At 43.3% G+C, this 214,339-nt stretch overlaps 4 protein-coding genes across 7 annotated transcripts; 3 read left to right on the top strand and 1 right to left on the bottom strand.

The window, feature by feature from the left end:
• Nucleotides 1-108,538: 108,538 nt before the first annotated feature.
• Nucleotides 108,539-112,834, bottom strand: fam72a (family with sequence similarity 72 member A). Its single transcript, XM_034533332.1, is given in 6 exon segments — nt 108,539-111,091; nt 111,188-111,263; nt 111,266-111,313; nt 111,751; nt 111,964-112,056; nt 112,281-112,834. Coding segments are annotated over 6 exon segments (450 nt in total). The 5' UTR covers nt 112,418-112,834; the 3' UTR covers nt 108,539-110,996.
• A 733-nt stretch (nt 112,835-113,567) lies between these two features.
• Nucleotides 113,568-170,590, top strand: srgap2 (SLIT-ROBO Rho GTPase activating protein 2). 2 transcript variants are annotated; one of them, XM_034532476.1, is made up of 23 exons: nt 113,568-114,104; nt 143,153-143,345; nt 148,097-148,259; nt 155,975-156,037; nt 156,947-157,162; nt 157,527-157,655; nt 157,964-158,185; nt 158,299-158,400; nt 158,516-158,713; nt 158,823-158,907; nt 159,348-159,375; nt 160,081-160,111; nt 160,809-160,869; nt 161,057-161,134; nt 161,243-161,377; nt 161,476-161,581; nt 163,318-163,542; nt 165,182-165,261; nt 165,650-165,848; nt 166,704-166,841; nt 167,102-167,318; nt 167,416-167,526; nt 167,633-170,590. In XM_034532476.1, the coding sequence occupies exons 1-23, from the start codon at nt 114,038-114,040 to the stop codon at nt 168,179-168,181; spliced, it is 3,396 nt and encodes a 1,131-aa protein (XP_034388367.1). In that variant the 5' UTR covers nt 113,568-114,037; the 3' UTR covers nt 168,182-170,590. The 2 variants fall into 2 exon arrangements, with proteins under 2 accessions (XP_034388367.1, XP_034388368.1); XM_034532477.1 differs by having other exon boundaries at nt 113,581-114,104; nt 165,668-165,848.
• Nucleotides 170,591-171,495: 905 nt separating this feature from the next.
• On the top strand, nt 171,496-186,075 carry ikbke (inhibitor of nuclear factor kappa B kinase subunit epsilon). Its single transcript, XM_034533094.1, has 21 exons — nt 171,496-171,995; nt 172,440-172,539; nt 172,859-172,996; nt 173,408-173,537; nt 173,616-173,797; nt 175,184-175,344; nt 175,669-175,779; nt 175,906-176,085; nt 177,489-177,685; nt 178,066-178,124; nt 178,227-178,318; nt 178,465-178,566; nt 178,821-178,878; nt 180,672-180,784; nt 180,872-180,948; nt 181,042-181,081; nt 181,179-181,280; nt 183,313-183,409; nt 183,593-183,684; nt 183,766-183,837; nt 183,937-186,075. The coding sequence occupies exons 2-21, from the start codon at nt 172,441-172,443 to the stop codon at nt 183,998-184,000; spliced, it is 2,166 nt and encodes a 721-aa protein (XP_034388985.1). The 5' UTR covers nt 171,496-171,995; nt 172,440; the 3' UTR covers nt 184,001-186,075.
• Nucleotides 186,076-186,486: 411 nt separating this feature from the next.
• Nucleotides 186,487-212,054, top strand: rassf5 (Ras association domain family member 5). Of its 3 annotated transcripts, XM_034532681.1 has the most exons (6): nt 186,487-187,475; nt 201,047-201,174; nt 208,034-208,147; nt 208,942-209,275; nt 209,367-209,482; nt 209,694-212,054. In XM_034532681.1, exons 1-6 carry the CDS (start codon nt 186,689-186,691, stop codon nt 209,835-209,837), a joined length of 1,623 nt encoding a protein of 540 aa, XP_034388572.1. In that variant the 5' UTR covers nt 186,487-186,688; the 3' UTR covers nt 209,838-212,054. The 3 variants fall into 3 exon arrangements, with proteins under 3 accessions (XP_034388572.1, XP_034388574.1, XP_034388573.1); XM_034532683.1 differs by lacking the exons at nt 186,487-187,475; nt 201,047-201,174 and adding an exon at nt 203,512-204,574 and having other exon boundaries at nt 208,037-208,147; XM_034532682.1 differs by lacking the exons at nt 186,487-187,475; nt 201,047-201,174 and adding an exon at nt 203,514-204,574.
• The last annotated feature ends 2,285 nt before the right edge of the window (nt 212,055-214,339 follow it).

Below are 214,339 nucleotides of genomic sequence, written 5' to 3' on the forward strand. Positions count from 1 at the left end.
GCGCAGCTCAGTGTATCCTAAAACATCCCCCAGCAGCCCATAGCAGCATATCTAAGGGCTGGACCAGGGCAAACCTGAGCCAGCCCTATAAACGCTATTAAAAGAGGAAAGTCTTAAGTCTGCTCTTAAATAAGGTGACTGCCTCCCGGACTGAAATTGGAAGCTGGTTCCATAAAAGAGGAGCTTGATAACTGAAGGCTCTTGTATGCATTTCCACTGCGCCCACACTGACTAATTGAGATGTTGTGAGGCATGTGAAGCTACCTTTTTTTGTGTGTGCAGGCCCAAGTAAAAGGTCTGACCATTTACTCCAACACAAAGCATGCTCACTTAGAGAGGTGCAGTGAGGAGGTTATGAGATAAATAGAGCTGGACAACAACAAGTTATCTGAATGTTTTTGACGTTAGCCCTTTGTGGAAAAAGCCCTAAACAACCACAATCGCATGCAACAATTTGAATGTGGCCCCACAGTCGATGCAGTAGGGGTGCCAATATAGCCAACTGGTCTGGATTCTCCTGATATAAGAGACAGTGGTATCCGACACAGATCCCACCCAAGACAGGATGGTAAAATAACCCTTTAAAAACACCAGTAGCTATGCATCATATTTGATGTACAGTAAAACACATTACACACACACACACACACACACACACCCTGTCTGCAAATCAGAGCAACGCAAGCATGAACAGATCTTGATAACCTAAAAAAACAGCCTAGTAATGAATACATCGGCATCAGTGATGGTATGAATCAAACAGACTGCTTTTTGTGTGTACTGTATTAGATAACTGCAGAGAAGATGCCAGAGAAGAAGGCAGTGGGAACCTGCAAGGGCTGTGGCACAGAGGCAGCAGCAGGGACCGGCAGGGGCTGCGCGAACCGGCAGGAAGCAACGGGAACCAGCAGGGGCTGTGGCATGGAAGCGGCAGCCGGAGACCAAGGGCGGAAGCGGGCGAGGGCCTGCTGCGTCTCTAGGCTGAGACCAACTGGCAGGTCCCTCATTGTAACTAGGAGACGGTCCACGAGCTCCTTGTACCTGCTGGCCGCAGGGTAGCTGTGGGCGTAAAGATGCCCTCCTGGAGACGGAAGCGGAACCGGAAGCGGAACCAGAACTGGTGGCGCTTCGACAGCCGCCAGAGCAGGCGTGGCTGAGGAGTCTTTGGTCAGGAGAGTGAGCATCTGATGAATCCGATTAGACCGGAGATTCACCTTGCGTTGCAGGGCGGACAACTGATCCTCCTGCGGATTAAGGCAGGTTCCTCGAAAGCGAATGGCTGTCGTCAGGTGGTCTGAGTCGGCTGGTTTCATGCTGACCAGTTTGTTCTGTCACGACTGAACTAGGGATAGAACGAACATCTACTTGGCCAACCACAAGCACATGCAAAAAATTGTTTGGGCAAATGTTTGTCATACAGTATTTAATCGAAGATCGTGGAGCAGGTCAACTTATTAATGGTTGCAAACAGGAACAATCCAATGAGGGTTGTGTGGTAGCAGTGTCTGAAAATACATCTTAAAACATGTAGATAAACTTTAACCATCAATGCAAAAATGCTAAACTTGTCTTGACTTGTCTCTGGATTATAATCACTCACAATCATCCCTTGAAGAGCTGACACTGTTCCTGAGTACAAAAGCAGAATACAGAGCTAAAGCTGGCCAACATAACCACAGAATTAAAATGCAGTAATGTTACATTATGTATACAGTTGGATTATTTGGTAAAATTGTTTCTAAGAAACTCCTAAAGTTGTAAACAACTTTAAGATTCAGGTTCAATGAGACCAGTCCATTTTTGAGTTTCTAAACACGCACTGCAAAATGGTCCTTTCATCACACGGTCAAGTGCTTTGAGTGCAAACAATGGCTACAGCCTCACAGCAAACTCATAAAGTAGTGCTATACACAGATTCTCTCTCTTTGTACTTCGTTATGGCAGAGTGTATGTTTGTGTGTGAGAGAGACTGTGCTCTTTGTGTCTGTATCTTTGTGTCCTCTCTATCTTTTTAAGACATTGATTTCTCCTTACGATGGACAGAAGGCTCTAAAAGGGGACAAAGATGGAGTGATGAATGGCTGCTGTCCTCAAGAGGGATGCTTGTTTTCTCGTCTCTCTTTGATGAGGTCATAGACAAGACCTTGGGTCAGAGGTCATGGAGCCATATAGATTGACATCGAAAAAACACAAAAAACTCACTTTACTCAGTTCAATAGGTCTCCAGCTGCAATTACCTATAAATTGTTGTCACTAACCATTTCAACCTTCATCTAAACTCTAATTTAGTCACATACATGGTCTAACATACAAAGAGTATACACGCATACATCTATTTACGGAGACAAGCAAACGCTCATACTGCTCATACATGCACTGAAGCAGCTTTTGAAGAAAGAAAAAGCTGGCGTCGAGCTTAGTTCCACAGCACAAAGTACTGTCTTAATGTGCATAATGTTGTATACTGTATATCCTAGAAATCTCCACAAATGAATGTGTGTGTGTGTGTGTGTGTGTGTGTGTGTGTGTGTGTGCATCTAGGGGTCAGAGGTCAGTGAGTGAGGGGCTGGGGAATGCTCATGGAGCACACAACCAAATTCCAGCTAAACAAAGCTCTATCTGTGTTTTCCACGCTTTGGGACACTGAAAGGTGAAAACATTGGCCTCTGTCTGGATGACTGCATGTCGGATGCATGTTCCTCTCTCCCTTTTTCTTTTAGAAATGTTTCTAGAATTACGGTTGTTCAAAAGACAGTTTTATCCTCTTTACTGCATCACCCTTGTCCTGTTTTCCGACCACCTCAGCCTATGTGTCTGCCCCACAGCAGGCTTGTTAGGGCAGTAGGGTGTTTATGAGCTTGGACACTGTGTCTGTGTGTGCATGCAGTCATGTCTGCATGTGTGTTTGAGTGTAAAGTGTTTGGGTGCATGTGTGTGTGTGTGTGTGTGTGTGTGTGTGGCCTTGTTGTGGAACGCAGAGGTCAAGAAGAGCTGACCTCCCCTGAGGCCTTAATCTGGTGAGAAGGAAGAGGAAAGAGGTGAGACACACACACACACACAAACAACCACACGCATACACACTCAAGCGTAAATGAGTTTATTATTGTTGTTAAAGCATTAAAGCCGCCGTTTCTATTGCTTGTGACAACCTTTTACTCATCAGGTTAATTGGTGTAAATACAGAGTCACTGTGTACTTATGTTAATTATACTGATGAGCAGCAGTCAGACAGGTTGTTTAACAATAGCGTTATGTATTTTGGAAATTCAATACATAAGATTATTCCCCACAGTATCCGTAGATCATCCCTGTTCATAACATCCAAATTAGCTTTTTGAATAATAATAATAAATGGGGATTTTTTTTTACTGTGTCCAACCTGTTGCTTGCTGTATGGTGGATATGATTTAAAGCTGTGTCAAGAGGTGATCACTATATCTCCAGATCTTAGCCATGGGAAATTAAAATATCGTCATAACTGATGGGACCGAAGGCCAAATAAGACAAAAACAACCCTCCAAACACATCGAATCATGGAGCACTTACATACATGTAATGCAGGCGGACACACGCACACAAACACACACACACACACACACACACACACACACACACACACGCACACACATAGAGTCACACCTGCTCTCCCCTTCTCCCCGTTATTGAACTGCTTTTATTCTCTTGGTCTTACATATTTTCTGCCCCCTCTGCTCCCCTACACTCTTGTCTTTCAGACTAAACAAATGTAACTTGGCTGGGAAACAGCTCTGAATCCAGATGCTGTGTCTCTCTCACTCCCTCATCCTTCATTACCCCCACCCCCTTCTATGACCTTTGCCCCACCACCCTCCCACCCTCTCTGGCAGACTAGGAGTGCTGAAGCACCTCTACCCTCGTTCATTCAACAACACTCATTCACCCCCACCACACCGTGAAAGCTGAGAGTTGCTCTTCTTCTCTGGTCAATATACTTTTCTCCTTTACGTTAGTTTCTGACTGGGAAGTGTGGCTTTTCAAACAGTAATAGGCCCACCACAGGACAGACAGACAGACAGACAGACAACTTTTAAGCCCTGTGGTTATATTTCCCTGGAGCCTACCCCGACTTTACAACTCCATTAACTGCTCTAGTGCAGATTTTTAGCCCGTTTCAGCCCAGATTTGTTCCGAAATAAATCAGAAATGGAGGAAAGGGAAGTCCAAAATGTGGGTCCCTGAGCACCTTTGGTATAATTCTGTTCACTGGCCAAATTGAGGGAGCCAAATATTAGTATGACTATATGTTGTACTAATATTTCTCTCCACAACCGAAGCAGGGCCACCTCAAGACGCAGGACTGCCCGACTGACCTTCCCATTTAAGACCTTACTTCTCCTTCTTCATCCAGTGCTTTAATTGAGCACCAGCAGCTTGTGTATATGGTGTGTGTGTGTGTGTGTGTGTGTGTGTGTGTGTGTGTGTGTGTGCGTGTGTGTGTGTTTGTGCATGCGTGTAGGGGTCTCCAGGGATTCCCTGAACCCCACAGCCAGTTTCATTTCAGTGCTTTTCTAAACATCACCTTTCGAAGCTCATTCCCGAATAAAAGACAACATGGAAAGAAAAACAGGACAGCAGCAGAAAAAGGAGGAAATGTTATTTAAAAGGTACCAGACCGCAGCATTTTCCACTGATATTATATACTCCCTGCCCAATCCAAAATATATACGGGCCGCAGGCCAAGAATGTAAAAATAAAACACATAGACTCAACATCTGGAGCAAACTGAACAAAACCCTCATTTAGACTCCATTCTACCTTTGGCCTGTCTCACACACTGACACACACACACACACACACATCATATTTATGCACATACACACACTCTTTGTCACATGTGCACACCGATTGTCCATAAGCCTGTAGACATGCAGGAGTTAAAACCAGATTTCACTGTACATATACAGAGACAAGCCACCCACAGAAAGCCTAACAGCTGATCATCTTTCAACACAGTTTCATAAAACTCACATACACACATCAATCATAAACCCACCTGTTTTTAATAAACAATTTGACTTGGAGACATTAATGAGTTGCTGATGTGAAAAAATAGTGAATCCATAAACAGAGAATAAAAAAAGAATGGAAACAGATTTTTCAAATAAACAACAACATCTTCTATTATTTCTAACAGTGTATTGCTGCAAAGCGTTGTATCCCAGCTATGGAAAAAAATAATAAAAAATACTGGCAGAGCAGACAAAATAATTCAAGAAAATGACATAAATGCCAAATTAGATGGACGGTGGCAATGAAATGCCCCAAAGTACCAGAGTTACAGAAGAGCTTCTGGTGCTCTTTTAATTATGTGCCCTTGTTACACTCTCTTGAGAATATCCAAACAGCACTAGTTGATAGACATTTTGGAAATTTGCTTGAAACATTTGGTTGGAGATAGAAAGGAGAGAAAAAAAAACATGAGAAAGAGAAGGGAGAAACAAACTGCATGTGTTTTCGACTATGCTTATTTTTCTTTACTTATATGGATCAAATGTTCTCACAGTGCTATTTTGCCACTCCTTATTAATTTGGGGTTAGGATTTAAGTTTTGTGTTAAGATAAAGATTAGTTTAGGGTTTGGTTTATGGAGTAAATGCAGTCAGTAAAGTAATTCTTAAGGGTGAATGTCTATTTATATGTGTGTCTGTATATGTGTGGGTCAGCATCCTTTCAGGAGTTCCTACTGGTTGGACTGGCAGTAGCTCTCTGAGCTGAAGAGTGAGCTAAGAGCTGTATAAAATGTGGGTTTGATTTCTGCCCAGGCCAGGTGGAGGGTGCCAGGCACAGCAAACCACTAGGTCCTGCACCTCTGCCAAGACCATGGACCACTCTCATAAAATACGTTAACATTTTCAGCTCCACAAGCTTCTCACTGGGTCCACCCAGTTTACAAATGCATCTTGTGCAGCCGAGATTTAATAAAACCCACAGAAGCCAAGTTTATATTCAAGTCAAGCATAAAAAGTTTCCAAAGATACTTGATAAGTCAAACACAGGGGTATACAATGATGCAACAAGAAGAGAACGTTTCTATGCAGCTATGAAATATACATATATATATATATATATATATATATATATATATATATATATATATATATATACACACACACATGTGATAATACTGTACAGTGTGGTAAAATATATATTTTTTGTCTGCGATTGATGTGTCTAATGAGTTCAAATTAGTAAATGTCTGCACCATTTGGCATATTTTTCAGTGAGATGTTTTGCATCCCTTACATATTATTGGAGGGGAAAATGAAATATGAAATCAAAATTAACGGCATCCTTAATGTGATATGCATCCGTCTGAATCCGGAACCCAAAAATGGTTAACATTGTAAGCCAATAGGACAACCATCAGCGTATAAGAGGAGCAGGGGATGGAGGTAAAGGGGAGCATGCTGTTGACATTAAATAAAAAAACATGTTCGTTCTGCATATATTGACAATTCTGTGTAGTATGACTTAGTAGCAAATAACTTCAAAAGAACATCAATGTCATTGTGTCTCTGCCCAAACAAAAGTCCACAACTAGTTTATTTCTGAATGGATAATTGATAATACTAATAAACATAAATGTGTCAACCTTTGATTACAGACCTGGAGGAGTGTTACCGCCTAGTCCTTAATCCATGTGTTACCTTAAACACTATATCCTTTTCCTTTTTGCCCTTACACAGGACAGCATACAGAGGAAGGTAGAATGGTGGGCGGTGATCCTACCATTCACGTCAAACTCCACAAATGCACACACCAATGATTGCAACAGAGCCCGAGAGTCTGCTCACACAGATATAACTGTCAAGCTTGGTCAGGTTTACAAGCACAAAGACCTGTGTGCATATGGACATATGAGTGTGTCAGTGTTTGTGTGTGTATCTGTGTGTTGTCTCTGTGAGCATCTGATAACCTATAACCTGTAAAGTCAATCCAGCTCTGCAGTGACAGCAGAACACCGAAGCACATCAAATCCAAACCTCAATGGCAGCTGCTTTAGTGCATTGCAGGCCTTCCATCAGGCACACACATACACGCATGCACGCATGCACGCACGCATGCACGCACGCATGCACGCACACACGCCAGTCTTAAGAGTGTGAATATATCAATAACCTTAATCAGTGACTACACCATGAAGTGAACTAGTTATAGAGAAGGACATATTGTACCTATGAGTTACACTAAACCACTGCATTTATGTCAAGCCTGATCCACCAAACCTGAATCTATACATTTCTCCACTGGCTTTGTCTTTTGCAGTTAGAAATCATGAAGGGGCTCACACATATCTTGGTTACACCACTTTCCTCTTCAATGAGCAGAGCACCATCTGTACTTGTACTTCATCCCATTTTTCTGATCTAACTATACGCTGAGGGGCTTACAAATGTTTAATCAGATACATAACAATGAACGTTGCATGTTTTCAACTCTTTTGTAAATTAACAACATTCAGGAATGCTTTTTTGTGATATGATTTCTGGAAGTTGTGTGAAACCTCTGAGCAATTAAGCAATACAAATGTTCACCACAGGAGGAAATCATTTAAAATCAGTTACGGTATTAATAGCGGGGCTGCACAGTGGTGGAGTGGCTAGCACTGTTGCCGCACAGCAAGAGGGGCCCGGGTTTGGATCCCGGTCTGGGCGGTCCTTCTGTGTGGAGTTTGCACGTTCTCCCCGTTTCAGCATGGGTTCCCTCGGGGGTTCTCCGGCTTCCTCCCACAGTCCAAAGACATGCAGCTCAGGTTAATTGGAGACTCTAAAATTGCCCGTAGGTGTGAATGTGAGCGTGAATGGTTGTCTGTCTCCATGTGTGCCCTGTGATAAGCTAGCGACCTGTCCAGGTTGAACCTTGCCTTCACCCAATGTCAGCTGGGATCAGATCCAGTGCCCCACGACCCTGAATAAAATGTACAACCAGTCAGTGCTTCACCACTTCAGTTTGGCTAATGTATGAAATAGCAATAAAATGTATAAATATATGAAACATTATGTAAACTGGGCTGCACGGTGGTGTAGTGGCTAGCACTGTCGCCTCACAGCAAGAGGGCCGCGGGTTCAATTCCCGGTCGGAGCGGTCCTTCTGTGTGGAGTTTGCATGTTCTCCCCGTGGCAGCGTGGGTTCTCTCCGGGCTCTCCGGCTTCCTCCCACAGTCCAAAGACATGCTGCAGGTTAATTGATCTCTAAATTGCCCATAGGTGTGAATGTGAGAGTGAATGGTTGTATGTCCCTACATGTGCCCTCGATGGACTGGCGGCTTGTCCAGGGTGTCCCCTGCCTTCGCCCTATGTCAGCTGGGATAGGCTCCAGCGCCCCGCGACCCTAATGAGGATAAGCGGTATTGAAAATGGATGGATGGATGGATTATGTAAACTATGAATAAGCAGTTGCAGTCTTGAATGCATTGGTTAGATATGCATCATGTACCCGGTGTCACACCTGTATGTCAAGTTGGGTTTTTGTCCTGTCTCCATGTTTGTTTTGTGACTTCCTGTTTTATTTTGGAAATTAACTCTCCTTTCGTTTCAGGTTCCGTGCCCTTCCTCTTGTGTCACCAGTCTGATTGTCTTCCCTGATTCCTGATTGTGTCCACCTGTTTCCCCACTTCCCTCATGTGTACTTATAGTCTGTGTCTCCCCTTGTCCTGTGCCAGTGTGTCTGATCCCTCGCACACACGCCTAGTCATAGTCATGTCCAGGAACCTAGTGTTAGTCATTTCCAGGTTTTTTCCCTGTGATTTTTTGTTATGGAATAAATATACGGTTAGTTAAATCTCCACTCTGTGTCCGAGTCCTCCTCCACAGTTCCCGTCGCGTGACACCCGGTACATTCAATTAAATTCATTTTTAAATTGTTGGCCTGACAGTTCTTACTTTTAACTAATTTGTCATGTTTAGGTTTCCTTTGGATCATCCTGCAGTTCTTTACAACAAGTAGATGAAAAAAAACAATGTGTATCAGTGAAGAAACGGAAATACAGTGTATTACTGCATAATTCACAAGTAATGTCCCATGCGTCGAGCTTATTACTAACACTATGCAAGGATTTAAAAAGACTCCCTGTCTTTTTGTTCCATACCCTGCTGCTTTAAATCTTTTCTACCTACAAATCTAATTCAAGTTGAATCTTCACCATCTCTCTCTGTCTCTCTCCACCTCCTTCATTCTCTCCTGTCCACCCCTCCTTCTCCGGCGGCTTCAGTTAATTCATGAACAGCATCATGATTGAATATTAATAATTCACATCAGCTCTCCCTGATGACTCATTACAACCCTTCAAATGGAGCAAGAGGGAGAGGGAGATGGGCATACACAGATGAAAATATGAAAGTGCACACACACACTTACATGCATATATATATATATATATATATATATATATATATATATATATATATATATATATATAAATATATAGATAAAAAATAAAAAAAAATAAAAAAAAAAATATATATATATATATATATACACACACAAAGACACTAAAAGGTATAATAATAAATAAAAATTAAAAAAATCTTTTACTAAGTTCCACTTTCATATTGAGCTCCAGACAAACATGAACACACGCATTTGAGTCTGACCGATGTATTGGCCAGCAGATGATGTTACCCTTTAGCCAATCACAGATATATCTGTATTTGTCGAGTTTGCGAACGTTATGAGATTATTATATGAGATTTGATTTTCATAGAACGTAATACAGAAAAAGCTGCTTGACGCTGAATTAAAGAAGTGTCATTTTACAGTTTGTCTAGACGAACGCACCCTGATTTGCGTGATAATATTGTGGCAAGCTGTGCAGGAACTAGCAGTAGCTGTATAAAGTGTTAATCCTCCGTACTCAAAATAACAAAAACAAACATAACCAACATTTGCATTTTGTAACATAAAACAGCATACACAGCCCAGTGCTAGACACCATGCAGGCATGATGGAAATGTAGGCCGTCCCTATCGCTACAGCACTCTCAGCACTGACAGCTGAGCAGACGGTGGTTATGGTTATCCCATTATGATCTTTATTCCAGCAAGGGGAATCAACACCGATTACTGGATAACCGGCCACATGGTCACAGTATTTAAACAATCTACCAAATATGCCCAGTGACACGAGAGGTCAGGAAACGGTAATTTTCTCTCGTTTCTGGCTTCTTTTCTGAGAGTCTTTTGACCACTAGCCTTTATTATTATTAATATTTTTATATTAATATTATTCATCCATCCATCCATCCATCCATTATCACACGCTTATCCGGGGTCGGGTCACGGTGGCAGCAGGTTCAGCAGGCCGACCCAGGCTTCCCTCTCACCCGCAACACTTTCCAGCTCATACTGGGGAATCCCGAGGTGTTCCAAGGCCAGCCAGGAGATATAATCCCTCTAATGGGAGGCGTCCAGGAGACATCCTGACTAGATGCCCGAACCACCTCAGCTGACTCCTTTCGACACGAAGGAGCAGCGACTCGACTCCAAGCTCCCCCCTGATGTCCGAGCTCCTTACCCTATCTCTAAGGCTGAGCCCGGCCACCCTACAGAGGAAGCTCATTTCGGCCGCTTGTATCCGAGATCTCGTTCTTTCGGTCACGACCCAGAGTTTGTGACCATAGGTGAGGGTTGGAACGTAGACCGACCAGTAAATGGAGAGCTTTGCCTTCCGGCTCAGCTCCCTCTTCACCAAGACGGACCGGTACAGCGCCTGACAGCCGCACCGATCCGCCTGTCGATCTCCCGCTCCACCTTACCCTCACTCGTGAACAAGACCCCGAGATACTTGAACTCCTTCACTTGGGATAGGCAGTTTGCCCCCACCTGGAGGGAGCAATCCGCCGGTTTCCGGCAGAGCACCATGGCCTCAGATTTGGAGGTGCTAACTCTCATCCCTGCCGCTTCGCACTCGGCTGCAAAACGCCCCAGTGAATGCTGGAGGTCACGGTCCGAGGAGGCAAACAGGACCACATCATCCGCAAACAGCAGAGAGGCGATCACGAGACTCCCGAACCGGATCCTCTCCGCCCCCTGGCTGCGCCTAGATATCCTGTCCATGAAGGTCACGAACAGGACCGGTGATAAAGGGAAGCCCTGGCGGAGGCCAACACCCACCGGGAACGTGTCTGACTTACTACCGAGGAGACGAACACAGCTCCTACTGCAGGCGTACAGAGACCGGATGGCCCGTGCCAACGGTCCGGCACCCCATACTCCCGCAGCACCCCCCACAAAAACCCCCGAGGGACCCGGTCGAAACCCTTCTCCAGGTCTACAAAGCACATGTAAACTGGTTGGGCAAACTCCCAGGACCCCTCCAGTAATCTTGCGAGGGTAAAGAGCTGGTCCACTGTTCAGCGACCGTGACGGAATCCGCACTGTTCGTCTTGAATCTGAGGTTCGACAAGCGGTCGGAGCCTCCTCTCCAGCACCCTGGCATAAGCTTTTCCCGGGAGGCTGAGCAGTGTGATACCACGATAGTTCGAGCACACTCTCCGGTCCCCCGTCTTGAAGATGGGAACCACCACCCCGGTCTGCCAGTCCATGGGCACTGTTCCAGACCCCCATGCGACACTGAAAAGGCGTGTCAACCAAGACAGCCCAACAATGTCCAGCGCTTTCAGCATCTCAGGGCGGATCTCATCCACCCCTGGCGCCCTGCCACTAAGGAGCTTTTTGACTACCTTAGCGACCTCTGCCAGGGATATGGGTGAATCCACCCCAAAGTCTTCCGGCGCTGCCCCCTCTCCGGGGGACATGTTGGCCGGGTTTAGGAGTTCCTCAAAGTGCTCTTTCCACCGCCCGACAATGTCCCCAGTCCGGGTCAGCAGTTTCCCCCCCCTGCTGAGAACAGCCTGGGGTAGACCCTGCTTTCCCTTCCTGAGCCGTCGGATGGTTTGCCAGAACTTCCTTGAGGCCAACCGAAAGTCCTTCTCCATGGCCTCCCCGAACTCCTCCCATGCCCAAGTTTTAGCCTCCGCGACCATCGCCGCTGTAGCCCTTCTGGACCGCCGGTACCCGTCAGCTGCTTCAGGAGACCCCTGGGCCAGCCAGGCCCGAAAGGCCTCCTTCTTCAGTTTGACGGCTTCCCTCACCCCCGGTGTCCACCACCGGGTTCTCGGGTTGCCGCCATGACAGGCACCGATGACCTTCCGGCCACAGCCCTGAGCAGCAAGGTCCACTCGGATTCCATGTCCCCAGCCTCCCTCTGGATTTGTGAGAAGTTCTTCCGGAGGTGGGAGTTGAAGACCTCCCGGACAGGATCCTCTGCCAGACGTTCCAAGTTCACCCTCACTACACGTTTGGGCTTGCCAAGTCTTTCTAGCCGAGTCCCCCGCCATCTGATCCAACTCACCACCAGGTGGTGATCAGTTGACAGCTCTGCTCCTCTCTTCACCCGAGTGTCCAAGACATACGGCCGCAGATCAGATGATACGATTACAAAGTCGATCATTGATCTCCGGCCTAAGGTGTTCTGGTACCAGGTACACTTATGAGCCACCTTATGTTCGAACATGGTGTTCGTTATGGACAAACTGTGGCTAGCACAGAAGTCCAACAACAAAACACCATTCGGGTTCAGATCGGGCAAGCCGTTCCTCCCAATCACGCCCCGCCAGGTTTCTCTGTCATTGCCCACGTGAGCGTTGAAGTCTCCCAGGAGAACTATGGAGTTGGCAGGCGGCGCCCTTTCCAGGACCCCTCCCACCGACTCCAAGAAGGCCGGATACTCCGAAATGCTGTTCGGTGCATAAGCACAAACAACAGTCAGAGCCTTACTCCCCGCAACCCGTAGGCGCAGGGAGGCGACCCTCTCGTTCCCCGGGGAAAACTCCAACACAGCGGCGCTCAGCCGGGGGCTCGTGAGTATCCCCACTCCCGCCCGGCGCCTCTCAACCTGGGCAACTCCAGAAGAGTCCAACCCTTCTCCAGGAGCTTGGTTCCAGAGCCCATGCTGTGCGGGGAGGTGAGCCCAACTATATCTAGCTGGTACCGTTCCACCTCCTGCACAAGCTCCGGCTCTTTTCCCCGCTAGTGAGGTGACGTTCCCTAGAGCTAGCCAGCGATCGGCCCGCCCTGGTCTCCCGCCTGGCCCGCCGCCCGGTCTACATAGCACCCGACCCCGATAATTCTCCCTGCGGGTGGTGGGTCCACAGGGTGACTGCTGCTCCATGATGTTTTTTCGGGCTGAGCAATTTACGATTAAGTTTGCTTGTGCAGTGATGTCATTTTGGATAATAAAGTTTATTGTTGCAACTGCAAATGTAAAATGTCCTGCTCTATAACATAATTGTGTGTACACCACCATGCTTTGCAATGTTTTAATCAAACACTTGTGACAAAGAATAATTGAGGCAGGTCATTATATATATAATTATAGAGTACATACACAGAGTATATATATATATATATATAAGAAGCATATAAAATAATGTTGGCCCATAACAAAAATGTACTTAATATGTATCCCTGTGTCTGTAGAAGTGGGTGCAGGCTCTTATGTGTGCATGTAATGTAGGATGCTGACATTCTGAGAGTGTCAAGGTAAACTTAGTAAGTAGTGGTCACTGAATAACAAGCATGTTATTAAGCCAATTATTAAATATAAAAGGAGAATATTCACATTAAATCAAGCAACTCAAGACCTTGGGATGTTGTTATGGCAGTGACAGAATGAAGAAGACTCTATAGAAAAATGGTGGAATGATTTGGCCAATGATTGTTTTCTAAGAATGTTCATGTTCTCTTTGAGTTTGTGTAACAAACCAACATCCATCACATAATGACAACAATTACATTTTTCCTTTACTTCCCCTTAATGAAACGTACTTACACAAAACACACTTACACACATATACACACACAGTCACACTCACACACACACACACACACACACACACACACACACACACACACACATACACGGTTGTGCAACCATTTACCCCCATTAGTGGAAAGCAGAGTTGAACACCTTGTAGACTGCGAGGTGTGTGTCGATCGATGGAGGTTAAACCCAGGGTTCAAATATAAACAGAAGGATAAGTCACAATCAATAGCTCCTATCCCCTGGCAACTGGTCAATACCTCCACACCTCGACCCAGTCAGAGGAAAGAAAGAGACACAGAGTTTCTATGTGCCTGTTTTGTGATAAGGATGTTAATTAATATATACACAGTCACACACTAAAACATTGCCCTGAGTTGTGGTAACTCAATAGACAGCTGCTCTGATGAAGTAGAACAAAACACAACAGTTCCTATTGATTTTCTTGCCGTGCCAGAATACCTTACTTACACTGCTTACTCACTTTACCAAACGTCTATTCTCACCCACACTACGAAACGAATATGAGTCACACATCTATAGGCCTGCATCTAGGGTTATTCAATCAAGGCGATTTCTGCTCAGGATATGAATCCCTGCAATGTTAATGAACGGGTTTCTTATTTGCCATATGCATTCCTGGTCTTTCTCCTTTTTTCCCCCCAGTACCAAGCCAGGAACTACACCCCTACAGTAGCAGGCCCAAAGTGCAAGGAAAAGAATAATTTTCCTTGTGTGAGCATGCGTGTGTTGATGTGGCGTGTGTGTTTGTCTCAGTGCTAAGCCATAGAGGAGATGGACTCCATATGCAGAGTGTTTTCACAGCCCTGAAGGAAATCATGACCATAGCAGAAAACCCACAAGCTATTTACCTACGGTCTTATTTGTCTGTGTCTTTGTGTGCGTGCATCTTGTGGGAGTGTGTGTGTGCGTCTGTGTGTGTGTGTGGGTGGGCCTGTGAACATTATTTGTGTAAGCCTGTGTGTTCCTTCAGCAATTTCTTCCTACATTGGCACGTAGAGCATATCACACCCACTTCTCTGAGACCAGGACAAATATCTTACCTTTCATTAGCATGCAAGGATTGGGAAAAGTGTCCTACTGTGTGTGTGCGTGTGTGTGTGTGTGTGTGTGTGTGTGTGTGTGTGTGTGTGTGTGTGTGTGTGTGTGTGTGTGTGTGTGTGTGTGTGTGTGTGTGTGTGTGTGCGTGCGTGTGTGTGTGTGTGCGTGTGTGTGTGTGTGTATGCTTCCAAGGGCGTCGGCAGTGTGTCTTTGAGGTGTAACCGCTCAAAATAAGGGCTCTCCACAGAGGGGTGCCGTAGGGGACAAATGTGGCCACACACACTCAACAATTATTAATTTGTGTTCATATAGTTTTAAGGCCACATTTTATTTGTGATGGTGATTTACATTTGGGTTTGATCTGAGTCTGAGCCTAAGATGACATATTAACTATTTAGCTATTAAAACACAGACTGAGAAAAGGAAGAAGATGCTCAAGAGAGAAGGTGATCACTTGTTAATTAACTATTCTTTCAATTTGGACCCTAACAGATAACAATTTCAGAGTCTCTCACCTTCCTTTTGTTTTTTGTACAACTTGTCCCAGCTATCTGAAGACGGCATCGTGGGAGAGCGTCCTCATTCAGTTCTCAGTCTTGCTTCTTTGTAGAAAACGCAATCTACCGTCATTTCAACCTCGACACGAGTCCAGAGGAGATTGGTTGATTGTTTCTAATGCGGGCTTTATCACTGCAATAAAGTTGGGAGCCGGGAGTTATCAGTGATGGCAGGCCAGCTAATACAGCTCAGCCTGAGCCAGGCTAATCATTTACAGCTGCGATCTAAGCAGGGCAAACAGCTCTATTAGCCCACTAGCATCATAAGCCTGATTAGTGAGCACTTCCTAGTTTGTCGCCTGTCTGTCTGTTTGCTTGTCTGTCTCTCGGTGGATAATGAGGCTTCGGGGAAGAAGATTTCTGGGGGATGCATAGATGGGCAATTGTAAGAAAGCAGCCAAGAAGAGAGAGTGGATGAAGTGCTGAGTGTGAGGATGAGACACGAGATACCAGAGGAGATGGGTCAGAGTGCCAGTGTTGGGCAAATGAGACATGTATGATTTAGGGTGCAGGTCTGTTGGGGTGCGATGAGTTTAAAAAGTGTACAGACGTGCAGGACATGTGTGAGATATGAACTTGTCAGAGTGCCAGAAGGAAAAAAAAACAGGCATCAGTGATTACCTAAAGAGCCGTAGACTCAGGAGACAGGCGGTCTTTATGATAGAATCAATAACCATTCATGGTCGGCTGCTCTGAAACCAGCAGTTTTTCCTCTAACGCACACAGATCAATACAGGTGATTATCAAAGTTAACCCTCCACTCTCTGACTCTGATCTTTAGTGTACGGACAGCAAGACATGTAGCTCAATATGTTTAGATAATGTGCTGAAGATTAAAACACGTACAACCAGGCAGAGTATTGACTTTAAAGCCAAAAGAGATTGGTTTGGTACTGTTCTCATAAAGTGTGGAATGACTCAAATTGAAATTAGTCCCACAATGACTCTCACCAAAAAATGTTAACCGTTTTAATGCACTTTTACTTTCTTCTTTTAAAAATAATGAGGAATTCTTGAGCCTTTTTTGGACTCGCCCCACCCCGCCACATTTGTGTCTGTTATTGTGTCTGTTATTGTGTGTTTTGTACGATGCCCTTCTTGCCGTTGGTTGACTCTAAGTCTAAGGTCAACCGCTCTCTCTCATTAGTCCTGACCCTCTGCAACCTCCTCTCATTTCCGGTGACACGTGGGTCAAACCAAACACTAATTATGTAGAATTGTAGGTGGAGAGCGTTAATGTTTATGAGCAACAAAGAGGCAAACAATAATTAAAGCTGGGGTAAACAGGCTGTGACAATATCTCATAATTCAGCTTTTCTCACATAACATTTATCATAATGCTGGATGCTATAAGAGGAACTCTATCAGGTAGTCAGAAAATCTGGCTATATAACAACAGGTTATATCCAGATTACCAAATGCAAATGCTTGCACAGAAACAGACCGCTGCACTGTCAAATTTCAAATTCCCCTGGCAAACTGTTTGCCCTGTGTCCGCCTTATGGACATTTTTATGTTTACACTGGCAGACACACACAGACGGAATCCAACAGCACACATCAGAAAACATCTGATTCTCTTTATCGCCACTGCTTCTATTTCACACTGATCCAAAATAGACATACTTGGAGGAACACAAACAGATTTACACAAGCGCACACAAAATCTACCTCTGATCCAAAATACATCCAGAACAAACAGAAAACAATTCCAGGCTTTTTTTTTTTCTCCCAGCGAGAGCTCAGCCGTCAGCCAATAACAGGCAGAATGGGTTACATGGCAAAATGGATTCAAAGTAGGAGCGATAAGCCTAACCTAATATTACAACCACACACACACACACACACACACACTCACAGTACATGTGACACATATGGACATTCATGCCTATTCAATAAGCCTCCTATATCCCTTATGGCATACTATTGAGTGACATGCGGAGAAACAAAAATACGAGGAAAAGGATAATGGAGTATGACAGAAGTGTTTTGCAATTCAAAGTCACTCAAAAACAATGTATATTCTTACACAGTATGGTGCCACTAAACAAAAGCGTATGGTTGGCGGCAGAAAGAGAAAAGGAGGTAAGGAGAGAGAGAGGAAGACAGAGAGGGACTAAGATAACGAACCATTTTGAACCGCTGTCCAACATCCTGAGGAGAGAGAGATAGAGCATCTTTAAACACTGTCATTTGACTTTGAACAAAGTGACTTTTGAAGTGAAAGAAGCCGTTTCCCCCTTTTTCCTTTTTCCCTTCCCTCCACATTTTAATGCTCCCTGCTCTATCATGTAAATCCCCATTCAAATTAGTTGGGCATTAGAGCCCTCAGCAGTAATGTCAGAGAGACTGAATGAGATGGGGGACTTAAGCACCTAACGAACAATGAAATTCCCAAGCCTTGGGACAGGACAATTAAGAAGCAGGCTTAGCCAATGATGAAAATTTATTGCTATCTAATACATATTTCTATTTTCTGAACACTAACCAATTTGAATGTGATTAAGGGGGGTGGGGCGCTTCATTAAAGAGACGCTGGCTCTCAGAGGTCGCTGGGAGAGGAGCCTTTTGATGTTAAATTACAAATACGGAGGAGAAAGGCACTGCCATTGTCTTTTTGGGGTCCGAGTATTGTTTTCTGTGGTTCCCCTTAAACGGGTTAGTTAACCCCTCGCTGTCCAAGAGAGATGCTAATATGACGGGCCTGGGGGAGAAAAAAGAGGGGGGCAGGAATGGAGAGGGCTTTTTAGTGGGATAATAGACAAAATAAATGCCTTAGCGTTTATTCCTTTCATCAGAATGAAAGCATCCATCCATTCATTGTTTCCTCTTTTTTCCTTGTGCATCAGTCTGTCTGTTGGCCGTGCTCACAGTGGGTGTCTTTGGCTCTGTTAGAGCCACTTGCACAGGAAGCGCATGTGAAAGGAAAAGAACAGAAGGAGTAAAACTAACAAGCCCATTAGAAAACAATTCAATTCATTGCAGATTCACAGTTATGCGCCAATACATTCTAAGTGTTATTCAAACTTGCCGAGATGTATTTTTATTTCAGAACTTCAGATGTGATATCGAGTGACAGATATTTTATTTATTTATTTATTGCAAGAACTTATCATCTAAAGTCTAAATGACACATTAGTCAAGTTAAGTTTATGGACTTGAAATTGTCTGTAATGTTTGTTGGTGCTATAATTCTCACACCGGTCCATTACATCAACCACCTTTTTTATTCTCAGATAATAAAAAAGAGTATGCCCAGGCCCACATTGCATAGTGTTTTTTGTCCAAACAAGTGACAGGAGGGTGCTGGTGGTCCGTATACGGGCCAGCAAGAGTAAGAGGAGAACCCCACGACAAAAGATCTCCAAGCTGAGAGCCAATGCATCACTGTCACGTTGTTTTTAGCCAGATATGAAGCTCTGGGGATGGCTTACCAGAATACTCTAAGGGGGGAGAACAACGCATCTTTTGTTATTTAACTGTCCTGCTCGGAGAGGGCTCATAATTCGGGTCGGAGACGCGAGCAGCAAACTGTGCATATATCTTCTTCCCTGCAACACGCACCAGGGCCAGATTAATTTGTGTTAATGGATGCGTTCTCAGGCCTAGTTTGGAGGGGATAAAGGACATTTTCATTAACTTTCTTTATATTTAATGTTCAATTAGTTGCGGGTATAACCGGACCATAATCAGATGGAAATATGGGCAGGAATTAATGCCCCGGCAGGAAGAAAGAAAGACCAAGGGATTGGTATGCACCCAATGAGTGCAGATGTGTCTGTGTCTGTATGAGGGTACGTGTGTATATGTGCTTGTCTTCATGAGGGTGTAAAACCCAATGCTCAGCATGCATAGTGTTATAGTACAAAAAGTATTAAACCTCATAAATATATTTATAGAGATTAGCGGAGACATTTACATGAACACACAAATATGTGCTGTTGTGTCAGGAGCGATGCCGGCGGGGGAAATAGAGAGAGAGGAGGTTTACAACAGCATACAGAGAAAATGAATGACACGGAAAATAGAAAAATCAAACGCTTTATTGTGTGGGTGAGGCACGCTTTTATCATCCTGATAGGCAGTGTTTAGTGTTGTGTGAGTGTGTGTATGTCTGTGACTGATGCGGCATGTTGTGTTGCATGTCACGCTGAATGATAGGATTACTAATTTTCCCCTTAGCAGAACACAAATCACTCTTTTATCCGCCATCGTTGAATCTTTCCAGGGTTAAGTGTTTATGCTCACGGCTTCTCACCGTGCTCTGTGTGTGCGTGTGTTTGTCTCTTTTTTGCGCATTCCGTTTCTGTGTTCAGCAGAATATTCCTCCAACCTTCAGCTGCAAAGTTATATGACAGAAACTGAAACTGAAAAAACTGTGACATCTTGTCTCCCATGTCTACAGAACTGAGGTGTGTGTGGGGGTGCTTGTCTTTCTATATCACACACACACGCCAACACTAAGCTGTTGGAAGTAAACAGAGAAGAAATGAAGAAGAAATGGAAGGGAAAAAAGCAGACAAGAAAAACATTGAAAAGGAAGCGCTGGATACATGTGTATGGGTTTGGTTGTGTGACTATTCATGTGTGTGTTTGGGGATTGTGGGGTGAGATATGAGGTCACTGTCTGAGGATTCATTGCCTTCAGTCCTGCATAGCACACCATTAAGACGATGACGACAATTTATTCTTTGCATGAAAAGATCATGTGAAGGATTTCAGTCCTCCTGCTTCCTGCCGAGCTCACTGGCAGCTAAATAGGCCAAACCTTGACGTGCAGATTTTTATTCCACCTTGTGCACTCCAAGACTCTAACACTGTAACTGTAACTCTATCTAACTGTCAAGAGGTGGTTTAAGTGGAGGTTGTGACAGGGGCATCCCCTTTTCGATACCACTTGGTATCCTGTCTTATGGTCTCAATCTGCTTTGCTGCTTTTTGACCACATCTCCCTCTTTTCCTTCCACACACCCTCACACAAATATGAGCCTGCACACGCACGCACGCACGCACGCACGCACGCACGCACATGCACACACACACACACGCACTAATACACACACGGACACACACACACAGACAAGGCTAGTTCTCTGCAGTTAGGAGGTTAGGAGGATGTCAGATTGAGAAATTAATGTATGAAGTGAAGGCTGCTACAGTATATTCAGACATTATGCCTAATCACAGTTGGCAGTAATTGTGGGACTTTGTACACAGTGAAAGAAGACAAAAAGAAAAAATAGTCTGCAGTCAAAGGGGTCATGAGGACATCAAGGGGTCATCTGTCAAGGGTGTGCTTGATCACTTTTATTCTGTCAGATTTGAAACGTGTTAATGTTCAATCTTTCATGAATAATAACAGCCACATTCTCAGAATTTCCTATTTAAAAAAATACACAGTGTCAAGACATCAAACCATATTCTATTAATGTATTCACCCATTCAGTAACTGGAATACTTTCTAGTTTGACGAAGACAGCAGAGGGATGATATATCTTCTAGAGAGAAAGAGGAAGACAGATATGGGAAGCAAGACATCAACAGACTGGACCCACAAACTGCTTGAATGCAATGTGCTCCACTTTTGAATTAATTGAAACAACATATAAAAAAAATATTCTGATAACACTATGTGTATTTCATTAGTCCTTCATGTCTGTGACACAATAAGCTAGTTATAGCTTCAAATAATCTTTAGTCATAGTCAATGAAATTTCTTGCCATGAGAATGAAAAGTGGATTTACAAATCCAATGTCCCCTCTGCTTGTATTGGCTTCAGTGTTTGTGCACTCCATCCAAGTGAATTCCTTTCCTACTTTCAAACAATTTCATGCTCCAATTCCAAAGCCTACTGCTTCAAAGATAACGGTGGGGGTGGGGAGGGGGGGGGGGGGACATGGAGGAAATTCTGATCATTTGGTTAAGATTCCCTCTGAGTTCATTAGCTACCCGCATTAATTAAAAACAAACAGGATAAATTGACCACAAATGGAATTTTGGGGGGAAATCTTGTCAGCAATCCAATAAAGACATGAACAAAAATATAATTTCAATTACAGTGTAAGCTGTCTAAAGCTGGGGTCAGATCTGCCCCTCTCCATTGAACTTCAGGGCTTCCCAGGCTCTGTCTTGGTGAGAGCATCCAGGGACTTGAACACAGACGATTACTGAGGTAATTTGGCTGAAAGCCCACTTGAATTGGCCCAGACCCTCGATACTATCAGCTTCACAATTAACCAACAAAAACAGATAACCTCCAAATCTCTGCAAGCCGTTGCAGCTATAATAGCTCACCGGTCCTTCCTAACACACGCACACTTCACAGACACACGCACACATACTGTACATACACAGATAAAGTACAGAGGCACACACAGTTACACACAAATGCTCACGCAAAAACCCAAATACACTGCAGGGATTTCTGTCCAATTAACATGCATGCAAAGCAATTTAGAACCCAACAAGATGTTTTTGTCTGACTGCTCCAGGGTAATTTAGCACTTCTGTTTCCACACAAGCCTGCCATGAAGGGAGGGGAGCAAGAAGCGAAGAGAGGTTAGAAAAGTGGAATGGATTTCTTGATTAAAACTGGCCTTTTTCCCCTCTCTCTGCGTACAGAGGCGTGAGGCTGTGGCTACACACACGCAGCAAACATGCAGCGAATCCATATGCCCTAATACAGAGGCAGCATCATTGTTAATTTCCTTTGTTAGCCGTCTGCTCCCATGGTCGATTTAATTTGTGGTGGTGTTTTAGTGAGCGGTAGATTGGAATTGAATTAACAGACATTCGTTCACTCGTACATTCCTCTGTCCCCATCCCGATCCCGTCAGTTTTACATATTGTTCAATAATTGGACTTAGATTACTATTGATGCGAATGCGTGATCACAGTGATGCTTCTCTGCAACAGTTGTCCGGAGATGGTTAGCTGCATGACGCGGTTTTTATAACAGCATTTAGATCTAAATTATTTCTAAGAAACATGGTGAAAGAGGAGCATGGAAAATGCGCAACGAATGTTTATGAAAATAAGAAGCACCTTTGGTTGATGCTTTTATCTTTTATTTGGCATAATATTTACGCCCCTGTCTGTTTCTGTTTCTCTCAATTTATCTCTCTCACACACACACAGACACACACACAGACACACACACACAGACAAACACACACACACACACACACACAGACACACACACACACATAGACACACACACAGACGCACACACACGCACACACACACAGACACACATACACACACATACACAAGACAGTTTTGGGTAACTCACCTTCTTCGCTACAAGGTAATTGTTCATAAAAGAGCAGTAAATGAGTGGAAGTGACAGGCGACATGTGTAGATTGGAGTGAGGGGATATTAACGGCGGGATAGAAAACATATAAGACAAATACTGTGAAAAAGAGCAACATAAATGGGCCTCCCACCTTCACAACTCCCTCCTCCCCCCCTTTCTTCACGTAATTAAACCTATAGTCTGTTTCAATTAGCTAGCCTTTCTCCCTGTGAACGCACAAAATAATTAGTCAATTAGCCAATTAACATGTGAGCAGGTCTTTGTGTTAACGAGGCTTTTACAAGCTGTGGCAACCCGGCAGTAACGGCAGACAGGCAATAGACGCCATGGGACTAGTTTACACTACACAGATTCTACACTGCTGGGCTGCTGGCACACAATCCTCACACACACACACACACACACACACACACACACACACACACACACACACACACACACTGTACTCTGCTTCAAACTCTTAACTCATACTCCACACAACAGATGGACCTGCTTGCTTACTATTTTACTCCAGTTCAGTGATTAGATGTACGTTGGGACTGGACTGGAGTGAAGCCAGCAGGCCATGTAGTAATGTTGCTGCATTGAGGCCCACCCCTGCACTCTGATCCCGCTAAAAGTCCTGTCCCTTCCTCTATTAGGCCGAGACCACAAATCATCAAAGTTTATTTTTACTGCGCATTGTACACAGACACACATCTCTCTCCCGAGTCACATAATACGCATGCCCTTTATTTCTAACTCTCACACACAACTATGCACAGACAGAAACTAGGCGCACAGTTCGGTTGTATCAGCGTGCGTCTGTTCTGTGTCTGTGTATAAATACGGCCCAAAGACAGCAGTAATGGCTCCTGCTTCAAATAAACATATAGCAGAGAAGCCTCCCATCCCTGCTTCCCTCTGACCTAAATCACGGCTGGACGGACACCCCACTTCCTAACGCTGGACGTTCTCAAGGAGACCAGTGCTACGCTACTACATCAGTGTGTGTGTGTGTGTGTGTGTGTGTGTGTGTGTGTGTGTGTGTGTGTGAATGCGTGCGTGTGTGTGAATAAGTGAGAGGGCGACATGACAGCGAGGCAGAGAGGGTTTTGATATATTCCACATGTTGCTTGCAAACCAGACACAACAACTCCTCAGCATACGGAGGAGTATTATGAAAAAGAGCGGAGACGGGGAGAAGTTTCTGAGGGAGAGGGAGTTATCGTGAGTATTAACTGGTGGGGTTAGAGTAGAATCAACATGCATGCTTTTAGGAGAAGAAAAAAGAGGAAATGTGTGAGATGCTGAGCGTTTTAGTGTGCTGAAGAAGAAGAAGAAGAAGAAGAAGAAGAAGAAGAAGAGGTCATGGAGGGTTCACGTAAAAACAGCCCTCTGATCACCAAAACAGCTCCCAAAAAAGAACCTGTCATTTTAGGCTCAACTCACACACACACACGCACACACACACACACACACATTTTGTGCTGGTAGCGGAGATCTCTCTGTCAGTAAAGAGCGCCTGGCCTCCTTGAGAACGTTTATTTTCCCGTTCCGTCAATCTAAACAATCCCTTAAAAGGGATCACAGATGTTTATAGGCCTTCACAGAACAAATGCTGCCTTTCTGACCTGCAGATATACACAAACACACACACACACACACACACACGCAAATATATACACACACACTCCCCCCAGCGGATGAAACAGAGGCAAGTGCTTGTAATGAAGACACATGCTTTGAAGGAGAAAGGCAGCGGACTGAACCAAAGTCAGCAGCAGCCACAGCTTAGTTTCACTGACATAACAAACACTCCACATGCTCTCCCACATTTCCTATTTTGGGACACATTTTAAGTGTAACATACAGGTGATGATTTATACTTATGGGCAAAGAAATACATGGATTACCAACCTGATCAGATAAACAAGAACATATCCAGAACTCTTCACAGTGGAAATAGAAGAAGAAGAAGAAGAAGAAGAAGAAGAAGAAGAAGAAGAAGAAGAAGAAGAAGAAGAAGAAGAAGGCTGTGTGTCTGTGTATGCGTGTTTGCCTGTTTTTTCAAGGCTTGTTAAAAAGGCTGCCCGCTCTGCCTGGGCTCTAAAGCCACTCAGACAAGCAGTGTTTTAGTGTAAACACACACAGTGGTTTTCCCCTTACATGGCCATGTGCTGCCAAACTGTGTTTGTGTGTGTGTATAGGGGATGGGTGATTATGGTCATTATTAACCTGCTCAGGGTGTGTGTGTGTGTGTGTGTGTGTGTGTGTGTACTGGACTGAGCTGAGCTCATGTTCCAGAACAATGTTGTTTATACAGTGCCAGGTATTTAATGTCACTGACGATGCACCACTCTAAAGGGCATATCTTTCATCTCACAGACACCGCTGTCCGCTGTAAGTTCTCTGTGGTTTAGGTTTATCCACACCCAACATATCCATTTAGCCAAAGAGGGGAAGAGAGAATGGTACTTTCGAATGCATCAACTTTCATGCTGCAGGAGCGTCGGCACTCTTGTCAGCTTTGAAGGACAATGCTGTATCATTTGGCTCTCATTCACACTTTGCGCCAGTGGTCAAATAATTTCCAAATTGGTGACTTTAAAAGAAACTTTAATCGGGATTCTTTGTGATTGCTCTGGCACTTTCCCGTTTGTTCATTAGTTCTATCTGAGGCCATATATGGCAAATAAATGAAGTTTGAGTGTTTTTATAGCCTTAAGACAGTGAAGTCTCCTATCAGAGGATAATGTGTCTTTATGATAGGGACTATTATAATTGTGGCCAGTCAGGCAGGGACACAGTGGAGTGTGAGGGGTTGTGGTGGGGGTGTTGGTGGGGGTCCCCTAAGTCTTGAATGAAGCCCTATCCATCTCTCCTCATTCACACACACACACACACACACACACACACACACACACACACACACACACACACACACACACACACCTACACACACACGCATATGCACATACTCAATTCGTCCAACTCAAAAGGCTCTGAGGGCAGCGAACACTGTGATTACGACCGGCTGGCCATGAAAAATTAACAGGTTTATCTCTTTCCCCTCTCTCTCGTTCTCTCCTTGGTGTCTCTCTGCCCCTCTCTTTATGGTAGTACTCTTTGTACACCCCATCTTCTCTACCTTCAGCCCAGCGATACTTTTCCAATTTTCCTTCAGTGTCTCCCACTGAGCCCAGGGGAGGACTGGGGGAGAATGGAGCAGTGATTAAGTTGATACATTCTAGATAATAAAAGCAGAATGGCTATCATACTCTCCTCTCTCTTGGACGCAAGAGTGCTTGAACCCCTCCACCGCACCCCGCACGCCCCTTTTCTGTCTCTGCTCTGGGCAGTTTGGACCCTGATAGACGAATCCCAAGTAACGACAATGGATGGGATACGATGGTGCAAGGAAGAGAGGGAATCGCTACGGATACAGACAGGCGGTTTCTTTCCCCGTCTCATTGCTTGATATCGGGCATTACTGCAGCACCGTTCCACTTGGCCATGTCACACATGTTAGACTCGGGAGGAGATAACGCTCAAGTTCAGCTATCGGCTACAGCTTCTGTCTGTCCTGTCCTGTTTTATTCTCTGCTTTTAGTCCTTGTTCTGCTTTACAATCACTGTCTGTTTATGTCAGTAATGCAATATTCTTTGTATGTGTGTTTGTCATCAGTTCCCACATTGTTGACACTATTAACCTGTCTAATGACAGTTAGTGATGTTTATTCCAGCACCTTGGGTGTAAATAAGTGCCTTGTTGACACTGTGCTGGCTGTGAGCTCAAACAGGCTTTTAAGGATGAAAAAAGTGTAATTTAGGAAAATTACACTTGTAATATTGTTAGAATTACAGAACAAGTATGATACATGTCTGTCTCATGCTGTCCTGCTTTCAACAGTAGGGCGTGGTTCATTTGAAATTGTTTATGTGTTCGTGCAGCAGAGCCAAAAGAAAGAAGAAAAAAAAGGTTTTTTTATTTTAGTTTGTTACACAGTCTTTAAACCGTAAACAGTGTTAAAAAAAAGCCTCAGTATTTACAGGATGAGATTAACATGAACACTGTTAAAAGTGTGCTTTTATATAAACATACACAGACATCTGACATTGAACACAAAGCATAAGGACCTCTTTGAATTTCACCCAGACTATCCACAAACCTCCAGAATTTACAGTAACTATTTATAAATACACAAGCATCATGGTTTAGCTCTGGGTTTCTGGCACATACATACACCTAGCTTTAAACACACAGATACGAGACCCATAATTACAAATACAAAAGTGTGTGACTCGGTGACATTTATGGTTGTTTTAGTCTTTTTTTATATTAACATCTAAATATATTGATTAATAATATATTAATACTCATCACCCAGGAGGATCCCCTAAATATTGACCTACTTAGACCAAAATGGCACAAGAACTGGCCTTGACGATGCCGCTAACCACATACACGCATGCACACGCACAAACACGAAAGGACCCGGTAAAAACAGTCAGAGGGGAAACGGACAGTCAAGTGCTCTTCTGCCAACGGAACACTTTGTTCCTCCGGAACGTAAACATACTGATTTATCTCAACAGCTCTCTTCAAACACGGCCGCCTCTCTTCCTCTCCTCCTCTGCTCTGTTCTGCAACCTCTCTTTCTCTCCAGCTCCATGGCCTGCTGCACCCCGCTGCCCTCTCTCACTTTGGGAACTTGTGATGTCTGTGTTAATGCTCACAAACACCGGTGGCCCTGATCGCCCCTCTCTCTCTCTACCTAACCTCAGTATCGTTCCCATGCAAAAATGAGCTTGCCCTCTCCAACCCGCCACACAAGCCCCTGCACGAGGTGGAGAGATACTGAGGGCAGCGTTGGAACAAAATAACAAATCCAGCGCTACACACTAAGGATGACCAACCTCTTTAGCTGGCATGCACTCGTGCTGCCCTTTTCCCTCCCCTTCTTTTCTTTTACAGCTTGGTTAAATACACACATTCTTCTTTTTCTGCTTTCTTTTTTCTTTCTTTTCTCTCACAGGATAGAAGTTTGATGGCTTGCACTGATTCCGACGTCACCACCAGACTGACAGTTGACATTCTCTCTTCTTTAAAAACCTGTCCTTCTGCTTTATTTCCCTCGCTCTGTTCAGATTGCCAGACTATTGTCAGAGGTATCGCACTGGGGAGGCAGGGAGGGGAGGGAGGGAGAGATAGGAGCTTTCGTAGTCCTCTGATTGTGTGATTTCCGGGTTTGGGGTTGAGTGGAATGGAGGTAGAGCAAAAGTGAAAGTGTTTGGAAAGAATAAAAGAGACAAAAAGTAAGGGCAAAGGTGGATAATAGTTGTCACTTGATCAAAGTCTGCCTCCTGTTTAGGCTTGCTACACAAAAACAGATGCTTAATATCAGCACTGCAGCATGATAACAGTGACAGTAAGTCAAAGTAACCTCCCCCATCTAGGGTTACCTTCTGTGTACACTGTTTACATCTCTTATCACTTCCTCTGCTCTTTTGTTTGCCTTCCACCTCTCACAAGGACAGGTTTCCACAGCAAAAGACAGGGCTCTTGTAATTGAGTTTGTCCATGTGGAAAAACAATACAAGCCAGAAAAATACTTAATGCCTGGTATTTTGTATACATGTCAGATCTCATGAGTGTAAGTTTAAATTGGGACGATTTGTGCATTGTGTGTGAAAAAGAGGGAGAAGAGCCGAGGAGAGATGAGGCAAAGGGGAAAAAAACACGACAATGAAATGGCACGTTGCTCAAATGCTCTACACAAGGACAGGAAACGCTTCTTCGGTTTATCTTCAGTAAGTGATACAGATAAATCCATGTGAGACTGTGTTTGCACCAAACAGATGATATCTCGAAATGTATTATCTAATCTATGAGAATGTATAATCTATGACAATCTGTGAGTGGAAGGTACAGTTACTCAAGAAGAAGATGAAGCAATGTTTTATTGATCGCAGAAGGGAAATTGAATTTGTTCACGCTATTGTTGTTTTTACACACAGGCACAAAATACACACTCATTCACAAACAGGACATAGGCATTATTGGAGAGCTGTCAGCTGCCCATAGACAGGCATCCCAAGCAGTTGGGATTTTGGTGCCTTGCTCAAGGGCGCAGAGGCAAACTTGCACCTCTCCAGCCACCAGTCCATAACTCTTTGCAGGGACTTGAACCAGCGAGTCTCCAGTTAATTATTGTAAAGTCCTCTGAGGCAAATTAGTAATTTGTGATTCTTGGCTAAACAAAATAAAATTAATTTAATTTAATTGAAACAACAACTTAAAGCTCATAAGGGTTTATTTGAGAGAGAAAAGGGGCATAACAATGTGGCTCAGTGGAATTAATCAATAGGAAGAAAATTACAGTTCTACTTTGTTTTGACATTAGCTTTGTAATGAAATGTAACCCTAATAAGAGGACATGGTATATATATCTGAGATAGTTTGAAAACATGAATATTATATTTGCTGAGAAAAACAAGCACAGTGGAAGTTGAAGGTTCAAATCAATGCTAGCAGAAAACCTCCCCTTTTTTCTTTTTTTCTGAAGAGGCATCTGCCCCCCTCTTCTCTGTGCCACTCGTTCGTCTGTGTGATGTGTTTAAGCCAATCCCATAATAAAAGATGCGGCCATACATATTCATGATAGAAATCTCATAATTAGTAAATCCCCCCATGCACACACATACACACACGAAACACACAGGCTTCATGCATATGTATGTCCTTGGCAAACAAAGGCAGTGGCAGCATGGGGCATTCTCTATTAACACACACATCTACGTGTGATGGCACAGATAGCAGCCCTGCCACTCACACACACATGCACATAGGCCTACATGCTTTTATTACCACACACACACACACACACACACTGAGAGATGGCATGGTTGAGAGGGGAGGGGTTTCCCTCTCTCATCAATAGAGACCCTATAATTTCCTCCAGCTTGAAAAATAGCCTTAAACACACTCAGATCTGCACTGACTCTCAACTACTCGCTCATTCATTGTGTGACACACACACACACACACACACACACACAGCCCTACATCACTATTGCATCACATTTAACAAAAGCAAGGGAGGCATATTTAAGAATCCAAACCCTAGTGGGATGCTGCCTCCTCAACTCCCACCTCTCTGCAAACACTCTTACACACACTCACAATCACACACTCCCTGAATGTTATCTCTCACTGAACAAAAACAGCTGAATGCAAGTGAGAATTGGAACAATCAATGCAAAATGATTGCGTCATGTGAAGTGCGTCTGTTGCTTTGAACCTAAAGGGTTGGGGGGGGGGGGGGGGGGGGTAGCTTTTGTGGAACAAGGATTTTATGCCATCTGACATCCTGAGCCTTCCTGCAGAGAAGTTTCGATCCAGTTTTTCCTGAATTAGATGATACAAAGACGAGGGAGACAGGCGAGGTGAGGAATTACTTATAGGTGACAACAAGCTCAGGGAGAGAGGATTTGACAAACTGACAGTGTGAGAGAGAGGGGGGGTGGCAACATTGCTGACTAAAAAACCTTTTTTTTAGATAGTTTTTCCCCCTACTATCCCTAAGTAACTGTTTGACTCCCTGTACTTGAGAGTCAATATAGCTAACTAAAAACAAGACATTGACAGATTTAATATACCTGCAAATAGTACTGAATAAGTGTGTCTCTGTTAGAAATAAAATTGCAAATTTCAAAGAAAACCCCTTGGTACTAAAAAATGCAATAAAAACTTTAAAAATCTGTGTATTCTACTCTATAAAAGATAATACATATGACATAATAACGGATAACATTTATTGTAATTTTGATGAAGTTAAAGCCGAGACATGTTTGTTCTTAAAAATGTATGAGTATTAAATCACATTGTTGTTAGCGCTGGGGAAGATTACAAATGACCTCCTAATTGCATCAGATAAAGGACTCATCTCTGTACTTGTTTTGTTAGACCTTAGTGATGCGTTCGACACCATTGACCATGACATCCTATTACAGAGACTGGATCAGTCGATTGGCATTTCAGGTACCACACTAAGTTGGTTAAAATCCTATTTATCAGATCAATCTCAATTTGTATTTGTAAAAGATGAAGCCTCGATGACCACCAACATTTCTCACGGAGTTCCACAAGGTTCTGTGCTTGGACCAATTTTATTTACCTTATATATGCTCCCTTTGGGCAATATTATCAGGAAACACTCCATAAACTTTAATTGTTATGCAGATGATACTCAATTATATATATTTGTGGTGGCTGGGGCGTGGTTAGGCTCAGCTGCAGGGGGGGAGCGGGGGAGTGGCTCAGGGAACAGGTGCCGGGGAAGAGGCTTAATTTGCCTCAGCTGCATTAGATCAGGGGAATGCGTCTTGGACCCTATATCAGGGTGTGTTGCAGATGGAGCAGGAGACCGGCAGAGCAGGATCACAATAAAGAATATTGCCAAACGTTACACGACGTGTGCTCATTCCTTGGTGCTGGAGGGGGGGGGAAACGAACCCGGAGATTGTGCCAGGACTTGTTACACTATTGATCAAACCAGAAGAGACCAACCAGCTCGCTAAACTTCAAGCATGTCTTAAAGACATAAAAACATGGATGACCCGCAACTTCCTGATGTTAAACTCAGACAAAATTGAAGTTATTTTACTTGGCCCTGAACACCTCAGAGATCAATTATCTGGTGATGTGGTTTGTGTAGATGGCATTGGCATCCAACTCCACTGTAAAGAATCTCTGTGTTATCTTTGTTATCAGGACACCCACGTGAAGCAAATCTCAAGGACTGCATTTTTTCATCTATGTAACATTTCAAAAATCAGGCACATCTTGGAGATCTCAAAGAGATGCAGAAAAACTGGTTCACACGTTTGTTACTTCTAGACTAGATTATTGAAATTCCTTATTATCAGGCTGCTCTAATAAGTCTCTTGAATCCCTCCAGTTAATCCAGAATGCTGCAGCTCGTTTACTCACAAAAACTAAGAAAAGAGATCACATTACCCCTGTATTAGCTGCTCTGCACTGGCTCCCTGTAAAATCAAGAATCACATTTAAAATTCTTCTTCTCAACTACAAAGCCTTGATTGGTGATGTACCATCATCTTAAGGAGCTTGTAGTACCATATTGCCCTACTAGAGAGCTGCGTCCACTAAATGCGGGGCTACTCGTGGTTCCTAAAGTCCTAAAAAGTAGGATGGGAGCCAGAGCCTTCAGTTATCAAGCTCTTCTTTTATGGAACCAGCTTCCACTTTCAGTCCAGGAGGCAGACACAATCATCACATTTAAGAGTAGACTAAAGTCGTTCCTCTTTAATAGTGCTTATAGTTAGGGCTGAATCAGGTTTGCCCTGGTTCAGCCCTTAGATATGCTGCTATAAGCTTATAGGCTGCTGGGGGACGTTTTAGGATACACTGAGCTCCTATTTCCTCTTCTCTCTCTCCCTATTAATTAATTTACATCTCTCCATTGCACATTACTAACTCTGCTTCCTCCCTGGAGTCTTTGTGACTTCACGTCTCATAGGGTCCATTGGACCTGGCTGTGTGTGAAGCTGGTCCTGGGTCCTTGCCCCTGCTTCCTGCATCCAGCCTCTGGCCTAGACCTGGCCTCCTTCCTAATGACCCTGCCTCCTTCTCTGCGCCTCCTCCCTCAAAGGCCGACCTCATTGGTCTGGCCTCTTTCGCTATGCCTCATGCCTAGTGGGCCTGAATGTTTCTTCCCTTTTTTCCCCGTGAAAAGTTTTTTTCCAATTTTTTGGGGGAGTTTTTCCTGATCTGATGTGAGGTCCTGGGACAGGGATGTCGTATGTGTACAGATTGTAAAGCCCTCTAACGCAAATTTGAAATTTGGGATATTGGGCTATACAAAATAAACTGAATTGAAAAACTGAATTGAAAATTGAATTGTTTTATTTTGAGTGGAGACACATTTATCGCTAGAGCTGAGGTAAATATACAAGTTGTACTAATTTAATTTAGTTTCACCGACCTGGTCAAAGAGAGGCCACGTAGAAAAAACCATGCCAAACTTATTTCATCATTGTCGAAGAAAAAAGATGGAACTAGGGAGCGGAAACAGAAAACAAAAGTAGGTCATAAGGACTGCAGTGCTGCTGCACACCAGAGTCACATGGATTATTTCTTCACTTTGCGAAGGAAATAAAGCCAGGACAGTGATGAATGAATTACAGTAAATTAATTAAAACATCTGGCATGGACTCTTCTCAAAATTCTTAAATGTGACTTTTTTTTCCTCTGTAGGAGTACAAAGATGTTCCAGGCACTTTTTTTGTACCCAATGGACTGATGCATGGTACACATGGAAATAATGTAGAGCTAATAATCTCATCAAAGCACTCATAATTCTTATTTTATTCAGAGTAAAACACGTGTGGTTAAACGTTGCCAACAGTGTTGTACTCACATATACTTTATACATTCATAACATTCTGCTAATTTGATTTCCTTACTCTCAAGGTCATAAAATCTACTCTCCTCGGGAGGGACAAAGCTGTTACTAAGATTATAAAACATGAAAGGTACATTTTGCCGGAGCACACACAATATAACTATCTGCGCTCAGGTAGCCACAGTCCCATGAAACTATTTGAACAGCACCACCCACTGCGAGTCCTCTCTGTCTTTATTATCACATCCTCAAATGTACGCGCATGCATTTGCACAGAGAACGGCCCAACGCTTCCTGAACAGGTTCATCTGAAGTTATAATGGGTCAGGTATAAAGGGCTTTTTTGTGTGCATGTCAATCAGAGAAGTATGAAAGCCTATCAGCATGCAGAGAAAATGAGAGGCTTGCCACAAAGAAACATTCAGCCGCCTAAAATAATACTGCTCAACAGCCATTCAGAGACTCTCCCTTTAGCATATGAATCATAGTGAATAATCAAGTTTCTACCAGGGCAAAGGCCTTTAAATTAGATGGCAGTAGCACTGAGAGGTGCAAAACAGAATAAATAAGTAGCCATAAAGATCAGATGCTAGCTTTTTATTATGTCCAATGTGGTTAATAAAATATGAATACACCTGCAGCACATTCACAAGACTCATTGACAAATTCAGAAGTCTTGAATGTGGTAGGTATCTCTTAACATAAGTGGAGGGGTCAGAAAGCCCCGCTCCCCCACACCGGACACACAATGCCCTGTGTGGTTAAGTTTTTGGTTTGTGAAGTAAATAACGCCGGAAGACAGAGCAGGAGAGCGAAAGGATGTGGGAGATGAAGAGGAGGAGGAGAAGGAGGAGCAGGAGCAGGAAATGAACTAAACTCTGGTAAACTGCACCTGCAGGGATCTCCTCCTGTGTACAATGAGTGTTTAATGAGTGCACATTGCTTAACGCTTCTGTGTGTGCGTGTGTGAGTGTGATAATTGAATAGAGACACAGTCTTCATTCAAGCCCCCAGCACCCGCACAGGGAAAATAACTCATGAATACAGTTTGTGTGTCCTTTGCAACATTTCTGTTGTTAAAGTTGCTCTCCCCTGTTCCTGGCGATGGTGCCCATTGACAAACTGGGAGAAAAATATTGCAGTTAAGTGGTCTAATAAAAATAGGAAATATGAATAATTAAAACATATTACTTAATCTAAATGCAGGTCTTGGACAATAGGGTGAAGAGAGGAGCAGAGCTGTCAACTGATCACCACCTGGTGGTGAGTTGGAACAGATGGCGGGGGACTCGGCTAGAAAGACCTGGCAAGCCCATACGTGTAGTGAGGGTGAACTGGGAACGTCTGGCAGAGGATCCTGTCCGGGAGGTCTTCAACTCCCGCCTCCGGAAGAGCTTCTCACAAATCCAGAGGGAGGCTGGGGACAAGGAATCCGAGTGGACCTTGTTCAAAGCCTCTATTGTGGACGCGGCTGCTCGGGGCTGTGGCCGGAAGGTCATCGGTGCCTGTCGTGGCGGCAACCTGAGAACCCGGTGGTGGACACCGGGGGTGAGGGAAGCCGTCAAACTGAAGAAGGAGGCCTTTCGGGCCTGGCTGGCCCAGGGGTCTCCTGAAGCAGCTGACGGGTACCAGAAGGGCTGCAGCGGCGATGTTTGCTGAGGCTAAAACTCGGGCATGGGAGGAGTTTGGGGAGGCCATGGAGAAGGACTTTCGGTTGGCCTCAAGGAAGTTCTGGCAAACCATCCGACGGCTCAGGAAGGGAAAGCAGGGTCTACCCCAGGCTGTTCTCAGCAGGGGGAGGGAACTGCTGACCCGGACTGGGGACATCGTGGGGCGGTGGAAAGAGCACTTTGAGGAACTCCTAAACCCGGCCAACATGTCCCCCGGAGAGGGGGCAGCGCCAGAAGACTTTGGGGTGGATTTACCCATATCCCTGGCAGAGGTTGCTAAGGTAGTCAAAAAGCTCCTTGGTGGCAAGGCGCCAGGGGTGGATGAGATCCGCCCTGAGATGCTGAAAGCGCTGGACATTGTTGGGCTGTCTTGGTTGACACGCCTTTTCAGTGTCGCATGGGAGTCGGGAACAGTGCCCATGGACTGGCAGACCGGGGTGGTGGTTCCCATCTTCAAGAAGGGGGACCGGAGAGTGTGCTCGAACTATCGTGGTATCACACTGCTCAGCCTCCCGGGAAAAGCTTATGCCAGGGTGCTGGAGAGGAGGCTCCGACCGCTTGTCGAACCTCAGATTCAAGATGAACAGTGTGGATTCCGTCCCGGTCATGGAACAGTGGACCAGCTCTTTACCCTCGCAAGATTACTGGAGGGGTCCTGGGAGTTTGCCCAACCAGTTTACATGTGCTTTGTAGACCTGGAGAAGGCTTTCGACCGGGTCCCTTGGGGGTTTTTGTGGGGGTGCTGCGGGAGTATGGGGTGCCGGACCGTTGGCACGGGCCATCCGGTCTCTGTACGCCTGCAGTAGGAGCTGTGTTTGTCTCCTCGGTAGTAAGTCAGACACGTTCCCGGTGGGTGTTGGCCTCCGCCAGGGCTGCCCTTTATTACCGGTCCTGTTCGTGACCTTCATGGACAGGATATCTAGGCACAGCCAGGGAGCGGAAAGGATTCGGTTCGGGAGTCTCGGGATCGCCTCTCTGCTGTTTGCGGATGATGTGGTCCTGTTTGCCTCCTCGGACCGTGACCTCCAGCATTCACTGGGGCGTTTTGCAGCCGAGTGCGAAGCGGCAGGGATGAGAGTTAGCACCTCCAAATCTGAGGCCATGGTGCTCTGCCGGAAACCGGCGGATTGCTCCCTCCAGGTGGGGGCAAACTGCCTATCCCAAGTGAAGGAGTTCAAGTATCTCGGGGTCTTGTTGACGAGTGAGGGTAAGGTGGAGCGGGAGATCGACAGGCGGATCGGTGCGGCTGCAGCAGTAAAACAGGCGCTGTACCGGTCCGTCTTGGTGAAGAGGGAGCTGAGCCGGAAGGCAAAGCTCTCCATTTACTGGTCGGTCTACGTTCCAACCCTCACCTATGGTCACGAACTCTGGGTCGTGACCGAAAGAACGAGATCTCGGATACAAGCGGCCAAAATGAGCTTCCTCCGTAGGGTGGCCGGGCTCAGCCTTAGAGATAGGGTAAGGAGCTCGGACATCAGGGGGGAGCTTGGAGTCGAGTCGCTGCTCCTTCGTGTCGAAAGGAGTCAGCTGAGGTGGTTCGGGCATCTAGTCAGGATGCCTCCTGGACGCCTCCCATTAGAGGTTTTCCGGGCACGTCCAACTGGTAGGAGGCCCCGGGGAAGACCGAGGACACGCTGGAGGGATTATATCTCCCGGCTGGCCTCGGGATCCCCCAGAATGAGCTGGAAAATGTTGCGGGTGAGAGGGAGGCCTGGGTCGGCCTGCTGAACCTGCTGCCACCGCGACCCGACCCCGGATAAGCGGGTGATAATGGATGGATGGATGGATAAATGCAGGTGGAGTATAGCTCTGTGAAAAAGTGGCCTAAATAAGCCACTCAGGCTGAGAATAAGCCTGTATGTTCTGGGAGTACAACGGGGCATAAATACATGATTGTGTGTGACTGTGTGTGTGTAAGGGGGGGAATGCAATGATGTAAACAAAACGTGTGATGAGACAGATGATGCAAAACAGGAAAGCAAGGAAAAGCCAGACAATGAACAAATACAATTAATTGTGGGACAATTTAATGAGATGTTTATTGCATAGAGACCAGGACATGAAAAAAGGGGATGCGAGAGGGGGAAAGAGAGCAATAAGGAGGGAAAGGGGAGGTGGTGGAAGAGATGAGCAGCTCAATTTATCAAACCCCTTTGCTGGGGAGACTAATTAATTTGTTTGTGTGATTGCTTTTCCACAGAGTGCACATATGCACACACATATTCACCAACATCCACAAACACACACACACCATAGTCACCTAACCAACCTGACAGACCTTAGCACACACAAAGTGTACAGATCTCTCTCATTTCATTTAATGTCTGTTTTCCCCTCACTATCTCACTTTTTGTCCTTGTCTTTTGTTTTGTTTATTTCATGTTAATACACACAAAATTAAGCCACAGTCTTTCTCTGTGCTCTCCCTCGCTGTGCTCCAGAAGTTTGAGTAAACTGCATTGAGGTGATATTTTTCTTGCGACAAAAGCAGAGTCGATCTAAACAGAAACCTTGAACCCATCGTTTGCCTTAATATCGGCTAAGACAGAAGAAGCACGAGGGGGGAAATGGCGAACTGCTGGACATGGATATTACAAAATGAAGAGAATAAATTAACGGACTGAAAATTAAATACAATAAAAAAATGTTGGTATGAATTTATTTACAGAACCCTTTGTGATGGTAATTTTAATATATACTGGTAAATGAAAATACAATTTGTATTAGATGTCTCCTTTATATTCATTTATAGAACAGAAATAACCAGTGCCCGGAGCCCTTCTTATGATGCAGATACCACATTAGATTTCATACCTGAAATTTCCAAATCTAAGGTTAGTCATTGTAAACGCTCTCACGTTATCCTGTGAGTCTTGGACAGAAAGAGACGAAGCAACAAGGGTTATTTGGGGTTCACAAAAGCTCTTTTATTGCTTATCGCACACAAACACTGTACTTCCGCACTCTTGTCGTGCCGAGTCCCTCTTCCCCGTCACTACTGCTCCTTTTGAGGGAAACACACACACGCGCGCGCGCGCACACACACACACACACACACACTCATTAACCGCAGCTGGGCTGATTAACCCTCACCCCAGCTGAGGTTGATTAGACCTGTCCCGACACTGTTCCCTCAACCACACCCCCGCTCCACCCACTCTGCAGCCGAGCCTAAGCACACCCCACTGCCACAGACATCTTTAGCCATCTGGATGGAATACCCTTGTTTTAGGACTGCCAGAAACACGAGCTGTGTCCATGTCCATGTGTCCTTGGGCAAGACACATACAATGTTGGCAACCCCAACATTGCTCCCGTAGCTGTGCCTATGTTAGTTACTGCTTATGTGCAGGTGTAACCTTAGCCCCTCCCTTCAGTGTATGAATGATGTCATGTCGTGTTAAAGTGCTTTGAGTGGTTGGAAGACCAGAAAAGCGCTATACAAGTACAGCGAGTCCAAACAGGTTGTAGGCAGCTTATTTATCATGCATGCTTCATACCTGTCTGTAGAGAAGCATAGGAATTTCATTAACAGCAATGATTTGAGAGGGGGCATTTCAAAACACTTGTACTTGTTTATTACAGCTTTTTTTTCACAGCAGATAAATTCACTTGTCCGGGTAGAAAAAAAAAAAAGCACAGGAGTGGATTAATAATATTCACAATGGTTCTTTTCAATTCAGGTTTACCAGCACGCCATGACATGAGCCGGCATTCCCAATACCAGGACCATGAAAACAAAGCAGCTATTACAATAATTACATTTAGTTTTAGCCTATACATTCTGCCAGTCATTTTACTCACACTACGTGGGTACACATAATGCTATAGTGACAATCACAACATTAAATATGTTGTACCAGGCACAGTTTGACCTGTGCTACATTACAGTACAATGGCCAGTTGTCACGACCACCAGGCGGACTGACTTGCTCCGGAGGACGGGCAGGAGGATGACCACCAGGCGGACTGACTTGCTCCGGAGGAGCAGCAGGTGGCACCACAGGGAGCCCGGGGTCTGAAGCCGGAAGCGGCGACGGAATACGGGGAGCAGGAGTCGGGACACGGGGAGCGTGATGTGGGACAAGGGGAGCACGGGGAGCCTGATGTGGGACACGGGGAGCCTGATGTGGGACACGGGGAGCTTCGAGTCGGGACACGGGGAGCCTCGAGTCGGGACACGGGGAGCCTCGAGTCGGGACACGGGGAGCCTCGAGTCGGGACACGGGGAGCCTGGGGAGCCTGAGTCGGGACACGGGAAGCTTTAAGTGGGACAAGGGGAGCTTGAGTCGAGACACGGGGAGCTTGGTGTTGGACACGGGGAGTTTAAGTCGGGGCACGGGGAGCTTGAGTCGAGACACGGGGAGCTTGAGTCGAGACACGGGGAGCTTGAGTCGAGACACGGGGAGCTTGAGTCGAGACACGGGGAGCTTGAGTCGAGACACGGGGAGCTTGAGTCGAGACACGGGGAGCTTGAGTCAAGACACGGGGAGCTTGAGTCAAGACACGGGGAGCTTGAGTCGGGGCACGGGAGCTTGAGTCGGGACACGGGGAGCTTGAGTCGAGACACGGGGAGCTTGAGTCGAGACACGGGGAGCTTGAGTCGAGACACGGGGAGCTTGAGTCGAGACACGGGGAGCTTGAGTCGAGACACGGGGAGCTTGAGTCGAGACACGGGGAGCTTGAGTCGAGACACGGGGAGCTTGAGTCAAGACACGGGGAGCTTGAGTCAAGACACGGGGAGCTTGAGTCGGGGCACGGGAGCTTGAGTCGGGGCACGGGGAGCTTGAGTCGGGGCACGGAGCTGGGATCGGTCGGGGCGCCGACAGGACACGGGGTGCTGGGATCGGTCAGGGCGCCGACAGGACACGGGGTGCTCGGATCGGTCAGGGCGCCGACAGGACACGGGGTGCTGGGATCGGTCGGGGCACCGACAAGACACGGGTAATCAGAACTGGCATGGACTGCGGCACAGCGGCGGCAGCGGGATCTGGCATGGCACGCCGACATGGTGCGGAGGTCTGGACCTCCAAGTCCGGGGCTGGAAAGGCCTTGCCCCTGAGGCTACGAGGCCCCCCATAAGCCAGGTGGCTCCCTACGAATGACTCGTGTGCACCGGGCCCATGGGGATCATAGCACCCCTTCCGAAGGCTATGAGGCCCCCCATAAGCCAGGCAGCTCCCCACGAATGACTCGTGTGCACCGGGCCCATGGTGATCCTTCTGGAGGCTCCGGGGACCACCCCGAGCCAGGCGGGGCCCCTCAAAAGGGGTTAGGAGTTGGGTGTACTCTGATGAACTCCTTCTGTGACCATGAGGCCCATCCCAACACAGGAGGAAAAAAATAGTCCATGATATCGGCAAAGGGTCTGAGTCGGCTGGGTTCTTTCTGGCCAGTTCGTTCTGTCAAGACCGAACAAAGATCAGAACCCAAATGCACGACTCAAAAGCAAGGCAACAAAAAATCAGTTTTAATTAACTGGAAAACCAACCAACAGAAAATCTTCATGAAAAAAAAGTAACTTAAAATCGTGACCTGGAGACTGAGGAAACCCATGGACATGGCTGGTACTCTAGGGAACAAGAAACAAGAAGAACTGGCACAGGACAAAGGGAGACGCAGACAATATATACACAGGGTAAGGGCACAGGTGGAAACAATCAGGAGCGAGGCAGACAATCAGACCAGAGGAGAAACACACAGGGGAAGGAACAAGTTGCCTGAAACAAGAGGAGAGTTGACCTTCAAAATAAAACAGGAAATCACGAGACAACATGGACACAAGACACAAAACCTTTCCTAGACATGATACCAGTAATGAAAATACAACACCAACCTTATTTGCTCTCCTTGATTATGAAATTGTTTCACTTGTTGCTCTTTAGGAAACATAATGCCTTTCACTCAATGACCCCTATGGCACATAGAGACAAAGCGCAAATAATATTTTCCAGATACAAACAGACTATGACTATTTTCAAAGTAGGGATGTTTATGATAAACCGTTTGAAGGGACAGTATGTACGTTTTCGTAGCATCTAGGGTTTGTGGCACGTTTCAACTCTGTTTCAACTCGAGTATCCTTCACTTCACCTGGTTTAGCACAGCGGCTTATCGTCATGCGCTTCGTATGGGTGAGCAAATTAATTAAATTACATCAAAACATGAAAAAGTACTAATAAAAAGCACTAGTAACATCAGGGCTTATCAATACAACATTCCTTAATTATTTAGCAACGAGGCCTGTTTAATACCGGGTCTCAGAGCGCATCCCTTACTTCAGATAACGTAAAATGCGAATGGCTGTCTGTTCTGGGCTGCTGTAGAAACAAGATGGCAGACGTGGAATACATCCCACTACCTATGTAGATATAAATGCCATTTTTCTAAAACATAACAATTCTTAGTTTGGGTTGATTATACACCCATTATAAATAGTATACTATATTCAATATCTGCTAATAAATCTCCCTAAATGTTACATACTGTCCCTTTAACCGTTTCAGTCAATAAAACGAGCAGCTTGTCATATACAGGAAAATAGCTGGTCCACCTTCAAGGTCAGCCCACCTTCAGTGCACCGGAGTTGTTGCTCACATTGGGCTAACCACCTTCCCTTTAATCAGCAGCTGGCTGATAAGCTAGTCTCAAGATCTAGGCTGGGATCTCCTCATGGGCCTGAAGGAGTTGTAGCATTTATTCACTGACAAATAAACTGTACACACACTGCACTGCCACGGTCACAGCTGTAACATTACTGCTGGCCCTTATATTCATAATCACACACACGCTCTCTCTTGACCGGACACTTGCTACACTAGGCTTGCAATACACTGGCGGAAACACAGTACACCACACAGACACACAGCTCACAGACAACGTCACAGCTAAACTAACTGATTGGAGACGCAACATTGTGGCCGCTAACTCTCCCAGACGGGTGATTTGGTGCCTACCTGTTTTGATTGATTTAACTTGTTTGTGCAGTAGGGTTATTGTTACAGCTAGGCAGCTTACAAGGCTCACCTATGAGAGGTTAACGGCACGTTACCGTAGTGGTATCGAGTGCGGTACCCTTGCAAATATAGAAGAAATAGAAAAGTACTGTCCTATTCTGGTACCAAGGATATTATTGGAGTGCACGTGTGTCCAGGTTTCTTGTGTCAAAATAAAGTACAGCTGTCTACAACAAGATGGACCTAAAACTAACAAGTCTGGGCAAGAAGAGAGAGATCAACCAATATATCAGTCAGTCAGGTCAAGGTGTCCAAAGAGGCTAACTATGTAGTTCACTGAACACCCACCACCCGTCAAGCACGCAGACACAAAAACAACCATAACACACACAATAACCAGCTACAACCAACTCCACGGCCCTTTAATCCTTTGCAGGTGACTGCTGTGTCTGCTGGTTAGGGAGGAAGAGCCATACAGAGGAAGCTTATTTGAAACAAGAGAGGGTGATTTTAAGGGAAACCTGCATGCACGCAAATTGATCTGCGGATTTCAGTTTTGTAGTTTCTAATAAGGTTACTAGTTTCCGTTTATGATAATATTGATGGTCACATATCATACCAATAAATGGTATTAAACTATGTACTGACGTTAATAATACAATTGTTTTATGAACTGCAGCTGTGCAATTGTGTGTGTGCTCTGTGATGAATTAATTTGGCTCAGGGCATACATTTGTGGATCTGAACTATGGGTTCATTGTCACAGTATATGTAAAAACATTCAGATTTAGCAGGCGTGCCAAATGGTGTTGTTTATAGTGACAGGTGTTGGTGATTTAATCCATGACTTTTTACTCTCACCTGGCCCATTCAATCAGGAGAACAGCTTTTACTGTGTAATCTTTTGAAATGCTGAGAAGTTAAAGGAGTTTTTTTTAAAGGTGTTGGTTGGTTGGCCTGAATGTGTCGTCAACACACATGTTTATAGGTGATAGGCAAAGACCGAGTGTTAAACTCTTGGCAAGCCTGGGCAATGTTGCAAACACTAAAAGACGGAGAGGAAAGACACAAATATGCACATAAGCTTGCACCTGTCTAGACAAAGCTACAGGGTTGATGTGCCTTGGCCTCTGGTCACAGTTTAATTAAACTTCACATCACTATGTTGCACACATAGTGAAATACGGCAAAGACAAATTGTGTTTCTCTCTAGTTATTTGCCGTCTCTCCACTCTGTAAAATGAAGCCTTTATCATTTTCTCCACTGTTTCCTGTTTCTGTCTTTAAGTAGCTCAGTTCCTGTTTTTCCATGTTAGCTTCTCTCTCTCTCTCTCGCTTATTCACACACACACACACACACACACACACACACACACACACACACACACACACACAGGCACACACACACACATGCACACACACACACACACACACAGTACTAATGTGCTAAATCATGCAACCCAAGGTGCAGAAGTTTCTCCTCGTTCTCTCCTCTTTCTCTCGTGGTATTAGGATGTCCTGCAGAGCAGAGCAGTGTGTCTTCCCCTGCTGGGTTGGAACTGCAGGCTCACACTGGAAAGCTAAAGCCTCCAGCCTGCCTCCACTTCACTTCACTTTACTCTTTAGATGGGCCACTTTTTATCCTGACCTTCAGGGTGCTCACAGAGGGATAGGTCACAGCTCACAGAGGGCTGGGAACTAGTCAATGTGTGTATGTATTTATGATGCCAAAAACACAGTGCCAAGACTGCAGGGCCCATCAGTTGTGGAGAAGTGTAAAACAGAGGCTTTATCTCACATCATACAAACATACACCCACACAATCTCTTAACTGGTCAGACTAGCAAAAAAGTGTCTGGATCAATTGGCTCACAGCCACAAACAAAGTGAGCGTTAACACACACAATCAACATCACACACCTCTGGCCACTGGTGCCTGGGTGAACCAGAGGGGCAATAATTGAAAGTTGGCTCGCTTCAAAGAGCATGACACAAAACCAAGAGGGGAACCAAGAGCATTTTCGCAGCGTTTTTATGCGGGGTTTAGTAGGTACTTGGGATAGGTCAGAGGGGGTGTCTGGCCTTGACCAGTGGCCAAGCTCAGGGTTGGGGAAGGCAAAGAGGGGGCAGGGAGAGGGTTAAGACCTGGCTGCCATGGCTAATGCCTCAATCTTCTTGCTACAACAACACAGGATCAACAAAGACAGGATCAACAAAGCTCCAGCCAAAATCCTCCGACGCACTGACACAGAAAATTCCCAGTCCTCCCCAGGCCGCACAGGGAACAGCAAACACACACTTATACACACACACACTCATATCGCCGACTGCTTAGGGAACAACAAACAAAGGCGGTAAATACAGCTGCAGACGGCTGGGCAGATAACAGCCAATCCCTATCCCAACTTGTTCCGTGGCTCAGTGGCTACTGACTGCCCTCTGGAGCTCGCTGCCTTGGCCATGCCTTCTACACAGCACAAACACCTGCTGCTTAATGCTTCAACTCACTCAATCCCAGCAAAGTTTCTCTCTTCCTGGTTGTGTAAAACTTATCTCCAATTTGTAGCTTTCCCATGATTGTTATTGCGGTTTCTAATTTATGTACAGCAATTTAATGAGTTTATTGTCATTCATCCAGTTTTGAATACGGTCATAATAGTTAGTAACTTGTACTTCTTGCTAACAGCATAACCCGATTCACATTCTGGCTGATAAGTACATGAATGTATCAACAGTATATTTGAACTCTTAAACAATCACACTGACACACTCATGAGCACAAAGGGGGCAGAAAAAGGCCATACATGCGTGCATTTTAGCAGAGCCAGGCATTGCTGTGTTTGTGCACAGCCAGTCTGGATGGAATGATAGACTCCCTGCAAAGGAAGAGATAGAGAGAAAGAGAGTCAGAGAGTGTTAGAGAGAGAGGGGGGGGAGGGGGGGTCAACAGCCCTGCATGCACGGGGGTGTTTGATGTAATCCAGGAAGTTAGTTCAGTAACTCCATCCCTCCATCCCTCCGTCTTATTGAAGGACAGGAGAAGGAGGGATGAAGGAGGCCCTTGTCTGGAGAGCCAGGGGTTTTCCACATCTGTCCTCCGCATTGTAGCCAGCCTCTCTAAACAGCCCAGGAGTCTGTTATGGCTGAGGGAGCCACTCTCACACACACACACACACACACGTACACACACACACACACACACATACACACAGCAGCTATGTCTGAGTGAGCCTTGTGGAACGCTTTAACACTGATTGCAGTTAAGCGTTAAATCATCCATACTAAAGTTACCAGTGAGAGAAAACACAGCAGAACACAATTCATAACTGGGCGATGTCTGTGTTTGCTGCATGTGTGTGTGTGTGTGTGTGTGTGTGTGTGTGTGTGTGTGTGTGTGTGTGTTTATAAAAACGCCCGTCACGCAACACTGCCCTGCCTGCTGAAGTGATCCTTGTCTTCTTTTTCCCTTCTCTCTTTTTTTCTTTAGAATGCTCTCCAACTCACACTCGCCTTTTCTTTCTTTTTACGAAATATGACAGGTTGCTCCCCAAACCCCACTCCACGACGTACCACCAGCAGCCCTCTACCCACCCACCCCACTCGCAAACCCTTCAGCTGTAACCTGGCAACTCTGTCATACTTTCAGTGGTAGGTGCCACATAAACAGAGGTGAGCACATTCACCGACACGTCCTCCAGCATAATGCTTGCGCTACACTGGCTAGGCTCTGCAGTCAGGCCCGAGGCATAAGCTGCAGGCAGGGAGGACTCATTCATATCTGCTCATTTGTGCCCCTTGTGGTTACAAAGGTGAACGGCTATAAATACTGTGTAGTCAGTCGAAATGGGATTAGATTTGAGTTAACATATTCTCCAAGGTCTCACTCAAAATAATGGGACGTTTTTTATACAAAGATAGTAATGCAACCCCAAACTTCAACTTCTTCACTTTAAACACAAGTTACAAGTTACAAGAGCGCCTTATTTTAGGCTGTCACAACCAAAGGTTATTAAATGGTCAGATAAACCTGCACAATACAGTGCCTTTTATTTCTTGCATATAATTTCCTTTGAGTCAGTTTCTCAGCAAAGCAGTCACTCAACATTATTATTATTCATTCTCTCTATTTCAACCATTTTATGCTCATCTCAGCAGGATGACATGTCATTGTAGTGGGCGTTTGACAGTCAAACACATTTCAATGTAATTGCCACCTCATAACGTCATAATTACCATAGACGCTACAGCACTCACTACTGAGGGGCTTGACAATAATGGGAAAGCTGTAATGATAGGTGTGTATCATGAGAGCGCGTACACATGCACACGCACACACAGACACACACAGACACTCACACACACACACACAAACACAAACAGCATTGTTCCAACATGTCTACCCTGGCCCTGCTTTTTTGCCATTTCTCTTCATGGAGATATCTCCCATTTAATTCAATTAAAACTTTTAAACAACCTAATTGGAAACAACTGGCTGGAAAAATTAAATTACATAAACAAAACTATTCTGACAGATACGTCTAATATTAGGCATCTGGGCCTTATTAGGCTCCAGTAATAACAGCACCAGCACACAGGGAGGACAGGGGAGCAAGCCATTTTCTGCTGTATTAGCTTGCCTGACCACGCAACCAGAAGGTGGGGTGTGTGCGTGTGTCTATGAGAGCTGTGCACCCACAACAGAGCAGTGTTTATTTATCCTCTATTAGAGCAGGAACAGACATTAAACCCAAACAGGCCCTGAGTGGTGCTCCCCCCAGTCAATTCTGTCTTCCCTCCCTCTGGCCCGATTAAGAACATATGGAAATGGGGCACACAAAAGGTGAAAGAGAGGGGAGGGGAATGCTTGTGAAGCAGAGATATGTGAAGAAGTGTCAGCAACTATGTATATGCCTTCCTTGATGCTCTAAAGTAGAGCTTTGTAAATCTAAAAAGAAAATCTGTTTCTTCTCTCTTATAGCTGTCATGGAATGTATTCACAAAAAGACTAATGCAGTAACACAGTACACCTGTACATCATCAGTTTTGTCTACAACCCTGCCATACAAGGTGTTCCTGTATGCTGACTTTCATTAAGCAATGGGTGGGCTAAGAGCTTTATGGTGGCAGGTAGTGACTTGTATGTTGAACCATCAAGGCTGGAGACGCGGTCCAACGCCGGCCGGCACTTTTAAGAGCTGCTGCTGCAGATGTTGTCAAGGTCAACACTCTCTCTTAAACCCTCTCTTTCTCAAACTTTCTCTCTGATCTCCAACTGACCCTCAAAATGCCTCTCTCTCTCTCTTATTCCCCTGCTGTGGTTTCAGCCCATGTCATCACATCAGAGTCGACAGCTCTAATCACTGTGTAGAGCGGACGGGCTGTAAAACATGGCAGGGACTGACAGCAGGGCTCAACACACGCACCTTTCATCTTCCTTTACCGGCACACAGGCTCTCACATATACATACACATATAACAAACACACATGCTTATATACGCTGTACACTAATTTGCGCAAATGCGTGCGCGCACACACATACACAGCACACAAATTCAAGGAGACCTCGTGTTTTGGCAGCCCCTCTCGTGTGTGTTGTAGCCATGGTTTCCCGCCTGTGTTCTTCTGTAACCCCAAACACGTCAATGCTCGAGGTGGAGGTTGGAGGGGGAGGCGGGAAAAGGAGGATCTGTCAATCAATGTCTGATCCACCTAATCCTCAGGTAAGACGGGAGCTTTACGACGGAAGACTGTCGCAGGCCAGACAGAAAAATCTCACACACACACTCACATCTGACCCTAGACAGCGACTCACATCTTCTTTACGATCTGAATTAATTTCACGTGTGACTGGCGAAGACAGTATAGGTTGTCCATTGTTTGGACCTATTCAAGGACTTATCAGAAATCAAATCTGATGTCTGTAGCAGGCAAAATAAATGTAATATGCCCAACTGCAATAACCAACGTAAGTGAATTATACTTTTTGTGTATTTTGAATCTTCAAAAAAGCAGATGCTAGGATATTGTTAGTGTATTAGTGTGTGCCTGTATGCATACACACCCAATTTGAGTAACAAAAAGCAGCGGGCCCTTTGTCAGGTTGCACAATTGGTTCCTTTGAAGGCCTGGTCTAAACAGCTTCAATTTGTGCTATAAAATAAGTCAAAGCTGAATAAAAAAAAAAACCTTTTCAATGTTTATCTTTAGAGACAAGGTTTTAAAGGAGTGCAATCAAAAATGTTTGGGTATTTATGAGTTGTGCCATTCAGAGCAAGCAGATTTTGGAGTTATATAGGTATTCAAATTATTTTTTAAGCTTGGTGGAGGAGAAAGGACCAGTGCCTCTCAAGGTTGGTCTGATTGTAGTTGAAGTGGATTGGTGTCCTTGCACTGTCCAGTCCTTGTATTCTGTAGTGTTTGTGAAGCTGTATTTGTGTGAAGGTGTGTGATGGATTGTGTGTGCTTGCATGCATGTACATATTAATAAAAACACTTTTATTGACAGACACTGTGCTCCAAATACAAAAGAAGTCTGAATTCCAAGTCTGGAATTCTTAAAGACACTTTACAATACAGCAAGACAACAAGATCAAATACTGAATACAGGTTGAATGCTTGAAAAGTTTAAACTGTTTTACTCAAACTTAGTTCAACACATAATACAATATTCAAGTTAACTCCTAATTAAAAGAGGCTGACATTATCTTGACACAGGCATGAATAATCACTACCGAGAACATTTACACAACATAATTCAAAACCAGTTTTCACAAATGTTAAAGATAACTGTTGACAAAGACATTGAACTTGTTAAAATTGTTTGTCCTTGAGCATTATTTGAGTACAGAATAACATTGATACATTCCCTCCAAAATATAGCCATGAGGAAAGATTGAGATCTTTAAACCACCTGAGCACAAGACAGAATTTCACTAGCCTTTAGTCACTGAAAATACATCCCAACCTCTATTCAATGACTGCAATGTTGACAATGTTACAATGTGTGTCTGGTGCTCGGAAGGAGGAGCAAGGCTACTGTTAAAATGACATGTTTTACTATACGAGGAGCATCCATTAGCCAATTAAAACATATTGATTAAGAGGGAAAGATAATGGAGAGAGTGAGTTTTATACAACTGGTAAAACATATATATTATTAATATACCTCCAGTGAGTCAGAACAATAACATCTCTCCTGTAATGCAATGCACATAGGGGACAGTTTAAGTGATGCACGTATCCTTTTCAATTTTGCCCTAAGGGTTCAGTGGGTGAGAGGGAGTGAGAGGGTGGAGCGGTGTGTTTTTTGTGTGTGTGTGTGTGTCTCAGGAAACAGGATGGCTTCAGAAGATTTATCACTGCTTGATCAGGTTGCGAGTGACTTACTGCTGTTACCCCCCCACCACCTCCATTGCCCAGGGGCCAGGGTGGTATATCAGCCTCTATATGACACACACACACACACACACACACACACACACACACACACACACACATGCATGTGCATGAGCACACACATAGCAGGGCAGTATGTCAGCTTGTCTGTGACAGGCTCTGTGTGTGTCTCTCCCATCATCTGGCCATTAGACAGTAATGGCCGGGAGAGGAGAGTAGGGTTTCCCTGTGGGCTCAATACAACAGCATTTATTACACACAACAGAAGCACCATCCTGGCCCTGCCACTCACTGGAGAGACAGAGGAGGAGGGAGGGAGAGAGAAAAAAATAACTGGCCGAGATAAAGAGGAGAGGGTGTCGGGAATAGGCAGCGTGTCAGGAGTTCAGGGAAACTTTGTGTACTCTCTTGTTTAGGTGTTTATTTACGTCTGGATGCCTATATGGTTGAAGAGAGACTGTGTAACCTTTAACAGAAGAAATTAAACAATAGCAATAAAACATACCCTTGCTCAATATTCTTTTTTCACAGCAGGCTTTCTATTTGTCACTAGTAAAAGCACCGTGTTACTAATAAAATTAACGCTGGCGCTGTCCTATTCGAGTATCCCAGTAAGCCATGACAGTGCACAATAGGACCTTGACCGAAGCTCCAAAATGGAAATGGCATTCAGCCATCGTTAATTTTATTATTTACACATACATTGTCCTTTTCCTATTATGACATATGTCCAATAAAGGCCTATTCAAATACATTCAGGGGAGTTGCTAATGTTAGTGTATATTTGCAAACTTAAAATAGGTAAGAATAAAATATTTCTGTGTAATTGGCTTAACTGTGCACATTCATTTACTTGTTAACTCTTCCTGTGCGCTCCTCTTGCATGATTTAACATGCCACAGATAAACATTTTAGTGCATTGTATGGAAAAATTAGAACTAGAAGTAAACACAAATGTATATCTCACACAGAGAGATGTCTGTTGTTTCCTTCATGTCGTCTTTCTCCACTAGTGTTCAGTCAGGTCGCTTAATGTTTTTAAAGAAATACTTCAACATTTTGGGAAATATTCTTAATTGCTTTCTTTCAGAGAGTGAGAGCATGTCATTGATATTGTCTGTGTGGTAGGTAGAGATCGGAGTCAGGACATGGCCTAGCGTAGCCTAGCGATTGGAAGCATATGAAACAGCGGCCTGACTCTGTTCAAACTTCAAAAATATACCTAACAATTCTCATAAAGCTATTCCGTTTACATAGTGTGTTCTGGTATCATGTCAACTTTTCTAAACATATTATTTAGTCAGCTATTGGTAAGCGTATTTTTTTAACCAGCCAAGCTGTTTGCCCTTCATGCTAGATGATACTGATCTTCTCAACATACTTTCAAAACATATAAAATAAGCACATTCAATAAAAATTAGAAATGCCATTGTGCTGCAGCTGATACGTTGGCCACAGTACAGACTAGTTGAATTGTTTAGCAAGGGAAACGAGGGGGAACACTGAAGATGAACAGTCACACAAAAGGAAAAGAGCACTAAACAAAACAAGTTGAGTTAATAGAACATAGCTAATTTGATGAGAGATAATACATTCCTTCCTATGTGCTCCTGATACCAGTCTTAGGTTCCCCTGAGTGAGTCTCCTCTGTCACCCTCGAAGCAGGATTAAGAGGCGTGAAAAAGAAGGGTTTCACATGCGGGACACAGAGATGTACATCATGTTAGTGTCGCACAAAACATGTGCGAATGGGCTGTAATTCCCTAGTTTAAGTCCCTTATTTCCATTTTGTCATGTCTGAGCGCTTGTCATGCTTTTGAACAAACATTGACATAATTAAAATGCAAATGCAGTTTGGTGGTGGAGGAGACAGAGAGAGATCTCTAAGCTGATATATGCACACAGATACAGAAGCCCAGAAGAAGAAACACAGGCGCAAAGACTCAGAAACCTTTACAGACCACACACACAAGCAGAAACTGTGCGTGTCAATATAGCAAACGTTGATAAAGGTTTAGAACAAATTCCCTGTTAGAGCACAAAACTATTGAGGACCATGTGTTTTTTTTTTGTTGATGATCCTCTGAACTGTTGTGCATTTCTGTATGTGTATAAACGTATATACACACACACACAGGGCTCCGTGGGCTCCAGGCTCCCCAGCCCCAGGCCTTTATTAAGAGCAGTTGTTTGATGAGAAAAGGAGCCGGCCTTCACTCCAGGGCCCGGCAGAAGCCTGGGGAGTGGGTAAGTGGGTTAACCCAGAGGCCCAGACAAAGCCTGAGGAATGGATAAGTGGGTCACCCGCCCTCAACTGAACACTCAAAGGATCCACTCTGACTCCTCTCCCTTTTATTATTAGAGCTGGTCTAATGTGTGAAGGGACCTCAGGAAGGAACACAGCACTCATCTCTGCATGAGCGAGTGAGCTGGTGTGTATGGTTATGTGTGTGCATGCATGCATGTGTTCTTGCGACAAAAGCACAGAAAATGCTGTGGTCCTTGAAGACACTGGGAAACTAGAAGTACCAAGTTCAAGGCTGCTACACAGGAACATAGTGCTGCCATAGTGTGAACGACACAGGAGAAACTGATACAGAAGAAAAGTGGCATTTTATGAGAAGGATTCTTACACCTTGGACACCTTGGGGTCAGGCATGTTGAGAAAATGTGGTACAGAAAAGCCCATTATGGGGCTGTCATTCAGGCCACAGCACTGAAGCTGAAACACTTCAAATATATGTCCTAGCGTACTTAAACATTTCTGTCAATAACTACTTTATGCAATTTCCTTGAATATTAATCAGTTCATCCTTGAATCCAGGTGGATGTTTGTGTCAAATTTGAAGAAATTCGTACAAAAAAAAAAAAACTTACAACCCAACACATACTGCCATAAAGAAGAGTAAAGAGATAAATCACAGTTATGTAACAATGTGAATGTACCCGTCTTACCTGAAAAACAAACACTTGTTTCAGTCAGCTGTCCTCTTGAATGTATGCTACTTTGGCAAAGTGATATCTTGAACAACATTTTTTAAGAAACATTTTTACTTTTTATGTCAGAACATTTGGGACGACAGCTTTAAAATTAAGAAATGTATTGGGAAACATTAATTCAGATTTAAGCGCCACCTATTGGTTGTTCACAACCACTACTGTTACTACCTTATTGCTAGTGCATTGTCTCAAAAGCAGTGGACACCAGTGCTAGTAGTGTGCTATGTATCAATGTTTACATCCAAGAAGTAAAGCTTAACTACTACAGTGTACCACAACATGGTGCAGCACGGTGCACAATACACACAAAGCACATACTTCAGCTGGGAGATCAGCAGGAGGATCAAGTGTAAAGTCTCCTGTGTCATGGAAAGGCCTTTGATGAAGAAGAACACAAACAGAGAAACCACACAAATGTAAAACCCACACAGGTTCACACACACAAAAACACGCACCAATACACTAATGTCCTCCTAATGTAATTATGTTCTCACCACAGTCTCAATAAGATTTACTTTTATTCACCAGGTTATTCATTTATTCATCTAGTATCTATTTTCCTGTCATTTGTTAGCCGTTGCAAGATGAATGAATTATTTTTACTCCACTAATTTTGAGTGACAGCCAACACACATGCACACACACACACATATACACACACACACACATAGACAGAGTTCCCACATAAACAAACAGAGTGGTTCTTTGTATTCCGCTGCACATCACCACAACACAGATCAACATTCCCTGAGGTAACGGCCAAAATAAAGATCTCATTACTTTTTTCTCTCTCTCTCTCTCTCTCTCTCTCTCTCTCTCTCTCTCTCTCTCTCTCTCTCTCTCTCTCTCTCTCTCTCTCTCACCGTGGCTTGTCAGCTGCCAGACCCTGACGTCTCCTTTCATGTTGGCCAGGCCTCTGAGAGGAGCTGAGAGGCGCAGAGAGCCTCCCAGGGCTTTGAGCAGCGTTTGATTCCTGCTAGATAATAGCTGGTTCACTGTCAGCCCCAGGATGATCAGTTAAATCCTTAATCACTGCCTGTCCACTTGCATGACAGTTATTTTAGGGCTCTTTTCTGGACCTTGTCTTCTCTCTTTCCACCTCTCCACCTCCCTCTCTCGAATGAAAAGTAATCCTATAACAGAAGCATTAGAAAAATAGCATGCTGTGGACGGGTTTAGGGATGGAGGGATCGCTGAACAGAGGGGGTTGGAGGAAGCTTCATGTCTAATGAGGGTATATAAGTGGCGTTTATAATGTGTTGGGTGACTATAGTTCATTTTTTCTGCATGAGGTGGGTAAAAGAAGAACAGAGACAGGTGAAATCAGAGGGGGGTTGGCACAAAAAGGGAAAAGAGAGTAAAGACAAGTGCAAAGACCAAACTGAGAGGAACTTGTCTTTGACCTATCAGCATGAAGACAAAAAGAAGGAGGACCAGCTCTCCTTCTCCACTCTCCTGTACCTGCCTGTTTCTAAAGGACATTCAAAGTCAGGCAGAGAGGCAGTGAAGGCGTTGTCTGTCAGCCTGTCCTGTAATGGTGTCACGGGCTGAGTGGAATGGGGAGATGAGCGTTCGATGTTCATGTCCAATCCAGTGCCTTGATCAAGGCTGCTCCACAACCAGGTGCTGCCACTGCTGACAGCCTCACCTCCACCCCCACCCCCTCTGTCTGAGGGTGGAGGACATTTCATTTTGACTAAGACAGAGGTTTGGGGGTAAGGCTGGTGGGGGATAGTGCAGTTTCACTACAGAGGAATCACAGAAAGTTTCGGACAACCTGGACATTGACGTTGTTGAGTGTGTGCTAAGTTATCAGATCTTTGAATTTCCCCAAACCTGAAAGGCAGTGCTTTGGGGTAACAGTTTTCAAAGTTCAGAAGTGTGGGATCACGAGTCAAGTTTGAAGTACACAAAAGTGTATTTATGTAGAAAATTGGTTAAGACATAGCTTGGGTTGTTGAAATCTTGTTGTGATGGGTTTAAAAAGATTTTAACATCTTCAGCGATTGTTTAAAAACATTGTTTTAATTAATTGAGGTTGAAAAGTGTAAACAGATTTACCCCATTCACCGAAATATGGGTAAAAATGTTCTTAGTTTGTGCACAAAATAAGAGCATACGCAAAACTACGGTTGGATTCATGACGTGTGAACTGGCCAATTTTGTTCTCACCACTGTGCGTATGTTAGTCAATCAGATTCATTCTAAATTGACAGGTGCGCAAATCAGCATACTGCCATGCCCCCATTTATTTATAGAAGGAAATATCTTTTCCTAGAGGTTTATCATGGAGAAGTCCAAAAGTCAACATGCCTTGAAAGAATACAGAAGTTATCATTTTTAAAAAGGTGTCATATTTAATGAAATGTTCTGCTTGAATCTATATTATATAACCTAAACGGTCAGCTGTCAGACAGCAGACATTTTCCCTTCTCACAGTAATATCAATGTAGTCTCATTCTGCAAAAAACTACATCCTGAAAAAATAGACTGATGTCTTCTGTTTCTCCTAAATCCTCACATCTATCCCTCTTATTCTCCCTCATTCTCCCTCTCAAGTGCACCACAGTGTGAATGATGGTATTGTGGCTATGCTGAAAAAGACAGACCATACTCCATTGCCTCATTTCCACGAGTCTTGACCTTTAACCCGTTGATTCTGACTGGCGGCACTTTCCTGTAAGTCACAGGGAGCCTTTCAGCCAATAGAATCAGAGCACAGCTGGAGGTCGGAGGGTCACAGATGCACCATGTATGGAATTCCATAGAGCCAGAGAGGTCAGAGCTCATGCTCAATCACAGTCAACACAGAGCAAAGAATCAGGAGGCTCAGCCACCACACAAGACAGTCAGTCAGTTAGACCATAAGCAGACTGAACAGGTGACACGTTCTTGCTCTGAGGATGGTGGAAGAGAACTACTTCTTTCTCAGATTGTGGCCCTGATTCCCATGAACATAAAGGTCAAGAAATCAGTTAATGTTTTTGAGAAATTGCTCTCAGCAGGAACATTGGTTCAACCCAGGAAGCTGTTTGCACACAAGTGTAGAACACAAGCTCATCTTTGTAAAGAGTGCATATCTCAATGTACAGCTTCCATTACCATCCTTGGAGAAAACAAGTGTGCAGAGTTTGCCAGACAATCTTTTAACATTTGCAGTGATGCAAGCTCAATTTTAACAGAAGGAGGAGAACATGTTGAGGGTTGAATGGACAAGGCAGATGAATTCAAAGAAAGCTATTTGTTGTGGACAAAACAGGATAAGTGCACTTTTCTTATTAAAATTGTTTAGTATTAATTATTATTATTATTATTTTAGGTGTCTAAATGTTATCATGGTTACAATGATAATGAGTGTAGTATCAGTGCATTGCATATTACATGCCTAAGTAGGTGCAAAATATAATAAAATAATAAATGCTAAATGTTTTGAATGTAATATATTTTGGTACCACTACCTTCAGTACACATCATTTATTATGTGTGTATATATTGCATATAAATGCAGGATAGTTATAAAGTGTCCCCAACATACTTAGCATATTATTACTAAAGGATTGTGCTTCCAAGTATTCTTCTTTATTGCCACCAGACCTGCAGCTCAGCAAGTAAGTGTTTGTGCTCCACATTGAAATAACAACAGTTAATGAAATCTTAATGCCCAGACACTTGAAAGAACTAGCAGTGACAAAGGACGACTGTTGCCTCGCATGTGTCTTGGCCAAAAAGTTGAGACTGAGAAGAAATGAGAAGAGCCTTTTGTGTGTTCCATATTGACTTCAGTTGTTTGCTTGCTTTCCTCACTTCTGTCTCTCACATTACAAAAACCAGGGCCAGAGAACCTTACAGAGGGCCGACAATGGCGGAACGTTGACCTGCCGTGTCACGGCATTTAGTCCCATTAACAGGTGTATTTATTGTATTAGGGGCTACAGTAGAGGTTTGGCTGTGTGTTTGATGGGTCAAATTAGTTTGCGCTCACCACTGACCCATCAGGTCAGTAGCCCCTCTGTGAGCCTCATATACAAATTGAGCACTATGTGTCTGTCAGAGTGCTGCATGAGTTTGAAAGGTATGTGAGTGGTCTGTGTGTGTGGTGTATACATGTGTGTCTAAGTCTGTGAAGGGTCCCAGAGGTGCCCTAGCTGCCTAAGCCACTTCTGCAGATCTGTTGAAAGATCATCAAGAGACTTTTTCTGAATCTATGGGTGTGAGGGTGTGCGTGTGTGTGTACGTGTGTGTTGTCTCTGTGGGAGCATGCTGGCTGTGTCTGCTGCTTAACACTCACTTTCATCACGCACACGCTCAGAAGTGACAGTCCCTGTCTCTACAAAGGGATTTAGAATATCACCAAGAGACCTGCCATCTCTTTTTCTCTCTCACACACACAAACATGTAGAAATACCAGCACAAAGCTTCATGATGTCACCCAGAGACGTAACTTAGTTTCACATAATTTCCCATTATTCCTCCCAATGAATCTTAAAACAAGATAGTGGCTGTTAAATTACTCTCCTCTTCATTCTTCTCCCCTCTCCTCACCTCTCCTCATCTTTATTTGCTGTCATCCCTGGCAAATCTCCCCTGCATCCCACTCCGTATCCCCAGAACGCACATGCAAAGACCAGGCCCACAAAGGCCTAAGCGCTTAAGCTAACAACCGATACACAAAAACACAACAACAAAGCAGTTGTTGTCAGGTTGTTAAGTCCCTGCCACTGTTTCCAAGGGTCGTGGAGACGGCAAGCAGACAGAAAGAGGGAGACAGGATGAGATGGGCTTTGGAGAATAAAAGACGGCTAATCCCTGCATTTGGATATGAGAAACGCAGGCCCGCAGGAGAACGCATCAAAGCCAGCGCTAAATTAGCCTACATACAGAGAGTGAGAGGAGAAGAGAAGAGAAGGAAGCAGAGAGAGGCCGCTGATTTGAGACAGTGTGAGAGGAGCAGGAAGAGGTAGTCTCCCAGGGCCCAGATTAGCAACACACACTCATTATTCTCCAGCATTGATGTTGCACACAAACAGACATGCACACCCACAGACATGCACACAGATTAGAAACATACACTCATTATTCTGTCTCAGTGGGACACTAAACCCTAAAATCTAGCATGCTTGCTGGGAACACTTGCATGGAGACTGGCTAACGGAGTAGCCTAACGGGGCCCAACACTGCCTTTGTAGCGGTGCATTGTTGGGCACCAGCACCTCACAGAGGGTGTACAAGTGCACAGGAGGTTGTGTAGATGTGTGCGTGTGTGCGTGTCAGGGAAGGTCGGACAAAAGCAGGCAATTAGGACTAGAGAAGTGTGCTGGTTCAATCAGCTCCACAAGTGGAACCATCCAAAGCACATTAAAGTGTAGGTTAGGTTTGTGTGTGTGTGTGTGTGTGTGCGTGCGTGCATGCATGCATGTGAGTGCATATGTGTGCTTGTGTGGGTGTGTGGGTAAATGGCTTGTCGATGTAGATTGAGCAAAGAAGATGCAGAGAGCAAAAGGAATATACATTTTGAGATGAATAATGCATGGGCACAAACGTTAAAATTCTTGATTATTGGAAAATGCAGGACACCCATTGCAAGCATAACAAAAACTCACGCTGGTAGAATAGATATCCACATACTGAATTCTATGCAGAGAATACTTTATTTTAGATTTTAGTCTAAAGGACCTTCGTCAGAGCATACAAAATCTTGATTATTAACATTTAAGAGAATGCAATATCTTAATGCAAAGGTTTGTGTTACATCATTCAAGATACTGATGAGGCATGAGACAAACTATACAAACTATATTACATTGTGGTTACCGAAAGTATTGCGTAACTCCTTGAAGCTCTACTACAACGATGTGCAACAGAAAGTGCTTAGCTGGCTGGACGAGAATATATGAATATATACGACAGCTGCTTCCATCAATACTCTAATTCATCAGTTTAGAAATATTTTTTTCTGTGGTGCACAACTTGATGCAGTCTATTTCAATTTAATAAGCACGCTAGCCTCAGGGTTTTTTAGCATTAATGTGTGACTGACAATATTTTCATCTCCAAGTGAAGCATGGTGCTCTTTTTTAGAATAAAGCAGTAGAATGGGATGCACTTAATTAGCAATGTGTGGTTTGATTGTACAGCGGCATTGCTCTGAATGATCTCCTTCAGCAAAGCACCTGATCTATTTGCGGAATTTGAAGAGACATTTGTGATGCCATAGTTGTACACCTTCCAGACATATTAACCATAATTCTGTTAATTGATGATTTTTTAAATTTTTTTAATCAAAGTACTCTATGCCATTTTCTCTTGTTATTAGAGGAATCTGACAAATTTCAGATGTTTCTCATATTTTGTTACTTCAGTGTGTAACAACAGTTCAAAGGAAAATTAATTAATGTTGAAGCGGTTGCTGTATTCGAGCTATAAACATTACTGAATAAAATTGTTCAATGTGTTTCAATTTCAAATTAAGCTGCACTATTCAACATCAACATGTGAGAGCTTATTCTTTAGTGTTAAGTAATACAACCAAGAAGGATTTATTAAGCAATTATGGTGATACAATGTCCAATGCAATGATCCTGAAGCCTTTATGAAAGATATTTTCTTATTTTCTGCTTCATTGATATAAGAGGAGAGCTGTAGAATGTCAATGTGGCTGAACAGGATTAGCTCTTGCCTTGCATTAGAAAAGCTAAGCTAGTTAAAAAACATATTTGGACAATTTTCAGGCTGATACTAGGAGGAGAAGTTTAAATATAATTGTTGTATTGTAACATATTGTATTGTTATGTATGAATTCTGGACTAAAAAAATCTACGTGACATAAATGAGCAATATGACTGATATATGCTTTGATCAATTATTTTGTCTTGTTAAAACATCATAACCCATTTGTATGACTGTCTCTAAGACTATCTGCATTCATAACTTCATCACATGGAAAATAAATTGTAAATTGAGTTTTCATCAATTTCAGTGTGATTTTTGTAATCCCCTCCTTTATCTCTCTTCTTCTTCTTCTTCTTCTTCTTCTTCTTCTTCTTCTTCTTCTTCTTCTTCTTCTTCTTCTTCTTCTTCTTCTTCTTCTTCTCCTCAGAGGGTAGTGGTCCATGCTGAAAGCTGCTATTTTACTTGCAGGTTGTTTAGCCTTCCTCTCTTAGTCAGGCTTGTGCACACACACACACACGCACACGCACACACACATGCACACACAGTAGCAATTATGGCAATCAGCAAGCCGACCCAATTAGTGTTTCCTGCTTGTTAAGCCCTAGGGGTTGGCTGCCCGACAACCTCACTTTGCATAACTTAATCTGCAATGACAGGCTGTGACACCCAGACTTCTGACCCTAGCAGCATGTGTGTGTGTGTGTGTGTGTGTGTGTGTGTGTTCGTCTGTGCAAGAACGTACTAGTTGTCCAACCCATGTGTGGATACATTTTACATTCAACCAAATTGCTCCCAGGCAGTGAGTTCTGGATCCAGGGGAAGAGCACTCTGAAGTGATTCTGGAGCTGCCTTCCTTCTCCTGTGGGTTTCTCTTCTGTCTGGGCTGGTTAAAGGCTGATACACAACTCTGTTAACATGCAGCTTGTGAGGAGAGGCAAACATGGTCTTCCTGCGGTCCATGATACACATCAGCTGCACACACACAAGTATACCGTACCAACAGTCATCCGCTGAGCGTAGTTAGAGACTGAAGAAAAAAAAAATCCCACTGCCATGTTCAAACTCGGCTCCTCTGAGCAAGTAAAATTAGTTTCATGGTCAAACACTTGTGCTGTTATGAAGTGTACCAGAGGCCCTCCCTTTCTCAGTGAGTGTTGCCCCGTGACACATGTTGCTAGGCATTAAACCTGACAGAAACCATGGTTACTGAACACAAAAGAACTATTGTGGAGATGTGTTTGATCTCAGTTTGTGTGTGTGTGTTTGAACTCAGTGTGAACTGCATGGAGTCTGCGGAAGCCTTCTGCGAGGGGAACAAAAGCACAGCGGAGTGTGTGAGTGTGGCCATCACCCTGATTGCAGAGAAGCAAGCAAAACAACAACTTATATCTCCTTCAGCTCTCTGAGTTTCTCTCCTCACCCTCTTTTTAATTCTGTTTTGCCTTCTTTCGTGCACTGACTAATTGTTTTTTGTTGGGTTTTTTTCTTCTTGAGTTCAAAACTGGCAGAAGCGAGGAAAGCGTAGCGGGATGTGTTTTGTACGAGTATCTCTCCGGTGCCTATTCCATTAAAGGCAGACTGATAAACAGGCTAGGATAATTAAAGGGGAGTGATAAATAGTGCTGCCTTAATTAAAGGGGAGTGATGAGGACACGTGTCGAAATGTTTTGTTAGCGGGCCGACGGACACATGAAGGAGGAGAGTAATTGCTTTGGATTAATTATTTGGATACGAGCGCCGAGAGGGTACACACATCTCGAGGGCCCTTTCAGGATTGAGGGATGGAGAGGAAGGGGAGATGAGGAAGAGTGGAGAATAGAAGGCTGGTTCCACTGGCATCCATCTTCAAGCCAAGAACAGCACAAACATGAACATCATCCATGCGGTAGAGACAGCTGGGAGCTGCCCAGTACAACCACATGCTTCAACTGGTGTCTAACAAGAAGGATTAATCTTAAGAAGTCAACAATCAATGAAAGCTATAAAGGCTATAACCAGACTTATTGAAGATTTTTTAGGCAGATATTTATATTTTGGTTAAATGTAATTAGATGCCAATATATCAGCAGATATGAATATTCTTTACACAACACATAACCTTTTTGATAAGGTTCCCTTGAATTCATTGTTAACAATTGTGACTAAGAAATGTATTCGGAGCATCCATCAATTATCCAACCGGCTTTGGATGAAACCACGGCCGCTTCCATTGGACATTTTTTTTAACCAGTTCAGCATTAAAACCACAACACAAGACTGAGAAATTAATCTGTCGGCAACAAGACAACATTTTGGTATCCAAGTGCTCTAGTTTTAGTTTGTAGTCTGTGTAGTATTGACCAATCAAGTTTGACCACGCTTTGGTGAAATGCAGGTAAAAAGTCTGCCTTCAGAGCAAAAGAGGCAGAATACATTGACCAAACTGCAATTTCGGAACCCGCTGACTATTATCTGACAATGATTTAGCTTGTCAAACAATCCGGTCTTGAAAAATCTGGTGAATCAGTGTTAATGACTGATTATCTGGCGATAGCAATGTGCTTTCCTACGTTGTGACAAGAGTGACGACTCTTGGGGGCCAGAGCGGGCAACGTTGAATCCTATTTAAAACAGGATACAAGGATACAAATAAAGTAACATTGTAATACACGTCGGCGGTAATGACTCCCAAATTCGCCACTCGGAGGTCACTAAAGTTTATGTGGAATCGGTGTGTACATACGTCAAAACAATGTCGGACTCCGTAGTTTTCTCTGGCCCTCTCCCCAATTTGGTCAATGATGAGACGTATAGCCGCGTGTTGTCGAGGTGGTGTCCAGCAAACAATTTGATAATGGTCAGACTTTCTATGGAAAACCTGATCTGATGAGGAGAGACGGCATTCATCTCACTTTGGATGGAGCGGATCGCAATTCTGCAAATATTACCAAGTTGATTAACGGACTTTAATCCTAGACAACCCAGAGCTCAGACCAGGAAGCAGAAGCAGTGTTATAGTCTTACATCCTTCTCTGTACAGTAAGCCTAAATGAATCAACTCCTCCAAGTCATATAAGAACTCACATTCCTCGATGCACCGGGCGAGGAGGTGGAGTAGCAGCCATCTTTGACTCAAGCCTATTAATAAATCCTAAACCTGAATTAAACTACAATTTATTTGAGAGCCTTAGTGTAACAAGCGTGTGTAGGTGGTATCCCCCTAGCACAGAGACACTAGAGACGTGAACTAGTTAGGTGTTTTTATTAATTTGAGGCAGATGCGGTCTCCATCGTGCTTTCTGCTGATCTGCTCCTGCGGACGGCAGCGTAGGTCTGGCGCTCTGCCGAATCCCAGAACCCCTCTCCTTTGTCCACCTGCACACTTATAATGGGGAGCAATCATCATTAGCCCCAGGTGAGGCCAATTAGGCCTCCACCTGGTACCGTTCCTTGAGCGCACTCCCCCATTCCCCTCTGCAGCTGAGCCTAACCACACCCCGCCACCACATACCTCCACAGCCCGACTTAGTCCAGGGTGCCATCCAGCCTAACCTACTCCCCCGCCTTCCTGTGAAAGCGGGAGAGGAAGTTGGCCACAACCATCGTCCCCGGCCTATGGATCACTTTGAAATTAAAAGGCTGTAAAGCCAGATACCACGGAGTAATCCAGGCTTTAGTATCCTTCATGTGGTGGAGCCACTGGAGCGCAGCGTGGTCCGAACAGAGGGTGAATGATGGTCCCAGGTAGTAGCGCAGGGAGTCGACCGCCCACTGGATGGCCAGGCACTCCTTCTCCACTGTGCTGTACCTGGCCTCCCTCTCCGACAGTTTGCGGCTGATGAACAGCACAGGGCGATCAACTGCCTCTACTTGCTGGGACAAAATGGCCCCCAGCCCTCTGTTCGACGCATCAGTCTGCAGGGTAAAGGGAAGAGAAAAGTTAGTGGTGTGGAGGAGTGGCTCCCCACAGGGAGCTTGCTTTACCTTCTCAAACACCAACTGGCACTGCTCAGTCCACTGGTCCGTGTCAGGTCGGTCAAGGGGCTGGTCAAATCTGCAAAATTTGTGATGAACCGCCTATAGTAACCCGCCAGCCCCAAAAACCACCTCACCTCTTTTTTAGTCTTGGGCTGTGGGCAGGAGGCGATGGCGGCAGTCTTCTCCACCTGAGGGCGCACCTGCCCACTGCCCAAGTGGTACCCCAGATACCGTACCTCCCTCCGTCCAACTGCACACTTCTCCGGGTTGGCCTCAGGGACTCCAGTACCGCGCCCACATGCTCCGCCCAGGTGGTGCTGTGGATGATCACATCATTCAAGTAGGCAGCCGCATATGCAGCGTGCGGACGCAGCACCCGGTCTATGAGGTGTTGAATAGTTGCCGGGGCCCCGAACAACCCAAAGGGAAACGTGGTGAATTGGTATAACCCATTCGGAGTGGCATGAGGTTTGTGCGTCCTGGCAGGAGAGAGAAAACGTCAGCAAACCGCTCTTGCAACTGAGCAATGTCTGTTCTCTGGGTCCGGGAGAGATGTTCTTCAAAAAGGAGTGAGGCCGGATTAGTAGATTTTGGAGCCTCAGGCCCCAGCTCCTCTCTCTCAGATACCACGGACACCAGAGAAACAGACTCCGCCTCCCTCCACGCTTTCAGGAGGTTGAGGTGGTAAATCTGTGTAGCTCCGCCCCTGTCAGAACGCACAACCTCATAGTCGACATCCCCCACTCGCCGTGTGACCACGAAGGGCCCTTGCCACTTGGCGAGGAGTTTAGAGCTAGAAGAAGGAAGCAATACAAGTACCTTCTCTCCCGGTGTGAATTGTCTCAGTGACATCCTACTAAGTGTGTGGAGTTTTGTTCGCAGGTCCAGGACGTACTGGATCTCGTTTTTCCCGGTGCTCAGACCTTCCTCCCAGTTTTCTTTAATCAGGTCGAGCACCCCCCTCGGAGTCCTGCCGAACAATAGTTCAAAGGGGGAAAATCCCGTGGAGGCCTGGGAAACCTCCCGCACTGCAAACAACAGAGAGTCAAGCCATTTATCCCAATTATGTACATCGTCATTAATAAATTTACAGATCAGTGTCGGACAACCTTGTGTCACCGCACAGCACAGACATCGCATGACCCTGTCTGCAGTGAACGCACCCCCGCAGCCTGTCCCATTAACTTATTAAACCCTGGCCAAGCTGTCCCCAAGATTAGGAGGTGCGTAAGGCACAGTCCCCCCGTATCTAATTTCCACTGACACCATAGGATACTTGTGAATGTTCCCATGCACACACCTTGCATGGGCGACTGTGGGTCAGTGGTTAGCAGGTCCGTCTTTCAATCAGGGGGTTGGTGGTTCAATCCCCACCCTAGTCGGTGTGTCCTTGAGCAAGACACTTAACCCTGAGTTGTTCCCTGTAGCTGTGTCTACAGTGTATGAATGTAACATGATTGTAAGGCGCTTTCGATAAAAGCGTCAGCTAAATGACATGTAATGTAATGTAATGTAATGTGCATGGGAACAGGTGGTCCTCTGCTAGGGTGACAGTGGTCGCCAGCAACGTGGGGTGGTGGCAGCGGACCCACGCCGATGTTCTGGCTGGCAGCCCCCCGGGGCTCTCCGGCCGCAGCCATCTGGTTGTGGCCGGATTATTGTAGGAGATTTTAATATTCATGTGGATGTTGATAATGATAGCCTTAGTGCTGCATGTATCTCATTATTAGATACGATTGGCTTCTCTCAGAGAGTACAGAAACCGACTCACTGCTTTTAAACACAACGTCGACCTTGTTCTTGCATTTGGCATTAACGTAGAACATTTAATCGTCTTTCCACAGAACCCTCAAGTCAGACCATTACCTCATAACTTTTGAGTTTATACTACCGGAGTGTACGCCATTAGACAAAGGTTTCTACGCCAGATGTCTAACTGACAGTGCTGTAGCTACATTTAAAGAAGCGATTCCTTCTGCATTTAAATCAATACCACATCTCATAAAACAGAGAACTCCTGTGCTACCTTAAATCCGTCCCAGATTGATCTTGTCGATAGTGCTACAGGCTCACTGAGAATGACACTAGACTCCATAGCCCCTAGGTAATAATAAAACAAAGGAAGTTCGGTCCCTGGTATACTCCTCACTCACAAACTAAAGCAAACATCCCTCGAAACATGCTCGAAAGCAAAACACAAAAAAAATTAATTAATAATTGCATCAGATAAAGGCTTTGGCGGCTGGCCAATTATAATAAAGGAAATATTATAATAATATAAATTAGGCAAATTGTCAATATTTGTGTTTTTGAAAATGGAATATATCCACTAATATTTGTAAAATAGGATATCTGAGCAAAATAGATGCTTTTCCTGTACATCCTCTCCACCTGTCTGCATGTCTCAGCTGCGCTGGGGCTAAGTCAATTTGGCCCAAAAGAAGCGGGTCTAAGAAGCAGTTTAGCCAATTACTGATTTAAAAAATAAATGACTGACATACAATTTAGCCAATCAGCGTCCTAAAATAGATTCAGCTTTCAGCTGCGCATTCTCGTCAAGCGCATTTTTAACGACATAACAACGGAGAGCGCAAGCACTTCTCTTCCAAGAAGACCCGACCCGCTAAAATCTCTCCTCCAAGACCCGTTTGAGAGAAGAACTTTGGCGGAGAAACTACAGGTAAAACAACTGGGCCCAGATCAACTGGACCTCACAAGAAGACAACAGACTGGCTGAAAGGGAAGCGGCCCATGAAGCTTCTGTAGAGAACAGTACACCCGGAAGGTTTGGAAGCTTCTGTAGAGACCGGTACACCCGCTCTGGCCCCCGGATTGCATTTAACTGTGGTCCCTGGCTTCGCTATCTTCATGTTCCTAACTATGGAGCTGCCCATAACCAGAGAGTGTTTCTCAGCGGGTGTTTCGCCCAGTGGGGAAAACCTGTTAGAGACGTGAAGAGGTTGGTGGTGCACAGTGGGCTTCTGTTTAGACTTGTTATTCCCTCGAACAGTTACCCAGCCATCCGGCTGCGCAGGGGCTGCCGGGAAACAGCTAGCAGAAGCTACCTCTGGTTGGCCCGCACTGACTATGGGTGGGGGCAGGCTAACTGATGTAGCTAACATCTGATGTAGCTAGTCATTATTCTCCGCCTCACTCCCCCACCGCAAGGAGACTAGTGGCCCACAGACCACTGTGACCCCTGGCGCTGGGGTTTGCACTGGCTCAATTCAAGTACAACCGTTAACTGAAGGTTTGTCTCTAAAGCTGCTGTCCGCTCTCCTCAGCAAAGCTGAGGTGGAGAGACCACTTGTCTCATTTGTGGTGTGATAAACACTAAATTCATTAATGCAATGTTGTCAAATCTCTCATCATATGAAAGTGGGTGTGGTTTCAGTGGGTTAGAAAAACAATAGACACCCACTAGACTAGACATGTTACAGAAGAATAACGCTAATTCTACATTCCACTACGCTATGGTGGTCAAATGATCATATGGGATATGGTTTCAAAACACGTCTTTGCTATTTCTTTATGTCAATTTATTGTCATCATATATTGGCCTGTCCAACATTCATTAGAAATTACATTTTGTATTTGGAAAACTTAATTATTCTGATTATGAGATGGATATTATACTAATTCCATTTTTGCAGGACAAAAACGGTTACTGGCTGGATACATGATTCAACTTCTTTCAGAGGTTGTTTTCTATTTTATGAATGTGAGACAACAGTACATTAAAGATATGTCAATTAAACCTGTAAAATAAGACATTGGTAAATCTAATCTAGATACTGCATTTATACTTATTATATGATTACCCTGCATATCCAGTGTGAAGAATAACTTATTCAGTTAATACGGCAACAGACTCAATTGACTCATTTGACCCAAGTTATGTTTTTTCCTTCTTGTTAAACTGTTTGGGGTTTCTTTTCCCCATTTTCTTAGAAGATATACAACATAAAGTACAATCGGTGAAAAGTGAATCCTAAAATCTGTTATTTGTCCATGCACACACTCAAAGCTATAGTTCTCAAAAACAAGCCCATAAGTCAAGCATGCATGACCTCTTCTGTGTGTGTGAGTGCATCCCATTGAAAGGCTTGACTTCACCATTTCATTTTTAGCAGCGGCAGTCGGTGCACTAACGCCTAACATGTAAAGCACATACATACACAGTTCACCACGCATATTCTCACTCACAAAGCGTCTACCTCACCTCTCCACCTCCAGACTCTGTGTAAAGCTTGTGTGTGAGCAGGTATAACCATCTGTGGTGTAGATCACAGCCAGATGTCCAGGGCTCCGCCACCGGCCAGATCACCTTACATAAATACTTTACCATGTGAGGGAATCATTTAGCCATATTAATTGACGGTAAACTTGCCCTGGAACGAAGGCCCCAGACTCCAGAAGACAAACACAGTAACACAAACACACAGTCCTGCAACACAGGTGGGTTCCTTCACTCACAGGAGCAGCGAGTGGGTTACCGGTGGTAACCGGACTCTGATCAAAAGGAAGATTGACATAAATAAAGAGCCTGCAGGAATGCATTGTGCAAACAAAATATGAGCTGGGCCCCAAAACATTCCCTGGAGGGGAGGGCTGAGGAGGAGGGGGAGGAAGAGGGAGGGAGAGAGAGAGAGAGAAAAGAGGGCAGCTGAGTAGAATTCTCTTTTATTCCTTCTTGCACTCAACTCTCCTGTCTTAGATGCTAGGTCTTTCCAGACAGCGTCAGTATTCAAAAGACAGATTAAAAACAAAAGTGAGCCAGGTGAAAATAACAGAGAGGTGCATGTGGTAGGTTGTTGTTCATTTTTGGCAGGAGCAGGCCCATCAAATTTAAACTGGAGAGATTAAAACCCATGTACTTCGGGGGATAGCGGACTGGGTTGCACCCCTCTAGTGACAGTCTTGTGTTTTGCCACCTATTGTTGTCACTTCTAAACAGGACCAGACTTTCTTTAACGGAGGAGTGATATTTAATCCCTTCTTACTGAACCTTTGATATGGTAGCCTATGGGCTTCTAAGGTTTGTATGCACACACACACAGACTGAAACATACACACACGTATATATGCACACACAACAAAAAACTGTCTGGGGAACTTCCATATAGCTTCTGGTGTCTGTTTGTATCCATGTAAGGCTTTAAATCTAGAGGGGAAAACAAAGTGGCATAGCCCTTGTAGACGTACACACACAGTACTGTACACATGGCCGTAACACTACCATAAGAGGAGTTTACAGCTGGCACTACAGGGTCACTTCAACCAGGACTGGGACATTTTTAGGTTTTCTTTCCAAAACAGAACCAGAGACTGTATCACTAAAGACAGAGTTGCTCAAATCAGTTGCCTCCGTACACAAACAGAAACACACAGAAAGAGACATTACAGTTTACTTTAAACAAAACTTAGTGCAAGTGTTCTCTCCTGGGTCACAAGATAATGAGTATTAAAATAAACTTTTGGTTTACAATTGCCATGTGCATGTTTCGTTGAGCACTTGTGTATACTGGAAGAGTGTGTTTCTCCGTTTTTCTGTGTGTGTTTGTTTCCACATCCCAAAGCATCCAGGAACAGTTGATGAAGAGAAGAGAGACATAATGGAAGGAGGAAACAGATAAAAGGCAAAACAACAATAGAGAGATCACAACATCTCTCATGACAGTTAGTTCCAACTTCACCTCTGTGGGGAAAACACACACTAACATACTTGCTTTCAACTGCGCAGCAGAGATATTGAGCTCTCAGTAGGGACTGACAGGGAACCCATTGAGGGCCTGTTCATCGAGTAATGTAACTATATGTTTGTGTTTTGGGAATTTGTGTGTGTGTGTGTGTGTGTGTGCCCCCCAGCAAGGTATCCAGGTGGGGTGAGGGTGCTGAGGGGCAAGGAGAGAGCGTGGATCCCGCTGGCATCGCTCTGGGAGGAACCGCAGGGTGCTGCTATTCCCACGGAAATCAAGGAAGCAGAGGACAGGTGAAGGAGTCGAGGGAGGAAAGAGAGAAAGTAAAATGGAGAATATGATGTTTGGCAAGTAAAAGAGGTGGGATCTTCCTCCTCCTCCTTCCCTTCACCCCATCCCTCTGTGCAGGCCGCTCACGGAAGAAAAACAACTTTGATGGAGAAAAAGACAGCAAAAGGCAGGAAGGGCTGAATGAAAGGAAAGAAAAACAAGGAAAGGTAAATCTAATTACAGAGGCCAGATATGGCAGCAACGTTAGCTAACACTGAGACAATAAACACCGCTCCCATGCAACCACACAGTGTGTGTGTGTGTGTATATGTGTGTTTTTTCATGCGAGTGATAGGGACCAGAGGAGGGCAACATGGAAAGACGAGCCTATGTTTGTTTGTACACGGCTGTTTCTTAGGCCCTTGACACTGGCATTCCACACACACACGCACACACAGTGGCGGTCAGATCCCAGTACACACCCTATGGCTAACTTAAGTCATATAAAACACACAAAAGCATTTTACTGTCAAACAAACAGACACACACAACCTTATTTTTGTATTCGTTGCTCCAGTTAACATGCCGACATCGATATTCAACAAAGAGCATCAGTGGAGAAGGTCTGGAGGGTTTGAACTCTTAGGATCAACTCTTTGACCAGAACACTGACAACATTTTTCCCAACAGTAAGTAGCAAGTCCCCAGTCAGGTGTATTTGCAAGAGATACATATTGTAATGTTCCTGTGACAAACTATTTTTGCATACCTGATCCATCAATGATCATGTAGCTGGTGGTCATAAACTGTCCAGCTCATGAGGAAAATAATTATTTCACGGTGTTAGGGATCAGAGAGCAAAGTGGAAGGAAAAGTGACTCCATCATGGGCTGGGCTGTAAACCACCATGTGACTGGAAGAGAATGTTGAAAAGGCACATTGTCCCATTCAATTACAACAAGATTTCATAGAAGTCATAAAGGAATACAAATAGTCTTTAAATGTGTGCCTTTTAGGGATGGGCATTTCAAGCAAAAATACTATTTGATAATCACTGGGAACTATTTCATCATTCTAGTAATGTCACTACAACGGTAAAATCAAGGGCAAATATTTGTTTTAATATATTTCGCATATATATATATATATAATTTAATGACTATTCTAAAATTCTGACTGATCCCAAATAGGATATATTTTCAAATGTAACATCTAAATGTAGCAGAATCGTTGATTGAAGTGTAAAAAAACAAGTGCCAGTACTCCACTAATTGGGGTGTACATCGGCTGGTATCAAGAATCGTTTATAACATTATAGTGAATAAAACAATACAGGGAAGTATACTGTTTCACATTGTAGACCATTATTATTATTATTATTAAAAGTCAAAATGTCATTCTATTATCTATGTCGCAGCCTTCTTCTCTGGAAATGTTTGCCCTGTAAAATCTGTAAATCAAAAGAGCAGTTTCTGAAAATGTTTAAATAATAATAATAATTATTATATTTGTTCACAAATAAAATAAGTTATTACGAGCAGTTCACTAATTATTTCACAAAAAAATATGTGAACATTGCATCAATAAATTACAGCACTTGCAGCTGTTGAGAAGTGTCGGTGCACAAAAAAAGTCACAGTACGTCAAAGAGTAAAATGAAGAAGTGCGGTTGTACCGGTAAATACATGCACAACTTCGAGCACTGAGGAGAATGTAGCAAATTCCTGTCTAATTTACAGTAATTTTGTGTTATGTAGCTGTTTGAGAAAACAGTTCATGAATTTTGAAATGTAGTCATGGATTTCATTTTGTGTCAAAGCAATGAAAAGTGATCCACAGCTTAGTCCACATTGACTTCTGCTGAGCTGACTCTGTGAAGGGAACTCAGTATTGATATATGTGGGTTGCCAATTAAAGTGTGAAACTGTAATTAACATTGCTTTGAAACATGACATTTCCCGTCTGTGCCCACTATGCCTGCCGTATGTCATCGGTTTCTCTTCTGCTCACTCATTCCTCTCTTTAATGCTTGCATGTGTTCACAGCAGGTTTTACTCAATAACACCTGCCTGCTTTGTGAGCATGTGCACACGTGCATGCATGCATGTGTATGTGTGTCAGACACAGGGACCCCCGGTCTAACCTAAACACTTGTGAGAGGAGCTTTTTATACAGCCAGACATTTAAAAACAAACCTCTGCCTCAGTCACTATCTGTCTATGTAGACGAGTAAGACATTTTAAAAAGGTGCTTTTACCACACATCAGAAATGTAATGCTTCACAGATTTAGGTATCCAGTCTCCGCACGTACACACGCACGCACACACACACACACACACTCACACAGTCAACCGAACCCTGGTACCCCATCCGAGAGGTCAGAACAAGGAGGAGGAGGTGGGCAACATACCGTTGTATTAGTGCACTTTTACCGTGGATGAGGAATGGCCATAAAAGGTAAAACCATCCTGCTCGGACCTGCTTACTGTAAACAAGCAGAGAGGAAAGTGGAGCGGGTGAGAGATGCCGTCTGGAGAGGTGCAGAAAAGGAAAGAAAGAGGCGAGGAGGAGAGGGAGGGAGAAGGGTGGCAGAGGCCTGGGGAGGCCAGCGGTTCATATTTTGTTCGCATTGCAACAAAATATATTGTTGGACAGATTAATAAAGCCAAATTTCCCTAAAACACAAAATGTTGAGCTCACAAAAATGTGCTATTTTTAACAATCAATTACATCTATTATTTTTTCCACGGTACATGCCATTCTCCACCACATATTTTCAATCAAACAATAAGCAGCAAAATAGCTCACATTGCTTCCCTAACTTGTATTATTACTTATATACAATCTAGAAATTAAATGTTCATTGTTTTTATGTCTATGACAAGTTTTCTTAAAAAATCTTAAAACAACAAACAAATAACCCAATAAAGTAAAAACTGTCATCGCTTGCAAGTATTATATATATTATTATATTTATGTCTATTTATGTCTGTAGATTTATCCTAAATTCACCAAATGTTACCATTAGATAATTTCTCATTTGCATTTTCAAACACACCATTTCAGAAAACTTTCTCAAAATGTTCTGAGCCAGAAATCTCCACTTCAGTAGCCCCTACATAACTCAGGTTTTTGAATTTCATTCATATTCTGAAGGCTTTTACTGAGGGGTTTGTTAATATATAATTCAAAGACTGATTTATGGTTAAGTTTTTCTTTCTTACTTTTTTACGTACATAAATTCATAGAAACAAACTCCAAATCCCAAAAAATAAGATGCACAAATATATTTCTGATGTGCATACCCTGACGTCACTATTCAGACAATCAGATGTCTCCTTCATATTCAATCAATCATACAGTATATCATTAAAGTTACCAGGGTCTTCACAAGAATAGTAATTTATTTTTCATACAGCAAGTTTAGTCATGGTTTTCAATAACTGCAATCAAATTATTTGTTCTGATATTTTATTGTAATTATGTTCTCAATCCCATTTACATGGATTTTATTACTGCATATGAATGAATTAAGTTTGCATTATTGTGTCATACATAACAATATGCCCAGTCTGTTTACAAGACACCAGACCTTAAGTGTCTCAAATGAAATTCCTAGATCACTGATAGAAACATTTAAAACAGTGAATAAATCAGAGTACATATTTTTTCAATCAAAAATCCACTCCTCCCAAATCACACGTGTCACACAATCTGTTTTCCTCCTGATTATGTCAACCTCAGTGTTCAAAGAATACCACTTAACTGTACTAAAGATCTTTGACTCTTAGTGCCCAGTGCACATTAATGACTTTGAGACACACTTGTATTTTGTGTACATTTTCTCCTATGTTAGTCATACAATTTACATTACTCATCATTAACTTAGAAGCCTTCTCTCTGGGAACACATGTACGACTTTGGTGTCCATGTTTGTCATTACTTAATGCAGGAAAAAATAATTCTGTCTTCCAAACATTCCTTTAAGATTGCTCTTTTCTCTGCAGGTAGTGGGAGAGTGTGTCTGTGTGTGGATACGAGTTTTGATTAAATGTGTCTGGTGTGAAGGGCGTTAGCTGCAGCTTCCTACAACAACAACACTTTCCAGTTACTGGCCAGAGCACTTGGCCAAAACCATGGAGAACAAAAACTAAAGCTGTGTCCAGCTTTAATCTCTCTCTCTCTCTCTTTCTCTCTCTGTGACAAGACATCTATCAAACGCCTGTATTGGATTCTTCCTCAGAGTATGTTTGTACTTCTCTTGAGAGACAGAAAGACAGGTTGACTCAGGGTGAGGTGGGGTAGTGAGTCGTAAATGTGTGCCTTTGTTCAGTCTCCTTATTCACTTCACAGGCACAATTTCACCAATGTCCCCTCTTTGAATGCAGATGAATAGATAGAAAGATAAATAAATAACTCACCCTCCTAATAATTAAATTGCATTGACCAAAAGCATTAGATTTTAGAAAAGTAATAGCTTTTATTTTTTTTCCATCTCAGTTTTTCGCAGCAGAAAAGGCCTGGATAAGAAATATGTCTATGCACACACACACACACACACACACATACACACACACACATACACACACTCACACACGCACAGGTTGGAAAAACATGAGTCGGGCTGTTGAGCGTGGAAAAAAGACGTCTTCAAATAATTAGAGTAAATCACAGCAAATGAAGAGATGCATCACGATGAAGGAGGATGAATGAGAGATGAATGGAAGCAAAAGGGTAAAACAGGGAGAGGCTGATTTGCGTAATCCCATCGTGGAAATTGACTTTTAAATGCAATATTCAATTTCTGCACTCCTGGAAGTGAAAGATTGAGAGAGCCCTTTTTTGGTTAATAATAATAACAAAATAATGTACTTGAGACATAAAAGCAGATAGAGAAATGAGAGTAGGCACGCTTCGGAGCATAGAGAAACATTTCTGCAGCACACAAACAAAGTGCAACAGCCTTCGCTAACAAAGCTGGGAGAATTAGTTCCATCTTGGCCTTTCAGGTTTCACAATCAGAGGCAGAAAAACTCGAATTTCAAAAGGTGTACATACAACAGTCACCACCGATATGCAGAATAGATGGCAGTCTATTAATATAACCAACACTTACATAGATGCTCTGAGTGCTTGGTTGGACATACAAAGCTCTGCCAACATCAGCAGACAGGAAGGTGTGTGGAATAAACCTATTCAAGGTGATAGAAACGTTGGGTGGATCAGTCTAAAAAATGTTGTCCTGACACTGTCTCTGAGCTTACCAATAATTGCTTATAAAACATATCAGCTACTGAAAGTTAAAGATAAGCAATATCAGATTACTAATGTAACTTTAGAAACAATAAGTGAGCACTGATTATTGTTTAAATAGTGTGTGTATGGTACACTATAGTTCCTGGTGTTGGACAGTTATAGTTGAATAATTCAGTTTGTTAATGTTTATTTATATAATCAGTCATAGCTAAAGACCACAAAATACCTTTCTTAAAGTAGTAATTGTGGGGTGTTAGCAGTAATGTCCACAGCTCACAGAGCGGAACACAATCGATTGGAATGGAATGAACAGAAAGCTGCAGCACAGAACTGACTGAAATAGAATGGAAGAGAGGCCGTTATCAATTGTTATCACTGCCATTACAATGCATCAGATGGGGCAAACAGTCATCAAAGTTTTAAACACATGGTTAATGTTGTGAATCAAATCAAATCTACTTGGTTAGGTTTGGGAAAACCTCATGGTTTGGGTTAAAATAAGTATGTTTCTTTACATAACTTAAGTTTAAATAAGTCAACGAGTTGACTTTAGGGACACAAACAGCGATCTACTGGGGCAAAGTTGTGTGTTTGTGTAACCCATCCATCCACCTCGACCTCCTTGTCAGTGCCCAATCGGTTCGAGCTGCTTGATTTGTTCTGCGCATGTGTGGGTGTGCCTACCCAGTAGACTTTGCTGGAAGACCTGCCTCTGATTGGGTACTGGCCGATAAACATATAGGCTCGTTCGAGATGAGCCAGTTCTGCGCAGAATCAATCGGCGGCGATCGGCGCGCAATGCATGCCGGTTAGATTTGTGTCCGACTTGCTCCCGACTTGCTCTGACGTCATGTACACGTGGTCAACGATACTCTCAAGAGTACGAGGCGGCCGTCGATTTTAGAGCCAGGTGCCGCAGGAGCTCTCCATCGACTGCGTGGCCCAGTGCATGATGGGAAACGCCTGGCAGTCGCCACATCAGACAGCTGATTGGCTCTTATATCCTTATTTTTGATGTGTAGTAATACTTAACATTCAATTGTTCGCTATTCATCTCATGTAGTGCAAAGATGTGGTTGTTAATAATAATAATAATGTTAGTAAAGGTTATTTATTTAGCATCTGTAAATAAATAATTCATAGAGAAATGACAACTATCTTCACATATATGTATTTATATAAATGTGTAAATAAATATAACATTCAACAACTACAATATGGACAATCTGTTGTCCTCAATTCCAAAAATAACATAAAAACGCGAGCCGTAAAAAAAAATAGACAACTCCCAGACAACACTGTGGTAGCGACTTGTCAATCACAATGTAGCCACGGCCTAATGCTTTGTCTGTTTTAATCTAAATGAGACCATCATTTACTGAATGAATATCATGTTGTATTGGAAAAGACTAGAAACTAGCGATTGAAACCATAAACTCACTTACAATATTTCCGGAGGTTTTTTTTATTTTATTGCTTACCTGTATTTATAAATGCTGCTGTAGCGAAATACTTTCCACTTGCAGGATTAAGAAAGTAACTAACTATCTATCTGTGGTGGCTGGGCGTGGTTAGGCTCAGCTGCGGAGGGGGTGTGGGGAGTGTAGCTGACCCCAGCCGGACAATGGTGAAGCGTACTGATGTTTCAGAAATCTTTTATTTTTTTAACACAAATGTTCCTTTTCCATAAAGATCCAGAAATCACCGTAAGAGCTATGGAACAAATACAACAGAAATTAGCTGTTACCAATGCACAAATTAATTAAAATAAAGTCACCAAACATGTAATTAAAGCCTAAATAAACACAAAGTACCTTGTTCCCGTTCCAGCTAGGAGCTTAGCAGTCCGTAAAGTGGATTGAAGAATAAACAAACATGAACTCCTTCTCCTTCAGTAAACGTAAAACTCACGGACTTTTTGCAATGTCAAGTTGCGACAGGTACATCTATTTCCGGTCTCACCGGAAGAACTTCAAAATAAAGGGACCAAAAAAAAACATGCAAAGGCACTTACAAATAAATTCGTGCAGGAACTAGTCAACATATTAATGGAACATTTTCAGAGTCATTTACAGGGAGTGGTTCAGGGAACAGGTGCCGGGAATTGGCCTCAGCTGCAGGGAATCAAGGCCTGAATGACTCTGCCCTATATATGGGGCATACAATTGGAGGTATGAGAGAGGGGAGAGCAGAGGGACAGTCTGCAACAAAATAAAGGAACCGTATAGACCCATCCTTCTTGACAACAAGAAGGATGGGTCTATACGGTTCTGTGTGGACTATCGCAGGGTGAATGACGTGTCATGATTCGATGCTTACTCAATGCCCCGGGTCGACGCTGGATTTAACCAAGGGCTACTGGCAGATTCCTCTGTCGCCAGAGTCCAAGGAAAAGACGGCCTTCTCCACTCCGTTTGGTTTGTACCACGCTTCCCTTTGGGTTGTTTGGGGCCCCAGCCACTTTTCAGCGCCTCATGGACTGGGTGCTGCGTCCTCACGCTGCATATGCTGCCGCCTACTTGGATGATGTGATCATCCACAGCACCACCTGGGCGGAGCATGTGCAGCGGGTCGGCGCAGTGCTCGAGTCCCTGAGGCAGGCGGGGCTCACCGCCAACCCAGGGAAGTGTGCAGTTGGACGGAGGGAGGTACGGTATCTGGGGTACCACTTGGGTGGCGGGCAGGTGCGCCCTCAGGTAGACAAAACCGCAGTTATCGCAGCCTGCCCGCGGCCCCAAGACTAAAAAAGGGGTGAGGCAGTTTCTGGGGCTGGCTGGCTATTAGAGACGATTCATCCCGAACTTCGCAGAGCTGACCAGCTCCTTGACTGACCTGACCCGGAAAGGTGCCTCAGATCCGGTTCAGTGGACGGAGCAGTGCCAGTTGGTGTTTGAGAAGGTAAAACAAGCTCTCTGTGGGGAACCGCTGCTTCATACACCTAACTTCTCTCTCCCTTTTACTCTGCAGACTGACGCATCGAACAGAGGGCTGGGGGCCGTTTTGTCCCAGTAGGTAGAGGGGGTTGACTGCCCCGTGCTGTACATCAGCCGGAAGCTGTCGGAGAGGGAGGGCCGGTACAGCACGGTGGAGAAGGAGTGCCTGGTCATCCGGTGGACATTTGACTCCCTGCACTACTACCTCCTGGGATGCTCATTCACCCTCTGTTCGGACCACGCCCCGCTCCAATGGCTCCACCGCATGAAAGACACTAACGCCCGGATTACTCGGTGGTATCTAGCATTGCAGCCTTTTAATTTTTTCAAGGTGATCCATAGGCCGGGGACGCAGATGGTCGTGGCCGACTTCCTCTCACGCTCACGGGGGGTTGGGGGTAGGTTAGACCGGATGGCGCCCTGGCCTAAGTCGGGCGGTGGAGGTATGTGGTGGCTGGGGCGTGGTTAGGCTCAGCTGCGGAGGGGTGTGGGGGAGTGATTCAGGGAACAGGTGCCGGGAATCAAGGCCTGAGTGACTCTGACCTATATATGGGGCATACAGTTGGAGGCACGAGAGAGGGGAGAGCAGAGGGACAGTCTGCCTCAAGGAAGTTCTGGCAAACCATCCGACGGCTCAGGAAGGGAAAGCAGGGTCTACCCCAGGCTGTTCTCAGCCTGGGGTAGGGGGGAGAACTGCTGACCCAGTATGGGGACATCGTCGGGCGGTGGAAAGAGCACTTTGAGGAACTCCCCAAACCCGGCCAACATGTCCCCCGGAGAGGGGGCAGCGCCGGAAGACTTTGGGGTGGTTTCACCCATATCCCTGGCAGAGGTCGCTAAGGTAGTCAAAATGCTCCTTGGTGGCAAGGCGCCAGGGGTGGATGAGATCCGCCCTGAGATGCTGAAAGCGCTGGACATTGTTGGGCTGTCTTGGTTGACACACCTTTTCAGTGTCGCATGGGTGTCGAGAACAGTGCCCATGGACTGGCAGACCGGGGTGGTGGTTCCCATCTTCAAGAAGGGGGACCGGAGAGTGTGCTCGAACTATCGTGGTATCACACTGCTCAGCCTCCCGGGAAAAGCTTATGCCAGGGTGCTGGAGAGGAGGCTCCGACCGCTTGTCGAACCTCAGATTCAAGACGAACAGTGTGGATTCCGTCCGGTCATGGAACAGTGGACCAGCTCTTTACCCTCGCAAGATTACTGGAGGGGTACTGGAAGTTTGCCCAACCAGTTTACATGTGCTTTGTAGACCAGGCTTTCGACCGGGTCCCTCTGGGGTGTTTGTGTGGGGTGCTGCGGGAGTATGGGGTGCCGGACCCGTTGGCACGGGCCATCCGGTCTCTGTACGCCTGCAGTAGGAGCTGTGTTCGTATCCTTGGTAGTAAGTCAGATATGTTCCCGGTGGGTGTTGGCCTCCGCCAGGGCTGCGCTTTATCAACGGTCCTGTTTGTGACCTTCACAGACAGGATATCTAGGCGCAGCCAGGGGGCGGAGAGGATCCGGTTCGGGAGTCTTGGGATCGCCTCTCTGCTGTTCGCGGATGATGTGGTCCTGTTTGCCTCCTCGGACCGTGACCTCCAGCATTCACTGGGGTGTTTTTGCAGCCGAAGTGCGAAGCGGCAGGGATGAGAGTTAGCACCTCCAAATCTGAGGCCATGGTGCTCTGCGGAAACCGGCGGATTGCTCCCTCCAGGTGGGACAAACTGCCTACCCCAAGCAAAGGAGTTCAAGTATCTTGGGGTCTTGTTCACAAGTGAGGGTAAGGTGGAGCGGAAAATCGACAGGCGGATCGGTGCGGCTGCAGCAGTAAAACAGGTGCTGTACCGGTCCGTCTTGGTGAAGAGGGAGCTGAGCCGGAAGGCAAAGCTCTCCATTTACTGGTCGGTCTACGTGCCAACCCTCACCTATGGTCACGAACTCTGGGTCGTGACCGAAAGAACGAGATCTCGGATACAAGCGGCCGTAATGAGCTTCCTCCGTAGGGTGGCCGGGCTCAGCCTTAGAGATAGGATAAGGAGCTCGGACATCAGGGGGGAGCTTGGAGTCGAGTCGTGCTCCTTCGTGTCGAAAGGAGTCAGCTGAGGTGGTTCGGGCATCTAATCAGGATGCCTCCTGGACGCCTCCCATAGAGGTTTCCGGGCACGTCCAACTGGTAGGAGGCCCCCGGGAAGACCGAGGACACGCTGGAGGGATTATATCTCCCGGCTGGCCTTGGAACGCCTCGGGATCCTCCAGAATGAGCTGGAAAGTGTTGCGGGGGAGAGGGAAGCCTGGGTCGGCCTGCTGCCACCGCGAACCGACCCCGTATAAGCGGCTGATAATGGATGGATGGAAAGAGAGGACAATCTGATGTTTCATTGTCTTCTGCAGGCATCTGTTTTTCCTTTGTTTAATGTTATAATTTTCGCTGAGTGCCGAGTCACTCTAACTCACGCAGTTATTTATTTTGTCCACTAGGGGTCGCTGCTTTCCCCTTATGTAATGATTCATGTTTTTAATAATTGTTATTTACATTTAATGTAGTCCTGTCTTCGAGATAACGGTTTGATGTTGCTCAGGGAAAAGAGAGGACAATCTGATGTTTCATTGTCTTCTACAGCAAATGAACACTACAAAAGAGACCATCTGAGTGGACTTCTTCCCTGTCCTTTATACATCTGTTACAGCAACAAAAAACACAGTCTGGAGTATTGTGTATTCAAACAACAATATAGATCAGCAATGACCAGCTATAACACATGTGATCAGGGATCTCTAAAACTTAAATGTGCTTCTTTTTTTTGGTGCCGATCCGATCTGTGATCTGATCCATGACTACGATCCAAATCATGAGGTTTATGATCCGTTGCACCACTACTAATAACATTTAAAGATTAGAACAGAACGGGATGCAGCAGAAGTTAATTAAATGGACATGAACAAACCCGAATAGAATGGAACAGAAACAAACGATAAGGTGCACATTGTACCTTTGTAAATGTCCCATAATGTCTGCTCAGATTAAAATGTCACGCTCAGTACAGATATTTAAATGAATATCAGCATGCTCTCTCTCGGCATATATTTGAAAAAAGAAGATAAGAAGAAGAAAAAAATCAATATATTTATTGTGATAAGTTAAAGATATTGAGGTCAGTGATGCTAAAAGAGGTTAGTTTGCTATTGTCCCTTTCGGGCTCAATTCAGATGGAAGCACTTCACTGCTACCCTAGTACAGGACTTTTACTTATAGTAATAATTAAAATAAAGTCCATATACTGTGAATAAATGTGCAGTTACAGAATTGTGATTCAACCTAAAGCATAAAAGCTTTAACAACTGCTGTTCTTATGCGGTTGTAGCAGGTGGAAAAGTCTACCACATGCGATCGTGTATATATATCCAGAAGCAACAGCAGCAGTCCATGTGGAATTAACAAAAGAGGGTAGTTTGTTTAGCTTTACAGGATTTGAAGAGAAAAAAAGACACCTACTGGAAGAAACAAAGAAATCATGAAACCTACAGAAACTCTAATCCAGTAAATACCGGCAGCACTGAAACATTTTTCTATTATTCCACAAGGCACAGTGCAAAAAAGAATCCACAGCAATGACTGTTTGTCGACAAAGATGTCCTACAAAGGCAAATTAAAAAGGAGCTCTTAGTTAGATTACCACTTAAAACTGCCTATACAGTATGTACCTATTTTACATACATCCACCACTTGGAAGCTCCAGAAGCTTTTCAGCACATTTTATTTCTGTATAAAATACACACAGGTAGCAACTGTGTGTATTCATGTGAACAGTTGGTCAGGGCACATCTCCACTGGAAAGGACATATTAACTTCTGTCACTATCAGGCAGTACTGTATACAAATATGAATTTGGCAATGACACAATTTAGGATAGAAGGCAAATGCTTTATTGAAAGGTATTGTCACTATCCAGTGAAATTCAGATATTTCCAAGTGTGGTTATTCTTTTGATTTTTGAAGGATGATATGGTCTTTTATGTCATAAGAAATTCCCCTATGACTAAGGCTTCTTTCAATGGATTATTAAAAAAATGCATCAAGTTTGAAACAAGCCTGTTTTTAGTTCTTAAAAAGTATGTGTGTGAGGTCGAGGGTTTCCAGCCTGTTTCACATAAATAGGGCCTCGATCACTGAGTCCTTTATTTGCAACATTAATTTGTAGTTCTCAGTTAAAAGGATATTTAAGGCATGCACAGATTCATTCTGCAATTTGTATATCATGTTAAGATAGAATCATCAGCATGGAACATCATTTATTTTCTTAAGAGAAACATTTGAATCAATAGTTTTGATTCAGTTGAAAGAGTGTTTCAAATGCTGTTATCATATTGTCAATTCAATCTTGACAAAAATGGATATCAAAGGGTGTTACTTTGGTGGGTGTATTTTATTCATGTCTCTAAGTTAATTAGACATTCTTGGAATTGAACTTGAAAAAAGGTGTATCTTTGCACATAAACTGTGTTGAAACCAATGTAATTTGAATATTCAATTCAATTCAGTTTATTTTGTATAGCCCAATATCACAAATTACAAATTTGCCTCAGAGGGCTTTACAGTCTGTACACATATGACATCCCTGTCCCAGGACCTCACATCGAATCAGGAAAAACTCCCGAAAAATAACCTATCACAGGGAAAAAGGGAAGACACCTTCAGAAGAGCAACAGAGGAGGATCCCTCTCCCCGGATGGACAGATGCAATAGATGTCATGTGTACAGAATGAACAGCATTACAAAGTTACATAAACACATTACATGAATATGACAATGTATGAATGGAACTCCAATCCATGAAACAGAAGGAGGTAGAGAGGAGGGGGGGCGGGGCGCATCAGCAGGGCCAACGCGGATCGAGACCGGCTCACCAGGCATCAGACACCGCGAGGTCCAATGGACCCTATGAGACGTGAAGTCACAAAGACTCCGGAGAGGAAGCAGAGTTAATAAGGTGCAATGGAGAGATATACATTCATCCATAAGTAGAGAGAGAAGAGGAGATAGGTGCTCAGTGTATCCTAAAACATCCCCCAGCAGCCGATAAGCTTATAGCAGCATATCAAGGGGCTCGACCAGGGCAAACCTAATTCAGCCCTAACTATAAGCACTATCAAACAGGAAAGTCTTAAGTCTATTCTTGAATGAGGTGACTGTCTCTGCCTCCTGGACTGAAAGTGGAAGCTGGTTCCATAAAAGAGGAGCTTGATAACTGAAGGCTCTTGCTCCCATCCTACTTTTTAGGACTCTGGGAACCACAAGTAGCCCCACATTTAGTGAGCGCAGCTCTCTAGTGGGGCAATATGGTACTACAAGCTCATTAAGATATGATGGTGCATCACCAATCAAGGCTTTGTAGGTGAGGAGAAGAATTTTAAATCTGATTCTTGATTTTACAGGGAGCCAGTGCAGAGCAGCTAATACAGGAGTAATGTGATCTCTTGTCTTAGTTTTTGTGAGTACACGAGCTGCAGCATTCTGGATTAACTGGAGGGACTTAAGAGACTTATTAGAGCAGCTGATAATAAGGAGTTGCAGTAATCTAGTCTAGAAGTAACAAACGCCGTGAACCAGCTTTTCTGCATCTTTTTGGGACAAGATGTGCCTGATTTTTTAAATGTTACGTAGTTGAAAAAATGCAGTCCTTGAGATTTGCTTAACGTGGGAGTTAAAGGACAAGTCTCGGTCAAAGATAACGCTGAGATTCTTTACAGTGGTGTTGGATGCCAGGGCAATGCCATCTTACAGAAACACACTCACCAGATAATTGATCTCTGAGGTGTTCAGGGCCCAGTAAAATAACTTCAGTTTTTGTCTGAGTTTAACATCAGGAAGTTGCAGGTCATCCATGTTTTTTATGTCTTTAAGACATTCTTGAATTTTAGCGAGCTGGTTCGTCTCCTCTGGTTTGATCGATAGATATAATTCAGTATCATCTGCATAGCAATGAAAGTTTATAGAGTGGTTCCTGATAATGTTGCCCAAAGGAAGCATATATAAGGTAAATAAAATTGGTCCAAGCACAGAACCTTGTGGAACTCCGTGATTAACGTTGGTGGTCATTGAGGCTTCATCGTTTACAATACAAATTGAGATCGATCTGATAAATAGGATTTAAACCAACTTAGTGCGGTACCTGAAATGCCAATCGACTGATCCAGTCTCTGTAATAGGATGTCATGATCAACGGTGTCGAACGCAGCACTAAGGTCTAATAATACCAGTACGGAGATGAGTCCTTTATCTGATGCCAATTAGGAGGTCATTTGTAATTTTCACCAGTGTTGTCTCTGTGCTGTGGTGCTTTCTAAATCCTGACTGAAACTCCTCAAATAAACTATTCTGATGTAGAAAGTCGCACAACTGATTTGCGACTACTTTCTCAAGATCTTAGAGAGGAAGGGAAGGTTAGAGATCGGTCTGTAGTTAGCCAACACCTCTGGATTAAGAGTGGGCTTTTTCGGGAGAGGTTTAACTACAGCTACTTTGAAGGAATGTGGTACATGGCCTGTTAGCAAAGACACATTAACAACATCCAGCAGAGAGGTGCCAATTAAAGGCAACACGTCTTAAGCAGCCTCGTTGGGATGGGGTCCAAGAGACAGGTAGACGGTTTAGAAGTAGAAACCGTTTGAGGACAATTGGTCTAGGTTAATGGGAGAAAAGCTATCCAAATATACACCAGGGCATACGGCCGTTTCCAAGGCCACTCCTCTTGATGACAGATCGGCAGTGGTTGAGGGCAAGAGATCATCAATCTTGCCTCTAATTGTTAAAATCTTTTCATTGAAGAAGTTCATGAAGTCATTACTACTGAGGTATATTGGCATTCACGGCTCCACAGAGCTGTGACAATCTGTATTGAATCAAATGCAGAAGGAATCGCTTCTTTAAATTTAGCTACAGCACTGTCAGTTAGACATCTGGTGTAGAAACTTTTGACTAACGGTGTATACTCCTGGAGTATAAACTCAAAAGTTATGAGGTAATGGTCTGACAGAAGAGGGTTTCTGTGGGAAGACCTCCAAATGCTCAATGTCAATGCCATATGCAAGAACAAGGTCAAGGGTGTGGCCAATAGCAGTGAGTGGGTTTATGTACTCTCTGACAGAAGCCAATCGAGTCCAACAATGAGATAAATGCAGCACTAAGGCAATCATATCAACATCCACATGAATATTAAAATCTCCTGCAATAATAACCTTATCAGTTTTAAGGACTAAACTTGATAGAAACTCTGAAAATTCAGATATAAATTCTGAATATGGACCTGGTGGCCGGTACAGTAACAAATATAATTGTCTGTAATGTTTTCCAGGTTGGATGTGAAATACTAAGAACAAGGCTTTCAAATGAGTTGTAGTTTAGTTTAGGTTTAGGATTCATTAATAAGCTTGAGTCAAAGATGGCTGCTACTCCACCTCCTCGACCGGTGCCTCGAGTAATGTGAGTATTAATATGACTTGGAGGAGTTGATTAATTTAGGCTGACATATTATATTCTTCATTGCTCAGCCAGGTTTCAGTAAAGACACAATAAATCAATGTGATTGTCTGATATTAAATCATTTACTAATACAGCTTTAGATGGACAGAGATCTAATATTTAGGAGTCCACATTTAATTATCCTGTTTTGTTGCACTGTTGCAGTAGTGATGTTAACCTGTATGAGGTTATTTTGTATGACTCCTCTTCTGGTTACTTTTGAGTTAATTATTTTAAGTGGCCGTGGGACAGACACAGTCTCTATAGAGTTAAGGTTAAGGGTGGGTAACTGCTCGGATGGAAGTGCAGAGAAGAGTGGAAGACTACAACTCTGCTTCTGCTTCCTGATCTGAACTCTGGGTCATGGATTAAGTCCGTTAATCAACTTGGCCATGTTTGCAGAAATGAGACACGCTCCATCCCAAGTGGATGAATGCCGTCTCGACTCATCAGATCAGGCTTTCCCCAGTTATCTATGTAGCCCACATTGTTTGCTGGGCACCACCTGGGCAACCAGCGTTTGAATGACGACATGCGGCTATATATGTCATCATTGATCAGATTGGGGAGAGGGCCAGAGAAAACTACGGTGTATATATATATAATATGGTTCTGCTGAAAGATGTGGTGGCAGAGTTAGCACACACCACATACACACACACAAATGTCAGGATCTGTAGTGTTGTGTCGTGTTTCCTGTTTTATTTTGAAGTCCTTGTCTCTCGTGTCCTCTGTTTCGCTGCACTTCCTGTCCCTGTGATTGTCTGCTCTGTCCCTGATTGTTTCCTCCTGTGTCCAATCACCTGCACCAGCCCTCTGTATTTAAGTCCTGTTGTGTCATTCCCCTTGGTCGGTTCGGCTTGTCTAGATCGTGGAAGATCTTGTGTGCGTGTTTTGTATCCTGGTTTTTTGAAGCCTGTTTTTTGGAATCCTGTTTAGCAATAAAGTTGCTTTTCCATCGTTGACGGCGTTTGGGTCCAGTGTTCCTGTCGAGCTGCACATAACAACAAACACCCTAACTGTAATCAGTGTGTTTATATGGAGTGTCAAGAAACCTGGGTTGATCTGACAAAAAGCACTGTGAAATGAGGAATGAGGACAATGCACTAAATGCCGTACACCTCATCATCCGTCTCTTAACTAGACGCACGCGCCAGTTGTCCGCCGTCGACCACTGACGAGGACTGATATAGTGAACGGAGACAGGGACAGAGGATGTCAAACAAAGGAGTGAAATATGAAGACAGGAGGAAACAGAGAACCAAAATAAGAGAGGAGGAAGCCGAGGGATGGAGCACAGGATAAAGCTGACAGATATTAAAACAGCCAGAACACACCGAGAGAGCTTTCCCTTCCTGAGAGCTAATATACAGAGATTAGTGGGGGGTGGGGAGAGACAGATGCAAAGAGAACGCCTTTCTTAAGTCTTGAAAGAAATCTTAAACTGCACAAAAAAAAGAAAAAACTTCTTTAAACCCTAAACCTGCCTTATCAGTCAGCCTTCTGTCTTCTTTCTTTTAAAATGTAAAAAGAAATTCTAATTCTGATATTAAAAACTTCTTCTGCCTTTTAAAGTCACATTCAACAGTAAAAACATATGATTTACTTATGATTTTAAGAACATTTTAGGATGATACTTGTGCTATTAAAATATGCAAAACATAAAATCATTGCACTGCTAGTGCAGTAAGATCCCTCTTTAAGCTGCAGTGAAAAAAAGGCCTCTTTGACCCTACCTCCAGCCAACAAATAAAGGTGTAATTGATGTGCATTGAGTTGCCAGTTAGAGGTTGTTTTATGTCTCGTTGGGGCGGTCATGGCAGTGGAGTCTCACCTGACGATTTTCACCAGTTGTGTTAACCTGGTAGGGGACTCAAGGTAAATTTGAGACAATCCAAACACACACACAAACACACAAGCGCGGCCTCCCAAAACACATACGCAACCTAAGCCTCCTCCAGTATGTGTGGGTGGGGGGAAGGAAGGTGGGGGAAAACTAATATTTCTCTTGAGAGAGATTGATGTGATCTGTTCAGCACTTCATTGTTTGAGGACGATTTGATGCGAACAGCCTGTTCTCAGCAGACCTGGCTGTGTGTGTGTGTGTGTGTGTGTGTGTGTGAGTGTGTACGCTTGAGTGTCTGTGTGAGTCAACAGCAGACCATGAGCATTAAGGAAAGAAATTGCTCTATTATTTTTAGCGACTGCAACAAATCAGTTGGTTCACCTTTGTCCCTCTCAATTGTTTGGAGCGAACATGGACAAACTCAGCCAGCACACACGGGACTGGCTGCTTGTTCGTGCACTGCATAAGCCCCAGCCGAGTGGAATAGACCCTTTCACAGCCACAGATAAAGGGATGAAGGGTAATAAAATGTGTATACTTTATTTGCTAATGCATTTGAGCTGTCCTTTCATGCGATTCACACGAGCCGTCTCCGAGGGAAACAGCAACACGCTGATGCTCACAATGTATTATCAGACTGACGACATAAATACGAAACTTAACTCAGAGTGTTGCTTGAAATGTTTACCTAGAGTGCTGCCATTATATAATAACAGACTTCCTCTGTCTAATCAGAATTGGTTTGAGGACATCATCATAGCAGCAGAGCATGCTACCAGAGCTGATAACACTTGTCCTGACACTGCCTCTTTGACTCTGTTGCTAAATGTTCTTTTGCAATGTAAAATACTCTTTTGCAGTAAAAACAACAACAAAAACACACATTAGTAAAAATCAGCAATGTCTGGTGTAATACATGTATAATAAGTGTATACAAACAAGTGGTCTGAATGTATGATGAATTATAGCATACATTATTACTGAAGCTCAGGGAGCAGATCCCAGTGTTAATCACATTGAAATGTTGGGTACTTCCAGGCAAATGATTTTGCAATAAATATAGTGCAACAACAGCAACAAAAGATGACAGGACGGTAAGAAGAGAGAGAGCACATTCTTTAAAGCGAATGTGTCGGTCGCAATATTGTCATTGCTCTGAATGGAATATTTTGAATAGCCACTAGAGAGCAACGATCAGCTCATCAATGTGACTAATAAGAGCAAAGCTTGACTGTCATGGACAATGCAACTATTGATCTGTAGACGTAAATCAGGAATGGGTTTAAAACGTTGAGCATTCCCAGCTATTACGAGAGGAAATACACAGGAGAGGTTCTCATTTAGGGTCAACTGGCTCCAGTGGATGGTTCAGCTTTTAATTTCTGACAGGAAACTCTCTGCCGTGTCATTATTCAAAAAAGAAAGCAGCTTGATAAATATGTATCATGGGAGTCGTCAGAGAGGCCAAACTGCAACCCTGTGTATATCTGAGAGGTTGGCAGTTCATTGAATCATACCTGTGCAAACCAGGAAGCAGGAGGACTCACCTTCTGTGGCTGGTCCCTTTCCTGCATTCCATTCACTTCGAGAACAATGGAAACATTTTGTATAGATTTCCAGTAATACATTTGCCATTTTGTCTCAAGAAAGCAGTTTGGACCTGACACGTGTTGAATATATTCTTGTCGAGAATAAATGCTGTGTTATTACAACGTTGCGCCATCATCATCTTTTATTCAGGATAGTACTGTGGGAGCAGACTACAAAATGCAGGATAAAGCACAGCAGTCTGGTTAGTTAGGAAACCATATTTAAAATCACATGACGAATAATTTACTCTTAGTTAGCTTACTTGCGGTATCACTCAACAATTTCAAATACAATCACATCTGTTTTGCTGTGAATAAAGTTGGACTGTATTTGAATGAGACAGATGTTCAGCCAGAGTCAAACATGATTCTAGCTTTGCAATCAAGAGTGTTTAGATGTTCAGAGATAAGTGGAGTATAAAGTGTAAGGCCGTGCTTATGCACGCTGCATAATCCATTAGTAGATTGCGACTGCATGACGTTTTATGAGACACATTTTAAGATAGCACCTTTTCCATTGTTTTTATGAGCTAGTCAAAGAGATATCTGAAATTCTTTCAAATGGCATGATGTAACCTTAATTTGCATGAAAATGAAAACACAAGGAGATAATAAAAAATTCTAACAACTTTTACAAAAACGTAGGTAAGAGATAGTGACCCTCTCCCCAGAAGCAAACATCCCCAGGAAACAAATGAAGACTTCTTTGCATCAAGGATGTATTTAGTTTGTTGTTTCTTTGTTCCTACCCCCCCCTTGATTTCTTCTCTTCGTATATAAAAAATGGATGCCTTTATTTTTAGTCTCTTATTTTATGACTTCTCTTTGTGAGTGATCACAGTAGCACAGCAGTGAAAATCTGGGATAAAAATCTGCTCATTCTTGGGTCTTCTTGCACAAACAACCACAGGATGGGAAAACAACAACGATTTATTTATTAATAACAAAGAATACAAAAGAGCATTGTGGTTTTTACAAATCAGTAACGAAGACATGTGTGAACTGAATAAAAACTTGTCTTTCAAGGTGGTATGAAAAAGAAAGCGCTTGCAAGTCAAAGCTGTTGATATAGTAAACTATAAGCCAAATATGTTTGTGTAGTGAATGTGTTTGTGACCAATCAGGTTGCATTTCTACAGCACAAGATCAGATTTTTGCAAACCAACTTTTGCTATCGTAGTCAAGTTATTTCTCTATGGGGGGGGGGGGGGGGGGGGGCCGATGTAATTGTTTTCCATCTGTTTTGACATTATGAGAAGGGGTTGTTGATTTATTTTGTATTTTAATATATGATCCCGGCAGCCATAGCCGCCTTAAACAACAGGCCTCCGCTGAATAGACATGAGTGTGTACTGTTGTCTGTCATTGTAGGGTTGTGCTGTTCTGCTCTTCTGTTGTGTGCATTATTGTCTGATGTGTACAGTGCTGTAACATTTCCCTTTGGGGACAGTAGAGTGTAAAGTCTGAGTATGTTTTAAATGGTGTCAATTGTTTTTGAATGATACTGTTCAAAGTACCTGGTGACACTGTTTTGATAGCCAAATCTAAATAAAATGTATTATTCTGTCATTATATTTTCACTCTTTGCTTGAATACTTTAACATCCTCAGTCAAAATTGCAACATAAATGCAATTTCACTGCACTAATTTTAAAATTTAAAGAATTTTAAAATCCGTCAATGCCTTCATGTGAAGTGCTTATAATGCTTCATAATGCCCTATGAGCAGCCCGTCAGGAGAAGGGTTTGTACTTTATTCTTTTATCAGACACTTCAAGATAATGAGAAGCGTCAGATTCCATCAAGCAGAAGAGGACAGGTCCACATTACAGATGCATACATCACTGCTCTCATTTCATGTAATAACACCTGTCGGGCCTGATGAGGGGGGAGCCATGATGGCTTAGTCTAAGAGCAACACACACACACATATATATGTATATATATATATATATATATATATTATATATAATATATATATATATATATATTAAAAAAAAAGCAGACATATGTTTAGTACACACACACTACACAGACACAAATTAGTCAAATCCACAAAACATAAGTTATAAGCGACAGCATCCACTATACTGATGCTCGGGGGCATCAGTATAGTGGGCAACTGTGGGTCAGTGGTTAGCAGGTCCGTCTTTCAATCAGGGGTTGGTGGTTCAATCCCCGCCCGCCCTAGTTGATGTGTCCTTGAGCAAGACACTTAACCATGAATTGCTCATGAATGCATGCTCTGAATGTAAGATGATTGTAAGCTGCTTTGGATAAAAGCGTCAGCTAAATGACATGTAATGTATTGGTCCTAGTGGACTATGCTACCTGATATCCCGAGGCTATACCCTCAGAAAGGCTACAGCACCGCATATCGCCAAAGAACTGCGGAGCATGAAAGACAGAGTGAATGCCATTCATCCTATTGTCAGAGAGCACATGGAAAAAGCTCAGAAAGAACAGCAAGCATCCTACTACTGCCCTGCACAGCCCAGAGAGTTCAGGCCAGGAGACCGGGTCCTGGTACTGGTACCCACTGCTGAATGTAAGTTTTTAGCAACTTGGCAGTGACCCTATGAAATTATCGAAAGAGTGGGAGAAGTGAACTACAGAGTAAAGCAACCAGGAAGTAGGAAACCAGAACAGCTGTACCATGTGAACCTGCTGAAGAAGTGGCACTCTGCAGAGGTCCTATTAAGGTGTTTACCTCCGAAAGACACAGGAGCGCAAGCAAGAGAGGTCATAAAGGTCGGCCCTGATCTGTCCCCCCAGCAGGAGTGCATGGAGCTGGTGGGCCATAACCGAGATGTGTTCTCAGCTAAGCCCGGCACAACGCACCTCGCGGTACATGAAATCCGCACCAAACAGGGTAAAGTATTGAATCAGCGTCCCTATAGAGTGGAAACATAAGGAAACAATTTGGGAGGAGATTAAAAAGATGTTGGAGCTGGGTGTTATCGAAGAGTCCCACAGTGCCTGGGCGAGTTCTATCGTATTGGTCCCCAAACCTGATACGTCAACTTGATTCTGCAATGACTTTAGGAAGCTAAATGAGATCAGAGTTTGATGCTTACCCCATGCGCCTTGTAGACGAATTAATAGATTGTCTGGGAATGGCTCGCTTCATCACAACGCTGGACAAAGGGATACTGGCAAGTCCCGCTTTCTCCAAGGAGAAAACCGCCTGCAACAAGTGAGGGGCTTTTTCAGTACACCAAATTACCATTTGGGCTGCACGGAGCCCCTGCAACCTTCCAACGGCTCATGGACCGGTTCCTGCGACCCCACAAAAGTGTGCCACAGCATATTTGGATGACATAGTGATACATAGCACGGATTGGGGAAATCATTTACCCCAGGTACAGAAGGTACTGGATGCCCTTCATGAAGCAGGTCTCACAGCTAATACCAGCAAGTGTAGGCTAGCATATAGTAAAACCAAGTACCTTGGATACACAATAGGCCGGGGCCTTGTCAAACTGCAAGAGGCCAAACTGAGGGCCATCCAAGACTGTAACAAAGAGATAAGTAAAATCTTTTATAGGGCTTGCAATGTTAGGATCCCTGTCTGATGTTAGTGTTGGCTCCCTCTTTGTTCCCCTCCTGTCTGGTTTGTTGTTATGTGCTCAATATTTTGCTTTTGTCAGTCTACAGTCTCCACCTCCGGTTTCCGCCCACTACCACGCCCCTCTCCTTTGGCTCAGCTGGGGCTCGTTGCCCTAAGTGCTGCCAGCTGTTTTAAGGACCATGGCATTCCCTGACGGGTTGTCAGATCATTCCAGTCACCAGTCTGGTGCCTTACTGTATGTTGGGAACACCAGGTCTCTACCGATCCCGTATCAAGGACTAGAGTTCAGTTGAGTTGCCCTCCCGGCTCCAGCGAGGGAAGACTCGCTTCTGATCAGCTGGACTATTCTGATCATTGTTTTGTTTGTTTTATTCTTTGCTGTTTTTTTCTCCCCGATCCGTTAGGGAAATAAAGATCCTCACTTTGAATCTTAAAAGCTGCTGCATGAGCGTGCGTTTGGGTCCTCCACACCACACAACCATAACATGCAAACTACTACAGGCGCTTTGTTCCTAACTTTTCTGATCTTATTGCCCCTTCTAACAGACCTAACAGCTAAGAGACAGCCCCGAAAGATGAAGTGGTCCCAGAAAGAAGAGGAGGCCTTCATGAGCCTCAAGAAGGCCTTGTGTTCCCACCCTGTGCTCGCAGTCCCGGACTTTAACAAGGAGTTTGTGATTCAGACAGACGCCTCAGAGGTGGGTCTGGGGGCAGTACTCTCCCAGGTACAGCAGGGGGAGGAGCACCCCATCCTCTACAGTAGCAGAAAGCTATTGCACCATGAGAAAAGATACTCTACACTGGAGAAAGAATGTCTTGCTGTTAAATGGGCCCTCGAAACCCTTGCGCTATTACCTCATTGGACGTAAATTTACACTGGAGGGGGAAATGTGATGTCATGAGAGGAAGGGTCATCAATGGGAGATACATCCCCTCCCAGTGGTTGCAGCAGAGACTACAACCCACTATGGCAGCTGGGTAATGAACTACAATTCCCAGTCAGCAGGGCAGGCGGAGCCAAGGCTGCTGCCCAGCTGAAAGGAGAGCGGGCTGATTACCCGGAAGGGGCTGACACAAGGGAGAAACAAAGGAGAGGAGCAGAGGAGATGTAAGAGTGTGTTTTATGTTACGTTTGAAGACAAAGAACCAGAAGAAAACTAAAGAATACTTACGTTTGTTTGTGTACGGCTTTTCTGCCGGAGTTAAGTTTATCCTTTTTCTAAATACATAATTTTGAGTTGGAACCACTGCTTGTCGTCCTGTTTTTGTGCACCTGTTTGTGCACCTATGACAAGCCGATCCCGACCTCTCAAGACATCACAATACCAATAAAGACACACATTAGAAATAGAAAATGAGTGTCGTCCATTTCCATTATACTTGTGCATGTGGTGTGTATGGTTGCTCTGTGAAGACATTGATATTGATATTGTATGTGAAGCCTCTTCTTTATCAGGAGGAAAATTACTCTCTAAAGTAATTTGTCCAAATTTATACTGTGACAACCACCAGTTTATCAGTTAGAGCAAGGCACAAATAATGCAGACTAATGTAATAAATAAATCCTGCCTTCATTTAGGCTACACATACAACATCCCTGTCCCAGGACCTCACATCGGATCAGGAAAAACTCCCAAGAAATAGAAAAAACCCTTTCACAGGGAAAAAAGGGAAGAAAACCTTCAGGAGAGCAACAGAGGAGGATCCCCTCTCCCCGGATGGACAGATGCAATAGATGTCATGTGTACAGAATGAACAGCATTACAGAGTTACATAAACACATTCAATGAATATGACAGAATGTATAAATGGACATCCACAATCCATAAAACAGAAGGAGTTAGAGAGGAGCGGGGGCGGGCGCATCAGCTGGGGCCAAGGCAGGAGGGCCGGCTCACCAGGCAGGAGGCATCAGACACAGCCAGGTCCATTGGACCCTACGAGACGTGAAGTCACAAAGACTCCAGGGAGAGTTTGTGGTGCTTTTGAAATATATTGCATTAGTTTAGACTGAGAGGTTATCTCTCTACAATCATTGATACTAATGGTTTGGACATAATATTAGAATACCTTTGTGTGACGCAAACATAATTTAAGTAAGAGCACCTCAAACTACAGCCTCCAAAACAACCCTTAATTTGAATCAACAACATTTCTCTAAAACTTGCTGGACTGCTCTATTAGACTGTATTTGTTTTAGCTAGGTACACCCAATCAACCAAATAATGAAAGAAACAATGCACATGTCATAGATTCTACAATGCTTATACTCTGATAGAGGTAATCTGATACTCTGATAGGGTAGTAAGTCTCCCTAAGTAAGTAAAGGTTATTTAAAATGGCACCTTTCATTTAATAAGAGCACCTAGCGCTTCACAGGAATACATAATACATAATACCATAAAACAGTAAAAGAGGCACAGGAATAGATAAGTACTGAACATGTAAAAGACTGAAAAGTAAAAACAATATTGGCCCTTTAAGTTTATGTCAATTGCATCTATGAAATAATTACTTACACACTCTCATCAGTATGGATCACATGCAGATATTAGCCTATAAAGCCTACAATATACTTATTTTAAGCTCACTGTTTAAATATAACAAACAAGAAAGAAGAGATTATTAGAAGTTTCTGTGACTCAACAAACAATACTGGCACAAACTGGACCGTTTGTAAATTCGGAACACTGTTGGAATGTCCGGTTCGGTTATCCAGAGCACCGCACTCTCGATGCTGCAGAGCCCTAATGCCCGCAGTGAATGTGTGAAAGTTAATTGTTTGCCATGCTACTTAATAAAATGTTTAACGAAAGGTTAAGTTTTCACTAACTCCTAATGTTAGCTGTAGACTACATTTTCAAACTTATATTCATAGGCATATTGTTACTCATGTCACAGAAAAATCATTGTCATCCTCACTGGCAACAAAGCTCTTACAAGATGTGCTTTTTTTGCATCTTAACTTGGAAAAGTGTATGGTAGATATGATAGGATTTATCAATCATTTTAACGTAACGTATCGGTTGGTTGATTTATATAAAAAGAGAAAGCTCTGTTTCTTCTAACAGTTCTCTCATTTAATGTAAAGCGTCAGATTGGATTTACGAACGCAGATAATGCCAGAACTACGAAATGGGTGACTAATAACAAAGGAAATCATCAGTCCATGATTTTTGATTTACCATTGGTATTTACCATATCACGCACATCTTGTCTCAAAAAGATGCAGAAAAGCTGGTTCACGCGTTTGTTACTTCAAGACTAGATTACTGCAACTCCTTAATATCAGGCTGCTCTAATAAGTATCTTAAGTCCCTCCAGTTAACCCAGAATGCTGCAGCTTGTGTACTAACAAAAACTAAGAAAAGAGATCACATTACTCCTGTGTTAGCTGCTCTGCACTGGCTCCCTGTAAAATCAAGAATCACATTTAAAATTCTTCTCCTCACCTACAAAGCCTTAATTGGTGATGCACCATCATATCTTAAGAAGCTGCACTCACTAAATGCGGGGCTACTCGTGGTTCCTCGAGTCTTCAAAATTAGGATGGGAGCCAGAGCCTTCAGTTATCAAGCTCCTCTTTTATGGAACCAGCTTCCACTTTCAGTCTGGGAGGCAGACACAGTCACCTCATTTAAGAGTAGACTTAATACTTTCCTCTTTAATAGTGCTTATAGTTAGAGCTGAATCAGGTTTGCCCTGGTCAAGCCCCTAGATATGCTGCTATAAGCTTATAGGCTGCTGGGGGATGTTTTAGGATACACTGAGCACCTATCTCATCTTCTCTCTCTACTTATGGATGAATTTACATCCCTCCATTGCACCTTACTAACTCTGCTTCCTCCCCGGAGTCTTTGTGACTTCACGTTTCATAGGGTCCATTGGACCTGGCTGTGTCTGATGCCTCCTGCCTGGTGAGCCGGCCTCCTGCCTTGGCCCTGCTGATCGCCCCACCCCCCCTCCTCTCTACCTCCTTCTGTTTCATGGATTGTGGAGGTCCATTCATACATTGTCATATTCATTGTATGTGTTCATGTAACTCTGTATTGCTGTTCATTCTGTACACATGACATATATTGCTTATGTCCATCCAGGGAGAGGATCCTTCTCTGGATGGACAGAAAATCCATTAAAAAATACATTGACTTCTAGATGACGGAACCTGGAAGTGCAAACATTCTAACTCATTTCCAGGTTTAGGACTCGTTCCTCAGTACTATATTGGGTGACTTCTCGTCCTGGGTCCTGCCTCCTGACTCTTTGCCCCGCTTCCTGCATCCAGCTTCTGGCCTGGACCTGGCCTCCTTCCCAATGGCCCTGCCTCCTTCTATGTGCCTCCTGCCTCAAGGGCCCTGGCGTCATTGGTCCCAGCCATCTGGTGGGCCGGCCTCCTGCCATGGCCCTGCTGATGCGCCCCCCTCCTCTCTTCCTCTTCCTGTTTCATGGATCGTGGTCCATGCTTACTACTCATTATTCTTAATTTCTGTCACATTTCATTGGATGTGTTGTAACTCTGTAACGCTTTTCATTCTGTACACATGATATCTATCTGCTTCTGTCCTTCCGGGGAGAGGATCCTCCTCTGTTGCTCTCCTGAAGGTATCTTCCCCTTTTTTCCCTTGAAAGGGTTTTTTCTGCTTTTTTGGGAGTTTTTCCTGAACCGATGTGAGGTCCTGGGACAGGGATGCCGTATGTGTACAGATTGTAAAGCCCTCTGAGGCAAATTTGTAATTTGTGATTTTGGGCTATACAAAAAAACTGAATTAAATTTAATTGAAAAGATTGTGTAAATTAGAAAGGATGCTCCAATCACTGCATACTTTGGACAACCTCACACCACTTTCTTGATACATAGGCCAAGCTTGAATGTTTCATTAGGTGGAGGCCTGCATGACTTAGAGAGAGATAGTCAAATAATTATAATGTTGCCATAATCCCATGGTTCTTCGGTATAGTTTGTTTCCTGTTCATTTTAAAAGTCACTCCTTGTGTGACATGTTTGGTTTTACTTCCTATTTTTGTGAGTTTTCCCGCCTTTTTGTCTACCTTGCCTTGATCAATCTTTACCTGCTCACCTGTTCTCACTTCCCTTGTTAGTCACCATTCATACCACCTCAGTTCCTTTGTTCTTTGTCAGCTGGTCATTGCATGTTTTTTTTGTTCTTGTAGCCTGCCTACTGATTCTGCCTGCTATTTGGACATTTGGCTTTTGCATAATTATTCATTTAAATTATTATTTATTTTGTATCTGCACATCTGAGTCGGTATTTGGGTCCTTCCTGTCTGTGCTCGCTCTCTGCAATGTGTACAAAATACGCGGTGGCAATCGAACACACACACTCAACCTCTCTCTCGCGAACCGAACACACATGCACATGCTCAAACGCGACATACACACCTTGGCTCACCTTTTTTTTAGATGCCGTCTCTGTTTTCCGAGAAGAGGAGAGGCAATGTCCTACTTTCTCATGAAAGTCACTGGATCAAATTTTGTCCAAAGGGGACAAACCGTTTAGGTCCACAAACAGAAGTGAAGACAGGCTCCTTTAGTGCAACCTGTTTCCGCCCTAGCTGGCTGTGTCATTGACAGCAGAAAATGGTCTCTCATACTCAATATTCATATTTTTGAATACATATTTGGATTTTAGGGATAATTGTAAGTGACAAATAATTGTCTTATAATTTTACAATTTTGCAATTGAGGGTCTCAGGGAGTCTCATGAGTAATACTTTGGTTTGCTAAAGAATTGTCTGGAATTTATATGTTGTGAAATGTTTGTGAAAAAAAAATGACTCCCAACAAGTTAATGGTGAGTCTAATAATGTGCACACATTTCCAGTGGCAGCAGCTGTCGTATGTTTTAAACATCATCAAAGTCAAAATCAATGACACAAACTCCTACAAAAGTGTAACTTCATTATGAAGAGATTGGATATTGCTGTGATGAGTTGAATGGAATAAAACAGAGTTGGCTTGCTAATGGACTTCATACTGTGGCACGTTGGTTCATATCACTCACTCACTGCTTGCTGATGTCAAAGGTTTTAAGCTTTTAACCAGGCTCTACATACCAGGAAATATATATATTTTTTGAAACCTTCAGAAATATCAGAATCCAGTCAAATGTGCGCAGTACTCTGTAGTTATACATCTACGCTCACACCTTATGCACACAAGCGTTCACAGACACACACTCTCATGTACACAGCAGAAGCAGTAGAACAAGGCATTACCATAAATTCATTAGAGTGGTTGGGCAGTATTTATAAACATGTAGAGATGTTGTTTACAATGTCTGACTGGATGGATTACACTTCTAAACAGACAAGTAAAGGAAACGCTCCCAATATACACACTGTTTACACTGAGAGAGGAGAGAGAGAAAGGAGTTTGAGTACATTGCTCCACAAGGTCCTCTGAGTGGCATGTTTTACAGAGCGAAATAAACATCTAATAAAATAAACACCACTCGGCTGAGTTCTTCCTCCACATTCTGGGACAGCACTGAGAGACATCCGTGTGCATCTGCCAACACTACATGTGGGCATGTATACATGCTGTGTCCACAGGTGTGAGAGGAAAGGCCGTTGCATATGGAGAGGATGATTTTTCATGCAAATACAATCATGACACAAAAGACACATTGTTGTTGGGTAGAAATGACGAAACTGAAAAGTACTTTTTGATGTCACTGAATCTACGGCAGCACAAAATAAATTATATTTATTTACAGATTTATTAAGGGGGATTTCAATTGATATCCCTGTGGATATGGATGTACTTTTGGATCCTGTCTGCAACCAAATTAAAGGGTTTATTCTTAAGTTAGATCAGAAGATCAATACCACTCTCATATCTGCACAGTGGTGAAGCTATCGCCATTTGTCGGTTAGCTTAGCATAAAGACTGGAAACAGGGGAAACAGCTTGGCCGGGCGCCGCAACTACCTGTAACTCCGCTGGTTGGCTCACAATCTCACGTGCAACAGGACTCCAAGAGGTTATTGTTCCCAGCCCACATAACCCATATATACCATTTGTAAATGTTAACTAGTGATACTTTAGACGTAACAGTAGGCTCATTTTGTTGTTTTTTGAGGATGCGAGTGGTATTAATCTTGACCAGAAAGTGAACATGCACATTTCCTCATTTGAAGGTCAGCTTTCCTTAAAAACTCATTTTTTATTCACCCATAATTATATGAAATTATTTATAAAGGCCTACATATTTTCATATCTTATATCTATATATGTTGACCGATAAATCCATTCAAGGCTACATTACTAGTATGCAACTTCTTCTATGGCTGGTAATTCCCATTTAAGCCTCAGTGTTTTGCCATACACAACCGTTTTATTTGAATTGCTGGTGGCACTGGCCTTGGACACAGGGTTTAATAAACCATATGAGTGCAAAGGGAGGCAGAAATGATCTGCAGGGAAAAAAAGTGATACGGGTGTTGATGGAGCAAAAAGACAAAGAGATTTGGAGATGAGGGGATGAATTTATTGCTCTGTGGAGAAGCGTATATAGAGGAGATGTGAGGAGGAGGAAGAAGGGGGGAAGGATGGAGGAGAGGGAAATCAGACAGGTTGGACTTTGAGAGCACACACAGACGCACTCTGTTTAATGTCTCGCTGACATTTCCTGCTCTCCATCTCCTCCCCACCGACCCTCTCTCGCTGGAGACGAATGGGCAGCGAGGAAAAGACAGGGGAGATGAGAGCGAAGGAAGAACACAGAGGAGAATATGGGAGGAGACACTCTGCCTGTACTTCACTCAAGGTCACAAGCCCCAGACAAAGTCAAGGGTCAGGGTTCATGGGAGGGCCATCCAATCAGGGGGTGAGCAAGTCCGGGAGGGATCAGGTTTCCCTGCCAAGTCGGAGTCTTCCTCAACGGTCCTGCTCCGCCCCAGTGCAACTTGCTCAACTGTCTTTTTTGTGTCTGCATCTTGACCATCTTTTTGACAATGCTCTCTCACATCTTCTCCTTTGATTTCTATGCACACATCTCTTTCATCCTTGTATAAGTCTTGCCCTTGTTATGAAGCTCTAGGTGCATTACAATGTGAGAAAACTGAGCAGTTCTCTTGTAGTCTGAAGGGCAGTTTGGAGGCTACCTAATAGTTCACTCCCTGAGTCCTTGAGTAAATTCCTTCTGGATTCCGTCACTCCATTAACTCGTGCAGTCGGTCTACGCATACGTGTGTGTGTGTGTGTGTATGTGCATCATTGAGGCTTTCGTTCACTGTCACTGCTCTGTGTCTGGTGCTCATTTCATTGCTCTAAACCAAACCATCTGTGTGTTTCAACAGCAGGAATGTTCCTTCACACACGCGCATGCACGCACGCACACACGCACACACACACAAACGCACACACACACACACCCCTCCACACTGCTGCATCCACACCTCCAATCCATTGACCCAGCCCTAAATGGTGGTGTCCATATCAACAGATGAAAGATGTTAGCTACCAGCTTTCCCTGCTGACCCTCATATTTATACATTTGCCTTCAGTCAGCTACTTAGCTCTCTGCAGTGCAGTAGGTAGAAATCTGGTGTTCAAGTGAGACCCACATCAAACATCCACAATGAGACAGCAACAGACAAAAATCATTATCTCTGGGCTTCATTGCCCTTTTATTGGTGATAGTGCATTTCTCCCCACTCACTGTACTGCTGTTAAGACAGTCCCAAAGCAGCCTGACCAGGCCAGTTGGCTGGAGCCATACACGTGCAGTGAGCTACAGGACAACAGGCAGCAGTGTGTAGACTCCTGGCCAGGGCCTGAGAACACTTCACTAACCTGATCAGCACCAAGACAAATAGAGGGGTGATTGCTTCCCCGTGGCCCATCTGGCTTCTCTTAAAGCGGTGGGAGGGGAGAAAACAGGGGTTGGCGTATATTGTGTGTGTGTGGTGTGTGTGTGTGTGTGTGTGTGTGTGTGTGTGTGTGTGTGTGTGTGTGTGTAGGTGTGTGTGGTGTGTGTGTGTGTGTGTTTGTGTGTGTGTGTGTTGTGCGTGCGCTTTTAAAGGCTGCCACTTTACATAGTTTCAAACACACCACTGACTTGCCGACCAATTACAGCCAATCGGTGCTGTCGGCCACGACTGCTTTTGCCCGTCAATAAAAACATTTTGGTTGGGACTTGCTCAGGCCTCTCTGGGCCACTGCCTGGCCCAAAACAAACGGTTAACTCCGATTTTTGACATCACAAAACGGAAGCAGCAGAATTCCTGCACCAGGGAATAAAGATCTATGTAATTTAACAATGGAAACTGAGGGGTGAGTAGTTTAGTCCTGGCGAAGGTGAAGAGGGAATGAGCTGACCATGTAGGTGTGAGTGGGTCTGTATGGTCCACAGGTGGGAATGGTTTCCCATACAGTAGGTGTTTGGCTCCCTTATGTCCTCTGAGTTATTTTAAGTGTTGGGCCCTTAAGTGATAACCCGCAGCAGCCACCTTCAAACTTAACAGAACAACTCAGGACCACCTCTCTAGGGCAAACTGACACTGAACTGATGAACCAAAATGCTTTAAGCTCAAGGCCAACGTTAGTTCAAAGTTGGAGCTGCTCTGTAATTAACTGCTGCCCACCCCCCCACCTGCTGGCCACCAAAAGAAAGACAGCCAAATAACGTTACCATCTCAGACAGTTTAAGACCATTAGCTAAAACATATGTTCTATACTAATTTTGGTCGCCTTTTGTATCCTCTCAGACATGCATTTGCTGCTCGCTTTCTCCCCCTTTCTGCTTTCTGTCTCCTTTTTTTCTGTTTCTTTTTCTTCAAGCTAATAGTAAACAGAGATGCTGCAAGCTGGGAGCTGTCCAAACAGCAGGACAATAAAACTGTTTGTTGTAACCACAGATACACACTTCATTACTGCCAACTCACACTGGACCATCTGGCTTGTATGATGAACGCGTGTGGGTGGGGTACACTTGCACTTACACACCCAGGTTTATATATGGAAATGAAATGGATTCATATCCTCTATAAGAGAGAGGCAGACCTTCACACTCTCACCACCTGCAAATTACATTACAGCACTTAAAGAGTTAACATTGTGTTCTTTTAGTTCAGTGTGTGTGTGTGTGTGTGTGTGTGTGTGTGAGTTTGCGTATGCACACGTGTGCATAGGCTGAGGAATGCCCCTTCACAGTTAGGGGGCAGGGGCCCCAGGCAAGGGGCTTTAGAGAGGGGCCCAGTGTGTGTGTGTGTGTGTGGTGTGTGTAGTGTGTGTGTGTGTGTGTGTGTGTGTGTGTGTGTGTGCGTGCGGTGCGCCGTGCGTGCGTGCGTGCGGGCGGGAGCTTAGCAAGGGGCCCTGTGTTTTGTTCTGTTCCACATCAATGGGACGTCAAGCCGGGTTTGGGCCTGACAGCACCCGGATTAAAGGTTTCTACCAGACTCTCTCTACCCCTCCCCCGACATACACTTACACACACACACACACTTACAAACACACACACACACACACACACACACACACACAATGGGCTGAAAGAACACAGCCTTAACTCTTGGAGTACTAAATTGTAATTTGCAGGTGGCTACAGGCAGTAGGACAGGCCCTCTCAATAATGAGAAAAGGGGTTTAAGAAAGCATGTGTCTGCGAGTGTGCACACCACAACAAATGAGCACAACTAAATCTTAGACATCATAAAAAACACAGCAACGTTTGTTTAAACTGTTGTGATTAATCTCTCAGCTGACTTCTTCTTGCTCCAGAAGCTGCTCATTCATAAATAATTTGATTTAGGATGCACAAAGAATACATTTTGAATAAGTCTCATTAATAAAACAAAGACTTGGCAATTAAATAACATAAGCAGGGTTGAAAGAAAGGAACCAGCAACAACATGTGTGTATGTTTAAACATTCATTGTTCATACACAGGAGCTGATGTTGTTTGGGTTGACAGGTGAGGCTTTCATTAGAACGTTATATTACTTAACAGATGTACAAACTGTGCAGGAGGGGAGATAAGGTAGGCCGACTTAGAGTTTAGAAATATAGAGGACATGACTAACAATGATGCATGCAAGAAATATAAAAGCACATAAAGGTCAGGCTAACACAAGGACACATAACAAAACCAACACCATAAAAAAATAAGTAAAGAGAGGCCAAACACAAATTATGTGTGTGTGGTGTGTGTGTGTGTGTGTGTGTGTGTGTGTGTGTGTGGGCGGGCCGACATGCGTGCGTCTGGTCATTGACTGTCGTCAGTGACATGACATCATGCATATTTCTTTAAGATGTACTAATGCAAAAACATGATCAGTAGATCACATACACTCAATACCCGCATACACACTCACATTCTACAGCACCATTAAATCTCACACATACAATTTAAAATGTTCAGTCTCTTCAGTTCTACTTAGTTCATAGAGCTGACAATAGTGATGATGCATCAGCAGTAGCTATTCCGAGCTTTGGTAATGAAATATGAAACTTCTTCACCTAAGCATAGCTAATATCAGTTCTATTAAATTACCATTGGTTTGTATTTTTAAATACACTGACACTGACCTGAAAGACAGGTTCATAGTTCCACAATTTGTCTGATTTTACAGTGGATATTAAAAGTAAAAAGGTCCTTTCAAGCTGTTTAATTCTCATTGCACCAAGAAAAATAAAAGCCAAATAAATGGAATTCTGATTTAGTTTTTCATGGTTAAATAAGGTTAAATGAAAGGTTAAAATACAGCATACTTTCTCTTTCATTATGTTAAACGTGCTTAAGTTAATCTCTTGACAGAGATATTTTACAAAACTTGTGTCAAAAATTAGGCACTTTCTGCTTTGATACAGAGTCGGTGGATGTGTTTTGCTTCAGACAAAGATGGCACTTGAAGCAACTTCATAAGCTCTGCTAAGGGCAGTGAGATGGAGGGAAGAAAATAGAAGAATAGTCAAGCCTATCAGTACTCAGGCAAAGAAGCTGCAGCTTTTGCTTCTTTTTCCCAGGTGGCTTTGCAGATCCAGCGGTTCATGCCTCAACCGGACATTCAGCTGACAATAAACACGTTTGATGCTGACTGCTGTTGGGCTATAACGTTCCCACTAAACCCCCATAGTATGGGCGTTGGGGAACACATCCATTCCGACCGACTCTGATCCCCAATGACTTAATTAGTGCTCTCTGATTCTCCACATTAGTTTACTATATGGGAACAACTTTTATCCTTAACTGTAATCAGCTTGCCCAGAAGAATAGAACACAATAAGAAGCCTGTTGAAGTTTTCTTTGTGTTATCTTGAGCACTTCAACAAAAGCCCAGTGCAGCTTGCCTCAGAGTATATATCTGTGCCAGTAGGCAGCCCAGTTGTTGAAAACCTGCACTGATGCGTATATGGCACCTGCAGATCTGTCTCCCCAGATTATGCATGGAAAAGCAATTGTTTTTATTATCCCTTAATTATAAAGCTAATGTTCTCAAGATCTCTGGCTCATTATTCCAAGAGGCATATGTTTTTGTTGTAGTTAATCGATCATTTTACATGTTAGATAGATTTAGTAGAATTATTTAAGAATTCGTGGAGCCTGCCCAGCAGTTCTCATGAAAGTTTCCTCTCTTGATTAAAGGGATTATTCCCAAAGTGAATAAATTCAACCATTTATTACCATTTGCCCTCCTCACCCACTGAAAAAAGGTTTTTGTGATGAATTCTTGAGGTGTCATTAATATGCATAATCAGGCAAAGCTGGACATTAGCCTAGACTTTTAGGTCTATTATCAGGAGATGACCATGACAGACTACAGAGCTTTATGAAACCTCCTTATATTTCTTATAAGATATTCTGTTCCCTCTGATGATCAAGGTGACCGCTAATTTGATGGCAATCCACTTCATCTGTCCGAGCAAGTATAATAATGACATCTACTTGGAGTATTTAAATGCAACATTCTTTATGTAAAAAGCAAAGTAGTTAAATCTTCTTGAAATGACTGGTCTCTTTATAAGATTAGCCTGGAATGGTATGTTATATCTTTTGTGCCGAGGGAAATATTTTGATAAGAAATGTACAGACCACATAACTGTTTCTCATCAATATCCATAATCTGTTAATGTTACATTTTAGTCGGTAATAATAGCATTTATAAATATACATTTCTTTTTAGGGTGAATTAGCTGTCTTTATTCCAATACGTTTCTTTGACAGAGGGTTGTATCTGGCTGCTACTCTCCCCGGTTGTCTAACTGTAGTCTCCATTAATGGTACAACTCCACCATCTAGTGTCAAGAAGGCAAAGGGATTTTGGCTGTGCACTGTCCCTGAACTCAAAGAAAAAATTAAGAAAGCAAAGTAAGTAACATTTTTTAAGGCAATACTTATAACCAGACCAGAACATTTCTGAATGTGCTTAATGACACTTAAAAGTGCAACCCCTTGTCCAAACGTAGGCAAAAAATGTATTCATGTATGTATTTATTAACACCAGAACAACAACTAAACTAAATCTATTATTAATGTGTTTTGTTAATAAAATGTATTTGCTTAATATATAATGTTGTATAAACTGTAGCAAAACAGGCATACATTTTCAATTGTGATCAACTAGGAAAACATGCTAAATGCTTTTCTTTTTCAATCAATGAAGCACATATGGATGTAAATAAATGTGTAATTTGTTGAATTTTAATACTGCTCACTAAATGCTATTATATTCAATATCATTTCTATTTGGTGAGGTGTCAGCAATGCTTATTTAAATCAACATTGCTCATACCTTGACTGAAGTATCATAACCACTAAATCAAAAGTCTAAGTTATTTTCCAAATCGACATATAACAGTCAACTGCATCTTTTTGCTATACGTCATATCTGTTAATTCATAATTCACGTACTTTCCCTCCTCAATTATTTCCATTTCTTGCCTTTGGCAATTTTACCAATAAAATGCTATTTGATATAATCTAATCATTCTTTTACTTGCTTATTTTTGCTCTGAGGACACCTATGGTTTTCTGTAGATTATTTGTGTTTAGTTCTATATTGTAGATTGCGTTATTATTAATTATGGAAATGTCCTTCCTCCACTTTTGACCATCTTGAGCAAAGGACCAAGATGGTGGACTTGTGTAACTATGACAACCAGAATTTTCACCATTATCACTGTGCCCTGAATTACAAGAATCCTTACAGATCACCATAGTGACGGGAACCTACAAAAACTAAATGTGTGGCATTTACAAACAGCTGTGTTTACAGAGTTCTCCCTTGATTAATAGGATTGCACATTTACCCAAATACATTCAACAAGTGTCTATTAAAATATCAATCATGGGAACCAATAGTGTCGATGTAATGTAATGAGAAGGAAGAACGGTCGTTTCTCAATATACTCGTATTTTTTAAAAATAATAAATAGGTTTATAGATGTATTAAGTGTCATTGCACCTCTAATCCAACAGAGTGCGCCAGAGTGTTCTCTATGCGACTTTCAACCAAAGCATCAGAGGGGTTTACTGTAGGTCTGAGTTTTTAATTAACCAGTTTGCTCCAGTTACTGTAATGTAAGTCCCGATACTAGATCATTTCACTTCTTTTTGCCATGATTCTCAGGACTTTGTTCATGTTAATTGTAATGCTGATTGGTATCTTCCTCACTCTCCTGTTGGTTGTGTTTCACCTGTAGGGCAGGTCAAATCACATCTTTAGCTTTCCAACTTCAATCTGAGGAGAGGTCTAATCAGCCAGTATTGAAAACACCTGTGACAGATGTGCAGAACCTTGAAGAATGTTTGAGTGAAACTGAAATCCTTTAAAGGTCCGTTTTTACTTGTGACTTTCATTTGTTTGAAAAGGATCCATTTCACATCATTTTGGTCATTTCGTTGTCACTCAGTTTCCCAGAAGTGAAGAATTTATTATTTGCAAGGACCAGAAAAGAATGTTTATTTTCAAATGTGGAAAGATTTTTTTTTTCAACAAGCAATATGCTCTCTTTGTTTTACTTATTCTGAGGCACTGACTACTTGAGCGGTTATAAAGGCTTTTTTTTCCTCAACAGTCAAAGCAGGAAAAGCCCAGCTGAAATAAACAACATTAATTGAATTCCACGCTGGCTTACTGCCATGGCTAACAAGGACATTTAAATGAAACAGGGTTTCATTAACATTATTGGGTGCACCTGTGCTTCCTGATGGTTACAACTGATCCAGGGAAAAGGTTCCATTTCCATGTTTGCTTCAGAAGATAATGAGTCTGTGATCATTCTGTCATTTTAAAGAATAATGCTGTGTAGAGACCTGCATCTTAAACTCACTGTGTCCACTCACCTGGCAGCTGTTTGTGTAAAACAGTTGCACACCTGCCTGCTACTATACGTTCCACATACCTGTCTGCCATTTACACACAGCAGCTGCCATATTAGCTCCATACCTGTCCGCCTGTTTTTATCATGGAAAACGCAATCAGGCAATACTCAGCCTTAAAGAACAAGTGAAGGAAAACAGGTTTTGCACTGTGATTCCTACTGTGAAATAACCGTGATTCACATCCTTCTGGCTGAAGACCCTCTAAAGGGCCTTATTATCACAGGTTGCATCATGTCTATGCATTGCAAGCAGTCCAACCTTGTGTTGTGTATTTGTGAAGCCGGGGTTGGTCTAACGGTTGTTTGTAAGTGCAGCAGATTCTAAGATTACTTGTGAAAACCACAACTATTTATTTTATGATTTTTCTTGCCAACACTGTACATGTCCCAACAGCAGCAGAGAATTCTTGAGTAGGAGGCATGCAAAAACAAATTACCAAACTTCAGCCAGCTCCTTCCAGGGTGAAACAATGACTATAGTTTCTTGGGGCACATGAACCTCATAATGCACAGAACTACAGATCAGGGAATCTGAAAAAAAAGACCAATTGTCTTTTGCCCTCACACCTGACTCTTATGTATTTATGGTTGAAGAATTGTGTCTTTTGTAGTAAGTCTAATGAATTTTCAATATACCCACAGCCATTCTTCCCTAACATTATCAACCTGTTTACAAAACAAATGCATCATATAACCTGTGTATAAATGCAGGAGAGCCCATCAGCTAAAGTGTCAATCTCCTCAGTGGAAAAGTTGTTGAGAAATATGAGAAATATGCAAAAAATCATGACTGAAACTTGATTCAGATTTTTTTTCTCATTCAAAATGGAGCTATAGCGCAAGTTCAGACAGGAAGACCATACCCCTCAAGCCCGCCATTTATTCCTCACGTCTGCCAATCATTTCTCACATGCTCACTCATTGTTTACTTGCTGTCATTGTTCTGCGCCATCAATCATGACACCAGCTGCGCAGATCAGCTGATACCCTCTATCCAATAAGCACACGGAAACAATTACATGGTTAGCCAATCATCTTGCTGATGTCTCATTTAAATATGACTGTCTCTCTACCTTCAGTTCATTCATGTTGCTGTTATGCACCCCTCCACCTCCCCATCTCCACCCAGTCTTCACGGATCCATCAACTCATCATTCCATCAGCCACCACCAGGTCTGGACTCCACGGGGGGATCCCATCTCGTTGCTGATCGGGGGCAGTCGGCCCTTCAATTGCAAATCTCCCGTAGAGTCAAGCGCCAAAGACTGAGACTTCATCATCACATATCATCTGTTAACAATAAACAACAGAAATGTATCCTTTCTTTATCCAACTGGTCTCTCCCTGATGGTGGGTGATAGGTTTGTAACTTGTGGCTAGAAATAAAACTAACTTGCCTGTTTTGAATTAATTCAGACTTCTGTCATCTGTACAAAGTTAGAGAGTACTCTGGGACATGTGTCAATGACATACCAGGCTCTTGTGTGTACCAGTGTAATAAGGATGATCTAAAACAAGACAAAAGTATATCATTATGATTTGTGAGAATGTGTGAGTAATGCCAATTCTGTTCAGAACTTTTCTGTGAAGCCCAGGTTAAGCAGCAGATATGGGGGTAGAAGTGAACGTTGATCTAAATTAGAAAAAATAAAGTTCCAAAAAGATATTTTGAAAAAAACAATTTTATTAATTTAACAAGCATACAAAAACAAATCTTTTTTTTTTCAAACTACCAATGCAGTTTCAGTGCAATTCCAAAATATACTTTTTTCAGCAAGGCATGTTAATCAAAGTTATTCACGTCAGAAACAGCCACTTAAATATGTTTTTTTTTTTATTATCTTGACAATTGTCCTAGCCAGAGGAAGCTCACAAGTGATACCTTCTTAAGGTAAACCTGTACACATCCAAAACAAAGCACTACATCACAAATTAAATACCTGAACAAAAACACAAGTACTGTAGCACAATACAAACCCAATGCATTTGTAAACAAAAAAGTATGTGGTTATAGGTATTTGTTTGTGGATTTAATAAATACCTAGCTAATAAACTGTGTCCTAACGGTTTACCATATTAACAGTATTCGCTGTGTGCAAGTGTAGCAGACGGTCAGTTATAACTTAAAAAGGTGAAGGGTGTGAAAGATTTCCTCCCATGTGTATTTTACCAAAACTTAAGGCTATAGCATAGATACACACAGAAGCCAATTCAGGTTTAAAAAAAAGACCTACTTCCTTAATCCTTTTTCTTCAGGTAAGAAGTGACATTCTATGTTTGTCGACAATGGACTGTTACTTTGAGACAGGGTCATAGCATCAGCAGGGCACAGCATTGAAACAATAACAGGAGGATGGCACTGCCAGAGCAGGACAGAGTTTTGCGGTTAAGTCCCTTGTGACTGGAACATGTTGAGGCATGTGTCTGACACAAGTCACACGACGGACTGAGTAAAAGGCCTGGTCAGTTGGTGATGACCAACTACCATGCAGCGTCAACCTCGAGTCCACAGCTCAACAAAGGTTCATTGTCAGCAATCACAGCATCAGTAAGGCCAATAGACAATTGAGGGTTGAGAGTTTTATGATCAGCTCCACTGACTGAAAATTATGAAATGCTATTCAATAAGCTGGTCTCAAATGAGACTATCTTTTTTAGAAGGGTAGCCCGTCTGCGAGTTCAATATCAAATCAATATTTGATACGTTTCATGATTCTTTGGAGTTGTCTTCATTTCAGCTGCTACATGAAACTGAACAGTAATAAAGAACACAGCATGGACACAGGCATCCATTTAGAACTCTTTGTTTTCATAATTTTGCTTAATGAGCCACATCAAAAGTGTATACGTTTTGTAAAGTGCACCTTGGTAGTTCCCATTCTAGCTTTCCTATATCATCATCAGTATTAAACTGGGAACGTATTACTGGAGTTGAGCTCTTACCAAAAACTAAACTAAACTCTCTATATGCAGCATTTGTAGGGCTTTTTGATCCTGTCTATTATTTATATAAATAATAGACAGGATCAAAAAGCCCTACAACATTGAGAAAACGTACTTTGCTGTGGATCACATTTGCTTTTGATGTTTCACAAATAAGCTTCAAATGAGAGTACTTGTGGCAAAAACATAACAAAGTACTTTTTGTAGTGTTTTTGCTTTTGTTTCTCGTATTCTTTTTAAGTCAAACCGTGATGTTTTTGCTAAACCTAACAAAGTAGTTGTTTGGCCTTCACCTAAAAAAAATATGGTCTTGGAGCTTCTTTTGTTTTTGTTGTTTGTTAACCACAGGTTAAAACTGCAACTGGGAGAAACAGGTTTCCCTTAAAATGTAATTGAGAGGGCAGTTTATGCTGCAGGGGAACGCACATTTGTACGAGACTAGGTGTTCAGTCAGCACTCAGCCACACAGAGAGAATATAAACTTTGAAGACATAACTCTTATGGGAGTTTTGCTTATATTCAATGTATAGATCATAAGAAAATTGGACTAAACGTAAACAGGGTGAAAAAGCACAGCATCCGTTGAGAAGTTCATTGACTTCTCATACCACACCCCCAACTTGGCATGAGGTCTATCAAAACATAGCTCAGTGAAGACTACGTGATGAGATGTAGCCTACACAAGATTACATGGTCTAGTTGTTTGTTATCAGCCACGTTTCATAGTAACCCATGAGATTTACTAGGAAAAGAATAAGAGAGTAAGAATGTGTGTGACATAGGTCTGTGCTTTTAACAGTGAAAAGTGATGAGTAAAGGCATGGCCACAGGTTCAAGTATAATTCAACACTAAAATTTACACAGAGCAAACAACTTTCGCTGCACTATTCACTGTGTGTGCCAGCTTTGGAGCACGTTGTGTTTCTGGCCACAACCCAATCAGTGATGATCCAGCAGGTGTTCTCCATCAGCTGTCAAAGGCAAAACACCTGCTGTGACATCACTTATGTGCACCATGATTTTAGTTTTCAACCCATATAGAGCAGTACAGCAGAACTTTCTGCCCCCATTTGATTCAGTATTAAATTGTCCTTTGAAGTGTCTCTTTTCTCAAGCATTGTTTGTAAACTCTTCTAACTCCACCTTAAAATGTTAGCTTTCCAGGTCTCTCACATTGTCCTCTTACCGTGCCTACCTAATACACTCCTCCTCTGATGGGTTTTCTGATTCTTCATTCTCACTGTCATCCAGTTCAGGAAGATCTCCCCACAGAAGCAAATTCAGACCTGTATAGACATTGGAGGGTGACCTCTTATGAAAACACATTCAACAGAGCAAAATGGCAAACAAGTCTAATGTTATCAAGAGGGGTTCATCCTGACCTGTCACATCCAGTCTGTTGAGAGTAGATACAGCATCGCTGTTGAACATCCAGAAATGGCCATTGTTACAGGAGAGATCAGGCAGGGTTTACAGGGGGCCACAACATGATAGCCCACAACATTACACTGGGAGAGGGAGGGAGATAGATAGATAAAGAAGAAACGTGTGTCAGCCTTTTTCTGGGGCACTTTTGAAAAGTGCTAACTCCACTCACGGGTATCTATTATCTAACATATGTTCTGCCCTCTGTACAACAACAACAACAACAACAACAAAAGGCCTGGGAAGACAAAAGAGGTTCCATAAAGCACCACACTTTTCTTTAGATGCAGAATGGCAAAAAGTCATTTTTAATAAACAATTAGTCTTCACTTGTTTCACAGAAAATGTATGAGCAACTATTTTGTATAATCCATTGTTTGAAAGACCTCAAATAAGAAACAACAATTATTTGGTTTCAGCTTCTTAAATATGATAATTTGCTTGCATTTCTCAAATATATATATAATTGTAAATGTAATATCTTTGAAATATACAAGATAAAATCCAATGGGCACTTTACACTAATCCTGAATAATTAATTGGCCAATTAAACATAAATGAAAACAATCAGTGGCTGTAGCTCTACATGTGCATAACATGAAACCTACGTGAGTAAGACCGACTTGTTTACTGTGATTAACTGTGGTGGCTGTGCTTTTTTTAAATCAACATCTCACATTTGCAGATGGTCCTCCTAAGCAAACCCTGCAGGCTGTAGAAGAACATGACATACCACTTGAGACATGCGATGTCTCTCAGTTTGCATTTGCAGCTTTCAGTAGAGTAGCAGCTGGCCACAAAGTCAACAGGTTCTTGGGGAGGGTGCGTGTAATGAGAAACAAACGGGTTTAAAAGGGTTAAACCCATTATGTAACACGTTCATGCAACAAAATCTGTTAATCACAGCGTGTCCCTAATCCCACCAAGTGATGAGTTAGAAGTCAGCTAGCTGCGGGTTGTTTCAGGTACATCTCACCCTGGCAACAGCAGACATAAACAAAGGCTCGCTGCATTGCTAACTAGATAGCACTTACCTATTGGGAGGTATATCAGTCTGAAAACAGCTCAACCTCGGTGTCTGCAAGAAGCACGGCTTTCATGCCCCTCGTGCAGAGCAGACTGTCACAAAATGTGCAGTTCACCTGGGTCACACACTTGTTTTTGAAATTAGCGTTCGATGTAGACATTGTTGTCCTGCTAAAATGGACGTGCTCTCTCGCTCTTTTTGCTCCCGGACAGCAAATGCAGCAGAACAACAAGGATCGTGGACTGATGTTGCTCACTATCGTTCAATTCGGGATAATAAAACTTCGACTTTCTGTTAATTTCGCAAGCGTTAACGCTAACAATTAACGTCCTTGTGCAAACGTTAGCCTTTCCTAACGACAACACGGAAGGCTAACGCTAACGTCAGTTTATAGAAAAAACTCACGGGATGTATCTATTTCCACGAAATGAATATTATAGAAAGAAACATGTTAGCTGGTTTATTGATAGATACGCGATATCGACAAATAGCTAGTCTATTTTACGCGACTGGCTCAGCATCCATTCGGATGTGGTTAACAGCTAGGTTAACTAAACCGCTGTCAGCATTGTTTACAATTTCCTGGTATTTAAGGGTACTTCCTGAAACTACCTTTTAAAAGACTCTATACCTGACTCTGATTGGATACTCTACATGGTAGCCAACGCCATTGGCCACCTTCATTACAAAGTCGGAATTTAATTGGTTATAAATGATCGTTGAAAAGCCCACTTTCCAAAATTTCCGAAGGCCAATTGGTGGGCTTGCGTGTCATTCAAAAGTAGTTTGACCAATCGTCACTTAAGGCGGTGCTGTCGTTCAGTTGGTGCATACAGTTGATGCGTGGAGAGGGGTTGTCTTTTAAATAGACAGCAACTGAAATGTTATATATTGTTGTGGCGGAGTACACATCAATTCAAATGCGTGTCCATCATGTCAAACAATATCACCTGTGGGCATAGATAAAGTAGCCAGGGTTAGAGAACTGCTTGGCTTTATGGGCAATTCGGGCGAAACGTAGCTCGCTATGTTCTTAGACAACTTTAGATAATGTGCCGGGTCGTAACGTTATTGGAAGTATGAAGTATATATGAAGTGGCAATTAAACCCACTTTTGCTTACTTTACCCATCCCCTGCATGCTCAAATTGCAACTGATCGGCCATATAGCTTGTCTGCAACAAATGTCTGCAACAAATGAAACCAAAATAAATGCTCTCCATGTGTGCATCCATGCCTGTCCTGTCCAGACCAGTCGAGACCAGCCTGCCCCTCCATGTCCACTCGGGTTTTCCTCCTCTCTCTCACTTCAGGAGGGGGGAGAGGAGAGCAGTTTAGTTTAGACAGGCGGCAGGGCAGCTGGCAGAGATAACGATACCCGCTCAGAGAAAAAATATATATCTAGAGAGAAACTTTTGGAAGTGCCAACTTCATGCTTTCGCTGATAATTTGAAAAAAGGGAATGAATCCCCTTTCACTTGAAGTTGTTTGCACCATAACCGGTTTTGAGGAGGCGGTGAGGCGCGGCGGCAGATGGGAAAATACAGCAGCAGCAGCGCCAAACTCACAATGCACCCGGAGTGAACAGAGGCAGGGAGACAATACCGATCCGCGGTTACACTGAGGAGCTGCGATTTCTTATCTGGGCTTTCTTTTTCTTTTCAAAACCCCGTTCCAGTGTGGCATCCATCAGGTCGACGGACGATTTTTTTTTTGTTTGCCCGATTGTGACAAAATTGACTTCGCTGCGAGGGTAAGCGGTTTGATCTCCAAACTCAGCCATGACGTCTCCGGCGAAATTCCGAAAGGACAAGGAGATAGTGGCCGAATATGAAACTCAAGTTAAAGGTAAAACTTAAAAAAAGCTTTCCATATGTTAAGATACAGCACAAGCGGACGCGATGTATCGTGAAATGTGTGCTTTTCTTCCTATAGAGCGGGGTTTCCTTGGTTTGGCTGACTACAAGGTTTTCTGTACCCCCACCTCTCTTTTCAGGCGTACAGGGTACGCTTCTCTTTGCTTTTCATCAGCACCATTTATAAAGATTAATTGTCAATATGCGGACGTTGACGATTCAATAACATCTATATTTGCAACCAGGACCAGAACATCATGATCAGCGTGTCTTAAAGCGTGCTCGCCTCTAATGCATCACATATTTGGCCAACAAAGACGGGGGAGGAAAAAAACTCGCGCAGAAATCTGTGTTTTTGTCCAGATGTGTACTCTCTATAATGATCTCTAAAAAAAAGCGTATGTGAAGGTGGTGTGTGTGTGTGTGTGTGTTCAGTGTAGACGACCCAGAAGGCTGGGGTTTCGACATGGAACAAGGCAGGGCGTTTTCTCTCCCTCGCTTTCTCCTATGTCTGTGCTGCTGGTGTGCGCTGTCGTCCGTGCATGCTGTATGTGTGTGTGTGTGTGTGTGTGTGTGTGTGTGTGTGTGTGTGTGCGTGCGTGTGCATGGCTTGAAAGCAAATTGCAGTTTAATGATCCATTTGTGCTACGGCTTGTCCTTTTGCATTGGTGTCTCCCCTACCCACGATCTTGGACATGGTAAAACAGATTGTAGTAGAGAGAGAGAGAGACGCACTGTTTCAGCTGGACAATGTCAGACAGAGCTACAGTGATTGCATATCAGATCTAGTTTAGGTTAGTGGGGTAAAGACTTGGGACGAGAGGGGAAGCTCAGAGGTGGAAGGAAAGGGGGATGGGGTGTGGAAGAGAGAGCGAGGACAGGATATTGCTCTCTTTCATGGACGGAATGTTTCCAGTGCACACACTTCTTATGTCCTTTTTAAGAACGCGCGTCCTCTTCCCAGCTTTGTCTCTAGCATCATCATCACCTGGTAGCCTTCCTATTCACTTTTTGAGCTGCAGCCACCTGTAACTTTGCAGGATAGAGCAACACGTTAGTGAAAGGCAGTTGGGTTGTGGAACATGTTGTCACAAATCCTTATGTTGGTATACTTGAATTTCTGTTGCTGATATACAGACAGATGACACATTAAGGAAAAAACTACACATGTTGTCTTAGTAAAGTGTGTTGACACCAACAGCCGCCAAAATGGCAACACAATTCTGGAACTCTACTGGAGGGATAAGCATGTTCTTCCAAAAGATAATCATAGGTGTTAAAAATGAACTGACATCCGATTACTTTGAATGTCCTCTGAGTTTGTTATGTTTCACCACTCCATCCAAGTGTATCCTTTAATTTCTCACTTCTCTACTCTGTTACTTCTCTACACAACATCTGGGTGGGGGTTTGATTTGGTCACGTAGTCTAACAGGTAGTCTTGTCAGTTAAATGAATGGAGGGTTAAAATCTGGGTAACTCGACTCATTGTTTACCACCTCTTATTAGCCACTTCCTTTTGTTTACCTGCCTATCTGCAGACTCCTTTAACTGTCACCACAGTGACATTAGCGCTGTTGTCTCAATGTCCCAGTAGACCGTTGTTCATGCTTGCCAGCCTGTGTAAAGGCTCTCTGTCCGTGCTGCATTGTGGGGGTCGTCTGCTATGTTTGTGAGCTTGTGGACTTAATGTTTGTCCATCGACCCTCTGCATCGATTCCTCCTGTCAGTTACTTCACAGCTCCCGAGCCATCTATCGCGTTGAGCTATCTCACTCTGTCCTCACGTTTTTCCACATACCGTCTTCCTTATCTGGACCGAACAGATGAAAGGATAAACCTGTGCATCCTCATTACGGTTTGGTGTGTGGGTTCTTCCATCTGTGTCTCCATGTGCTGTGTGTCTGCTGTGACATTCCCAGCAGTCTTCCTTTTCTGGGAGACACAGACAGTCTGTCATTACTCTGCACGCTGCTGATATTCTCTAATGGGTGGTATCAAGCAGCAATACACAGAGCACCTATACACATCACGTCTCTGTCTCCCTGCATTTGCAAACACACATCTGTCTTATTTATATTTTTTCTTTAAGTCATGCTGTTGCAGCTGTCAGCTAGCCGGAGAATCCAACCTGTATGGCTAGTTATCAGGCAACATGAATAGTATTTTCACTCTGCAGTCGCCAACTGCAGCATCATGTGGGAAATGCATGTAAATCCTCCCGTGGCTTACATTCGTACATCTCTGCTGCAGGAGAGGAAGATGCATGATGCACATTCTAACCCACACCCGCACACACACAGCAGGGCTCCACAAAATAACTCAAGCACTTGATGAATGCATTGATCCTTAACATTTTCAAGACCCTCCCCTGCCCATGTTGATTTAAGGCGGTTATGTTTTTGGTTTGTTTGTCAGCAGGGATACATACAGGAATAAATACTGTCTTGATGTTCATGAAACTTGGTGTTAGGGTGAAGCAAGGGACATGAACAACAAGCAATCCAAATTATTCTTCACTTTTGTTAACATTGCAAGACAGAGCATGGCCTTGGCGTAGGTCTGGCTAAAGGAATGTCATGGACGCTGTCATCTCACCTGCTGACATGTGAGGTAAAGAATATTGCTTTTACACACACACACACACACACACACACACACACACACACACACACACACATGCATGTCAATGCTTAAATAACCCCATCCTTTTCTCAGCCTGTGTTATTTCACAAAGGCAGAGTGCTCTAATATTGGATTCTGGCTGATGCAAGGAATGTTCCATACTGCTCAGGAAGAGAGTGTGAGTGAGTGAGTGAGTGAGACAGAGACTGAGACACAGAAAAAAAGAGAGTAAATGAAAGGGGGGACGAAAAAGGGAAACATAGCAAGAGAAAGTGAGTGAGACACATTTAAAGAGCGATAGGAATGTTCTAACACAGATATACATGGTTATACAACACGCCTAAATGGAGTTAAGGAATGAGCTTAGCACCTTCCACTTATGTGGAATTGAATCAAGAAAGCTGCTTTTGCTCTTAGAAAGACTCCTAATTTCTCTGCGATTTGTCACTATTTCAAGCTTCATCACATTTATCCAGTCAATCGACCAGCTATCACCACCAACCTTCACATACCAGTCAGCAAGCTTACAGGGATAATTAAGTGGAAAGCTTCAATTCAGGCAATGTGAAACATTGTGGAGGAAAATGAGGGAGTGCTGAGTCTTTAAAAACATTTGACAGATGTTTCATTTTTCAAATACATTTTGGCTCAGCGCTTCAGCATCTGTCAGAGTTTTACACATCCCTGAAGTGGCTGCCTTTGCAAATAATTATCACTGCTTTCACTGAGGAAACATATTGATTTTGGTGAGTTTTATTTTTTATAAATACAGAAAGATACTCATCCCTCCTCAGGGGGAACAGATCAACGTCATATCTGCAGCAGAGCTTGAATGAGTTCATTACTCTTGAAAATGATCAGTCTACTTCTGTATGGAGATACTACCCGTGTCCTCTTTGCGTGTGAGTATTTAGTAGACCAATAAAACATGTTCAGCACTTCATCAGATAAGCTGACCATACAAACTGAAATGGTTTGTGTCCGCCTACGTGGACATTACTAAGCTGCCTGTTTAACACACACACATATGATTTAAGATAAATGTCTGCTTTCATATAGGAAAGGTGGTGACACAGCAGGAGGCAGGAGGCAATCAGGAGTGTGTGTGTGTGTGTGTGTGTCAGAGTGCGGGGGAACAAAGAGGGGGAGGGGGGGGGGGATAAAAAAAGCTAACAGTGTTTAAAATAATCAGCCAGGAAGGATGTTTATGTGAAACTGAGGTTCAGGAATCTCAAACGGTCAAACACACACGGATCACACAGGAAGTGTATGTGAAGCTTCCTGTTTGGGCCCACAGCTGTGTCCGGCAAAGGCCTTTCATATTATTACACACACAGACTTAATGCTACGGTTCTCGATGTGTGACAATTCAGCACATACTATAGGCCACAATAGAGAAGAACTGAGAAATAAAGGTTTTAGTTTTTTTTTTAAAGAGTGCATCCTCTATTCCCTTTCGAGACACACTAGAAGTGCGTGTGTGTGTGTGTTTGTTTGTCGTAGCTGTTGCTTGTGCTGCGTCAGCAACAGACACAATGTGGCTTCTTCATTTCTGTTCCCTCATTCTTCAGTATTCAATATGACAATTTACGACAGTGCTGCTGCGGCACCTGTGCGAAAACACACAGCGGTAAATTTACCAACACAAGTGCTGATTAGGCACATACACACAAACAGAGCGCTGCTTACAAGCCAGTGAGTGTATGATTGAGATGTCTAACTCGTCCCTGCCTACACCCCTACCTTCTGGTATAAACGATAGCTGAGAGATAGAAGAGATATGTCTGCTATCACCATGTATTGCATATTAACCTGTACAGGTGTGCTACAACACCAGGTGTATCAGATCTAAGATGTCATTTCCAGAGAGATGAAGGAATAGATTGAGAAGGCTGGAGAATGAATGAAAAATAGGCTGTCGGTGAAGCTAAGTGACTAAGGTCAGAATGCAGCTGCTGTTCATTGGTGCCAGATGTTCTAGGTGCTCTGATTGGGCAACAGATGCGCCGTCTGACCTGGTTGGCAAATTTTGACGCTCTGGCTGCCACCCGTTTAGATCTTCAGCACTGAGGCATGTTGGGATTGGTTAAAATGTCCCCTCTGTGTGTGTGTGTGTGTGTCATTAAATTCAGTATATATAACCAGAGATATTAAAGGAATACTTTTACATTGTCCTATGGTTGACACTAATTGGTAATTTCCACTATTTTATACATTTTTTATTGTTTTCTCAATCAAGTGATTATTTGGTCTTCAAAATGTCCAGAAAATAGTCATGAGAAAGATTCCCATGACTCCAAATCAAATCAAAGATGTACAAGTTTTAAAAGCTGCAACAAGCTAACTTTGGGCGTTTTTGTTAAAAGTTTAACAAATCATTTATCAGAAGCACTACCAATTTATTGTATAATTGTTTTACCTCTAACACACACACACACACACACACACACACACAGAGCAACAGCAGAGCAACCGGTGAGAGGGTGTAAAAATGTAAAAACTAGAGCAGTGCTCAGGCCTCCCCTCTCTCTCTCACACACACACACACACACACACACACACACACACACAGTGACCGTCAATCCCAAACTCCCTCTCCCTCATTCTTTTTCTTTCTCTCAGCCTACATCCAGTGAACAATCAAACCCTTGTGGAAAGAACTGCCGATCTTCAACTCAAACTCTCTGTTTTTCTCACTCCTCCTTTCTCCCCCTCTCCTTTTCTGTCTCACTCTTTTCCTCTCCCATGATGTTTGTCGGTTGTGATGAAAGGTGACACATTTTCGACCCACCTCACATGGCAGCTTAAACCAATAATAATCATAATCATCACTTTATGACTTCAGCATATGGGACACTCACCGTTACGAGAGAGAGAGAGAGAGAGAGAGAGAGAGAGAGAGAGAGAGAGAGAGAGAGAGAGAGAGAGAGAGAGAGAGAGAGAGAGAGAGAGAGAGAGAGAGAGAGAGAGAGAGAGAGAGAGAGAGAGAGAGAGAGAGAGAGAGAGAGAGAGAGAGAGAGAGAGAGAGAGAGAGAGAGAGAGAGAGAGAGAGAGAGAGAGAGAGAGAGAGAGAGAGAGAGAGAGAGAGAGAGAGAGAGAGAGAGAGAGAGAGAGAGAGAGAGAGAGAGAGAATAATGCTCCCGGGGGACGCCAGAGGAAACAGGTTGTGTTTGAACAGCCCTAGCAGGAGAAGAAAAAGCAAGGAGTCTGACCAATGAGAGAAAGCGGGGGGGGGGAAACTGTGAAATGTGCAACAGAAGGCCTGAATGGAAGAGCATTTCTTAGAAGTGTAAAAATTAAACTAAGGCCATCTACTCCTTCTTACGTATGATCCATCTGTTCACGTATGAGTGTTCCACTCCCCATCTCCATCTCTCTCTCTCTCTCTCCCTCTCCCTCTCCCTCTCTCTGCCTCACTCCTTCCCCCCTCCATCAGCAGCTTCTCTCTGTATGTAGGCAGAGTTGGTTGCTAAGGTTACGGAATTGCCCCCATTTTTCTGGGTTTGTGAGGAGGAGAGGGAAAATGAGAACGAATAATGTAGATTTGTGTCCCCTGTCGGGTCTGGCTAATCAGGTTACATGTACACACACTTCGATTCCATTTTGAACCATGGTCTTTTTAGTTTTTCTCTTTTAGCTGTCTTGCTTTTGCATTCCTGCTCTCCATTTTGCTCTCCTCTGCCTCCTTTATTCCTTATTTTCATCGCTTTCTTTTTTCATGGTGGAACTGCTGTTTCCTCATCTCCCCCAGGGTGTGTGTGTGTGTGCGTGTGTGTGTGTGTGATGAAGGGAAGCTGGTTTGATTAAAGGAAATTCTGAATAGTTGTTTCTTGAAAATAATTTGGCTTGTCACTGATGTTTTAAGCTTGATATTTATGAAAGTCCGAGGTCGCATTTTAAGCATGCATCGACATCAAACACTTAGTGCCAAGAGGATGGGTGGTTTGTGCTGCTATCAATAAGAGCATTTCAGTTGTGTGTGTGTGTGTGTGTGTGTGTTGGAACTGGGCAATCACTGCATGCTGGCACTCACCATTCATTTTCACACCTCTGCTAATGCCGTTTTAATGAAGCCATTCATCACTTCTTCTCAGCTGAATCTGCATCACTTGCACACAAGCCGCTTGCCTCTCGCTCGCTCTACTCTTTTCTTCTATGCATGTGAGTGAGGACACAGTGTTCTTCCCCCTGGTTGCTATGTAGATGCACCAGTTCTATTTTAGTTGTTCCCAGCATTAAAGCTGCTCTGGTTGAGATTTCCCCTATTTTCACCCAGTGTTTGTTGCTGCACATACGCAGGCTTACAGATAGAGAGGCTTGTTTAACGTGCTAAGTCTTAGCTTTACTAAACCTACTTTGAATGTGGGAGTAATGTAGTTTTCTTTCCCACAATCTCTCTCACACACACACACACACACACACACACACGCACAAACACTCTCTCTCTCTCTCTCTCTCTCTCTCTCTCTCTCTCTTGTATGGGTAGAAGGAAGCTAGATGGCTGAATAGGAGCATCACCTGCTCTGATCTTAAACAGTAAGATTCGGCCCTTCATTCCTTGCTTCAGGCCCCCTCACTTCTCACTCAAACCAGATGCACTGCCTCCACAAACATCACTTAAACAGCGGGCTGGCTGTGCAGTCGGTGTTTGTGTGTGTGTGCTGCTAACATGTTGACCTTAGCTGGAGGTTACATCGAGGTCACTGTTAACCAGTTATGTAGCAGCAGGAAGTCGATGTAGAGATCAGACTTCCTCCTGTCGCCTTCCTTTTTCACTCATCCACGTGGGACACCTTGTGATAGGAGGCCCCCGCTGTGTACACACAAGGAAACTGTTCTGCATGTGTGCAGACTCACAACAAGAAAGGCTAAATGTCACACATGCCACCTGACTCAGTGACATGACCTGCATGAGTGGTTGACCTGAACAGGTTTTAGACGTTGAACATGAATGCGGTACTCTATCGCTTATGAATCTGAGAGGGATGCTCATTTAATTTCCAGTTTTTTTAAAAACATTTAAATGCAGTGTTCTCTTAACAGCAAAAGGTAGAAACCAACAGGGGTTGTGTGGAAGTGTGTGGACAGAACTGAAATTAAAACGCATCTCTATTTAAATATACTGTATGCAATTGGTGATGTGTAGGGAACTGCATTTGCAGATATGAGTTAGTGTGAGTATAGTGACAACTAGAAGTCGACTAAAGACAGGTTTCATATGATTTAGCTAATTTTGAGTTAAATGCCGGTTCAGAGGAGGTGCATTATTTGCACACTCATCTCCAAGCTCATATCAGTATACATATTGGGTGTGGTTGTATGCGTCTGATTGCTTGCCTTCCTGAATGAATTTATGTATTTGAGTGTGCTTGACTGACATGTCTCAGTGCTGTGGTTGGCCTGGTGTGGATGAACCTACCCTGAAAATGTGGTGTACCTGCTGCAGACATTGTGCTTGATATAGGCGCACATACCTCAGGCCCGAAATGTATCGCACTAGTTTCTTGATGGCAGACTCTTTGTCTTGTTCTGCCTCTCAGTGAGCGTGGCCAGGGGGCAACAGTGTCTGTGAGAAACATGCTGATATGTGCTGTTCACTCATGCATATTTAAGCGTGTCCTGAGGCATTGGAATATGTACTGTCAAAAGTCTCTAAACCTGTCATGTACAAACCCAACAGAGAGAGAGAGAGTTTGGATCTTTGTTGTGCGACTGCATGATAAGTGTTGTACATGTTGTATTTTAATGTATGCATGTACAATTTGTTGAAAAGGACGAGGGAGATTTTTTTCCAAGTTTCATTGCACTTTTAAATCATTATTATGTGTCAATGCTATAGTAAAGTGGTTAGGTCGATGCAGTGCTGCTTCCTTTTCCGGGTGGTGTTTGACGCAGGTTGGATTGAAGATAGATTGATAGTTAGATACTTTATTAAATTGTTTTGTTCCAGCAGCATGTATACATAAAGTAAAGCAATATTAAATATAAAAATGCACAATATATACAAAAAATAGAATAAGTCAATACCAAAAGGTGACTATCAGAGTTGGATTGTGTTGGTAAGAATCACACAAAAATACATTGAGTCCTTAGATGGTCTTAATTAAAGTATATTAATATATAATATGTATAATTGAGCAAGGACTTAATGAAGCACAATATTGCAGCTCTTCATCATCACTGACAACATATTACAGCAATGTGTGCTAAGACAACTAATAAATAACTGGACCACAAACACTAATATTTAGCCCTGGGCAATATAGAGAAAATCAAATATCACAATGTGTTTGACTAAATACCTCAATATCACGATTGCAGTTATATATGTAGAGTTGACCATTGCTGCTTTTACACAATGAGATTGTTTGGATGTAATGATCGAAGCTACATATTTGAACAGCTAGAACAATCTGGTATGTCCAGACATCACTTTACTGTAAAGCAGTATTTAAAACCAGGAAAGGACAACACACATATTGTAATATCTAAAATATGTGACCCAGTCTCTTATCCAGATATTGATATAATATCAATGTATTGTATAGCCCTACTAAAAATGTCACATATGCACAATGCAGTATATTGAGTTTATTGGGTGTATAGGAATAAACTTAGTTCCAGTGCATAATGCATTGTTACGGCTTCATATAGTAAATGCAATTGTGCATTCTGTATTTTTTGCAACAGCTGAAGCACTGTCATACATTGTTATTTTCATAAAAATGGCATCAGTAGGTGTGTTGTGAAACGCCAGCGTCTACAATATAGCGTTGCTCTACTCTGGGAATCTTTTGGTCAGTGTCCCTCGCCCTGTGCACAGGGCCCACAGCACAGTGTATAGCCCATGTGCTGTGGGATACCCCTCTCAGATTACTGCCATAGCTTCTCCCCTCACCCTCCCTCTGCTGCCTTCCCCCTTCACATTCCGACTCATTCCATGTGCTTCAAACAGAGTGGAAATGGGAACATCCCTCTCCATGCACACACACACACACACACACTCATTCCTGCTGTGCAATGGTCCATGTAGAACAGGGGTTGGTGTGGAGTTGATCTTCATACAGAGAATACACAATGTGCATCACACTTTGTTAGGAAGTAGACATTTGCCGAGACCTGTGCTGAGCTGAAAGGTGGGGAAGACCAAGTGTTTTTTCTTGGAAATAAGCGGGGATGAGTATCAGAATGATGGAGAGGCTGACAAAGAAGACAAGAAGAAGAAAGGGTGGGGCATCCCATCAATCACTTCATTACATTTGTGGCACAGCCGCTTGACACAAGCATGTTCTGGTGCCCCCAACACTTTCCACATGTTGCCCCTCCCACTCCCTTTCTCTCTGTCATTTCTTTATGTCTGAGTGCAGCATTGCATGTTAGATTTTGCTGTCCATGACATATATGCATGTACACACAGGCATTCTCTGTGTGTAAAGGTTGCAGTGGGAGGCAGCGGGCTAAGTGTGAGTGGGGCCCTTGTGCTGATGGTATTCGCACAGAGGAATGTGGAGGAGAGAGATTCCCAATCTGGAGTGGTGGATTCCCACTGCTGGATCTAAGCACGCATTAAAGCCTTTAGGAGGCTCTAAAAAACTTCATCCATGTCAAAATGTTCACCACCAATGCAGTAGTTGGCAAGCACTACTTAGCTCTGACATCCGAACTTGGGAGTCTGCTGTTGAAGCGTTTATATTACTTAAAATGTCAGCCCTGATTGATTTGACAACACCTGTTGTTACTGGTAACAGTCTCATGAGTTCTAGATCGATCACTGGGGTCAGAAAGCACACCCTGAGTGGCTACTCTGAGCAGCCAAACCAACATTGTTTTAACAAAGAAGGCCAAAGATGACACTGTAAACTCATTAACATAGGTAGCCTTTACGTGAAATGTGCACGTCCTGGCTTTTGTCTTTCAATGTGCAAACATTGTGAATCCCGTGTGTGTTGGCATGCAACTATAACCTCTTGTGCCAGCGTGTACACATACTAAGGCTGATCCACACCGCAGCGGCGTAGCTTCAAATCTGACTTGCGCTTGTACTGTATGTTGTCCCTCCTGTCTAAATCTGTCCTGTCAAAATAAGGCACAAAAGGCCAAACAAACAATAGAATCTGCTACAGAATGCTTTTACATTGAGTGTTTATTGCATCGTGTCAAATGCTCGTCATGAATAGCATTAACATGGTGCGTGGTATTTGATCAAAAGAAATGTAACTATAATACAAGAAAAGACAAACGCATTATTTCCTCTTTGCAGGACTTTTTACTTTTTTGGGGGGGTGGAGCAACAAGGCAATGCTTTTCAGCAACTCTTTGAGGAGATTGTGTAAAAAATAAATTAAAAAAACACAGAATTCCAGAAAAACAAACCTGCAGTGATGTTTTTGGCAAAAATTATATTAAAGCCAGTATTGGATCTCCACACAACAAGTTGACACTTAATGCCCATTGTTTCCAGCGTCTCTGTTACCGATAATGGCCAGGAAGGCTTACTGTATGTGTGAGTCAGGTCCCTGGCTGTGTCCCTCTCCATTGTCTTTGCTCTTACTGGGGATGACAATGATGGCCACTGTCCTCAGAGTGAAATCCGTTACTGTCATAGCTTACGTTCTACATGCTCCATATGCATATAGCACAGCTGGCCTCAGCACAGCTTCAACGGCATCGAAGCCATTTTGAATTCATGAATTATTTTGTTGTCTTTGGTACAACAGGGAGAATGCTCTTCTGATTTCTACCAGGGAGAGGAGGGAAGGTCTGTGATTTTCCTTTTTTTTTCTGGAGGAGTGGGGGCACAGAAAGAATAAGCGGGAGTTCTCTCCTTTAGTGTGTGAGAAAGAGATGGGGGGGGGGGGGGGGGGGGTATTCCTGATTTCTGGGAGCTGTAGAGTCAGAACAGCAGGACTCTGCTAGATCAAAAAGGCTTCCTCTGCGGATAAAAAGAAGAGCAAGCCAGGGAGAGAAGGAATAAATAAAGGAAAGCATGGCAAAAGCTCTTTGTAGACTGTCAAACTAGAGAGAATTGTTGAACAATAAATGGCACTAATGACTCCCTCGCTTTACCTTGTCGGTCTCGAGATGATCTGTCAGTGGGAGTCCACTGGGGGCAAGTTTAGAACAGGTGTGGGCCACATGTCTCTTCCCCTAGTCTGCTGGGAACTTTGACCTCCACTCTTCTCCCCTGCCAGCCACAGACCCTCAGTCCTGCCTTCCGGAGGGAGGATCACTCGTAGATATACTGGCCACAGCTCAACAGCTCTGCGAATGTGTGCGTGCATGTTTATGATGCAGAGATTACACCGTGTGTGAAAGTGCTCGCCCCTCAAAACTGAGGCATCAATAATTCAGCAGCACATTGCTGAACACAATGCTACAGACAGCGTTGCCTTTTCTCTCTTTCCCTCCCTCTAGAGTCCTCTAGTCTTTATCTGCCTCCTGTTAGACTGTTTTATGGCCCCATTTTGTTTCTCTTACCCCCTCCCCCCATTCGGTCAGTTCTGCCCACTTTGTTTCTCCTCTGTCATGTTTCTGTCTCACTCTTTTTTTATATAAAATTGAATGTTTTCACATATCAGGGATTTCATTCTTGAGTGTCCACTCCCTCCGTCCGATTCTTTTTAATTCTCGCCAAGGCAGTTTCGAGGGGCTGTGAAGGAGGCCGTGGAGAGGAGCTAGAAGGAAAGGGTGTGGCCGCCCACACTGCAGCACTTCATTGTGTTGAGCTGAGTCCGACCCGTCCCCTCTCTGACACACACATATCACATCACAAATAGGGCACACACGCTGTGTAGAGTTGTTGACCCTGTGTTCACTCTCCTCTCACTGGATGGGCGTAGTCTCTTGGTATCAGGGCTGTCCATTTGGGAGTACAGACAGCTTTGTTTTCTATCATATGTCTGAAGCTCACAAGACTCCATGGTGTCAAAGGGCAGGAAGACTGACATAAACTCATACAGTAGGACCACAGGGCCTATCGTAGGGATGTCAGGAGGAAGGCGCTAGACTTTGAATCCAATAGTCTGATACTTCCAGAAGTTTGTCCCATAATTGCCCTTCCTCCTCAGGAAGGTTAAAGTTCAGGGTGAGCCAGAGAGCAGTGACTCTCCATTCATATCTTACTCATGCACATTCCAACGGACACTTGCTTGCACTCGCTGAGAGGAGTGACAACATCCACTTAATTATTTCAACTGTTCAAATGGACCACAGCACAAGAGTCTGTGTGGGTGTGAGCAGGTTACTGCAGTTACAGATGAGGAGAGTATAATGAATAGGCCAATACCTTTTAGGGAAGATATTACAGTTAGAAATCAATAATCACAGCAACAATTATCTTGTGTCTCTATGTGTAAATGGCAGACTTGGCACAATACCACACAATATTATGATTGGACTGTAGAAGGTGTTTCCTGGATGTCGTTGGTGGTGTTCTTCAACACAATCTTAGGCAGGATCATCAACTATGGCTGACCTTGCATTTGTTTGATGGAGCCCAGAGCCCCCGTCCCCACCAACATGGTCGGTGTCAATAAAAAAATTTAAACATAACCAGTTCTTTTCAGGCTGCATCCATGAGGGTCGCTGACAGTCTGTCCTCAGCTTACTGTGGTGACGATCAGACAGTGACGACTACGACCCACAAGGTGCTGATATCTGAGCTGTCGGGACAATCATGTGGGTGGTATAGAACCATGCTTGCTATAGGCAGTTTTGTGTGAGAAAGCAAAACATTAGCGTGTATGTGTGTGCTTGAGTAGCACAAAGGCTGTGTTCATGGTGTCAGCGCGTCCTCGGGTTGACCTCAGGTGAGCGTTCTGCACCCTGCAGTGGTTTACAAACAGGTTCACTAAGTATCCTTTCCGGCCGAAATCTGGGAGGATTTCTGGGAAGATTTTGATCAGTTATGCTTTCCGACTTTACTGTTTGTTGTTCTTGTTTTTACCCTCCAAATACTGGGAAGATTTGCTTCAGGCTCATTTGAGTTCTATTTCATCCTTCTATTTCATTCCTTCCTTAGCACAGGACATCTTCCGTCTCGCACACACGCAGGTCGAGTTTTAATAACAACAAAGTCACGTGTGAACTCCAGTGTCATCCCGAAATCAGTCCTTTTTCATCTTCTCGCTACGCAGTCTAACTATTACGGTAGCATCAGCTAAGATGAACTTGTACAAATAATAATTCTGAAGCTCATCGCGTGTAGCCTTGTGACCACTGGTCGGAGTTGCGGGTCTCTCGCCCTTCAAAGGCTGCGACAAGCTGTCCCTCTTAGGAGGGAGACGGTGCGTTTTTCTACGTCGGACCGGAGGATGCACGGGTCTATCTTCGGTCTTCACCGTGTTGGCCACCTTTACACCGTGAAGCATCAAACGGGTGAGATCGATTAACATTGTTTTCCACGAGGCGGATTCCACGGTTGGCAGAGCGCTCTCGCTCCTGCTAATTGAGTGGAGCGCTAACGAGAGCGTGTCTGCTCGGTGTGGCTAGATTGCTACACTGGCGCGACCGGCTTTCGATAGCGTGTGCATTGATCTCGGTAGCATTTCCGCCGTGTATAGCTAGCATAGTGTCTCCACTCAGGCTAACTGATACCACGCTAATTCCGACAGCTACCAGGCTAGCGAAGAGGGTGTCCTCGCTAGACACACTGTTCCCGACCTGTTCCACAGGACCCGGTCCACAGTAGCCGAGTGCTCTCGCGTAGGCTTACTGCTACGACACAAGTAATCACGGCGGCCAGACTAGTGAGGAGAGTGTTCTCCCTCCCTCTCACTGATCGTTTTCCGCCTCTTCTATAGCAGTCAGCAGAGCGACCCCGCTCAGACGGACTTAATAGTCAACACAGATTAGGGAAGCAGGGTCCCTCCACAGTCGGGGCTACGTTTAGCTCTGCCGGCTGTGGGACCTGTATGGTCCCTCTCCAGCCTGAGGATGGCCATGACCTTTGCCCCTCTTGCCTCGGGCACCTGAGGGAGGGCGGAAAACCCGTGCATGAACTGCAGCATGTGTGCATGAACTGCAGCATGTATGCGGTTAGTGCCGCTAGACTAGCCCAGGTGGAACACCTGAGCGGTGAGGTCGACCTCCCCCGTCAGGGCAGGCAGATCCAACCCAACCGACCCGTTACAAACGCTGGCTCTCTGATTTAAGAGAGTTAAATCTAGCAGGTTGGCTTCTAGAGTAGATCTGCTGACCGCAGAACTAGCTCAGATGAAGTCCCTTCTCCTGACCCTCCACTCTAGTGCAGGCAGGACTGAGGCATCAGATCCACCCGCGGCTGAGCCGTTCCCACAGGAGGACATTATCTCAGTGGCTGCGTCTGCCAATCTCAGAGTCTATCCCCTCAGAGGGGGCAGTCGACAGCTCCATGGGGCCTGTCATTCGCGCGGCACTGGCACGCCTGCAGCCGAAACCACCACTTTCTAGTGCGTTCTTCAGGCGCGTTCCCGCCCCTGCCACCGTTTCTGTCCCTCCCTCTGAGGAGTATCTGAGGGAGTTGCACGTATGCTGGAGAGACACCAGTGCTCTCTCCCGTATCACGACGGATGGCCGAACCCTGGCGTCCATGCAGGACGCAGCCAAATATGGCCTTGAGCGCATGCTAGCCATTGAGCCGACTATTGCGTCCCTCCTAGTTTTCCCCTGCAGAGACTCAGAGACCAGAGGCTAGGTGCCCTCGACCCTAGTGTTGGGTCACAGATGACCTGCTTTCTCGGGCTTACAACACGGCAGAGCGCATGGGCCGTATTGGTAATTCTCTCTCTCATCTCATGCTTGCCCTCTCAGCCTCTCTGCAGCAGACTACTTTCAACGCTTCTGCCACCAGCCTCAGTGATGCTCCACTGCAAGCGTTTGCGCTCATGTCCAGGGAACTTGGGTGCTTGAGGTCCACCCTGGTACAAACTCGCCGCCAGGATTTGCTGGCGCAGTCACCCTTATCGGAGACCTGTAGAAGCATCCTCCATGCTGGAGTCCCTTGTGCTGCGTTTGTGCTGTTCAACTAGATTCTGCTGCGGTGATTTGTTGAGCTGAGGTGTTGAGCTGTCCTGCTCCCTGGGAGCTTCTTTATGCAGATTGGCCCACTTTCTCTCTCTCTCTCTCTCTCTCTCTCCCTCTCTCCCCGCCCATGTCTCTGCAGCACTCAGACAAATGCCTGGATGGCTATGTTAGCAGGTGGGAATGCAAGTGATGAAGAATTTAACTTGCTGGCTGAAGGTGATCTTTACTGTGTTTTTTTGTCATTAGGCCCCCGTTTCTCAATGATAGTTTATACCGCAATGCTACATTCTCCATGGGGTGAGGCGTAGGTAGGGTGGGGCTCTGATCTTCTCTCATGCACAGCGTAACTGTTCGTTACGCATCCAGGTTTGATATCTGCAAGGGCTCTTGTGACCGCCTGGTTGAAATTGTGGCCATATTTCATTGGCCGGCCTGTCACTGCCGGCAACCCCCGACTCTCTGAGCGGTAACCTCTGCAGGAGTCATTACGCAGCAACACCAATTCTCCCTTATACATGTACACCACACATTAGCAAGCGCGAGAATGAATTATCCTTACGGAGCGAGGTTGGAAAAAACGATGAAATAGATGCAGAAAAAGGGAGGTTGGGTGATTTTAGTCGCTGCATAGGCTGATCCTGATTCAGCTTTTTCTGCCTTCAGGGATGACTGGTTGAGAGCCAAACACTCTCTGACTCACATGCTGTTCCCTGATTCTCATCTACAGCTTTTACCTCCATATAACCAGAGCTTTCATAGCTTTGTCGTCAGTTGTTGGCACATACAGGCAGATCAGTACGCTCTAGAGAGCATTTAGTGTTATGGTTTCTGGCTGCAACGAATGATTAGTTTCCCTATCTGTTAATCTCACAATTGTTTAGTTAATTCATTCATTGTTGATTCAAATTCAGAAAAGTATATATTGTTTGTGAAACAGTCCATTTGCAGTGATAAAGGATAGAGAAGCAACGCCTCACATTTTTTTATTAAAATTGTTGTTACTTTTCCTGTTGAGCATTAACCGGACGTTTTCAGCAGTTGCTCAATTATGCCACAATTATCCCACAATTATCCCACAATTATCCCACAATTATCCCACAATTATCCAATATCTCCTACAAGGCAATGGTGGCAGCCAGCAGTTGTTGATACATGAGAAATATAAAGTTGTGAGAAGATCAAAGAGGATGAAATTCATCAGGATTGAAAAAAAATATTTACACACTTGTGCACATATTTAATTGGGCCACATTTGCATGTGGCTGGCCGCTCCTCCCACTGCATCACTCTATCTTGTACCTCGTGAAACCTCTGCCCGTCCCTCCCCACCTCTGTCTGGGGAAGAAGCTTGCAGCTGTAGCTGGAAACAGCAATGATGTGACCTCATGGTGGATGTGGCGATTTTATCTAGGGTTGCAAAGGGGCGAAAAGTTTCCGGAAAGTTTCCACGGGTATTTTGTCTCGGGAATTTTGGGAATTTTGAAAAAAATAAGTTTATTTGCAAAAGCATATAACAGGGAACTAAAATGTAGTTGAGAACAAGACTATGCACACCTAGCTCAGCTGGATGCAGCTGGTTGGGAACATTGTCTGCCAGAAACATAAACGTTTTTGAACGTCTTTGTCATCAGTGTTGCGTCTGAACGTTTCAGCCCTATGCCTGGCAAGTGTGAGAGCACCGAGTTGCGTAGAGGCCAAGAGCGGTATTGCAGACAGATAGAGATTTCAATTATAGCTTGCAACATATTGAAAACAATAACTGAACTAGTTTATTTTTTGGAGCTGTGAACTTAGTTCAAAATTTTGAATTATGAACTATGAACTGAACTAGTTCATGTAGAAAGTGAACTTTCCCAACACTGTTTGTCATTACCAAGCATATTGATTACTTGGTAAACTGAAGCCATGTTCATTTTAATACCAAGTTTATTTTTATACAGTTAGGGTTGCAAAGGGGCAGAAAGTTTCCGGAAAGTTTCCACGGGAATTTTGTCTCGGGAATTTGGGGAATTTTGAAAAAAAAGAAGTTTATTTGCAAACGCATATAACAGGGAACTTAAATGTAGTTGAGAACAAGACTATGCACGCCTAGCTCAGCTGGACCCTGAATGCAGCTGGTTGGGAACATTGTCTGCCAGAAACATAAACGTAAACATAAAACGTTCTGTTGTTTTTGAACGTCTTTGTCATCAGTGTTGTCTGAACGTTTCAGCCCTATGCCTGGCAAGTGTGAGAGCGCCGAGTTGCGTAGAGGCCAAGAGCGGTATTGCAGACAGATAGAGATTTCAATTATAGCTTGCAACATATTGAAAACAATAACTGAACTAGTTTATTTTTGGGAGCTGTGAACTTAGTTCAAAATTTTGAATTATGAACTATGAACTGAACTAGTTCATGTAGAAAGTGAACTTTCCCAACACTGTTTGTCATTACCTAGCATATTGATTACTTGGTAAACTGAAGCCATGTTCATTTTAATACCAAGTTTATTTATATACAGTAGACTAACTTTTTACAGCAGTGAGGAGGATGTTGATGAGGTCCAGCAAGAAAGCATTTAGACCTGAAAGGATTCAGGGAAAAACACAAAAAAAAAAAATGGTGATCATAGGGAATACACCTTTTTTATTCAACGTTTTTGTTGTTCAATGAAAGAATAAAGTTCTACTCACAAAATGTCAAAAATATCATTTTTAAAAGTTGTATTATAAATGTTTGCATGCATGTCTGCTTATGACAAGGTAAATACAGTTAAATTACCCCAACATTTCCAGTTTTTCCCGTTAATTCCCGTTTATTCCCGGGGAAAGTTTCCACCTTTTGAATATTCCCGGAATTTTGCAACCCTGTATACAGTAGACTAACTTTTTACAGCAGTGAGGAGGATGTTGATGAGGTCCAGGAAGAAAGCATTTAGACCTGAAAGGATTCAGGGGAAAAAATTGGGTTGGGGGGTGGTGATCATAGGGAATACACCTTTTTTATTCAACGTTCATGTTTTTGTTGTTCGATGAAAGAATAAAGTTCTACTCACAAAAAGTTGTATTATAAATGTTTGCATGCATGTCTGCTTATGACAAGGTAAATACAGTTAAATTACCCCCAAATCTCTAGTTTACTTCCGTTAATTCCCATATATTCCCGTTTTATTCCTGTTAATTCCCGTGGAAAGTTTCCAACTTTGAATATTCCCGGAATTTTGCAACCCTGATTGTATCTCATGCTTTCGACTGCTGTTCTTGGTCTCATCCCTTGTCTGATGCAACAAATTCCCCCGCTTTTTTCCCCCCAGCCCCGCTGCCTTCCACTGGCACTCAGATAAGGATTGGCAGCCATCAGCAAATACAGCCTTTAACTCGCGGTGCTGCTGCCCGCACTCAACTCTCACTGTATTCTCTATCTCCATCTCTAACATTTTTTCTCCTGTGGCCATTTTTGGCATGCCACTGATGTCTCTTGGAATGCAGTGATAAGAGTCTGCTGCATACATACCAGTCACGTACACATGTTTAGTACCATGCATCTTTACCCCACTGTGTGTGTGTGTGTGTGTGTGTGTGTGTGTGCATGCGCGTGTGCGTGCAGTTTGCTGTATAGAGGCTGTCATGCACAGCTATTACACAACAGAGGGAGGCTATTACACACTGTGTTAGTCTTCAAAGTGCTGATGCTTCCCTCAGGGAGGCCTTTACGTGCATGCGCACATGCACACAAAGCCGTCAAGGTCCCCATGAGTCATTGGTGCTGACCAGACTAAGTCTGACAGAGGAGTGAAAGAAGAAATACGAAGGGATGAAGGAATGATTGATGACTGTTTAATCTAGAAGTAGGGAGTCATTACAAACTCATTCACTGGAATTATGACAAGTGTTAACCTGCTAATAAAGCTGAGAATGAACCCTTTACCCACCTGAAGATGTGTCTGCACATGAAAGATGCCATCTGTCGCTGTAGTTGAAGGTAATCCTGTGTCTTGGATGCTTCTTGTAATGCTGGATGCTGAAAGGGGGCTCTGTCCAAGATTGTCGAGGTTGATTTAATTTACAACACACACTGTCGGACAGACTACTCATGTGGACACACGCACACTTAGTGGGCTCCCTACCATGGTTGGGTTGTGGATTAGTCAAATCCCCTGACTGGCTGTTAAACTGATTAAGGGGGGTTCTCTGCATTGGTCATTTGGAAAAACTGAAAAGACACACACACACACACACACACACACACAGTAGGACGGCTCAGTTTAAGGACGGCTCAGCTTAATATTGTCTCCTACCAGGATGGTATAATAAATATGGTATAATATGCCGGTTTTGTCTGATACCTATTCATTCTTTCTCAGACAGATGGCGTAGGTCACTATATGTATACTATACATTGTGTGAGTGTGAGAGAGCATTGGAGAGGAGTGACAGAGATAAAGGCTGTTGGAACAGACTGAGGCCCAGATGGCTATGTCCGGAGAGACAGGAACTAGAGGTGACACCACCTCTGATAGTACCCTTGAGGATGAACCGTACACACACACACATACATTAGCCTCAAGGCCTGTCACACATCATGTGAATTTTGGAATTGTTAGATAATGTTTAACCTCATTAGGAACAATTAGTCAACAATTTGAATTGTCGAGTAATTTTGCTGTTTTGCTCCATTATATCTTTGAGAAACAGATACAACAAGCTACTAAACATTTGTGACCGAAAATCCCAGCGCCATTTCCTGAAGCCTAAAGGTGTGATGTTATCAAATTGCCTGCTTTGTCAAGTCAGTGGCTCTAAATTCTAAAGATTTTCTTTCTTCATTTCAGGTTTCCTATCATAATTTAAATAAAAGCAGCAAGTTCTCACAATTAAGAAGCTGAAATGTTTAGCATTTCAAATTACTTAAATGACTAACCGTTAATCAACATAGCGGACATATTCAATATGAAAATAGTTATTGTTTGCAACCCCAATCTTATTTAAATCTCATCTATCCTCAGGCTTTGTGAGACGTTCTCCCTCCCCCAACACACACCTTCATTGCCTTTTCCTCACTGGGCTAGTAGAGCAGGCAGGGGCTGTATATGGGTGTGGAGCTAGTTAACTTTTGATAAGCAGCATTTTTCATTATGCATAGAGAGACCCCAGGCCCCAATCTCCAACGGTGCAACCCCTCCACAGGAGAGGAATCAGAGCATGAGATGGTTGGAAAGGACTGCTGGTGTCTGGAGGGTTAAGTGCCGTTACGTAGAATATCCAGTAGATTCAGGTATAATTAATTAAAAGTACTTTATTATGCAGTGAAATTGATTCATTATCTCGTTGTAGGTGTTTTTTCATCAGTTGGTTGACGTGGGAGAATGACTCCCCCCGTTAGCTTTGCGACCCCTGACCTGCGCACCCAGCTCACGGAGTGCACAGTGCAAGGAACCCTGACGAGAGCCCACATGGCTCAACACACACACACATACACACACACACCCTCCAACTGGGGGATGAAGCCTCCCGCTAGCTAGTAAAGGGTTAATGACTTCCTGATCTGAGTAGAAGTGCAGAGGAATGTACCCCGGCTGAGTCACCCCCTTTAATCTTTTCTCCCTGAAGGGTGCAACATGTGTAATGTTGATTTCCACAAGTCAATGCAAGAGCATATCGTAACATGACCAGCCATTCCTTTTAGGAGGCCTGTTCTGTATTCTTGAAACTTTGCTCATTTATTATTGAAAAGACATTTACAAATGCTGATGGAAATATTTCCCAAAAGCACAGATTTGGGCCTTTTATGTCAGTGAGGCCTACTTTTAAAATCCATTTCCTGTGTCATCATTGGTGCATGCAGAGCTGAGGCAGTTTATTAAAATGATGCTGTAGACTCCCGCATTCGCTACTTGATTGGGGCTTATCAGTCATGACATGTCCTTACCTGGTTGGTCACGCCCCCAGAAGAAAGCAAATAACAGCCTTGGTTATCAATTGACGAGGTTCATTTCACAAGAATAACAGATGACAGGTGTTGCTGACCGTGTTGTGTGTATATACCAGCAGCTGTTCAGTTAAATTCTGCATTTTAGAATTCTACCACTGCAACATGTGGAGGAAGCAGCTGTAAGTGGAGTGATTAGCGAGCGGTGTGTCCAGCGGCATTATAAGCCCTACGAAGCGGACTTTTGAAGTCACGGTTTGAGGCTTTGAGGAGAGCGATGGACACAAAATGGAGGTTTTTCCTTTTCTTATCAATGCTTATTTTGTTCTGCGCAACTATTGTGAAGTCCACAAAGAAATCGTAAACGAACAAAAACATAAATGCTATCTAGTATGAAATGGACTTCAGCCACCTGCAGAGCTACAGAGTTGTGTGTTTGGAACACACAACAACAAAACAGAGGACACGAGTGAGAGACGTGTGTTGACCAAATGTATTTTTTCCATAATCTAGTAAAAGCTTTATTTTTCATTTTTCCTTTTAATGTACATTTGTGAGAGATAGTTACCAGGATGCAGGTTTTGCTCTAAGTTTAAAAAAGAAAACTTTTCCTTGAAATATGTCTGTATAAATAGAGGAAGATTATTGAGGAAATAGTTACAATCTACCAATCTACAGTGTACGTGAATAGTCATGTGATATTTGTTTTCAGGCATGCATTATGGACAAAAATCCTTTTTAAACCGTTGATGAAGTGTGGCCGTAGATCATTTTTGTTTTAAAATTGAAACGTATAAGTGGTGATTGAACCGTGGTCGACTAAGATTTTTTTAGTCGCTTAATAGTTGACTTATTATAATATTTATAATTATTATAATAGTGACTTATTTCCAAGAAGCTTATGAGTACTTTGTTGGTAAACACAATATTTAAAGTGATGCTTTTGTGTGATTCTTTGTGCAGAAACTTAGTTTTACAAATCTGTCAATCAATTAGCTGACAAAATCATATGAGTGGTGGTTGACTAATAATTTTAGTTTTTGTGTGTGTGTGTGTGTATGAAAACTAAAAGCTGGGAGGTCAGAGGCTTGCTTTCTTTGTCCGGCTGAATGCATCTTTCAGCACTTTGTTCTCCATTAATTTACCAAAAGGACAGCATTAACTTGAACTCCCTGAAATATCCTGTTCATGACTTATTTATGCTCCAGCACAGCACAGAGTAGCTCTTATATCCCTCCTGTCCTCCTGGCCGGTCTCTCTCCTCACAGAGCAGGTCTGCCGTGGTTTGGCTTCAGTGGGCTTTTCCATGTCTGAAAGTCACTAAACTCGTTAACTTGCCTCCTTAAGACAACGCTGCTTTTCCTAAAGGTTTCAAGCTCTGTGTGAGAGAGGAAATGCCTGTATGAGTTTTTTAGTGTGTGAGTCCGTGTGTGTGTATGTGTGTGTATGTGTGTGTATGTGTGTGTGTGTGTGTGTGTGTGTGTGTGTGTTTGTTTTCAGAAGAAAGTTCAGACTTAAGGAAAAGACATTGGCTGGAATCTTTCCATTCCTGCAATAGTTTGTACTGTAATTTTATCTTTTCCTCTACTCCCGTGTGTGTGTGTGTGTGTGTGTGTGTGTGTGTGTGTGTGTGTGTGTGTGTGTGTGTGTGTGTGTGTGTGTGTGTGTGTGTGTGTGTGTGTGTGTGTGTGTGTGTGTGTGTGTGTGTGTGTGTGTGTGTGTGTGTGTGTGTGTGTGTGTGTGTGTGTGTGTGTGTGTGTGTGTGTGTGTGTGTGTGTGTGTGTCAGTATTAGACAAGCATGTCTGGAACTAATAGATTCCACCCTTCTGAAGAATCTTATTATGAAATTCAACCTGCAACCTGAGCCTTCATACTACCATCTCATTCAACTGCCTTAAAATTATGTCCAGTAGCCCCGCCATCCACTTGCGTGTACACACACACAAACACCCCCACACACGCCCCCTACCCTTCAACCTGCGAACCCCTCCCCTCCCGTGTGCTCCCTCCTGGTTGGACTGACTTCCGTTTTCTCTGTCCTCTCTTCCTGTGTGTATCGGGATGAATGGACATATTATTCACAGAGACGCAGTGCCCCCTACTCACCCTTTACACTGCTTTCTGTTCTTTCTCCTTTTCTTTTTGCTTCTTTCATTCTTCTGAGGACAATAGTATGAGCTCACAGTGGTACAACTCAAAACCATTACCACCCCCCCTTCGGCTCCCCCTCCTCTTCTGCACCGCTCTGTACTGCAGTATCAGCCCCCGAAGCAACAAAGACCAGGCCTTACTGCCTAAACACAGTGTGCACACATGCTCACTCGTGCGCATACAAAAGCACAAACAGAACGGGTGATATATACCTCGCCAAAAGCTAGATCACCTGGTTGGTTCTCTTGGCTTTCCTGGAACTAGTTAATGGTTGAGTGTGTATGATTACCTGGCACAGGTTGTGGGTTCTCCAATGCCAGCAGAGAGGTTATGTGTTTAAAGGATTATCCTGCTTTATACAACTTGAGTCTCATTTCCCTGAATTTTAACTTTTGTTTCTGTCAATTATGACAACACCGGACTCTCTAAAGTAATTGCTGAGATCTGGGAAGATACAATGTTTTTGCAACTAGTTCTATTAATTCAGTCATAGTGGGGCAGCTGACTGAATGACTCTGGAATCGCTTTAGTGCTCAGTATCAGAAACTGTCCCAGGGGATAGAAACTTGAATAAATGCATCCTAATCTCTATTTAGTAACATGGTCAAAAACTGCCAAAATCAAATGTGGGTCGTATTTAACCAGCATTTCCCTTTTGAACGGAGCTGTCATCTGTGTCTGTGTTTTTTGGTTTGTGCCCTCTACTGCAGACAGTTCAAGCCTTGCCTCGAACATTCATCACATCTACTTGTTTAACAGTTGCCATGTGTATGTGAAAGTCTATGCATCTGTGTATGTGTGTCTCTACAAACCAGTCCAGTAATAGAGCGGGACAGATCCGGAGTGGACCTTCCAAGAGCAGGCTGGAGAGCTGCCGTCAAAATGGTTCAGAGTGACAGCTTGGACTCAAAGTGTCACATTGCTGTCTGTGTGCGTGTGTGTGTGTGTGTGTGTGTGTGTTTTGTACCCATAGCCCAAGGTGATTTTCAGGTATAATGAGTGCTAGCAGCAGTATGTGTGGCTCCTGTATCTAGGGCAGCTCTGAACAGCATCCAGAGTTCAGGGTTGAGCCATCACTTCTGCCAGGTTCCAACTAAACAGCCTAAAGCTGATGCTATGTTTCCTGCAAAAGCTAACTTTAGCTATGAAAGGTAATGTTGCAGTAAAAACATGACTTTCCACATTGTGCTAGAAGGACTATGTGACTTTTGGGGTTGCCTTTTGGCAGCACATTTATTTCCTTTTCAATTTTTTGTTCTCCTTTTTGAAGAAAACATCACACGTGTATGCTGTACATTGCGCAGTCTGCCTACTGCACAATGTACAGCGGGCATTTACCACAGTGGTAATGTCATTCTAGTATGGTTACACTGTCTCTATCCATCATTTCACTCTCTTTCATCTTCCTTTTTCTGGGTCGGAATAAGGAAACTAGTCAATAATGCATGAAGAGGAGGGGCAGCTTTGGGTGAAACAGTTTGTGAGAGATGTCATGCTCACGTTGTTGCTACACAGAAAGCCAGACATTTGGAGGGTAATCAATCACGCACTTAATCACACAATACCACACCCTCACCTCCACTCAGTGCCAAAATAAACTAACAGGTTGCTCGTATAACTGGGTTGGAATAAAAGAAGGAAAACACGGATCCTAAAAAAAGAAAAGGCCATCAGAATAAACAGTGATCCATATGACATATGTCTGGGGTTGATGAATTATTATTACTATTTTATATAGATTTACTCCAGTAACGTTGCACTAAACTATTCTCAATTCTACATATCATTCCCCTCATTCGGAGGAAGAAACATTTCCCCCCTCATATTGAAATAACATCAAGATCAAAAGCGTTCCTTTAACCTTTCTTGCAGTAGTTTTGGACGTATAAATAAAAACTTCCACTTAAACTTCACCAAACTTTTTATTGAAGTGACTGAGGTATAATGTTTCTAAATGTCTTCTTAATGTGTTGGATCTCATACTGCCAGCTGCCCGAGTTTTCAGACATGAAATACGCACTGGTCTCTCATCATCTCCCACTGCACTTACTGTGAATCCAAGAACGAGATGGGCTTCGCCATTCTTTGCTGTCAGCAGAGCATGTTGTCTCGTTTGTCTCAGAAGCATTGTCCCTGTCAAATATATGTCCATTCTGTAAACCTACACAATATCCATCCGGATGAACACCACCACTTTTGTGAAGGCCCAATTTGTTTGCTGTTCCACTGTGAAAACGATTCCAACGTCAAAACATTTGGTTTACATCACATTTCCTTCTGGTCACACGCCAGCACTGAACGTTTGCACTCAACAAATCCTAAACATCCGTAAATTCCTGGTAATATTTTAATGAAGGATTCCGCAGCTTGATCAGTTTTATTCACATATGATGGCAGATGTTGATTGGTATGGTTTGCCACTAAAGAATGAGGAAATCAATGTATACCTTCTATAGGTCGACAAGGGTCTGTTTATGCAGAACAACGAGAGGAAAATCTTCTTTGTGTTGTTGAGTTGTGTTGAATTTGTTTGTGGTGTTGGCGGGACTGGTGAACAAAGTTCAAAGTGTATATGGACAAGGCTCTTACAGACAGAGCCAGACGGCCCTCAGCGCTATGGAGGAGGAGGAGGAGGAGGAAATAATAAAAGAAGAGAAAGGAGAGCATCAGTAAAGTAGAATCCCAGAGCCTCATTACAAGACCTGCTCTCATCTGCCTGGAAAATGTGACTGGGTTGTCTGGAGGGGGTGGAGGCGTCACATTCCAGTTCACATCCGACCTCTCACTGGCTATGGGGATGATGACCATAACAGAGGGATGGGGTGGAAAGGAAGACCCGCATCCATCTTTCCTCTTTGCTGTACCAAGCTCACTGTATCCCAGCTCACACTACTCTCCTGTTGGGGGACAATGGCTTCAAGGTGGATAAAGACATTTTAAGACCTCTCAGGCAAATTCAGTTTAACAGCCAGTATCAACAAGGTATAGTGTGGAGAGCTCAGGGTTGGCTTTGGTTGAGACACACAGCCATATATTATATATATGGAGCATCTTGCCAGAATCACTTTTCAACCTAATGTGACAGTTAGGGACCGGAGAGGGGCTTTGGGGCGCAGTACATGGCCTACCTGTAGAATTAATTTTACCCCTGTTAAACCTCCCCTCTAAACATTGGGGTCGCATGGTACACCTAACTCCTCAGGATGCACCTCCTGCTGATTACCTGATTTTTTTCACCTTCTTACACTCCGTATGGGATAGGAGCGCTTGTTTTTCATTTGATTTGTCTGTGCATGTGGCGTATGTTGTTGCATTGGGTCGGTTGATTACAATGACAGCATCTCGAGGTTTTGTGTCGCAGCCTTGAGAGGCGGGACAATCACTCCCCATCCATGACAGTGCTGCACAATGAGGAAATTACACATGCACACGTACACAGACGAACCACAAGACAATAACATGTGTTGTCAAAGCAGATATTCACACCAGGTCATTAGCACAGGTGCAGACCGTGTGTGTGCATTTATTTGATGTGCATGTGAGTGTTTGTGCCGTAGTGTCATAATGCCACAAAACTCCTCTGTTCTGGCCTTTTAATCAGTAAAGAATTACTCTGAGCATACACAGCCGTTGGCTAGTGGCACAATGTTTTGCTATGTTTTTATGAGAGAGAGGGAGGGAGAAGTGGGGAGACTGGGGGGGGGGGCATGGTCACAGACACATATCCCACTTCTCTTTGTGGTAACGAGAAACTGCTCTCTCAGCTGTTAAACACAAAAGCAACATCGACAGTCGCTGTCATCCGGCTGGCTGGCTGACTGTCTGTGATTTGAATGCATTAGTGCATATGTGAGGGGAGTCTACAGTGCACTGAGGCCAGGATGGAAGCAAAAACCGTCCGCTTTTTCTACAGCCAGCAGTGTAAAGGTAGGACAGCTGTGGTAAACTAGTCATGATACAACTGCAGTGTGTGTGTGTGTGTGTGTGTGTGTGTGTGTGTGTGTGTGTGTGTGTGTGTGTGTGTGTGTGTGTGTGTGTGTGTGTGTGTGTGTGTGTGTGTGTGTGTGTGTGTGTGTGTGTGTGTGTGTGTGTGTGTGTGTGTGTGTGTGTGTGTGTGTGTGTGTGTGTGTGTGTGTGTGTGTGTGTGTGTGTGTGTGTGTGTGTGTGTGTGTGTGTGTGTGTGTGTGTGTGTGTGTGTGTGTGTGTGTGTGTGTGTGTGTGTGTGTGTGTGGTTTCTCTTTAAAAGGATGCATGTGCAGCCTACTCTGCATTGGCAGGCAGCTATGAGAGCATAGCATTAATCTGTCAGCTGTCAGCACTGATCCAGCATATCACCATCATAGTATGTGCATCCTTGGGTGTCTACCTGTGTGCATGTGTTGCTGCAGGCGCTTTCTATGTCCCAGTCTGTAACTGCAGTGGGTCGGAGTCTTCAGAAGACCTTTTTGTAGCAAGTGATTGAATAATGGTTACTGAGTGTGTCTGCACTGAGTGCACTATTAATTTGAGGCAAAACTGGAGAGCAACAGGGAGGAGGGAGAGGGGAAGGAGGCAGGAAGAAACAGAAAAGTGATACGCTGGAATAAATGACTGCCTCTGGAGATCTCTGTGTTTGGAAGAGGAAAAGCTGATCATGCACTCAAGAATGCACAGATGCGTTCAAATATGATGATGTACAGACATGCATGTCTATGGTTGGTATGCATGTCTATGGTTTGCAGACTGGTGGGAGGCGAGGGGATTTCAGCGAAGACTCCAGGCTGCTGTGTCATGGCCCTGCCAGGTGTTTCACTAGAGCTTGGCTTCATCCACATCAGCTGTCACAAGGAAACTGCTGTAGACTTCAACATCTTACACATTGTTATGGCATGCATCCTAATGATTTAATGATAGCACTGCACTGTCAACAGTAATGTACACAGCTTACTCCCCAGCTGTATAGATAGATGCACATTATGTAGGCTGTCCTTTGTGGCCTCAATGTGTTGATTGTGGTTTGCTTCCCGCGTTGGCCCTGCTGATGCGCCCCGCCCCCCCTCCTCTCTACTTCCTTCTGTTTCATGGATTGGAGTTCCATTCATACATTGTCATATTCATGTAATGTGTTTATGTAACTTTGTAAATGCTGTTCATTCTGTACACATGACATCTATTGCATCTGTCCATCCGGGGAGAGGGATCCTCCTTTGTTGCTCTTCCCTTTTTTCCCTGTGAAAGGTCCTGGGACAGGGGATGTCGTATGTGTACAGATTGTAAAGCCCTCTGAGGCTAATTTGTGATATTGGGCTATACAAAATAAACTGAATTGAATTGAACGACATAAAACTCATCTCTGTCTCTCGATCACCCCGACAGAGATCCGTGCCCAGCTGGTGGAGCAGCTCAAGTGTCTGGATCAGCAGTGTGAGTTGAGGGTGCAGCTGCTGCAGGACCTGCAGGACTTCTTCAGAAAGAAGGCAGAGATCGAGGTGGACTACAGCCGCAACCTTGAGAAGCTGGCAGAGAGGTTCCTCACCAAGACCCGCAGCACCAAGGACCATCCACTCAAGTATGGGACACTCGCCCACACATGGCACTACCACACTGGGCAGCAGATTGTTATGATGTTGCTTATGAAGGTATTAGTTTACTTTAAGTGCCTTAGACGGCTAACATTATTCTCTTTTGAAGATTTCAAGTACGATAAAAAGATTAGGGGAAATAATAATGTAGCCCTTTAAGTGTGAGAGCTCTTTCAGGATTAGTGGCTTCCTTCTTGAAAAAAGAGAAGTAGTATAAAAAAAAGTGACCAAGCGGAATGGTGAGGGAGACTGGACAATACTGACTTTATGCTCTGACTATTTTGCAGTGTCCTGCTGTGTGTAAACCTTGCCCAAACAGGGATTATCTCCCCCGAAAGAAGGTCAAGCTATTTCCCTAGTGTCTGTCTCTCTCACTCACTCCCAGATATACTCATGCTGGAGCTCTTCTGCTTTAGCAGTGTGATGTGGTCTAATTTTTATCTGGTGGTTTTTGGTCGAACAGAGCTGCCTTTTTTTCCCCTGTGGGGAAGGATACACTGAACTGATAGCTAATCATAAACCACCGCTAAAGTATACCCCTGATAAATCGAGCCAGAGAGGGTGCTTTCCTTTGAGCTAATTATGCCTCCTTGCATCCTCACTCCTCCATGTTTTAGCATGTGATTTGGATTTGCCATCAGTGAGGATGTTTTAAGGTGTAACACGTGCAAAAGTGTCAAAACCATGAAAGTGAGTTATCTCCGCTGTTGATGTGAAGGGGCCGTGGGGCGGATAATTACTGCAGTGTCATTAATACATCATTACTGCGTTGTTTTTCTAACAACCCATGGGGACAACAAGGAGACACATTAGTTAAATGAAGAGCACCCATAATGTTAGGGCCAATTTATTGTTTTTCAGATTATGGCCAACCAATTCTTGTACTACATTTTATTAGGTCGAAAATACAATGTTTTATTCTTTGTTATAAGGACATGGCAATAGATATGCTTAGCAATTCAATGACTAAGCTTAAAGTGCAGCTTTAACAAAATCAGAAATCAATAATTGTGCAGCTGCACACTAGTTACATTGCGAAGAGAATTGGTTGATGTGTCTAAGAAAACAAGCAGGAGAAACATGTTTTCTTTTGCCACCTGCTTTTGATATTTATCGATTTATTGGATTTAAGCAGCATCATAAGTGTTTTTGGGAGCTCTTTGTTGTAGAGGAAACACAAGCTGACTTTGTTCTGCTTGTCCTCTTTCTCTGGCTTCCTGTTAACCATGACCTCCTCTACAGCCACCTTCCTCTTTTTCCCCTGCACTGTTCTCGTTCTTCTTTTCTGATGCATCTTGCAATTTTCCAGAAACATTCACGTCTCCGCTGGGGGAAAACCCCCATCAATGCTCTCTCTCTCTCACACACAGGCACAGACTAAAAGAGATCGATAGGGCCTCTAAACAAAACCCAATTCCAACCAAGAGGACATACCCCCCAACACACACACACACACACACTCATTTACAACACACACACCCTCCAGCTCAGATCTATACTGAGACAGTTGCAGTGTTTGTGTGTGTGTCCCTGTGTTGCATATTGGGGGAGGGAAGGAGAGCAGAGGAGTCCAATTAAGGACAGAATGAAATATGTTGTTGAGCGGGTCAGCTACTGCCGCTGTCTCAGCATGTCTGTTCAAGTCATATTCTGTCATAAAGCAATACAAAATACAATTCACTAAGTGATCAAGTCTTTTTTGCTTTTCTCTTCATCCAACATCTGCGTATTTAACACTCCCTGCATCTGCCGCTGCTCAGTCTGGATGCCATGCTGGAATTTCAGCTATTTTCCAGTTATGTGTGTGTCTGTGTATTTTTGTGTCTGAATGTAGCTGTACACACGTGTCTGTCTGTACAGCAACCGTTGATGATGGTCCAAGCAATGTGGGGTGTGAGGGTTGTTGTGTTTTGATCCCGTGGAGACCCCTGGTATTCCTGCTATTTGGCAGACTGAACAGGAGGTGTGTGTGTGCGTGTGCGTGTGTGTGTGTGTGTGTGTGTGTGTGTGTGTGTGTGTGTGTGTGTGTGTGTGTGTGTGTGTGTGTGTGTGTGTGTGTGTGTGTGTGTGTGTGTGTGTGTGTGTGTGTGTGTGTGTGTGTGTGTGTGTGTGTGTGTGTGTGTGTGTGTGTGTGTGTGTGTGTGTGTGTGTGTGTGTGTGTGTGTGTGTGTGTGTGTGTGTGTGTGTGTGTGTGTGTGTGTGTGTGTGTGTGTGCTGATTGGTCACATGGAGAAGTTGCACACTGATTCAAAGCTTATCCTTATGCTAAATATTAGGCTTCACTGTTGATACATTGCAGACCCTCACACTAGCCATGGCTGCAGCAAAATAATATTTCAATGTGGGTTTTGTATTCTGATTCTTAAGATCACATGGACTGTGAATCTGAGTTTTCAAAAGCAGATAATTTCCTTCAGCATAGAATACAAGAATACAACATGTTGGTTGTCCAGAGTCATGAATACCCCAAGAAAGTCTCACAAAATACCCCATCTTGATTCACAAACTGCTGTTCAAAGTGCCCTAACTCTAAGGAAATGTTCCTTCCAGATACCCTGTTTAAAAATAACATAAAATACTGTGTCAGAAATTGGAACCACGTTTCAATAATTCATAATTCATAAAGGAAATCGTCATTAGAATTGGTCTCGATAAAATCTCATTGAAACCCAACCCAATCAATCCTAAATGTCATAGTATTACAGCTGTACTTATGACATTTAAGCAAACTATTAAAATAAATGAATTAATGGCACAAGAAAATACCACAAGAAAACATAATAGAGTACTCTAACAAACACAGTCCCAGGCAAACACACAAAAAAGTTGTTGTTCCAATAGTATATTGTGCCAGTATTTTGTGCAGCTAGACCCGTTTCTCCATGCATCCTTATGTCAATAAAATTCGAAAGGTCTTGTTCAAACAACAAGTGTATCTGCAGCCTGCCGCCTCGACAGAGCAGTCGGACCTATTCTGCAGTTCAGTCAGAGCATTTAATTTGCGTCAGTTGTACAAAACTGCCAGCAGCGATGCCCTGTTTAATGCTAAATGTTTTGATCTTGAATGTAAATGACCATTTAGCATTTCCCTTCAATGTGAGTCACTGGCAGCACCTGACCTCGGAGGGCCAGTGACATTTCAGTGTTTATATTGTGATAGCTGAGAGTCACGGAGAGTTCGGTGATATTTCAACCCTATGATGCAGTGCGATTACCATGGCGATCACTGGTGGGCTGAGGGCAACATGTCACATAGAGGCGGAGAGGCCGGTTGATTAAGTAAATAATAGAAGAACTGCGGTCCCGTTTTTGGTTGAGACAGATATTGTGTAACGGTTGAGGACAAACGGACTCACAGCGAAAGACACAAACAGCAGAGAGAAGTTGGATCAGAAAGTAATGCAAACACAGGTGTGTCCACAGTTCAGCATACACCACAGTATTAGGGCTTTGTAATGTGTGTGTTGGTGTTTTTCTTTCTCCTTTCCTTGAAATTGTTATTGTTAAGTCATAGACAGCGTATCACATCGCTGTCTATAACTCATCTTGTCAGGCCCTACTTTCCCGGGTGCACACATACACATGCACGCACACATACAAACACATGCGTGCACACCTTCCCCACTCTAGAATCCTTGGTCAAAGACTTTCTCTGTCTGTCTGACCTTGTGGATGCTTGGGTCACTGCTCTATTTTTTTGTGTGTGTGTGTGTGTGAGAGATGTAAATGCCTTGCAGCTCTTGGCTGTTTCTATCCAGTTAAAGCTGCTCTTAACGGCACAAAGACCTTCCTTCATCCACTTACACTCACTCATAATCCATTTTACCCAGTAGATCATCCGTGGATCATCCATAACACATACTGTACACACACACACACACACAAACACACACACACACAAACACACACACAAACACACACACAAACACATATACACACACACAGCCATACTGTGTGCAGACACAAGTGGTTGTGTTGTCGTGTTAGAAGGACATTGACAGCCTCACATTTGTGTAATGGCTTAATGGGCACTTGACGCAAAGACAATGAAACAGAATTGAGCTATTAGACTCTTAGTGAAATCATTAGTCTTTTAAGTCTTTCTCCTTCCGTCTCTCCTTCTCATCTCTCTATCTCTTTCTCTTATTCCTTTCCTGCGACAGTTGTGCTTGTGGTGGAGTCTTGCCTCTTCCTGCTGGGTTTTGTACCCTGGCAGTGTTTGGGCTGGCTCACAGACAATGAGTCTGCGTGTGTGTGTACAGCTTTACATCTTTTCAGTTTTAGACCTTCGAAATAAGGACATTTTTGCTGGTCCTCACTTTGGGAAAGGCCTATACAAGCCTGTTTGAATTAGGTTTAAGGTTCAGGTTAGACTTAGGTTTATGTTAGAGTAAGGGCTAGGTTGAGTTCTGGCAGTCGTTTGTGATTGTTGTGGTTAATGTAAGGTGCTTTTCGACAATAAGTGTCCTCACAAAGATAAAAGTACAAGAGTGTGTGTGTGTGCATGCCTCCCTCCTTTTATCCCAATGCCTCGTCTCATCTTTGTGAAAACTGTGTGTTTTTGCAAAATGCTTGTCTCTACATTTTACTCAAAGTAGGCCAGTGTGTGCAAATCTATCCGCAGGATAAAAGGAGAAATTAGAAGATGACAGAAACTTAATGCTAGTCATTTATACAAAAAGGTGCTTCTTTCATGTCCTTGAATGCATTTAAAGACTCCCTGTTTCTCTGTGTGTAGGAAGGAGCACAGCATTTTATCCCCCGTGAACTGCTGGAATCTGTTGCTGCTTCAGGTGAAGAGGGAGAGCCGCGACCATGCCACGCTGTCTGACCTCTACCTCAACAACATCATCCCCCGATTCGCACAGATCAGCGAGGACTCAGGACGCCTCTTCAAAAAGGTAACGCACACTCAAACACAGAAGGACTCTAGCCCAATAAGCTGAGTCCATGTCATGTTTTTGCCTTGTCCATACGTCGCTGAAAAGCACATGTTTCCTGTCTTGGCTGATTTTAGTAACTGACAGCAAGTCAGCTGAACCTCAGGCCAGGAGAGTTTGTCTTATTATAATAATAATAATAATAATAATGCATTCTATTTGTAAGGCACTCTTCATCCAAGAATCTCAGAGTGCCACAGAGCCAGTACATAGTTAAAACTAACAATAATAAAAAAAAAATTTAAAAAAAAAGGAATAGTTGACAAGTCATAAAACTCAACTCAAAAACGCCTTCCTGAATAAAAAGGTTTTTAGGCCAGTCTTAAAAGAGTCCAGTGTCTGTGTTGCCCTCAGGTGGTCAGGGAGACTGTTCCATAAGTGCGGCGCTGCTGAGCAAAATGCCCGGTCGCCCATTGGTGCGGAGCTTGGTGTTGGGGACCCGGAGGAGCGAGCGGTTTGTAGATCTGAGGGTGCGGGTAGAGGTTTGGGGAGTAATGAGTTCTTGTAGGTAGGGAGGTGCATGTCCATTTATGCATTTATGGGTGAGGAGTAGGACTTTGTAGTCAATCCGGGTTGAGACAGGGAGCCAGTGGAGTGAGTGGAGAATGGGTGTTATGTGCTCATATTTCCGGACTCTCATCAGGATCCTGGCAGCGCTGTTTTGAATGTATTGTAGTTTCTGGATGTTCTTGCCAGTGATCCCAGTGAAGAGTGAATTACAGTAGACCAGTCTAGAGGAGATGAATGCGTGGACGAGCTTCTCTGCATCTGACAGGGTTAAAGTGGGGTGGAGTTTGGAGATGTTTTTGAGATGATAAAAGGTGGTTTTGCACAGGTGTTTTATATGGTCATTAAAGGTCAGGTGAGGATAAAACCTAACTCCCAGATTAGTGACTGTGGAGGAGAGGGGTATTACCTGACCATCGAAGGTGAGGTGAGTTATGGAGGATGACTGAACCTGGTTTGGAGTGCCAACAAGGAGGGCTTCAGTTTTCCACTGTAAAGTTGTTGCTCATCCATGTCTTTATCTCCCCAAGACAGGCGGTGAGACATGAAATGGCTGAAGAGGGGCTTGGGGCAGTTTTTATGTAAAGCTGCGTGTCGTCAGCATAACAGTGGAAGGACATCCTATGTCTGCTGATGACACGACCGAGGGGGAGCATGTAAATAATGAAGAGGATGGGGCCGAGGACCGACCCTTGCGGAACACCACAGGAGACAGGGAGCAGTCTGGACTTGCATCTTCCCAGTGAGACATATTCAGTTCTGCCAGAAAAGTAGGACTGAAACCACTTGAGTGCAGAGTCTGATAGTCCGACAGTGGTGTAGAGGCGCTCTAGGAGGAGAGTGTGATCCACAGCAGTCAGGTCCAGGAGGATGAGGAGTGAGGGTGATCCAGCATCAGCTGTCATCAGCAGGTCATTCGTAACCCTGAGCAAAGCCGTTTCAGTGCTGTGGGCTGAACGAAAACCTGACTGAAACTTTTCAAACAAGTTGTTATGTTTGAGGTGGTTCGGAAGTTGAGAGGCGACTACCTTCTCTAACACCTTGGACAGGAAGGCAAGATTGGAGATAGGCCTGTAATTGGCTAGAACCTCCGGGTCCAGGGTGGGCTTCTTGAGAAGGGGACGGATGACAGCAACCTTGAGAGTAGGTGGGACATAGCCAGATTGAAGAGAAAGGTTAACAACCTTGGTGATGAGAGGACTGAGAGTGGGGATATGTGACTTGAGCAGAGCAGTGGGAATGGGGTCCAGGGTACAGGTACAGGATTTCATTTTTTTGAGGATTTCCTCAACATGGCTCTCCTGAACCTCAGCGAGATGTAGAGTAGACAGCACACTCGTAGATAAGGTGTTGGTGTCAGAGGGAAGCAGACATGGAGAGCTGGACATCAGAGAGTGAATGTTGTTGACCTTTGATCTGAAAAAGTCAATGAAGCTGTTGCATTGCTCCTCTGTAGCCTCAGTTGAAGAGGATAGTTGTGGCTTCAGGAGATGGCTTATGGTTGAAAAAAGCCAGGGTTTTTATTGATTAACCCGGAATAGAACTGTGAGCGAGCATCTTTAAGGGAGTTGGAGTAGGCCCTTTGATGCTCACGGTAGGCCAATTTATGGACAGTGAGCCCAGAGTGTCTGCAGCGTCGTTCCAGGGCACGCCCAGCTGTTTTTATTTTCCTTAGCTCATGTGTGAACCAGGGAGCGGAGCATGAGAAAATGACCTCACGTGACTTGACAGGGGCATGGAGATCAAAAACACTTCCCAGGGATGTATTGTAGAGTTCTACTAATTCATCCATTGATGCAAAGGCTGGGCATGTGATGAGCTGGAGATCCATGGTCATAGTGGCTGACTCAATGCTTTTCCAGTTCCGGAAAGACATTTGACGCTTAGGTCTAATAGTAGGCAGCATAAAAGTTACAAGATCCACTTTGTGGTCGGACACACCGAGATCATAGACCTGTAGGTTACTGATGGAAGCAGAGTCAGTGATAACCAGATCCAGAGTGTGCCCCTTGGTGTGAGTAGGAACCTCAACATGCTGCTGCAGCCCAAGGCACTCAAGCACACTCAGGAAATCTGCTTTAAACTGACAGGAGGGGTTGTCAACATGGATATTTAAATCACCAACAATGACAATGTTAGTTGACATAGTGCAGAGAGAGGTAAGGAGATCACTTATCTCAGGTAGAAAAGATGGGTTTGGTTTTGGAGGACGGTATATGAGAAGCACTGTCATGGAGTATGGAGATTGCACTTGAAGGTCAGGCATTCCATAGAGGAAAGATCAGGCATTGGCAGAGGAGACAGTTTTAGTTCAGCCCGGTGCATGATGGCTAGTCCACCACCACGACCAGAGCTGCAGGCCTTCTCCATGTAGTTATAGCCAGGGGGGCATGCTTCATTAAGCACGGAGTAGTCCCCTGGTTTATGCCAGGTTTCGGTTAGGCACATGAAGTCAAGCCCTTTGTCCAGAATATGGTCGTATATGAGGAGGGATTTATTAGTGAGGAATTGTGTGTTTAGCAGCTCCATGGTGGTAAGAGACAGAGCTCGGGTTGAAAATCCCTGAACGCTCCGTAATACACTGCGATCCACTCCGTGTCTTCCATTGTGCCTATTATTGGATAGTCTCGCGATGTTTCCGACGATGACTCCGAGGTTTGTTTTATTTTCTGATTCCACGTTGAAGCCGCGGCGCGAGCCTCTATGGATGTAGCGAGGTCTGTTTTTCAAAATCCCACACTCTTCACAGCGGGCTGTAAACCCTTGGTCGGATGGAGCCATGAAGCTGCGCCAACGCCGTAGCTTCAGGGCGGTGTATGAAATCATTGCCAGCACCGATGTAAAAAACAGAACACAAAACAAGCCGCGACGTCTGGCAATAGTCATCACAGAATAAGGTTTCCACTAGAGCAGGTAGGCTCTATTAATCTAAAGTCCGCCGAATAAAGTAGCTTTAAAAAGTAACATAAATCACAAAAACGGTAACAAAGTGTCGAGAGGAGCGGCAGCCAGCGTGCGCCAGCGTACCCTCTTACACTGATGACTCACAGGTGTCATTGTCTCCTTTGATCTCTGCCTTGCTAGTCTAAGAGAACAGAGATGAGGCAGGGTGATGAGAAAGGAGAATTTACGAAGAAGAACAGATAAAGAGCGAACTGAAGGATTGGGATAGAGAGAGGAAAAAGAGGGAGAATAGAGAGGGGGGATGAAGAGATTTCTCTGGAGATCCAAGCTTACTGTAGAGAGTGCACCTCCAGGCAGGACATATCTAACTATAAAGCAATATATCTCTATTTCTACGTATGTATGTACACATGTCCTTTGCATTTCTTGAGAACCGCACATCAGTGAACAACAGACAGCTCACCCAGACGGCTTCACCATCCTCGCTGGAGATTTAAATCATGCAAACCTCAAAACTGTCCTTCCCAAACTATATCAGCACATTGACTTCCCAACAAGAGGGGACAACATTTTGGATCTGGTCTACACTACCCACAAAGGAGCGTACAAGGTCTCACCCCTACCCCACATTGGACTCTCTGACCACATCACCGTCATGCTAATACCAGCATACAGACCCAGAGTGAAAGTCTCTAGACCGGTTCTGAAGCAGGTCCGGGTGTGGCCAGAGGGGGCGTCCTCTGCTCTCCAAGACTGCTTTGACTGAACAGACTGGGGTATGTTTAAGCAGGCAGCCACATACAACAATGACACAGACATTGAGGAGTACACAGACACTGTTACTTCCTACATCAGCAAGTGCATGGATGATGTGACCCATATAAAGACCATCACCACTCGGGCTAACCAGAAGCCATGGCTGACAGGGGAAGTCCATTGGCTGCTAAGGGACAGAAACAAGGCCTTCAGAGCCAGGGATTGAACTGGTCTGAGAAGAGCGAGAGCCAACCTGTCCCACGGCCTCAGGAAAGCAAAACAGGACTATACAAATAAGAACCTCGCACTTCAAAGACAGCAGAGATACACGCAGCCTGTGGCAAAGCATTCAGACCATCACAGACTACAAACCCAAGTGACAGCAACATCTCTCTGCTAAATGACCTCAACAGCTTCTTTGCACGGTTTGAAGCACAAAATGGCACACGTCCACACAAGACTCCGCCCCCTCCCCACGATCAGGTCCTGTACCTGTCTACTGCCAGCGTGAAGAGGACACTCTCCAATATCAACACCCGCAAGGCAACAGGTCCAGACAACATCCCTGGTCGTGTGTTGAAGGACTGCACATGTCTTCGCGGATGTCTTTAATACTTCTCTGAGACAAGCTGTCATTCCATAGTGTTTCAAGGCCACCACTATCATACCTGTGCCAAAGAAACCCACTCCGTCCTGCTTTAATGACTGTCGTCCAGTGGCACTTACCCCCATAATAATGAAGTGCTTTGGACAGCTAGTCATGTCATATATCAAATCCATTCTCCCCCCCACCCTGGACCCTTTCCAATTTGCATACCGTGCCAAACTGTCCACGGAGGATGCAATCTGCTCTGCTCTCCACCCAGCCCTCACCCACCTGGACAAAAAAGACTCATATGTGAGAATGCTGTTCATAGACTTTAGTTTAGCATTCAACACCATAATCCCACAACAACTCATCTGCAAACTTGACCAGCTGGGGCTCAACACCTCGCTGTGTAACTGGCTGCTGGACTTCCTCAGTGAGAAGCCACAAGCAGTATGTGTCGGCAACAACAAGCAGCATCACACTTAGCACAGGGGCCCCTCAGGGCTGTGTGCTCAGCTCACTGCTGTTCACCTTGCTGACTCATGACTGCAAAACGACCTACTGCACCAACCACATGGTCAAGTTTGCAGACGACACAATTCTGGTCGGTCTCATCACCAAGGATTTTGAGACTCACTACAGGAAGGAGGTCAGCCTTATGACGATGTGCTGCGGAGACAACAACCTCCTTCTCAACAACAGCAAGACCAAGGAGATTGTTGTTGACTTCCGGAGAGGCCACACTGAACACCCACCACTGACGATCAATGGTGCTGTCATAGAGGGAGTGAACATCACCACATTCCTGGGGGTGGACATCAGTGAGGACCTCTCCTGGACAGCCAACACAACATCCCTGGCAAAGAAAGCACAGAGGCGCCTCTACTTCCTCCGGAAACTGAAGAAGGCAAGAACCCCCCCACCCATCATGTGCACCTTTTTACAGAGGCACCATTGAGAGCATTCTGACCAACTGCATCACTGTGTGGGGCAGAAGCTGCACTGACTTCAACAGGAAAGCCCTGCAGCGCATAGTGAACGCAGCTGGACGCATCATCGGTGCCTCACTCCCCCTCCTCCCCTCCCTGCAGGAGATATATAACACCCGCCTCACCCGCAAAGTGACCATGATTGTGAGCGACTCCTGCCACCCCTCACACGGTCTCTTCAGCCTCCTGCCCTCTGGCAGGAGATACCGGAGCCTCCGGGCTCGCACCATCAGACTGTCAAACAGCTTCGTCCACCAGGCTGTCAGAAAGCTGAACTCAGAAAGCTGAACTCTCCCCACTCTCCCACTCCTCTTTTAGACACATATGTCGAAATGCTGCTAGAACCATGTCTGACTGCTATTACAATACAGATGTAAAGTCCATAGTTTTTATAGTATCTTAACTTCTATGTTGTCTACATGTTCTTTGTTGTTGTTATCTGTTTTGCACTTTATTAATATTATTACTACTATCACTTTATGTTGGACAAGAGAGAAACGTAATTTCAGATCTTTTGTATGTTTGCACAAATGAAAGAAATGACAATAAAGATGACTGACTTTTTGACTTCCGAGAGATGAATCTAAATGAAATCACCTTGAAGAAATATTTTGCCAATTTATTCGAGGTGATTTCATTTTGGCAGATTTGTACCTCTTGAAAGGATGAGTGTATAGCCTCGAACAGGGTTTAAGTTAAATATAATGTGTAATGTTTAAGGTAAGGATTAAAGTGAAGAAGGCTAAGCAGCCCTCCCAAGTATAGTAAGATAAATGCATGTGGAAGGCAAAGTGAAGCAGTCTGTGCCTGGAATGTCATGGCAGAGGCTGTTGATTTTCAACCCGATAGGTTTCTTTGAACTACACTTAGTCTGATCGCAGGCAACAAGAGCACACACAAACCTCCACCTTCATCCATCTGATACACCAGTACAATAAACACACTTTCTCCCTTTTTTTCTCAGTCTTTGTGAAGTCATGGGCATTGATTTCTATTTTAATTACACTACACTAAACTACGTTCTTTGGCAGGAGGGTTGCTGCCATCATGTCTGAGTCACAAACTGTCTGTGCACATACACACAGAGACAACTCTGATGGCTAATTAAGTAGATCATTAATTAATTCATAATACAACTCATTGAGATGAATATCACAACTCAGAGCAGTCGTCACATTCATCTCACCCAGTGTGGAAAGCAATGCAGACTGATACTGTTAGCACAGCGGGAATGTTTATGAGATTTTGTCACCGAAAAAGAGGAGGCACTAATGAGTCAAACTGTAATAATTAGTCCAGTCTCAACCTGGAACACAGACATCAGGGGACAATGAAGCGTGCCATGGGTGATTGCTTTTTGATTGGCTGTAGTATGGCTTGTTGTCACCTAATATGAGCTTCCCACAGCACTTTGGAGAGTGAGGGCGGAACCACCTCAAGCATAGGAGGAGCTGTGAAAGCAGTTGTGTGTTTTTGTACATGCGTGTGAAGTCTTCTAGTGGGTTGCTGTGTAGTCATCAGTCACTAGTGGCTCCCGGCAGTTATGTCTGGAGAATGGCAGTTCCTGTATTACTCACTGTCCTCTCTCTTTCGTCTATTTTTTAAATCTTTTGCAACTTTGTCATCTTGCCATCTGTCTATGATCCTGAATGTAGATCACTATCTATCTTCACCCTGAAAGTCCACATCCATTCACTTCCACAATCCATTACTGCCTTGCTCATTTATCTGGACGTGCGACTCCTCCGCTCCCATTAGCCAGATTAACTAGTCTTGATTGATAATGGGGCAGTTGGTTGACCACATGACTGTGCGGGTATGGATGTCATTAGTTGGTAGAGAGATGACCAGGTAGAAGGACAGACGGTAGAAGCTGCAAGTAATGACGCTGAGCTACATTAATCACTCTTTTTCTCTCTGTCCCTTTTTAGAGCAAAGAGGTCGGCGTACAGCTGCAAGAAGACCTGATTAAAGTTCTTAATGAGCTTTACACGGTAAGAGAAACCACTGTCATTGCAATCACAGGATGTGGAGCCATAATTATGTGTTTTGATCTCTTGTATCTCATGCTGCTCAATTGAGAAAGTGTTGCACTCGTGTCAGGGTTAGCAGTGTTTTCCACACAGGTGTTTTAGGGTACCAAAAAAAGTACTTTAAAAAGTGCTTTATTCTACATATTTAAAAACCAAAGGTGCAAAGTATGTTACTACAAGGAGCGGTCGCAAGTATAAATTCTTTTGTGTTGCTACTGTGAACAGCCTTACAACAACATCATCACTGTCAGTTGTTTTGGTCTTCTCACACTGCCAGGGGCCTCATAGAGTCTGGTTATAAATGTACATGGTATTGTCAAAAGGACTGATGCAATAAGAGCATGCACGTGTGTGTTTGTGGTTGGGCAAGTTTACTCACAGCACATCTCTGAGCAGCAAACAACGGTTTAGCTGCTCAGCGTGGCCCATAAAAACAGGTCTTATGCTGTAATAATAGTATATAGTAAAAGATAGAAATAGATCTGGTTTGAGTGACGTGCACATGCATAGACAGACTAGTGCGTCGGTCGGCCGTGTTGTGGAAGGGTTAGAGCAGTGTAATGATGGCTCTGGTGTTGGTCACTGGAATAAGGCTGACCCTGCACACACACACTCGTTTCATGTGTTTCACTTTTTATGCCAAGCTCATACCACCATGTCCAAGTGCAGAAGCTGGTTGTGTGACTCAGTCGCTGCAACATTTTTGAATGCCGGCAGCAAAAAAATATATCTGTCTCTATGTTGTGCTGTTTGTATATTGAGTGTCAGTGCTCTAATCATAATAGCATAATCCCGCTATTGATCCAGACCCGAAGACCGAAGTAAAAGACACACTGGGTAAAGCAGACTTATGTTTGCCCTTGTTCCCAGGTGATGAAGACGTACCACATGTACAACACTGACAGCATCAACGCAGAGTCCAAGCTGAAGGAAGCGGAGAAGCAGGAGGAGAAGCAGATGGGGCGCTCCAGTCGACAAGACGACCGGCAGACGGCGCGCTCCCCGGACACCTTAGCCAACATCAAGACCGACGAGAAGCCCGTCCGACGCTCCAGTGTCAAAAAAATCGAGAAGATGAAGGAGAAGGTGAGCAGGGCTTGACCTGCTGGGGGAGGGGAAGTAGTGGGCAGGGAGTAGAGAGAGGAAAGCTATTTCAGAGTGCTCCACCTGTTGTCACACAGACTTACAATGTGTGTCTCATGAATGATTTATGAGTGCACAACTGGCATATTGCTAACCGTGTCTACTACAGCTGGGGCTGTCACAGCAACATGGTTCACCACTTCTTATTATCCATAATCAATACTGAGGCGTTTCACTAAACACCAATTCCTTCCCCCTTTCAATATGTTTTACCCTTCTTCTTACCTCCTTTCCTGTTTTTCTTTCTCATTTACAAACTCTTTCTCTCTCTCTCTCTCTCTCTCTCTCTCTCTCTCTCTCATATCAGAGACAAGCTAAGTACACAGAGAACAAGCTGAAGGCAATCAAGGCCAGGAATGAGTACCTGCTCGCTCTTGAGGCCACCAACAGCTGTGTCTTCAAATATTACATCCACGACCTCTCTGACATCATTGACGTGAGTATAAACACACCATATTACTCTGTGAGAGGAGTGTGTGTGTGTCTGTCTGTGTCCCTGTGCTCTAGCCGGTGGCAGCCTCTTTTTTCAGTCTCCTTACATTAGCGTCAGTGCTCCTAATAATGGCAGTAGACTGGCCGCCCTCCCTGCATGTTTTGCCCCCCTTTTTCTCTTTGCTTACCAACACTCCTCACATCAGAGTGGTGTTGTCCACTGACATGATGTCTATCTCACCAACAGTGTTTACATGCCATGCTATGTGTGTTTATGTACTTTTTTTGTGTGTGCACATGTGTGTGTGACAGTGCTGTGACCTAGGTTACCATGCCAGCCTGCACCGCGCCCTGAGGACCTACCTATCTGCAGAGCAGAACGTAGAGACGTCCAAACACTCTGGCCTGGAGACGCTAGAGGGAGCCGCAGAGAGTCTGGAGGCCAACGGGGACAAACAGAAACTGATGGAGACCTACAATAACGTCTTCTGTCCCCCTGCTCGTTTTGACTTCCAGTCTCACATGGGAGACACGGTACAGATCTAGTGCTTATTATTATTATTATTATTATTATTATTATTATTAGGATTAGGCATGCTATTCTTCAGTGATAAATACCTCCTACCTCCTGTTCTGTGTGTGTGTAGATGGGAGTGGTGTGTGCACAGCAGCCGCTGGAAAGCGAGCTGCTCCAGAGGTGTCAGCAGCTGCAGTCCCGCCTCTCCACACTCAAGATTGAGAATGAAGAGGTCATATATCTTCTGCTTCCTCTAAAAATATGAATTAATCTTTCACCCCTAGCAGCTGCCTTGTGTGTTGATCACAGCTTTATTTATTTTTCTACTCTTCCTTACTGCCCATCAGGTGAAGAAAACCATGGAGGCCACTCTGGCCACCATCCAAGACATGGTGACGGTGGAGGACTACGACGTCTCTGAGTGCTTTCACCACAGCAACAGCATGGAGTCGGTCAAGTCCACTTTCAGTGAATCCTATCTCAGTAAGCCCAGTTTGGCCAAACGACGGGCTAATCAGCAGGAGACGGAGCAGTTCTACTTCACGGTTAGCACTAGTTATGTTCATCAGTGATTTGTCAGGAGCGTTAGTTCAGTTATACTTAAGCATAATCTGCACACATCGTGTGACCCCAGTGTGTCTTTGTGTGTTGTAGAAGCTGAAGGAGTTTCTGGAAGGTAGGAACCTGATCACCAAGCTGGAGGCCAAGCATGACCTCATCGACAAGACCATGGGAGAGAGTGAGTGTGTGTGTGTGTGTGTGTGTGTGTGTGTGTGAGAGAGTTAGTTAGAGCCCCCCCCCCAGTAAGATGGATTCAGGGAAAGGCTTAAATGCCCCAAGGCGGAATAGGGAGCAGATTGGAAACATGATTGGATTTATGGGACCACTAATCACAATATATATATATATTTTGTGATTATTAGATAAATGTATATTTATGAGAGAGTGAGTGAGTGAGTGGAGGGTTATGTTGATGCAGCTGTGGGGGGGGGGATTCCTTCGGACCAAATGTGTCTACATTTTCACAACCTTGCAGGAAAAAACACTAGTTAAATAGTGGGAAGTTTGTTTCCCTGGTTCTGTCCATCTGAAGCGGTTTCCTCATGTGTCCTGCTTTTGCTATAACTGTCTATATCTCTCTCTCTCCCCTCCCCCTCTTCCTGTTTCTCTCTCCTTTAGGTCAGAAGACTGACTGTTGCCTTGCCAGGTAGGTGTGGTGGAGGAAGGAAATATGCACACACACACACTAACTTGCATATACCATACCAATTCAATTAATTTCAGTTTATTTTGTATAGCCCAATATCACAAATTACAAATTTGCCTCAGAGGGCTTTACAATCTGTACACATACACCTGTTCCAGGACCTCACATCGGATCAGGAAAAACTCCCCAAAAATAACCTTTCACAGGGAAAAAAGGGAAGAAACCTTCAGGAGAGCAACAGAGGAGGATCCCTCTCCCTCCGGATGGACAGAAGCAATAGATTTCATGTGTACAGAATGAACAGCATTACAGAGTTACATAAACACATTCAATGAATTTGACAATGTATGAATGGACATCCACAATCCATGAAACAGAAGGAGGTAGAGAGAAGGGGTGCGGGGCGATCAGCAGGGCCAAGGCAGGAGGCCGGCTCACCGGGCAGGAGGCATCAGACACAGCCAGGTCCAATGGACCGGACCCTATGAGACGTGATGTCACAAAGATTAGCAGTGTTTAGGCATGATTTCTTGGCAGCCAGGGGTATTATTTTCCCTGTCGCTGTTTATAGATATTTTCAACACATGTGCATATGTGTCTGTGTATACAAATAGAGCGTTAACCAGAGTTGTGAGTGTATAAATATAGACTTTCTCTGGAGACATAATGACAGAGTGCCTTTTCTCTCTCTTCCTCTGTGTGTAGTGGACGGAGAAACTCGGCGGCACGGAAGCAGGTAATTATCTGTCATAAGTGTGCGTCTTTGTCTCTGAGTGGCTGTCAGCTTCTCAGTTAGAGCCGCTGTATGTAGTTTTGATGTTAACTCAAGCCACATGTTTTTCTCACACTATCCCTAGCCTATAGGGTGTACGGGCAGCTAAAGGTTGACAGCACTTCTGTATTTACCACATAACTCAAAATTAACATAATCTAATACACAAATATTTACATTTGTATCTACAGTTGACTCCAGACACTCTGCTAGTGCACTGTTATGTAATCTGTGATCAAAAGCAACTGCTCCATTGATCTCATGTGTGTGGTTCCCCCTTGTGGGTAGCTTGTGTTTTGGCCACCAGTTCTCACTTTGCAAAAAATCAATTGATTGTTTATTTTAAATGATAGTTAGGTTTTCAACATACTAATGGGATTTACATAACAATGGGCACATAAATCAGCCGAAATACCGTCCTTACCTCCCAGAGATTTCTGGAAACCCCAAACAAACAAAGGGAAAAAGGAAAAGCACCGTCTCCTAGCAACAGCTGGGTACCCAGCCCACCCTCTCCCGGTCCACATAAATGTGTGCACCGATGTGTGTGCGTGTGCAGAATTGTGTGCAGAAATCCTCCTGAGAAGATGTGTTTTATTTCCACACCGGTCTCCTGTCTTGTGCTCCTCTATCGGGAGTAATTCCTCTTCCCCTATTTTAGGAGTCTGGTGAGGTCATTCCTCTGATGGTCAAGAGCTGCATCCGCTTCATCAGTCGCCATGGTGAGTGGAATTCTCCAGTGGTGTAGCATCAGTTTTTCCTGTGCACTGATTTGTTGCATTGTAAAGCCAAGTGTGATTGGTTCTGGATCAAATGAAGTTTGAAACTCTGAAAATACAAACTCTACTTTGAAATCTGGAAATATGAAAAGGTACTAGATTTAAACAGTGTGTATTTATATCTGTGCAGGTCTGCAGCATGAGGGCATCTTCAGAGTGTCAGGCTCTCAGGTGGAAGTCAATGACATCAAGAATGCTTTTGAGAGAGGTAAGAGTGTCATCCAGCAGGAAACCTGAGCATTTTGGACAACTGAGTTTGTCCAGTGCTTTAATATCTTTTCTCTGCCTTTCTCTCTGTCTTCTTGTCCATTTGTAGGTGAAGACCCGCTGGCAGGGGAGCAGAATGACCACGACATGGACTCAATTGCTGGCGTCCTGAAGCTCTACTTTAGAGGTCTGGACCACGCCCTCTTCCCAAAGGAAGTCTTCCATGACCTCATATCCTGTGTCTGTAAGTCTCTCACCCTTTTGTATGTTTGTGTGAGTTCATATTTATGTGCTTGATTGTGTGAGTAATCTCCTATGTGTTGTGGCTGTATTATTTTCCAGCGATGGAAAGCCTTCATGAGCGGGCAGTGCACATAAAGAAAATTCTGCAATCTCTGCAGAGCAAAACCCTCATCATTATGAGATACTTGTTCTCCTTCCTCAACCAGTGAGTAGCAGGACACACGCACATCAAGAAATTAAATTATACCAATCGGAAAAATAAAGAATGTCTTCTTCTTCTTTCGTCAATAAAAAGATAAAAGGTAGTTTTTGGAATATACATTTAGTAGGTTTTACTGTGTACATTGTGTGACAATCATTACTTTTATTATTGAGTTTCAGTATATCCTCAGGCCTGAGGTCTACAGTTCAGAAATGGTGGATGAAGCCTACAGAGAGGCGAGATGGAAGTAACATGGTAGTGGATGAACATTAAGTGCTGCATTCTCAAAAACAACCAGTGAATTAAACAGACACAACTGTGAAATGAATCACAATATAAACATAAACAAAAGTATATTATTGTAGAGGCCTGTCTCAAGACACCAGCCTCAAAGTCAATAATGTTAAAATGTCCATCAATGTTCAAAAACATCCACGGACAATAAAAAAAACAATTTTCGATCTCCATGAATCGCAAGAAACTTCACTTGATTTATGAGAGTATAAAGTGAAGAGAATCAAATGCAGTACAAAATACATGGTTTCTTTTATTCCGGTTTATCACATGATGATGTCAACTTTTAAAAACTGGTGTTTCTGAAAGCTCTACCTTTCTTTGACAGTACAGTGATGCATTATTTGACATGAAGATAAAACCTGAAACTTTGTACTACAAAATGCATAGGGCCAGATAAGCTGCCTTTCAACAGTCCAAACTGCTAACATTTCCCCATACACACAATAGTTTCATAAACACCAGATTGAGGTTAAAAGGCTTTTGTTTGGCCTTCTCAAACCTAAACATCCTATAACCCTTTATAGGAAGTAATGTACAGACCGTAATAAAAGTCCAAAGTGCAAAGAACATTTCTGCCTCCTCCATTCCTCAACAAACTCTTTGAATTATTAATTTTTCCACTTTAAGTTTATTTGTGTAGCACAATATCTCATACAGTTTCTCAATGGGCTCACAACACCCACAAACCCAGGCTCTTTAAAAAGACGAGGACAGACTCCAACAAAAAGCTCTGGCAGACGAGGAAGAATTTGAAGAAGCTTCGGTAGAAACCATTACAATATATAGAGTTGCAATAGGCGGGCTTGTTTCATAATAAGTTGTAGTTCACACCAAATGTAATCTTGCTAAACCATTTTCTGCATATGTACTTTGTTTGGTGCTGTATTGGTTAAATATATGCATTTACCCAATACACATTGAAGATCGATTTTAGACATACACACATATAGACACAATCCACACTGACCCACTGTGACCGAGACTTTCAGGGAAGAGAGGGAGCAAAAGGGAGTGAAAGAGAAAGAGAAAAAGAAAATGGATGTGGGGGACCTGAAATGTGAGACTCCTGGGTAAACCAAGTGGAGACTGAAGAGGATCTTCTTCTTTTTGTGATGTGATTTTCGTGCAGCCCAATGCCCCTGCTTCTCCTCACACACTGAAACACACACACACACACACACACACACACACACACACACACACACACACCAGAGCCTCACCACAGTGAACAAATGAGGCGATGTAGTGTTTACTGTTGGACCTTGTGCAGTCCGACACACACAGATATGCATTCACAGCTTGTTCACAAGAAGGGAGGATGAAGGCTATAAATGACATGCCATGGTTGTTTGTGTGCATAGTCAGCTTTGTTTATACTGTATGTTTAAAAAATAAGGATGACGTAATGGTCTCTAAAAGACACTGCTTTCCCTTCGACACAGCTTGTCCCAGTACAGCGAGGAGAACATGATGGACCCATACAACCTGGCCATCTGTTTCGGTCCCACCCTGATGTCTGTCCCCGAGGGCAACGACCAGGTCTCTTGCCAGGCCCACGTCAACGAGCTTATTAAAACTATCATCATCCACCATGACACCATCTTCCCTGGAATGCAGGACCTGCAGGGCCCCATCTACATTATCCCTGGAGCTGGAGATGACTTCTGGTGAGGGGAGTTTGATAGGTCATGTAGGTCAGGAACTTGGACTGTTAAGGCTTGTAGGGCAGAAAGGGTTGTCTTGTCCAACTGAGATCTAATTAAAGGGGGCTTGGAGATGATGAGGAGGCCAGAAAAAGGGGCAGGTGGTTGATATAGGGGCTGTCGTAGAGTGATCGGGGCTCAGCTTGCCTGAACCACTCTGGCCCAGGGGGCCACGTGGATCAGCTTACCCTCCATCACAAAGGAGATTAAAGTACCGCCTGACCACAGCAGCCTGGGAGAGCACAGCATGCATGCACACACTCATTCACCACAATGCACACAAGGGTACATTTTCCTGTAATGACAAGCCTCTGCACCAGTTATTATCATCACTGCCAGTCAGTGCAGTTGTTTAGACTGTAAGTTACGCTGGAGGAGCAGCTCTGTCTCTTCTGTAGAAAGTGTAGACGGTAAAATATTATCACACCGGCACGACTGGGCTTTGTCGCACTATAGCTACTGTAGCATTTAGGTCATGTGATTGATACTGTACCTCTTCTGGGAAATTGGGAAGTTTTAGCAACTAACAATGAAAATGGACACGTGGCTATTTATTTGGTTGATCCCAATGTAGATTCAGTATAACAGCGTTTGAAAGCTTTTGAAGGCGCAGTGTGGTAGGATTTAGTGGCATCTAGTGGTATGGTTGTAGATTGCATCCAACTTAATGCCCCTCAGCTCACGCCTCCCTTTCCAAGGGTATGGGGAGAACTATGGTGGCCCTCAGGTAAAGTAAACATGTGAAAGGCTCTCTATAGAGCCAGTGTTTGGTTGGTCTGTTCTGGGCTATTGTAGAAACATGGCAGACTCTGTGAAGAGTATCTGCTACCTATGTGATGTAAATGGCTCATTCTCAGGTGATGAAAACACAACGGTACTTGTTATAAAAATAGTTGTGAAAATGATATTCCCCTTAATCCTAATATATTGTTAATCAAGCTTTCACCATTTCTCCATCAGAATTACTCATTTTGCAGTGGATAGTTATCAATAGAAATAATGTTGTAGACCATCTTGCGATAGGATCATATCAACCACAGTGCCAAATTGGGCCACGGTCATAAAATGTCACAAACATAATAATATAATCTCAATTATACATCTGTAAAGTTTCGCAACTGCATCTTGAATGGCACAACATCTGTCCATAGACCAACAGAATAAAGAAACCACTCAACACTGCTTCTGTGGTAATTCCTGTTACAGTAGGTGTCTCCAGGATAACATTTTGCCATGAGGATTTACACAAAAACTCACAAGGTGAAAGCAATACCAGAGTTGCTGTCGTGGCTGAAAAAAGTGCAAAAAACACATTTCATTATAGATAACTGTACATCCCTAGCCGGGTAGAGAATTTTTGGAAGTTGAACAGTTAAATAATAAAGGAAAACAAGAGATTTTTCTTTTGGTTGCCTAAGATCGAAGCAGAGACAGACAACATATTTTGTGTACAAGGTTGCAGCATGGTTATGCGGAGTACATACAGTGGGAAGTAATGTGATTTAGAAGAGGAGTATGAGGTCAGGCTGAGAGTCATCAACATGTTAGTCTGTGACTTTCGCCTTTGTGTCCTCTAACATCATGTGGTCTCTGTGTCCATCAGTGACAGTCCACACTGTGAGCCCCCCCTTGTGGAGGAGCCTGCGCCTTACACCGTCTCTGTCACCCACAACAGCGAAGATGGTGCGTAACAAACACACACACACACACACACACAGATGGTGCGTAACACACACACACATGAATACATGCAATACATATACTTTGTATACTGTACTCAATAAAGCCACTTTCCTCTTGCCACAAGTTTATGAAATCTCATCCTGCTTTTCTCACCAGTTCCTTTGGCTCTAATCATTTAATCCCGCCAACATCCTCCTCCCAGTAACATGTGTATTATGCTACTTTGTTACTGCTCAGCAGTTTTAACATTTGTGCAGTCACCAAACACAGCAGCACTAACCTGCTATGCACTAATCTAATTCCACCTCTCTTTTCTCTCGCTCACGTGTTGCTGCCTCCTGCTTCCCTGTCCACTTCCTGTGTCTGTCCACCATCCTCTGAATCTCAGGCTCCTTGGCTGTTTCAGAGTCTGACCCATTCGAAGCCATAGCTCGGTTCGACTACTCCGGCCGGACTTGTCGGGAGCTATCGTTCAAGAAAGGTGCATCTCTGCTTCTGTACCAGCGAGCTTCTGACGACTGGTGGGAGGGACGACATAACGGAGTGGATGGACTGGTGCCTCACCAGTACATTGTGATCCAAGAAATGTAAGATGTGTTCTAGTTGCTAGTCTTGATCAAATATCTGCATAAGGAACAGATTAACTTTGGTCATGATAATATTTTACTCAGCGCCTCTGTTGTAGAGTTTTCCAAAATGTGAACTTTGGCCATCGGAGCAAATGGCAACAAGCCTTCTACAGCAAACATCAAGAGAAATGACACTTGTTCTTTAATCTGGCCAAATGTAAACACAGAAAGTAGTCCAATGGAAATCCCCATATATAAGGAAGTTGATCTGCTATGATACGTAGCAAACTACATAGCAGATCAACTTCCTGGTATGATGTTGACATAAACGTGTGAGGATTATTTACACTTCTTGCTCTACGGCTACAGGGATTTAGAAGGGAATACGTTCTGTGACTGCATGAAAATAAACAAAGACAAGTGAGTGTGACCGTAGGCATTCTAGTCAGTCCACGTTTCCCAAAACTCAGGGGTGGTGGGTAAAAGGTTATCACGATTAGTTGTCCTACTAGACAAGAATATGAGTATAATAAACTTGTTGACAAATACTGGATTTTTCTTTACATTTTCCTTCACTTTTCTTTTGGGTAAAACATTTTTGGATTTAAAAAGAAGTTTATTAGGATTAGTTATATTTTATTTAGTACAACAGCTTTCATCACTACTTTGTTACGTGATTCTACTGTGACCTGTTTGGTTATGAGTCAAGAGTCACTTTCAACTGTAGTTGCTAATTTGAAGCAAAGTGGCACTAACTAGTGTTTGTGTTTTCAGAAGTAACGTATTAGAGAGAGAGACAACTCCTTTTCTGCTAGCTTGGTGTAAGTGGTAGGCACAGCCATGATTTAATAAACTACCGCTTGATTCTTTCAGGTCTGACGGGGGCAGGGGAAGTCCAAAGCCCGATGTGGACAGCAGGGACCTGCTGGAGGAGAGAGTGTCCACTAGAGGGAGCGCTGCCTCTCCTACTGGTGCTCATGTGGCTGACCTCTACCTGGCCAATCTGAACAAGTGTGTCTCAGACTATTTACAGTATCTCATAGATTTTCATTTGCCGCTTTAGTTGATATCGAATGACCTATATGGAAATCAATTTTGGCCAAAAAGTATATTAAAAAAAAGAAGAAAAGTGAGGAACCAAAACCATAAGCAGAAAACAAGATTTATTTATTCATGGTTTCTTTTTGTGTTTTTTTGCCCAAAGTTGGTTGAGCCCTGGAACCGACACAGTAAATAATAGAAAATGAAACTGAAATATTCGTCTTATTCAGGTTGAGGAAACGTCCAGAGTCCGGGAGCATCCGAAGAGCGTTCCGTAGCTCAGAGAGCGAGAGTACTAGTCCAGGATCCAACGGAGGAGGAGGGGGGGTGAGAACCGCTTCTCTTCCTGTTGGTGGGGCTCTTGTCAAAGAAACTGGAGATAAACGACCCGTCAGCGCTCACAGCATCCTCAACTCAGTCACCCGCCACTCCTCTCTCAAGACCAAGGTACAGTGACATCTTATCTTCAACAAATGAATGTAGGGAATGGACTATTTTGCTTAATTCAAGAAAGCATTTCATTGAGGGCATTATGAATGTTTAGGTGGAGAGTCCACAGCTGCGCAAGACAACTTCAGCAGGGCGCTCCAAGAGCTTCAGCAACCACAGACCATTGGACCCTGAGGTCATCGCCCAAGTGGAGCACAGCTCCCAGGTACAACCTGTTTTCAAATCACTTGCATCCCCATCTGCAGTGCTTTGGATATATTTTTTTTAATATTAGGTAATATTTACTTTTCTGTCTGCCTCTCGTGTTGCAGGACATTGAGGCTACAATGAGCTCTGCCCTCAGTGAGCTCAGTAAGTTTGAAAGACAGAGCACCTCGAAGCACACACACACCCCCGACGTGGTTCTGGACACACTGGAGCAGCTGAAAGGTGTGGGTGGTGGAGGAGGAGGAGCCTCAGAGCCCTCTAGTCCACTCCACTCCCGTCTGTTAAGGGACAGTGAGGGGGGCTCCTCACATGCGCACCCACTTCAGCGCAGCGCTTCCTCCGCCAGCGACGTGCCCTCCTCCTTCCGCCCGGTCAAGAGCCAACCGCGGAGCCCCCTGCCCTCTGCCACATCCCCCTCTCTCTCCTCTTCCTCCCTCTCCTCATCTGTACCTTCCTTTAGAGAGCTGCGCCCCCCAGCAACAAGGCCCAAACCGGTAGTGTTCCCAAAGAGTGGGAGTGGCAGTCCAGCCATGGGTTCCCCAACCTCTACTGTGCCCCCTACACCTCCTCCTCCACTTACAGGCCACACACACTCTCTCCCGCACACCCCTCCTCCTCCACCTCCACCCCAGTCTACTGACTTCTCAATCTGACCCACGATACTGATTCTTACAGCTCTTCTACCAGGTGCAAAAAGCACTTCCTTTGTTTCACACAAGACCTATCCCACGACTCACGTGTAGCATTCCCTTGTTGTTAGCCAGGCAAGTTCTTAAGACGCCATGTTCCCTTTAGAGTGTAATGAGTTTTTCTTCCCTCTCCTGGCAGCTCTGCTTACTGCAGTTCAACTATCAGAGGGAATAGATTAGTGAACATCCTTCAAAGACACTTCTTCATCTTTTGCCACCGCAGAGACCATAGGCATCACTGGATTTTATTTCATTATTTTTTACAAGGGAACAGGACTCAGGATGGACACCTACAGAGCTAAAGCTTACACACACTAGTTTGTGATGTTTGAAATGGTGCTTGAGTAGGCGTGCAGGAGTGTTACTTGCCTTTACACAAGGATCTAAGCGAGGAACAAAAAGCACTGTTTGATTTTGTATAGTAGACATGACCGTTTTTTCTTTTCTTTTTAATGACCCATGTTTAACGGACTGGAAGGGAGTGTTTGATTCCTGACAATAGACTGTGAAATGCTAAGCTCTCACTGCGTAGAAATTAAACTGGAGACTGGAGATAAAGGTGGACTTTTCAGATGATGAAAGGAAAGAAAACTAGGCCAAATATCAGTGTAAGATCGACAGCTTTATTTGATCTCTTCCTCCAGTGTTTGATATCTTGGTGATTTTTATTTGATTTTTTTATGACTGTTCATTACTTGTCCCACAACAGGGGCATAGCAGGAGCAGTATCTCCAAAGTTTAAGATGGCCACCAGTAATTCTAAATACACATATAGCAATACAGATAATGAAAGCTGATACTTTGAGGTATTTTGCTGCTTCTCTCCTGTAGCTCTTTTATGTGTGTAGGGGACCACTGAAACCCAGCATTTGTATAGATAATGTTGGACTGTACCCATACGCACGCATTCTCTCAAAATGTGTGTGTGTTTTGTGGCAGCTAAACGCCTTTCAGGTTTTCCTCGCATGCTGGGGCTATGGACAGCGGCCACTATGGCGAGCTGGCTGATTGCATCAGTTTCTATATTTGCAGCACCAGCCAGATACAGGACAACTTTATACAAAGTTACAGCTTGCTCCTTTAAAAATATACTTCACACTTAACAGTACAAAGGGTTATATTATTCTAATGGTGTGTATGTATGTTTAATAATCATGGTGATAACTGGAAGCATGGAGCTGAGGATCCTCTTAAGTGTGTTTTTAAATAGAAGCAACCAACCACCTCATCCAATGCATTCTTAAGCAAAGATTGCTTTTGTTGTTACTTTTAGTTCCCGGTTGTTAATTAATGCTCAAAATCTGTAATGGTAAAATGTTGAACTGTGTATCTGTCTGGGTGTGCATGTGTGTGGATGTAGAGTATGTATGCACCCGGAGCCCACCCCTTGCAATGCCCACCCACCATAAAGGGATGGCACCCAACAGCAACTGTCTGGAAGAGACACAGGAGTAACAGCGGCCTTAGTGCTGAATAAATATGCACTGTTTGTACATGTGATCAGAAAGAGGAGGAGACAACCCATATCCAAGGGCTTTACTTATTTGTTGTATATATATTTTTTGCAAAAATGTACCTTTGCAAAATTTGATTTGATGATAAATTAAGTAATATGTGAATAATTTTGCAAACACTGACTTCAAAAGTGGACACATGCCATTCAGGGTAAACTGAATAATATCTTTTTTGTTGTATTTCACCTTCTTGAAACAGTATTGAACTAATTTTACTGAGGCGTCCTCATATTCCCCTCGATCACGCCTCTCCTCCCAGAAATACAACATATACTGCATTCCTGTATGCTCTCTACCAGGTAATGAATTATGCTTGTAAAGGTTTATTTGTTATCTCTGTATACTGTTTGTGTATTATCTGGTGTATTTGTGTTATTCTTACCTCCTCATAACAACTGGAGGGACTGTGACTGTGTGTGTGTGTTTGTGGTGAGAAATGAATTCCCCTTACCCATACACACATACTAACATATACAGACATGCATGTGGTTGGCTGGTGTGTTTTGTCCCGGCTGTGCCGTCAAGGGGAGCCCCTCTTCGATCTCACTAACTGTGTGGGGATCATTTGTCAGCATTGAATATTGTTAAATATGCATTTTGTGTCCATTTGAAAACAGCAGAACAAAAAAAGAAAAAAAGACTAATGTCAAATCTATTTATAGTTGTCTCTGTATTACTGGAGAATCCTGTGTTCAGATGTACTTTGTATATACAATGTTGTACATTACAGAGGTACACTCTTTTTTGGTACAATATTGTACAGTAATAGCAATAGTAGTTTAATCAAATAGGCCTTATATAATTATATGTGTAGTTCTTGTAGTAAAACTGTTTTTTAATAAACATTGCTTGCTATATAGATTTTTGAATTCTTTGACTTTTGTTGCAATACAAAATTGTCCATGAAACTATTAATGATATTGTCTGTCCCAGTTAAGTACAGTAATCATGGAGCATTATGTTAGACACCAAGGATATATAGCAAGAATAAACAAGTAAAGCACAATATAAGGGGTTTTGTTGGTATATTGGAAACTGTAGACAAGAAAAGCCTCAGACCAAACTGAGTATACGTGATTCTCCAGGAAGTTCAGTATTATTGGCTGCACTTGGTGGGCTTCCCTTGTAACAGAACATAGCTACATGCAAAGCATGTCAGGCAACAGCGTAGTGACACAAACAAGTTGACACACACTGTCTGCAGTATCAGTATGAAGATTCTAAATCTATATGGAATAAACAAATTGGGAAAAGGAGGGCACTGGTATCAGATCACGGACATCTTGAGGCGGGGTGCATTTGACTGATATAAATTATATTTTACCGATAAAATGTAAATTTGTCTCATTTTGAACAGCAGAGGGACAGACTGCCTTGATCAAGAAACACATCCTGGAGTCATTACTGGAAATACAGATTGAGAGACATAATGAATGTGTGAAGTCAGCAGGAGAGCTGTCATCATGTCCTCTTTCTCTCAGTTCAAAACACATTTGGGTTGTCAAAACAAAGCCTATCACTGTGGATGAACTCCAAAATGTCGTCAGTTCAGGGCCTGATGCTCCCAAATGTATCTTTAGGAAACAATTGTTTATGTTTGTTGATTTGCTGATCCTTCCAAATACACGATAATTGTGGGGTGGAAGTTATTCAGTAGTTTCCCTTCAACATGGAGGTTTGGAGACCCTCAGGGGCATGCTGCTCTTGTTCCCCCTTTTCCGGGCATTCATATTCCAGATTCCCCAGGATGCCTTGCTGTAGTGTGATGTAGGAGTGTGTGGCGAGCCATATTGCTCCGTGTACTCTCATAGTCAGCACAGACGGAAGTTGAAGCAGGTAATGAAACTGTCAAGTTTACAAGTAGCTGTATTTCCGCCACTATTAACGAATTACGAACGCGTCTCGCGTGAAGCCGACACTTCCGAAATCACTCAATGAAATCCTGCCAGCTGCTACTTTTGATGCAACTCTGGGATTATTTGGATCCATGTCAGAAAGAAACGCAAGAAACCTCATCGGCGGCAGATTCTCCCTGAACCTCACCTGTTCATAAAGCAGCCACGTTCCTCACCACGGAAGAAGTTTTACACGTAGGCGTATTTTGTTTAGAAGCAAGTTGGATTTACCGTAAAGCCACGGGCCAGTATGAGCTGGAACTGACACGGCTGAAGTTTATTCGTACGTCGTATATTTCACGGGGGGAGAGGCTCCTCAGGGACCGCAGCCAGGAAGCGGATTCAACGTTAACTGCGGCAGCAGTTTAGGTAAGCTAACGTTACACATCACACTAATTTAAGTGAAACGGAGCTGCTAAATAGCACAATGAACTTGTTAACGCGAACGCTGCGTCATTAAAATGCAGCTAACGAGCTGGCAGTCGGTTAAACTGGATACCAACGTCCGTCAAGCTCAATAGAAGTCTATGTAAGTTAGCTAGTTGACTTTGTGACGTCAGGTCAACTGTTTAACGTTACATCTCTATTTCGGAAGGCGTTACATTGTTTATGATAACTTTAAGTTTGTGTCATATCGCACTGCAATTAATGTAACTACACTACCCCCATTAGCTAGCGTTAACTGATGTGGCTACTGTGTTCTTGGTCACTTTAAATCTCCCTAAGTAAACAGACAGAGAGAGGATGTCTCTACCCAGGCTCTGCACATTGTTTGGTAATTCTCCGTCAATAAATGATTCTCCCTGTCTCCAGCATGACAGGGATGACGGCCAGTACAACAAACTACCTGTGGTCTTTACAAGACGTCCTCGGTCAAGGGGCGACTGCCAGTGTCTACAAGGCACGCAACAAGGTACTGTAGCTGTGGATGCTTTTGTTATAATCATCGGAACACATAGGCTAAGTTGTTTCTCGATTCTTGTTGTTCTGAGTTTGTACTCATGGTTGAATGCACTTATTGTAAGTCGCTTTGGATAAAAGCGTCAGCTAAATTACATGTAATGTAATGTACAGGGCACCTCTTTCACATCACTGGTGCCATTATCTCAGATGGTTAAAAGTGACAAAGGCTGTGCAATTATATAAGGACTGATCTTAGTGGGCTGTTTTTGACATTCATACATGGCGTTCTGATCTGTAATACTGATTTGTGTGTGTGCGCGTGCGCGCAGAGGTTGGGTGAGCTGGTCGCTGTCAAAGTGTTCAACACAGTGAGCTACAACCGCCCCCATGAGGTCCAGATGAGAGAGTTTGAGATGCTGAGGAAGCTCAACCACGGCAATATTGTCAGGCTGTATGCTGTGGAAGAGGTAAGGCTACCACGAGATGAGGACAGGAGACAAAAAACAATGATGAGATAATTATCACTGTGTAAAACAGGGCATATTCATCGGAACATGGAAGGGGATAACATTTGTACTGGTGGATCTTCACTGTAAAGCCCCATTCACACTTGACTATTAATACCTGGGAACTTCTAGTAATATCTAATAATTGCAGAGGTCATCTGTGATCTTAATTTTATGCGAAGCTGCCATGCCTGTAATTTTCTCAAGTAATTCGCCAAATATACAGGTCAAGTAATAATGTTAGTCCTGTTCAAATCAATATCTTTTGATTTGTATCTATCATAGAATTCTTGAAGCAGTGAGTTTTCCCTAATATATTTCTATAATGTTTACAATGATTTGCAGCTCAACTCCTAATGCCCCTCTCTCTAGCTGCCCTCCAAACAGAAGGTGCTGGTGATGGAGTATTGTTCAGGAGGAAGTCTACTTAGCCTACTCGAGGAGTCAGAAAACGCCTTTGGTTTGCCTGAAACAGAATTCCTCACAGTTTTGCAGTGTGTTGGTGGGTATATAGCTTGGTAATTCCCAATAAGTTGATACACCTAAACTGAAGTATTCCTCCCTTCCCTACTACCTTCAGTGCAGGGGATGAACCACCTGCGAGAAAAGGGAGTTGTACACCGGGACATTAAGCCAGGCAACATAATGCGGAAGGTTGGTGAGGACGGCAAGTCTGTTTATAAGCTGACAGATTTTGGAGCAGCAAGAGAGCTGGAAGATGATGAGAAGTTTATGTCTATCTACGGAACAGAAGAGTATCTGGTAAGGTTACAGTCCCAGAAATAAACTAAGTATACTTGTATTTGGCAATTTGCTGTCAAAGACCCCTTTTTTGATGAGTTTGGTGAATTTGAGAAAGTTGATGAGTGCATGCTGTCGCTTAGGCTGCACAGTCCTTTCTGTTTACAATTAATTTGAATAGTATTAAAAAGGGTGTTTCGCAAAAATAATCAAGATGTGTGAAAATCTTTGTAGGCAGAAATTGTCAGGCCTTTGTGTCAGATCAAGAAATCCTGGGCATTTCTTTCATCAAATATCATGGAAATGTTTTAAGTAGTTCTTGATAGATTCTGCTTACTAAACAAGAAGCAGGTCTGAGAACATAACATAATAAAGAAGCACTCTTGCAGATGACATTTTCATAAACCTCTTTTATGTCTCAGCAGTGTAGCTCCATAGGGGGAGACAAATCTCCATAACATAAGTCCTCTTATGTTCTTCAGTTCAATGTGGCTTCATTGGCATTAAAGTAAAAAAAATAAACTGTTGCTATAGCATGAAAATAAAATTAAAAAACATTCATATGAATATTAATACAACATTAACATTACGATTGTTATATGATAATTTAAATACAGTAAAACAATAACAGTATCATATTATCTTTACTACAGGTTAGCTTGCAGGGAATATTAACCTTTATTTCCAATTTAATGTGTATTGCCCAATATTACAAATCAACTATTTGATCCCTAACAATCTGTACAACATTCAAACGACTTCATCCCAGGACCGTTGCATAGGATAGGGAAATAAAAAGTATGCTCAATGTGCCCTGTTGATGGACATTATAAGATTATTGCACATTGGGTAACCTTTCAGTTCAGTTTTTCTCCAGGGAAAGCTCCCAAGGCTTGGTAGCAGAAACAGCATCTCATTCCCTCTGATCTAAATCTCTATATGTTTCATGTGATTGGTGTTTTTTTATGAAGCCCAACATTGAATCCACTCCAAGTTTGGTGTGAAAATCATTGTGCGTTATCAGTGTCTGTGTTGAAATTACTTTGTGTGACAGGCTCTTTGGAGTCTTGAGCCTGATACTTAGAAGCAACTTTGTCTTATGAAGACTGGGTGGCCCTCTGGTGGACAAACGGAGTGTGAGGCTATTCATAACTGCAACTGAACATTTCACTGTTGCGTTTCTGCCTAATGCTAAGTTCATCGCAATGATCCTTGATGAAAAGAAAGGGACTGGGGAGAGAATATATGTTACGACAAAAACACTGCTTTCACTTGACACGACTAATACTGAAGTTTAGATGATAATCTAAAATATGAAGGTACGATGACTGTATATCCACCTTTGCCAACTGTGTGTGTGTGTGTGTGTGTGTGTGTGTGTGTGTGTGTGTGTGTGTGTGTGTTAAGCACCCAGACATGTATGAACGTGCTGTGCTACGTAAGCCTCATCAGAAATCCTATGGAGTGAGTGTAGACCTGTGGAGTATTGGTGTGACATTTTACCATGCTGCCACTGGGAGTCTTCCCTTTGCACCATATGGAGGACCCCGCAGGAACAAGCCCACCATGTGAGTCAATACATTAGGTGTGAGAAAGCAAATCACTAACCACACATTTCTGATAGAAACAAGGGTGGGTCTCGAATGATTTGTTTTGAGCTCCATCTTCACCAGCCAAGTTCCATATTTGGAAGCATACCACCATGAAATCAGTAGATCGTTTCAGTGTCGATAAAGACTCTATTCAACCATTTTAACGTTGCCAAATGCATAGATATTCCCTTAGATACATATTTGTTTTACATGTTGTTTCTTCAGGAATACCTTGGTATCTGGTAGAGCATGAACATGTATACATGATTATCAACATGGCTTGTGTGTTTTGTTGTGTAGGTACAAAATAACTACAGAGAAGCCTATGGGGGCAATAGCTGGAATACAGCGAGTGGAGGGCGGGCCTATAGAGTGGAGCTACCACCTACCTCACAGCTGCCAACTCTCACAGTATGTCACCTGATAAAGAACATTAGACATTTAAACATCTCAGTCACTTTTTATTGTGAACAAGTGATCCTTACTTTTTACTTGTCTCCATCTGTTTCTCTCCCACTCTGCCCCTCTCTGTCTTAGGGGTCTGACGGTACAACTGGTTCCAATACTAGCGGGTATACTGGAGGCTGACCAGGAGAGGTGTTGGGGTTTTGACCAGTTCTTCACAGCTACTACAGATATACTGCAGCGGCAGCCAGTTCACCTCTTCTCTCTGCAACAGGCCATGGCACATTGCATCTACATACACCACCACAACACGTATGTCTTTACAGTCATATCGTCAAACACATCACTCTGATCAAACACAAATAAAGCTGTCTATAATTTGAATTCTACAGACTGAAATAAAAAGCATTTTTTGCCAATCGTAAAACTAGATTTTTAGTGACGGGTGTGACAGACTTCAAGAGCCAGTTAAACCTTACTGTTATTTGGTGTTTTTGGTTACTTTATGACATGGCACAAGAATAGGTTGGGATTTAGAGCAAAGTGGATCCATGTAAATTGTTACTATTTTGGTCAAAAGTTTCAGTAGTTATTGACAATCAGTCAATGATTTCACCAACGAGTATTATACTTCTCATCAGACACATGAGCTGATTCATTTCTGTAATGTGCTTAACGTTTCTGGTGTTGATTCAGTACATGTTCTATGGAAAAAGATTACATTTCTACAAGTCAATTTGTGTTGTAAACTGGATAATGTCTAATTGTTTATGCAGCCATGTGAAGGCTTAAACAGACTTTGATCATATTGGTGTTTTTAATCAAGGTTTGATAAGATGTAGAGGAAATAAGATGTATTACCATTACTACCATTGGATAGTACAATACGTTTAGGTCACTTTTTTATGTGGTGCATTTCACATAGAAAATGTAACTAGACCTGCTGCCCTCCTTTGTCCTAAGCCCCTCCCACCACACAAGTGTGACTTGTCTGCCTTTTGTAACCCATTCAGATGATGTGCTGTGACTCGATGCTCTAGTCTAGTGAATTACATCATCAGCGAAGCGTTTCAGAGATTGAGGAAATATTGGCAGTAGTTTAGCCTTCTGCTAACCGTTGCAGTCACTTCACCGGCCGCCTGCAGGCTCTTTGCAACTGTTTCTCTCCATAACGGAATTGCTTCGTCGATAATGTCAAACTCTTTCTGAAAAGTCTGTCTACCTATTTTGGGTTGCTTTGCAGTGTGGCATATTGTTGCCAATGCTGGAATAGCAACTGCAGGATATCCCGCCTTTGAATCTGACTTTCACCATCTAAGAGACGTGCATTTGCATTTATAAAACACCCAATTGGAACGTCCTCTCTCTTTATTATATGTTATTGGTCAAATTCTCCCATGACAAGCTCGAATTTCTAAAGCCCGGAAACGCAACCAAGAGGAGGTATAGTCTATTGTTCTCTCAGACCACTTATATTACAATATGCTGAAAGGATTCTTTCTCAACAATCAACAATGCCAAAAATGCCATCCCCAGATTTAAAACTCCATCTGTTCTGGGCATTATGGATTGCCCAGTAAATGTATGCAGAATAACAATTATAGCAGTGACTAAGAGCTCTGACCCTGATCTTAAAATGTAGTCCGCATGCAGAATCAGATGAGAAATAACAAAAATAAGTTTCTAGCAGCCAAAAATCCTTTCTCTCCCCACAGGGTGTCAATGTTCTTTGAGGAGGTGGCGTCTCAGATTGGTATGGCAGTTACGCTGCAACATCTGCTGTACCTTGGTAACGAACTCCCTCTGGAAGGCAACATGAAGGTGGTAAACCTGCCGCGTACTTCACATGACAGGCCCTTCATTCTGCTCAGCAACGGGTCTGAAGCAAATACCAGCCTGCCCTTCAGAGAACGTAAGACAATCAGAACCCTACACCATCGATATGTCCAAAGCTTTTCTTCTGTTTTATCTTTTGCTATTGCCCTAGGAAGATATGAACATTTTGATAAGGTGTCTATCACTATCACATTTTCTCAGACAACACATCAATATATTTTTGTGAATCTGTAGGTTTAAAGACAATTTTGTTTAGTAGTATGCCACTTTAGTGAATGACAATCCCAAATAAAGGTAAATGATATACAAAAGATGATTGTGCGTCATGAATGTTGGTTAAAAAGGAAAGTGATCACAATTGTTTGCATACAATTATTAATGTCCAGACACATACCTGTACGCACTGTTTCCATAAATCATGTATTTTTGAGTTGTATGTTTTTGTCTCCTTTGTAGCCGAGACTCCAGTGATCCCATCCCGGTTTGATGTTATGGCAGACTACAACTTCGCCAAGGTACCGCTTCTCTGCTGATTTTCTTTATACAGTCTTACCTAATGTATTATAAGCATCCAGACAATTATTTATTATCTCCATTAATCCCCCTCCTGTCTGTAGGTTGTAGTGGGAGTGATCCACCAGTATCTGAGAATAGTACAGTTGCTGCACACAGACAGAGAGCTGCTTCTGGAAGGATACTACAGCTATATGTGAGACACACACATGCTAAAATAACGAGTATTTGTTTGACTGCACTTAAAGATGCAGCCTCTAGTTTATGTACTAACCCTAGGTAATATCCTTATCAAACTCTTCTCCTGTTGATTCTTCCTCCTCTCTCACACTTCTTCCTCAGGATGAGGTTGCGTAGGGAGTGTGAAGAAGCAATCCACAGTATCACAATGATCACCATTAGACTGCAGTCTTGCCTCAGCGTGGAACACAGGACTCACACACTGTGAGTTCCTTGACACACTTCCTGAGATAATTGGTGATCTCGCAATTGGAGTTGTAGTTGCTTTTTTTCAAGTTCAATTCAGTTTTCACTGAGTGTGATGTAGGATTGGATTGTTCACTGTATGAGCTTAGCCATTCACGTTTGTTTTTGATACATGTAGCCCAAACACATCTTTTTATGTTGTTATTCAATCCACAACCTCCTCTTTCACCCCTCTTTTCCTCCCATATCTGTTGTATCTTCCTTTTTCTTAGTGGCCATTATGATTCAGAAAACCAAGGATCAACTGATGGCAGGCAAAAGCTGCATCAGGTGAGTAGCATGGGGAAGAAGTGTCACAGCTTGACTAATGAGGCGGATGGAAAGTTGGGAATGTGGCTTTTTTTCTGTATTTTAATGCCATTATTCCTTCATCAATGAGTTTATAGTGGAGATGTGCCGATCACAATGAAAACCAAGCCAAACCTGTGGAATGTGAAATCTTAAAACACAAGCAAGCGTATACGAATTTTGCCCATATAAAATAGTCTTATTTCAGTCAGCACATAAAATTGGACATAAAAGTGCTGATGTTTGACTTTAAATTGAGATGATCAAGTTTCATTCCCACAACTTTGCAAGTACTGCATTCTAAGCCCTATGAGTTCTCTCTTCTCATCATTACCAGACTCAAAATGCATTTAAATAGAATACAGTGCATCCGGTAAGTATTCACAGCGCTTCACTTTTTCCACATTTTGTTATGTTACAGCCTTAATCCAAAATTGATTAAATTCATTATTTTCCTCAACATTCTACACACAACAACCCATAATGACAAAGTGAAAACTGTTTTTTGCAAATTTTTGCAAATCTATTCAAAATAAAGAACGAAAACATAACATGTACATAAGTATTCACAGCCTTTGCCATGACACTCAAAATTTAGCTCAGGTGCATCCTGTTTCCACTGATCATCCTTGAGATGTTTCTACAACTTGATTGGAGTCCACTTGTGCTAAATTCAGTTGATTGGACATGATTTAGAAAGGCACACAGCTGTCTATATAAGGTACCACAGTTGACAGTGCATATCAGAGCATAAACCAAGCCATGAAGTCCAAGGAATTATCTGTAGACCTCCGAGACAGAATTGTATTGAGGCACAGATCTGGCGAAGGGTACAGAAAAATCTGCAGCATTGAAAGTCCCAATGAGCACAGTGGCCTCCATCAACTGGAAATGGAAGAAGTTTGGAACAACCAGGACTCTTCCTAGAGTTGGACGTCCAGCCAGACTGAGCGATCGGGGGAGAAGGGCCTTAGTCAGGGAGGTGACCAGGAACCCGATGGTCACTCTGACAGAGTTGTTCTATGAAGAGAGGAGAACCTTCCAGAAGGACAACCATATCTGCAGCATTTTTCAGCAGGAGGAACTGGGAGACTAGTCAGGATTGAGGGAAAGATGAATGCAGCAATGTACAGAGACATCCTGGATGAAAACATGTTCCAGAGCGCTCTGGACCTCAGACTGGGGCGACGGGTCATCTTCCAACAGGACAACGACCTGAAGCACACAGCCAAGATAACAAAGGAGTGTCTTCGGGACAACTCTGTGAATGTCCTTGAGTGGCCCAGCCAGAGCCCTGACTTGAACCCGATTGAACATCTCTGGAGAGATCTGAAAATGGCTGTGCACCAACGCTGCCCATCCAACCTGATGGAACTTGAGAGGTTCTGCAAAGAAGAATGGGAGAAACTGCCCAGAAATAGGTTTGCCGAGCTTGTGAAATCTTGAGGCTGTAATTGCTGCCAAAGGTGCTTCAACAAAGTATTGAGCAAAGGCTGTGAATACTTATGTACATGTTATGTTTTCGTTCTTTATTTTTAATACATTTGCAAAAAACAGTTTTCACTTTGTCATTATGGGTTGTTGTGTGTAGAATGTTGAGGAAAATAATTAATTTAATCCATTTTGGAATAAGGCTGTAACATAACAAAATGTGGAAAAAGTGAAGCGCTGTGAATACTTTCCGGATGCACTGTACATGTAAACTAATCCAGGATTTTGTGGCAGATTTGTGATTTGTTGAATCAGGTCTCAGTCTGTGGCTGCTGTCTCTACAGGTACGTGAGCACTTGCCTATATACGCTGCAGGGATCCAAGAGTTTCAGAGCCGACTGGACCATCTGCAGATAGAACAGGCCAAGCTAGCAGAGACACTGGCCAATGACAAGAGGTACTCCAAGCGTACAGGGATACAAAGCTTCAGGGTCGCCTCCCACATTTGTATTTTTTTTAACTCTTGACATTTTGCCTTCCACAGCTGTCACAAGATGGAGATGCTGCTGCAAAAGATAACCGCAATTCATCAGCATTATCGTAAAGACCGATTAACTGGCAGTATGTCTTTTTTTATTGTTACTACGCTGTATTTAATTAGTTTTTTTGTAAATGGTCAAATTGACAATACCTGTTTTCTTGTTTTCACCACAGAGTTGGCATATAACGATGAGCAAATCCACAAATTTGAGAAGTGAGTGTGTCCACACGGCTGCCGCCCTGCTCAGGCATCCTGTAAAGTATGTTGTTCTGAGCTCTCCTGTAATCTGCTTGTCTCTCTTCCATCCAAGAATCCACCTGTCGTCCCACATTAAGAGAGTGAAATCTCTGCTTAGAGAGGACTGCGTGCAGAGATACAAAGAGCTTTTGGCCTCAACAAGGATGTGGAGCAGGTCAGTGCAGGATCTCAAGTTGCATTTTTTTTTAGCTGAAAGTACAGCAGATTTATGTTAACAAACCCTTTAACTATTTCCAAAAAGATAACTGTTTGTTTTGTTTGGCAGCAATTCAGCAGTTGCCCTCAAACAGATAGTATTTATAGTCTACATTATTAAGCTTTATTTCACACTTGTTGAGCAAGTGATATAGAGATTATGAATTGTATTACACTCCTCTCTATTTTTATTTAATTTATTTTCCATTTTGTTTGGCTAAAACTATACATTTTTCGAATTAAAATTACGTTTTGAAAGAAAATTTTGCAGAATGTGGTAGATGTGACCCGATCAAAATCTCAAAATGAAGAGGTACATTTTGTGCAACATGTTTATGTTACTTACTTAAAACAACACGGTTCCCTCCTCAGTCTGTCTTAAAGTGTTGTCTTCCTGCTCAAAAAACGTCACCATCGCCTGTTTGAATTTTCAAAAAACTCTTTAACTCTTAAAGGTTAAGTTGAATATTTAGTAACTAAAGCCTTGATTACCATTTGTAAACTAAAATAATTTGATTACGGTTCAAGTATGGTTTTGATCTTAAGGGGATAACTAAGGCAATACTATTGTTTTCTACGCACTGGTCAATTTTGAGATTTGGGCTATTTAGCTTCCATAAGATGTTCTCTTGCTGAAACTAGTAGAAAGTAAGCATCCAACTCACACTTAAGTGTTTTGTTTTGCTACACTTTTTCAATTTTGTCTGTAGATTTCTCACAAATTCACCAAAGTTAGCATTAAATAATGCCTAATTTGCATATTTAAACATAACATTTCAGAAAACTTGGATGAGAAAGACATAATTGCCTTAATGTAAGTAATCAACTTGGGAACCGCTAATAGTGCAAACATTGGAAGCAGTGTAGCAGACCCCAGCCAGACAATAGTGAAGCGAACTAATGTTTACAGAATGCCTTTATTCATGAGCCTTATTGCCAAACATAAATTTAAGAGTGTCTCTTTCTCCAGAAATATCCAGAAATCACCGTAAGAGCTATGGAACAAATAAAACAGAAATGAGCTCTTACTAGTGTACATATTAATTAGATGACATTCATATATACATGTGGACATTAATCACAACATTTTCTCTTTCATAAAGGGCACCTATAGCTAAAATCTTATTACAATACATTTTACTAATTAATTAAAATAGTCACTAAACATGTAGGCAAAGCCTAAATAAAACACAAAGTACCTTGTTCCTGTTCCAGCTAGGTGCTTAGCCGTTCATAAAGTGAATTATGTGAGTGAATAAGGAACTTACAAAATAAAGTCTTGCGGGAAACAGTCACCATATTAACGGAACGTTTTCGGAGTCATTTACAAGCAGCGCTGGCAGAGGGAACAGTTCTGCGACAATGTCGTTGATTGAGATCAGCTATAACTGACGTATGAGCGCAGTGCAGAGCGACGGGCATTGGCTAAATCGTGGGCCACGCTCACATGCACAAACAGAAATGTGCGGCTGTAAACAAAGCACAGAGAGGTTTGGATTACAACAAAAACAGAGATACTTCATTCTCTGCTCAGGTAGACATTACGCCAGCTCAGCTTTACATAGAAAATCATTGTTTGCTGCTTTTATTAATGCTCTGAATATCAAATGTAGCTTCTTTAAAGAGAAAGGTGCTAACAGACCATTTCAGACAGACGGTGAATACAGATATATTCAGGCAGATATTTTAATCTTTTTTAATTATTAATCTTTTTACCTTAAAGCATGTCAAAATATTCAAAACCCAATATACAAGTATGAACATGTGCATGGTATGTATATACAATAAACTGTGGAATTGCTAAATTACTAATGGATTGATTAAGAAATTATCCAGATCAACAAATCTTTTGCTTGTTTATAATGGACGATAGCAGATTTCAGTTTTCAAATTTGAAATAACAAATTTAGTTTTTTTTCTTCTGTTTTAGAATTTAGATTTAGACGATGGTAAAGTTGACTTCCTGAAGTGTCTACCTTCTGTATGTGCAGTGTTTTACTGGAGATGCAGACCAGACTGCAGGACTTCAGCTCTTTCGCCACAGGCTTGTTGGCAGACCTGGAGATGAGTGAGCAGCACCAAAATAAGGTCAACATTTCACTTTCTCTGTGTTAAAGATCTCTGCAGCTCAGATCAAATATTGTAACATGACAGTATGCATAAAGACATGTATTCTTGCATTGATAAAAAAAAAAGTAATGTGATATTTTAGTGATGTCACTCATGTAGCATCTCAGTGATGTGATGTAACATCTCATCTGTCCTCCTCAGGCTCTGGACAGAATCCTGTTCACTCTGCAGTCCAAGCGAACGGGACAACAGCCTGAAATTGCCCTGAGGGACAAGGACCAGATGGTCTCTAGGTGTGTGTCTTTGTGTGTGTTTGTATGTGTGTGCGCAAGATTGAGACGGTTGTCCTGATAACATATCTTCCTTTGTTCTAGAATGCACCATCTGAAGGAGGAAATGGAGATTTTGGTGAGGGAACTACAGTGTAACAACAGCATTATTGAGAGGTGAGTTGAGTCTCCAACTTCATGTCTCTTTCAAAACTCATAACCCCATACGCAGTAGATGACAAAGTATGATGTTATTGCTTTTGTTTTGTCATTTAGTCTGGGAACAGTGAGCCCTGCAGCAGCACTGGAGCCGAACTTGGCCAGACCTTCTACACTGTGACAAAAGTGCTGCATCTTAACTCAAAAACCCACACACTCTCTAGTTTTTACTGCCCCCCATGAACAGCTATGGACCATGTACTGGGTTTACTTTCAAGGACCGACTGAAGCCCCGTGCTGTAACAAGTGGAAGTAGCTGAAGACAAATCAATACGTGTGAATCTCAATTTAGAGATAAGAGGCCCACAAGTGTGTGTGTGTGTGTGTGTGTGTGTGTGTGTGTGTGTGTGTGTGTGTGTGTGTGTGTGTGTGTGTGTGTGTGTGTGTGTGTGTGTGTGTGTGTGTGTGTGTGTGTGTGTGTGTGTGTGTGTGTGTGTGTGTGTGTGTGTGTGTGTGTGTGTGTGTGTGTGTGTGTGTGTGTGTGTGTGTGTGTGTGTGTGTGTGTGTGTGTGTGTGTGTGTGTGTGTGTGTGTGTGTGTGTGTGTGTGTGTGTGTGTGTGTGTGTGTGTGTGTGTGTGTGTGTGTGTGTGTGTGTGTGTGTGTGTGTGTGTGTGTGTGTGTGTGTGTGTGTGTGTGTGTGTGTGTGTGTGTGTGTGTTGAGTACAGCAGGTCAATACAAACGTCATTAATGCCTTTTAGTGTTATTGTATTTCTAATAGGCTGCCACAGGATACAGCAAAAAGAATTCATAGTCAGCTGCCAGAGTATTTTTCTTCAGGCTGTTTATTTTTTGTCCCGCAGAAGAAGCGCACTGCAAACTCTGGAGAACCTAAAATGATTAATTTAACCAGTCTGACACTATATTTCTCTGTCTGTGTATGTCTCTCTCTTATGTTTGTGGAAGGCTTAAGACGCTGGCTGTCTTTTTCCTAATGGTTGATCGTTCAAATGGTTTCATGTGACTTTATTTATAGGTTTACCTAAAGTACATCATTGTAAATTCAGCGTAATAGCTTACATCATTGTCAGCCTTTCCAAGCACACAGAACTGTCATTTTCATCTGTATCTCTTCCTGCTGATGTTTTAATGTGAATGAGGACTTATTTCTTTGTATTTGATCATGGGTTTCATTGTAAACGAGAAGTTAGGTACTCTTGGTACTCACCACAGTGTCTCCGTTCAACAGAAGTACACAGTCCAGATAGTACAGCAAATTAACAGCTAGAAAAAAATGACATTAGCCAGTTTGGCTCATGCGGTGGGGAAATCCCAGGATTTGTTTATAAAGGGGTGACAGTTGAGAAAAAAAGAAAAGAGAAAAAAAAAAAATATATATATATATATATATATACGCTTTTACTATAAACTTTTTTTGCCATATTTTAATCTCTTTTGTTTTGTCTTGATAAATAATATCTCCATTGAGGATGTAATGCAAGGTGAAAGTAAAAACTATTTCATGTCCCCCTTTAATATGTTTTAGCCTCAACCTACCTCATGTTCTGAAAAGTCAGTACAATCACGAATGACTTTGACAACAGTAGATTATCATATTCAGTCTGTAGTAAAATTACTTTAACAATAAATATGTTGTGGGAAGGTACAATTTAGCTGGGAATATGAAAGGTCACAGAAACAAGTGCGCTGTTGTGACACTGCAAAGTACAGAGAATGAAATTGAAAGTTCTTCACTCAATCTGAGTAGGAGTGGTGTGGGTGTCCTCAGGGGCTTTCTCAGTTTAGTGAGGGGAACAAGCACAACTGCCTCTGTGGTTTTATGCAGCTCATGTGACATGCTCATGGCAAAGTGGAACATTTGATAACTTTCCTGTTCCTAGCCTACACAAACAAGTGTCACATTGTGTTTGTATCACTGTTCTACATCATAGCAATATTCAATATGTTCTGTTTCATCCCTACTGTTGTCTAGTTTTAACTGAGACAACTCTTCTGCCTGAGTCCTCTTAACACCTAAAAGTAATCGATAACAGTCTACAAACAATAATTTTACACATTTTTGGACTTTCCATTGTCAGAATCAGGTACTATATGTCAAAGACGATTCTCTTTAATATGTTTGCCGTACCACAGTCAAAACATTGCAATACATTTTAAATGTAAAAAAAAAAAGTGATTTAAAAGAAGCTACTGATTCTGCAAGTCATATCCCATTAAAAGTCTTATCCCTTCTTAAATCCTCATTATTATTATTATTATTATTATTATTATCATGTTCCCCATGTCATATTTCTTAATCCAGTCTTTGGGAGCTCTCCACAGATCAGATTCTTCGTTTGAGATTGTGGTGTGTGGTTTATGCCAGTCTGCTCTCTGTAGTCTGTGTTTAGTAAAAGTGGATTCAGAGGTTAATTACTGGGACTACATTTAGAGCAGACTAAAGGCCATACTGATAGACTGCCAACAAAGTGCAGTGAGTCGTCAGAAAGTTACGTGTGAAGTGTTTTTAACCAGTGATTTAGTGGTTAATAATACGTCAAAACAACACGGTTCCCTCCTCAGTCTGTCTTAAAGTGTTGTCTTCCTGCTCAAAAAACGTCACCATCGCCTGTTTGAATTTTCAAAAAAAATCCAAACTACAGTGTGAGTCAGGGATTAGAGCGCGCTCCTGTCGCTTTAAATGGAGCGCGCTCACGGCATTTAAAGCTGACAGGTCCCTCGCGTCACTACTACACGCTTGTTGCGGGTGTGAGTCTGAGTTTACATTCAGGGCACGGATTAAAAACACGAACTGGTACACACTCCAAGCTGCCAAACACACACACACACGCATTATAAGGGAACAGGATAATGGCGTCTGTGAGTGTGGTGGGGCAGCACCCGGGTCCGCACAGACTGGACTCGGAACCGCTGCTCTTCAAACTGGCCAGAGGCAGAAAGAAAATCACCCTGCCGAGGAAGTCGTCCTGGGAGAAGATGATTTTCAGGAGAAGCGGGGAATGCGGGTCGTCCACAACTGGAGGGCAATCGGGAGCTCATCCCTTGTCTCCGGGACCAGCTGGGAAAACGACAGCGAGAGGAGGGATGATGCCCGGTGAAGGATGCGGAGCTCCTGCGCCACGTAGCATGGACCAGGACAGAGAGGAGAGCAGCACGGACTGCGACAAGCGCACCGCAGCTGGATCTGAAGAAAGCCAAACCGGGCACATCAACAATGACTCAAGCCCTAACCCAGTTAGTCGGAGAGGGACTTCGCTCAAGGGCTCGAGCATCAATGTCATGCCAAGCGGAGCAGTTACGAATGGACACAAAGGAGCGCACCGAGACGCGTCACGCGGTAGACTGGACACCTGGAGCGGAGACAGCGGACGTCAGAGCATCTCCTCCTCCGTGCCAGCAGAAGTACACGCCGGCAGTCTACCGCTGGAGCGGCTTACACAGGGAAGGACCGGAGTGGTCAAGCTGGCACGCACCGAGCCTCCCCGTCGGGAGGCCTGGTCCATCTTCCCCCGGGGGGTGGATCCTCGGGTGAGGACCGAGAAGGGTGAAGGACATCTATTCGAGTCCAAGCCCTGTACGCGCGACTGGTGTGACGCCTGTAGCCGTCAGATCACTGCACAAGCACTCAAGTGTCAAAGTAAGTAGAGAGTCATTCAGATATGTCTTTAGGGTGTTTTTGTCGGAATAAGTGATAGTTGTTACCCATTGGCACTTTCATATTTTATTAATCAAAAGATGCACTTTAAACCCTTCTTTCAGTCGTAATGTTGGTTGCATGTATTCTACCTTATTAGATAATACAGATGGTCTCTGTTGGTAAATTGAAGAGAACTTGACTTACTGTCCTGTATCTTGTTTTTGCTACAATATAATATTTATTATTGTGATTATTATTCTATGAAGGGCACAAGTAGCCGGCTAAACTCTTCCATACTGGTTGCTGTGTGCGTGTACACATACCGAATGTACTCAGTGAAGTGTGCATGTGCCTTTGTGACTGAGCCAGTATGACATAGGACATTTCCCTGCGTTTTCTAGCTCCACAGACACAGCCAAAACCCTTCCATGGAAAGCCCATTATCTTGTCCTTTAAGCTTTGCAGTCTGACCTCAAAGAATGATGACAATATAGTAGAATTAAAAGTGTTACTTTGGTGTGTATTAACGCATGTGTTTTACATTGTCTATGTGAGAACAAAGTATGTGTTCCAGCAGGCATACAGATGTAATAGTGACACTGGAAGCACTGGAAACTGTTTACATTCATTCTGCCTGATATCTATGGAGTCACATGACTGTATTACTGTACTTCTGAGAGCTGCTCAGGCTCTGACGGCATCACTCCCACCTGCACAGCTCTGGGAGGCAGACAGTTTGGAACAAGCCAATTTGACCATGGCAGATATGTTTAATCTAACTTGAGGGCACACACATACAAACACCCTTGGTGGGAGTGTGTGTGTGTGTGTGTGTGTGTGTGTGTGTGGCTTTACTGTGCACATACTGTACTGTATGCATGCTGTGTATGTGTGTGAGAGTGCTGCTGACTTGGCATTGTGTCAGCAGCACTCTGTCACAGGGAGGCTGCGGCTGCAGAACAGATGGAGATAAAGAAATTAATGAGAGGGTCGAGAGAAGGGAAGGAAGAAAGGGACGGCTGAAACAGAGGAACAGAGCCGAGGGGCCATGGAACAAGAAAGGGATAGAATGAGAAGTAGTTGGATTCAAGGTTGACACAAATAATAGAAAGAGTCAGAGGAGAGGTGGAGAGAGGCAGGGTGAGAGGAATGAGAAAAAACGGAGAGCTAGAAGAAGAGATGGGGGGGGGGGGGGGGGGCGTGCAAGTGAGGGATAGGGGAAAAGAACAAGGGTTTGTCCAGCACTGCAGAGCTGTCTGATTTAGTGTGCTATCAGCAATAGCTCAGTAGAGCGAGAGCAGATTACTGGAGCACTATTCCCACACATACACAGAGAAACACACACAGAGTTTCTTTACAACCCAATAACTTTTTGTCTCCACGGGTCTCTTTGTGGATCCAGCTAATTTGCTAGAGCTTGCTTTTCTCTGCCAGCAGCTGCCCTCTATAGATCAAACTTTCTTTTTGTCTCTTTTCTTGGAAAACATCAGAGGTGAGTGTGGTATACAGTCCTGGGGGTCACAGGACATTTATGACAACCAACACAATTTTAGGCATTTCAGGTTATTTTTGTGGGAAGAGACGCAACCAAAACTGCCAAAATAGAAACGGCACACACGCACACACACACATATGCACACATGCTCCTCTTTCAACTACACCCAGCAAATAACAGGGAGTGAGAGACGGAGGCCTGGCAGCCATAAACAACCATCCTTCTGTCTCTTAGTCTCGTTGTATGCCTCCCTTCCTCTGTTTGCCTTTAATCTATCCCCCTCCCTGTGTCTGCTTTGGCTTGGTTGCATATGAAGTTCATGGAAACAGCACTTTCCCCCTCTAGAAAGTCGGGTGATTGCAGGGACTGGTTGATGGCGCCTTGCCCTACTGGGGAATCTGTCAATCGAGCCGGAGCTCCCAGTCTCTCTGTTGTTGCACAATGCTCCTACAGCTGGCTTTCGTCTGTGTTTCTGATCTTTTTTTAAAAATCCTTATTGTTTTTCATGAAAGTTAGATGTTTGAGTTTGATTTGTATTATGCATTCTAAATAGCAATGCCCCCTCATTATATAAATACACTATAATTGAGAGCCATATGTAAAATAATGAAGCATATGATATACCTGATAAGTGACAGCCTATATGTCTGCTATATTGACACTAAGCTGGCCTTTTAAGGGAACTCTCTCCACACACACTCTTCTCTGATGTTCTTCTAATGGTATCCAAATGTCTAACACTTTTGTTTTAAACAAGGACATCACCATATAATACACATAAATAATGATAGATACTTTTCTTTTTTATAAAGCTGTAAAGAAAAGTCCAATGTGTAACAGTTATATCAATATATACAGTAGATGTGGGTTGTATCCCATCAGTGGCTGTTGTTTATCAGTGTTCTTGTGATTTGAATTGTTATCTCTCCATATTGGGACGTTGATCAGGACAGGCAGGAAGGTGGCAGGGAGCGAGGGAGTGAGGGAGGGGAATGGCAGTCTCCTTAATCCCAGCTCGTGGTGTCTCCTTCCTGGGATTATGTCTCAAGGATGGAGAGGTTGGGATTACAGGTTGGCAGACAGAGTCAGACGTCAGATTAGTCTTTAATTAAAGCTTTCAGGGTAATATGCTTTTATGGCACCTGTGTGCCGAGACCCTGGGTTTGGTCCTCGCCTCTTCAGCCTTGTCCAGCAATAGGACTTGCACCTTGTACTGGATATGCACAATTTCCACCTTCTAGTTGCAATCTAAACCTCAATTTTCTAGCAGAGTGGAAATCCTTGTTGTTACAGTGAGCAAATGTGGGGTCGTTTACTGGTCACTGTAGAGACAGGGATGGGATACTCACTTTGACCTTTGGCTGCCAGGAAGCCCCACAGCCACACACCCAAACACACACACACACACACACACACACACACACAGTTGCCGCAGCACCTTCATAGTAACCCTCTTCATGTATTTTTTATGGCCCATGGCACTCCTCTCTCAAGAGGATGTGCCTTTTCTTTAAACCCCATCTCCTCCATATTTCCCTTTGGCCTATGTAATACAGACCCTGTTTTAGGAACCCTTGCAGTCGTTTCACATTGGTCTTCTCAAAGCTCCATTCACAGTTGAAAAAGAAAACATGGGAAGAAGGTTGTGTTAAATGGCTCATAACCTTCTTGTGCCGGCATACCACTGCTGCCGCCCTGCCAGACATGCAATGAATATAGTTTTAACTAGATATCAGCCAGAACATTCCTTCAGACCTTACATGTCTTAAATTGAAGACAAAAATAATCTGAATACAAGACTGCATTGCATGAGAAAGCTATTGAGCACCTGTTCATCAGATTACTACATCACAATGCATCTTTCTTCAACTACATAGAAAGAGTCTTCGCCCAGTCGCCCTTAACAATATTTCACCTTGATAAAAAAAGGAAGACGTCACAAGATAAAGCATGCAGAGAAGGATTTTGTTTTTGCAGAAAGACCTGCGTGGTGTTTTTGCACCATTGCTGCTAAACTGTATGTATGGCAGAGCAGTGGGGATTTTCAACCAGGCTATATTTAGGTCGCCCTTGGTGAATAGTGATCGGAGGACTGCAGGGGAAGAGATGGTTAGGGCAGAACAGAAAGGGTAAAGACATTCTAAAGCCCATCTGTGATGAGAGCGATTTAGGGATCTTGGATTTTATAAGGAGGCCTCACGTCATTCTCTGTTTTGCAGTGAAAAAAATTGTGACATCAGAGCATAACCTTCTTCTGCCATTGCTTGCAATTATGTCATATGCTTGTGAGGGAAACTGGAGAGCACATCCTGTTCCTCCAAATTTTAAAAGTAGAGCAGAAGAACTCCCAGTAGCTTGCTTTCTCTCTTTTTTTTTCCTTTCACAGTACATATTAATAACCGATGGACTGCGCTTCACCTCAACCCACACATACAAGCACAAACACACTCACTTGAAGTGATGCATGTCCTTCTCGCTGACAAGATGTTGTGACAGACTGTCGTGGGGTTCGACAGGATGGTTGACTCAACTCCCCTCAACCACTGCCCTAGGGTTTCACACTGAGGAGACAGAACAGGGGGAGAAGAGCATCGGTAACTACCTATGCAGTGGTCTATGATGTTTCTGCTCTATTGTATGGAGATCCCATCCTCTTCTCTACTGAATGAACTGTGTACAGTCAACCACCGAGGGAGCAGAAAATGAGAAAAGGCTCCTGTTGCATGAAAGAGAAGAGAGAAGGGAATAGAGAATTGTGAGGGGGTCTCTGTCTCTTTAAGCTGGCTGTTTGTTACTGCAGAGTGTGTGGGTGCTGCAGTGGAGACAGAGAGAGAGGGAGAGAGAAAGAGGGGAGAGAGGACGAGGGAGCATTGATAACAGACACGTTAGAGAGGAACAAGTAGTACAGACGAGATTCAGGGCTCATGTCCACACACTGACGTGTAAGGGAGACCGAGCAGGTGAGGAAAGAAAAGTGTGAGGCAAGTAGAGAGGTGAGAGCATTAGGGAGTGTGTGAGGAGTACAGGTGGAGGGGTGGCAGAGCGAGTGGAGAGGGGGCTGTTTATTCGGAGCGTGGCACCAGTGGCAGAGTGGCTGCGCTGGGATGGCAGAGGAGGGAATTGGGGGGGCTGGCGCTGGGGCAGTCCGCAAAAGGACAGGGGCAGCGGGGGGCAGGACAGGAGGACCAGCGAGGGTTACGCGCACAGGACGGTGCCTGCCGGCTGGTGCCACCATGCTCCCTCAATGGCACAGATAGCACCTCTCGTCCCGGGGCAGGAGGACACGCAGGGGGAGTCAGGGGAGGGGTTCGGGTCAGGGAGAGTTGAGGGCTTTGGGGTGGGCACAGCGTTACTTGGCCAGGTGTCACTGCATCTAGATGAGGTCAGGGGTGATTCGGAAGGGGAGGCTGGCAGCGCCTGCTTCGGACAGGTGTCACGACGCCTGGGGAGGCTGCTGAAGAGGCTGCCCAAGTCTCGCTCCTGGAGCGACAGCCTGCGGATCCTCCGACGATCATCCTCTAATGGTTCTCTGCTCAACACCTCAGGTATGGAGTGGAGACTGGAGTGTGAACAAGTGGTAAAAACTGGGAATTGAGACTTAGAGGTTGTGCATGGAATCTAAATCAGTTTGGTAGTGATAGGGGTCAGTATTTTTGGGAAAAGGGAAAGGTGATGAGTAGACAAGTTGAGCCGGGTTGCCCTGAAAGACCGACTGCGGGCCAAAATATTTGGGTATTTTGTGCATCGGTCTGTCTATCTGTGAACTACAATGCCCTCAAGGCCTGTTACTCTTTGTCTATACCCCCGTCTCTATCGGCTGATCTATCCCCCTCGCTTTTGTGTGAGGTAAGTGTTGTTGTGTGTTAACAGTGAGGACAGGCAGTAAACGGCAGAATAGTCCGGTAAACAGGTCCGATGAAAGCTGTTGGATCTACAGTTTATTCTTACTCCAGACACACAAACACAGAAAACCGACACAATTTCAATCTGTTCGATAAAATTCGACGTAATTGGATTAACATATTGACTTTCATATTTATAGCAGGAATTTGAGATAAGGTGGAGCCAGCTGAAGGTTGCAAGGTATCGATTTGTCCCATGTTATCTCCAAATACAGGACTGGCTAATGCACTTTTTTGGGGGGTGATGAATACATAATGTAACATTAGCACAAAGTGTGGCTGGGGTAAAAAGTAGCAGAGAGCAAAATGGCTGGGTGCTGCAGACTTATTGATTCATTCACAGCAAGAGACTAAGTGCTGAATTAAAAAAAACATGTTATCTCAGCTGTGTGTGTGTGTGTCCCTCTGTGTATGCCTGATAATACCCTGACCAAACATGACTCAGGGAGCTGCTCATCAAGAGCTCACCCATCCACCTGAGTGGTGTCATGCTGCAGCCTCAAAAGCTTCAGAAAACAGCATTAACAGAGTGAGCTACATGCAGCAGACAGATAATGGGTATTTTAAGCTGGTGTTCCCTGGAAGGAAACCTAGTTGATCTTTCACTGGCCCAAACCACATTCACATGCAGTTCCTCTTTGATTGCTTCTTTTATCTATTATTAGTCAGAATCTAATTCTCTAAAGTGTAACTTGGTGACTGTGGTCTCATAGTTTGAGAGGATAAGGTGTTTTAAGAGGAGTACTGTTGGATGTGTTCAGGGCAAAGGTTAAACTGTTATTTATTTATTTCTTTTTAAGGATACCTTTGAAGGTTTTTGGGTAGCTTTATGAAGTCTGAAAATAATCGTAATGATGTCATTATGTCGGCTAGGAGATTAAAAACTTTCCATAGAAAGTCTGTTACAAATGTAGACCTTTTGAAAGATTTATCAAAGATGGAAGGTCAAACGTAATGATTTTATCAAATGGAATTATGGGAAATGTAGGATCCATTTTTCCAGGGATCCACTGATCTGACTTTTTCAGTCCTGATACCTGGAGATTGGGATCATGTGTAAGGCAAATTCAGGCTTGACTTAAAGATTGCTTTCCTCACTTTGTAAAATAAAATTTAACAAATGAGTACATAGATGCAAATATACTAACTTGTTATTTATTAAAATAATGGTCTCTGATTGAGCTTTCTGAGTTTTGGTATCAGCTTGACTTGAGTATGAATATAGTGTATTCTTGGAATACTTAATTTTTTTACTGCAATGAACTTCAATGTGAATGAGCTTAAATGTCCATTCATAAACTTTGTCAAAAATACTATCTCTATATGAACTGAGAAAATTCTGCCTGCTGATGAAGGTCATAAGATGCGCCTGAAAGCTCTGGTAGAAATCCACAAAATGGCCTTTGAGTGAGACAGTTTGTCAACTCAATTTATTCACTATGTTCATAGCCCTGTAATGGTTTTAGCAAAACAAATCAATTTGTATTTATTGAACATCAAATTGATCCTGAAAAGCTTAATCAGAGGAGCATTTAACTGGGATTAAAACATAAAATCATCAACACACAGAAATATTCTCATGAAGAAAAACATACCCCTAAAGCATTTGGCTGCCTCTATCTGCACCTCACTGGACAGAATAAGCCTTGAGTCTGGTGTCTGCTTATGTTTGTTTAGTGAATTCAGGGAGCATCTGTAGATTGACAGATGGATGAATTGAGGAAGGGGAAGGTAGAGATGCTGCATTGATGGAGATAGAACTTCAGTATCGAATATGAAATGATTGTTTGTGCACATATAGACACAGATGTCAAAGGCAACTGGGTCAGATTTAATTTAGGTTTGGTGATATTTGTTTGCTCATGTCTGGTGGGTCAGCATATGGAGTTTGCATCCTGGAAGCTCATTGAAGTCGAGTGTGTTTGAGTAACATGAGAGAACAGAAGCTGATGATGATGATTTGATCTATGATGATAAGCAGTAGAATGAGTAGCATGGTGTGTAGTGTGTGTGAGCAGCACAGTGGGAGAACATGAATAACTGCTCCAAATGAGCTATGATGGGATCAGACAGTCTAAAGCCCCCAAAGCTGCTCTTAATTCCTTCATAAGACCTGCAGAGCTCCCTTTAGGTTCATCAGTGACCGTGTTGATACCCTCGCTTATATGTTAGAGCTAACTCACCCCTATTAATCCCCTCCCTCCTAACGCAGACAAGGCGCAAATACAATATGCCCCTCCCAGTGGCTCTATCTGTTGCCGCACAGACATCCTCCATGATCCGAGAAACACTGCAAATCTGTGTCTCTACCCTCCCCTGTCTGTCCCACACCCACAGTCTCCCAGAAAAAAACAATCCCCCACATCCCCTATCTTCTAAAAGGGCACAGGAGATAATGCAGAGACAAACATCAAAATACTGAGCTTTTTGGAGACGGAAAAGGGAAGCATGACCATGGAGATTTTTTCCCTCAGCAGCCTCCACCACCACCACCTGACTGTCCTTTTTTTAGAACAGGATTGACATTTAACACACTGCAATCAAAGCTCCTCCTTTTCTGTCTCCCCTTGCAGTTATCGACCCACTTGCAGCAGTGGAAGTTAACACAGCCACCACATATAGATCTTTCCATACTGTACATCTAAGCTCCCTCATCTCTTTCCACTGCGCTGATGGAGTTTCCTGGCCCTCTCTCTTTCTCATCTCCATCAATCTGCATCATCGTCCAGCTCTGTCTGGAGGCAGGGTCATTTTAAAATCAGTCAGATTGGAATGATGGCATGAGAGACAACATCTTCTGTGGAGGAGCAACCGGTCTTCCATGGCGATACATAACACCTTCCCCTTGTTGAAACAACACACACAGACTCCAGACTCCATGGCTCTGTGCAGGATGAACTGATGAGTGTTTATGGCTCAACATCATTACAGTCATCTCTTGATGTCCAGTCCCCACATGCAGGCGTGCGTGTGCATTCATGCTTGTTCACTGTCATTTCTAAATTGTATAGTGGCTCTATTGAACCAGGAAATGCCTCGCTGAGATAAAGTATCTTTAACTGGAGCGTCCTCATACAGACAGCAGCAGGACATCGAAGTTACAAATTCAGATTCAGATTCAGAGCTATGATAAACCTGGTGATGATAAAACACTAAAAGAATCATAGTTCTGCAGTTTACCGGACAAAATATATATTTTAAGGCCAATCAAATAAAGAGGTCCATCCACACTGACAGCTAACAGGTCTTTAGATTATAAGTACTTTTAAAAGAGGAAAAAGGTTCCTGACGTTTTATGTGTCTGAAGCCTTTTCCAGTCAAAAGGAGCAGTTTACAGGAAGGCTATTTTCCCTTTCAGTACAGACTTCAGTACAGAATCAAAGCAAATACAGAAAGTAAAAGGTAGTTTCCAGTGAAAAACACTGAAGTCAGATGTGTCTGTGCATGCGCCGAATCCAGTGACTCTTCTCGAAAAACCTGTTGTGGAATTTCCAGAAGTGAACCTGAACACATTTTCTCCTAAAAATCCAGCAGAGTGGAATCTGCCTCGTTCTCTTTAGTTAAAGCAACTTCAGTTAAAGCCCTTCTGGGTCACTGGATCCCTGCTGCCGCTGCTTCACAGCCTGCTCATTTGCACACACGCATGGCACAGCATCTCAAAGACACATACATACATACATACAAGCAAAAGTCTGAATCACTTGAGTATCATATTTAGTCCAGCACCTTGTACCTTTGCTGTAAAACAGAGGAGGTGGACACTGTGTTTACATCGATGATGCTTGGTGCTCAAACAGTCAAATTTGATGGTCAGTGTTTCACTGATGTTAATGTTAAGATGTCAGCCATATCGTCTGCCCTGAGAGTTGTTTTGTTGCCGCTGTTTACATTCCTTCTTGTGCAAATAAAAAGAAATGTACAACCGGAATGCACTACACTTAAATATTTCACCTTAATTTAATTTAAGTCCAAACCCTGGGGTTTGTTTAAGGTGTGAATCAAGACAACAACACATTTTCACAAAGATATAAACAAAAATACACACTAAGTGGACACAAAATCAGCACCACAATATTTTGTTTATTTCTGTCATTTTAGAGTCGAGCAGTATTTTGTCCAAAATGCTGAAATGCTTATTACCCTCTCAGTAAATACACTACTTACATATACATATATAAATATGTGTGTGTGGGAAACAGACAATATGTGTCATAAGTGTGGGAATAATCTGGAGCCTAGGTGAACCGTGACTTGCTGACAGTAGAGTATCTTACTGTAGGTGTGGAACAGGAAAAAATCTCTGAATGTGAGTTTCTGACCACTAGTAGTGCTATGGAGCACTGCTTTTTAACAGTTGATTCAATTTTATCTTGCATCATGTGTTCACACCATAGAAAAATACACACAATGTGTTTAAGTGAATAGCACTAAATGTAAACACAACTTTGTTTGTTTCCGTCTTTTGCCTGCGTTTATCTAAAGTCAGAACAAATTCAAACCTATACCAGTGCCTCTTAATAGCACTATTTTAAGGGGCTTTTGTAGTTGGATTAGACAAAGCTAGGCTAGCTCTTTCCCACTGTTTCCATACTTTGTGCTCAGCTAAGTTAGCCAGCTGATAGGGACAGCTTCATATTTACTCTACAAACAAAATCAATCTCCTCATCTAACTCTCTGTAAGATATTGAATAAACACTTTTACCAAAGTATTGACTATTTTTTTTAGGTGTGGTTGAATAAAGAATTAGAGGCACATTATGTAATCCAGAGGGAGGGTGGATGGAGTAAATGAAAGAAAGCAGGACAGGAAAGGAGTTTCTCTCTTCCTTTCCCCTGTGTGTTTCCTTTCTTTCTCTCTTTCTGCAATGACCTCTCAAGTGTCATGGGCAGAGGATCCCTTATCTGACCTCTCCTCTCTCCTCAACACATCCCTCCTGTCAGCGAGGCACTGCAGCCCTTCCCTCCATCCCTCTTTCTCTCTCTCTCTGCCAGCCGGTCTCTGTTGCACACACACATACTTACGTTTATCTGCCTCTGTTATGCACTGACCTCTAAACTGTAACAAGCAAAGCATCCTCTATCTGAACTTTTCTCTTTTGTTGGACATATCCCTCCTGTCAGTAAGCTTTCCCCTGTTTCCCTTTAATCTCTCCTCCTTAGTCCCTGCTTCAATAATCAGGCCACTACTATTTTCCATGCCAGTGCAAAATATATGAAGCATTTCATTGCCAAACAAACATTTCCAAAGCACCTGCAATTCAAAGCATGAAAGTGAAAGTCATCAGTGATTAATCTAAGGTTTATAGCTAATTAATAACAAAACACTGGTGACCTTATGTAGGTAGAGCGCCTCTCTTTTTACAATGGTCATCAAGAAGCGTGTTGCCATGGTTGCGGTGCAGATGCTGAGTGTGAGAGATGCACTGGTGTCCCTCTCTTAGCAGGATACAGACAGAGCCACTAATTTCAGCAGACAGAAAAACAACCAGGCTGAGCTCCGCTCGTTCATTCAGCAACAAAGACGTTTACCAGAAAACAAGGTGGTGTTTTGAAGCATTTGTTTAAATATTGGCTTCTCAACAGAACATCGGAATAGTTTAATATATTTTATTGAATCTGGCTGATAGTGTGTAGTCTACTGTAGAGTGTTTTATTTGAAAAGTGTTTCTGCTTGATAACAACAAAAAGGATCTGACTCAGTGCCCCCCCCCCCCCCCCAAGCTGCCGTCCTCTCTCTGCTCATGCGGTTTAAAAGTATCTCTTTTCTTTAGCATGGATTATCTCTCCAACAGAGGAGAAGTTAGATGTCAGGCAATGCATCTCAGGGGAAAAGCCTCTGGCCACACTAAATTCTTATGAGACATAAACAAGCATTGGCTGCCATATGTGGGACCAACAAAAAATACAAGAACAGTGGACTATTTTGGGAAGTTTTTTGGGGAAGCACCTACATGTATTCTTTTCTTGCCGAGCAGTAAGATGAGAGTTGACCATACAAGTGCTGCCATAGTGGTACAGTTTGTTGGCTATGAAAATGTAAAAGTAGCCTGTCCATCCATTGTTACAATACATAATGTATTTGTTTGCCCCATGTTCTTTGCTGGACCTTGTTGACAGTATGTCCATTATAATCTGTAATGTGTCCGTGTTATAAGTTTGTGATATTTCAAAAGGTTATTGCTGGGGTCATTTTACATGTTATAATATCAAATAGATATTTGTATCTTGTAGAGTTACTGTTCAACCTAACAAATGTGTATTGCCTTTCCATGTATGTGTTGTTAGTACTCATGCTGCAGTCAGTGCCGTAACGGAAACACATGAGGCCCCCCTGCAGAATAACCCTGAGAGGGCCCCCCCTCCATATGTAAGGGATAAATTGTTCCGCGGTCATTATCCAAAGATAAACGAACAGGACCCAAGCTTTTCTTTTGAGGGAAATTTATTCAATCAGAAAAAACAGCTCAAACAGAGAACAAATGTATTCCAACAGGAAAAAAAACATATGCTAGGGCCTATCAAACAGCTCAAACAGAACATATGTTACAACAACATAACAAATATGCCTACATATAGTCGATACACCCGTAAGCTACTTTCTACAGGTTTGCATTTGAATACACATGTGCGCGTCTTTTAGCAAATCTGTGTGCCAAGTCTTTAACCACGCTCTTTACATCTAAACTGCGCGCACGTTTATTCTCTATGCTAAGGATGGCCACACCGGACAGCCTCTCTGGTGACATGGAGCTTCTGAGATATGTTTTGATCAGTTTTAGCTTGGAAAATGACCTTTCATACTTAACGGTTACTTTTATTATTTTGTACAGAGCCGTTGTCTTCTCAAAAGGGTTGCAGTGTTGTACAACGTGAAATGAAGTTAAACAACGATGTGGTTGTGGAGATAATTAAGGAAACGTTAAAAAATAATGGGCGCATGGGGTATAGTGAGAGCATAGGTTTAATAAGGTTAATGTATTTTCAAGCACTACACATAGACAGAGCAGTACAGCTGTCAAAGTATAACGTTAGCTACGTGGTAATGTTAGCTATAGCAAACAGTACAATACCAGTCTCTTCTGGCAGATGAGTGCATCCTTCACCAGCTGGTCGAAAAAGACTTGTAATTTTGGGAAGTTTGTCATTTAATTCAGACATGTTCTGTTTTGAATGACGCTTTTGGGCACCACTTTTAAATGTGCGTTTCATTTTTCCTCAAGAGAAATTTCCTCGTAGTCTTCCCAGAATACACCGCGGCCCAACAATAACACCAGTCCGCGTAGCAGGAGGCCCTAGTGGTTTCCTGTTACGATTGCCTTTACAACTATTATTTAAAACTTATAAAGCCAGTTTGAAATACTTTTTTTTATTATGTAGCTTTATATGAGAGACAACTTTGAGGGATATCTTAATGTTATTACGTAATGTAATATTATTTATTTATTACATTATTCGGCCCAGATTCGGCCGCCATCATCGGCCAGAGTCGATGATGGCTGCCGATAACCGGTTGCCATGTCTCAGACAGAATCTGCCCATGTAAAATAAGATAAAATAAAAATAATCCTTTATTAGTCCCGCAGTGGGGAAATTACAGGATTACGGCAGCATTGCTCACAGTAATAAGTTAAAAAAAATGTCCGTAACAGCTACACCTGGGCCAGACATGGCAACAGTGAAATGTGCCAAAGGTGGCTCACATTTGGCCGCATCGAGCCGGAACACAGCCGAGTCAGCCGACACTTAGTCGCAATACGGCCGAGTCCGCTGGCTAGTGTTGGATTAAAAAAAAAAAGAATTAAAAAAGAAAAAAAAGAAAAAGAATTGCCATGCAATCACCCCCCGCATGGTGATTGCCATTCAACCGCGGGGGCTGCGGGGGGGTGATCTCTACGGGCCTGGCTGCAGTCTGGTACCTTGTAGGGGTGTGTTCTGGCATTAACCACTAGATGGCGCAAATTCTCTGTAAAAGGGAGTGTTTGTATGACTGTACCTGTTTGATTAAACTCACACATTTGGCTAATCAGCAATACACTCTCAGACATGAAATTTGAGTCTTATAGTTCACAGTGTCAGGTCAACATGTGACTGTTTCATCCGCTGCTTCTTAGCGGTTGGTTCTGTCCTACCACGTGTGCTCTTGTCTCTGATTGGTGTTGTTTTGTGTTCATCAGACTGTAGCTACACTTGTCACCTGGAGTGTGAGAGCCAGGTCCAGCTGGACTGCAACCGAAAGGACAGAGAGACTGAAGAAACTCCATCTCCCAGAAGACACTGCTCCTCTGCAGCCACTCAGCACAAGGTGAGCATTCAAATATGAAAAAAAGGAAATTCACACAGTAGAATTAAGAAGAGGTTTCAGAGAACTATTTGTGGCATTTTTAAGGGCACTAGAGAAGAGCACACACATTCATCTAAAATTGAGTGTGTTAAACTTTGTGTGTGTGGGTGTGTGTGTGTATGGTGAATAAGTGTACATTATTCACAATTGGGTAATGGCAGGGTTCATTCTGCAGCATATTTCCAAGCCTACACTTTTACATTCTTACATAATCACCCTCCTCTTTCACAACATGCTGTCGGTCCTCCTCCACCTCAGTTGTCTATACTTGTGAATGTATAAATGCGCTCATCTGCTTTTTTGTGGTCACAGAATGTTCCCAGACAGAATATGCTCTGTCACGTAAACCTCTGACGTGTCCCTCTCATGGCCTCCATGCTCCTCCTTCTCCTCCTGAAGTCTCTCTTTTCATCTTTCCTATCCTATATCATCATGTCGTACGGGCATTTTATTCAATCAGTGATGTCCTCACTTCTTCAGCCTTTTTAATAAGTTGAATCACTGTTCTCTGTAGGAACTTCCATTTTGGCATAGCTGTGTCAGCTCAACCTATTCTCAGATGCTATGGGTGCTAGTGGAATAGATTTAGTCATTCACTCTTTCAAACGTTAAACTCAAAATCTATTCATACTCATATGTACGAGCCACAAGATACAGTAATTATGTATAATAATTATGTTAAATTCATCCTCAAAATAGTGCTTTGCCCACTCCTAGTGTGACCACATGTGACTGAATGCTGCTCTTCGCATCCCAGCCTCAGTCACCCACGCATTGTGGTCCAGACACATACACTCACACACACATCGCATGCACAAAGGAAAGCTGGATAACCCCACAGGCCTGCAGCAGAACCTTGACAGCTACTCTATGCCTAGGGGGCAGTAAATGCAAAATTAGACCCCTGGTAGAGTGCCAGGTACTCCTTTTCCAGGGGGCGTGAACAAATGCACACAATTATTCTCCCCTAAAACACGTTGATGGGAATGGCGAGAATTGGAAAGAGAGCGATAGATTGATTATATTTTACCTAATGTCTTTTACCTTTTAATATTCACCATGTACTGCAAAGAAATTCTGGAGTCATTTTTAGTTTATTCACTGCTACTTCTTCTTTCAGAGTGTAATGACTATGTAGTTAAAGATAATGAGTTGAAAGTCAGAATTAAGTGAGTGTTGATGATGTCTGTCCTGGAGGTATCTGAACTCTCTCCACACTATAGTTTTGTTAGTACAGTACTGCAGACAAGAGGCGATATTTCCTGCAGTCCTCTTTCACCCCTTTTGCTCTGTTTTATGGCTGCAGCTGTGTGTGTGTGTGTGTGTGTGTGTGTGTGTGTGTGTGTGTGTGTGTGTGTGTGTGTGTGTGTGTGTGTGTGTGTGTGTGTGTGTGTGTGTGTGTGTGTGTGTGTGTGTGTGTGTGTGTGTGTGTGTGTGTGTGTGTGTGTGGCATCCCACCCCCAGCACATTGCCTTTTCCCTTAGTGATTACACTGATGGGAGGGAGGAGCAGAGCCACTGGTAATCAGTCTTCGGCTGACTCCAACCTGACACCTGATGAAAGGGTGACACACTGTCCCTGCATGCTGCAGCCCTCCACTACCATAAAGGTTTACCTATAATCATGTCAGAGTCGATTTTAAAATCTTACTTGCACATACAGAAACAGCACGTGTGGACAGATGATCATATGCAGCATCAACCTCAGCAGTGACAGGGGCATTAGTTGCTTTGTGGCAAGGTGGGTCACTGCCAGAGTCAGAGGGCAGATTGCAGGGTGAGCGTAAGGTTAGAGGTCACCGTAATTTCTATCCTGAGGGCAATCATTCATTATTTTTGTAATCTCACCTAAAGCACCGTGAGTGCCCCCTTTACCAACAAAGGTGACATGCAGCTGTGCAGGTGATGCTGTACTTCTAGACTGTATCTGTCCCCTGATTGGTTTTGATGTCAAAACAATAGCACTTATTAAATATGGCATGGTCCAACACAAAAGCCACATGTTTATAGTGGTTATCATGGCTTCTAATGAACCGTAGAATCATCCTGCTGCAGAATCTCAGAATCTCCCGAGAAGAGCAGCCATCTTCCCCAGCCTCTCTGCTGCCTCCTGTCACTTGCTCTTACGTATGCAACAAAGGAGCCCTGAGGCTTCATATCTCTCACTCATAAGCATTTCTCTTTCTACTTATCCATGCATCTCTCTCTCTCTCTCTCTCTCTCTCTCTGAAAGAGGAAGTGGCCACACTCTGCAGGGTGCAGTCGCTTGCAGAGAGAGAGAGAGAGAGAGTGGAGGGAGAAGGGGGGGAGGGTGCTGATAACACACTCAACCACAGATGGTTGAGCAAGGCTGCAAGAGAGTGAGGGAGCAAAGTGGGCGCAGAGACAGACAGATAGAGAGAGAGTAAGAAGAGGAGAGGAAGAGAGAGAGGTAAGCAAGAGAAAGAGGCAGAGTGGGAGGCATCCGTCTCTCTTGTAGTATTGACAAAGCAACGGCGAGACGAGGAGAAGAGGGATAACGGGGTCTGTGAACATCTTGTTGCTGCAGCCAAGAGATATTCTGCTGCTGTTTACTCTGGCCAGATGGATGCTCACAGAAATAAATGCCGGACTTGAATTGAACCGTTCATTGTTTCTTCGCAGTGGGTCGTCACAGAGACACAGGAAAGCAGGAAGTGGTATTGCATGCATGCTTTTATGAGTGTTGGATTGTGGGTATAGCCGGGGGCTCTCAGGTGAGCAGGGTTAACTTGAAACCAACTTGTAAACTGACTCCATGACATCAGTGTGTGCCTCTGTGTGTGAGAGGGTAACATACTGTGTATGAGTGTGTACATGTGTGCACGCTTAGCTGCAAGTTACCAGGTGCATATCCTGTATGGTGTGACACCGGCGTCAGAGCACACACACACGTCAGGAGGAAGTGACTAGCCTGTACTCGCTCTCCGATTTCCTGGTCCCCTCTCCGGTGGCACGCAAAGCACCGAATCTGAGCCGAGTTCACCTGTCTCGCCTTGCCAGGCGTGACTTACACTTTTCTGGATGCATCAGCAGAGGAGCTCTGACTTTTTCTGGATGAGAGAAGGACAATTAGAAGCGCGTGGACTCTGATTGTGGCTGAGTGTCACAGTGCCCTGCGTTTTCAAGATAAACCAGCACTTCCTCAACCTGTCAACGCATTGCACCGGTGCTTGGAGTCATCTCTGGACCTCTCCATGACTGTCAACACAGTGCTTACCTCCTCTATGACCAGCAGTAACAGCATGAGCAGTGGGTACTGCAGCCTGGATGACGAGAGCGAAGACTTCACTTTCTTCACGGCCAAGACCTCATTCTTCCGCAAGGCCAAGCATGCAGCTAAGGTACAGAATCAGGGCTACCCTCCGTCTGATAGATGAAACTGTAAGAGTAAGGCAAAAACTATGATCGGTCTGATGGTGGGTGTTTCCATTGGGCTGGGAACCAAACTGCCATTTATTTAAAAAACATGATCCCAGAAAGCAGAAGTATGGGGAGGAAGTGGTGGTATGTGTGCATTCTTAAGTGGGCCTTAAGGTGTGTGAGAGTGTAGGAAAGGGTTACTGTCATACATCTGTTTTGTCACATTGATCTCATCAACCATTTATCATGTATCATTATTTGGGGAGTGAGAACTTGTGTTTTTTTTTTTTTAATCTCGGACAAGTAACAACTATTGACAGAGATAATGTGTTTGCTGTGTTTAAGCAGATATACTGAGTTAATGATGGTAAACTACCGATTCTATAAAGGGTACTTCTCTACAGTGCGTGGGAGAGGTTTCCGTAGAAACAAAGCTGATACTTTTGCACTAGAACAAATGTGTGTGTGTGTGTGTGTGTGTTTGTGTGTGTGTGTGTATGTGTCGAGCAACTACTTGACTGTAGCAAACCATTTTCCTAGTTACCATAGCAACTCTGGGTTTTGTTGGCACTCACTTCCTGAGATTTTGTTTTGGTCTACTGTACACTGTATTACTTCACACATAATTGTGTCAGATATGTTAGCTTCGATGTATACAGTAAATTGCTCGCACTGCCGGGTGTTAGGTTCTGCTTGTTTGTTAGTGGGGCTTGTCCCAAGATGCAACATTTGACTGAACTATTTTCTCTAGACAGATAGAAAAGTAAAATCGGTTTCTAGTTGCACAAAAAGCCTGGAGATGAAATTCTTGAAACTACACAGACATATGCATCCATGTAAAACACACTCAGCCCTCGTTCGGCTGTGTTGTCCTGGCAGTGCCTTTGGTGTCTGACTTTGAGAAGGTATAATCTTTGAATAATTGACCAGCTGTGTTGTCAGCGTGTGCAATTAAGGGTTACTGCTGTGCTAAGGCAGAAAGGTATTGGGGTTAGCTTGTCTAGGATCCTGGTGCAGAAGCTGCCAGCTGATGGTGCCTGATTTTTCAGCACTATGCTGCCTTTTATTTTGTACATATAGTATAGCAGCAGTCATCTGTAGAACATAGGAGGGAACGGTTCTTGAATTGCGTCTTCTGGTAAAGCCCTAAAAGCTGTCCTGAAGTGAAAGTGTCCTGTTTTATTCCTGTATTTGAATATGACAAGGAGCTAATGCAAAAATATGTGCGGCATCCTGTGAATAGAGACATTATCATATATGTTGTGTATAAAGATTTCAAAATGTGTCACTGTGTTAAGTCGTCTTCCATGCATGTGTGCATGTATGTACACAGACACAAAGGGAGATACTTTCATCCATCTAAACAGTGGAATGGGAGTTCAGATCTTCTTTTCTTCATGAATTATTTCCAGAGCTGAGCCTTTTGCTCCAGATTAGCCAGCCATCTTTAATGTGTTTTATGTGTGTACATGTATGTGTGTAAATGTGTCTGTGTGTGAGAGCGTGCCACTGTGATGAGCTATGATGATATGTTCAGTCTATCCTGGTCTGCTTTTTCATGCAGTAAAAATTAATGACTTACATTGCTGTATTTTTTTCCCATTTACATTTACAGCATGAATCTCTGCGGTATCTCATACACTGAACGTCAAGCCAATAGTAGGAAAGTGTGTAGAGGTGGACTTATATATGAATAATAATAATAATAATAATAATAATAATACAGTACTTATTATAGAAATTGAGTTTTTGCTCCATTCCATTATTTTTGAGGGAGGTGTTAGTTATTTTATAGATAAAGACTATGTACAAAACGCTGTAAATAAAAAAGATAAAATAAAAATTTAAATCTGATACATAGCTTTACATTACAAAGCAATAAAAAGTAGATTAGCACATATCACATATTGCCTCCTCGACACTTGACCCAGTAAAAGCAATGCACTTACGTGTGTGGATGTTCATGAGTTATCGTTGAAATCTGTCCACATGTTTTGCTCTGTATTATTTGAGTATTGTTAGTTTCATTCTCACAGCGCCGCCATGTCCTCAATTTTGGCCAGTTGCAATAGATCCTAGACTCTAGTGTTACCTGAAGATCATGATGTCAATCGCACACACAGGTTTGACTGACACAATCAAGAGTGAGTTCAAGTTAACAAAAAGGTTGTCAGGGTTTCAACCAGTTATATGACCTCTCTTGTCTAATCTCATCAGAGTGAGAGCATCAACACTTACTCCATCACCCTGAGGTGTCTGTGTGTGTGTGTGTGTGTGTGTGTGTGTGTGTGTGTGTGTGTATATGTGTGTGTGAGTGATACCCTTATGTAACAGTCTATCTTACACACTAAAGCTGCTTTGCATCTGTCTGAATCCTCCATCATTAAACTGGATTAACTGGCCTGGACTTGTCAACTGTAATATTGTTATTATCAGACAGTAACCAATCATCAGACGCTCCATGCCGATCACTGTTTATGTCGAGTAAAAATTAAGAACTGATAAAAGTGCTAAATGCAGCAAATCCTGATTGTCTGGCGTGTGAGATAACAACAGTTTAAATATACAACAAACAAAAAAAGTATCACTCATTATTTCTCTGGAACCAGTTGTTTATTACCACAAGGTGCCTGAGTCCATGTGTGTGCACAGACAGAAACACACTCATGCACTTGCACACTGCATCTGTGTTGAATGAAACAGTGCTTTCATCACACAACCCGAGGACTCCCCTACAGAAATGATTCCTGCCCTGCATTTTCTCTCCCTCTCTCTGCCCTAGAAAATGCAAACGAACAAGAGAAGGAAAAAAATGCTATTGTGAGATAGAGAGGATGCATCCCACTGTACTATAAATAACCCAGTCAAACTCTGTGTTGCTAAGGCTTGCTCAGCAGCCACTCTTTCATCATTCCTCACCCCTTACTCGCCTCTTTCACTGCCTCCCCCTCCACCCTCCTTACCCTCACCATCTCTCTTTCTCACTCCCAGTCACAGAGGGAAATGAGTAAGAGTGAGAGGGAGGCAGTGCTGTCAATATTCTCGCGTGGTGATGCTGAATGCATGATTTGCTTCATTAACAACATTTCCTGTCCCCACATTGAGCGGTGGAGTTGTGTAACCACGCTGTAGAGGAAAGGCTGTAAGAACCCCCCCCATCAGCTTCAGCCAGAGAAGCAGGTTTTCCTCCTGAGGTTGATAAAGATGGAGGAATAGAGAAGGAGGTGTTTGTCAGAAGTAGTGCACCTATAATACTAGTATACTTTTTTTGTTAAAGGTTTGAAGGGTTTCTCTTGATTAATCTATATATTAATGAACTTGAGTAAAGCAAGAAAGAGCATTTGATTTTTACAGGACTTTTGGAGGAGGCAGCGCCACATGCTGGTCAAGAAAATGAAAATAATACCAGATATGTGGACGCTTCTCTTATTGCCTTTCAGCAGAAGGAAGTGAAGGAGGAAGATGAGGGAGGAACCAGGGACTTATCAGAGGAAGAGGTGTGGACAAGGATAGAAGAGTATAACGCTCAAGTCTCTGCAAATGGCATGAAACTGGTGAGTTTTAAACATGTGTTGTAGTTGATGAATATAATGTAAAACTAAAAATGCAACTATATTTCTTTTAATAAATAAAAAACGGAAATTGAGCTGGGACATAATGTTAAATATATATACTAAAGTCAGAACAATAGTAAACATAAGTAAAAGTTAAATTGTTAAATTGTTTTCCCTCCTAAATGATGTGCAGTTAAAAATTATTAACCATTAATTAATTAATTAATTATTAGACCATTATAGATGCATCAAATTTCATCAAAATAAAGTAACTTCTATAGATTTGGAAATCATCCTATAGGTGAAAAAACACTGGTTCCATGTTGTTGTAACTTTAAAGGCATAGTTTGACATTTTAGGAAATATGGTTATTGGCTGAGAAGATTGATACCACAGCTGTGTCTCGTGCAGTTTAGCTTAACTTCGCATGTAGACTGGAAACAGGTGGAAACATCATTGGGCTCTGTCAACACGATCATCCTACCAGCACCTCTAAAGCTTACCATATATATTGTTTGTTTAATGTGTTACCTTTGTACAGAGCTAAGCTCACCTATTCTGCCCCGTTTTCAGTCTTTATGCTAAGCTAGCTAATGGTTGCTGGCAGTAGCTTCATATTTATCATACAGGTCACGTGTGAGATTGGTATCAACCCTCTCATCTAACTCTCGGCAAGAAAGAAAATAACTGTATTTCCCAAACTGTTAAACTTTAAAGAACCACATATAATTCTTCTTTCCAGTCCTGCTAGAGTGCGTAAAACACAACTCCCTCTTTTCCTCTGTGCGCTTAAGTCTTCAGACGGATCCTACACAGGCTTTATTAAGGTCCACCTGAGGCTCAGTCGACCAGTCACAGTCCCCGCTGTGGAGGCGGCAGAGTCAGAGGAAGTGTCCAGGCCGACGGTTGGCTGTACTCAGGCACCGTCAGAGGGCCAGGAAGGGACGGATTGTGGGCAGAGCGAAAAGAGGACATCCTTCTACCTACCATGTGACTGTGTGAAGCAGCTCCACATCAGCTCTCTGACCACCACCAGAGAGGTCATCCAGGGCTTGCTGAAGAAGTTCATGGTGTTGGACAATCCCCGCAAGTTTGCTCTGTATAGGCAGACACACCGCGATGGACAGGGTGAGGAAAAGACGTCTAGTTACTAGATCATCTGCAGGAGACACGTGTCACACACAACATTGAATGATCTTTTTGCTTTTTCCCCCTCCAGATCTGTTCCAGAAGCTTCCTCTGAGTGAGCGTCCTCTTCTTCTTAGGTTGATAGCCGGGCCTGACCCAGAGCAGCTCAGCTTTGTCCTTAAGGAAAATGAGACTGGAGAGGTGGAGGTTAGAAAACACACATATTTATACACACATGTACTTATACACTTTATGTATCTGAGTTATCTAATTTTTCTCTTATTTGTATTCTTTATTTGTAATGAAAGTGAAATTATACAGGATGCTGAGGCCAATTCCTTTTTGTTAGACAATCATAGAAGGCTAGTAGCAAAATCTTTCTGCGGTATAATAATGTGTGTTTCTCATTCTCTGACAGTGGCATGCGTTCTCGGTCCCTGAGTTACAAAACTTCCTGGTAATCCTGGGGAAAGAGGAGGCGGAGCGTGTCCGGGCAGTGGCGCAAAAATACGCTGTGTACCGACAGAAACTACAAAAGGCCCTTCGACAACATGACCCCTAACCTCTTTTCGTTACCTTACTACCTTAACCCAGGGAGAGACTGACCCTTTGAACGCCGACCCGCTCAAGACCTGTGATCTATTCAGAGACTGGAGCCAGAGCTGAGCTTGTCTCCACCCTCGACACACATAAACACATAAACACCCAAACATACAGTACATCTATACAGATGCATACCCTTTCTCAGGACGCATACAAGCCCCACCCACACATCCACTCCCTGAGGAGAGAATAAGGGTTGAAAGCAACGTGAAAGGCTACAGGGTGTGTGGTCTGATTGGGCAAGCAGTATTGCCAAGGACACACACAGAAAGATCACAGCAACACAATTCGGGACTGATATGAATCATTAGTGTTTTTAAAGATTTCCTTTTCTTCTGCTGCTGCTACTGCAAGTGTTACTTATGCATGAGCCTCTCTCAGATCAGCCCCGTGCACATATAGAGCTAGAAGTAAAACAGAAGGTTTCTTTTGGATGGAAGGACCATCATACTGAGTGTTCTTTTTAATTATTTTTCTTGGAATTGATGTTTAGGGTTATCACCTGATGTATTATATCTCAATAAGATGTGTGGATTTGAGAGGGAGGTGTTTGGTCATGTCTTGAGGCAGAAGGCTGCATTTTGCTTTGAATGTTAGTGCAAGAAAGAATGGTAAGATAAGAAAGTGAGATCTATTCTCTGATTTTTCTCAGGGAGCATGCGTTGAGCAAAGAGAAAACCTAAAGGAGGCAAGAAACTGAATACAACACCCTATTTCAGCCAACTTTGTCCGAAATCCCTGCCTTTTTTATTTGTTGCTATCATTTTATTTTCCTACTTTAATGCCATGTGAAAAGACACTTTCAGGTGCTTCGCTGAAAGACCCAGTTACCAACACTCTCACCACACACAAACCTGTGGGGATTTCATTTTACCTCCCTAAATCCCCATACAACCAACTTTGCATGGACTGCTGAGCAAGGCAATCCGAATATTTTAACAGATTTTACACTTTATTGTAAAAGTGATTTTACACTGTTATTATATGGGTTGCATTCGAATGTGAGGATTTCTTTTACCAAAGTTGAGAAGGACCGATTCATTGAAAGGATTTCAAAGGGATAGCAGACATTTAGAATCTAATTAAAGGTGGTATGTAAAATATAAATAAACCAGCTTCTGTTTTTGCACATGTAGATGCAGGTCACTGAATAGCCCACATCTCTGTGGGTGGGCATGCATTTCTGCTTCTCTTTTCTTTAAAAAAAAAAAAAAGTACATACAATTCATGATAATGGCTATGATGTACCAATGACGTGTTTGCAATGCATATGTATTATGTAGACACTGGAAAAATAGTGACACGGTTTAACTTTGTTAACAATAATTATTAATGTTTTGGTATCACTCCTACCGGTTTGTGTGTGTGTGTGTGTGTGTGTGTGTGCGTGCGCGCGCCCATCCAGGACAAGGAGAATAGAGAATAATGTGAATTGTGTTTTATAATGAGCATCTGTGTGTTATCAGCGCTTGCTCGTTGGGCCTCACTTATCAAGTATTAAAACATGCATTGAGTACACATGTAATAGCACACATCACAACTGCAAATTAAGTTGTTTTGGAAAAGATATGACATCCATGTATCATAAAATGAGTGAATTGAACCTAATAATTTACTGTAACCTTTTCCCACACATTATTAATCTTCTAGTCAGAAATACTGAAAAATGAGGCCCGTTGTCCATCAGCACATGCTTCTCTGTTGATTCTTTTTTTTAAAGCCACCACCCAAAGCCCAAGCTGTTCCTGCTGGCAGTGCCTTTTGTTTCATGTGCCCCTGTGGATCTATGTAAGGTGTGTTTCAGCACACAGGTGCCTGAGTGTATTGTGGGTGCTTTTGCATGTGTGCAAATCTGTGTTTCTTGGGTGGTGTTGCATATGTCATTTTTCTTTCTTTCCACAACCCTTCATACATGTGTCTTTCCAACTAACCCTCTGTGTGTGTGTGTGTGTGTGTGTGTGTGTGTGTGTGTGTATGTGTGTGTGTGTGTGTGGTGCGTGTTATTTATTTCATGGGCCACTTCATTCCTAGGATATTATCTCAAGGATGATGAGACTTAATGCTTAATTCTGCAATTTATTTTGTTTAATTTGAAGAAGTGTGTGTATAAATATAGCAGTAGAACTGTACAGAATATCATAATTAAATAAAAAGGTCATCCCTTTATTGAAATGTTCTCATACCCACATTTTCAATTCAATTCAGTTTATTTTATATAGCCCAATATCACAAATTCCAAATTTGCCTCAGAGGGCTTTACAATCTGTACACATACGACATCCGTGTCCCAGGACCTCACATCGGATCAGGAAAAACTCCCCAAAAATAACCTTTCACAGGGAAAAAAGGGAAGAAACCTTCAGGAGAGCAACAGAGGAGGATCCCTCTCCCCGGATGGACAGATGCAATAGATGTCATGTGTACAGAATGAACAGCATTACAAAGTTACATAAACACATTACATGAATATGACAATGTATGAATGGAACTCCAATCCATGAAACAGAAGGAGGTAGAGAGGAGGGGGGGGGCGGGGCGCATCAGCAGGGCCAACGTGGGAGGCCAGCTCACCAGGCATCAGACACCGCCAGGTCCAATGGACCCTATGAGATGTGAAGTCACAACGACTCCGGGGAGGAAGCACACATGTGTTTGGCTTTGACGTGGCTTCACTGAAGAACATACAGAGGTATAAAACATTACTCCTCTGCATATTAAGTCTGTATCTACATCATGATGAGGCCCAAAGTGTTCCCCTTTGTATGGGTCTTCAACCCTAACATGAGCAGAAAATCACATCATGTAGACATTTATTACATCACATAAAACATTTAGAAAGCTATTAACCATAGGGCGTTTCCTAGAAGAAATCCTGAAGCAATCCCTCTCAGTTGCCTTGACTGCAAAGGCCTTTTTTGTTATTTTAAGTTTGGGTTATGAAAAAGATAAAGAATTTACACTAGTTTATTTTCTCTCTGTTGGTCTGCAAACGTTTATTTGAGCTCGAAACTTTATTCAAACCATTTGGTGAATAAATAATAGGCTATTGTTACTGCTATTATGTGCACATCATCTTTATCAAATTGTAGACACTTTCACTATGTCATAAATTGTAATCCACAGGCACTCAAATCTTGTGATTTTCACAATTTTAGTGTCTGTGGATTAGATGTATTTATTATTATACATCTTAATAGAGACTCTGAATACATCATTAAGTTATTCAATGATTTGAATAGAATATATTGTTCAGACATGCCCAAAGTAGAAAGTGCTAAGCTTTTTATCTCCTGTTTTCTTCAACAAAAGCCAGCTTGTATTACTTTCAAACCACCAACAGGTGGCAGTATCTTATCTAAACTGCAGGTACTATCTGATCATGCAAAATGTAAGTTGTGTGTCTTTGCACACATACGTGGGATTTTGTTCCCATATGTTGTGCTATGCTCGATATAATAAAACACTCTTTTCCAGTGGCACAGTTTTACACAATACTCTCTATGATAGTGTGTGTTTTCAAAGGGAATTCAAAATGAGGTGTTAGACTAATAAACCCCCACAGGTGTCAGTGTATGTCACAGGCTCTGAGACCAAATACAGCAAGAACCCACAATCACCAAAAGGACCGATAGGTATAGCTTTGCACCTGGTCTACTCTCCTGCTGTGCTTGTAAATTCACTGACTGTGATTAAAGCGGGTGTTCGTCAATAGACTCACACATGTAACCCCTTTTGAGAAGAAAGTGCAATAAGTAAATCAATTTATAGGCATTGTCACCCTATACTCTCTCTATACACCACAATCTAAGAATAATCAGCACGGCCTAGCTGCCCTTAAGGGCTGCCTGGAAGGCCACCTAAAACTGTGTCAGTATGCTTATTTATGGCAGCAAATATAGACAGACCCCTCTTCTCACCTCTGAGAAAGAGCTAAGATTAGCATGACCCTCTGCCAAGCCGTGTATCACTGTCTGCATTTAGACTGTTCCCCATCTCATGCCTGGCCGGTCTCACTCCGTCTGTCCTCTGCCCTGCCCCTAACTATATCTATCCCTGTATAGATCTTCATACCTTATCCAGTTTCAGTCCACGTTTTAGCTTTCCTGACAGGGTATGCAAAGTAAATGACCAACAGCAATGAGTGGGCCTGTGGAGAGGTCCTGTTTGGTATATAAAAAGTACAATTTTAATCAAATTAAATGTGAAAAATGGTATTGACAATCCTCAAACGGCCAAGCTGACGTCTTGTCTGACTGACTCTTTAACAAAAATAACTAATACAACCACCAACTCGTTGTAAGAAGTCATAACCCCTTTTGCTCAAAAAGGACTTACTTTTCTGTTGATCAACTAATTAAATTTATTTTGTTTCGCCCAAAATCATGAATTTGCCTCTGAGGGCTTTACAATCTGTACATACAATATCCTCTGTCCCGGGACCCTCACTTCAGCACAGGAAAA

This window comes from Cyclopterus lumpus, chromosome 5 (assembly GCF_009769545.1).
Source record: "Cyclopterus lumpus isolate fCycLum1 chromosome 5, fCycLum1.pri, whole genome shotgun sequence".
NCBI classification, from domain to species: domain Eukaryota; kingdom Metazoa; phylum Chordata; class Actinopteri; order Perciformes; family Cyclopteridae; genus Cyclopterus; species Cyclopterus lumpus.

Excerpts from the sequence above, each read along its gene's own strand:
- rassf5 (XM_034532681.1), top strand. The coding sequence starts at position 186,689 with ATGGCGTCTGTGAGTGTGGTGGGGCAGCACCCGGGTCCGCACAGACTG. Across the intron at positions 209,276-209,366 it reads GACACACCGCGATGGACAGG|ATCTGTTCCAGAAGCTTCCT; the intron begins GTGAGGAAAAGA and ends TTCCCCCTCCAG. Across the intron at positions 209,483-209,693 it reads ATGAGACTGGAGAGGTGGAG|TGGCATGCGTTCTCGGTCCC; the intron begins GTTAGAAAACAC and ends ATTCTCTGACAG.
- srgap2 (XM_034532476.1), top strand. The coding sequence starts at position 114,038 with ATGACGTCTCCGGCGAAATTCCGAAAGGACAAGGAGATAGTGGCCGAA. Across the intron at positions 158,401-158,515 it reads TCAAGATTGAGAATGAAGAG|GTGAAGAAAACCATGGAGGC; the intron begins GTCATATATCTT and ends ACTGCCCATCAG. Across the intron at positions 165,849-166,703 it reads TACATTGTGATCCAAGAAAT|GTCTGACGGGGGCAGGGGAA; the intron begins GTAAGATGTGTT and ends TGATTCTTTCAG.
- ikbke (XM_034533094.1), top strand. The coding sequence starts at position 172,441 with ATGACAGGGATGACGGCCAGTACAACAAACTACCTGTGGTCTTTACAA. Across the intron at positions 173,798-175,183 it reads ACGGAACAGAAGAGTATCTG|CACCCAGACATGTATGAACG; the intron begins GTAAGGTTACAG and ends GTGTGTGTTAAG. Across the intron at positions 178,125-178,226 it reads CAGACTACAACTTCGCCAAG|GTTGTAGTGGGAGTGATCCA; the intron begins GTACCGCTTCTC and ends TCCTGTCTGTAG.